General features: G+C 40.7%; 2 protein-coding genes and 1 long non-coding RNA gene across 11 annotated transcripts; 1 reads left to right on the top strand and 2 right to left on the bottom strand.

Annotated features, from left to right (window-relative positions):
* Nucleotides 1–37,464: 37,464 nt before the first annotated feature.
* Nucleotides 37,465–183,588, bottom strand: AGTPBP1 (ATP/GTP binding carboxypeptidase 1). Of its 8 annotated transcripts, XM_077817511.1 has the most exons (28): nucleotides 183,356–183,583; nucleotides 159,059–159,204; nucleotides 157,538–157,609; nucleotides 146,716–146,846; nucleotides 134,191–134,258; nucleotides 133,440–133,503; nucleotides 133,020–133,166; nucleotides 132,273–132,404; nucleotides 127,118–127,211; nucleotides 126,732–126,769; nucleotides 121,418–121,626; nucleotides 120,968–121,039; nucleotides 120,306–120,483; nucleotides 119,167–119,261; nucleotides 116,945–117,061; nucleotides 112,763–113,475; nucleotides 108,596–108,679; nucleotides 108,229–108,315; nucleotides 107,993–108,141; nucleotides 97,374–97,461; nucleotides 96,446–96,590; nucleotides 95,184–95,337; nucleotides 94,222–94,402; nucleotides 90,949–91,078; nucleotides 89,187–89,318; nucleotides 84,307–84,483; nucleotides 81,125–81,285; nucleotides 37,465–40,903 (listed from the first exon to the last, which is right to left on the bottom strand). In XM_077817511.1, the coding sequence occupies exons 3-28, from the start codon at nucleotides 157,567–157,569 to the stop codon at nucleotides 40,726–40,728; spliced, it is 3,756 nt and encodes a 1,251-aa protein (XP_077673637.1). In that variant the 5' UTR covers nucleotides 157,570–157,609; nucleotides 159,059–159,204; nucleotides 183,356–183,583; the 3' UTR covers nucleotides 37,465–40,725. The 8 variants fall into 8 exon arrangements, 7 of the variants coding, with proteins under 7 accessions (XP_077673637.1, XP_077673638.1, XP_077673636.1 ...); XM_077817512.1 differs by lacking the exon at nucleotides 159,059–159,204 and having other exon boundaries at nucleotides 183,174–183,583; XM_077817510.1 differs by lacking the exon at nucleotides 159,059–159,204.
* Nucleotides 183,589–198,846: 15,258 nt separating this feature from the next.
* LOC144265175 (uncharacterized) lies at nucleotides 198,847–211,274 on the bottom strand. The gene is made up of 3 exons (XR_013346190.1): nucleotides 211,151–211,274; nucleotides 209,488–209,654; nucleotides 198,847–200,516 (listed from the first exon to the last, which is right to left on the bottom strand). It is a non-coding gene; the product is annotated as an uncharacterized LOC144265175 (long non-coding RNA).
* Nucleotides 211,275–219,886: 8,612 nt separating this feature from the next.
* Nucleotides 219,887–262,108, top strand: NAA35 (N-alpha-acetyltransferase 35, NatC auxiliary subunit). 2 transcript variants are annotated; one of them, XM_077817506.1, is made up of 23 exons: nucleotides 219,887–219,993; nucleotides 224,370–224,503; nucleotides 227,337–227,370; nucleotides 228,847–228,961; nucleotides 230,905–230,979; nucleotides 232,030–232,197; nucleotides 232,975–233,041; nucleotides 234,925–234,968; nucleotides 235,716–235,766; nucleotides 236,307–236,390; nucleotides 238,501–238,615; nucleotides 243,446–243,624; nucleotides 245,554–245,613; nucleotides 247,573–247,679; nucleotides 248,754–248,820; nucleotides 249,340–249,438; nucleotides 250,765–250,943; nucleotides 255,914–256,050; nucleotides 257,567–257,634; nucleotides 258,497–258,637; nucleotides 259,712–259,834; nucleotides 260,402–260,482; nucleotides 261,754–262,108. In XM_077817506.1, exons 2-23 carry the CDS (start codon nucleotides 224,380–224,382, stop codon nucleotides 261,811–261,813), a joined length of 2,178 nt encoding a protein of 725 aa, XP_077673632.1. In that variant the 5' UTR covers nucleotides 219,887–219,993; nucleotides 224,370–224,379; the 3' UTR covers nucleotides 261,814–262,108. The 2 variants fall into 2 exon arrangements, with proteins under 2 accessions (XP_077673632.1, XP_077673633.1); XM_077817507.1 differs by having other exon boundaries at nucleotides 219,938–220,043.
* The last annotated feature ends 2,187 nt before the right edge of the window (nucleotides 262,109–264,295 follow it).

Here is a 264,295-nt window from a genome sequence, read left to right as displayed (position 1 = left end):
TCTCTTACTGTATTGCCCACCCTGCTCCAGCAATGCCAGCCTCAACCTCGTGCTTGTCCACTTTTCCTGCAACTGCCCCCCAACTTTCTTCCCCCCTACCCAGCCCCATATGCATTGAATGCCCATCCTGAACTACACTGTAAGGCCACTAACCCTTTGCTCCTTCAGATCCTTCCTCTAGACCCAGTTCTTCCCGTGATGCTTTCAAGAAATTAGCCACCTAACAATACTGAGGTAAACAAACAGCTAAGAGTCAATTCTGTTTCAAACCTGTATTTATTTTTATCCCTGTCTTTTTAGCTGTTGCGTTCTCAGATTATAAGCAGTCCAGACAGAGGCTATGTCTATCGCTATCCACAGCCAATGACTACTAGAGCATGGGAATTACCTTAATATTAATAGCCCTAAAACAACAGAAAAAGTTAATTTCAAAAGGAGATGAAAATGTAGAAAAAACATGAGAATAGCAGCTCTGTGTCACTTCTGCAGGTATTGACAAGGGGGGGGTCAGGTATCCTCGGTGCAGATTCGTTACTCTGCCCCCAGGGAGTCCATTCTGCAAGGTTCTGTGACAAAACTCTGCCAAAAATACTCTTCAGTGTATAACAACAAATACATTGTGATTCTGAAACAGTACAGAGACCCTTACAGATGTTCCTGCTGTTGGCAGCTCTTTCACATGAGCTGCTTACCCTGTTGTTGCGTCCAGCAGATGGCCATTTTCACATGCCTGTTTCTTCCTCTTCACGTGCCTGGTGCTTTGCCTCTCCTTGTGTTATTTACTTACAGCTTCAGTACAGAATTCTCTTGTATGCTGAAGACCAGGTTGTCCTAGCAAGAGCTCACAGTGCTCTTCAGCTTCACTGAATAGAATCATAGAATATTAGGGTTGAAAGAGACCTAAGGAGGTCATCTAGTCCAATCCCCTGCTCAAAGCAGGACCAACACCAACTAAATCATCCCAGCCCTGGCTTTGTCAAGCCAGGCCTTAAAAATCTCTAAGGATGGAGATTCTACCACCTCCCTAGGTAACCCATTCCAGTGCTTCACCACCCTCCTAGAATAGGTATGATACATAGGTGCATAGCAAGCAAAGGAAAAGTTAATACAGAATACAAGTGGTTTTCCTGAATGACAACTGAATCATTTGCAATATGTGCAGAAGAACATGGCATGATTATCACTGCAAAAATAAACAGTGCAAAAATAACTTCCACTCCTGGATTTTCACATCTGAATCTGCCACATTATCTCCACTGGAACTGTATATTCTTATGACAGCGACAATGAGTATGTCTGACCTATTCACATCCACAGTGACATTTTTGGCACTCTGGATTTAAAACTTTTTAATTGACTGAATCACAGCTATTAGAGAAAGAGAAATATCTACTATCAATAAAGGGCCAAACTCTGTTCTCAGTTACACATGTGGCTGTCTGGAGTAACTCTCTTCTTCACAATGGAATTATTCACAATTCATACCCATACAACTGAGTGTGCAGTTTGAATCCCTAGTTTGTATTTCTCTAAAGCCTTCTGCTAAAGAATTTCAGCCTGACATACAAGCAATGTAGCTTTGCTACCCTGCTGTGAGATAGGGAATTATCTCCATTTTACAGGCAGTGAAACTGAAGCACACAGAGGCTAAATGACTTGCCCAAAGTCACAGAAGTCTATTGAAGAGCTGGGGAAAACATTCAGTTCTCCTGACTCCCAGTCTTCCCTCCAGTCTTTCCTACAAGCTCCTTCTTCCTCTCCCTCAAACCATCTGATCCATCCTTTTGTGTCAGTCCTTAAGAAAAAACAGATAAGACTGTTAATACGATTCCCTTTTACAAGGCCAACAAGTAGGAGCTTGAGAGCAGAGGGCAGAAAGTGGTGGGGGACAGGAAAATTAAATACAGAAGGAAGAGGGATAAGGGTTAGACACATTGGATCTTTGCATCAAGTAACATATTAAAGGGATTTAAAAAATACTTTATCCAATATTGGTGTTAGTCGACAACCAAGCCATGCCACAAGAGCAATATTGTAACGGCAGAACTCCTCAGCAATTTTAATTTTTCCCTTTGTCAGCTGAAGAAGCTCACATTATAACGGATAGAATGTCAGGAAACAAATATAAATGTTATTGTGAGAGGAAACCTGTTTCAATTCCCAGGCTTACAGTTTAGAACAGCTGTGCCCCAAGAGAACAATAGGGAGATTTATTTCTCTTATAAGTCCCAATTTTACAAAACGCTTTTACTTTCTTTGAATAAAAGGCATACTAACGAAAGCTGTGAACACAGGGGCTGTCTGAATCCTGTGAATAAGAGAGAGAAAAGTTATTATTCCATCTAGTGCAGTATTTGTTTCTTTTTGGGTAAATGAAGAAAATGAACCACAGTTGCTACAACGGTCATACAGTCAAAGTTATTAGTAAGAGTTTGGCTTATAACTTAAAGCAGCAGCAACCTAAATATATTACACAGGTCCATATTAGAGGTAGGCTCAAACTACAAAAGCCATGGGCACCCAGGTACAAGGTCTTTGTACTGTACTTTGGCCAGGCACAACATATGACCTCTGCAAAATGTGGATCCAGGCTGAGATTTTTAATGGCCTCAAGTTATGGGGATGGTTGGATTCAGAATTTTGATTTCAGCCCAATTCCAGTCCATATCCAAATCTTTTAGACTTGGGCAGGTGCAACCATCTGAAGCTATGCATGAAGTCAGCCCTAAATTGTTGCATGTGGTCAACATTGATGGTGCTTGACTGCTCTGTCCCAGCTTTCCAAACATAGCTTCAGCACTCGGTGTCAGATTCCTGCTACAGAACGAATGCTCAAAGCCACACTAAAAGTTACATCCAAAAGGAAGAATGAAATATAACATGGCATTCACAAAACCAAAATGGAATTCATAAGTTGACAGATATATCCCCCAGTGTGACACACATTCCTTCTGAAGGCTCCCTCCAGATAAAGGAGTGAAACCATAAAGAAACATGGCCCCACTTCAACAAAACATGTAAGCACATTCTTAAGTCCATCCCTATGGAGCAAAGTACTTAAGGTGAACTTTGATCACAGCACACAGGTTGCACAGAAGTCAATGAGGCTTAAGCACATGCACAAGAGCTTTGCTGAATAGGGAGGGACTGTCAAAATGGAACCACTTACAGCATAAATGGACCAAAAGAGCATAGAATAATTTATTCAATGAGTTTTACCTTTTTCTGCCCACAAACAGATTGTCCTTTCTTTTCACATATATTATTGTAAAGGGTTTGACAAATAATAGCATCAAATTCTTGGTCTACAGACTTTTCACAAGTAGCTGGAGGGTGTATTTAATATTCAGAAATTAGAAAGGTGGTGTTTAGATTTGGTTGGCCACATAGATCTTCTCTTCCCTTATTGGATATGCTTCAGTATTATAATTAGGTTTTCTGGATGACCATGCTCATTTATGACTTAGAGATTTATTTCATAGAAATATTGAATAATTGCTTTAATGTCATCATTTTCCTAACCATTTTTGCTACCAAACTTGTAAGCTGTAAAACGCATGGGAAGTGAATACACCCAGAGGAACAAGTATAATCAAATTACTTCAGTAATGTTGCTGAAGTAAATATTGGTGGGGAAAGTGTTTAACTATTTACTCAGGATTCTCTGTAGGAGTGTTTATGCCAGGGAGAATCTTAAAATGGTTTTGGTCACTACGATAAGCAGATGTGATGTGTTTATAATGTTTGTGTGTCTATTTTAGATGTGTTAGGCAGCATTCAACAATACAACGTACTGCTTCAATGGGACTATTTACCTGCTTAAAGCTAAGCACATGCTTAAGTACTTGGATGGATTGGGGCCAGAATGGTCAGCAACTTGCAGGATAGTCTATACATTAAAATATCATGATTTTGCAATTTAGTGCATTTGAAATTTTGCACAAAATGGATCCTGGCAGCCATCCCTGGTCATTTTGGTTTGTGGAGATAAGCCAGGGAGAGACAACACAGTGAGAAGAAGTCACTCAGACTTATAGCACATTGCATTTACACACCCATACACAACCACAGGCAGCAGGGCAGTTGGGGATAGGAATAGCTGGGGACATGTGCCATCTGGCTCCCCTTGCATCTCACGTATGCCAGTGAAGGTGTGCACGATTTTAAACTAGAATTGTGGGCAGCTGGGATGAGGACAAGTTGAAGACTGGGAATAACAGTTATTGCTACTATTTTTATGGTGTGGCAGCAGATAAGCTAGACTGATTCTCATCAGGATCCCACCAGTGTTCTCCCTCAATAGCATTTTCCTCACTAGTGTAACTCCCCAAAGCTTTACTGATTTTTGTGAATTGTGTACTGCTGTAAGAGGACTGCAAGGGGAGCAATACACAAATCCCACAATTAACATATTAAAACTCACTGTACACTGGCTCCTATACAGTTGAAGCAGGCTATACACCAACCTTGACATAGCCAAACTCCACATAAATTTAGGATAGAGCAGGGTAGGCAACCTATGGCACATGTGCCAAAGGCGGCACGTGAGCTGATTTTCAGTGGCACTCACGCTACCCAGCTCCTGGCCACCGGTCCAGGGGGCTCTGCATTTTCATTTAATTTTAAATGAAGCTTCTTAAACTTTTAAAAAACCTTATTTACTTTACATACAACAATAGTTTAGTTATATATTATAGACATATCGAAAGAGACCTTCTAAAAATGTTAGAATGTATTACTGGCACACGAAACCTTAAATTAGAGTGAATAAATGAAGATTCGGCACACCACTTCTGAAAGGTTGCCGACCCTTGGGATAGAGGAAACCCAGAACGTTCTAGAAATTGGATGCTTCAAGGCTCACATGATTCACATGAATTTTTCATCAAAAAATGAATGTTCAAGGATTTTATTCCATTTTGTACATATTTTTGACACCTCACAAACAAATATTTTCTTTGTGAATTTGTTGTCCAGCTATGTAGATGCATTTTAGAGCATATGGCTCTTAGCTTCAGAGGCAGTAATTTGCCCTCAACATTAGCAACTCTTCTAGGCCAAAGAGGAGAATAGATACTTTAGAGAGGCCTCATTACTTTCCACTGACATCACAAGTGCTCACTGAAGATAGATATGAAAGATGCTCCTCCTGGACCATTGGGACTGTATGCTACCAGGTAGACTATCTTTGGTGATATCAAGGAATTTGTCCTGAATTTGGAAGCATAGGACTCAACTTCCCGATGCCTCAGTTTTCAATCCTATTCCCAACCATGATTGGTCAGCCCAGAAGGATGCTGATATAGAGGAAGGTAGGCACTGGGAAAGCCAAATTGTGATTATGCCAAACTAGGAAGATGATAAATTATAGAGAAAAGAGAGATCATCCTCTTTCCCAATAAGAGTTAATAGAGAAGGAAAGAACTTGAAGGGTTGTGGTTTGCTAAAATAATATAACGAACATGTGCTGACTAATATTGAGAAGATGGATGGTTTTGTGGTTAAGACAAAAGACTCAGAATCAAGAGAGCAGGGTTCTATTTCTGTTCCTGCCATAGGGTTCCTGTGCGAGCACGGACAAGTGACTTAGGGCAAGATCCTGAAAACACAGTTTGACATTTAACTACCATGTGTTTAATTATGATGGGCACACTCTGTTTTGAAAGACCAGCCTTCCCCTTAAAGGTACTGAGAGGCAGTACAGTCCAATGGTTAAGATAGGATTAGGAGTCAAGAGACCTGGGTTCTAGTCCTCATTCTGCCAGTGATCTGCTATGCAACCTTGCTCTGTCAGTTCAGCTCTCTCTGCTTTCCACCCCTCCCACCTTTTGTCTGTATTGTGTATTTAGATACTGAGCCAGGGACTGCCTCTTGCTGCGTATATATAGTGCCTGGCATAATGGGGGTCTGTTTTCAGTTGGGACCCATAAGCACTCTCATAATACAAATGACACCACCCCTCAAATGAAAGTTTAATATTATTTTCATATACAGGCTATTTTAGAAGGGCTCCATTTCAGCTCATTGGCATCTATGGCTCGATCTTGCTCCATGGAAGTCAATGGGCATTTTGCCTTTCATTTCAGTGGGAGCAAGGTCCCAGTCTTGGTGCGTTCAGCAGACAGGAAATTGCATTCAGTTAAGCTACCATGTGAAAAATTTAATATTCTACCATGCAGAAGCCAAACTGCTGTTTCACAGCTGACACCAGCAAGTCTGCCTCTCAGCTGAGAAAAGGGAGAGAAAATGGCCGTCAGGGCATATTTTGCAGATGAATAGTTCGTTGAGGAAAAAGAAAAACCATCCATCATAAAATGAATACTAAACGAATACAGCCCACTGTTATCCAGAGCAAATTTCACATTCACAGCACCAAGATAAGCAAACAGATATCCTCCTTATATTTCTCAATTCTTTTTTTTTTTTTTTGAGAGGGTAAGTGTGTGTCAGAGAGAGAGAGGGAGAATGTGTAAAATGAAATGGCCCTAACTGTTCTGCAATTTCCACAGTTCAGTGGGGAGGAGAGGAAACGTTAATATTCTATTTTAAAAAACACAGAAGAAACAAAGATCAAAAATTTTACTAGTAGCCATGGTTCATTCTAATTCTGTACCATCACTAACCATTGTTTCAATTGGATATGGTATTTTTCAATTCCTGTTCCAATTGTCAAGTAGTGTGGTTATGCTCTGTTTAACAGTTTCTGCTTTTCAATCCAGAAGTGACAGCATTTCATTGGTGGGAATAATGATTATAAGCAGCACTAATAGCTAGAGCCAGAGAGACTAAGAGCTTGTCTATATGAACAAGTAGTGTGCAGAAAACTGCAGTGTAAAATCTACCTTGCACTAGGCTGCCGCACCCTAACTGTCCACACGGACTTGGCTGCCACACACTAAAAAGTTGTAGTGTGCTTTGACCTACTCCTGTTTCAAAGCAGAGTAGATCAAAGAGTACTATGGAACCTGGAAGCAGGGTCCACATGGACAGTTACTGCGTGGCAGGTGGTAGAGTTCTATGCAGCTTGCCGCTGACAAAGTGTTCATATAGACAAACCCTCAATCAGGAACCCAGATTTTACTCCCAAACTCTGCCACTGGATCATTTTATGATCTTGGGCAAATCACTCAACCTTTTTGTTTCTCAGTTTGCTGATCTGTAAAATAGAGATAATACAAATGTTTGTGAAGAGCTCCGAGACCTGAAGATTAAAATTCTTGTGTATTTGTAATACTTGTGTATTTGTATAATATTTGTGTATTTGTATAATATTTGTGTATTTGCTAATACTTGTAGCAAGTACAAGTTATAGGAAGTGTGATTCTCACCTATTATCAGTCAATATATAAAGTGGTTTGTACAATAAGAGAAGTCCAATGAAATTTGGGTTCTATATGGGTTAGTGGCAGTCCATAAAATGTAAGATCACAGTCATAAGTATCATAACTCAATTTCATTTTTGTATTAAGAGACACCTAAAAAGGAAGAAAATATATTTAGCTACACATAGGACCTATACTGTATTTTCTTATACTGTATAAGTAATCTGGGGATCGAGGTCCTTCCCTTCCCTTCCATGAGTCACACACACAAAAAGAGAAACTATAAGAACATCAAAGGAAAAACAAACATCTTGGGTGAAATCCATTGATGTCAATGGCAAAACTCTCATTGATTTAAATAGGGGCCAGGATTTCACCCCTCAAATTGAATCATAACCATTCTTGTCATGAGTTATAACAAGAAATTAGCTAATAATTTCAAAATACACTCTGACAAGCAAATGAGTAATCATGGATTCATTATCAAGGCCAGAGTCTTTGTCTATCACAGCTTTGAAATAATTTACATCTAAGCTTCAATTTACGTCCAAGCTACTCTTTACATCACTGTAATTAAGAAACATGTGGTGTTTCAAATTTGGAATATTTTCATTTTACATGGATGGGATATGGCCACCTCAGCATTAATCTTAAAAATGTGTATTCTAGTACCACAAACATTCAGCTATGTGTTTGAGTCAAACTTGCCAAATGGGGAAATGTGCATTTTCTGAAATTTTAACTTCACTTCTTCCTCATTTGTTTGCCTCCAATTTACTCTTTTCATAATAGATCATTTCAAAAGAAATGATCAAAGTATAGGTTTTGTTACTGACCAAATCTGTTCCTCAGATGTTTGGCCTTCTGATGCTATTATGGAAGTATGACAACATTTCTCCCAAAGAACCTGGAATCTTTTCTAAGTTTTTGGAGAAACATTTTAGCTCCAAACTTGCAGGTAACAAAAGTATAATCAAAAGGCAAACTTGTCCCTGGTTTAACTCCAGGGAGATCAATACAGTTAAAGAAGAAATTAACTTGGGCCAATGAGTTAAGCCCATCTATTTCCACCAGATCCTTTGATTAAACCCAATATCTCAAGTTTTAGTTTAAGCAGATGTTTTCCAGAGTTTCATTTTTCTTTTGCATATAAAAACCCGCATCAACGATGATATTTTTCCCGAAACCATCTGCATTAACAACATTCATTTGAACTAAAGATACATTATTCACTTTTGCTGCTAAAATTTCAGCTTTATTTTCAAGGGACCAGTGGATACCCCAGTTGTGCCCTCTCTGCACCGATACACTGTTGTGTATGATAATCAATGGCTCCAGCTTACTGAGTATATAGAGAGCTGCTGTAAAAGACATTTAAGAGAAAAAAAAGAGAGGAGGAAGGAGAGTCTGAGCAATCACAATGCAGGGGAGGGAGGAGGCGATCATCCCCTTCCACAGAAAAACCCACAGGAGGGGGCCCAAGGTGAAAATGCCCTATAAGTTCCCCCTTGAGAGTTTTCCCCAAGTTGTTCCTTCAAGGGACGTGGAGTTTGTCACCTTGGTGGCAAACCTTTGTCTGCTTCCGGAAACGGACCCAGATATCACAGTGATGGGTGCAGCATAAGACGACAGAGAAGCTATAAAGATCTACGTTTTCAGAATGGGTTTACAAAGGGAACATTGTGATCAAAAGACCAACTCTTCACAAACCTGCACATTCTCATGTCATTTGGGAAAAAAACACTTGTGGACTTTCACCAGCCAGCTCAAAACTTCGCCACTCCACACACCACAAATGACTCGGTCATGTGAACTTGCATGAACAGCAAACTAGAAGAGGAATCAAAGACTGTCGTACTAAAAACCATGTTGCTTATTATTGTCCGTATGAGCTGTCAGATAACTTATTCCTCTGACTAAATAAAAAAAAGAAAATTATTTGTATTATAGGTATGGCGGTGGGTTTTGTGCTTCTCAAATTATATTTCAGTTTTTCTTATGCTTGTGTTTCATGAGGTTTGCTATCAGCCGGGGAAATGTCACGTAGGGCTTGATTCTGCCAGATGGCAAATACTCTCATCTTCTACTGATGTCAACAGGGATTGATAGCACTTAGCAATATGTAGAATCAGACCCATATTGTCCATCCTTCTAGGAAACTGCTCTCTAGCGCTGGTATTTTTGTGCACCAGGCACTGCTTTCATGTTGACATTCCTTCCTTCCTTCCGTGGGCTGCTTTAAATTTGCAATGGCAGAGCATTCCAATAAACACATTGTGATAAAAAGCATTTGCGTATGTCCTTTCTGCATACTAATCTGGACATTTCCCTTTAATCTGGTAAGTGAGAACACACTCAGTTAAATGAAACACTTGTCCTAGAACAAGCCCAATCTTTTCAGGTTGACTGTAATAGGAGGGTACCCAGTAATCCTGTAGGAGGTGCTCAGTACAATTCAAGCATAGTAATAGCATCCCAAATTCCTTTCCACCAGCACTTCCACATCAATTTTTTACTGTTATGTCACTAATTGAAAAAAACATTGAATATACTTACTGTGATGGGGTCGCTCTTGGGCCTGCAGCTGACCCTGGTTGGGACTACAGTCAGGAGCACAAGTTTTTATTTAGTTGTTGTACCCTTCAGGTGTAGCACCACTTGCAGGAGTCTTGCCCAGCAACAGGCAAGGCACTGGTAGCAAATCACAAGAGTAGTTCCGCATAAGGCCTATCTTAGTTGCTCTGGTAGGCAGCAGTCTCTCTAGCAGCTCCTGGCCCTAGCCAAGCTTCTCTTACAGAAGAAGAGCTGGAGGCCTGCTCTCCTTGTCAGCCAGCACATAGGGTTGCCACTTGTCCAGGCGTTCCCAAAATCATCCCTTTTTTGAGGTAGCTGTCCTGGGAAACATCTGAGGGTACTCAGTAGTCATTGCCAGCTGTCCAGTTTTATCAGCTCAGGATCATCCTAGATGTCCCGTTTTCTGTACCTCAAAGGTGGAAACCCTAGCACCTAACTGAGCTGGGCTCTATTGCCTGTGTAGCGGGGCAGGGCTGGCTGAGCCCACAGCAGCTTATTAGCTCTTACCTGGCCAATCACACTTACCCATGAGGAAGGAGGCATGTTTTAGGTCTTGATCCTGGCAAGACCTGTGTGTGCTTAATTTTACACTGGAGAGTAGTTCCAGTCACTTCAATTGGATTTCTCATGGCGCGTAAAGTTAAGCACATGCATAAGTCTTTGTAGTATCAGGATCTTATTTTCTTCCTCTTTTGTAATTTAGTCTATATGACCACATTTTTCCTACCAACTCACATTCTGCATAATAACACCTTAGCATAGCTGCATCTCACACATTGCAAAGGTCCACAAGGAGAAAATAAAACAATTATTTACTTCTTTAGAACCTTCCTTCTGAAGATCCCAAAGCATTGCAAGCATTAATATTTGCTGTACAAATGTTAACTAATCACTAACTCTCCTTTGAGTTAGGTTAGTGTTAGAACTGAGCAAATCTGTTCTTGTTAATAAAATTCATTGTGAATTTTAGCAACTTTTCATCAGATCATAGCTTTGTCCATTATTTGATCTGCTTAGGAAGAATTATCACTATTTTACAGATAGCGAAACAGATACAGACAGCTTAATTAACCTGCCTAAAGTCACAATGCAAGTTAGCAGTAGAGCAGGGAATAGAAATCAAATGTGACTCAGTCCTATGCTAGCCATTGTTCCCTACCAGCTAGCTAGTGCTAGAAGTGGGAAATGCAAAATTCTAGCAATACTTGTTTTTCTATACCAAATAAAAACACAGAGGGTTTTTTTGAGTGATTGAACATTTAAATCACCTGTGGAGCCTGTAAACAATGGAACAACTTTTGAAAAAAATTCAAGGTTTTCCATAATTTGGGAAAAGGCAGCTGCCACTAGACACTGTTCACAACTTAGCTCTTAACTTGGACTAATAAAAGAGTGGGGACACATGTATGACTGCAGTCAGTTCAGCAGAGATGGTATCAATAAGCAGGCCAAGAAATATATTGCTATTTTGTTACGGCCAGTTCATTAAGTGTCCTGTTGAAAACTGCTGTAACTCCAAGTTCTAAATTAAACAGCCTTGCCTGGCAACAAGACCCTTAAAATATTTTTCTTGAATTGCTCTTTTAGACTCAAATCCCAGTTCTCCCCCTTGAGGCATCTGAGACAGGACTGCAACTTCTCTTGCATGTGTTACAGCCAATAAAGGAAAAGGTCAATCTCAGGTTTTATTGACAAATAAAATATTCCCATGATTCTTCCCGGAACTGTAGATAACACACACACCCCCACCCCCAGAGTGAATAATCAGCATGCCTGGGATCAAACCAGAAATTCTTATGAACACACAAAACTTCTAATAAAGATGGAAAAAAGAACTAATATTATTTCATTCTCGGTACTAAAGGGACTCCTTTGCAGTAATCTTAAAATTATATGTAGGCATTTACCTATCTTTCTTGTTATCTTGCTCTGCCTCCTATTGTCTCTCAGGATACTCCAATACAATATAATACAATGCCTTTACTAATACTTTACTTGGAGCACTAACTACAGCTAGAGTTAAAGTTGCTGAAGTGTTTCATTATAACCCACTGTTTTCAATTATTCCAAACTTTCTGAAACTTTTAATTTTCAAACTCAAATTCCCTAAGTTTTATTTGCGCCTGAAAATTAAGTGTTTTGAAAAATTTGGGGGGCAGGGAGGGGGTTAAATCTGTTTGACTGAGAATGAAGCTGGGGAGATTCTTTCCCCAATTCAAATAATGTCTGTGAATTTATTTTGTGCAGCTATATTGCTAAGAAGAATTGGGGGAGAGAGTTGAAATGTAGGAGAATAGACTTCACTGAAGAGGAAAATATCTTAGCACATTCTGGTGAATGCTGGTTTAGCATTGACAGAAGAATGAAGGCCCCTTGACTTTAGGGACCTGTTGTCATCTTGGTCATAACTTATGACCCATTGTCCTTTGACTTACAGAAGTACAGAAATACAAAAGTGGTTCCTTACCCAGTCATACATCTTATGCTTACCACTTCCTCAGGATGGACAAGGTCTCATAAATAAAATAGGAAAACGGTTACCACATCTGGGCAAAAGGTTACTTCACTCTGTCACAGCTCAAAGTCAAGCTGCTCCAAAGCTATGTATTAAATCCATTAACAAACTTATTAAAAATATAGTCAATTGAAGTTTATACTTGATGTCTACCAGACTATATGCCTATGTGTTTGACATATTATATATTGGCAAAGGACGCAGTGAAGCGTTACCCCTTTGATTTGAGCGGTTAGCCAAAATTTGGGGGGGTTCTTTCTGTTAGGAGAAGAAACTGGTGCATTGAGTCAGATATATTCTTGGTGTAAACTTGTATAATTACAAAGAACGTACACAAAGTCCCATTTCCCTGAACATCGTAGAAAAAATCACGAGCAGGCACTCCCATGCTCAGAAATCCCCACGCCTACCTCTCCAGCAAGCTCTGTGTCCAAGAAGTCCCATGCCCCTGCTTCTTCTCAGGGCCATGTTCACAATAGCTTATTGCTTTCTGCCTTAAGCTCCAACACACAGTTCTTGTAATAGATATCCTAGTCCCTGTGTTTGCAACCAGGGAAACCCCTCAGTCTACATGGCTTAGCTCTGACCTGCCATGTAACCTGCTGCTGTTCTTACTACATAAAGGCCTTGATTGCTTTTTCTGTTGAGACTGAAAGAGTGCGTCTGGCATACTCATTGGTTTTAATGAGGTTTGTGATTGTCCTTGTATCTAACACATTTACACACCCCTGCACGGGTGTGATGGCAGCCATTAACACCTTTCAGTATAACAACCCCCCCCAATCTCAGCTCTGCCCATTGTCCTCAATGGAGTTTAAGATGACAACACCCCGAATGACTTATGATAGAAAGAAATGAAATAATTAAAATTTATGCAAGCTTAACTGTTTACATATAGAGTTTTTCTGTCATGACACTTCATGTCACCATCCCAAGGCAATTCTACTCCCATGCAAATTTCCTTGGAGTTTTCCTCTCCCTGCTCAGTTTCCTTTCAGGCAACCCAGAAGAGCCACTTTCATTGGTCTCATATAATATGTCTATTTCTGTGGAATCTGCTAACTGGGAATGGACTTTGCCCATTCCGGGGAATGAGGAATTCATTACAGTCACAATTCTCCCAACCTCAGCCACATTCTGAGTCTTTGGGAGCTTGCAAATTGACATTCAGTGTTGTAAGCAAGGCACAAGTAGTAATTCTTCCGCTCTACTCTGCTCTGATTAGGCCTCAACTGGAGTATTGTGTCCAGTTCTAGGTGCCACATTTCAGGAAGGATGTGAACTGGAGAGAGTCCAGAGAAGAGCAACAAAAATGATTAAAGGTCTAGAAAACATGACCTATGAAGGAAGATTGAAAAAAATGGGTTTGTTTAGTCTGGAAAAGAGAAGACAGAGGGAACATGATAACAGTTTTCAAGTATGTAAAGGGTTGTTACATGGAGGAGGAAGAAAAATTGCTTTTCTTAACCTCTGAGGATAGGACAAGAAGCAATGGGCTTAAATTGCAGCAAGCCTGGTTTAGGTTGGACATTAGGAAAAGCTTCCTAACTGTAAGGGTGGTTAAGCACCGGAATAAATTGCCTAGGGAGGTTGTGGAATCTCCATCATTGGGGATTTTTAAAAGCAGGTTAGACAAACACCTGTCAGGAATGGTCTAGATAATTAGTCCTGCCACAAGTGCAGGGGACTGGACTAGATGACCTCTCGAGGTCCCTTCCAGTTCTATGATTCTATCTCCCTGGCACCTTCTCAGATGGACTTTCTGTTCTCATGTCAACATTTCCCACAAACATTAGCATCTGTGTCTACGATAAGATCATTTTGAAACACAAGTAACTAAGATAGCAGCAGTCATAAGGGTCTTTTTCCAACTCTGAAAATGCTAAATCACATTCTGGGGATTACTGAAATAGTTCCTTTTTTACTATTATTTTTACTATATTCTGTTAGAAACTTTCAGGAAAGAAACAAGGAACCATTTCTGCTTCAAAACCAGAAGAACGTTAACAGCTAAAGTTCCCCTGAGACCCTGGGGGTCTTAATCACTCCACATCTATTCCTTGCAGAAAAGTTAGCACAACATGTAGCTGATGGAATGATTTCTGCCCTGGAGGTAGGACATGCTCTTTGGAAACAAATAGCCTACAACCCACTTGTTTCACCTCAGCCACATCTTTAAAGGGGATTTCCCCAGAATGACTTTGCAAGACACCTTTCTCAGCATTTATTACAGTTGTTATCCAGGATGAAATCGAAGACAATTATTAGCTCATCCACTGTCTTGGATATCCAGACTTTGTCCTCCAATTCCACAGGTTCATTTTCCCCCATTTTTGTGACTAATTTTTGTATTAATTTTAATAAAGAAACAAACAATAAAAATACAAAAAGGTAAATGACTTACAGCTGTATATCTTCCCAAATACTGCACATTTCACAGAATATCCAATAAAATCATGTGATTATGCAACTTTACAAGTTGTCAAATATTGTACAAATATAACATGTTAGGGTGGAGGTAAAAAGAGAGAGAGAGAACACAAATAGGCGCACACACAAAAAAAAAGGGAAAGGGAAAAGAGAAGATGCAAGGTTGGGGGGTAAGAGGGAAGGAAAGAGCAGAGAAGGCGGGTGGAATTGAAGTCCGTCATTATCCAAATGAATCAAGAAATGCGGTACAAATCTTCAAATTCATATAATTGGTCTCTACATTGATACACTATTATTTCTTTTGCTACTAACTCAGACAACTTTCCTCATTTTTGGATGGGTTTATGTTTCCTAGACCAGTAGGCAGTTCAGTTTTAGCTCCTCCATTCCCTAGAATTATTAGCATGTTAGTCTAACAACTGTTGTGATTGAGCCAGTGTCGACCTATTTCTGTGCACTTCACAAATGTATCAGGATTGTGTGCGTGCGGCCAATTTAATCACAGTACCAACATTTAACTGAACTGCTTCCTTTAACTTTTGCATTGTTGCCAATTTTCCTTGGGTTACAAACTGAATTTAGCAATTTTCTCAACCTCTCAAAAATGCCATTATCCAGACTAGAATCCCCTTTTCCAGGCAAAGATGCCAGCTAGGAGGATAGTTTTTGTCATCTGGACCCTTCTCACTGGAATTTGAACTGAGGCTATCAACTTATCTCACAGACAGAGGCTACCAAAAAGCTATCTGATAGTATCAACTTTCCATAACTGCTGAGAATGGACTGCTGGCCTATGAGCTATATAAAAAGGGCTCTTTCACCCATTACCAATTCCCTGAACTATCATGGCAGCACTCGACTTACGGTATAATGAACAGGATGTATAGTGCACATACCTGGGGAACACGGTTAATTAGCAACAGAATATTTTTTTTCACATGTGACAAAGCAAAGCAGACTTACTCCATCCACAAACACAGCAGTTGGAAAAGGAATGTTGTCTTTTCATATTCAATTGAACTACTATGGGGTAGAGGGGAGGGGGAACAATGCTGGTTTGTGGATATAGATGAGCTAGTTCAGATAAAAAAAATCAGAACTGTCCCAAATCTCCCCTCAACTAAACTTGAACCAAACCTTGCAAGTTCAAAAATGTTTAGCTAACCTCCCACCAACCATCATTTCTTACTTGCGGTAGCAATTTTTCTTGGGGGAAAGGTGCAACAAGGTAGCCCACTTCTATCTCTGGCAGCAAGTCTCCTCCAGAGGTTTCTTCAATATACAAGTCCTTTAAAAAAGTCTGCTAAATCCTAGCTGCTGTCTAGAGCTGTCAGCAATTTTCCAGCAGAAGGTTCTTTTTATAGGAAAATGCCAATTCATTGAAAAAAAACGTTTTGCAGATGTGTCAATTTTGACAAAATTTTGTTTCAGGAAAAAAACATTTTCATAAGGTCTAAATGTTCTGGTTTTGATATTTTGAAATGGAGTTGATTTTTTTTAAAAATTTTTATTCTAAAAAAATTAATGTCACTCCTACAACTCAAATTTTATCAAAACAAAGTGTTTCAATTGATCTGAATTATTTTTCAGAATTTTGTTTTGCAGAAAAAATTGTATATTTATTCAGTTCCAGAATGGAAACATGTTTAAGTTTGCAGAGTTTCCAGCAAAATGGAAAATCTAGTTCCTGACCACCTCCACTATTGTAACTAACTGTGCTCTCTGGGGGCACCTGCTGTGCAAAATAGAGAATCAGGTCTAATAGGACTAAGCTAAATCTCACTACACCAAAGGGAAACAAAAATTGGTCAATACAACAAAGGTTCCATTTCTGATCCCAGAGTAAATGACACACACGTATTATTTTATGGTAAAATCATTTTTATATCTATTCATAACCATCCTGTAAAGATCCTATTGATATGTGTGCCCCAATGTCTCAAGTGAATTTAATCTTGCTCAGTGAGTTTGAAACTATGTTGTTGTTTCTACAAATGTGCAGAAAGAATGGAAGTTTGGGAGCATGGCAATCGTATTGACGGATGTCAATACAGCGAAATGATCAAAGATGGTTAACATAAGTTGAAAGATCCCTTATCAATATTAAAAATCACAATCTTGTGTAAAAGTACATTTTTCCCAGTTAATTTTGATAAAATAGATTAAACAATTTTTACGGTATGATAAAGCAAGCCATGCAGATGCAGTGTGCATACTTAGCTGCTGTTTGCAATTTCTATTTGCTTTCCCTTCTGCTTGCTGTTGGAAATACAGTGGTCAGCCTTAAAAATTTTCTAAGGTTGCCTTAGATAAATAAATACACCTTCCCTATATGTACTTTGGCAAAGTATCCACAAGTATATTAAAGTTATGTATACTGGATTGTGTCCCTCTCCTCACCACCCTATAAATATTTTCATGTCTTCTCACATTGTAAGCTCTTTGGAACAGAGCCTGTGTCTTCATACATGTTTGTGCAGCACACTGAGGCCTTGATCCCGAGCCTCTGGAAACTACTGCAATAAAAATACTTAAAAAAAATGAATTCCTAGAGTCCTGAAATACTGAGATAGCACGTAGTTGTCATGGCATTATCTAAGGCCCTGGCAAGCTTTCAAAGCTGTGTGTAACCATTTCTAGAAACATTTGATTCATTTATCATAAAAAATGGAACACATTCATATATTATAATCAGTGTAATCTAGCAACATATCTGGATTTTTAAAATGTGTTTTAGTACTTGATTTCTTCTGTCTGGACACAGAAGCAAGTCACATATGGCTTGAAAGCTACAGTGGGGGACTCTTACTCCATCCCTGTGCAGGGCAGGACTAAACCAACGTTGGGTCTTGTCAAACAAAGATCTGAGGAGACTATTATTCAGTCAACTACTGCTCTCCATCACGGAGACTTTTTCAGGGGCAAGTAGGTGGTGCTCTCTTCCCCCAATCTAAACTGGGGTCTCACTCATCTTCAGGGGGACTCCATACCACACACACAGACCCTTTAAGTATCTATCTCCCTTTCAGCCTCAGGGTGCAACCTGCTGTGCCCCTACTCACTGAGTCTTCTCGTGGAATGAAATCCAAATCAAAGCCACAAAATACGGGAAAATTGAGATCCAGAGCTGCTTTATGTCTGTCCTGTTGAAAAGTACAGTGATGTTAGCTGAACAGTTATGCAGTCAACATTCCATATTTACTGTACATTTTTGATGTAGTTCACATGCAGCTCATAAGTATTTGACATCTTCCTTTTCTAGTTTCAAAAAAAAAAAAAAAGCACTCAGAAGCCATGCATGTCCATATGCCCTCTATAATCTACCTGCTTCCTTTTCATTTAGCCTATAAACTTCCAGAAAAGTTTTAGAACTGAAGTTATCTTGGCATCTATCATGTGCTCATCAGCAGGATTTCAGAAATCCTCTCATCCTAGCTCAGAGGTGGCAAACTACAGTCTGCCGGTCACATCCGGCCCGCAGGACCATCCTGCCCTGCCCCTGAGCTCCTGGCCCGGGAGGCTCACCCCCGGCCCCTCCGCTGCTGCCTCCCTCCTCGGCAGCCTCACCTTGCCGCACCACCGGTGCAATGCTCTGGACGGTGGGGCTGCAGAGCCCAGCCTGACCCGGTGCTCTGTGCTGCGAGGCATGGCTGCCGCTCCTGGTGCGGCCACACTGCCAGCCACCGGTGCTTCAGGCAGCACGGTAAGGGGGTGGGGCTGGATAGAGGGCAGGGAAGTTCGGGGATGGTGAGGGGCGTGGATGGGGTCGGGGCGGTCAGAGGGCGGGGCACGGGGGGTGAATGGGGCAGGGGGACCGGGGCGCAGTCAGGAAGGAGAGGGGGGGTTGGATGGGGTGGTGGGGGGCAGTTAGAGGCGAGAGGTCTGGGGGCGGTCAGGGGGCCGAGAGCAGGGGGGATTGGATGGGGCAGCCATCAGGGAACAGGGGGGATTGGATGGGGCAGCCATCAGGGAACAGGGGGGATTGGATGGGGCAGGAGTCCCGAGGGGGCCATCGGGGGTGGGGGCCGGGCCATGCCTGGCTGTTTGTGGTGGCACAGCCTCCCCTAACCGGGCTGCCATACAATTTCAGAAACCTCAGGCCAAAAAGTTTGCCCGCCCTGTCCTAGCTTATCTTAACAGATTCTTTATTTTCCCATGATATGACAATCAGCTGTCCAATATCCAATGAGTTATAAACAAATAGAGAAAAACAAACCCCCACAAGGGGGGGAAAAGAATTTTAAACAATGCAAACGCACTTATGCTTCGTGCTAAGGAAGCCAGAATGCCTTATTACAAAGAACCAGTTGCATCAAGCACAACAAACAAAAGAAACATTGAGAAGTTCTGTGATTACTAGCCAAGAGATATTTTTTATTCATTCTTCTTTCACTGGACGTCTTACAACAAAATATATGAAGGCTGATTCCTGAACCTCAAGCCAATGTGTGGAATGTATCCAGATTTTACTCATCTGCATATCAGACCGCAATTTCCTGATTAGAGGCGAGGGCCCCCTGGAGGGAGGCAAAACATTTTTGGAGATATTTGTTCACTTTCCACTTCTCCCTCCCTTCCTCAAAGATAGAAACAGGATGTCAGACCTTCAAGATTCACAATTGCGGAGTATCTGAATTTAGTTATAATGGGTAGCAGTAAAATATGGCCACCTTCTGGAAAAACAATAAAAGGATTTGACTTTTTATTAAAAGGACATTTATTCCTGTATTGGCCCTGTAATTTAAGATTCGCCGACAGTCCTGAAAGGACTCTCAACCAAATGATGATTTTGTATCTTTATTTCCTATCTTTAGTCTCAATTTATTAACCTGACTTTATCTTCCATAACCCCACCTCTCTGATTTCATAACATTTATTTTACAAGCTAGAAAAAATAAAAAGCTATAGACACAGCAGCTTAGTCACCTTTTCAAAATAAGGCAATTTAACTAACGGCACATTTTAAATTTCTTTTACACAAACACACAGGCTGGTTTAAATAGTCTGCCATTTACATGCCGAGATGATGACATTTTTATTTCCAGACTGCTGCATGACAAGAGGTCATCCTAACCTGAACGAATCAATTTCTCTTAGCATACAATTGTCCAAATTTTGACCTGTGCAGGTTTAAAGGCAGGGCCGCATTTGCCTGATATGGATTATGTTTCTTCAAACCCTGTGACAGGGAACAGGTTGCCATGCTGTTACTGAGTTCCTCACTTACTCCACACTGTCAGCGTAACCGCTCTGGCAGTCATTTAAGCCCAGCAGTTTTGCAGCAGACTTTCAACTTGCTCTGGAAAACAATGCATCTGAGGTAACCATAGCAACAAGGGCTCAGCTGAAGGTTGAGAGCTTGGTTTTTTTTATTTTAATGTTTCTCATTCAAGGCCTCTTGTTCAGTTGCCATGTGAGGACAATGATTTTTATAAGTGAAACACTACATTAAAAAGCCTTTTCGTTACTTAGTGCTACATTTGGTTTTTGTGTTGTCCAATCAGTAAATAAGTCAGAAAGGATGATAATCATTTGCATCTGGGATCATACATGCCCAAATTTGCTCCAGTGAATGAGGCACTGGTGTTTATCTGCCTCTCCCACATCTGTCTATGTAGCATGGATTCCTCTTTACCCCTCAAAAGGGAGATTACTGTGAATATTAGAGAATATTGTGAAGTCCTTACGTTACAGGTAACATTTCAGCTCACAAGAAACGTGGCAAATAGTATATAAAGCATATTTGAGCTCCCAAACCCATCGCTCACCTGTCACTAGCTGAAATCACGTTCTTAGCCTTCCACATGAAGCATGGAGGAGAAGTGGGGAGGAAAAAAGGTAAGGCCCCAATTTCTCAGAGGTGCTGAGCACCCACAAATCCCATTGGCTTCAACAAAAGTTGTAAGTGCTGATCACTTCTGAAAATCAGGCTTTAAGTGTATGCCCACATGGGAGCTGGAAGGTGTCATTTCCAGCCTGAGCAGACCTAGCTGTACCTACAATAGCTCTGATCAAGCTAGTGCACTAAAGGAGTGCAGTGAGAGGAGCTAGCCTGAGTACTTATCATGGCTCTTGGACACTCCCTTTTCCCTGTCCTTCAGTCTAATCCTGTAGATCATCTGCTCTGGCCAAATTTCTACACTGCCCAGTATTAATATAGGACATTCTGCATTAAGATTCTGCAAAGAGGTTTAGTGCTCTCAACTACAACACCTTCCAGGAAAAAGCCAAAAGGTATTTTCTACAACCTTAATCCATTTATTGAGCCTCTTAAATCCTATTCCACAGTACAGTACATGCCAAGAAGAACACTGAAAATGAAGAAACTGGTAGTGCATCATCAGATACATGTAAGCAATAGTCAGCCATGAACTGTTTCCCAAATTTGTTATTCTCTAAGGTGCCACAAGTACTCCTTTTCTTTCCTGAATGTGAGCTGAAATATTTGGTTAGTTCTTGCTAGAGGACAGAGAGCATACTTTTCAGAGGCTATTCCGGAATCACAAAGAAAATAAGTCAACCACCACAAAGACTTGTTTAAAAAACAAGACAACGTTGCAGCTTGTTTCAGTTTGGTTTAAGACAGCCGGGAATAGTAAATTATCTGGTTCAGTTCATAGGCCGACAGGAAACATCAAGAAGTGATACTAGTCTACTCTGTACAATCCCAGTGGACATTCACATCTGTAAAGGCATTTGTGACTGAGCTCTAGCATGAACAGTGCAACTGGACTCCACACTCACGCTGAAAAATCTTGAAAATTACTGGGTTAAGGAGTCAGTTGTAACTTTAAAAACAAGCACATCTGATGATGCCTTAAGTACTGGCTTCAAATAATGTTTACTGTTTGGATCATTAACCCCAGAAGTAATTCTAAAGCAACTGCTAAATGAGGGACAGGGATAGACTCTTTCCTAGATAATCACTTTATCCATAACTGCTAACTACCAAGCTGTTTGTGAAACAGGAGTATTCACATTTCCAATTATATTCCTCCACAGTTTCTGCAGTGATGTCAAAAGCCAATGTCTGTGACTTCAAAATTTACTGCTAGAGAAATTGGAGCAGTACCGCTGAATGAATTAGTCAGGAAAGATATGTTATAAAAGAGAGAGAATATTTAACACACATATAGCATAATCCATCGGAATTATAAGAAAGGAAATACAGAAAAGTTCATGATGATACATTTGCTAAGCATATATAGCATAAATATATATATGTTTTAATGCACTTAAGTGCGGTGGGGCTATTTAGGTTTCTACAGCTATTAATATACGGATGCTAACCCAGAGAATATATTAAAATAAAAACCAGTTATCTATTGTTTTATTCTTGAACCATATTTACCCAATCAGCCAACAGGAGACAAAAATACTTTTCATTTCCAAGCACTTTACAAATATTCTCTAGTTTATCTTCATTTACCTACCTCATGTATGTTGTAAATACGGGATGAAATCCTGGCCCCGTTAAAGTCAGTTGATTCCAGTCTCCTTGGTGAAATGGCTGCTATAAAGTATTGCAAACTGGATTAGGGTTTGGATTCTCCAGTATATATACACACTAAAAGACGGTAAAGTAATTTCTGCTCAAATGAGCAGGACTAATATGATCACCTGGGATTATTTAGTTTTCCTCAAGGGTATTTGGGCATATATTCCTCCCATTAAAACAGTAAATTACCAATACTAATAAGAGAGTGTTTCCCTTATGATGCACTAAGGAATAATACAATTTAATACATGACTTGGTTGAATTTTACAGATCTCACTCTCCCATAAAAAAAACAAAAACAAAAAAACCTTCTGCACCTATTTTACCATCAGGCCCATGCGATTGCTGTGACTCCCAATATAGGGCCACTGGCTTGTTAAGTAGATTAACCCCCAAGTCCTTTTGTAACGTCCAATCTACTAAAACAGTAAATCACAAACGCTACCATTATAATTTCATACAATTGTCTCAGATTATAGAGCCACCCGCCTTGTAGCTATGCCCTTCTCTGACTGTGCTGTCCTTCCCATTAAAACAGTAAATCACTAACACTAGTAAGAGAGTTTCCCATTGCAAGCGATGCACTAACAAGTAATAATTGAAAAAGAGTGTGAGCAGAAAAGTCATGTGAAGCAAGAATGGAGTACCAGTAACTCGTGATACTGAGCAAATAATTGAAAGTCCATGGTAAGGTTTATAATAAATGAGAGAAAATGGCACTCTAGCCAGAAGACCTTGGACTGTATTATAGCGGGGAACTCAAAAGAGCTGTGAATAGAATGGCATTGTCTGTGCATAAAGCTGTGGTCTTCTGAAGACCATAAAACCTTAGGACAGCTGACCATAAGGTACACTTGCAAGGGGGCACGCCTTATGGTTGCTATGTAAGCCACCTTTAAGTTTGTGAAAACTATTCAATTACACTGTCCCAGTACAGATTGTGTTGAGATTTATGAGCCTTTGCCCCATTCCAACACCCAAGGTCTGTGACTCTCAGCAGGGAGGCAGGGCAACCTGTCTCAACATCAGAAAATCCACTTCTATATGCACCATGACTTTGTATGTTATCTGAACTTGCTGTAGCTCTTCATTGTCACCCGCACAGGCTGAATCTTATCGAAAGCAACAGACAGCATGAGGCTGCCCCCTAGGGCATCAGATTTATCAGTGCAGAGTTATTAACTAGTATAAAAATCCTTGCTAGCACACTCACAGACAGCCCAAGGGCCACTCCTAAAAATGATCCTTCCAGATCAGGAGAGAGGCACAAAGGAGGGGCAGTGCAAGGAAGCATAAAGTGCCGCTGTCTGTGCTGTACCTGTTCTATGCGTAGGGGTAAACAGAGGACTTTAGTCTTCAGGGTTACAATGGGACCTTTTGTTCCTGATGGGCTCGGATGTGATTAGTAGTGTCTCGAGGTCACCCCTTTGGTTTACTTTGTATACCATTCCTCAGGCTACAGGCAGTCCTGTGGTCCAGTCCAGAGCTATGAGGTATGGCCCTCCAGCTGTACCTCTTAGCAAGTACACCTCTTTCCACAAGGAGTTATAAAACAGTCCAAACGTAAAGCTAAATAGGGCCACAGTTCAAGCCCCCTTCCTCATACAAAGGAGTGGAAGCAGCCTTTCACACCCGGTAGAAAGCCTCCACTCCCACCCTCCAGTGTGGTTAAAAGCAGAGTTAGTCTGGGGGATTTTAACAAAAGAAACAGGTCTGTCATTTCCCCCCGCAGAGAGCTTGGGCTGGCAGTGCTCCCAAGTAACTAGGTGCCATGGTGTGGGAATCCTGGATGCTAGTTCTACCTGTGTCAGGGTGCCACCATAACTGATCTTAGCTCCCCTCTTTTATGGGTCTATTCCCAGGCTTGACAAGCCACACAGTTGCAGTGAGTTGGGACCCCAGGAGTTCTTTAGCCTTTCTGCACTGCTGCAGGGGTTATCTGCCCCAACACAAGGAGGACAAGACAGGTCTCCATCTGTCATTAGACATTCTTTTTTGTTACTGTCTCTGCAAGATTATTAATTTGCTGCATTTAGATATTCTTAAAATAATCCTGGTTGTTGAGGTTTAATTTTCTTTTTAAACTGAACCAAGAGACACTGTTACTGCTGCTGCATCCACTACAATGACAATGACTTGCATGGAGACGGATTATTATTATTGTTCGAGGCTTTCCTCTGATGCTTCTCACTGTAGTATCTGTATCTTATGTACATTAGTAAATATATAAATATATAGAATAGTGATATATATACTTGGATGGGTAAAATGAAGAACAGAAGAAATAAGTGACTTGTCCAAAGTCACCAATCAAGTCATTAGCAGAATCAGCCAGAGAACTCAGAATGTCTTGCTCTAAGGCAGGGAATCCTAAAGCTTTTCCATAGCGTGGGGCCACACTTTAATAGACAGATTCTCTTGGGACCACCAACTCTCCCGCCCATTGTTGTATGAATCACTTTCCTTCCCTAAGATGTGATCACAATGGCTAATTTTCCTAACCTGCAAAAACAAATAACTACAATCTCCTCTTTTCTCCATTTTTTAAAAACTTTGCAGCATTTGTTCAGAATTCAAATGTTTAAAACACCATAAAATTCAGAAAATAGAAGTAGACTGGTAAAGCTGCTCCCATTTTTATATTGCCTTACAGGAAAAAAATATTTTAACTGAAATGTAATCATTTTAAAATAGGGTGGATTGAGTTAAATCACAGTGATGTAGATAGCCAATTTGAACCACGATTTAAAACAGCAAGCAGGAAACCTTGATTTAAATAATTGATTTTAATCTTATTCTGCATTTACACTTTTACCTATTTTCATAAAGAAAGGTTCATTCTCATTGATTGATAACTATTAAAACATGTTGATTTGCAATCAACTATAGCCCTTGGTACTACTTTTTGCTATTCTGGAGGATACAAAGTTGTTGAATAGCTTAACATACATTTATTCAGATTCCTAATTTTCACATTTTTAATTATGTTAGAAAATGGTGAATGATGCATTTCTTATGTACTAAATAAAAGTTTTACTCTGAATTTGTATCAGGCTGCATATTGATGGAAATTGGAATTCAGTTAAAATGTCCAAACCAGCGTTTTAAATTTTTTTTATTAGTAAATAAAACTGCCTAAATATTCTGGATACGTAAGGTGGAAAAGTAAGTTTATCAAAACAAGTTTTGCACTAAAACTAGAATCATAGAAACGTAGGCCTAGAAGGCACCTCAGGAAGTCATAAATTCCAGTTTTCTGTGCTGAGGCAGGACCAAGTACACCTAGACCATCCCTGGCAGGTGTTTGTCCAACCTGTCCCTTATAAACCTCCAATGATGGGGATTCCACAACCTCCCTTGGAAGCCTGTTACAGAGCTTAACTACCCTTATGGCTAGAAAGTTTTTCCTAATATTTAACCTAAATCCCCCTTGTTGTAGATTAAGCCCATTAGTTCATGTCCTACCTTCAGTGGACCGGGAGAACAATTGATCACCATCATCTGTATAACAGTCCTTAACATATTTGAAGACTTATCGGGTCTTATTTTCTCAAGACTAAAGAGAGCCAGTTTTTTTAAACCTTTCCTGATGGGTCAGGAATTCTAAACTTTTTATAATTTTAGTTGGTCTCCTCCAGAGTGTCTCCAATTTGTCTATAACTTTCCTAAAGCGTGGTGCCCAGGACAGGCGCCAGCTTCTAATTTTCCCTGGGGCTGCTCAACCCCCGCTCAGAGGTTTTTCTTAACCTCTGAGGATAAGACAAGAAGTAATGGGCTTAAATTGCAGCAAGGGAGATTTAGGTTGGACATTAGGAAAAACTTCTGTCGGGGTAGTTAAGCACTGGAATAAATTGCCTAGGGAAGTTGTGGAATCTCCATTATTGGAGATTTTTTTAAGAACAGATTAGACAAACACTAGCCAGGAATAATTATTATTACTTAGTCCTGCCTCGAGTGCAGGGGACTGTATTAGATGGCCTACTAAGGTCCCTTCCAGTCCTACACTTCTATTATTCTATGACTGTGATGTATTTATAAAGCTTGAGTAGACCTCAAAAGTTAAAGATATTTTCCTCCTGATCCTGTATACAATTTAAAAAGCAGCACCCGTTAATTCATTAAAATTTGAGGATGGCTCATTGAGGCAGCATTTTAAAATGTATTTAAATAATTTAAAAGGTTACAGTGAATTCAGGCCTTAACATAAAGTTGAAATTATGACAACCTAACTTTAAACAAGTTTATTTTTAAAAGATATAATGTATTCACTTTAGGTGAAAAAGAAATCAGATTTAAAAAGTTGAAATCAGTTTTTAATCCACCCTATTTTAATAACCTTTTAAATCAAATAAAAACTTAAACATAAACATAAAGGAGTAACTGTTTCTAAGAAATATTCGTGTTTATGCTTTCAAGACAGCCTCATCTTGTCTCCACATCTGTTTTGCCCTTGTGCAAACTAAGAACCATTTTGAAGTGAGAGCCAAAGAGATACACAAATAGAACACTAATAAAAATGGAGAGGAAAAAAAATCAGTGTTTCGTATATTCATATGCAATTGGTGCATTACATCAAAGAGAAACAATGTGTCTTTAGGTTACATGTAGAACCATTATGCATTTTTACCAGATATCATCAGCTGTATGTGTTTACAAAAGGAACAGCAAGACTTATATGGGCTGTTCTGACACACTTTTGATCAAAAATATGCAGTATTATTTTCTATAATATTTCTATGGAAAGCTGACTGGAGGTAACTTTGAAATGAAATGAAGCTAGCCCAGCATTCTCAGTTCCAAGACTCATTTGAAACTTGTTTTCTAGGATGATGAATCTTTGGTGTGTTGCATAAAATTCTTTTTAAAGGCACTAAAGCATTCTACAATAATGATGGCCCAAAACACAACAATTTACAATAGTGATACTGGAGTGTTTTGGTCTATTACTGTAGAATATTTGTATTTTTTTTTTTGTTTTAAATAATGGATGGCATTCTCAAGAGGAGGATAAACAGAAGATAGAGAGACTTCAGAAATGGGTGGCAAAAAAGATCCAGGGCATGGAAAAACTCTCATACAACAGAGAGACTGAAAAGATTGGGATTGTTTACCTGACAGAGGAGAGAAATAAGTGGACATCATATATTCCAATGCTAGGGAAAACATACAGGACTAGAAGGATCACTAGTCTGATCCAGTAGGGAAATTCTAATGTTCCTATGTGAGTATGAATGGAAGGAAAACGGCTAAACCAAAAACTATTCCAGTTACTGAAAATAGGTATTTTTGTTAATTTCTGTAACATGATTAGCCTCCCATGGTGTTTTCGCTTACCAGATATATAGCTACTCTAGCCACTACCAATTGCCTTTGAATGAAACAGCAACACTAACAAAAAATAAAACTTCAGCACAAAGAAAGTACAGAAGATATTATTTGAATGACCATTGGGTTGGCCACCTTCTGGTTCAATGTTATTTATGAAAGGTGTATTCTGCACCTCTCCACTAGGCTAATTGAAGTACTTCACCACAGTTTACAGGTGCCGACTAAGGAAAAAACAATAGTACATGATAAATACGATCTAACAACAGCAGCTGGTCTGTGCCTTCAAAGGATTCTAGCTTCCAATCAAGACCCATAGAATAGACCATTTGTTTTTCCATTCCAAAACATCTGAAGCTACAACATATGCTCTATTCGATTTGGTTGGTCTATGTGTGCTCTATTTGGTTTATGTCGTCTTAACACTCCTGGCATGCACACTAGAAAAATGAAGCAGCAAATGAATACAAGCAGTCAATTTTGTATGATGAAAAGCTGAAATTTAGGATGGATATATGAGATATTAGCTTTTGTTAAGCATACCACTAGAGCCTTATTGCATAAGATATATTACATATAGAATGGTTTTCAATGTCTTTACATCACTTCTCAAGGGATTACTCCAAGATCTGGCATCATGGGGAACTGGGTATCCTGTACACAAGTAATATTAACAGTCATTGTAAGCTTTTATTGTGGCAATCAATATTTTATACCCTTGCATGAGTGTGTAATACAGCTAACTTCATCAGTTTACAAACTGTGGGCTGGAAAACGGCACTGTTTTCTCAGTACTGTGTACTATACTTTTCTCCCAAGTTATTTACTTATATTAAGTATCAGGAATTAAAAGGACATCACCTTTAAGGGAAGAAGGTTGGACTTCTGATTAGGACAGAGAGCCAGGAAATCTAGGCTGTATTCTTGGGATGGCCAGTCTTCCTCTGTAATCTTTGGCTTCCTCTACCTCAGTTTCCCTATCTATAAAATGTAGGTAATACTTATTTACCTCCAAGGGATTTTGTTATTTCTTCACTTCGATAAAACACTCTGAAGATGTTACCATTTCACAACTTCATCAACTAGCCATTTAGTTGGATTAATAAAGAAATGATTTTTTGAAGAGTCAGAACAAGTACATTTATAATATTTGGGGTCATCTTTTTCTCCACCGCAATGCATAACATGTGAGCTATATGGATTTTTCTTCATACTGCTTACTTGCTGCTTAATTATTTAACAGTTATAGGCAGATAGCACTTTTCAGTTTGGTAAAGAAAATTTTTTACCTGATTTCCTTTCTGACACTGACCTCTCCTCCAGTCAGAAACATTTAGGCCAAGTCTCTTCCTATAAACACTGGACCGAGCTCCTTTTACTCATTAAGCCCCAGAGCTTTGCCACATTCTTTCCACCTTCACATCTGATGACTATTTCCAAAGCTTTGTCAAAATATGGAATTCACATCAGTAGATAAATGTAAACTCTTAATAGTATCATCTTATTCAACTGTGATAACTATGTATGTGAATCAAAGAGGCCACTGGTGAACCTCTCTCTCCCCATTTCAGCCAACCCAAGATAAGGCATCAAGTAATACGTTGCATTATTCCATTATGGAGTCTGCTCTTTTCCTCAATCTGAGACATTGGCAATCAGAAAAAATTAGTAAGGAAGCAAAGAGAAGGCACTCCATTATCTAGCATTATATAATTTCTAAAAATTAATATTTCTAATCTATTTAGTATCCCTGCATAGAGCATGTTCAGGACAAAGGATTCTACTGTAGTGGATGGGAGACTAAAAGTTAGATTCTTGATTATGAACCAGTCGATTTGCACCACTCAGGCACTGGAAAGGATTGGATTCCAAAAGAGAATTGCCCTGGTGGTGGTGGACTCTCCCCACTGGTCCAAAGCTAGAGAAGCTAGTTCCTATACCAGTCACCTCCCATAGCCCTGTGAATGGAGAGACCAGAGAGCGTGTGGCGGATGTCCACTTTGCTATGATGATCTTCCGCTGGAATATGATCTCATAAGGAACATATGCCAATAGAATAAGTTAACCAGAGTAGGGGCTACTCTTAAAGCCAGGGTCAGGACCAGCATAGATTGACCCACAAAATCAAGGAGCCATAACTTACTCTCTGACTCCTCCATCTCACTCTCTGTGCGGAGCAGAGTAGGGATGCAGGAGAGAAATTAGCCTCAAGCATGGAATGCTAATACAGAGATGTTTGATGGATGACTCCAGCTTCACAGGTTTCCTCTGTGGGGACTGAGACCCTTTCCACTAAGGAGGCTGCTTTGGAATGTGTTGGCAGCTGTGATCCCTTCTGGAATTAGTTTATCTGCAGCTACACGTGCTTCAGTAGTTCCACACTTGATCCACTTAACTTCACCAAGATTCAGGTGCTTTCAGGTCTAGGTATTTAGGGTGACAGGAAATGAATACAGATAATATTTACCTGAATTAGTTAGTTCTACTAAAGTAAATTTTAGCAATTCTTCTCGCACCATATGCCATCCTTCTTCAGAGGTTGAGGCTTTGGGTAAAGTGAAGAAATATATTTCTTCCAATGTATGGAATGGTTACGTGCACAGCATACACACAGAGAAATGAAAAACCAACACTCTTGCTGGAACAATGCAACGTAACACTACTTTATGTCTTAGGAAAATCAGAATAATAATTCACAAGAGCCCAAAGCAGAGAGAAAACAGGCTTCCTAAGGCAGAGAGGTATGATGCACCCCACCTTGCTTTAAGATGGCTCTTTCTGGACTGACTCCAATTGCAAGCTTTGCTACAGAACCCTGTAGCCTGCAAGCAAGACCAGGACCACCCCTGACCTGCACATGTCTTAAAGTGATAGTTTGCAATTTGAACACAGTCCTCAACACATTTCAGGAATTAAACATTAGCCTTGGTAAAGATGGAACCACAAATCTTTTACCATGGAAGATGCAGTAAGGCTTCTGTTTAATAAAAGGAGGGGTTTAAGAGACTCTTCTTGCTGATGCAATTGAAGCAGGAAGCATGTGTTTATTGAGAGGACATACAGTGGGGGGAAGATGCCACTGGTTAGGCGCTTAAGCCTATTAGTTTGGTTAGAAGTACTGGCTTAAAAAAAAAATCTTGATATCACTGAGTGATCCACTGGAAATTTGGATGAGCCTGTGTTTATGACACCATTTCATGACAATACAGGAGATGTAACAGTGGAAGGACAGAGGTCCATGTTAAAGCTATATCATGAGAAATGCAGAAGATCTGGAACATTAGTTTTTGGAGGTAGATTTCCCAGTCCTGACACGAATTTGAGACTCTTCTTCATAATTGTTCAGAAATTAGGTAGGATAATATATATTATTTTGGAATAGTATCTCACCTTGGTTAGGACTTTTCATTCAATAGCCAAGCTGTAATATTCAAATAATCTGCATTGGGATGCAGAGGCAACCGTGGGACAGAAGGTCATCTATCTGCTGATGACATAGATAGTCTGCCTCTGTGTTCAGTGACACTTTTCTGTGAACTGCCTAACAGAAGCTAGGTGACCCTCCACCCACAAGAGATTCTGCATTGTTTTGGCATTTAGACTTAAGATTCTTGCACCCTCTTGCCAATTCACATATGTTGTGCTCCCTGATTAGGTCAGGAGGTGGACAATCAGTTGCTTCTGGAAATCTTGAATGTCAGCTGAACTACTCATTTTGAGGAGACATGCTCTGAAGCCTCTATGACTTTTGACCATGCTCTATGAATTTTGTGATGTCCCAGGCATGCTGTCCATCCTGAAAGGCTAGCATCCAATCAAAGATTTGGGATCTGGACTGTGGAAGTATAATCGTTATGTGGGTCTCCTGTTTCTATCAACTAAGGGAAAAATTCCCCTTCATGGTACTTTCACCTTCCTTTGTAGGTTTAGTTGGGTATGGGCCAAGAGGAATCCCAGTCTGATCAATGTAGTAATCAATGCAAGAGACTAGTGCCAAAATTTTCAGAAGTGACCAGTGAATCTGAGTGCCTTAATTTTTGGGTGCTCAACTTGAGACACCTTAAAGGGGCCTGTTTTTCAGTAAGTGCTGTGTATCCAACCTCTGAAAAATCTGGAAACTTTGAAGTGACAAAAAGTTGGGCATTCAAAAATTAAGGCATCTAAAAATCAATGCTCAGTTTTGAAATTTTCACCCAGAAGATTGGCAGACAGATGGATAGCACCTTCTTGTGCAATGATGTGAACAGTCATAGTCGAAATTTTGTTGAACCTTTCCTCCATCTGTTTGTCCTTCTGACTGCATCATACCTTGGTTCTTCTCCTGTCCTCCTACCCCAGTCAAAGGTTTTTCTAATGCTAGGCACACATTGTGGCTCGGTCAGTAGCACTGGCAAGTTCTTCCTTGGTACCTGGTTCCTCCAGGAGCCACAGACCAACAGATGTTCCATGATTTGTGTTCCACCACAGTCAGACATCTGTGTTGTTGGAGTAGCCCCACTTTCGCATATTGACTTTTGACCTGCCAACTCTTCTTTGGAAGTGATTTAAACACCTCTAGTTTGACCAATCCTTCTCTGCATCTGCGGGAAGGCAGTCAACAAAGTCAATGTGCATTTGACATCCTCATTGAGTGTTTCGAAGCCTGTGCACCAGATTTCCAGTTGGGTAGCCATCAGTGATCAAGATGGATTGGTTGATTATTCATGTAGATGTTCAAGAGTATTGGTGAGAGTATGCTCGTGGTAGGCCATTTTTCTGGTGCCACCAATCGGCTCCACTTCCCACATAGCTCAGTGTAAAAACATCAGTTCTCTAAGAGAGATTATTTCAGTCAAATGAGGTGATCTTTCTCCATGTTGCATTTTTTTGTGAAGAGCCTTCTGTGATTCCCTGTGTTGTATGCTGCTGATAGGTCAATAAACATGGCATGGTACCATATCCTTTTTAAAGCTATCTTTTATGTACTGAGGGATGTTCAGCACTTGATTGGTGCATTACTTGCCTGGGTGGAATCCAGATTGCTCTGGGATTAGGTGCTTTTAAATGAGTGGTCATAGGCAGTTTAAGATGAGATGCCCATACAGCTTGTAGAGATGACATAGTAGTGATATAGGCCTGAAGCTTTTCACTCTTTTGCATCCTTCCCTGGCTTCAGGAGTGCCACAACCCATGCTTGTTACCAGACCGTAGGTAGTTTGTATGTGTCTGAACATGTATTAAACAATTTGAGTAACCAGTTCTTTGTTGCTGGCTCTAAGTGTTTGTTTTGATCAGTGTGAATACAATTTAGACCAGTGGTTTTGCTATTCTTGAGGACATTAATTGAGGAGATTAATTTGGTCACTGTATACTGTGCCCCAAAACTGTAACTTTTGCGGTGTTCTTACTGCTTAAGCAGTGCTTTGGGTTATCTGTTCAGTGCTCCACAATTTTGTAGAAAGTGGTGTGCAAACTGATCTACAGTAATATTGTAATGTTGCTCTGCCTTCCTTGGGTCATTGTTAAGATTCTGGATGGTTATCCATGTTTTCTTTCTGATGTTGGTCATGTCCACGCTTTCAATGAGATTCTGCCATGACTTGTTTTTTCTCCTTTAGTGCAGAGACCAGTTCTTCAAGAGCTGTGACGGTATCCTCAGAGAATAGGTCTGCTTCAAACTTCTGCTTGTATTTTGTATTCTGATCTGGTAACTTGGATGTTAGTCCTGGCACATAATTTGTTTTGCAGCCTCACAGAGTACGCTTCTTCAAGACAACGTGCTGGAATTGGTTCAGTCTTGCTTACAACAGCACCAAGGCCATTGATGAAGCTCTTCCATTCTGCTTTCTTAAAACTAAAGCACTAGCAGACCGGTACTGAATTCAGTGTTAAGGGTGCATTGATCTGGAATCAGACCCGTACTAAGTTTGTTACATGAACCAGTTACATTGTTGCAAACAAATGCCATATCAGGGTTATAGCCAGGTTTCCCTTGGCTGCTGTTGAAAGAACTGGGGAGCTTGTGGTCATGAATTAAGCATGTGCATCTGCCCATGATTCAACTAGTTCACCATTTTCATCAGTTATGCTATAGCTTTATTTGACACTGTGACTTAGTCACCAATCACCCACATTTTGTCACGTTTGAGGTTATGTGGACTAGTAAACTTGGAATTATTTGTATGGCAGTTTGTAGACAGATGTGATAGAAATGCCACCAGTGTCTACAATCAGGTCTTCAATGTCATTATTAGGTAGATCTAAGTAGCCAATTTTAAGGCATCTACATAGAAAAGTGCTTAATGCCCAGAAGCTCCCATTGCTCTTAGGCCACTTCTGCTTAGGTGCCTAAGTTTAGACAACCATTTTTTTAAAAAAATCAAAGCCTAAGGACAGTGCATCAGAACATTATGGTCCTGGTAGAACTGGTGGTCTTCCAATTAGATTCTGAAGGCAAACAAAACAAAGATGCTCTCTATCTTCCTATCTGCAGGGTTTTTTGGGAAAGAAAACAGCCTCAATAGAAATTGAAATGCCACTTCTATTAAGGATGCCACTTCAGCATCAGCTGCCACATGACTTCTCCAAAATGGGAATACATTCTAATACATTTGCCCTTAGATTTAGTTTGCTCATCCTCTCCCTCTGGCTGGATTCCAACATCAACAGAAGCCACCATCTTTCTCCCCAGAGTTTAAAACACTTCTGCTTCCTTGGCATGGTGTGGTGCGGGGGGGCGCAGTTACTGTGACCAAAGCAGAGACCTTCCTTTGCTCTGGGGGAAAGAGCTTGTGCTGTTGAGCTGTAGGGCGTTGTGTGACTTTTTCTTGTGTTTTCTGGTGTTTGACTTTACTTTTGTCTATTACACAAGGGTTTTATTTCCTCAGCCCTTTCAGAACACCAGTTCCTTTTTTTGTTAGTTGGGGCTCCCATCTGGAACTTAACTTCAGGGTGGTCCTAAGCCTCTGATACGCAACTGAAGGAGTAATGCGCAGGTAGATCCTTGTAACACCCCAGATCCTTCCCTTGGGAATAAGCAGGCAAATAGCAGAACAGACATCCTGCCAAATGGCTCACTTACTCATTCATTAAGCACTTGAGAAAGATTCCTGGTGTTTTTTTTTTTTTTCTTTTCTTTAAGTGGATTGGACTAGGAGATTTGGGGGAATTTTTGGATTTAGTCCAAAGAATCCTCGTTAAGAGTTTGTTGAGCCCTTGTTACTGAAGAGGACTGATTTAGCTTCATTGTCTGGTGTGGGGAAGAGGACACAGCATGCTGTCCAGATTGAGTCTGTTGCTAGTGTTGCATAGGCTTTGAGCAGCTGTGGAGTTTCCCTTCTGCAGTTCTTGATATGATCTCTTTGCAGATGGAATGGCCCTTGGCCTTCAGCTTGCTTTGTTTTGCCTGCTCCACCATGATGTGGGATGGAGCTACAGAAGAGAAGCTGCTCAGCAGGTGGCCCCTGTTAGGGGAACACAGGTCTGGTAAGTTTGGTCTATGGGGAGATTCTACTTGCTTCTGCCCCAAAATACGATTTTAAAACCTAGGATGCTAGAAGAAACAGTAGCACTGAACTGCTACACTTTTTGTGCTTCTGGAGGTGGAGAACGTAGCGGGAGGGCAAAGGGACATGGCCAGACTCAGAGCATCATGGACAAATTTGAACTGCATCCAATATTTGAAAGGAGAGGGGCACAGACTAATTGAATCAGGGTGATATCAAGTCAGAAACATTCTATCAAGGATGCCACTTCAGCATCAGCTGCCAAATGACTTCTCCAAACTGGGAATACATTCAAATATATTTGTCCATAGATTCAGTTTGCTCATCCTCTCCCTCTGGTTTGGAGTCCAACACCAACAAAAGCCATCATATACTTTTATGATGTATAAAAGTATACTCATAATACACTTGAAAAATAGGCTTATTATTCGTCTCCTCTTTTTGTAGGTGGAGTAATACAAGCAGACACATTAAGTGACTTTTCTCAAGGAAAAAGAAGGAACCAGTTTGAGCTAGGATTAGCTGCCTTCAGTTCTTGAGTCCCAGTCCTGTGTCCAGACCACTGCTCATTCTCTCTTTATTTTAAATCACTCTAAACTAAAAAGTTACCTTAAATATATGTAAATTAAGTAGTTTGGAGCTAATTTTATGAAACTAATGCATGAGTGTGGGAGGATAAGGTCAGAGTAACATAGCCTGGTATGCCATATGATGTATTAGGATCTGATTTGCTTCCATTTCCTCACACCCGTATCTTCATTTTCTCTTTACCAAAATTTAAATACCTAAAATTTGGGGGAGATTAATAATTCTGTATTTACAGTACTCAATAATATACAGCTGCAAGTGCTACAAAGCATTGATATTAGTAATTTGAAATTCTCTTTTGACTACATTGCTGAATTTGCCTTGGAGATAACTTTCCCCCAGCAGCAATAAAAAGGAAAAACCTGTGCTATTCTACTGTTGAAGTAATTTTACAGTTCCTGATTAATATTGCTGTACCATGAATTAAACAGCAACCATTTCTCTGACTGGCTAATGGTTATCACATAAAGCACAGAACCCTCTTGAGTTGATTCAACTTAGACTTACAGAATGGGAAATTATCTCATTTATTTAATTCAGTGGAACTCCAGTCATCACAAACAATGGAGCAGATTTCATTTTTTGTGAAAGAATAACTGATCTTTGGTTAATTTGTCTAATTGTAGGAGGTGGTTAAGGGTATTTACTTTAAATTTCTTATAAGCTTCTCAAAGAGATGAAATCAGTCTCTTGATATTATTCAAAAATAATTGAATAATACAATTTCAGACTGATTACATAGTATTTACCACTTGTCAAAGCTGTTTAGTATTTTAGATGTCAACGTGTTGCTTTGCGGGTGTTTAGGGTTTTTTAAACAAACAAAATCGAAGTTTTTTTCCCCAAATGCCCCATATTTTAGCAAGTCAGGCAGGCATTCAGATCATACAACATCCTTTTTCCTTATAGCTTTCCTGGCTCTCTTTCTCCTCATCGTAGGGACTTCTCTGCTACCAAAGACAATGATGAAGCATGGAGCTGGTACGGGGGATCTTGCAAGTGATATAATTTAAGGAATATATATGATGTGGTTCTGTATATTATTTATGTATTTATTTTGTGAAACAATAGCATAGCCAATTCTTGAACACCCTTACCTGCCCTCATATACTAGCTCAAATGCATAGCCATGAAAGTTGTGGACTTATGCTGTATTAGGACTCCATCCTATAAACCATTTTGTGGGTTTTGTTCTTAATACTGAATGAAAATTATAAAAGTACAATTGATATTAAAAAAAACATGTTCAGTGGGCACTAACTGGGTCTCTCCCTTCCAGCCTCAGTTGAGGTGCCAAGGAATGAAGAGGCAGAGAGTAAACCATACACCTCAAGGGCTCCCCTAAATGAGGAGAGAAACATTTTAGTTATGTAGTGTGGGAAAAAGTTCAGTGTTACTTCTCTTGCTGTATCTGTACAATGGTGATCTCCGATTTGGTGAGTCTGGCACTTTTTACAAGCACCAAAAGCAATCAGTTTTCTAAAACTGATTCTACTCATTAGCCTGTGAATGAAAAGCTTAACACAATGCAGCATGCTGGCTTCTTAAATTTTTAAAAACTGACAGAATTAGAATATTAATTGCCTCATTTTTAGAAACACTGAGCAACCCCAGCTCACACTGAAAACTGGACCATACATGCTCTCATTAAATATACCTGGCAAAAGGAAAATACCACAAAATTAACCATTTCTATTTTCAATCCAATAAAATGTGTAGGGAAACAAGGCGATTATAATGATTCCTTTATTATATATTTTCTTAATATATTTATATCTATGCATGCACAATAATACTGCCACAATTGTGTCTAGTACAGCATTACAATGAAAAGGTATCTGATACCTGAATTTTGATTTTGTAAGAAGTTTTTTACTGCTACTATTGCCTTATTTGAAACGAACACTGGTTCTCTTTGTTCAGTTAGACTTGCACAATATTTCACATCCAAAAACCATCACATACAAATTGACATAAATGGCAATCTTTGAAAATTACATTACATGAAGAAGGTTGCTTCCATTACATTCAAGGAAAGATGTCACTGCTGAAGGAAGAGTTTCAAGTTTGTGTTACAGTCTCTGTATCACACCTGGATGGGGAATACTGGAATTCATTATCTAGCAATGCAAAGCATTCAGTCTTCAGAAGCATAGAGTAAATATCATGACCAAAATCAAATGCTTATGTTACTAAAACTCATCATTATTTTGGAGGGAGGCAAAGGCATAGCCTCTTTCCTTATGAAGAATCTGTCATGGTTGTATTAAAGCTATCATGTAATACCAAAAACATGTTGCAAGGACCTTGAGTCATAAAAATCAAGAAAATTTAGAATTAAGACTAGAATTTCATCTGTCATAACTAGCACCAAGATACTGAGCCATGTACAGTACGGTATATAAAACATGCTCTTGAAATTCTCATGCACAATGGATTCAGCCTCTCAAAACCTAGATAGAAATGAACATTGTTGTATTTACATTTCAGACTTGTATTTAAGTATCTGTTTGTAAGAAACGCCCTGAATAAATATTTATTCAGTAGTCATTCATAACTCCTTTTTGGATCATCTTCCAGAACCACTAGTCCAAACAGAGCTTCTACACAAACACACACACACACACTTACTTGGGACGGGCATTAAGGATACTGCACTATTGAGACTATGGAGTTCTTTAAATTGAATTAATACATTCCTCATGTTATCAGGCCACAGTATTAAAATGTTGAAATCTATACTACTACTAAAACAACTACGAGTCTGGTGGCACCTTAAAGATTAACAGTTTTATTTGGGCATAAGCATCTATGCATCTGAAGAAGTGGGTTTTTTACCCACGAAAGCTTATGCCCAAATAAATCTGTTAGTCTTTAAGGTGCCACCGGACGACTCCGTTGTTTTTGTGGATACAGATTAACACGGCTACCTCTCTGATACTATATTACTATTAAGTCAATCTACACAGAGATGCTAATTTACTTGCTGTGTTAATACAGAAAGTTAATTTAAGTGAATTTATTACTTATGAAGGGTGCTAGAGTAAGAGTTCTAGAGACTGGAGGACTATTTATACCCAGAACGGGTACAACACAGTGGGAGCAATATGAGCTTCCCTACACTGCCCTGCTAATGCGTCTTAATCCTGATCTAGAGGAATGACCTCTAGGTGATAAGAGGGGATAAGAGAGTAGCAGGTTCAGTCCCTGGTGTCTCTGGTTATTGCCCAAAGTGCCAATTGTGATGGTCACTTTGCTGTCTGAACACCTGCTCACCAGGGAGTGGACTGAGCCTGCCTACTCATTCAATATAGGTCACAGAACAATTAACATGATCAGTCCTTAAAAAGAAAAAGTTGGAGGAGAGAGTATATAGGTGGTTCTACCATTCCCTTACTTCTCCCCGCTGATCATTTAATTTTTTTAAAAATTTAAGCATAAGAGCAAGCCATTACTATTTCATCGGCAAATATGCCAGCATTTCTCTCTCTACCCCAATTTCAAAACCAAGATGGCACAGACTGTTGCTACCTACCTAAACTGGATTTGAACCAATGAGTTATTGGTAAAAGATTTCACATTTCCACTGACGATCCCCTGAGCCATCTTGCTCTCTATGGTTTTTACTTCATGCACCAAATAAAAAGAAAGAAAAACAAAACACACACACCCCAATTTCATTTGCATGGCTGACACTTAATCTCTTTAGTTAGGGACCTGTTGCAGTATCGAAAGATACTGCTTGATGCTTTTAGATGTCCCCTTATGTTATACAAGCATTTTTCAAAAAAATAAAGAAGAGTCAGAACTGGGTCACATCAAACAAGGATAATTAAACTTTTTGCTGTAGCAAAAAATCAGTTTTATAAATATTTGGCAGTAACTTCAGCTCCACATTAAATCTTATTCTAAGCAAAAATGGGGCAGTAGAGGTGTAGGGGAGGTACAAAAGGACTTTGTTCATTCCCAAAACATGACTATCTTTGACTCACAGGAAGACTCTAAACCAACATGGATACCACCTTTCCCCTTAAAAACATGCCCAGAATGAAATTAACTCATTTTGACAATACAAGAATTTGACAAGAATATTAAATAAGTTGCTAAAAAATACATAGCAAAATATACATACAGTATACACATTTAGCCACTTCTTGTCACTGAGTAAACTTGTTTCCAAAGCTAAAAATTAACTGATTGTGGAGATGAACATCTCTCTCTTCACTGAGATGATGTGTTTCAGGGAAGAGTTTTATGCAAACATACAATTCATAGTAGGTGCAGGTGCCGGAGCCACCATAAAACACTTCTGACTAGTGGACTAACAGTAATCTTGCAAGAATAACTTTCTTTTTTAAAAAGGCAAGTTAGATGTCATTGTATATTTTAAATTATGGCTGCTGCAAAATTATAATCTCAGTGTATTAAAGGATCAAGAAACAAGCACAACAATTGATCAAATTTTCATTTTTGTTTAATTTAGTAACTAGAGAATGAAACTGTTTCAAAGCAAGCTCCGCATTACTTCAAAAAAATCGAGCATTTAACATAATTCTAAAGAAAAACCTCAACCTCAATAAACACACAAATTAATAAAAAACCTGTACATATGTATTTTTCAGGAAGAAACTCAAAGGACTGTACCACAAGGCATTTTAATATTAATTTCTGTATCTGACATACTACAATTTATAATCCATTTGTTGGTGATTAAGGACACAAAAAGCCATGCAACAATATTTGGTAGAAAATGAAATGGTAAAGCAATTATTTGATATATTCAGTGCCAAATGAAGGCACTGAATTCCTTAAATAAAACAAATGCCAATATTATCATAAATCAGAAACACATTTATTGTCTTTCAGCTAAACTGACTTCAATTACTTTTGTCTCTTTGAGCCAACCCTCTTGAGAGCCAGATACTTCCCTGTTTCCTGTCCACTAAAAACCAGGATATTCATTTTCTTCTTTGAGTCTACAAAGATGGCTCAAGGCAGGTGTGTCCTTGTCATTTCTGAGTCAGAAAGCCCCTCTTCTGGAACAGAGGGTTCATAATCGCCTGCATTATCAGCCAATTCAATGTCTTGCTCATCATTACTCTCTGCACTGTAATCAACTTCTTCAAGGAAGCGAGGCTCATCTTCATCTAGAACATATGTAGTGGGGCTGTAGAAAGACAACACACAATAGGTTGCATTAATCGCTTTTAAAGATTTAAATTCAGCTACAGTCAGAAAGACAATGTACTTCCTTATCTTGAGCTAAATGAATAATTCAAAATGATACTCGTTTTAATGTAAGAAAATCAGGCTAATAGGAATAATTAACCTGAATAATGCATATAAACGGTGAGCCAAAATGACATTTATAAAGCTAACAAATTAATATCATAGACACACACTACATAGGATATATATGTAAAATATAAAGAAATTATACACAATTTAAAAGTCATTGAACGGGAGTAAGTTAGCTTTTTAGGTATGTTAGAGGGCTTATTCCTTCACCCGCTTACTTCCCTGGTCCTTCTTGCATGAACAGAGAGCAACAATACCTGAAGTCCAAAGGTACAGACAATTTGATGTTTATGGGGGTGAACTTCCAGCAAGCATGATTCCAGTTTCCTTCCTTAGTGTCCCCCTTCCCAGCTCTGACACCACAGAGCCTACCTGTGTCCCTGCTCCCATTTCCGCCCCTTAGCAAAACATGATTCCAATTTCCCCACCCCCATTCCGTTCCCATTCCCCCCCCTTACTTCCTGATTGACTGAAGACTATATAGTAAAACTTGAGTTCTGCTTAGCTATACCTTAACCTATCATTTTCCTGAAATTTAACTAACCAATCCTAACATATTGTAACATGATTATTTAACCAACTATATCCCACCACCTTAATTAGTTTACACCCAGCAAAATTAATTATACAGCAAACAGAAACAATCACGGAACCAGACAGAGACCAGGCAAATAAACAATAGCAAAGTGGGAACTATAATGACAAAATAATACAGAAGTGAGGATTTCACAACTACATCTATAAAGACATAAGGGTTTCCCAACTGTGTCTATTGATAAGTGAGTTCTTACTGAACAGAAAACTATCAAACTAAACTTCCTTTTACATCCTCTAGGCTCTTCCCTTTCTCTGGAGGTGATAGATCAGATCACCTTTCTAACAGCCCCAGATTGCCTGATTTCAACGTGACTAGTTTGGAATGTGAGGATATGACCATACGCGTCCCAGCTTATGGCTGCCTCTGCTGCTTAGCCAGAGATCTTAGCCTAAGAACAGAGCCTCAGACTGTCACAGTAAGAGCAGGCCCTTACACCAGCAGACAGCGATTTTGATTTTCTTTTATACCTCTATAACTAGCTAAGTGATAAGAATACACCTAAATTCTTAGAGTAAAGGGCTTTACAGACAGGTCTGAATATCTATACCCTAACAAGGTGCTACTATATAACATACAGAATATGTATTAACTGTGATAGGGACTGAACAGATACAAGAAAACGTAGACCCTGCTGTCAAGAGCTTCCAACTTTAGTGTTTTAAATTATAAGCTCATTTTCAGATTGTAAACTTATGTTTTAATTAAAAAAAAGTTATTAATTAGTTTGAAAAATGTTACAAAGAGCACTTTTGACTAGTTTGTAAATGAAAGCTTAAGTACTCACAAAGCAGGGGGTTAAGCCTTCTTTTGTATGCAAAATTATCAAGGTTATTTGAAAATTGTTAAACTTATTCATACTTTGCATAGATTAGTTTTTGAACATCTTATCTTAAATCCTGCAGTTCACAGGCAGCAGTTAACTTTAAGAAGCTGGGTAAGTGACTATGGGATATTCTAAATGGTTTCTAGAGTAATGTGCTAAACTAATTTCTTCCAAGATTCTAAAATGATTATCTACCATTAGAGTAAACCAAGACTGAATAGGCCTTTTTCACTACCCCAGAGTTTCCTATTATGAGAAAAAATAAAAATTGAATTTTTCGTACCCAGGTTTATTATTGTCCCTTGGGACACAGAATAAAACTATTTGCTTAAAAGCACTAAATGCTTCTAAATATTTCATAAAGTAAGTAGCTCTGAGTTCGGATGAGGTCCTAGAAAGGATCTGCAACTTACCCATTTTAAATTCATAATCAAATCATATAGATTCCCCATTAGGTTTGCCAAATGTTTCTACATTGGAAGAGCTGGAACTAAGGAATCAATAATAACCAGATACAACTCATAAAAACACAACAGGTGTGTTAGGAACATGTAAGGTGGTCTGGTTTGGGTTATTGTGTTAGGATCATTAAACAAAGTATTTCAAAGTTATACATTTGAATTTTTACAACTTTTTTTTTTTTTGAGGTACACTATAGGATCTCGACAGTAGCTCTGCATTTAATTTCATTACTGTTTCCACTCTAAAGCTCTTTTAAAGAGTAAGCAAAGGACCATTATAATTTGCAATGGGCTGAAATTTGGTGCAAATATTTTTCACTGAGTGTATTCTCTGTACCTTCAAACCTCAAGTGAAGTGTGCAACTGACAGCTAAGATTCACATACTGGGAACATGACCAAAAAACCTGGACTTTTTAGTTTAAAAATAGGTTTTAAAAGTACTAAAAATCAAAGGCCTAACAAATTAAATTAGCGCACACAAAAGAGAGAGAATAGGCTACTGTATATTACATTTACCCTTTAAATTTTTCAGAATAAGGGTTAAGAGCTTAGTTGTGCTTACTAAATACCACAAAAAGAAAAGCAATACAAAACTAAATGTGTTTAACAATTGTTATTTAATATTTTGGTGGCACCCACAGACCCCAACTAGGGCCAAGGCTAATTATGCTAGATGTTGAACATACATATATTGGGTGTCTACCCTAATTAGTTTACATTCCAAAAAGACAAGCAACATATGAAGGGTTAAGGAGAGGGATACAATCAGGTACTCTGACTGGCACAAATAAACTTATAACAAGACTGTTATTCTAGTGCCTTTACATGAGGCTCACAAGGCACTTCACAAGCATTAATGAATTAAGTCTTCAAGGTATCCTTGTTTTACAGATAGGGATACAACATGGCACTGAACATCTATGGCAGGGCCAGTAACAAAAGCCAGATCTCCTGACTCCCCATCCCGTGATTTAATGATGTGACTGTATTCCTTCCTCTAGAAAATCATAATCCACCAACACCTACTTCATTTGAAGGAAAATAGGTTGAAATTTTCATTCATCTCTTTGGAAAATTACTCCCTGCAAGAAACCACACTCAAAACACATCTCATCTCAACAAGTGTGTAGACTATTCTGGGATTTCTGCTTCGGATCACTCAACACAGATATTGATTTGCTAGATTACACATACAAGGAGTTCCCACTGCAATTGCAGGATATTCTGTAAAAAGAAAAGGAGTACTTGTGGCACCTTAGAGACTAACAAATTTATTTGAGCATAAGCTTTCATGAGCTACAGCTCACTTACACGGCTGCTACTCTGAAACAGGATATTCTGTGTAATTCAATTCACAGGAAATGCAGCCATTAATTCTGAACACTGCCCTCATTAACTCATAGTTGTGAGAACTGAAAAGTTTCACAAAACTAATTTTTGCAGTGCCAATGACATGTTTTTCTAGCCAGTGCTACCATGAAGTTAACGTATAAAAATGTATTACAATAGACACTTATAAAATTGATTTGTTTAGTTGCATGTAACTTAGGATAACAGAGAATGCAATGGAGTCTTCTGCAAGAGATACTCTCTCTCCATCAGGTAAGTTTACTGTAGTTTTTAAAAAAATTATTTTACACATACACAGTCCAGAACATGTTGCAACTGTCTTAATGATTACGCAGAGAACTGGACATTTCAGCAAGCCACCTTCACTTCTAGGAGCTTACATTCTGTTTACCAAGTGACAGACTATGTCCCAGTCTACATTCTGAATTCTAAAAAAAACAGAGTATTGTGGCACCGTAGAGACTAATAACAAATTTATTTGGGCATAATCTATGTATAAGGTGCGTGCGTGCGTGTAATCTTCCTCCTATATTTTTCACTGCATAAATCCGATGAAGTGGGTTTTAGCCCACGAAAGCTTATGCCCAAATAAATTTGTTCGTTTCTAAGGTGCCACAAGCACTCACTCTTTTTGCTGATACAGACTAACACGGCTACCACTCTGAATTCTGTGTTGCAATATGCGTACAAGACAGTTGCAATACGCATACAAGACGGAAAATTATTGCTATTTTAACTCCGTTTTAGGTCAACAACTAGCAAGTAGTATTAAAAACAAGCCAATACTGCAGCTTTGTCTCAAAAGAGGCATCAGGGAACACTTAGGCATGTCAAGTTTTTATCTTAACATGATCATCTTTTTAAAATCCAGAGAACAAAGCAGAGTAATACAATGCACCACAGACATTTGCAACTGCCAATCTGCATTCAAATCTCAGGTTAGAAATGTAAGGGTAGTTTAATCTTTGGTGAAATTTTTACTAATCATAAAACTATCAATACAATAATTATCTTTTTCCACTCAGGAGAAGTCCAGTACTAGAAGAGTTAATTTACAGGTCAGGATTAGCAAAGCTACATGGAGAAGCTTGCCTACATATCTGCCCCTATTAAGTCTGGCTCTGAAATTATTTTCATTTTAACAAGTTTACCTGGCTCTCCATGGCACCCACTATGCTATTATTGCCCATTCACATTCTACTGAAATAAAATATGTTAGGTTGTGCTTATTTTGTCTACATGTTTCATTTCCTTCTGTACCCATCGAAAAGGTATCCGAGTGTCTGGTACAGTTAACAGCCAACAGGCCCTCCCACGGCTCTATTTCTGATGTAGTGAATTTATCATATCATCCTTTGATATTTGTTCTTCGAAATTCTTCTTAGCCCTCTTTAATCTGTATTTTAGAATGCATCTAACAAAATTTAGACTCTACTCCACTGTTCTCACTTGTGCTGGATTTCTACATTTTTGGTGACGAACACTTGAACCTTGCTGTTTAATCAATTTTGTTTTTTTAATATCATGACATGTCTTGGGACTCAATGTATTTTTAGCTGCCTTCCATGCTGATTCTATGGATTTTAATTTCCTAACTTTTCCCTTGAGTTGTTTCTAATTAACATACTCAATAATCCCTCCTCCCCCATCACCTCTTGCTTTTCTTTTTAAAACAAAAATTAATAATAAATTGGTTTATTATTATTAAGACTGGTGGATTGTCATGGATTACATAATGTGTGCTTTCTTTAAAGTCACAGCTGTTCAAGTGACCCCTTTAAAACTTCTTTAGTGTTCATATATTTTATTTAAATTTAATTTTTACCCTTACAAGTGTGAAGATACACTTAGTTTTCATTGAGAAGTTTAACTTATGAGTGTTGCAGGACTCAGACTCTCAAACAAATAGTGCTTTTCAAAAGTATACCCTTCCTTTATACAAAAATATGTTTAGAAATGACAGGGTATCCAGAAAATCATGTAATTTAAAAATGCATAAAATGCTGTATCAAAACAAGACCTACTATAATTTTTCAAATAATTTTGGCAATATTTTATGTTCTATATTTTTTCCTATTTGAATGAATGTTTTGGTACACTTACCAATAAAAATACACTAATCTTTGGAAAAAAGTTGTGATTTTTTTCCCCCAGCTAAAATGGCTATTTTTGCCACAACGAACTCATGATTTTTCCAGTTTTGTTTTTTTCTGATACAAAACATGTGTCTCATTTTTCATTATTCAAATGCTTCAGTTGCAGGAGAAGTCAACCTTGAAGGAAGCAAAAATTTTCTATAACTTATTAAAACACACTTACATTAGGATATTTACAGTGCTTTACAAGAAGAGATTGAGAGTTTCTGCCCAAAGACTGAAAGTTACACCACCACATGGTATCAGCGAGAGACAGAAAAACAATTGGCAAGGAACCAGTGATTGCTGCCAAAGGAGTTTTGACAGGGAAGTAAAAGTGGGAGGAGAGGAGACAGGGAGTAGTGTAAAGGAACCAGCTTTCCATGTCCTCAGTTCCTTAGAATTTACCCAGAGATCTCCAGATATCCAAGCTATTGGAAGGCCATGCTCCTACAGTAGCTAAAAAATCTCCTCCCTTGAAGGCAATATCACTCATGGAACTCAACTTACATCTGCTTATGGAGTTCCCTTGGGTAATTCTCCCCTTCTATGGTTTTTCCTGTGTGAGAAGGAAAGATCTAAAGGACAAATTTGAAAAGCAGTTCAGTGTCCAACTTCTATTCACAATCAAAAGGAGCTGGGTGCCATCAACCTTCCCACAAAGTGAGATGGGGAGGTAGCATTTGTAGCTGGTTTCCGTCTCCTCTCATTTCTAGAGCTGGTCTCCCCCTTGCCATTTCCCAAAATTTCCTCTTTGTTAACTCTAATGAGAAAGTAATATGAGAAATCCTAAAGCTCAATCTGTGTCTGCTATAATTAAACAAAATCTATAAAATGAAAACACTGGATAACCTAGAACAGTGGTTCTCAACTTTTCAGGACTACTGTACCTCTTTCAGGAGTCTGATTTGTCTTGCGTACCCCCAAGTTTCACCTTACTTAAAAAATACTTGCTTACAAAATCAGACATAATACAAAAGTATCACAGCACACTATATCTGATCACTTACTTTTTCATTGGAATATAAATATTGTTCTTACATTTCAGTGTATAGTATATAGAGCAGAATAAACAAGTCATTGTCTGGATGAAATTTTTGTTTGTAGTGATTTCGCTAGTGCTTTTTATGTAACCTGTTGTAAAACTACGCAAATATCTAGATAAGTCAATATATCCCCTGGAAGACCTCTGCATACCCTTGGTTGAGAACCACTAACCTAGAACATACTGTGTGAGCCTTATAAAATTGAACAAGGCACCAGAATTTCTGAACAAGGTCAAGTCATCAGACAAAGATAGATAATGCTCATAAATCCCACTAGTTATGACCAGAGTCATATGTTTTTATTTCATTGCATTCATAGAGCCCATCAAACCCGTCAGCATCACAACCATAATTCTTACTACAGGACCATTATTACATGTAGCCTAATGGTTTCTCTTTGGGGAAACTGGGGGAAAAATACTGGAAAAAGAGTTCAGAATAATTAAAGGAAAATAAATAATTTAAATGTTTAATTCATCGCCTAAAATGTTAAAGTGCATTACCAGAGGGAAATAAGTCTAGTTATTGCTTTCTTTTTTGTAAATCAAACATGCTGCTGACTCAGTTGAAAATGCTTTGGTTAACTTAAGGTAAGTACATCCAGATGTAACGAAATATTGAAAAGTACTTTAAAATGTTGGCCTGTCCTCTTTATCCCAAGTTAAGGAAGAGGAGGTCTTGTGTAATTACCTATACTATTTGTTTAATTAATTACAGTGATTCTGAATGCACACACCTTTTGTCTTTTAAAAAGGAGACTCTCTCAGACATATTACAATCAGCAACTTCAGAAAAGTATGTACAGTAACTGTTACCTTATTTACCACAAATATTGCAACTGGGACACTATGGCCTTGGACTATTTCCCAGGCACTGTGGAAGGAGGAATTTATCTTGAACATAGAATCATAGAATCATAGAATATCAGGGTTGGAAGGGACCCCTGAAGGTCATCTAGTCCAACCCCCTGCTCGAAGCAGGACCAATTCCCAGTTAAATCATCCCAGCCAGGGCTTTGTCAAGCCTGACCTTAAAAACTTCCAAGGAAGGAGATTCCACCACCTCCCTAGGCAACGCATTCCAGTGTTTCACCACCCTCTTAGTGAAAAAGTTTTTCCTAATATCCAATCTAAACCTCCCCCACTGCAACTTGAGGCCATTACTCCTCGTTCTGTCATCTGCTACCATTGAGAACAGTCTAGAGCCATCCTCTTTGGAACCCCCTTTCAGGTAGTTGAAAGCAGCTATCAAATCCCCCCTCATTCTTCTCTTCTGCAGGCTAAACAATCCCAGCTCCCTCAGCCTCTCCTCATAAGTCATGTGTTCTAGACCCCTAATCATTTTTGTTGCCCTTCGCTGGACTCTCTCCAATTTATCCACATCCTTCTTGTAGTGTGGGGCCCAAAACTGGACACAGTACTCCAGATGAGGCCTCACCAATGTCGAATAGAGGGGGACGATCACGTCCCCCGATCTGCTCGCTATGCCCCTACTTATACATCCCAAAATGCCATTGGCCTTCTTGGCAACAAGGGCACACTGCTGACTCATATCCAGCTTCTCGTCCACTGTCACCCCTAGGTCCTTTTCCGCAGAACTGCTGCCTAGCCATTCGGTCCCTAGTCTGTAGCGGTGCATTGGATTCTTCCGTCCTAAGTGCAGGACCCTGCACTTATCCTTATTGAACCTCATCAGATTTCTTTTGGCCCAATCCTCCAATTTGTCTAGGTCCTTCTGTATCCTATCCCTCCCCTCCAGCGTATCTACCACTCCTCCCAGTTTAGTATCGTCCGCAAATTTGCTGAGAGTGCAATCCACACCATCCTCCAGATCATTTATGAAGATATTGAACAAAACCGGCCCCAGGACCGACCCCTGGGGCACTCCACTTGACACCGGCTGCCAACTAGACATGGAGCCATTGATCACTACCCGTTGAGCCCGACAATCTAGCCAGCTTTCTACCCACCCTATAGTGCATTCATCCAGCCCATACTTCCTTAACTTGCTGACAAGAATACTGTGGGAGACCGTGTCAAAAGCTTTGCTAAAGTCAAGAAACAATACATCCACTGCTTTCCCTTCATCCACAGAACCAGTAATCTCATGATAAAAGGCGATTAGATTAGTCAGGCATGACCTTCCCTTGGTGAATCCATGCTGGCTGTTCCTGATCACTTTCCTCTCATGCAAGTACTTCAAGATTGATTCTTTGAGGACCTGCTCCATGAACAGAAAGGTTTCTGGAGCTATAAAATTAACCTCATTTCTTAGGACAACAGCAGCATGGTTCTTGTATAGGCAAGGGAAGTAATTTCACAACCTGCCTTTTGGAGGTAAATGGTTTTGTCTTGTATAACCGGTCATTTGATTAATCTTGTCCTTTGATGATAGTCAAACAGAGTCCAACATGCCTACCTACAGAATGCCACTAGGACTTGTACCCATGTTTCCATAATGCTTGATTGTAGGACTCCAATCAACTATTCTGAGAAACTCCAATGTAGCTGAAATCACCATAATGTTGTGATTATTATTATTCTTACAGTTCAGTAGCATTTAGACGTCAGGACCCTTTTTCCTGGGAACAGTAAAAATAAAGAGGCAGTCCCTGCCCCAAAGAGAATTATGTTTCCCAATTCACCAGAAATGTAAAAATGTTCCAGATCAATGTAGGACATTCTTGGTTGAGTTCTATCTGGATACCAAAAGCTAAGAGAGAATTCATGCTGAACTACACTTCTCTTCAAATGACCAGCTGTTGACTATAGGTGTTCGTGGTCTGGATGAAGGAGTCCCGCTTCAAGGGGTCTGGTCTTTTTCTGTAGGTCCAGTATGGGTTCCTTGGCTGCATAGGAAGTCCTGCCTTGTGGGCAGTAGAGAATTAAGAGGACTTCAACTCTCTGTGGTTTCCCCTTTTCTGTATCCTTTATGTGAATTGCCTTGAAAACAAATTATTTGCCCAATGCATTACTTCCATTGCCACAGAGAAGCTTCAACCTCTACTTACTTTCTGGTTTTGGAAGGGATACAACATACATGCCTCAATCATAAACCAACCTCTAATGGGAGGCAAGAGAATACTTCCTTGTGAACACTGTAATAGCCTACTGTTTGGCTTCTTATACCTTCTTCTGACATAAATGGTGCTGGCCAGCATCATAGGCAGGATACTAATTGGATCACTGGCTTGATCCCATATGGCCATGTGAGAGAGAGTGAGTGTGTGTGTTTTGTTCAGACACACCACTAACAGCTGTCAAAATGAACTGAAAGATTGCATATGCTGAGATTTTGGAAATTTGTCTTCCACCTATACGCCCTACTGTGTGCGGCTTGTTTCTATAGTGAGAACATGGAGCTCTGGAGTGAAAATTTGGTTGGCTTTCATCATGTTGTTTGTGGGTAGGTGAGTACAAACAGGACATTAAGATGTGATCTGAGATTGACACCTAATTTTGCATTTTATCAGGTGTGTGGTTCTATGTCCTCAGGAGAAGCTTTCGTAGATGTATTTTGAGAAACCCACTCACAGGATGAAACCAGCAATCCTGCCCACTGGAGATAATTGGCTATGGATGAGCACTGTCAGGAAATGACTGATGCAAGGAAGCTTTGGATCTATGCAAATCTTCATCATGATGGTAAAATTACAGTTTGAGCCATCCTTGTTTTGACCACTGGATGAGCAATTCATTGGGTTCAAAGCTCTTCAGGATTTTAAACAACCGGTGGCTATTAATCCTTTTTAGCAGCTTTCCAGTTACAAGTGCCCCCCCACCCTTGGGGCAAGGCACTGATTCGTATGTTGTCTATGCATGTGTAATTTGTAACCTGTACCTTGCTGTTACTAGCCACTTCTGAAGATTTTGGGTGCGGAAAGTAGATCAGAAAGAAGGGATTGTGAGCTCTTAGACACAAATGCTCGTTTCATCGTTGTCACGCTGAGAATTTTGTTGGTTTGGTAGAAAATGTAATTAGGTTTCTTGGAAGCTTCTGCTCCAGATTTTTACCTCTGCTAAAGTAACAGTTCCTTCTTGGATACCCGGGTGCTTGGTGGTGACCAATGGATTTTTATGCTGGCTTTCATAGAGGCCTCAACCCTCACTGTTATCTCAGCTACTAATTTCTCTACTGTTCTTGCAAACAGCTTCTCGCTGTATGCTTATATGCACAAGGTATCTGTGTAGGAAGAATAATGGTATCTGTGTAACCCAGCTTCCTTGTAGCCAATGAGTTAAAAGCCATTGCTATTGTCACAAATCACATCAAGGGTTTGACCATGACAGACCCTGAGAGGTCTCACTCTAAGCAAGGCTCATATCCCTAGATGATGAGCCACATGCTTGCCACCAAACAGTCTTTCCTTACTAAGTATATGAGGAATCTTTGCTCAGAATAGTTATTGCTGAGGTTATGAAATTGCTGTACAGTGTATTCTCATTCCTATGGTGTATGTGATCTTTTGGAAGAAAAACCCTTTCCAAAGGGGTCACTTTTTCACAAGTGGAGCTACTGCTGCACCAACCCTAGGCTCCCAAAATGTTAGATAAAAACAAAGAAATTTCATAATGCTTTAGTTTAACATTTGGTTTTAATCAGAAGCCCTTATTTGGACCTTATATCCTCAGAGGTGGTATCTATACAAAATCATACCTTTAAATAATGTTTGAAAGGGAAGATATATTATTAATATTAATGAATTCCTGGCAAGCCACTGGCATCCTGTCCTGGAAAAGTCCTGCACAGAAAGTTTGTTGGGGTGAGTGGCGGGTGCTGGGGTGTTTAGTGCATGCATGGTACTTCCCCTGGCTGTTTATACTCAGCTAAGGAAGAGTACTGGTACAAATACGTTGTTTGTAGAAGTAAGCTGCTAGATGTCTCCATGAACCTGAAAGGTTGCCAGCCTGATCCCACAGGCTAACTAGCACCCAAATAAGTACTATAGGAGTAACCTAGTTCAACTTAGGGCTTTACTCAGGAGCCACTTTGAACATGGGAATGGATTTCTCACTTCCTCGTCTCTAATCCCATAATGGTGTTACTTCACGGGGAGTGGAATCCTCATGGATCTCTGAAGTGCTCCCTATGCTCTAATGTGCACTCAAAGCCTGTGGAGTAGGGAAAGGGTAGAGAGACAGTGAGACCCGTTCCCACCTTTCCTGCACTGGAGGTAGCTCCTCAGGTGAGGGGAGGGGACCTGAGCTGCCAGTACAATTCAGAGCCCTGGGTGCTGGCAGTGCGAGGGCTGGCTGGCTATGTAATTCACCCTACGTAGAGCCTGTGAATGCCACCTCACATAGGGAATGCTGCTTCGATTCAGTGCAGTGCTTGCATAGCCCAAGGGTGGCAGAGGACTCCTAGTGAGGTGCTGAAGTGGCACATCTGGTTGACAAACTTCTGCGCTGCCAAATACCCAAACCAGGAGAGGAATGACTCATTATAGGTTGCTAGCGCACAAAAATTCAAATTAAAGTTAGAACACAAAATTGTTGGGAGAAACTGAATTGCCAACTTTTTCTACCAACAGCAGCAGAAAATCTGGGGGCCTGCGATGAAGGGTGGGACTTACTCCTGAAGCCTTCAGAACAACACTGGACCTTCTCCAAATTCCATAGGTGGGGGTCATTAATGCATGAGTGATGAATTAGAAAAGCTGTACAGTAGAAATGAAACTTTTCCACTAATGCCCGATTTGAGATATCACCAACTGCTTCTTGCAAAAGAATGGAAATATTATAGGACTGTGCAGTTTATGTACAAGGATTAGGTCAAAATACCCCCTTATAAAAAGGGGGCCCACTTGGTTTTATGCTTTCATTCAGTGATGCAACATATATTATGTCACTTAAACAGTAATCAGTGGTTTGAAAGTTTTTTTAGTCAGAGAGATATTCCCTGTACCTATGGGGATCTGAATCTGCTCCCACTGATTTCAATGGAAACTTTGCCATTGAAATCAATGGAACAGGATTGGACTTAAAGATATACACTGATAGAACTGGTTATGACAAATAGACAGCAGTTTTTAAAAGTCACACACAAACATTAATTTGTCTTAATGCTGCATTAAGACAGAAACAAGTTGTTAAAAGCCAGTCTATTCCACAAGTTAAGGGATGCTCCCCACACATTTTATATTACACACACACAGGTTTATATGTGAAAGTACTATATTTTGCAGTTTTTAATACAATAGGACTAAGTGAACATAATGGAAGCAACTTAACATTTAGAATTTCCTGACTTGAGTGCTAATGTTATATTAAGATATTTAATTTCCCATGACTTTTAAAGAAAAAGAATGAAAGAAGTGAGAAAAATCTGAAGTATTTGGCTTCAAATTCCTTGATCCGAGGCATAATCTAAATGCTCCCAACTATGGAAATATAAGTTACTGAAGCACCATGCCCCAGTGGCACTAACAGAACCATTCTTAACTGGCCCAATTCCTTTCGTGAAGAACCATTTGGCTGCAATGCTCACTCTCTCTACCAAGTACCTTACATGGGGAATCCTAAATATGTTTTTGAAAGGTTCTTTACAGATGCATCCAACTTCAAAATATTCATTAATTTAGAAGTGATTGAGCCATTCTTCAAAGCTGGCTTGATTTTTGTTTTGTAGGTGTCACTGAAAGACGAGCTACAGCTGAAGTTTCTAGCCTCAGTCCTTTGCAAGTTATCAGAGAGCAAAATTTTCTGACTGAAATTTATGAGCAAAACGTATACTTTATTACCAAGTAGCTCAAAAACAAGATCACCTGATTTCACTCCAAATTCCTCAAATTTAAGGCAAAAATGTATGAGTAACTGAAAAGCAAGGTTAGAAGGGAAATCAGAATTCAACCTTAACTATAGCAGGTGTTTAGATTATGCTGGATGCATACACACACGCACCCGCACGCACACACACGACAGAACTCTGCTGAGATGAGTTTTACTAGAGAATTCTTTCAAAAGCAGTTAAGCATGAGAAAAGTAGTAATAATTCTTGCACAAATTTAATATACCATCAAAATCTATATGTTGAGTGATATAAAAAGGATGAAATAGAACGGGAAAAGGTTCACAAAAGGGCAACAAAAGATAATCAAGGTTGTGGAATGGCTTACATATGAGGAGAGACTAAAAAGATTAGGGTCTGCTCAGCTTAGAAACAACTAAGGAGGAATATGACAGAGGTCTACAAAATCATGAATGGGGTGGACAAAGTGAATAGATATCCATTATTGACCTCTTCACACAATACAAAAACCAGGAGTCACCCGAAGAAAATTAACAGGCAATAGGGCTTAATACAAACAAGAGGAAGCACTTTTTCACATAATGCACAAACAACTTGTGGAACATATTTCCTTGGCATGCTGTGAGCACCAAAAGTATAACTGGGCTCAAAAAAAGAAATGGATAAGTTCATAGACGATAGATCCATCAATGGCTATTAACCAAGATGGTCAGGGGCACAATCTCATACTTGGGGCTATCCCAAACCTCTGGTTTACAGAAGTCAGGACTGGACAACACAGTGAATCACTCCATAATTGCCCTGTTCTGTACACTTCCTCTGAAGCTCTAGTACACGCCACTGTAGGAGATAGGACACTGGGCAGGATGTATCATGATCTGACCCAGTAGCTCTTATGTGCTTGTATCATCTTTTATAACTATTCTATGAGTACAGTTATTTCACAACAAACTATATATCCATCTGTGCACATCATTTTACGGAACAGCTTACAATTTTGACTTTATTAGGCTGGTTAAAAAAGGTTTTAAGCACCTCCCATATGTTATTTCCCATCACACCACCTACATTTTCACTTTTATTCCCAACCTTTCAGTGATGTTAGCTGTCCCTTCCTCCAAGGCTAAATGCAACTTCTCTCACAGCTCATTAACGTTACTCCCCAAACTGTAGGTAGAGCTGTTGCATCAGAGAATGACAAGAGGTGTTCATTGCCCCCTACCTTCCTGCATTTAGGTCACTACAGACCTTTGTGAGGTGCTCCATCCCCATGGGGAAGACCAGCCTGTTACCTCCAGAACACTGCAGATCCAATACTAGCTTTGTCTTCACTGCTAAAAAGTGTGTTTTTACTATGAGATAACTAATGCATGATAGCTTTCCTGCTGTAAACTCCTACTGGAGACATGGTACTGAGGTTTAACCAAGAGGTAAAATAAATATCAAACCTGAATGAAGGGTATAGTGTTGACCTCCCCGGCTTGCCTCACAGTAAAAACTACAGGGAGGGAGTTTGTCTCCGCTGGGATTTTACAATGAGAGAACTATCACACATCAGTTATTGCACTGGAAGTAACCATCTTTTTTTTAGCAGCAAAGACAAGAGCAAAGATTAGGCTCTATCCGACATGGCACAGTGGTAGACTAGGAGCAGTCAACTATGTGCTATATGCTTCTTGCACTATCGCTACTAGTCTCATTTTCCTAGTTGCATTTTGATTCAGTAATATAGATATTATTTGATTTACAGAATACTGTAATAAATTGTTTTCCTCTGTACAATTTATTGTGACCAACAGAAGCAGGATGACTAACTGCTGACCTGGAAAAGTTGAGATAACACCTGTGATGTAGAAAGCGTTTAGCAAACAGATTACTATATTGTATGGTCTTCATCAAAACTTTGAATCATACACTCTTCATGTGACAGCAGCAACATAACAGGTGTTTATGAGTGGCTATTACTTAAAAATACGGGAATTTTGAGTTTACAGATTTTGTATCATAGGACCTGTGTAGTTCCTCAGGTACACCATGTGGCTGCCATAGTGGATACACAGATTATTTTTTATTAAGAAAAAGAAGGATTGGTACAGGCATTAAAAATCACGATAATGTTTTTGTACATTTGAAAATGGATAAGAGATCAAATTTGAGACCTAGAGGTATTTGTTCTTAAATGTGGGGTCTGCAGCGTTCTCATGGACTGTGTGTGTATAATGGTTCTCAAGGGCATGTAAAACACAGTAAAGAGGTATTCTATTGTTTTCAATTGCATAAATCAAAATAAAGGGAACAAAAAGAGAAAAACAGAAACAGATATTGTAAGTTGAGCCAACAGTTTCTTGTAATCTTTTTTTAAAAGGTCAGTTTACTAACAAAGTGTAAACACCATGCAAATAACCACTTGAAGTTGTGTTACTCTTTACTGTAGAGAAACATGCACCTGTTTTTTGGTAGAATGAAGGGCTCACAAAGGGCAGCTACACTATCCAGAAGCGGAATGGATTAAAAACAAACCACTGCATGCAGTGTCTGACAAACTAGCCCTACAATCCTGTCACATGCCTGTGAGGTCCCACAAGTTTTCATTTAATTAGCTGGGGTAAAAGGAACAGCTGGAATGCATTTAACATGGCAGATCTCCAACACTTCAATTCTATTGTCATTCTGGGGGGTGGCAATCCAGAGGCTATTTATGAATTATTAAAAGCAGCCTGACAAACTTTATGCCAATGTAACTGGGGGTGTGACCTGTAGTGTTTGTAATTAATTCCTCCATGGTTACTAAGATTTCAAATATACAGTACTTCACTGCTTCTGTATGCAGTCACAGAAAATGATTGACTTGAGTTGAACAATGATAGGTAAAGAAATTATAAAGAATGGGAAGGAAACATTTTTGGTACCTATGGAAGGAGCTGTGAAATACATCAGGAAGAGAAGAATTTCTTCACAAAAATCTTAGCAACAGTTATTTAGTTATACTCTATGGTACAGTAGAGAACTTTTTAAGCTGTTTCTTTTATCTGCCTCTTCTTTTAAGCATAGTCTTTCACTATTTAAAAAAATTGAAGGAAAAAAATTTTCCTGGGGGGAAAAAAAAAAAAGGGTAATTTTTGAAAGGAGACATACTACAGACATACTGTGATTCAGTGATAAAGCACAGGGCAGGGAATTGGGGCCTCCCCTGTGGTATTATAAAATTGGCTGCGTGTGTTATGGATTGCTTTCTTCTCTCAAAAGGATCATGTATTGGCTAATAGAAAAGGCAGCATGCCAGATAAAATGGACCAACAGTATTCTTGTTCGGCTTTCTCTGCGTTCTTAAGGATTAACCTACAATGCGTTGTTCCCACAAAGTGAGAAAAGGTTATGCTATTTCTTATAAAATACAGCATAAACTAATTCACAAGGCTGCATAAACTTAACCCTGTACTAGCAGCATTTGGAAACCCCCTTCTAAGCAACAAAAATTCTTTTTTCCACACACTAAATTTGTCTAATATAGCTCAAAGCACATGCAGCATTTGTTTATCACTGGCCCTCCTTTACAACCAGTTCACAGAATTCTGGCCCATCTTTGCCAACATACTTTTGCTACCTCAGTGCACAAGTATGGCACCAGGTAAAGCTGCAGCTAAAGAAAGCTCAGGCAAACCTCATGCTGCAGCCTGATCTCAGAAAGACATCCTGGCTTTCCTTGGCTTTTGTGGGGGAAGTACAGTGCAAGCCCAGCTATGTAAACATTAAAAACTCAGCGCTTTGGTTTTCTAATGAGTGTCCAAATTCAAAACAAATTTCTTGCATGCTGTGCTTGGATTATGGGGTAGAAAGAAGCAGACAGTATGCTGCTGGCTATGGTGGCTTGGCTTTGTACTAGCTTGCAGAAGTAGGCAGCGGAAGCCACCCTTTTCCACTGTGGAGTTCAAGGGCATCCCTTTTGTCCTGGCACAATCCTGATGACATTTTCAAGCATGCATTCTTTACTCTTTGACTGCACATTTCTAGGATGGGCCGCCTTGGTCTCTCCCGCCATGGTAGGGTACTTTCCCACACCACTCTGCCATGAGCACCAGTGGTACCAAAGCCCAGCAACACATGGACCCGGGGAACCTCGAGCAGTCGCCCTCTCTGGGCACTCTCTTGAGTGATACATGAGCCAGAATCATCACCGCCTATAAGCATAGCAATGCTGACTTCACTATCCCTACAGTTATTACCTGGGACTCCCTACAATCTACCCCCAGGCTTCATGGCTACGTTCTCACATACTTACCATGCTGATGACTGCTGCACAGCCCCATACCAAGCCTGACTTCATATCTGCATGATCTTTATAGTAAAGTTTTAGGGAGTTTTGTCATTTATCTCTTCCTGTTTGCTAACCTTTTAAATCTAACAATGTCTTTCTGGAAGTTGATCAGTGGCCTTGGCTGAGGTACCCCTGAGGGGCACCTCCTACAGGCCTGGCCTTGATTACGAGAATGAAGAAACAGACAAGGAAGGACATGTTCATTCATCTGTTCAGCAGGGCTGAGGCCAGTGCACAATGGAGCGAAGACTAAAACAGATATAGGATAAGGCTTGATAAAAGGAGGATAGCAGTACTGGGTATAATATTGAGAGGGGTGTATTTGCTTATTATAAGTATATAGGTAAGAGGTAGGGGTGGATTAAGGCTGTAACACAAGACCTACAGGCCCCAGGTCTGTAAGATATTTAGCTTAGCCAAACAGGGCCTTTGACCTGAATTAGGCTAGCATGAGCAGCTGACCCATAAATAATCTTACAGCCATAAAAAAAAAAAAGTGTTCTGTTACAGTAAATACATGTGCTAATGCTGAAATTTAAGAAATGTATATTGCAATGTACCAGCTAAAGCCAGCTAGAATATTCTGGGGATTTTTGCAGACATTGGGGTGTCAGCATCATGCTAACCACAAGTTGTTTGGTGTCTGAGTAACGTCATTATTATAAAAAGAACTAAACAAGTTAGCCTATGAAAACTAGGGCACCCAAATTTAGTGGGGTGTGAAAGTATAGATAAGTACATGAATATGTATGAACCAAAATGAGTATCAGCATAACTCATTATAAAAAGGTATTACCTGGCCTATTTGCCAGGGGAGTCATCAGGATGACTACCACTAGTGATGACAAAGACGATGAAGATAATGTCTGACACTCCGGGGTGCCCCAGCAGATGTGAGTGATACCAATCTAATATTGGTGGTAATCTTCCTGATGCTGTAGCCTCTCAGGAGACCAAACCCTTAACCACAGGTACCACTTAATGATCTAAAAGATTAATCAATAATCAATATACCAATCCATCAAGTAGGCGACAAGAAGAAACTAGGGAATGCTCTTTTGAGGAAAGGCAGAAGGACCTAGAGGTGCACAAGAAACTGCACCAAGATATTATACAGCTCCTCAGACAGCAGACCCAAGTGCTACAAAGTTTTATGGAGCAAAACTCTGAAAGACTTGCACCCCAGCAGCCATTACACTGCATGTACTTTTCTATCTTCCTGGGACCTGGGCCATATTCATTCCCTGCCAGCATAGCATGCCATAGTATCACTTCCACTGAACCCAGTGGAAAACAAGAAGAACTGCTATTTGTATTTATACACTGCCCTGTGATTCATGCAGAAGCTATCAGCACCTTGCACTTTGTTCTTAAATGATTTACAAGTATTTTTGTTGTTTGTTACTGCCCAGTAGTTTTACTTTGTGAAAATCCTGGTTTACAAACAAACAGTCTTACACAACAGACGTGACCACCCTCCACCAAATCTGAGTCCCCTCAAAGTCATGAAAGGTGTTAACAATTCATTTAAAATTCATATACAAGCCAAGTGCAGTTTATTCATGAAGAGACACAAACTAACAAAGCAGCATGCTGCCCGACTGTGACACACTGTCACTCTCACGGCCTCCTTTAGCCATATAAAGAAAAGGAGTACTTGTGGCACCTTAGAGGCTAACAAATTTATTTGAGCATAAGCTTTTGTGAGATGAAGTGAGCTGTAGCTCACGAAAGCTTATGCTCAAATAAAATGTTAGTCTCTAAGGTGCCACAAGTCCTCCTTTTCTTTTTGCGGATTCAGACTAACAAGGCAGCTACTCTGAAACCTGTCATTTAGGCATATAAGCGGCTAGTCATTAAAAAAAAAAAACCGTCATTCCACTTCCCCCCTCACTCTGCCAAGAATATGCCCCCCTTTGCTGAGCAATTATGTAAAACACAATATTAAATAATAGAAATATTTGGCTCACTGAGATCCAGGCTACTCATGAGGCATCTCTAGAGTACTTTCAGTCTACCAAATGCACATTCAACCGTCATCCTGCAAGTGTTCAGATGATAGTTAAATCTTTCCTTCCTGTTGTCCAGGTGCCCAGTGTATGGCATCATGAGCCAGGAAAACAAAGGGTAGCATGGGTCCCCAACAATCATAGTTGGCATTACAACCCCACCGATATAAATATGCCATTCCAAGAAAAGTGTTTCTGCTTGCAGCTTTTCAAATATCCTGTATCCCTAAAGATGCAAACATCAAGCACTTTCCCTGACCATCCAGAGATAATGTCAGTGACACATCCCTGGTGATCCATCACATCATACTCTGGAAAAGTAACCATTTCTGATTATGTATACAGAAGCAAAGTTGGGGGGGAGGGGGAAGAGGGCGAATCAGAATACGCTTCCTGTCGCTCCACCACAATTTTGGAAGTCCATTGAATTGAATCCCTTTCTTCTTTCTCGAACTTTGCCCAGAGTCACAATCCTGGGCAACAGGATATACTCAACAGCCATGCACACCTGGATGACTACTGCCCCCTCCATAAACTTGCCAACGTCAAACTGACAGACAGCAATCAGGGCCACAAACGTCCATATCACAATCACTTTTTTTCCTCCCCTGTCAAAGCAGCTCTCATTTTTGGCATTTCCATACAGGAAGATTTAGGTGAGTTCAGTATACTACTCCAGGCCTTCCATATCCAAAAGCTCTGCAGCCACTGACAATGCTCCCAGATATGCATCACAATCCAGTCCCACCTCTCCGTGCTTGTTTCATGAGCCCAGAAGCACTGTGCTAATGTGTACAGCTGACAATTTTCATTCACTATCCACATAATCCACTCCTTCTCGGTATTCTCATTTTCACTGCTCTGTGACCAGTCGCTGTGATCGCTGAAGTTCCACAAACACAGAACAATCAGGTGCCCGGTCTCTAAAACAGACATGAGAACTCCACTGACCTGTTCAGCATCCATGATTCTGCTGAAGTGGCAGAGAGATTAAAAACTGACACAAGGAAGAGCAGATTATGGGATGGAAGGGTGGAACTGTGGGAATTAAAGACAAACAAACAAACAAACAAGTACCAAAAAAAAAAAAGTTTAGGGGATGGAACAGAGGGAATTGTGGGAACCTGACACCCCAAAGTTTCTGCAATTCTTCGAGAGGAATGCTGGTGTCCCACAATGCATTTCAAAAGTGGCACACAAGGCTGTGCACTCGACAGCAGCATGAGAAACATTGGGATGTCTATCCACAGGACATCATGTCTTGTGTCAATACAACCTCTTGCTGTGAGGATGCATGCAACAGCAAAGGCAGCTAAGTGTGCACATGCCCTAGTGAGGTTACCATGTCAGCAGCTATACAATCGGCACAAATGCTACTGGGAAGACTTTCTGGTGTAGACATGGCGTAAGGACTGTTTTCTGATTTTTCTTTCCCTTAAGATCTGGAGTGATAAGTGTTTTATATTATTTGGAACTAATAAATATTTTCCCCTTTCAAAAGTTAATTGTGTATAGGAAGTGTAGTTGTGCTACCCTGAAATATCCGACAACAACATGTGGAGTAACCAATTCTTGTCCAGGCTCATGATTCCAGGAACGTTAAATAGTGTATCACTCGTATTGCATACCACTTCCCTCCCTCTTCCTTACAGGTTCCGTATATAATATGAAGGATACGAATTTTGAACAATCAGAACACAACATATTCACTATATTATGTTGTATACATTTGTAGTAGAAATCAGCTCCATAAGTCTTCTACGTTGAAATGACTTTCAGCACGTAAAAGCTAGATTCCATATGAATTAAACAGAAAGAATTAAATGATGCACATCTGCAAAATAGCTTGTTCTTACATGGGATGAAACTCAGGTGTAAAATATGGTGAATAGGACTTGTGCCAGGGATGAATGCTACCCAATAAGGATCTGGACAAGAATGGATTACTTTATCATCCTCCTCCAATTTGGATTACATATATTTTTATTCAATTTTATAACATTTCCTGTGACAAACTACAAAATACATCAAGAGTGAAAATAGTTTGCAAGCCTGGAAGCACTGGATACCAAAAAAAATTCTCATTTAACTGCACAATGGGGGGGGAGGGGCGGGGAATAAGTGATTTTCATAGAAATAGAAGAATTTCTATATTATACATGGATTGAGGTCAAAGGAATTCCAAATGTAATTAAAAACAGTGAAACAAAGAGACACAAAACTTGTTCAAACATTGGCCTTATGGTTTTATAAGTAATTAGAACATTTCACTGTAGGCTGGTATGCAAACTCTCCAACTGGGGAAGGAAAAATAAAGTTCCAACTACAGGTCTCTTCACATCCTTTCTTCAGGTCTTGCTTTATTTCCAAAAAACCCACCAACCAACTCAAAACCGGAACAAATCAACTCAAACTACTGGGTAATAGACACCAAACACCTTTCCAGCTCAGCCAACTTGGAGGAGACAGGCCACACCCATCCCCTATGACAGCCCCCTCTGTACCAGCTTCCCTTTTTCTTTTATAATCCCATCAGACCACCTAAACTGATGGGAACCTGGTAATCCTTTACATGCTGAAGGCACCTTTATAATTTGGCACTCTCATAACATGCTCTAAGAATCTGGAAACAAAAATCTTGACAATTGCAACAGAAGAGAAATTCTGTAATAATACTGAGGCCCAGGACAACATGGGGAGCATCTTATGCCTGCACAGACTTCAGTGGGACAGCGTACAGGCTTAAGAGTCTTCCTGCATACAACATACACAGAATTGGAATCATAACTATTGGCTTTCCTCTAGCGTTCAGTTCTCCTTAAGGGTAATGAAGCATTCCATGTTCAGTATTTATTGGTTGCAGACCTATAAAAAAGTTTCTTTTCTTGAAGCACAAATAATTCCTCTAGCTGTTTAAGGTAATAATGTTTGGCACTATCACTCAATCAAGATAACAAGTGCCTTTTAATACTTCACCAAAATTAGTTTTAAGTCCTGTTAACTGAGGATCAATTAGGACCTCTAGTGTCATTTTGATTATTCAAATAGTAAAACATACAAAAAATTTAGACAAGAAATAGTGTCAATAACTATGATTACATTTCTATTCTTCTTCATGAACACATTACAGGACTGTAATTTTTTGAGAATTCAAGTGGTAAAGTGTTATGGAAGCAGCTACACTCTACCATGCCCCTTCTTACCAATTCCACTCTTCAAATGCCCATGACATGCCCCACCCTCTCCACTTACACCAGTAAGTGTGTTGGTCAGGTGTGTTGGTCAGGTGAAGCTAGTGTAGGAGGCAGCAAAGCATTCCCCTATTCAAGGGAAATTTTCTAATGTCTATTTCTGGCTGTTTTTAAAACTACTTAGCCCCGCGTACCTTACAAGACTGGGAAACCTGGTCCACAATCTCAGACAGCTGCAGCAGCACAGGAGCTAGCAAACAGAGCTGTAAACAGGGGAGTATGAGTGGGAGTTTGAAAGGGGAGTTTGTCTTTTGGTGCTTGTGTTTTGCTGTGGGTGGTGGTGTTTTGGTGTGGTTTGTGTTTCCCAGATTAACAGGATTTAGGTGGCAAGGCTATGACAGATACAGAGGTAGCAGTGGGAGTGACCCATGTAGCGGAAGACACAATGAAGATGACTGGATGTGGAAGCTGTGGTATGTACATGATCCTGGAGGGGGTACCTGGTAAGAGTTTTGTCTGCATGAAATGCCGTCTGATAGAGCTGATGGAGGAAAAGATCCGAGGTTTGGAGATGCAGGTGGAAAGTCTGATAGAGTTTAGGAAGGGGTTTGAGCAGATTATGGAGCAAAGACATGAGGTATCTGAAGGGAAAAGCTCAGACTTGCAGATGGAAGCAGGACTGGGGAATTCTCAGGGGAGACTGGGTGAGGAAAATGGTCAGTGGAAGCATGTGACTAAAAGAACCAGGCAGAGGAAAAAAGACGGGCTAGTGAAGGAGAAAGAGCTTAAGAATAGGTATGTAGAGTTGGAAAATGAAGAAGGGGCTCAGCAGGTAGTCACTGAAGGCGGAAGGGCAAGGAAGAAGAGAAGAGCGGCTAGTCCTATACGAAAAGTGGAAGAGTTAATGGAGATTACACCAAATATGAGCCCCAGGAGGATACAGGATGGGTTAAAGAGGATTACAAGGGAGAATAGGAATGGAAAGAACTTGCAGCCAGAGGGAACAGGTGATAGACTGGAGAATAGCACCGTCACTAGGAAAAGACAGGTCTATGTGATTGGGGACTCTTTACTGAGAAGAATAGATAGGCCTGTAACCAGAGCTGATCCAGAGAATAGGAGGGTGTGCTGTCTTCCAGGTGCTAAGATACGGGATGTAGACCTGAGGTTGAAAAGGATTCTAAAGGGAGCGGGAAAAAATCCCCTAATTATCCTTCATGTGGGAACAAATGATACGGCTAGATTCTCGCTGGAAAGTATTAAAGGAGACTATGCTAGGCTGGGGAAGACGCTTAAGGAAATTGAGGCTCAGGTGATCTTTAGTGGGATTCTGCCTGTTCCTAGAGAAGGGCAACAAAGGTGTGACAAGATTATGACTATCAACAGATGGCTTAGGCAGTGGTGCTATAAGGAGGGCTTTGGGATGTACGGCCACTGGGAGGCATTCATGGGTAGAGGACAGTTCTCTCAGGATGGACTTCATCCGAGTAGGGAAGGAAATAGACTTCTAGGATGGAGGCTGGCACAACTGATTAAGAGAGCTTTAAACTAGGAATTAGGGGGAGATGGCGTGGAGACTACCTGGACATCTCCCAACCAGAATTTAGCATTGAGAGGGAAGAAAATGAAGTAAGAGTGGATACAGCCGTGGGTAGGAGGAAGGGCAGTGCAGATACAAGTCTAATAGGTTATACTGGTAGTAAAATGACTGTGCCTAATAGGGTACAAAATGTGAGTGAAGCCAAAGATCAAAAATTAAGATATTTTTACACTAATGTGAGGAGCCTAGGTAACAAAATGGAGGAACTAGAGCTACTGGTGCAGGAAGTGAAACCAGATATTATAGGGATAACAGAAACATGGTGGAATAGTAGTCATGACTGGACTACAGGTATTGAAGGGTATGTGCTGTTTAGGAAAGACCGAAATAAAGGTAAAAGTGGTGGCGTAGCATTGTATATCAATGATGAGATAGAATGTAAAGAAATAAGAAGCGATGAAATGGATATGACTGAGTCCGTCTGGGCAAAAATTAAATTGGGGAAGAAAACTATTAGAGCCTCCCCTGGGATAGTGCTTGGGGTGTGCTATAGACCGCCGGGATCTAATTTGGATATGGATAGAGCCCTCTTTAATGTTTTTAATGAAGTAAATACTAATGGAAACTGTGTGATCATGGGAGACTTTAACTTTCCAGATATAGACTGGAGGACGAGTGCTAGTAATAATAATAGGGCTCAGATTTCCTAGATGCGATAGCTGATGGATTCCTTCAGCAAGTAGTTGCTGAACCGACTAGAGGGGATGCCATTTTAGATTTGGTTTTGGTGAGTAGTGAGGACCTCATAGAAGAAATGGTTGTAGGTGATAATCTTGACTCAAGTGATCATGAGCTAATTCAGTTCAAACTGAACGGAAGGATTAATAAAAATAAATCTGCAGCTAGGGTTTTTGATTTCAAAAGGGCTGACTTTCAAAAATGAAGGAAATTAGTTCGGGAAGTGGATTGGACTGAAGAATTTATGGATCTAAAAGGTAGAGGAGGCCTGGGATAATTTTAAATCAAAGCTGCAGAAGCTATCGGAAGCCTGCATCCCAAGTAAGGGGAAAAAATTCATAGGCAGGAGTGGTAGACTAAGCTGGATGAGCAAGCATCTCAGAGAGGTGATTAAGAAAAAGCAGAAAGCATATAGGGAGTGGAAGAAGTGAGGGATCAGCAAGGAAAGCTACCTTATTGAGGTCAGAACATGTAGGGATAAAGTGAGACAGGCTAAAAGTCAAGTAGAGTTGGACCTTGCAAAGGGAATTAAAACCAATAGTAAAAGGTTCTATAGTCATATAAATAAAGAAGAAAACAAAGAAAGAAGAAGTGGGACCGCTAAACACTGAGGATGGAGTGGAGGTCAAGGATAATCTAGGCATGGCCCAATATCTAAACAAATACTTTGCCTCAGTCTTTAATAAGACTAAAGAGGATCTTAGGGATAATGATAGCATGACAAATGGGAATCAGGATATGGAGGTAGACATTACCATATTTGAGGTAGAAGCGAAACTCAAACAGCTTAATGGGACTAAATTGGGGGGCCCAGATAATCTTCATCCAAGAATATTAAAGGAATTGGCACATGAAATTGCAAGCCCATTAGCAAGAATTTTTAATGAATCTGTAAACTCAGGGGTTGTACCGTATGATTGGAGAATTGCTAACATAGTTCCTATTTTTAAGAAAGGGAAAAAAAGTGATCCGGGTAATTATAGGCCTGTTAGTTTGACATCTGTAGTATGCAAGGTCTTGGAAAAAATTTTGAAGGAGAAGGTAGTTAAGGACATTGAGGTCAATGGTAAATGGGACAAAATACAACATGGTTTTACAAAAGGTAGATCGTGCCAAACCAACCTGATCTCCTTCTTTGAGAAAGTAACAGATTTTTTAGACAAAGGAAATGCAGTGGATCTAATTTACCTAGATTTTAGTAAGGCGTTTGATACTGTGCCACATGGGGAATTATTAGTTAAATTGGATAAGATGGGGATCAATAGGAAAACTGAAAGGTGGATAAGGAATTGGTTAAAGGGGAGACTACAACGGGTCCTACTGAAAGGTGAACTGTCAGGCTGGAGGGAGGTTACCAGTGGAGTTCCTCAAGGATCGGTTTTGGGACCAATCTTAATCAATCTTTTTATTACTGACCTTGGCACAAAAAGTGGAAGTGTGCTAATAAAGTTTGTGGATGATACAAAGCTGGGAGGTATTGCCAATTTAGAGAAGGATAGGGATACCCTACAGGAGGATCTGGATGACCTTGTAAACTGGAGTAATAGTAATAGGATGAAATTTAATAGTGAGAAGTGTAAGGTCATGCATTTAGGGATTAATAACAAGAATTTTAGTTATAAGCTAGGGACACATCAATTAGAAGTAACAGAGGAGGAAAAGGACCTTGGAGTATTGGTTGATCATAGGATGACTATGAGCCGCCAATGCGATATGGCTGTGAAAAAAGCTAATGTGGTCTTGGGATGCATCAGGAGAGGTATTTCTAGTAGGGATAAGGAGGTTTTAGTACCGTTATACAAGGCACTGGTGAGACCTCACCTGGAATACTGTGTGCAGTTCTGGTCTCTCATGTTTAAGAAGAATGAATTCAGACTGGAACAGGTACAGAGAAGGGCTACTAGGATGATCCGAGGAATGGAAATCTTGTCTTATGAAAGGAGACTCAGGGAGCTTGGCATGTTTAGCCTAACTAAAAGAAGGTTGAAGGGAGATATGATTGCTCTCTATAAATATATCAGAGGGATAAATACCAGAGAGGGAGAGGAATTATTTAAGCTCAGTACCAATGTGGACACAAGAACAAATGGATATAAACTGGCCACCAGGAAATTTAGACTAGAAATTAGACGAAGGTTTTTAACTATCAGAGGAGTGAAGTTTTGGAATAGCCTTCCAAGGGAAGCAGTGGGGGCAAAAGATCTATCTGGCTTTAAGATTAAACTCGATAAGTTTATGGAGGAGATGGTATGATGGGATAACATGGTTTTGGTAATTAAATATTCATGGTAAATAGGCCCAATGGCCTGTGATGGGATATTAGATGGGGTGGGATCCGAGTTACCCAGGAAAGAATTTTCTGTAGTATCTGGCTGATGATGAATCTTGCCCATATGCTCAGGGTTTAGCTGATGGCCATATTTGGGGTCGGGAAGTAATTTTCCTCCAGGGCAGATTGGAAGAGGCCCTGGAGGTTTTTCGCTTTTCTCTGTAGCATGGGGCACGGGTCACTTGCTGGAGGATTCTCTGCTCCTTGAAGTCTTTAAACTATGATTTGAGGACTTCAGTAGCACAGATATAGGTGTGAGGTTGTTTTTTTTTTTTGTAGGAGTGGTGGGTGAAATTCTGTGGCCTGCGTTGTGCAGGAGGTCAGACTAGATGATCATAATGGTCCCTTCTGACCTAAATATCTATGAATCTATGAATTAATGAAGCCTAACAACTAACTTTATTTGTGACCTGGGAAGTCAACCCCCTCTAGGGCCAAGATAAAATGCAAACTCAGTGATGTCTCAGATGCAATCTTAAACAAAAAATGCAATCAATACAAATGATGTTGAATTACATGTGGTTGTTTTCTAGTGTGCACCATGGGGACTAATCTGGAACCACAAAAGCTATATCATTCATAGCCACAAATTCAATTCAAAATGCAATCCCACAAAGAGCTTTATCCTCTTGGCTATCAAACTCAACTAGAAATATTTTAATCAACATTTGTTGCTAATGAATTTAAGATAGAAGTGATGCAACTGTGAAGGGAAAATTATTATGCAGTTTGTAATTTCCACATTATCAAAAATTCCTTTTTATTTCATTTCCAGACAAAAATTCTTTGTAATATTACTTAGGCCTACTGTGCATGCTTAAGATAATTAAATGATTTCTCTAAGGCTCCCTTTCCCAAAATACATGTGGTATAGAGCAGGATACTTCAATCTCAAAATATAAACTCCATTTTGTATGATGAATTTGAGAGCAAAAACATGCCATGCCCAGGAAAGGTGCTTCAACAAGGTGTAAAGGACTATCACGGAGAATTGTTTGCAGTGCTGTTGTTGCCACCATGTTGGGCCCAGGATACTAGAGAGACAAGGTGGGTGAGGTAATATCTTTTACTGGACCAACTTCTGTTTAAGCTTTCAAGCTTACCCATAGCTCTTCTTCTTACCCGTTTCTCTTATTACTGAGAAGTAATCTACACCACAATCTGAGGCCATCAGTTCCATGGGAGAGGGCCAACAGTTGAGAGGCAACAGACTTCCTACTGAAGGTTCCTAGGGGTGAGGTATGTATGATTGAAGGCTGGAGTGGAGTTTTCTAGTGGAGCACATGGCAGAGAGAGGTCTATTTGAGAGAAGGATGCTGCTCTAGCTAAGGTGGGGGCTGACAACTTCCATATGTAAGGAGGATATGCAAGAGGATGAGAGCAGGAGGAACTATCCTAACAAAAAGAAAAGGAGTACTTGTGGCACCTTAGAGACTAACCAATTTATTTGAGCATAAGCTTTCGTGAGCTACAGCTCACTTCATTGGATGCATACTGTGGAAAGTGTAGAAGATCTTTTTATATACACACAAAGCATGAAAAAATACCTCCTCCCACCCCACTCTCCTGCTGCTAATAGCTTATCTAAAGTGATCACACTCCTTACAATGTGTATGATAATCAAGTTGGGCCATTTCCAGCACAAATCCAGGTTCTCTCTCACACACACCCCCCCCCCAACACACACAAACCCACTCTCCTGCTGGTAATAGTCAGTGGTGTCTGACTTCCTGAGGAAACTGCAATCCATCGGTGATCTTTCTGATAACACCATCCTGGCCACTATGGATGTAGAAGCCCTCTACACCAACATTCCACACAAAGATGGACTACAAGCCGTCAAGAACACTATCCCCGATAATGTCACGGCTAACCTGGTGGCTGAACTTTGTGACTTTGTCCTCACCCATAACTATTTTACATTTGGGGACAATGTATACCTTCAGATCAGCGGCACTGCTATGGGTACCCGCATGGCCCCACAGTATGCCAACATTTTTATGGCTGATTTAGAACAACACTTCTTCAGCTCTCGTCCCCTAACGCCCCTACTCTACTTGCGCTATATTGATGACATCTTCATCATCTGGACCCATGGAAAAGAAGCCCTTGAGGAATTCCACCATGATTTCAACAATTTCCATCCCACCATCAACCTCAGCCTGGTCCAGTCCACACAAGAGATCCACTTCCTGGACACTACAGTGCTAATAAATGATGGTCACATAAACACCACCCTATACCGGAAACATACTGACCGCTATTCCTACCTACATGCCTCCAGCTTTCACCCTGACCACACCACATGATCCATCGTCTACAGCCAAGCTCTGCGATACAACTGCATTTGCTCCAACCCCTCAGACAGAGACAAACACCTACAAGAGCTCTATCAAGCATTCTTACAACTACAATACCCACCTGCGGAAGTGAAGAAACAGATTGATAGAGCCAGAAGAGTTCCCAGAAGTCTCCTACTACAGGACAGGCCTAAGAAAGAAAATAACAGAACGCCACTAGCCGTCACCTTCAGCCCCCAACTAAAACCCCTCCAATGCATTATTACGGATCTACAACCTATCCTGAAGGATGACCCAACACTCTCACAAATCTTGGGAGACAGGCCAGTCCTTGCCTACAGACAGCCCCCCAACCTGAAGCAAATACTCACCAGCAACCACATACCACACAACAGAACCACTAACCCAGGAACCTATCCTTGCAACAAAGCCCGTTGCCAACTGTGCCCACATATCTATTCAGGGGACACCATCACAGGGCCTAATCACATCAGCCACACTATCAGAGGCTCATTCACCTGCACATCCACCAATATGATATATGCCATCATGTGCCAGCAATGCCCCCCTGCCATGTACATTGGTCAAACTGGACAGTCTCTATGTAAAAGAATAAATAGACACAAATCAGATGTCAAGAATTATAACATTCATAAACCAGTCGGAGAACACTTCAATCTCTCTGGTCACGCGATTACAGACATGAAAGTTGTGATATTACAACAAAAAAACTTCAAATCCAGACTCCAGCGAGAGACTGTTGAATTGGAATTCATTTGCAAATTTGATACAATTAACTTAGGCTTGAATAGAGACTGGGAGTGGCTAAGTCATTATGCAAGGTAACCTATTTCCCCTTGTTTTTTCCTACCCCGCCCCCAGACGTTCTTGTTAAACCCTGGATTTGTGCTGGAAATGGCCCAACTTGATTATCATACACATTGTAAGGAGAGTGATCACTTTAGATAAGCTATTAGCAGCAGGAGAGTGGGGTGGGAGGAGGTATTTTTTCATGCTTTGTGTGTATATAAAAAGATCTTCTACACTTTCCACAGTATGCATCCAACGAAGTAAGCTGTAGCTCACGAAAGCTTATGCTCAAATAAATTGGTTAGTCTCTAAGGTGCCACAAGTACTCCTTTTCTTTTTGCGAATACAGACTAACACGGCTGTTACTCTGAAACCTACCCTAACAAAAAACACTGACAAACCACAGACTCACCATAAGGGGTGAGATCTGACAAGACTTGTTTGTTTTTTTCAAAGATTTGTAACCACTGAGTGTTTTAAAAGTAAAGTTTCTGTGGTTAAGACATTTCTTTGCTAAGTCTGTGTTCCTTTCTCACCTGCAATGTGTCTCAGAAGGAATTAAACTAGAAGGCTGGAGTGCCCACAGCCTAAGTGAAGCTCTGAGGGAACATGTGTAAGCAGCAACTTGAGAGGGACTCAGTAGGTCTTAGACATGGATTTCTGGGGTCTAGGGCAGCAGGGTGGGGGTGCCCCACATCCCAGAGAAAGGTAACAGACAATGTCTGATCCTGGGAGTCTGGCCTATAGACCTTGAGCTAGAAACAGTGAATACACTCTACTCAGATGCAATTGGCTTGGAAGCATGTGGGACTCCGAAATTGGGACCATATGCCACAGACTGGTACCCAGACAATGGGGAAGCTGTAACAGGTAGTAACATTTTGAAAACAGTTATGGTATCAAATATCAACAGTATGCTTAAAACAATCAATATTTCCACTGAAGAGAGTTTCGAAGAATAATCTGGCTGTGAAAACTTCTTGTAGGATAAAACAATAGAGAAGAGAGTTTTTGGCACTTCTGGTAATATTTTTTTTTTCATTTAAATTTTCAAGAGTAACTAGTGATTTTTGGGGCACAACCTGAGACACCTTAAAGGAGTTTAATTTTCAGAAGGCTGGTAAACAGCACTGTCTGAAGTCAGGACTTTTTCTGAAAATCAGGCACCCCCAAACTGATGCACTTAAAGTCAGTAGTGATATTTGAACATTTAGAGACAAAAATTTAAGAATATTATTGACTAAAATCTTATGGGGGAAAAGAATACAGACAACTGCATCATTTAATTTAGAAAAGCTGGTTTCAGCAAATATATAATTTTAAGAACAGAAGACGACCATTAAAATAATCTAGTTTGTCCTTCTGCATAACACCGGCCACAGAATTTCACCCAGTGATTTCATTTAGAACTGTCTTGTGGTTCAGAACTCCTGCTCACTTTTAAAAATCAGATTCTAAAGCTCTGTCATGGGGTGGATCTACCTGTTTTGGACAACTATGACATTTATTTCAAGCTTTTATGTGCCATAGCCTCAACTGGTATAGATTAGTGTAGCTTCATTGAAGTTAATGGAGACACATCTATTTACATCAGCTGAGGTTCTAGTCCATATACATATGCACCCTTCCACCAACAATCAGCTCTGACCATTTGTTCCACACATTCTATACAAAAATCCGTAAGTGAAACTTTGCATATCCCTGAAGTTATCTTTTTATTGTAATATACATCCACCTGGAACTCTAGGAACAAGTATAAAATATTAAACATATTATAACCAAAGTACAAAATATAAAATCCTCTCAAATCAGGACTCTCTCCACACTATAAAAACCCACTCATTCAGTTTTTCCCAAAAAAACCTGGGAAAGGAGAGGAGCTTTGCAGAGTGACTTGAAGATCAATAAATTGAGCCTCTGAAACAGCAGTGGGAGAAGCAAGTTCCAGAGTTGAGCTCCCTTCACTGAAAATGCCTAAACCACTTTTCATTTAAATCTGGACGTTAGCTTGAGTGCCTCAAATTACCTCAGTGTCATTGTATCACGTAGGCTTTGTTCTTCACCACGAGGTAACTGCATTCAGTCATCCATACACTTTTATCATTGCCATACAGTGAGACAACACCTCTCCCTGAGTTACAAAGCAAACCCCAAGCTGAGAACCATTTAACACCTTCGCAAAAAGAAAAGGAGTACTTGTGGCACCTTAGAGACTAACCAATTTATTTGAACATGAGCTTTCGTGAGCTACAGCTCACTTCATCGGATGCTGTAGCTCACGAAAGCTCATGCTCAAATAAATTGGTTAGTCTCTAAGGTGCCACAAGTACTCCTTTTCTTTTTGCGAAGACAGACTAACACGGCTGTTACTCTGAAATTTAACACCTTGTTAGCCTATTTTGAAGGTTGTTAGCCAATGTATGTATGTTACACACACAACACATTATGTATTATGCCCATTGAATTATTATAATGCATCTGTGAGTGGGGCTGGGGGTAATCACGCTAAACTGTACTATGACTATTCTTGCACACTTAAGCTAAGGCGTACATCCTACAATGCCTAGGGATAAGAACAGCTCAGCTCTTGGCTTAAGCAAATACAACTGTCAAAAACTAGATGGACGAGTGTTAAGGTACAATGTTGTGTACGTATGAATAATGTAAATGTATGAATGTTCTCTGTTAGGGAGTACCTTCATGCCTTTTAGCATTTGGAATTTAATATTCAAACAAAAGATCGGAAAGTACAGGGAGACACCAAAGACAAAACTGGCACAATCTCGCCAATTAAACTTTAAGCATGGTGAACAGCGTTCTGTAACTTGTAAACAGCCATCTATAAAAGATGGGGAGTTTAAGGGGGCTTTTGGGAAGCACATCTTCTGTGTAAGGTGAACCAAACACATTGCAAGACTGCCTCCTGGGAAGGACTGGTAATGGATTAACTCTGTCTTTCCTGTAGTCTATTGCTTTATCATCTTTAGCCAATAAATTTGGCTGAGGTTGGTTATTTAGTCTCTTGAACATTCTTAATATTGAACCACAAGTTTATTCAATTAGTTGGCTATGCCTTTTTGTCATTTAAAGCTAAATGAAGATAGAAAAGTGCAAGGTTTTAATAGAAATTTCTTTTCTCCACTTTTGTTAACATGCATATCTTGAGAATAGCTATTTTGTAATTAATGGCTGTTTTCATTTGACTCATGCTTTTCTATGTCGTTTTAGTTCATTTCAGTTCATCTTCTGATTAGTATTTACTATATCTAAAACAAAGCATGTGTGTTCTCTTAGTTAAACTGCCTTCCCAATTCCTGGAGTGGGCAGACAAATTGTCCCATAACACCCTGTGAGTGCAAGTGTAGAGCAACAGAGTTGTGTTGCTATACATTTTGGGATATGCACCAGATAACTGTGTTGCTTGTCACAGTTGGATGCAGAGCCAGTGCAGGTGGTACTCCCTGGGGAGTTCTGCACAGGATTGATGTCCCCCACAGATTTCTTTGCTTTCTCGCAGAAAAATGACTCTCTGATGGGGGAAGCAAAAGGAAGCTACAAGAGCGGTCATGTGACCCCGCCCCAGCAGTATGTTTTGGGTGCCCAGGGCAGCTGGTAGAGAGGTAAATCACTTTGGGGCAGAGGGCAGGACTGAGGAAGACCCAGCTGGCGGCTCCTACCCTGCGCTGGGCTCAGCTGCTAGTCCCGGCTGGGCTGGAAAGAATGGGACTTCCTCTTCCCGTGCACAGCATCCGGAGCTGTGTGACCCACCCCCAGATTTCTCCCCCAGCTTAGGAAGCTCTGCAAACACTCCACCCCCATCGCTCCTCAACTGCGGGGAGAAGGATCACTGTACAGGGAGGTGCTTCCCCCATCCGCCCAACCCCTGTGCATCCAAACCCCCTCATACCCAGACCCTCCCGCCGAGCCTCATCCCCCCTGCACGCCGAACTTCCCTGATGAGCCCCACTTCCCCTGCACCATCCTGACAAGCCACCTGCACCCCCATCATTCCAAACCTCAACCAGCTGCATCTGGATCCCCATCCCACTGAGCCCCACTCCCCCAGCATCTGGAGCCCACCACTGAGCTCTCCACACCCAGACCCCCCTGCCGAGCTCTATCCCCCCCACACCCGGACACCTCTTCTGCTGAGCCCCAACTACCTTCACCTGGACCCCCTCCCCCAGAGTCCCATTACCGTTGCACCCAGAACCCCCTAACAAGCCCCTGTGCATCCAGATCCACTCCACACACGGATCCTCCACTGAGCCACTCACACCCAGATTGCCCCACACAGAACCCTTTAAACCCACACCTGGATCCCCCTACATTAAGCCCCTCCACGCTTGGATCATGCCTTGCTGAGCCTGCCTACCCAGACCTGGTGCACCTGGTCCAGAGGGGCAGGGCTCTGAAGTGTTTTTGAGGCAGGCCGGGTCCTTGCACTGTGTCAGGGTTAAGGGCAGCCTCATCGCTGAGTCTGTGTCCCAGGGGGAAGCTGCACAGTGATCTCCCACCTCTGTGCATCCAGTGGCCTGTGCTCCCCAATGCCATGCTGGAGCCTCTGCATTTATTTGACAAATAAAATGTGCAGAATTTTACAGAATTTTAAAATATTGTGCTAAGAATTTATTTTTTGGTGCAGAATGCCCTCATGAGTAAGGTGGAGGAAGTGACAGCATAGTACATGTGTCATAAATAGCATAGCACATACTCATAAATTAGACTATCACAGGTTAACTAACCCTGCAATTTTTTACTTCATGGTTAACATGCAGAGAAAACATATGCATAGAATCATTTCAGTTGTTTTAGAGGTTACAGCTAACACACTCGATTGCACTTTTAATCTCCTGAAAAATCTTACAAGATGTTTTCTGTAGAAATTATGTCAGTTATAAATAGAGCAAACACTTAAAATTAAGTAGAATAAATAAAGGCATCCCAAACATAAAAACATTACTGTTTCATTTTATTGAAGAGGTTTATCTTTCTTTAATTACCTCCTGATTTAAATGTACTCTGTTCAAAGGAAAGTAAACCTCAATAAACTTCTAACACATTATATTTATGGTAGTTTTAATGATGTAACTGCAAAATAACTAGAAACTGACAGATTGTAAATATCATTTGCCACTCTGTGGGTTTACATGGACAAAGACTAAATGACCTTTCCAGTGACCTACTGTTCTAATGTGTTTTGTAGCTGCAATTAACTCTACACTCCAGGTCATGCAATTATGTCCTAACCCTTTCTCTGTCTTGCACAATTAAGCAAACATGATGAAAGACATGATTTATATTGTTTCTGTAAATTTTAAATCTTAAGTTTAAGTACTGCATTTTGTAGATAATAAGATGCAGTCCTCCACTGACTTGATCCCCAAAGGGAGGTTGGGGAAGGCAGGCTGTTTCCATCAGAAGGGTGAATTCCCTCCCTCCCATCAGCCTGCAAGAGATCTTGATGGCACAGAAAAAGCATTGAGCACTAGTCAGGAAGACACTGAACTTTTGTGGCCTCTCACCTTGCTGACTACTTCTTTATTCAATCCTCATTCTCTTCCTTTTCTGTTTCTGTCTTTTTGGACACTGCTATTACTGTTAATATTATGGTCATGCCTAGTGACCCCAACTGAAATCAAGGCCACATCGTGGTTGGCACTATACAAACATATAAAGAAACAGTCTCTAAATGTAATATTTAAATAGATATGGCAGAATTATCCAATGGAGCACATTGCCTTTGTTCCCTCTACACTCACTCTTGATCAGCTCATGCACAGGATTCACTGTGGTTGGTATCTGAATCAATGGGAATATATTAGGCAACCTCCTGTTTTAATAGACTATTCAGTACTGTTGGGGACACTGAAGCACAGTTCTGCTTCATCTCTATTTGATGTCCATTCCCAGCAAGTCACCAATTTTTGTCAGGCCAAGTAGTTGCTTAAGAGAGGTATCACTGCAGATGTATCCCAGTACTACATCAAATTCACTCTCCCTGAAACTGAACATACCGTTTCTCCTTATCACTCTTTTCTACCTCCCTTCACCACCACTCTAGACAGCTTTGCTATCCCTCCTGCCTCTCATGCTTGGAACCCATATGTAATAGCCTTTGATTTCTCCCTTTGTCCATTCTTCTGCTAAGTCTTTTTACTTAAGTGTACCAAGTCCACCCTTCCTCTTCACTGTTCCCACTGCTAAAACCCTCGCCCACAACTTGGTGTACTCTCACCTTGCCAATATAGCATTCTTCCTGACCTGCTCTTTTACATCTCTCCCTTCTCCAGTCTATTCACAATCACACTGCTAAAGCCATCTTCTGCTCCTGACACTCCTTATTGTTTACACTCTCTACTTTATGCCTTCTATCAAGCTGCCCCCTAGAACAGTTTCCCATTCCCTGGGGACCTATCACTCCTCTTCTCCTTCCAAATAGTCTCCCCTCCCCCAATAATCCTTCTTTCCTTTTCCTAATCTCTCCTTGTTGTCAATGACCTGACCTGGCATTCTTGGTCTCATCCACCTCAAACTGTAACCACTTTGAGACAGCTACGAGGAAGGTTTTATATTGCTTCTGCAGACCCATACTGTAGACCAGTGGTTCCCAAACTTGTTCCGCTGCTTATGCGGGGAAAGCCCCTGGCGGGCCGAACCGGTTTGTTTACCTGCTGCGTCCGCAGGTTCGGCCGATCGTGGCTCCCAGTGGCCATGGTTCGCTGCTCCAGGCCAATGGGAGCTGCTGGAAGTGGCGGCCAGTAAGTCACTCTGCCCATGCACCTTCCAGTGGCTCCCATTGGCCTCGAGCAGCGAACCACGGCCACTGGGAGCCACAATTGGCCAAACCTGCGGACACGGCAGGTAAACAAACCGGCCCGGCCTGCCAGGGGCTTCCCCTGCACAAGCGGCGGAACAAGTTTGGGAACCACTGCTGTAGAATATCGCGTATTGATGAGCCATGGAACTGTTTAAAGGCATGAACAGGTCGGTGGCATGCACAAACTGACCATTGGTCTGACCACTTCAAATTGCAGTTAAGAAAAGCCTGTCCTTCCACTACCTGTCTTCAGTTCCTCTCTACCTCAGCAAAATACATGCATTCTCCAAGTAAGAGAAGGGAGGGACAGTTTGAATCGGAGAGGCAATAATAATCAGAGAATACCAGTCGCTTTTAAGTTTGCCTCCTTTGTTCCTTCATAAAACTAGCTTCAGATTCCACTGTAAATTTAGCAAACAACTGAAATCTTCAGTTAGCGGTTTGGTAATAGAAAACTGGTAAAAAATTAAAAGACCAGCCCTCTTGAAATCATTGCCTTCACCTCAGGTATCTAACATGTCTAGTCAGAGGATAACCATGTTACTATTCGTAAAAAGAACAGGAGTACTTGTGGCACCTTAGAGACTAACCAATTTATTTGAGCATAAGCTTTCGTGAGCTACAGCTCACTTCATCGGATGCATTCAGAAAGCTTATGATCAAATAAATTGGTTAGTCTCCAGGGTGCCACTAGTAGTCCTTTTCTTTTTGCGAATACAGACTAACACAGCTGCTACTCTGAAACCTGTTACTATTGCAAAAAGCTTTTTTTTTTTTTAAAAGCCCAAACACTTTGAGATGCACCATTTTGATAGTTTGAATAGAATTGAAACCTTAGATGAACTACTAAAAACACTGAAAATTACTACAAAACTATTAATAGCCATTATATACTTTTTTTAAAAAAATTAAAGGCACCAATCAAAGCAAGAGATTAAAAGCAATATTTTGTAACTGCTTTTGCTTAGCAGGTGGACAAAGACCATTAATGGGGAAAAAGATTCTTTGACCCATGATCCATACACATACCTCCTAATAATTTATTGCTTTAAATAATTCCATTGATTTGTGAGGCATAGCATACAAATTCCTACAAGAGGAATCTGCAGAGATATTTCATGAAGGAAAATGCACCTCAAAGCTATAGAGTACCAGACCACCAATAAATGCTCTTTCTTCACACATTTATTAACTGTTACTCAAAGTGACATCATTTACACGTCAAATTATACTTCATTGATTGAAACTAGTTATAAGGTTATTGTTACTTTAGGACTGTGTAAGTACTGATTATATTCAAACAAAGTTACTTCTATTGTTTTTATTCTGTTTAAAAATGTTTTATAATACATGAACTAATCGCCACACATACTTCCAAATGAAAACCTCTTCCACTGATTTCCTGTGTAACTGTGGGTAAGACATCACTTAACCCCTGTGTTTCAGTTTACCCATCTGTAAAATGGTTGTAATTATAAAATACGTCCCTCCCTCACAGGGATACTGCAGGATTTAACAAATTCTAAAGCACTTTGAGACCCTTGAATAAAAACCACTAGGTAAGTAGCAGGTACAGCTTTCACAAAAGCTCTAATTAATGTTAATATATTTTTATTATAATTTCTTTTCATGAAAAAAAAGTATTGTTTTGGGATAAAGCTTTCCAAAATATTTTCCTTGGAGCTGAAGCTCAAAATGGAAAGTTTGAGGAAACTCCATTTAGAGGTTTCTGAGTTATGGGAAGATGAGGGGAGGGAAGAAAGACATTTTCAAATAAAAAGAAATGAAACTAATCAATAAATTCCAGACTTTTCTTAAATTCATTACACAACCTCCAAAACTAGTTTGTGACTAGTAATCCATGCTACAACTGGGAGGGGGGGGTGGCGAAGAATTTAAAAGCTAGCCTTTATTTATAATGAGCATACTCAATAGGCATTTGCTAAGACCATTAGCAAAGTCAGAATAGCATCTCACCCTGTGTGCCCTCATTAAGGGATAGAAGAACTGCACCTTCCCGCTACAGAGATGGTCAGGCACAGAAGCTGTTACTATGATAGTTTGTTTACAGAAAACTGAAAGCCTTTTATTAAAATACATCCAACAAGATTCTTCAAGTGACTGTCCCAATACCAGGTATAGGGGGAAAAAAATCATTGGGGAGGGCGAGGCGCAGATCAAGTTTCTACATGTTATTGCCACCTTTTTGCTGTACTCTGCAGTATTTTTGTTTAAAACGGAAAGCAAGTGTGTGTCTTTTTCTCTTGCAAAGAGAAACCAGCTCATTGTAAGCCATTGTAATACCATTCTGGCAGCCCAACCTTAGACGGAATTGTCTAGTGTCAAAACGCAAAACAGCAGAATTGTGAAGTTGACTTCCCCCATACTAATTCACTTCAATAAAATATCAATTATAGCACCTCCACTGAACTGTAGAAACATCCATGGGTTTTATCCATTAACACTTCCACACAGATCTCTTACCGAGAGTAAACAGTGATTGAAGCATATACTCCCAAAGTGAATTAGCATTACGGAACCAAACCCTCCACTGGGGTAAACTGCCACAGAAGTCAATGGAGCCAGACAAGTTTACACCAACAAATCTGGTTGATAATTACCAATTTGTATTTTTGTTCTCTCAAGCTATCTGATATTCCAGTTTGCTTCAAATGTAGTCATCAGTTAAACCTTTTTTTTTTTTACAATGTGAAATAATAAAAACCTTTCAACATTTAATAACGTACATGACACTTGTGACAGTAGGACACATTCTAAACACCTTCATATGTGTAAGCTTTTGCCTGATTTTTTAATGTTTTAGACACTATGGAAATTTATTTCTTTGGAAAGTCAAATGCAATTCATTTGTTTTACCTTGTTACTTTACAGCTTGATTCAATCAACTCATTTTCAATGTCAAGGAGGCTAGAAGGCAGACTGAATTCCAGTGGAGAGGTCAGTCTTTTCAAACGCAGTAAGCCAACACAGAATTTGGCTCCCATCTCTTCCAGTTCTCGTGTCCCTATCTGCAACCCCTATGCATGAAATAAAATATAGATACACTCTATTAGCTTATAACCACATTCCAGTATTTTGTTACATTTTACTTTATTTTGCTCCAAATTAGCTGTGAAATGCAGACAAGAATTTATACATAAATGCTTACAAAGAAGGAATTTAAAAAATTAAAAGGTTAATTTTAATCTTGGATAGAACAGCCATTTCTAGAAGACTTCAGGATCTCAGAGGTATATTCTGCCCTCTGTGCTGGAGCTTAATTCCCATCAATGCAAATGTGGATTACACTTGGAGCACTGAAGAGAAATCAGATTCTTAAATCACAGTTTATAAGAACAGTTGAATATTAAGTCATTTTTCACAGAAACTGAATTTACAGTATTTAATTTTTAATCTAAAATAATTTTCTTCAGGAAGTTCTGTCAGAATGAAAAGAAATTAGTATATTCCGGGTGTATAAAATTCAGTAAAATACACCAATTTGTTTAAAAACTAATTTACAAAATTTCTTACCAAGAATGAAGGAATAAATAATTCATTCTTAATAATTCATGAATAAGAATGAATAGAAACTATCATACCTAACTCTTTCATAGAGCAGTATTGCACAGTTGCCAAACTCTAAAATTTTTCAGTTCAAAGTTATTGCCACAGTGGATACCCTCTTGATTTCTAGGAAGTGATGGACTCAAAAGTCTGCTTCAGCCAAAGATTGTTTCACATGGATGTTGGAGCGAGCTACAGTTTCGTTGAGGATGCCAGAAAAATAAATGTCTATTCTGCAATCTGATCTTCTGAATTTTTGCAATTGCTATTACATATCATTCTTATAATAAACATTATCGAGTTTCTTTTCAAACCCAGGCTCAGCTGTCTGGAGGTAATTTTGGATGAGTAGAATTTGGGCTAGATGAAGTCTTATACTATATTCCGTTCTTTACAAATGTATATTATTTTTTCTTTCAGACGTAGCATTTAATGTGCTGGATGGATTTTTCTTTGCTATAACTAAGGTGGAGACTGCTTTGGGTGAATAACCCTTTTTACTTCGTTGTTGGCACTCAGATTTCAGGCAGCTGGTTTCAAGATACCAGAGGCCAGGAAGTTTGTCGTCTTTGGCAGAGAAGAATCTTCCTATAATGGCATGTTCACCAGGGGTTCCATTGCCATGTCAAATACTGGAAAACAAAGGTCTCCTAGCCTATTGAAGTAGTATATCTAGGTCATGTGCTCTCCCTCCCACCCCCACTGTTCTCAGACCTTAGTCAGAATAGGCTGATGTAAGATATGAGCATCTTCAAGAGCTTAACTTGGGTGCCATTTCTCAGTAGAACACAAGTTAGATGAGGAACATACTTCCTCTGTACTTTTTCTTGGAAGACTTTTGCCTCTTTCTTGTTCTATCAATTGATCTTAATCTGCCAGATGAATCTCATTATTTCCTTCTCATAACGAGAGTGTGGGCATTTCTAGAGGCCAGGCATCCCAGATGTCCTCTTTGCCTTCATAGGAAGATGGAAATCTCTCTCATTGCACTGACTCCAAAGAAAAGATTATTGTGCAGGGATTTGATCTTTTTGGTTGGTTTGTAATAAGCATGAAGGGGTTTTCCTTTCTGGATAACGGATTTCTCAGTCTGACTCAACTGTATAGATTTTCCATTTGATTTCTACTCTTTTTTACCTGAGGACTGATTGAGGCCTTTGGAAGTTAATTTTCCTAAATTTCAGTTTGGCATCCCATACTTTACCTTATGTATCTAAAAAGTATTCCGAAGATTTTTGGTCAGTGGGACTCCTGGATGCATTATTATCAACAGGAACCCTAAAAGCATCCCCACCTCAGGACCACAGAAAGTGGTCAGGGAATATTTCGGAACTAATCCATCACAGGGATACTTGTGTACCTAGTACAAAATAGGAATTAATGTACTCTATATGGGCCTACTGAGAAACCTGCTGAGGTGTGTGCTTTGTCAATAGGCGAAGAGAGCCTGGTTTGGCGTGCTGGAATAGGATAATGATACCTCACTCTCTACCTGGTTTGCAGCCTTCTGGTCCGCCTGTTCAACATGGCTGAGGTCTGCTTGCAAACAGGAGAAGCTACTGTGTGGGATGTTTTGGCATTCAGGGTCATTTACTTTCTAAGCCTGCTTCAGCTTGCCTCTCTGCTTCAGCCTGCAGCAATGTTTGAGGCACTGTGGGAAGGGAAAGAAGATGGAGGAGGCTTCAGGTCATCCACTATTTTCGACTGGTTGTACTTTTTAGCAATATTCAACTGTTGGTTGTTGGGTAACACAAAAAAAGGCATAAGGCAACAGGCTTGTACTGCACTGGAAACACAGGCTGGCCCTGATTTTCTCATCCAGCACTGCTGGGACACTTTTGAAGAAAATAAAATTTTAAAAGACAAGTTCCCAAGTTGTGGGAGGGAGGCAGGAAAGCAGGCAAAATTTAACTACTTTTATTCACTGCTGAACAGCGAACTGTTAAAGTAACATGAACATATTTGGCTTTATCTGCCTCCTCCTGCTGCCATGGAAGAGAATTCTGGAGGCGACATTACCCAATATCTGGTGTATCACTCTAGACTGTACCAAGAGGAGAGCTCCTCACATCGCAAAAGCTTGCTAATGGTCATGTATCCAAGAAGTCTGTTTTAAAATACTTGAATGTACTGGTAACTGATAAAATAATTGTTTCCAAATTACAGTAAGAACCATGAATTTCTTCATTTGTAGGTTTAAAATTTCAACCATAAATATTTTTATTTACTTGATTATTATAGTCTTGTTAATATGGACAATCAACAGAACATACACATTACATTTTTAGAATGACAGATCCAAAAGAATAATGAAGGAATCTACATTATATTGTGCAAAACAGTCTATTTCAATATAATGTAAAAAGCCCTATAGCAGGATGTTCATGCACCTTTTTTTAAAAAAACAGACAAGCTGGGTTTTAGAAAGTGATATCAGTGGAAATGGTAAACTCAATCCACACATAGGGTTTCACTTCATCTAGTTTCTTTACCTTATATTTGCCCTGATCGCAGCCACATAACGTGCTCTCCATTGTGTAGCTCCTTTGTACTCCTATCTCTCTCCAGACAACTACACGTGCTGTTGATTCCTTGGACTTTTCCACTACAAAGCTGCAGCTGCTCATGCTGAATGTTGGGGCAATCTGACTGAGAATCTTAGGAAGAGTCTATAGGATAGTAATTTGAAAAAGACTCAATTTGTTTTTATGAAAATGTGAAACCACAGTATATTAATCAAACAGTTCAGATCTCAAATTCCAGTTTAAAAAAAAATTAGGAAGATTTTGCAAAATCCATCCGAAGTAATGTTTTCTTTATTTAAAAAGAGCCAAGAACCCCAACTGATTAATTCTTCTCCCACCTTTAAAAATTCCCCGGTAGCGTTTGCAACCCTATTATTAAAATAGTGTGAGAGTCAAATGCATAAAAAATAGAAAGTGAAGTGCCTAGTAGAAAAGATTTGACTCTATGCATGACTAATTTGGTTTTATTGTTGAAGCTGAGCCAAGTGCAAAAGGGAAATGTAATTTAGATTAATATTCAGTTTCAATGTATAGGAAGTTCTAGATTTTAAAATACTATATAGTATTTCTGACATTGATTCAGCAAAAGCACTTAACTTTAAGCATGTAAATACATTCAAATTCAATAGAACTATTCACAGGCTTCAGTGTGTATGTACATGTTTCAATTGTTTGCTAGATTGAGGCCCAACACACTTAACTATGTGCGTTTAATTTTAATCTTTAAAGTCAGTGCAAGTTTACCATTAGTGCTTTGCCGAACAGGGATAGGCTGAAAGTTAGCCATATGTGTAAGCATTTGGGCTTGATCCAAAGCCCACTGAAGTCAATGGGAGTCTTTCCATAGACTTCAATAAGCTCTGGATCAGGCTTATGTTGAACTGGGGCTTTATTTGAAAAATGTGCCTTTAAATTAATTCCTCTATTTTTCACGTGTACAGCACATCAATTTGATATTGACTTGGTGACCTATTCAGATGATATCATTTGTAATGTTCTAACCAAATAAACTACAAGCAATAGTCAAAATTGCCAGAGTAAAAAGTTATATGTGCAAAGGCTCTATTATGAAGAGACTATTCAGCAACATTTCAGCCCAGCACACTAAAGCACTGAGTACATTATATAAACAAACTGCCTTGGGATTATACCACTTGGGAAATAATATTGGTGTAGAATTTATTTAAACAAGAATACTGGAGAGTGATTCTCATACATGATTTGAAAATTGTACCTAATAGTAGAATAGCTTTTCAAATATCAGGAGATCTCCTAAGGCATCTGTTCATAAAAATAAGAAAACTGGGAGCAGCTGTATTAAATTATGCCAGAGATAACCACTCACCCCACAAACCTCAACTGTTAAATTTAAAATATGAGGTTTTGGTGTACATATAAGTGCTAAACAGCATTTGGTATCTTCAATTCTTCAGTAGCTGGAAAATATTACACTTATTTCAGCTGTTCACTTGCAGGTCTCTCTCTCTTTGACCCTGATCCTTCACTCTTGGAAAGTTCATAGAAATGATTTCACTTCAGTCAAAAATATGTTGCTACATGTGACAGATGCAAAAAAGTTATACGTTTTCAACTTATTTTAATTTGTTTGGTCATATGATAGGACTACTCTCTCCATTTCTAGCAATATGGACACACTGCACTTCTATAAAAATTCTGTACCTGTTTTAATTAGCAAATGGTTCAAGTGCTGATATAGACTCAGGGCAGACATTTCAGCCCTCGTCAAAAAACTCAAAAGGCTGGTCTATAATACTTACATTGTTACTAAAACTGGTGCAAATATCTGAAATTTCATAGTGTAGACAAGATTTAAGTGATTGAAGTGGATAATGAAATTGTAAATAATCAGAGACACTTAAGAAATTGTAAGGGAAACAATCCAGTAGCGTTTGGGGGTCTTTTTATGTCTGAGCAACAAAAAGCATGCATAACTGTTTGCACTTGTTAGATTCATAACTAGCTATTTGCATGTACAGTCACCTGATCAGTGAGCACAACTGTAAAGAAAAAAGTAGGTATGCAAACAGGTGCAGATATTGGGCCTCCTTAAAAAAAAGTCATCCTCAAAGTAAAAAGAAAAAAACAACTGTATATATTTGTGATTGCCACAAGGTGGCAGTGAAACTACACAATAAGACACTTATTTTGTAGGAAAGATTGTTTTACAGTCACTGTGACTATGCAAAAAAAAGTTATTTTGAACTCTTAATTTAAAAATCCTTATCAAATGGATTTATGCAGTAATAATGCACTGGAAAAATATTACACTGCAAAAATTACATTAAAACATTATGGCTGCAAATTCAAGCACTCAAAAATTAGGAAATGCCAGAATTAAGGCTACCCATGCAAACGTAATACAGCCCCCTTGCGTGCATGCAGTATGAAACAGTCTAATTACATGATCATAAACGACTTTTTCCACAGGACCTCTGCCTCTTTCAGTGCACAAGATGAATGGTGCTCATGTAATGAGCAACTATTCAGTGTTCCCAGTCTCCTTGCCCAGACAGTGCCAGTATTCCACTTGGCTCCTAGTTGGGTCTCAGTCTCCTCCAATCCACTGGGTCCTAGTCCCAGTCTCCTCTCACCCAGCTCCCAGTCAGATTCTCATTACCCAGCCAACTGTAGACTCCCTCCACCCCAACTCCTAGTTTTCCCCTCATATCCTAACCCTGACAGTCTCCAATCCCAACCCCCACCTCTCCCCAGACTCCGTATTCCAATCTATGTCCTCCCCTTCCCCGCAATCTCCCACCAGGTTTAGCTCTTGCTCCCTCTGCATTCAGATCAGGTGCCTCTTCCACACTGCCTAGGTGTCAGCAGAATGGGCACAGAGCCAGAGAGTTTCCCGGCTCTCTGTTCCAGGGTCTGGACCTCGCACAGGCTGCAGCAACCGAGAGTCGCAATTACAGAGACAGTTCTGCTAATCTCCTCACAGCCCCAGCCTGGAGCAGGCTCAGTGCTCATGGAATCTTCTGGGAATTTAGCTGTGAACCTCTAGCAAGTCTTTGTTAAGCATGTGCAAATTGCACTCTTTCAGAGATTTATAACTTGGGCAGATTTTCAGGGGGATCAGCAAAGTCACATCCTTGACACAAAGGGCTTCTCCCGACTAATTTCAAGACTCCACTCCTGTTTAGGAGTTTCTTTAAAAAAAAAACGGGGGGGGGGGGGCGGCTAGCAAATTTAGTATGAGCAGAATATATTTTCCCTAGCTTCATCATCAAAAATGGCTCAACTCTTTAGTCTGAAATTTTCCAAAATAATTAAGACCGAGGCAGAGATCCTCTTGGAAAATTTCAGATCGAATGGGCAAAGTTTTGTAAGTAAGTGAAAACAGGATCTAACAATGGGAAGTGTTTGGCAGCCTTAATAATAGGCAATGCTACTAGCCTTGCCTGTAATAATTGATCTAAATCCATCAATTAAGTGAATAATAAAGAGTATGACAAAAGTGTTTGCTATATGAAAGTGATATTGAAGCGTTCATAGTTCTGTTCATAGTTTAACATTTTTAAAAAAAATCTACAAAAGTATTGCTTAGTTTGTTAGTTCAGTTAATAATAATATTTTGAAAAGCTGAATTACTTCTACCTTTCACTTTTGTTTAATGAAATAGACAATTTTTTGTCTTGTTTAATTAGAAGAATAAAGATAAAACACTCAGCTATGTCAAATGAAGGATTATTTAATTGTTATTTTGTGACAGTTGACTCTCTTGTCTATATCCCTCCTTCTCAGAGCGTGTTTTTCTTTGTTTCCCCTTCCTGGCTACATGACAGTAATCTAATCCAACTGTCTGGCACTCCCTGACATATAAAGGGTATTCCTCTGACTAGCACAGGTTAAGTATCACAACATAACTGATTACTTTGTCCAAATACCTCCCTAGATTCCAGAATACTTTTCTGTTTTCAGAAGTTTACTTGGTTTTTTTCTTCCCCCATGACAGCAGTCCCCCTTACACTTCCAAATTGTCTTAGATGATGAAACCAATTAAACAATGTCTCTTAGTATGTATAGTATTTCTGAGGTATTCTGTGGATGAGAAAAGTAGGGAAGCATATGGAATGCTACAAATACTGAGGTAATTATACCTATAATAAAACTGACTTTTTTAAAAGCTCAACAAATGTGATACCTGTTCTTTTATAGTTGAATACTATTATTCTATAAAATATTCGAGAACATTCATGAACATAAAAATAGTGATAGTTTCAAGTGGGCATGGAGTGTTGTAAAGCAGCATGCTGCGTATACAAGATTGTGGAAGTTATTTGAAAAAAATGTCTGAAAAAATAATCTGCTACATATTATGGAAGTCAGGGAATTGTTTTTGTACTGTGCATGCAAATTGTACAGGGAGACTGTAATCAAACTCTATACAATGACACGGTCGCTCAGACTTGAGAGCAGCATAAACAAGGAAACAAAGTTGCCCATGCCGCTTTCCAGAGAGAAAAGTAAAAGCAATCAAAAACTTTACTTTCCAGTTTAGATCCAAAAATTATATTCATCAGGAACACCTATCTGTGCGCCTGCATGTGTCTTACTGCACGAATCCCAAAGCATAAATTGTTGTATGTTGCAGATGCCCCACACCATCTCCTGTACCTAGAGAATGGCATAGCCTAGGGACAAGCAAACGCCACCTATTATTGTGGATGAATACTCTGACAAAGTGTAAGTACATAAACACCTTTTCCATTTTAGACCAGATTAACATTGTTCTTATTTGGGGGGGGGGGGGTGGAAAGTAACATGAGGAAATCAAGATATAATTATACTTTCACAACTTACTTGAAGGTTTAACTTTTACTCACCCTATAACCAAGGTCCTCAATCAGGTCACAAGAGGCAGCGCTAACATTAGTGTGCCACACTGTCTCTTTGATGCTGCAGCCATACATGAATACATTCTTTTTACGAGAATGACCATGATAATCACAGTAAACCTACAAAAATTGGAGAAATTAAAGCAATGTTTTAAAATAGGCCTCAGCATCATATATTTCCCTCACTTCTCATCCTAATTGCATTCGTTTACATATACTAAAAAAACCAGCATTAGCAAATGAAAGGCACATTATACAATCAACCTGTTTATTAAGAAAGCATAGGTTTTTTTTCCAGCAAATTCAGAGTGCATGACTTAACATTTTTATCACAGCAGAAGCAATAGCAGCAATCACTAGAGTTAAGTTGTTCAAACTCCTGTTCTCATTTGCTCATAATTTCCTGAAAAACTCATCTGTCAGACAGAAACTGGTCTTTGCCAAAGCTTTTCTTATTTTTTAATATTTTACTCAATCTGTGCAGTCATTTTTTACTAGGAGGAGAGCGAAAGAAACTACTCTTCAACCCTATTTAACATTTTTTAAACTTTATCTACAGCTGTAATGGCTGGGGTTAAAAAAATTGGCATAAAAAGAATCCTGCTATTGAAGTACCTTTGAGTGTTCTATTAAAAATAAGATGGTGAAATGGAGCTATGAGCCTTTCAAAGCTGCATGCACACTAGATTTTTGATGGACTGAACATTTTTCCTGAACTCAAACCACACAACTAAGGAAGATTTTGTTACACATATATGCATAGCTAACTTAACTGCATACTGAAAAGTAAATTGAAAATGTGCATGGAGTGAGGGAAGAGCTCTACACTCATGTGACTCCTATAAGGGTTAGAGCTCCTCTCTTCTGAACTTCCTAAGGAGAAGATGAAGTGAGCTGTAGCTCACGAAAGCTTATGCTCAAATAAATTTGTTAGTTTCTAAGGTGCCACAAGTCCTCCTTTTCTTTTCGCGGATACAGACTAACACGACTGCTGCTCTGAAACCTAAGGGGAAGAGTGGAAAGAGGAAGACCGAAAATGGCTGGGAGAATCCAGTCTCTCCCTTCCACATTAAACCCTATAGGGACACCATGATTTGACCCTTGGGTCCTGATTCTGCAATGACATCTCATTGGTTTCAAAGTGATGACTCACCAGTACAATATTATGTATATGCACACATTTCGGCAGGATTGGGAACTTATGTAGTTATGCACATATACTGTACAATATAAGTACCAATGTGAAGTTTAGGCATATTGCATATGTTCCAAATTGCTGTTTTATAAACTCCAACTAAACCATTTCCAAAGAAAATTTCAAACCTAGCAATGCAGCACACGTAAAACTTTGTGAATTCAACTGTTTTCGTTACTACAGCCGCCTTAAAAACAAAACAAACCCACCCCACCCTCTGATGTTCAGAACATGAGGCTTTTTTCTACCCTCTAACTCAACAACGCCTGGAAACAAATGCTAGATACACAGTATTGAAAGGCTCAAGAATTAATCAAAACTGGGGAGTTATAATTAAATATTTTTGTAGCATTAACCACAGTCATTGCTCTTGTTTAATACAACTGGAAATAGTTCCAGAAATTTCTGATGAACCCTCCAAGTCTCATTTGTAAACATGTGAAGCAGTTGCAAGGGCCTATACATGTATTTTCTCTTAGAGAGAGCGAGATAGTATCTATACAAAAAGCTAAAATGATTCTGAAATGCCTATTTTGGGCAAACACACATACTCACCAGAGGCAAATGTTTTATAGCAGCCAAATATTGTAGTAAGCCCTTGGCATGGTAAATTGTGGGATGAAGGTCTGGGTTTGGGTTTTGCCACTGTCTGTTCAAATCCTCCCCACTTAAAGAACAGCGATGGCTATGAAAGACAAATTTATAAAGAAATGTATGTCTCACAATATAACCTTACTTTTATTTTAAAAGTTACCCTCACTAATTTAAGTTTTGCCTGTGTCACAACTACTCAATTTGTGTGGTCAAGTGAGATTTAAATTCAAGTTTGTATTAAGAACATTTTTTATTCTTGCAGAAGAGTTAATTTAATGGTTACAAATATATTTTACTTGGATCAGCTAAAATTAAAAGGGAAGTAAATTTTTATTTAAAGATATTTGCCTACTTACTTGCTCTGAGATTAGAGGAAGTAAATTTATCTGTTGTGAAAACTGGATGCTTCAATGTGTGTGATAAGCTAACAGATTCAGTTCCAAATTTATAAATTCTAATTTTAAAAAAAATTAATAGCCTTTTAAATTTAAATTTTTGTAAGATGGTCAATGATTTTATTGTTCAACCTTTTTGCCTAGTTCATGATCTTGTGACCATAATTTGTCTACTCAATTTAATATTTTGGAACTGCTAAATGGACAGTCAACTGTCAGCAACGTTCAGTGATAGATTTGTTGAGTCTGTTGAATTTTTCTAGAATTCTTCATACTATTTGCTAATTTGTGGAAAGATCCCGATAACCATGAAGATGATCAAATCAAACCTAACTGGATGGGAAGGCTGGTAACTTCAATGGAATCGTATTCAGCTCAGCAAGAAGAAAGCATGACTGTGAACCTTTAAAATAGTAGCTTAAAAGATAACTCATGTACCCTGTATACACCATCACAACTCCAGAATCCACAGGACTTAAAACAAGGCTTTTGTCTCCACTCCTGCTTTGACTGACAATTGACAGGGATATGGAACCCATCAGCCAACATACAAGGCCCGTCACAGGCAAGCCTGGTAGCATTCAGGAGACCAACTAGCTAGTAGAAGACTAGCAGAAACCAGGAAGATCAGTGTCTACAGCAAGCAATGTTTCAGAAAGACTTAAGTAGTATTGTAAGTTTAACAAGTTCATACAGCCATTTTAAGTGTTTTATTTTAGATTTTTGGTTTTCAATCTACAGAGAGAGACATCCTTGACATTCATGCATTAGCAAGAGTTTTTAACCAGTGAGCGATTGCTGGAGTGTCTGTGAGTAGGTATGGCCGAAGGGACAACCGAGCAGCTGTGAAGCCCACAGGGGCTATTTATGTTCCACATGTCAGCACCTTTAAGAAACTTTCTGAGCAAGTAGTCACACCTGCTGTCATGTTTACTAACTAAAGAGTAATTATAGATTTAACCTCAGAAAACTATTTCCACCTAAATTCTTAGCAGCCGAATGTAGTAAGTTGACCTTCTCCTAGAATTCCTTAATAAAATGATATTGAAACATCTGTGACCATCCTTTTGGGAATTGGGTGGCAATACTAATATTAAAAGAATGACAGTGTGGAACCTTGTGGTTAAGCCTTAGTGAATTAAATTGGGAATTGTTTTTCCCCTGCTTTAGTTCTTTTTTTTGACAAGGTGTTTGAATATGAATTGACTTCCATAACTCCCTTCTAGCTGAGACAGATTATAAATCATCACCTTTTCTTGCATTAGATGTAAGGATTATTAATTTTTCCAATGAGAATGTGTAAAATGTGTTGGATTTTGACCTTTTTATTTTTAATTTGTAATATCTTTGTATAACATATTTTAGTTAGTAGGCTTAGTTAATAACAATATATAAAATTGTGTCAATTTGGTGTTTTTTAAGCCAGAAATCTGGGGACTTTAAGAAATTGAGAATTTAGTGCAGATAAACAGCACATCCTATCTATTGTTCTACCAAGAGATATTTGTGAGGTGTATATGTGCATATGTAAAAACTATGATAAAATATGTTCTGAAAAACCATATTGCAAAAGCAAGTTCTATGGAAGGTACTTATTTTTATAAAGTGCCACAAGTACTCCTGTTCTTTTTGCTGATACAGACTAAACACAGCTGCTACTCTGAAACCTATTTTTATAAATGCAATTTACAAAAACAAAACCACAATATTTTAATAGTAAAATTCAGAGAAATCAACACAGAGATAGCATTACGTTCTTGTATAGGAATACATTTGCACTACTGATTCTTCACCACCACCAACAACAAAAAAAAAAAAACCTAGGAGACAGCTTTGTGAGAAATCTGGATTCATTACAGTATATAAACCTTAACCTAGGCTACATATTTGGGTCATAGTTGAATTACTTCACTGCTAGCCCTCCATTCCGACATCTGTGCTGCAGTAGTGTTCTAACATTCCAACGAATTTGTGGCATACCTGGTACACATGACCTTGATGGATGAGGCTATGGCCCCATCACTATGTACGCTGCGCTTCCTTTTCCACTCTCACTGGCATAAGCCTCCCTATTAAATTCCATGTTACTACTTGTACCCAGGGCTGTGACTTAAAGCCACAGTTAATTCTTAGACAAAAGTGCCATCTCAAATCATAGTCACAGACAGCATATAGAAAGACTCTACATTTAAAAGTAAGTTCTTCACAGTCTGGATCATGCAGGCTCTTAAAATTACTAGTACATATGTTAAGAACCTAAGAATGGCCATACTGGGTCAGACCAAAGGTCCATCCAGCCCAGTATCCTGTCTACCAACAGATGCCCCAGAGGGAGTGAACCTAACAGGTAATGATCTAGTGATCTCTCTCCTCCCATCCATTGCCACCCTCTGACAAACAGAGGCTAGGGACACCATTCCTTACCCATCCTGGCTAATAGCCATTAATGGACTTAACCTCCATGAATTTATCCAGTTCTCTTTTAAACCCTGTTATAGTACTAGCCTTCACAACCTCCTCAGGCAAGGAGTTCCACAATTTGACTGTGCGCGGAGTGAAGAACTTCCTTTTATTTGTTTTAACCCTGCTACCCATTGTTTGACTGAAGAAAATCAGGAAAATATTTTGTCAGTAAGATTTGTATATAGTAGTTTTGTTAACTAGCAAACCACTCAAAAAAGGACTAAAAATCCAAATATGAAAAATTAAGTATGAATACTGATTGTATGTTAATTCTGGAAAACTACTGCATTTTTATTTTCAAGACTTAGATGTTTTTATTACAAGATATAGAAAGATCTTTTATTAACTGTACTTCAGTGAGCACAGTTTAACTTACTTTCCATTGATGACACCATCTGGGTTGAGCATAGGGACAATTTTAAAAATATAGGATTCTCGTAAACTCTGGGCAGTGGGGTTGTTACTCATAAGATATTCCAATGTTCCCTTCATAACCCAGCTTGCATTAGTCTCTCCAGGATGTACACGAGCAGATAAGAAAATGTAAGGACGATTCCCTAAAAGAAGCATTCACAAAAATTGCAAGATGTAATACAAGTAAATTAAAATAACAGTTTGAAAACAATAATTAGCTCGAGGTGGTGGATGGTGATGTACAGTGTTTTTCAAAATGCATTTGCATCAATTTGGGATGAAGTATGACAGGATTTTAGCATAAATATTGATTGTTACACAAGTGCCTCAATGGATTTTAAGTTTAATGCAACATGAAAAAACAACTACATAAACACCATCTGTTAAAAGAATTGATGATTGGTAACTTACGTGATCTAATTTAAATTCCTCTCTTCATAAGATTAGGAGAAATTCAGAAAAAAATGGGGTGTTTTGGAGGCCACATGGTGGTACCGTCACGCGTCCTTATGTGATATTTATGAAATGGGCTTCATGGAAAATACATTTTTTGCACTAAAAGGAATTGCTATGAGATCATGAAGAACGCTAAAGAATGAGGAATTAGGGACTGTTTTGAAATAACATTTTAAAAAGTTTAGCGTAAGAATAAATCTTGTTTGGCAGTAAACAGTACTTTTTTTTTTTTGGAAAGAAAAATCGTGTTTAGAAAACATGCAGGTCCAAAATTTATCTTTAACTATTCAAGAATCAGGTGGAGTTGTTTTGTTTGTTTTAAATGTGAGCAGACCAACCCCTGGCAATTTCATGAATATAACTGAGTTTTGCTATTTTTACAGAATTCCAGACAAATGAAGCATCAACATTTTTAGAAGGAGCTAATATTACATAATTTTAAGTGGATCAGAGAGAATTTATACTTACTGAACTGACAGATATGTTCGTAGTAATTCGACTCTGGCATGGCTGTGATAGTGACTAAAGGGCAGCTGTTCCCAGACAGGGTCTCACACAGCATATCTTGTCGAAAATAGATCTGCTGAGGATTGTGCATGGATTCCAATTTCTGAAGATGCATCTTCATCCCCAAAATGATGAAAAGGTACTTAAGTCCTTTGCAATTTTGTATATGACAAATAAAGATTTATTTAAGTATTTTATTTTTATTGTTCCAGGTATAGAAGATAATTCTCCCATCACTACTTTGGCCATGAAATACCTTTTAGGTTTCCAATACATCTACACCTGAATAATGTTCTCTTTTGTATGGAGTGTTTTGAGTCTTTCTGCTTCTTTGCGCCACCCATTTATTCTGTTTTCTACCAGATGATACTCCCTCAAGGAGCAGCCACTTGGTTTGTGAATGGGCCCAAATGATCAGCCTCATTCAATATTGATCTATTCTATATGTTGAGTCCCAGATCTGCTTTTGTTAATATAACCAATGCTGCAAATTCTAGTTAAGCATCTCACTTTGCTTTACAAACATTAACAAAGCCTCACAACACCCCAGTTTCACTCAGTTCATTATCCTGAAAAGTCTCCTTTTTAATACTTCATAATCTTAACCTTAGTAGTTCAGATACATCAATAATGAGCAAGGTGTAAGTAGACAGATAAGATATGAGAGACAGTGTCAAACTAGTCTAGTTCTATCATCTTAGCCATGTATGCCTCATCAAACTCCCCCTGAAGTCCATGAAAAAACTCCCAATAGACTTCAATAGGAGATCTACATCATGGTAAACAATGTCATTCTAGGCAACTTTACAGGAGTTATATCCAGCTGTCAACTTTTATCCATACTCTCCTGCTGTCAGTGTTTTCAATGCCTTTTGGGGGAAGGAAGGGGAGAGAAGGGAACATCTAAGTCAATTACTGATATAGCTGTAATTCCTATAATCATCGGATATACTGTATAGGGAAAATGAAGATCATGTCGAATTTCTCGAAGTTTTTGTTCTAAAGAACAAGCAAACCAATTATATATATTGTAACATACGGATTCCTTTCTTATTTGAACTTTTGAGGAGAGTGTTTTATTACTTTTCAACATACATGCTTTCATTTATGTACCCTTTTCATATCTATGAACTAATATTTAGAAGCAAGCAGTGTTTTCTCATGGAAAGAGATACAGTAATATAAATGGACATCCAAGTAATCCAGTTCAAGGATTCACTCACCCTTAAAGTTGAATACGTGTATGGATAGTGGTAAGCAAAGTAGCAGACATCATCCTTGTGTGGGAAGTTCACGGTGAATGTAATTGTGTAATAGGATTTTCCTTTCTGACCACCAGCAGCAATTGAACTTCTAGCAAAGTGATTCCTAAAAGTGAAGTGAAACCATCATAAAAAAAAAAGTGTTAGAGATTTGTAGATATTTTTGCTATATCAGATGTTATTTCTGAACATATAACGAAAACCCTCTGGCTCTGAGAAGTGAGAGATCACATGATGGTTACACTTGTATGCTGTTGTGTACACTGCTGCTACTACTGGTAGCAGCACACTGGAGTAGAAATGGTGGGAAATTTTAATGGGGTGGGGGTAGAAGGGGGAACCAAAACAGACAGCCATTGAACAGAATGGATGACAAGTGGGGACCCTACAGTTCCTCCCACGACAGGGCCATTTGTGAAAATATGCAGTTTTCCTGTTTTACATTCTAAAGATCTCGCCAATAAAATAAAAAGGAGTGATACCTAGAAAGAGGTTCCATCACAGGATCCCAAAGAGAAAGTCAACAATACCACATTCAAAGTATTAAAGGTATTAAGGTTAAATTCTTAATAAAAATATGCTTAAATATTTACATACACAAGTTATTGAATTCATACAATGTTCCCAGAAAATTTTATCAACATAGCATTAACAAAATACTTAATTTATTTTCTAAATTCATTTGTCAACATCTAAAACTTAAAAAAAAATAAAAATAAAAAAAACCCAAACAAACCCACCACCACACAACTGCTTTGCGATAGAAATATTACAAGTAAATTACCACAATTTCATGGATGTGCTTGTTCTATTCATGTAAATTAGATTTTGTTCTAATCTTCAACGTAGAACAGATTTGCTTACCTCCATTTTTTGTTGGCATACTTACTTGTAGTAACAAATATCTGTCCCAACACGAGTCCACCATGGCCTGGAATTTAACGCCTCCTGAACAGAATACATGAGGGGCTGCATACCTTTAAGAAAAATGCATTAGATTTTTATCTTAAGGTCATAGAATTCTGTTTGTACAGTTAATGAGCAGTGGATCACATCTGAATACAGTCTCATGTGAGCACACTATATTCGTTTTACTTTTTATAGAAGTCTAACCTACAGAGTCCATTATAAAGATTGAATGTCATACCGTCTTCTAACTAACAGCCAAGAGACATATTAAATGAAAAATGACTCAAGATGAGCAAATGAAGCGGTCAAGGTTCCTTCCCCACTCTGAACTCTAGGGTACAGATGTGGGGACCTGCATGAAAACCTCCTAAGCTTACTTTTACCAGCTTAGGTTAAAACTTCCCCAAGGTGCAAACTATTTTACCCTTTGCCCTTGGACTTCCACTGCCACCTCCAAATGTTTATCTGGGAAAGCATTGTTTGGAAACGTCTTTCCCCCCCAAATCCTCCCAAACCTTGCACCCCACTTCCTGGGGAAGGTTTGGTAATAATCCTCACCAATTTGCATACGTGACCATAGACCCAAACCCTTGGATCTTAAGAACAATGAAAAAGCATTCAGTTTCTGAAAAGAAGGATTTTAATAGAAGTAAAAAGTAAAAAAGAATCACCTCTGTAAAATCAGGATGGTAAATACCTTACAGGGTAATTAGATTCAAAACAGAGAATCCCTCTAGGCAAAACCTTAGAGACACAGACAGGAATATCCATTCTATTCAGCACAGCTTAGTTTCTCAGCCATTTAAAGAAATCATAATCTAACGCATATCTAGCTAGATTACTTACTCAATTTTAAGACTCCTTTCCTGTTCTGTCCCCGGCAAAAGCATCACACAGACAGACACAGACCCTTTGTTTTTCTCCCTTCTCCCAGCTTTTGAAAGTATCTTGTCTCCTTATTGGTCATTTTGGTCAGGTGCCAGTGAGGTTATCCTAGCTTCTTAACCCTTTACAGGTGAGAGGATTTTTCCTCTGGCCAGGAGGGATTTTAAAGGGGTTTACCCTTCCCTTTATATTTATGACAGAAGCATAGGTCAAAAAGACTAAATGTAATTTAAAAATAATGTAGTGGCGCGAATGGACACTAAAACAGTAAGAACCTGGATTTAAATCACATCTAACCCACTGTCACTATAAAGTTTCATAGAAAGTCTCAGCCTTCTCGTATCTCAGGCCACACACCTGAACTGGCATGTGAGCAAACCTTCAGTGCATAGCAGCAGGTCTAAACCAAGGGAGGGCAAACTACGGCCCGCGGGCCAGATCCGGCCCGTGAGGGCTTTCAGGTCAGCCCGCAGGATTGCCAGCCTTGTGGCTCAGCAGGGCTAAGGCAGGCTCCCTACCTGCCCTGGCGCCGCTCCCGGAAGCGGCCGGCACCACGTCCCTGTGGCTCCTAGGGGTGAGAGGCAGAGGGCTTTGTACACTGCCCTCGCCTGCAGGCACCATCCCCTGCAGCTCCCACTGGCTGGGAACTGGGAACCACGGCCAAAGGGAGCTATGGGGATGGTACCCACAGGTGAGGGCAATGTGAGGTGGAGCTGCCTGCCCAGCCCCGCCCCACCCCACCCCCAGGAGCCACTGCCGGACATGCTGGCCACTTCCAGGAGTGGCATGGGCCCAGGACAGGCAGGGAGCCTGCCTTAGCCCTGCTGCGTGCTGCTGCCACCCTGGAGCTGCTCAAGGTAAGTGGCACGGGACCGGAGCCTGCACCCCAAACCCTTCCTGCACCCCACCCCTCTGCCCTGAGCCGCCTAACCCCCTGCCTTGAGCCTCCTGCCACACTCTGCACCCACTCCAGTACCCCAACCCCCTGTCCCAAGCCCCCTGCCACGCCCCGCCCTCCTGTCCTGAGTCCCCTCCTGTATCCCAACCCCTTGCCCTGAGCCCCCTCCTGCACACTGCACTCCCTCCTGCACCCCAACCTCCTGCCCCAGCCCTACATTCATGGCCCTGCATACAATTTCCCCACCCAGATGTGGCCCTTGGGCCAAAAAGTTTGCCACCCGTGGTCTAAACAGAGCAATTAATATGCAACATGTTAGTGTGCTTTAGATCACAGTCCCATAGTATGCATTACCCCACTGAGCAGACAAGCCTGCAGTCAGTTTGGACTATCCAGCAACTTCATAAAAATCAAAATTTGCTAATGAATAATTAGGAAGCAGATAATAGGACTTACTTTGTTTGAGTCCATTATTTGTTAAGAATAGTCCACTTAGCTCTAAGAGGAATTTTACACATTTCATAGCAAGGTTTCAGGGAAAGGATTATGACTTTTGAGTTGCCAGAAGTAGTTTAGAAAAAATCTGACCAAGAAGTTTATGTGGACAACACATTGCAAAGACCCATTATGTGTTACGTATCTGGTCTTACTCCAACTGATTCTCCACACAGATTCCACTCTGGATGACTACTAATTGCCTAGTTTTTTTAGGAGTGAACTATGATTGTCGGATAGCCCTACCCAAACTAGTATCTGACCTGGAAGCTTGTATCAAGGAATAGCGAATGATAAATGTGTGGCTCAAGCTCCATGTTGCTGTTCTACCTATCGCTGATACTGGGAAGTGAACTAAGCAGGCCACCAAGGCCATTTGAGCCCTAATAAGTCTAGAGGGATCTTCCATATCCAGATTGTAACAAGTCTTGATATAGACCAAGGCCCACTTAGCCCTGGTCTACACTACGAGTTTAGGTCGAATTTAGCCGCGTTAGATCGATTTAACCCTGCACCTATCCACACAACGAAGCCATTTTTGTTGATTTAAAAGGCTCTTAAAATCGATTTCTGTACTCCTCCCTGAAGGGATTAGCCCTGCAATCAACAACATTGCTGGGTCGAATTTCGGGTAGTGTGGATGCAGTTTGACGGTATTGGCCTCCGGGAGCTACCCCAGAGTGCTCCATTGTGACCGCTCTGGACAGCACTCTCAACTCAGATGCACTAGCCAGGTACACAGGAAAAGCACTGGGAATTCTGAAATTTAATTTCCTGTTTGGCCAGTGTGGCGAGCTCATCAGTAGAGGTGACCATGCAGTCCCAGAATCGCAAAAGAGCTCCAGCATGGACCGAATGGAAGGTACTGGATCTGATCACTGTATGGGGAGATGAATCTGTGCTATCAGAACTCCGTTCCAAAAGACAAAATGCCAATATATTTGAAGAAAAACAAAAAATCTCCAAGGGCATGATGGACAGAGGCTATAACAGGGACCCGCAGCAGTGCCGCATGAAAATTAAGGAGCTCAGGCAAGCCTACCAAAAACCAAAAAGAGACAAACGGCCGCTCCGGGTCAGAGCCCCAGACATGCCGGTTCTATGATGAGCTGCATGCGATTCTAGGGGGTGCCCCTACCACTACCCCACCACCTGTCCATGGACACCTGCAAGGGGGGGAAGTTTCACGCAACAGGGATGAGGATTTTGGGGACGAGGAAGATGATGACACAACAGGCAAGCGGAGAAACTGTTCTCCCGACAGCCAGGAACTGTTCATCACACTGGAGCCAATACCCTCCCAAGGCAGGCTCCCGGACCATGAAGCCAGAGAAGGCACCTCTGGTGAGTGTACCTCTGTAAATATAATACATGGTTTAAAAGCAAGTGTGTTTAATGAGTAATTTGCCCTGAAGACTTGGGCTGCATTCACGGCCAGTACAGCCACTGGAAAAGAAGGCCAATGGCATTTTGGGATGTATATGTAGGGGCACTGCCAGCAGACCGAGGGATGTGATCGTTCCCCTCTATTCGACATTGGTGAGCCCTCATCTGGAGTACTGTGTCCAGTTTTGGACTCCACACTACAAGAAGGATGTGAAAAAATTGGAAAGAGTCCAGTGGAGGGCAACAAAAATGATTAGGGGACTGGAACACATGACTTATGAGGAGAGGCTGAGGGAACTGGGATTGTTTAGTCTGCGGAATGAGGGGGGGATTTGATAGCTGCTTTCAACTACCCAAAAGGGTAGTTGGAAAGGGTTCCAAAGAGGATGGATCTAGACTGTTCTCAGTGGTAGCTGATGACAGAACAAGGAGTAATGGTCTCAAGTTGCAGTGGGGGAGGTTTAGGTTGGATATTAGGAAAAACTTTTTCACTAGGAGGGTGGTGAAACACTGGAATGCGTTACCTAGGGAAGTGGTGGAATCTCCTTCCTTAGATATTTTTAAGGTCAGGCTTGACAAAGCCCTGGCTGGGATGATTTAGTTGGGGATTGGTCCTGCTTTGAGCAGGGGGTTGGACTGGATGACCTCCTGAGGTCCCTTCCAACCCTGATATTCTATAATTCTATGAAAAGCCTGTTAATGTGTCTGGGGATGGAGCAGAAATCCTCCAGGGACATTATTAAGGGTGGCCATTCCTGCTGGGCTGTTTGCCTGTGGCTGAAAAGAAATCATCCCCACTTTTAGCCATGTGGTGGGAGGAGAGGAGGGCACGTTCATGCTGAGCTGTTCGCATTTGGCTGGCAGGGATCGTCCCTGATACTAGTCATGCGGTGGGAGGAGGGGTGAAGCGATCATCCCAGAGACTTGGATTGGGGGTGGGGGCAGGGTTTAGTTGGGTCTGTGCTGCACATTAACCCAAAAACAGCAGCCCCTCCTTTTAAATGGCCAACCCAACGGGTGCTTGGTATGGGAAAGGAGGGTGCTGCTGTTTGAAACCATTCCCACGTGTTATGAAGGCTGAAGAAGCCAAAAGACTGCGGCTTACCATGGCTGCCTGCAAGCCGATTTCTGTTGCCTGGCCCTGCGTTTGATCTCTCACATCAAACTGGCAGGCCATCAATGTAAGAGGCAAAATGGACCTTGTACCGAAAGCACATGTGCTATGTAATGTTAACAGCTTGGCTCACCATGAAAGAGTATATCCATTGTTTTCTAAAATGTGTCTTTTTAAATATTACTCTCCCTTTTTTCCTCCCGCAGCTGCAAATGTTTCAACGCTTCCCCTATTATCTCCATCCCAGAGGCTAGCGCAGATAAGGTGAAAAAAAACGCACTCGCAATGAAATGTTCTCTGAGCTCCTGCAGTCCTCCCACACTGAAAGAACTCAGCAGAATGTGTGGAGGCAAACAATGGCAGAGTCCAGGAAAACAGAAAATGAACGTGAGGACAGGAGGGACAGGTAAGATGAGAGGTTGCAGGAGCAAGAGGAAAGGTGGCAGCAGTGTGATGAGAGGAGGCAGGATGCAATGCTGAGGCTACTGGGGGGGGATGAAACTGATATGCTGTGGGGCCTGGTGGAGCTGCAGAAAAGACAGCAGGAGCACAGACCACCGCTGCAGCCTGTGTAACCGCCCACCCTCCTCCCCAAGTTCCAAAGCCTCCTCACCCAGATGACCAAGAACACGGGGGCGGCACACTCCGGGCACCCAACCACACCACCCCAGAGGACTGCCCAAGCAACAGAAGACTGGCATTCAATAAGTTTTGAAGTACAGTGTGGCCTTGTCTTTCCCTCCTCCCCTCATCAACCACCCCACCTGGTGCTTCCTTCCTCCCCAACACCCTCCCGGGCTACCTTGGCAGTTATCCCCCTATTTGTTTGATGAATAAAGAATGCATGATTTTGAAACAACAGTGACTTTATTGCCTCTGCAAGCGGTGATTGAAGGGTGCTTGGCTTACAGGGAAGTAGAGTGAACCAAGGGGGCAGGTTTTCATCAAGGAGAAACAAACACAACTGTCATACCGTAGCCTGGTCAACCATGAAACTGGTTTTCAAAGCTTCTCTGATGCATAGCACGCCCTGCTGTGCTCTTCTAATCGCCCTGGTGTCTGACTGCATGTAAGCAGTGGCCAGGCGATTTGCCTCAACCTCCCACCCCACCAAAAACGTCTCCCCCTTACTCTCACAGATATTGCAAAGCACACATCAAGCAGCAACAACAATGGGAATATTGGTTTTGCTGAGGTCTAACCGAGTCAGTAAACTGCACCAGCGTGCTTTTCAACATCCAAATGCACATTCTACCACCATTCTCCACTTGCTCAGCCTGTAGTTGAACAGCTCCTTACGACTGTCTAGGGTGCCTGTGTATGGCTTCATAAGCCATGGCATTAAGGGGTAGGCTGGGTCCCCAAGGATAACTATAGGCATTTCAACATCCCCAACAGTTATTTTCTGGTCTGGGAAGTAAGTCCCTTCCTGAAGCTGTTCAAACAGACCAGAGTTCCTTAAGATGCGAGCGTCATGTACCTTTCCCGGCAATCCCACACTGATGTCGATGAAACGTCCCTTGTGATCCACCAGTGCTTGCAGCACCATTGAAAAGTACCCCGTAATGGCTGCCAAGGTGGTCCGGTCCCAAAGACAGGAATATGCGTTCCGTCTATCACCCCACCACAGTTAGGGAATCCCATTGCAGCAAAGCCATCCACTATGACCTGCACATTTCCCAGAGTCACTACCTTGATAGCAGCAGCTCAGTGACTGCATTGGCTACTTGGATCACAGCAGCTTCCACAGTAGATTTGCCCATTCCCAATTGATTCCCGACTGATCAGTAGCTCTCTGGCGCTGCAAGCTTCCAGAAGGCTATCACCACTCGCTTGTGAGGGCTGCTCTCATCTTGGTATTCTTGCGCTTCAGGGCAGGGGAAAGCAAGTCACAAAGTTCCATGAAAGTGTCCTCATGCATGCGAAAGTTTCGCAGCCACTGGGAATTATCCCAGACCTGCAACATTATGCGGTCCCACCAGTCTGTGCTTGTTTCCCGGGCCCAGAATCAGTGTTCCACAGCATAAATCTGCCCCATTGCCACCAGTATGTCCAAATTGTCGTACTTTGAGAGAAGTCTGCGTCCTTGTCCTCATCACTCTAGTCACCACGCTGCCATCGCTTCCCTCGCCTGCTTTTGCAGGTTCTGGTTCTGCACATACTGCAGGATAATGCGCGAGGTGTTCACAATACTCATAAATGCCGTGGTGATCTGAGCGGGCTCCAGGTGTCTATGGCGTCTGCAGGAGAGCAGAGTTGCAGCGGAAGTGGTGGCTGACGACTGATGCCACGAGAATAGATATTTATAGAGAATGACGAGAGGACCTGCGAGGTGGATTCATGAGAGCAGGAGAGCAGAGCTGAGGCGGAAGTTAGCACCACACACATTTCCTGAGGAAGAACACCTGTATCCGGGAGCCCATGACAGACAACATGGACAAATTCGCTATTGAGACAATAGCAACAGAGCAGAGTTGCAGCGGAAGCGGTGGATGACGACGGTTAGCAGTCCTACTGCACCGTCTGCTGAAAGCTACGTGGCTTCCGCACGGAAAAAAGGCAGGAAACAATTGTCTGCCGTTGCTTTCACGGAGGGAGGGGCGACTGACGACATGTACCCAGAACCATCTGCGACAATGTTTTTGCCCCATCAGGCATTGGGAGCTTAACACAGAATTCCAATGGGTGGTGGAGACTGCGGGAACTGTGGAATAGCTAGCCACAGTGCACCACTCCTTAAGTCAATGCTAGCCATGGTAGTGAGGACGCACTCCGCCGACTTAATGCGCTTAGTGTGGACATACGCAATCGACTGTATAAAATCGATTCTAAAAAACAACTTCTATAATATTAACTTAATTTCACAGCATACACGTGCCCTTAGTCTCTGGGATGATATGGGTTGTTTCAAAATTTTCAGCCAACACCATAAAGAAAGTGTGTACCGGCATGGCCTGGTTCTATCTAATGTGAAGTTTCATTTCACCTGGCGTAGAACATGGGTTAGGAAAGAAAACCAGGAGGTGAATCGACAGATTGACAAGGAAGTTGGAAGCTGCCTTGCATAGAAAACTTAGGGTGAGACCCGAGGGAGTCCTTGCCCTTGTGAAAGACCATATATGGGGGGCCTGGCCTTGAGGACCTGAATCCCTCCTATCCGAAAAACAAAACGCTACCAGAAAGACAGTTTTCACCGATAATTAGAGCAGGTAGCTGTAGGTGAAGAGGGAGACTCCATCAATATAATCAATAGTGAAACAGGGTCTCAAGAAGCAGAGGTTTTTCCTGACTGGTGAGTGTAAAGTCTAGAACCCAGGCCTGCAAAGCTCCCAGGCTGCTGACATCTTCATGTTGCCACCCAGCAGCAGCTGTCACAAGCTTGAACTCCACTTGCCCATGCCCTACTGTGGACACAGACCATGGGAAGCAATCTGACAGGCTGCAGCCTCGTGTCTCCTGACTGGCTCCCTTGCCTATATAAACTCAAGAGGTATTTCAGGACATGTGCAGGCACCAGCCCAGATCTCCTGGAACTGACACAACCATTCCAGCTCCTTGCTCCTGAACTCCTGGCTTTGACCCCAGCTTGACTTGGACTTCATCTCCTGACCCAGCCCCTGAAACCTGACTCGAACTCTGAACCTTGGTATTGACCCTGGCCTGGAACCTATGGACTCCTCTGCTACTCCCAGCCTCAGGGTTTACCCAGCTCTGACCCTTGGTCCTGACTGCCCCACTGTGGGATGTGAAAAGACAACGTGGTCTTCTAAATAGGGAGGATTTGCAGAGATCACTGCCAGCTAAACCCTTATCAGGCTTAGAGACAGACCCAAATATTTCAGGGAAAGTAAACTGTCTAGTATCACTGCAATTGGAGCTGCCACTGGAGAAAGGTGTTGCTGAATTGCCTAAATAGAAACATTTCTTTCATTTGGCTTTTTATATCGGCCTGGTTAAAGGTTTTCCACCCTGAAGCAAGATGTCTTAAACAGTAGTAGATCAGCTTCTTTCTGAAGACATTATCCAGGCAGCATTCAAGCTATCCAGTGCAAGGATGTCTAGTTTGGGTACAGGCTCTGGCCTTGTTCTGAGAGTCCAGGTTGGGCAGAACCAGCAAGTTAAGGAGTTTCTCTAGGTCTGAGTACCAAAATTGCCTAGCTCATGCTATCCTGACTCCCCCACCGTGGACAGTACCAGATGCTTCAGAAAGTGTAACAGAGGTGTGGTATCCATCCTAACCTCCATTAGAGATTGGGCTCAAGCCTTCAAGCAGGAGGTTTAATATTCCTTCCAAAAATGTTGATAGGAAAATACAAGAGGGTTTAGACATTTCTATGGATAACAAGAATATCGAGCATTCTTGCTAAATTCTTGGCCTAAACAACTTCTTGTGACAATGAGTCCCTCATTTTAATTATGGGCTCTGTGAAAAAGTACTATCCTGCAATGATTGCAACTACTGAGTGGGCACCTGAACTTTTCTTGGTGGGTTATAAATCAAAATGGAGCCTTCTGTTTCTGCCTAGCTGCACAGCTGATTCAGAAAAACACTATTTAACTTTCAATTTGATTATCCAGAGAAACGAAGAATAGCTTCACACTTAGTTGGACTCTCGGACCTAAACAGGGCTTCAAGCTCTTCCCATTGATCTTTACATTCCGCTTTGATCCATGTCACAAGCAGGCTCTTTTGGTGTTCTGGTCTTTTGAGTAACAGACTATGCCTGACATTCAGTACAAGACTGCCAACTAAGTCTCAAGCATCCTCCACTAGAAAGAGTTTGATGGGTTCTTTGTGCTCCTCCAGGTTCAGGAAGTGAAGGCAAGACAGATGGAACATCTATCTAGGTCTGATCTTTCACTCAAGTACCAAAGGCATTGAACACAGCTGTCTGTGACCAACACAGTGGCATCACAAGAACCACAGCACCTGAAGTCTGCCTTAATAATGCCACAGAGGTTTGCAGACCCAACTACTGGTACAGAGGCACAGGAAGGCTGAAAAACACAAAGAGCTGAAAAACTAGCTCTGGATGGCCACATTGACACTGGTGAAAAAAACAACTTTTAAAAAAACTAAACTAACCAGGAAAATGCCCAAAAGGGCAAAAAAAAGAAAGACTGATGAAGGAAGTGTTCTAAGGCCACTGATCCTTTGGTGGATGGAAGAAAAGAACAGTAGTGGGGACCATGCTCTTTTTTATGTCAACATGTAGTTTGGAAGAGTGTACGCCCAGCCCCAACAGACACTACTGGCTAGAAATTTCAGATATCACATGGGAAGTATGAACATTTCCAAAGTGGGGATGTAAATAAACAATTTTGAAAAGAGAACTTGAGTTTTTTTCCACTTAAACCTACAGCTCATTCTGGTCTCCTACATGGATTTACTGATTACATTCAGTAACATGACATTTTCCCCTCACACATAAATCCCCAAAATCCAGGAGACAAAGTTGTTTGACAATGTTTGCACTTATTTTCATTTACTAAAACATGCAAAAACTTTCAAGGAGGATCTTAATGGCTCCCAGTTTTCATCCTCTTGGCACAATGTAGAACAACTCAGCTTTTCTTTTCCAGCACCTTATGATAATAGCCTTACCACAATTTTAGTAGGAGCCTGGAATAGCATTCTTATACTTCAGTTTTACTCAAAAAATAATTGTAATGACATCACCACATGAAATATTATGAGTTTCATTTGTAAGAAAGAGATGAATAATCTAGTGATCCCAGGGGGGAAAGGTATCCTGTTCTGGATAGTCCAGTAGGTCTCCCTACATGCTAGTTTTCCATCCCTTTTGAAAAGAAGTCTTACCATAATTAAACTGACTGTTCGACTTTTCACAGTTGATGATGTTAAACCGGTAACCAATGCCTGGCCGCATTCCACTGACTTCAAAATAAAACCATTGATGATAGTGATTGCTGTTTATATCTGAGTTCAGAATGAGATCATACTCGTTTCTGAAGATTAACAAAGAGAAATAAGTCTTCTTAAAATAAGAAATTTGCAGTATATATGCAAAAATAAGAAAATGAAAGAGCTCTTACTTTCTAATTTGAATAACTTTGCGCAGATTTCCAGACTCAAATTTGGAGTTGAACTTCAAAAACTCCCCCTCTTCTGGCACTGAATAACTTTAAAAAGAAAGAAAGAAAGAAAAAAAAAAAAAGACCATTGTAAGTAAAATGGATCTTTGGAACTCATTTGTTAATTCAGATTTTTGATTGGAAATCTATATAGAATAAATACATTCAGGATTACAGCAAGAAAGGGACAGTATTGTCCTTATTAAGACGACAGGCTTTACCACAGACTTCACATCTACTGTACTTTATCTTAAGCCAGAATAGTTTCCTTAAAGAAAGCAAAATTGACAATCAAATTGAAGATTGTTTTACAACAAATATAGCCTACCTGGGATTATCAAGGTCATACATGATTCTGTCTATAATATCATTCTGATGGATCAGTCTTTCAATATCTTGGGATATTTTTGTCCTGTAGTAAGAAGAGAATCCTCACTTAAAATACATTTTACAACAGTAACTAGAAATGGTACGTAATTTGTGTGTCAACAAAGCTATAACACAAACATGCAGGGCCTGATTTTCAGTGAAGCCTCCATGTCATCCCCATGTGTGCACTTGTGGTGTGCAAGCACCTGCATTACACAGATGACCAATTCTAACACTTGCTTGTGCAGGGGTTGAATCTTCATGTACAAAACCCATTGGGGTTTAACTTTTATGAAATAATTTGTTATTATAATTATAGCAGAAGCTCAGTATGTGATCTATATTTGGTATTAGTGCTTAAAACTAGGTAACCTTTGAAAATGATTCCGTTATAAGAGTAATTTATACAAGTCCTTCTGTAACTAAAATAAGGGATTTTAGGAGCTAGGCCAGTGTTTCTCAAATGTGGCCATTGTGGCCACGTGAGGCTTTTTGTGCAGCCACGACAGCCTCCTTGCTAGTGATTGGGGGATGGAGGAGGAGGAGAGAGAAGCATCGGCCCCACCCACTCCCTCCTTGTTGCTTCTTGATGCGCCACCCTGCACCGCCGCTGGAGAGAGGTGGGGCACAACGCTGCACGCTGACCCACCTTCTGGGGAGGGGGTTTGGGTGGCAGGCTCCAGCAGCGGGACTTCGGGAGCCTGGCCATGACCCCAGGCTCTGACTGCAGGACAGCGAATACTGACACACACTCACAACCGGCTACGGCCACGCAGCCCTGGCCTCCAGCTGTGGGGCTTCAGCCTCCAAGACCTGCTTCCAGCTATGTGGCAGGTGCTGGCCCCCAGCTCCAGTCCTGAGCTCAGGCCGTGAAGTGGTCAGCGCTGGCCCCAGGCACCAATGACCTCTAGCCCTAGCTGCATGGCAGCAGGCTCCAACCACGGGACTTTGGTGCTTAACCTCTGGCCACGGGTGCTGATCCCCAGCTCTGGCCATGGAGCTTCAGTTGGCCTCTGGCCTGCAGTTCCAGCTGTGCGGTGGCCCCAGGCTCCAGCTAAACGGACCTGGTCCTAGGTGCATGGCAGCAGGCGCCAACCCACAGCTCTGTTCCCGGGCTCCAGCCATATGGTGGTGGGAGCTAGCCCCAGGTGCTGATTCATGGCACCGACCCCTAGCTTCAGCCACGCAGCAGCAAGAACTGGCTCCTGGCTCAAGCCACGCAGCCCTGGGCTCTGGCACCCAGCTCCGGCCATGTGGCGGCAGGTACTGATCCTGGGCACAGACCCACAACTCCAGTTGTGTGGCAGCGGGCTCCGATCCCTGGCTTCGGCCACGCAGTTCCTGTCCCCAGCTCCGGGCTCTGGCAGTGGGCACTGAGCCCTGGCTGCATGGCAGCCAACACCAGGCTCTGGCTCTGACCACGTGACAGTGGGACTCACCACCCATCCTCATCACCCCTGGCCCCGCTGCCTCCCACTGCTCCACATCCATCCCCCATATTGCCCCGGGCCCTCGCTGCCTTCCCCAACCCCGAATCCATCCCACTATCGCCTCTGGCCCTTGCTGCCTCCCCTTTTGCCACCATCCCCTCCTTCAGGGAGAAAAAAGTGATATTAACAAACATGCAAGTATCACCTTTCACAGCAGACTTACTAGCTATCTGTGAAAAGTGGTACTTGTATGTTTATTAATATCACTTCTCTCTTTTCATAGCCACCCAGGTAGCTACTAAGTGTGCTGTGATATTTACAAATATCACTCCCAAACTGGAAGGCAGCATTATTGAGTCTGCCAAAAAACCCAGCAAATATACATTACAATGATGTGGATGTGTATCTGGACACATTTAGTTGTTTTTCCTGAAGTTAATTAAGTATTTCAGGAAAAAGTGTCAGTACAACCATCAGTGAGAGTTGGTGGCTGCAGTCTGAGTCCATCAAAAAATTTGTTGAGAACCCCTGGGCTAGGCTGTGGAGTGAGTGGGTTAGGACATTACTCTTTCACCTCTGGTGATCTAGGTTCATCTACTGACTGGGTCACAAATGGAGAATGAGTTTGGTGGTCTCAGACAAATGCTTGGTGGACATTTTATCTATATTACAAATCACTGCATAATTGGCAGTATCTGTTCAAAGGAGGCGCTGGACTGGAAAAGCTAGAGTGTATATTAGCTGAGCTGTGTGGGAAAACTTGCACACCAGCTGCGATAAAATAGAAGGAAGCCAATTAACACTGGTGGGTGTTGTAGTGCAGTCTGAAAGTGGGCTCAGGCTGGCAATTATCTGCACTTAAAGTAAATGTTGCTGGGGAGAAGATACGCCATTTCTTGTTAACCTAAGACAGTCTAACCACAAGAGTAACCAATCTTAAAAGAAATCACAAGCCCAACAAGTTACCCATGTAGCAGGAAAGACCGTCTAGGAGATAGGCCACCGGGACCTAGCTTCAATTCCTGGCTCAGCCACAGGACTTCCTACATGACCTGAGCAAGTCACTTTATCTACCCTATGCCTCACTTCCCTATCTGTAAAATAGGGAAATATTATCCCTATCTCAGCAGGGTGTTGTCAGAATAAAATCCATTAATGATGTGAGGTATTCAGATACCTCAGTGACAAGAGACATATAAATTAAAATGATAATGGAAATGGAAATGAACTGGGAAAAACTGCAGAAAAAAATAAAGGTAAAAGATACTGGACATTTTTAACCAGCTAATAGCTGTGGGGCTGGAAAAAAAGATAGCTGAAGATATTTATGTTTAAAAACAAAGAGAAAACTGGAAAAGCAAAAGAGATTACTTACCTGCAATTCTTCTTCTCTAACAGCAGCAATTATAATAGATTCACACTCTTGGATTTTGGTCTCAGGCACAAGAAGCTATCTAGCCATATTTAGAAGCTATCTAGCAAAAGAATTTAGAACTTTGGGATAGTCATGAGACTGGTGACTCATGGATCTTGAGTGATCATCCCAGCTTCCAAAATACCTGATCCTTAAAAAGCCCTAAAATGTACGGTAAGAACATAACCCTCAAATCTCAGGGTGTAAAAGAGCGGGTGTATATCTAGTAAACATTAACTTTAGCAAACTTGAATTACATTCTTCTCTGAAGGGGAGTTATAAGAGGATCCATGATTCAGTTAAAAAGCTCAAAATAGTTTCCTCAACAAAAGTCATTTGGTCAATCCCTAGACAGATCTGCTTCACAATTCTTTCCCAAGTCAAAAAACAAAACAAAGCAAAAAAACAGTGCATGAAAACCATGATAATGGATTACTTACCCCTTCTTCCTAGAGAAACTAACAGTGTCTTTGCATCCCCACCTCCCACCAAAATCAGAGACTCTCCTTGTTCTGAGGAAAGGGAGCTATTTATATACCCAGCCCCAGTGAAAGCAGAACTTGTTAAAACCCTTGGAGAACAGCCCCAGCTGCCCTTCTCTCTTAGGGCTTGTCTACACTATGCAACTTTGAGGGACAAGGCTGTGCTTTTCAAGTACCTGTGAAAGACAAAGTTTTGTTGACAACATCACAGTGCAGACAAGCCCTTAGTCGGGGGGGGGGGGGGGGTGAGCGAGTGAGTGAGTGACTCCTCAAACCACACAATCCCAGTGTAATCCCTTTGTACTGAGTAGAGAGAACAGAGTTTTAGCCTACTCTACTCTTAGAATTCCAGCCTTGGGTCCTGAACACAGACAGCGGCATGAGTTTCTTCCTCAAACTTCCAACTGCCTCACAAAGCCAATTCCCCCAGCAGTCCCATCTCCTATCCTCCAGTAATGCTTAACTTTAGAAACTTAACGTTTACTGCTTACACCCTCCATTTATTTTCACATTAAGCTTTAAAGGCAGTATTTCTCATTTCAGAAAAACTTTTTTGGTAGCTTAACATTCAGATAGCTTTAATTACAGAAAATTATACCAAAAACTTCTTTCACAATAGAACTTCATTACCTTGTTTACTAGTTTGTACCAGCTTGTCATTTGCTTTCAGAACAATTTTCTTTTAAAATGTTTTAGAGACAAGACTATAAACAAAGTTCATAATTTTATACATTAAATATGAATTTCTCATTTGTATATTCTTGCAACAATTGGTCTTTCAAAGAAATGTATCAACTCACCTCTGTACACCATAAGGTCTTTCTAAGATAGGCTCCTTAAATGGAGGTGGAATGTGACCAAAGTAATCTGGGTAAGCCACTTCTGAATATTCAGGAACAGACTTTGTGTTTTTCACAATCTCAATATAAAGATCAGGGTCATGTAGTGGCAATATATCAGGCACCTCAAGCATCACTTGCTCCCCTGATGAATGCGAGCTGGAATCATCCTCTTCCTCAGGATCAACACCCGTGAAGCACAGCTTTCCCAGCTGGACAGATCGTCCCTCAAACAGAACACTTCCACAAGATGAAACATGCTGGCAAGGTTTATTACAAGTGAGTGAGGTAAGGCTAGTTTTGCTTTCTTTCTTCGTTACACACCCTGTTTTGTAATACTGTTCATTTTTTGAAGTATTCTGCAGAGTGATCCTGTCCAAGCCTTTCACTATTTCATAGCTTAGGCACTGGCATGACGAAAGCAGTTTCTTTTGATCACTTTGCTGCTGTAAACTCTTGTCTTTGTTGCTGTCTTTCTTTGGCAAATCCAAAAAGGCTGGCCTTTTATTACACTCCCCTGCTTGCAAGTGATTGCTCTCTTTCATAGTAATTCCCTTGACTGAGTGATTTGCTTCTACAGACTGCTCCTCTCCTGCCGTAGGAACAACAATAGGTCCACCTAGATTTGCATCAGATGCAAAAGGCTTTGGTTCCTTGGAGACTAAGTCATAGTCCTTTACAAAAAAAAAAAAGAACATGATTAGGAAACAGTTTTTCACATTTTAAAAGTTCGTTTGTATTCGCTTATAAAAGGACGCTTTTCCTTTCCATGATTTTTAGTGGCAATAAAACAAGTATATTTTGGAATAAGGTATTCAGGATAAACAAAATCCTAAAAAGTTTGCCTGTTAAGCTACAGAAACTTTGTAAAAGTTAACCTATTCCAAATGAAAAATGCCATGCCACCACCAAAATGAGGCAGTTCTTCAATGACATCACAAAACTTCCAAGTAATTTTTTTTAAATTGTACCATGAAATTAAAAAGGTGTGCAGCATTTAATCACATTGCAGATATATAATATTGCTGACATAAGAACTAGAAAGGTTCATCAACGTCTTTGTCCTCTCATTAAAAACAAACATTGCCACTTGATCAGTTTTTACTCGTTTGCTTTCCAGTTTTTCCAATATTCAGATATTAAACAAGAAATAAAATGTATTTCCCTCAAGTTTTGACCATTTCCTAGTCCCTTCTCTCATGCAGATTTAGCAGTGTCCTGCTGTATGAAGTCTAAAGGAGAATAGTTAGCTCTTATATGATCATTTTCATCTTTAGATCACCAAATGCTTTACAAAGGTGGGTAATCATCATTATCCCTATTTTAAAGCTGGGGACAATGAGGCAAAGAGATCAAGTAATTTGCCCAAGGTCACAGAGCAAGCCAACAGCAGAGCCAGGAAGAACACAGGTCTCCTGTCTGCCATACCAGTCAGTCAGTCAAAGTCCTAGGGAAACTATACACCTTCCTCAAAACCCCAAGAAACACTTTTGCCATAAGAAGTCAGACAAAAAGTAGCTATGAGAAGTCATCTTATGGCAGAAAGATATTTACTATTTCAAACATAAGTCTCTCATGTCATCAGATATGTACTCACAAACAGAGGGAAAGTGCTGAGCTATTCATAGCTTCCAAGGCCTGAAGGGAGCACTGTGATCATCAAGTCTAACCTCCTATATAACACAGGCCATAGAATTTCCCCAAAACAAGTCCTGTTTGAACTGGAGCATATTCTTGTAGAAAAAAATCCAATCTTGATTTAGAAAAAGTTGTCAATGACAGAGAATCCACCACAACTCTTGGTTAATTGTTCCAAAAAAAAATGTACACCCCGTTTCCAGTCTGAAATTGTTTAGCTTCAACTTCCAACCATGGGATCTTGTTATACCTTTGTCTGCTAGACTGAAGACCCCATTATCAAGTATTTGTCCCCCATGTAGGTATTGATAGAAGTTAAGGGATGACTTGATCAGCCTCTTTGAGCTTCTTGAATCTATCACTAGATAGAGCTATCACATTTTCCAATTCCATCATCATTCTCATAGCACTTCTCTGAACCCTCTCCAATTTATTAACATCCTTCTTGAATTGTGAGCACCTGAACTGAACATAGTATTCTACCAGTGCTTGCACCAGTGCCATATTGAAAGGTAATATAATCGCTCTACTCCTACTGTTCATGCACCTAAGGATCACACTAGCCCTTTGGGCCACGGCACTGCACTGGGAGCTCATGTTCAGCTGATGATCCACTATGACTTCCCTAGTCTTTTTCAGAGTGAGCGATGCTCAGCTTACAGTTTCCAATCCTGTAAGGAAGGCCTATAGTCTTTGTTTCTTACATTTGGCCATATTAAAATGCATATTGTTTGCTTCCATGCAGCTTACCAAACAATCCAGATTGCTTTGTACCTGTGACCTGTCCTCTTCAATATTTACCACACCCCCAATTTGTGTGTCATCTGCAAACTTTCAGTGTTGGTTTTATATTTTCAACAGAACAACTTTACACCAGTTTAGACATATCAAAGTTATTTTTTTAAACACAGTACTTTTTTCTGATTAGTTACAGCAAGATAGACACTGATTTATAATCTTAAAATAAAACTCTTATATTGCTAGTGTCACTAGGTAAGCTGAAAAATGATTGGGCACTAGTGACTAGCTCAGTAACATAATTAAGACGTAGGATAAGGTTAAAAATTACTCAAAATGGTATTTTGGAGTTCACAAATCATTGCTTCAATTACTCCATATCAACTTTGATTAGTTTACAAATAAAAATTTGTTGCTGATTATACAAATAGCTGATTGTGTGTAATTATGTGATGCACTAATGAGATGCTTGAAGTACTGTTCTATTCTGAAAAAAGTGTTCATACAAAAAAAAGGGACAGCCTCTTACATAACAGATCTGCTGTTATTTCAGAGCCCTCTTTACACTTGTGCCAAAAACAATTTTTACTCTTTTCTCTTATTAGCATAGCAAGGAGAGAGTGACTTGTATCCTATTATTTCATGTGTATCAAAAAGATTTACTAATATTTTAAATTAGTTACATCTGTGTAAAACCACTGGAGATGATGGGTTTACAGAGGCAATGTGAAATTTGACACGAAAGACAACTTCAAAACTACAGAGTTAAATATGGCATCCAGTTTGGCCTACAGAGTTTATTTATTATTAATTATTATTATTGTTATTATTATATGTGGTGTTGAACAAGAGAGGAGGAAAAACTCAACCTGTGCTCCGAGTCAAGTTGATTTCAAAGGGCAAGAAACAAATAAAAAATGTCATTTTCTTTCAAGCCAAGTAAGTTTGTTCTGGAAGTTATTGAGACAAACATGGAATCCCATGGTACCATTTTTACAGTTATGATTCAGAAGAGATCTACAGTTTTCAAACATGCTGAAGTCATTTTCATTTAGTGTCATGAACACCCCCTCATAGTACCTGCTAAATCAATTGATTACTTGGAGCCTAAAGTCAATAGGGGCTCTTGTGACCATTTCCCTTTTAGCACAGCAAACATCATCCTAGCACTAAAAGCCAGCATTCCTTGTTATTTAAAAGAATATATAGTAATCTATGGTAAAATACAGTGTTCGTTACCAAGCATATCCTCTTTTCACATGCTCAGAGCATTCCATATGAGGATTCCATCTACAATCATAGAATATCAGGATTGGAAGGGACTTCAGGAGGTCATCTAGTCCAACCCCCTGCTTGAAGCAGGACCAATCCCCAATTTTTGCCCCAAATGGCCCCCTCAAGGATTGAACTCACAACCCTAGATTTAGCAGACCAATGCTCAAACCACTGAGCTATCCCTCCCCCCGAGGGATGTCCTTCCCCACACACACACTTTTCTCCCCTACCTCCAAGTGTGACCAAGACACCATGGGCCTTTTTTAAAATTATAAATACAGACATGGGGTAGTTATGCTTGCTATAAAAAATATTCCCACAATAACTTTAAACAGCTGAATTTAGCTGTTTGGCATGTAAGCAAGATGTACCCCATTGAGGACTATGATCAAGTTTGAAAAGGATGGGTTAGAAGTTAAGAGTTATGAACAGTTAAAAACAGAGCATTCAAGATATGCAGTAAAACAATTAATGAAATCTAACATCCTTTACCTTAAAGTTATCTGCAAGTTCTGGGAAAAATTGTTCATACATTTTTAGTTCTTCTATGGGTCGTCCCAATTCTTGCCTTGGTTTCAGTTTGTTAATATCAGTCTCTATATCATCGTTCTGCAAGAGCAACAGAAAAAGTTAACTTCTCAGTTAAATTACAAAAAAGAGCTTCAAATCTAAAAAACAGTTATATATTAAGCACTGCTAATAGTTTACATAAAACAGATACTAGCATACCAATCTGATTTGTCTGCAGAAAACCTTGGATATATCACCACATGTATGTCATAAATTTTCCTGCCTGTATGCAAATATAGTATGTGTAATATATTTCTCAGGTGAAATCATTCAAGATGAGTACAAAGTTATGTGGGCTGCAGATTGGGATAGAGATTGTGATGGGGGAACTAATGAGTTGAGTACAGATAGGATATAAAATCATTTAACTGCTTACTCCATTGCTTTGGCTTACGGCCTACTCTAAAAAAAAAAACAGAACACCAAAGTTAAGTAATGTTTTGATGTACAAATTTCCCAGCTTTAATAAGTATGTTTTAATTCTGGTAGGTTTCAGAGTAACAGCCGTGTTAGTCTGTATTCAAAAAGAAAAGGAGTACTTGTGGCACCTTAGAGACTAACCAATTTATTTGAGCATGAGCTTTCGTGAGCTACAGCTCACTTCATCGGATGCATACCGTGGAAACTGCAGCAGACTTTATATATACACAGAGAATATGAAACAATACCTCCTCCCACCCCACTGTCCTGCTGGTAATAGCTTATCTAAAGGGATCATCAGGTTGGGCCATTTCCAGCACAAATCCAGGTTTTCTCACCCTCCACCCCCCCACACAAATTCACTCTCCTGCTGGTGATAGCCCATCCAAAGTGACAACTCTTTACAGAATGTGTAATTTGGGGGGGGGGGGAGGTGGAGGGTGAGAAAACCTGGATTTGTGCTGGAAATGGCCCAACCTGATGATCCCTTTAGATAAGCTATTACCAGCAGGACAGTGGGGTGGGAGGAGGTATTGTTTCATATTCTCTGTGTATATATAAAGTCTGCTGCAGTTTCCACGGTATGCATCCGATGAAGTGAGCTGTAGCTCACGAAAGCTCATGCTCAAATAAATTGGTTAGTCTCTAAGGTGCCACAAGTACTCCTTTTCTTTTTAATTCTGGTAGTTATTCACACAGATACCATCAGTATTGATGCATATTGTACCCTGTGTAATGACTCAGGCAGAGCTGATATACCTCAACAAGCACTTCCCTCTCCACCATCCCACTTCTTGTAGTGGTCCTGAAGAACTGCATTTCTCCTCCATGTCCGGCTGTGTTGCCCCATTACAACTTAATATAGTCCAGACTTCTCTCATGCTTCACTCCTACTGTTCCCTCTTTCCATTCCGTAACACCCCTGCACCTTACCACAACTTCATTTTCCTACAACATTTGGCTTTTAAACACTGATAACCTGTTTATCAGTATCCATTTTAAGGACGTTAGGCAGAGGGGCTGCAAAAGAAAGGGCTCTGGATGGGATGACAGAGCATCAGGATTGCATAAGAGGTACGGGGGAAATCCTAAAGGAGGGTCACGTGGAGGTGGGAAAAGTGGGGCTTGATATTGGAAGGCGAGAAACTTCATTCCGACAAAAAGCATGCATGTTTAATTTGAAAAAGTTCAGATGTGGCCCATGGCTACAGTTACTATCTGAAAGTAAATGCATGCATATGTACAGTTCATGGGGATTCTGGTTGTTTAGGGAGGAATGCAAAAAGTGCAGACGACAGAGCAATACTTCAGAGGGAACATTTAAAATGTTTCTGCTACGAACTACATGTAAATTCAACTGCCCTCTGAAGAGTCAGTGTGCCAACATCTGGAGATATTAAATCACTGATGTGTGAAACAGAGATATTTTAGACCTACCCTAGGTAGGAATCTTGATTCAACTTTAACTACAGAAGACTTTTTTTTCCGAAGGGGACATAAGGGAATAAGACACCCAACTTCCATTCATTTTCAATGGACTTTGGCAACTATCTCAATGTGCATCTCCATTACACCCCTTTGGAAATACCAATTGGACTCACTACTGATATCTCCTTAATACGTGAACACATAGTTATGGGGATGGCGAAAGTGAACTTCTAAAGTAACGAAAAAAATATATTGATGGTATAAATCTGCTCCCTTTGATTGGGTCTAGTACTAACCTTAAAGAGTTGGTCCTTATCTTCATTTTCATTTTCAATCTCACTTTCTGTTTCGATGTCATCATTGTCATCACTTTCATCTACTACGTCATCCACTGTGATATAAAATGCTCTATAAGTAAGGCAGATGTAGGTTTTCTACAACATGTACATTCCAGAAGAAAATGTAATGTGTAAAACTTTTTCACTCACCAACTGAAATCTGTCAATACCACACAAATTAAACTTCTGTGAAACATGTGAACGCTAAACATTACCGGATTTATCGGAGACAGAAGGCTCAGCTGGCAATACTGCAGAACCATGTATTACATTTCTGTCCAGTAAGAACATTTAAACGATTCTTCCACTTTTTAAAAAAATATATTCACATAGGAAACGTTCAACATATGCACTGAAGACACTTTGGACCAACTCCTCAGGACCAGGCCTTCTCTGCTCAGCATGCGACTACCTCTTCCAAACAGGGCTGGGGAATTTAAGTTGCCTTTCTGGACACTTTGCACTGCTAGATTTTGGACTGGATCTGGCTCCAGTAGTATGAAGGAAAGGATTTAACATTTTTAATTTATTTCAAAGGAAAATAAACTAAGGTAAGCACATTGAACTGTTCGCATGATACAATTTAGGAACACTGGGCTAAATTCACTGCTGGTACGAGTGGACATACTACAGTGGCTTCAGTGCATATGTACTTAGTTACACTATTGGTGAATTTGGCCTATTATGGATCATAGAAAATACTCTAAAAATTCAAATGGATTTTGTGCAGAAATTTTGCAGATTTTTAGTAAAAGATCATTTAGGCACTCATTCTGTTGATTGGTTCCTTAATTAATGCAATATTAGTGCCTCTTTAGACATTTGGAAGAAAGTAAATTCAGCCCATAGCCACACACATGCAGACGAAATTGTTGTCAGCTAACCTGCACATAGTACAGAAGATAGAATTTCACACTCTGCTCCAAAACCACAGACCTACCACTAAGCTGAAGGAGAATCTATATTAATTCACTCTCCACAGTGAGCCCTAGAGGACTAGATAATCACAAACATATGTGCAAGTCTGATCCATCTAGCAGAGAACAATGTTAAACATATATAAAAACAAAAGCCAACATATTACCAACTGACTATACCTTCAGGAGGCAAACTGTACATCTGGGCCACAGGACCACTAATAGGGATAACTGGTAGTTGGAAATGAAAAGTACTTTTAATAGTTGGTAGTGGAAGACGGTTTTTAGGAAAACATTTTCTCATTATTAAACTTGATGTGTTAACTAGAGGATCAAGAGTTCTCACAGCAAGGCAATCCTGTTACAGAAAAGAAAGAATGAAAACAATGGAATGCAAACTACACAACTGTTTTTAGAAACATACAACGCTGCATGTAGAACATATAAAAAGACTAGAATATTTTAGATTATATTGCCACTGGAAAACTCCAGAACAACATGAATTTAATATAAAAATAGTTATACTAAGGTACAACTAAGTTTTTATGACTACTTGAATAAATGGAATATAAAAGAATCTCTGCCTACTCCCTTTGACTGAAACCTGTAGATCCTCCTGCTACACCTTTATCATTTGGAAGAGAATTCTCTTTGGAGCTCAGAGTCTCTCCATTGGTAGCCTAAATTACTGCCAAGAAGTATAAAACACTTCCATCACATGGCTAAAGCTGGAGAGAGGCAAAGCCAAAGAATGAGACCAATCACAGAAGTTAAACTTAATTCTTGTAGCAGGGCAGAATACTACCACCACATGGAACAGGACCGTGACAATGATGCATTACCTTAGTATATGATTTCTGCTTTAACATCTTAGGATGCAAAGCAGAAGACACCGGGAGACCTTCAGCATTCAACTAGAAATGGAAATAACCCCTTTAGAGAGAGTCCCCACAAGGAAAGCAATAAAAAAAATCACATATGAATTCACATAGCTGGTGGTGTACCAGCCTTGACAGCTCTAATTCAGCACAGAAAATTTGGTTATGCACGGACGTAAAAAAGAGCCAAATATACTTTTACCATGGAATAGCAGTTTACAATATACGCTGTAACAATTCAATGGTGAAAAGCAATTTAACTGTTTTGTTTAACTTTTGTTCTTAGAAGTGGTCTTGTAGAAAATAAATGCTAACGACTGTGAGTCATGAGATCATTTAAAACAGCATACCCATAATAGCATACAGAAAAAAATCTTCATGTGCAATCATAGCAAAAAAAGCAATTAAACTCACTTGGGAAGTGTTGTAAAGAATTTTCATCCCATTGGCATCAATAAATGCTTTCCTTCCCAACTTGATATTTGTAACACTTTTAATACACTGTAAGATTCCTTTACGGATCAGCATGTGTCTGTGTCGACTATCATGACGGTGCCAGTCTACATAAATTGTTAAAAGCACATGGACATATCCTCTGTCTACCGCTCTCCTGGCATTCGTTTCTTAAGAAAAGAAAAGAAATTAAAAGATTGCTAAAGCATATAATAACCTAACTCTTGTTTTCACTAATCATCAGTCGTAAATATTAGTTTTAGTTCAAGTTTAAAGCTAGCAACTTCACTTGTGTTCCATTTTATAGAATCATTATGGTGACAAGCACTCCAGTCATCTGTAGTGCAGTTTCCCTTTCTTCCACTGAATTCCATAAGGCATGTTCCACAAAGTAAGTTTCTACATTCTCTAGACATACCCGTGCATGCTTTGCTACTGCTTTCTATATCAAGACACAAAGCCTGTAACTAAGTCATTCTAAAACACATACTTAAGTTGGCTGAAGAAACTGTATTCAGTGAATACTCATATTGACTCACTGCTCTATTGTGATTGAGCAGAATATGTAAAGAAGGATCAAATTTCCTAGATGTTCTAAGCCTTGCAATTTATTTAAACTGATGTAATGGTGACAGGCAGCACTACGATAGGTATTTGGCATCAGTGTTTCCTTTTTAACTTAACGTTTCCATGAGTTTATACATTTCTATTAATATTTGCTCCATGATAACATTTGGTGGAAAAAATTATAACTTTAGGCTATTGAAAATTTTTATTAAAACCCCACTTCAAAAATAAATTGGTTTGAACAGTAAGCTAAACGTGCAGACAAAACAAGAAGTTTTCTGGTTTATATAGCTCACAAGTTATTTGTTTTACAAAAAAGACATTAGCAAGCAGTAAATGTAGATGTGCTACTTTTAAATTATAATTAATTTTGAAAAACAATTACACTATTTCATAAGTACTTTTTGCTATGAATACAATATATTCATGTAACTGACACTCCAGGTCAACCCCATATAGATATTCTATTTATGGTTTACATTTAACAATAGAACAGGCTTAGAAAATACTACTTGTCTGAAGACTGATTGCAGTGATAAATATCAACTGTTTGTTTCATTCCTCAAACCTGACTCTTCATTTAACTTCCCTAGTTTCTTCTTAAGATTCTGCTTCACTAGTTAACAGGCACAAAGTCAGTAAAACCAGTAAATCAAATCACATAAAATGTGTGTATACATGCCTACTATATACGTTTACCTCACCTATAAAATGTAAGGCAGAGGCTACAGACTTCAGATGTTTTTCTGTTGCTCACACACTCAAATTTATGAGTTCAAGCCTCAAAATTTTCAAACATAACAAAATAATTGAACTTCAGTGAAAACTAGTTTCCTGATTAGATAGAAATTTTGAAGTTCAAGTTTTTCAACTGAATATGTAAGAAATTGGTGGCCAGGATACAGTAATACAGAAATCGCAGAACATAAGTGATTAAAATTATTTCAACCAAAAGGAAAATTCTTCAGCAAGATACCAGGACTTGAATTTCCCTAGCTACATCTCCATTTCAGAGCTGTCACCAAATACCACTTACTTCATGACCCAAGACCTATTTAATTAGACTATGGGAAGACCGTATATACTTCAGTGCCATCTTCTAGAAACCCGATTGACACAGATGGCAGTTAGGGCTGGGGAAAGAGTCCTGGACTCCCACTATTGAGGTTGAGGGGAAAACAGAGTGTTATAACACACAGTTCTGCAATCATAACTAGAGAGATCTTTACAGACAATCACTAGTTTAAGATTTAGCAGGGCACTTCTATTTTCTTTTACATTTAAAATCTTCATTTTATAAATCAAATTCTTCACAAATTATGCATTTCTGGTGTGAAATTACATGCCTCAGGAATGCAGAGAAACAAAATGCAAAGGCCAGAACATTCAGGACGCGAGAAACTTATCTCAAAAATGAACACAAGCAGAATCTCAGTTTACATAATAAAAAAAATAGAATCATAGAAATTTAGGACTCGATAGGTCACGAGTCAGTCCTGTCTCGGGGAAGGGGAGTAAAGCATTATCTAGACCATTCATAACAAGTGTTTGTCTAACCTATTCTTAAAAACCTCCAAAGACAGATTTCACAAACTCCTAGGTAATTGGATCTACTGCTTAACTACCCTTACTATTAGGAAGCTTTTCCTAATATTTAACCTAAATCTCTCTTGCTGGTCAGTCCTCTATGAATAAGGAGAAAAATCTATCACCCTCCTCTTCATAACAACCTTTTAAAAACTTGAAAAAGGTATGTCCCCCCTCAGTCTTCTCTTCTCCAGACTTAAACTCAATTTTTTCCAATCTTTCCTCATAGGACATGTTTTCTCAATCTTTATTCATTTTTGTTGCTCTCGTCTGAGCTTTCTCCAGTTTGTCCACATCTTTCCCGAAATATGGTGCCCATTACTAAATACAGTTGCCCCGTTATGACCTTATCAGTGCTGAGTATAGCGGAAGAATTACTTCTAGTGTCTTGCTTACAGCATTCCTCCTAATACAACCCAGAATGATGTTCACTTTTTTGCAGCAGTATTACATTGCTGACTCATATTTAGTTTGTGATCCACCATAACGTTCAGTTCCTTTTTCTGCAATACTCCTCCTCAGACAGTCATTTCTCATTTTGTATTTGTGCAATTGATTATTCCTTCTTAAGTGCAGTACTTTGCATCTGTCCTGACTGAATTTCATCCTATTTATTTCAGATCATTTCTCTGGTTTGTCCAGATCATTCTGAATTCTACTCCTGTCCTCCAAGGCGCTTGTAACCCCCACCTTCCCCAACCCACAAAGTTTAAATGTGCTCTATGCCACTATCCAAAATTATTTATGAAGATATTAAATTGAACAAGACAGATCCCTGCAGGCCCCCTCTTGATATGCCCTTCCAGCTTGACTGTGAAGCATTGATAACTGGCTGGAAAACCTTTCCTAGAGAGAAGTACATCTAGCCCATATTTCCCTAGTTTCCTTATAAGAAGGTAATGTGTTACAATATTAAAAGGCTTACTAAAGTTGAGATATATCACATCTGCTCCCCCCCCCCCCCCATCCACAAGAAGGATATTAGGTTGGTTTGACATGATTTGTTCTGGACAAATCCATGTTGACTGTTATCTATGACCTTAATCTTCTAGATGCTTACAATGGATTTGCTCCATTATCTTTCTGGGTACCAAAGGTAAGTTGACTGGTCTATAATTTTCTGGGTTCCCCTTATTCTCCCTTTTTTATAGATCGGTACTATATTTGCTCTTTTCCAATATTCTGGGACTTCTCCTATCCTCCAACTGTTCTCAAAGATAATCACTAATGGCTCAGACAGCTCTTCAGCCAGCTCCTTGAGTATTCTAGGATGTATTTTGTCAGGCCCTGCCAGCTTAAAGACATCTAACTTGTCAAAGTAATTCTTAACTTGCTCCTTCCCTATTTTAGCCTTCTAATGTATTTGTTAAAATGTTTTCTTGTTACCTTTTATGTCCCTAGCTAGTTAAATCTTTTTGTGCCTTAGCTTGTCTAATTTTGTCCTTACATGCTTGTGTTTCTTTATATTCATCTTTCGTAATTTAACCTAGTTTCCCACTTTTTATTTAAGCCATACTTCCTGTCCATCAAGTCTCTTACCATACTTCCTATCTTTCCTACACACATCATCATTTAAGGTCCCCTGTTCTGAAAATACACATCTCAGCTTTGACTTTGCATTTACACAGGAGCAAACCAATGTTATTCTGAGCTAACATTTCCTTCCATTGGCATTCTCTTAGGGATGAAGCCTAAAAACTACTTACTACTACAGTCCTGAGAGCCAGAGGCAGGTGGCTGATCAAATGTGAGGCGAGCTAGCTGAGCGCAAAATGGAGCAGAGACCTTATCCAAATGAGCTTCCAGTCAAACCCCTGAAGGTGTTCTACATACGCCTTGATCACCTCTCAATGTCTACCCAATCTACTGAAGTTCTACGACGACCATCGCTTGCACAAGGTTCTTGTGAGGGAAGAGGATCATGACCCTTAACCAGCAGTGCAAGTAGGGCAGTATGGTCAGGTACACTGTACAAGGAAGATAATTACAGGTGATATGGCATACTGATATGGAAAGAGGAGCAGCAGAAGGTGGGACCGCTGAGCAGCCCCATGCCCGCAGCTCCTCCGATACAGCTGTACTGTGCCTTCCATGCAAGGTCTCCTTCATCTGTAGAGCAGCCCCACCAGAGGACAGGGCTGGGGGTAGTACAGCTGTGCTGGAGGAGCTGCGGGCGTGGGGCCACCCAGCGGCCCTACATTCTGCTCCTTTCCACACTGCAGTTTCTGGGAGAGTCCTGTGGTCAGCCTTGTCCTCCGGCAGGGCTGCTGCTGTACAGACAGAGGAGACCCTGTGTGGAAGGGCTGGGGGTGATACCGGTACAGCCGTGTCGGAGGAGATGCGGGTATGGGGCCGCCCAGTGGTCCCACATTCTATTCCTTTTTGCCACTGTGGTTCCGAAGGCGCAGCAGGACAGAGCCTCCCCTCTCCAGGTAAGGGGGGGTGGATCATGGGGAAGAGGATGGGGAGAGCGTGGGGGCCCCGGGCTGGGGAGGAGTCAAGTGAGAACATCAGATACCCTCGCCCCCGTGGGTCCCCCTGGTACCGGTAAGAAATGGATTCCACTTGCACCACTGCCCTTAACATACTTGAAGAGTCAGTGGGGGCAGAATTTGTCGTTATCACTCTCCTCTCATGCTTAGTTGCCACTGGAGAAGGATGGGTCCTGTCACTTCCCCATAGCTGCACGTTAGAGCTATCACCTAAAGGACACATACTCCAGACCCCAAGACCTATTTAGTGACAGCCTGACTATGACGGAGACTACATTTGGTGCCATCCCCCAGCATCCTCACTGACACACACGGCAGTCAGGGCTGGGAGGAGATGGTCACAACTCTACTGTTGAGGGGCATGGTTGAGTATTTGGAAAAAAGCTTCTTCCACTTCTCAGGATCCAAGTCAGTCTCTACCTAAGTCAGGTAGTCTCTGTGCTGCGTAACTGGATAAGGAGTTACTATGTATTATACATGTGGCAATAATGAACAGAACATACTAAAGATGAATCTCAACTTAAATTCTACATTTCCTGGCTTCTCTTTTTTTCAGCCAGACTCTTAATATTATTTTAATCTAGTTTTTTTATTTTAGTAAAAATAGTTTCTAGTAGTCAAACACTTACTTGATTTTAGCAATGCAGCAAGTGTGTCTAAAGCAACCCTGTCAACATAAAGAGAGAAACAACAAACTAGTAAATTTAATCTACAATGTGGTAAAGCCATACAAAACTTTTTTTTTTTTTTTACAGGTGACTGATGTATGAGGGAGGTGTGCAAAAGTAAAAGGCAACTACCACCATAGCCACAAATTTTAAGATTTTGCTACATTGCTCTGGACAGGCCTTAATAGAATCTTGGGTTTGTTGTGGGTGGAAAGGGGTGTTCTTCCCTTATCATTTAACTGTCAAATACTAGGAAAGATTTTATTTTAAAAAATATTTTCATCAAAAAGGAAGTTTTAAAAGCACCTTAAATTTTTGAATATAGTATGTTAAAAACTTTTACTCACTTCATAAGGCCAGTATTCTTTTTACTAAAAGGGCCAATGATCTTGAACATCAGTTCCACAACTCCATTTTTCCCCAAGGATACTGCATTTACAGCTGAAAGGAGTACAAATTAAAATAAATTTTGTGAAATAACGTACTATGAAGATTAGAATAATCCTGAAAATTTTGATTTGCTGAAATCAAAATCAAGCAGAGGGCATTTACAAGTTGAATTTAGATAACATACACTATTATCTAGATAAATAATATGCACTGGTTCAGTGTCTGAATGGGCTCAGTAGGAAGTCTGGTATCAAGCACTGCACAGCCTATTATTTCAGAAAAGCAGACACTTGCTAATATGCCATTCACTTCAAAGAGGCAGCAGAATCATTGCAGGAAGGTGCAGGACTGTGGATCTCACAGAAGGGAATACACATTAGTGTTGGCAGAAACCCCTGCTGTTGCACATGCACACTGAAGTGTCTGCTGGTTTCTATTTCAGGTCAATAAGAACTAATGGAAATCATTATTTACAATGTACACTTTGTTTCTCCCTCCTTTATTAAAATGTACAGCAAGGAAGTTTTTCTCCCTTAGAGTGTATATTTTGTTAAGAGGATAGTTTCTAAAATTAACATAAGAAAATGTATCAAGCTCCGATACTAGAGGGTGTCCTTCAGCATCAGGATCAAAAGGTATGCCATTTGCTGTCTGAAGTCAGTGCCAGCAGTATTATTTCTATTGCAGTACCATCTAGAGACTCCAATCACAATTGGGATCTCACTGTGCTAGGCATTGTACAAATATGTCTATGTCTTCCTATGAGAGCTTGTAATGGGAGACCATAATCTAAGATGTAAGGGGGTATAATAAAAAAAAAAAAAAAAAAAAAAAGTGGGGGAAGGGCCTGGCTCTGGATGTACACAGGATGGCTACTTAGGAAATCTGAAATGTGGTGGTCATTGAAAAAAAAGAAAAATGCACAAATCTTGGCTTGCTTAAAAAAAGTTGTCCCTAATTGGGTATCAAGAGGCGTTTGAGTGGAGAGAGCCAGCTTTAGTGGCAACACATACATATTAATTCAAGATTGTGTATTGACTTATAGGTACTGTATAATAATTATGCTTAGCAGTAGTATTAAAGTAGCATCTAGAGGCCCCAACCAAGGATAGGGGCCCATTGTGCCAGACATTGTACTAAACACATAGTAAGAAAAGATACCTGCCCCAAAGAGCTTCCAATCTAAAAAATAAGACAGACCAGTGGTTGAGAGATTAAATGACTTGCCCAAGGTCATGCAGCAGGGCAGAGTCAACAAGAATCTGGGTCAGAGCCCCAGTCCAGTTCCCTACCCACCCGATCATTCTGCCTCTCAACTAAGGTGAACAGTTATCCTCTACTAACTTATCTTATTTAAAGTACTCTACAGCAAAAAAGGAAGATCACTATAAAGCTCTGTCATATGAGAAGAGTCATGGCTTCATGGAACCATATTGGCTCCAAAAGATGCCCTGCAAAACAAGACCTCAGTTGCCATTGAGGAAGATGATGTCTGTCTGTATCTATACAAGTTTTTTCATGAAGTTGATGGATTTCCATTCCATACGGCTAAATTCAATGCCTTGCATGATCACACTAGCCATGCCATCACGGGCTCGTTCACCTGTACATCTGTCAATGTGATATATGCCAGCATGTGTCAGCAATGCCCCTCTGCCATGGACATTGTCCAAACTGGACAGTCTCCATGCAAAAGAATAAATGGACACAAGTCTGACATCAGGAACCATAACATTCAAAAACCGTAGGAGAACACTTCAACCTCTGTGGCCACTCAGTAAAAGATTTAAGGGTGGCAATTTTGCAACAGAAAAGCTTCAGAAACAGACTCCAATGAGAAACTGCTGAGCTTGAATTACTATGCAAACTAGATACCATTAACTTGGGTTTGAATAGAGACTGGGAGTGGCTGGGTCATTACACATATCGACTCTATTTCCTTAAGTATCCTCACACCTTCTTGTCAACTGTCTAAATGGGCCATCTTGATTATCTCTACAAAAGTTTTTTTTCTCCTGATGATGGTAGCTCTTCTTAACTAATTTGCCTCTCACAGTTTGTATGGTAACTTCCAACTTGTGTGTGTGTGTGTGAGATGTATCTGTCTTACTATATGTTCCATTCTATGCATCCGATGAAGTGAGCTGTAGCTCACGAAAGCTTATGCTCTAATAAATTTGTTAGTCTCTAAGGTGCCACAAGTACTCCTTTTCTTTTCGCGAATACAGACTAACACGGCTGTTACTCTGAAATATATCTGTATAGTATATCTGAACTCCCGTGACACCTATCACAAGGTCTTTTAACAAAATGTGTTCTTATGCATTACTCTTAACATGTTCAGGAGATTTTCCAAAAGATTAGGCACTTTGTATATTTTTACAATTCTTGCTATTAGCAACACGTGAGTTACAAAAATTACCATTAGCAATAAACAAATTAATTGCAAGTGTCCATCTACAATCACGTTTGTCATTTCACACCTTTGACTCAATACCATTGGTGTTTTGGCATTTTACGGTTACCCTGTGGCTTCCCTTTCCAAAAGGAAGTTTTCTTTTTCCTCCTTGTCCTGTAGGATTAAACCCTGATTTCTCTTGGTTAACAGAATTCACTGGCTGATCGGGTATGACCTCTGTGCTAACAGCTATTCGCAAGTCGTCCCCCCCTCCCTCCCCTCTCGGTCAGCCAGGTAACGTGCATCAACACAGACACTAGCTTGTTTACTAGTTTTTAAATCATTAACTGTTACCAATTTCAAGGCTGGACTTTGTCTTAAAGAGATACCATCCATTTTCACTAGCAAGTTAGACTCAAAGTTCTGTTGTCCTTCCTTTACCAATCTCTGGTTTCCTTCCATTACCAACCTCTGCTTCCACATGGAATCAGACATTAAGTCCACTGAGAGACTACAAGTCATATCTAAAGTGTTTAGAGATGAGTATACCTGCCCTCCCCTGTATTTTTAAGATATTAACTGCACCGCTGTCCTGGTCTGCTGACTCCGCTACCGAGTCTTCACTCTGCACCTGAGTCACAGACCATTCACTCACAGAATCTACATGGAGACATTTCTGTCCCAACAACATTGTTTTCCCAACAAACAGGTCAAGCACAACCACTTGGTTACAGGGTTGTTTAACTTTCTTAACAATTTTCATTCCATCCGAGACCTTCTCAAAGTGATACATACTGGATCTTCAAAAGGAAAGTCAGTGGATCAATTCACAACAGAAAATTTCTGGCTGTTAGGAACTCAAACTTCCTTAATCAAATCACTTCCACACCCTTCAGTTGCAGCAAACTGGTTGCAAAGACTAGCCTGAAATTTTTCTCTTTCAGGAATCTTTTTAAGCACCAGTTCATCTTTACCTTGCTCCACAGAAGCATTCCTCTGCTGAGCCACTACCAACTCCTGAATTTTACTTACATCCAGAATCACCTTTGGCTCGTCAGGCAGATTCCTACACAATCCCCTTTCAGGCAAACTGCTTTGATTGGGCACTTACTTTGTTCTATTACTTAAAATCACTTAAATCCTACTTTTTATACTTAATAAAATCACTTTTGCTTATTAATTTACCGAGAGTAAGTAATTAATACTTGGGGGAGCAAACAGCTATGCATATCTCTCTATCAGCGTTATAGAGAGTGGACAATTTATGAGTTTACCCTATATAAGCTTTATACAGAGTAAAATGGATTCATTTGGGGTTTAGGCTCCCAGAAAGACAGAATACTGGGTCCTGGGAAACGCTGTGTTAACTGAGAAGCCCCTGGGCTAAGTGAATCTTAGTTTCTATGAACTGCAGGGGTGTGTGGCCCAATCTCTTGGTCTGTGCTGTAGCCGACTGGTGCGTCTAGCTCAGCAAGACGCGAATGGAAGGAAGCCTTCTCTGGCAGGGGGGTTTGTTCTCAGTGGTATCCCAGCATATCTAGTAACAGTCTTGAGGGACCCAACCCTTCACAGTACCAACTAAGGGACTGGCACTGATGCAGTGGCCTATGCAACAGTCGGCAAAGCCAACAGTACCACAAATGGTGGACATACTGAAGTAGACACTGATAGCATCTGGTGCTGTTGCTTGCTCAGTGCAGAGGGTGCTGCATGCTTGGGTACCAACAGCTGGACTGAACTGTACCAGTCCCCAGGGTCTATGCTTGCCTGCCGCGCTGGCAGAAGGTATTGAGGCCCAATCAGAGCTGTGTCTCTCCTTTGTGCTCCAGGACTTTGCAGCCCCACCAGTGCCAGAAGAGGAGTCCTTCACCTCAACAGTAGCGAGCTGAGAGGTCAACGCTTCAGCGACGCTAGATCTCGCCGAGAACCTGGGATTTCTTCAGAGTTGGCTCCTTAAGGTGAGCCTTCCCTGAAGCTATATCAGAGTCTTCCCCTTCACAGAGGAAGCCTGTGCTGGATCTGTCTGAGGGGGGAAGAGAGGTGGCCTCCAAACGGGACTCAGTAACTGGCTGAAGAGTGTTTTTGATCATTAGCAGTCTGAATTTAATGCCCCTGTTTGTCCTTGCCCTGGATGCAAGAGCCAGGCAGAAGTGGGACTCTCCCAAGCAATGGACACACAGAAGGGTGGTCACTCAAAGCTATAGCCTCTCATTAGGAGAGGCAACATTTGAAACCTGACAAGACAGGCATGCCCTGCCAGGAAAATACTAAGTCTCTCCCGGAGAAAGAGGAGTCAAACAATCCTTTCACTACTTATCTAACTATAAAAACTATCTTAACCACTAATGAAATATTAGAAAAGCCAAGGCAAGCTTAAGGCTACCACACTAAGGCTCCATCTCAGGCTGAGGCGGGTCTAACAGAAACTAATGGCTGTTCACCTGCACCCCCCTATATAGTCTCAGTATCCGGCATGAGGTGGCACAGGCATGTGCAGGGGCCGAACGGACACTGCTAGCTGCATATCTCCGATCAAGGGCTCGAGAGACATACTTAAGGGACACCACTTAAAAGTAGTAAAAAGTCTTCAGAAAAGAACAGTCACTATAATCATGTAAGATTAAACAAAAAATTAAATTCTCCATTTTAAACATTGTCAAGTACTTTACCCACCATTGTATAGAAAAGAGAAAAGAATGTTTTGCAATACTTACAGTTGGCTGAGTATACTCTTAGTACTTGAAGACATGGCAGTATTAACCTGTGGTTCTGCAAATTCTGTTTCACCAAATTCAGAGATATGTTTAGAGTGCCGCTGATTCTAGCTTTTACTCCAAATTTTTTATCTGTAACAAACAGAACAAAACCAAAAACAAAGAAAATCACTGAACTTGATTTTGAAGCTAAATTATTCTACTTTTGTAACTAAATAAGTTTAATTCAAAAGCGACAAAAGATATGCTATTTCTACATCTCTACCTCTCTCCTCTGCATAATGAACTCCATTTCACCTTTCCCTTCGTTTCCTTCTTCCATTCTTGGATGAAGGCATGCCTTCATCCACTAATGCTGAGTACACTGGTGCCTGTCTTGAAAGGTTCAACACCTCCAAAATCAGGCTCCTAAAACCAGGCCCTAAATATCAAGTTGGGCACTCCAAATTTGAGGTACCCTAAATTACTCAACACTTCCAAAAATTTATTCTTGAATTCCCTGTCTTTGTTTATCCAACTGTAAATGGACAAGATGTGACAGGTGTGTAGTCATTTGAAGAGTCTTCCAGTAGTACATTAAGCAACCACTACAGTGATAAGCACACCATAAAAACTGTTTTAATGTAGAATAGAGCAGATAGAGTTACCTAGTATCTGTGATGAAACAATCTTTTAAAAGTTCAATGAGATCATCACTTGAAGAATATTACACATGGACAAAGTATTAACCGTTATAATTAGGATTACCTTTTGGACCAATTTTTGCAAGAAGAAAATGAAGCTGCACCATTAACTCCTCATTTGGTGGGGAATCTTTGCTGGCACTCAAAAGTAACTGCAACAAGATCTGCGTCCCTCCTTTAGAAACTAAGACACTTGCTTTCCGACCACCACCTTGAAATTAAAAATAGAAATATCAGAAGTATTAAAAAAAAATTAAGATACCTAGCTATTTAGTCTTTTATTCATATCCATTTGCAATACACCAAGCAGCGTTGGCAATGTTCAACTTTTATAGACATGCATAAACTAGACTTTTGATCATTCTTTTAATCTCAGAAAATAAAAATTATGTAAATCAGCTATTTTAATTTTTCAAACATTTTTGAAAAAATATAACAATTTGCACAAAGTACACAAAAATTGCCACTTGATTAAAAAACTTACCAACTGACACCAATTCAATGAGGATATTTAATATATTTAGAGTAGTCTGAAGATCTCTTGTATTCTGAAATTAAATAATATTCTTTTAGTTTTGGTAACAAATACGGCATACTGGACACAGATGTATCCTTGCTTAATTTGTAACAGTAATAGGTTTTGTTTCAAGACTTATAAATGGGAGTACCTTATTACATTTATTTTCCACAGCCACACGTGCCTTTCCTTCCAAGCTTCACAGTTTATTTATACCCAAATAAACCAGCTGTAGTTATATATTTGCCCAAATTCTCCAACTTTTGAGATCCATAGACATTTCCAAAACAAGCAGTTGTATTTTGCCTTGAATTTTACTTGTAAAAGGTATTTTCTTTGGTAAATACTTCAGGTTATTTTTTCATATTTTAAGAAACTTGTATATTTCTGGTTAAAATTCTGTCATCAGAATTGATTAACGATTGACACTTCTCAGAGTTCCTACTGCAACTCAAACCACTTGACTTACGTATTTTTAGACCTTGATTTAGCAAGGCACCTAAACATAGCCTAACTTTAAAGTACAAGTGTAGCTCCTTTGAATGTTCTTAAGAAACTTGCTGAATCAAGGCCTTAGATATCATGTAATGATCAAGACCATGGACAAGTACCTTGTAGCAGGAAAGGCCAAGAAAATTAAATATTGAAAAATCGGAAGTCTGATATTTACGAAGTATACAACTTAGACATACACACGTACATGAATAAGATGCTTTACCTCTAATGTTGAGAGGATAACTTCTATTGCTGGGGAACCTTTGGCAGTCATTTCCTTCCTGGTTTTTTCTGAAAGTCCAAGAGATTATTTTTTCCCCTCAAAGGATATTATAAAATTAGTTGAGCAATTTCTGAACATAAGAAATGGATACCACATTCAGAAAAATCTAACCTATGGGAAAAAAAACCTACACACACACAAAAGTCACTTAGGGTACAAAAGCATATGAAAATTAGGGTGAACCAACTGATTTAGATACAGTAGGAATGAATTCATACCTTTGCCTAATTTTTAAAGAAAATTTAAACTACTTTTGAATTTATTTTTGATTTTGGTTAACATTTTTCTTTTAGTGTACGTATATCTCCACACACCACAGTTTTGGGCAAAATAAAGGTATTGCAAAGAAAGGTATCTTGTGCAATATTTCTGACTCATGTAAGAGTAACAGGAATTTCTGGAAATTTCATGAGAAAGTCAGCTTTTGAGATTTCCAGAACAATTTCCTGCTGTTTTTATACAGCAGCCTTATTCCAGGCAAGGAAAGAGGAAGGAAGATGGATTTTTAGGTGCAGGAGTCGGGGGTTATCATATTATCAGATACTATCTTGTTTACTGTGCTACAACACAGTAATGCCAACATTTGAAAAAGAAAAGGGGGTGAAATAAGTAGCTGTAGTTCTGTACATGAACAATATCAATTTATGGAGCTAGACACTGAAAGTCCACAGCCTATGATTCCCTCTCCACCTTATTAAAAGGGTAAAGTATTTTATTTATTTTACCTCACCCATCACACATTTTCTGCAATTATTGCTGTCCTAAGACTTGCAAATAGTACTTCAATATGGGCATTTTCAGGATCTGATTCCCTTATCGCCTGATTCAGGTTACCTGATTCATGTAACTGCCAAAACAAATCAATATATAATCCCAATAAAGTTTCTTTCTGGTTTGCTTGTGGATGGGCACCAGACTGCATAAAACAGCTCATGAGAGTTTATTATACTATTTTTGCACATCTACTTTCTCGTGAGCATAGAGCCATGGAAGGCAAATCGAGCTTTTCTTTGGTTATGTACCAGTTCATTTTGGTTTGACTTTTTCACGTTAGGTGAGGCAAATCAAGTAATCAAGAAACCAAACCTTGAAACCTCACTTTCAACTGCAACATCAGAGCAAGATGAAGAAAAACAGGCAACATTCTTAAGCTTGTATTTACTGACACTATAGAGAAATAATCAGAATCACTATCCATGTCATTTTAAGTGCAATCATTCACACCCAAAACAGTTTCTGCCTGCTTCTAAAATTGGCTGCTTTTTTCATACTTCCCCACCAATACCCTGAGTGTGCTAGAATAAATGCAGATGTATGAGAAGAGATGCTTCATGCCCTATGATCAGTTGAACAAAAGACATTTTAGCCTCAAAAGTGCTGAAAACCAATTAATGAAAACAAATGCTCTGCCAAGAAAGTAGCTGATATAATAAAACTAATAAAAGATCAGGATCATACTACACTGGCTGGCCACATCTAAACCAGAAATTACATGTCATTATGCTTTCTGTAACAGAATAGATTTCTATGAATAAACACTTATTTAATAGACAAATCCACAAGTGAGCTATGTAATCCTTACATTCAATAAAAGTTTCAGACAATCCCATTTTATTATGAAGGGCAACACAAAATATAAGTAGTTTCATTCCAACCTTCAGTCTAAACAATTGATTCCATTCTTCTTTGACCAGAAAAAAATATATAAAAATCTCAAAGAGGCAGAGGTTCACAGATTTGCAAACCTAAAAACCTGTGTTATGCTTTAGACCACCTCAGCACACACCAGGTTTACGAACATTAAAAAGTTAACTGAAAAGGAACACTGAAGCCCATTAACCTGAATGTGTGCCAGCCAGTATACCCTCACTGACTAAAGGTGCAGTCACACCTGAACAGCTAAAAATTAACCTTGCCCTTTTAAGCTAAATGGAGTCACAGCACTGGCTCCATCTCTTGTTAAATAACAGATGATAAAACTCCAGTGGGGGATGGTGCTGGCACATAGGGTCTCAGGTAAATGGTGTGATTTTTCAGAATCTCTTCTGGGAATAGTCATGTAGGTGAAATAGCTGGTACTTATGACTATACTATTTTATGCATGTATATTCATCTTGGTATCTAAAGTTATGAATATTAGCTATGTTTACTACATGTTTACTCCTGTGTTAATGCCCTCAAGGTATTTAGCTAGCACATGAAGGGACAAGTCAAGTTGAATGACCCATTAAGGAACACTTAGCTCACATTCTTGAAAACTCCTGTCTATTCTTAATGGACTTTTTGTGAATGTTCTAACTATAATGTGGGTGGGGGTGATGGACATCTAACTTTCCCATGTGACTCCAAAACATCTTTCACAGTAAGAACAGATTCCCTTTACTTGGCACTTGGCAGAAGCTAAAAGCCCCTGGCCTGGAAACATATCCATTTTGCCTCTTTCCTGCTCCAGCCTCTCGACTGTGAACATAAACTAATGGGAGCATTCTAACCAAGGGACTGACGACTAAGGTAATCTGGAGCCTTCATATTCCCTTGATCCTTTGCAGATGTACTTATGAGTTGGATATGGTACAGACACTGTTCTAGCCTCATTGATTGCTGATTTCTCCCTTGCAATGGACAAAGATCAGATGTCTGCTGACTTTCTCACATCAGTTAGCAGCCTTTGATACCTGTTGTGTAAGCAACGTAGCCCTTGCTTGAGCGGTTTTATTCTTTCCTCTCCAAATGTCAAAGCCTGTTCCCATTGACCTCAATAGCAAAACTCCTTTTGATCTCAATGGGAACAGAATTTGGCCCCAAGAGATCAGAAACAATTGATTAAAATCACATTCTATCTGTCCAGCCACAGTTATCACACATGTTCTGCCAGGATGATTTTGATTGCCCCTCCTGTATATCATGCTGAGGAAAACAATAAAACAATTTGGGCTGTAGTTCTATCAAGATGCACATGGCACACACAGTTCTATGCCTTTTTTCCATCAAACCCAGAAGGCGCAGCATCTTTGCTTTCCTAGTGCCTGGCGGAGAGCAATACTCAGGCCACGACTACACTACCTGCCAGATCGGCGGGTGGGGATCGATTTATCGCGTCTAGCGTAGACACAATACATCGATCCCTGATCGCTCTGCCGTCAACTCCGGAATTCCACCAGGGGGATCGATCCCGTGCCGCGAGGACGAAGTAAGTGATTCTAAGTCGATCTAAGATACACCAACTTCAGCTACGCTATTCTCTATTTAACAGATGAAGTTGTAAAATTTTAGACAGGTAAGGGGGGACGGGGAGAGCCCCGGGATGGGAGGGAGGAGCCACAAGGAGGGTCACGTGGGGAGGTCATGTGCCCTCCCTGTGTCCCTCCCATGAGTGCAGTACTGGATTTTGTCCCTGGCCTGTTTCCTACCATCCGTCATGTGCAGATCTTTCCTCAGAGTCACACACGGTGGGTCACCTCCTCCAGAAGATCTGGTTCCCTGTTGTTTTAGGCTACTACTCCTGGTGGCTCCTCGGCCTCTATGGCAGCCATTGGGCCGTATTTCAAACGGTCCTACTGGTTTCCCTCCCTAGGACAGGAGCTCCCCCCAGCCCTCCTCTCAGAGCTGAGATAATGACAGGAGGCAGGTACCTCCTTCAGACAGGAATCCCCCCAGCTCTTCTCCCTGGAGATCAGGCTGTGATTTAGACCAGCTATAGGACCCTAGCCAGCTTTACTTTCAGCTAGACCTTTTCCCCACTTAGCCCTCCAAGGTGGAAGGCTCAGCAGGCCAGCCTTCTCCTGCTGATGTCTGGCCTGCCAGGAGGGAGGTGGCAGCATATGTGCTGATCCCCTTCCCAAAACTCATTCCAATGCTCCAGGAGTCACAGGAGCTTTGTCTTGCCCTGGCTGCCAAGCTCCTGGTCCCAAGACTTTAAGGAATCAGTAATGGGGTTTCCTCTGAAATACTACTTACTCCTGAGACCATTTCCTCGAGCCCAGTTTCTCCTAGGTCCTTGTATATCAGACCTGCCAAAATCTTAAATGACCACACCACATGATGGCAGTGGGCTGACTCCTAGAAACCACTGATTTTAAAGGGTCAGGTCACCCCCATCACAAGCTGAACCGCTTTTATTCAGTTATTTCCAAAACCAAACATTCACTCACTTCAGAGAGAAGCCAACCTATAAAAAACAGCCCCAATTTAAAATTTTAAAAGCCATGAGCCACTGAAAAAAGAGTTAGTATGGAAATAGCTATATAACTCTAAACTGTATCTATACTGTGATTATATGACTGACTAAACTGCTGCAGAATCATCCTCTTGCAAAAATGTTGCACAGATTCTCCAGAATATAAACTTTCATTAAAAAGTAGTACCTAGTATTTATGGGAGTGAAAATTACATACAATGAACATATGTATTCACTGCAGAATTAACTGTGGCCCTTACTCAGGAGCTGCTCCTAATCTCCCTCATATCATGCACAAAACCCTCTGTCTCCTCTCAAGTCTGGTGTGCATTAACCAGGACTAGCTGTGGATGTAAAAAAGAGTGTCCAGTGTCACTTTCACTGAGATTGGGAACCACCCCCATCTCCCTTACAATGAGGACACAGGTTATATCACTCAGCTGCCAATAGTCCTCCAATGCCTTCCCACAATTCCCCTGCATATCCTGAAGGACAAACATGCTTTCTCAAGTCACTGGGAAAGAATCATAACAGCTTAGCTTAGGGCAGTACAGACAACCATGGGATGTGCTCCCATAAGTCTTAAAGACACACACCGGTGAGTCCAGCACCACTGAGGACACGGTAACTCGTGTACGGCTGCTCACACCCGAGCCAGGTTAATCTAGGTGCTCAGACCCAGATGTCAATCATTAAGGCTAACTCTGCAATGAAAACATACCCCTAAAAGATTAATGATGCAGTGTTGTCTGGGTGAATAAGCAGACAGATTGAAACAATACCTCCAAGAGCAGCATGAATTCCTCCCATAAATCTAAACATTGTGTTAGCTAGAGCTGATCAAAACTCACTTTGTTCCATGGTAAGTTTTGACATTTTAAACAAGTTTGCTCCCGTTTGGAATGAAAACTAGAAATTTCTGACAGAAGGGAAACACCAAAATATTTTTGTTTTAGGGGAAAAAAATTGAGCTATTTCAATTGGATTTTTTCCCCACAATGAAACAGAGCAGTCAAGGGAGTAGAAACCTAAGGATCCTAGTCATAGAAAAGGACTCCATTGTACTAGGCTCTGTACAATTAAGACACTGTGGAAGGACTACAAAAAAAAAAGAGCAAAAGCAGCTGCAATGTGCATCTGGCTGATGCACAGCTGGTACAGCCATCCATTGTAAAAGTCACCTTCACCAACCAGTCAAAATAGAACTTGCAGTTGCAGCACAAGAGATAGCTATTTTCCATTCCAAGAATGGCATAAGACTCTCCCCTGATGAAACCAATATTTCAACTTTGAGTTTCAGGCTTAGTTACCTGCAGGGGCACAGACCAAAGAGTATCACAAGTGTATCTTCAGAAAACAAGTGATAGCCACCTGAAATTTCAATTTCTATTACATTGTTTTGTGGAGTGGATTTTCTTATGAAATTTTTAAAATGCTAACTCGACAGTGACTTGATCTAGGTAAAAAGAAAGGGAGTACTTGTGGCACCTTAGAGACTAACCAATTTATTTGAGCATAAGCTTTCGTGAGCTACAGCTCACTTCATCGGATGCATATCATCCGATGAAGTGAGCTGTAGCTCACGAAAGCTTATGCTCAAATAAATTGGTTAGTCTCTAAGGTGCCACAAGTACTCCCTTTCTTTTTGCGAATACAGACTAACACGGCTGTTACTCTGAAACTTGATCTAGGTAAGTACGTGTTATGGTCACCAAAAAAGTGCAAGAAAATAAGTTATTTTGCTAGACTTAGTAATGAGAACACTTCATCTACAATTAATAGAAACACTCAAGAATTCATGGCCTTATGTTCGTGGTACACTTGCTGCACATCTTCATAAAACTCTCCAAGTTTTCCTTAATCGCCAACTAGTTTCAAGCCAAAATAATCAGTCAACCATTTGATTTCTATTAAGAAATTTCTGGTTAACAGCACTCACAGCTAAAGGCAAGTTTTCTTGTAAAATTTAAATGATCAGTTTAATCTTCAGACACAATTAGTACACATTTCTTCCCTTCAGCAAAAGCTTTTCAAAATATTGGCAATAAGGTAATTCCAGAAAAAATAAACTTAAAACTAATCTTTTTATCACACAATGTAACAGTACTTAGTAAACTTATACTGTACTGTGTCTTACAAAGCCCCAAACTTGTGACAGGCTTGTATTCGCCATTCTTTTACCATACTTTAATACTTAAATTATAGCTCTGACAATGCAACAAGTATTTAGTTAGAGAGTCATGAAATATTACTTTGATATGTATTTAACATGGCCTTTGACAGGAGCTCTCTCCAGTTTCTGAATCTAGGACAACTGACTCTTAAAACAGTGCAAAACATAGATGTACTATCACTAGTTTTCAAAGCAGACAAAAAAAGAAAGACAGATTGGCAAATGAGTTATAAGGTTATTTGTGACTTCATGTAGACACATCATCAACTTGCTAGCGTTCAGCTGCCAAAATGAAAATGTAAAATGAGAAGAGACTACCATGAGAATTTATCAAGAGGTAAAGTTACACTGATGTGTGGAACGTTACAATGTTTCCAACATATGTCTCACATACTGCTGATAATGCTGTACGTTAGCCCACATTTCTTTAGATGAGGTTCTTAAGTCTAACCCCATCCCGAATTAACCCCGTTATTCCATATAGCCAATGCAACAGTGATTAAATGAACTACCTAATGAGGGGGCATCTTGTGCTTGCTTTAAATAATGCACCAAGTTAAAAAAAAAAAATCAATCCAATAGAAAAGCGTATTAAGACTGTTTAGAAAACAAAAGATATGACAATAAAATAAATAAATAAATGTATATATCAACCGTATCTCATAACAAAAAAATCCTTTTCTTTAACTCTAATGAGGCCCTTTATTAAAGTTTGGGTTAAATGATCATTTATCCCAAATTTTAATAAATACATTGCTATACCTGTCCTCCATTTTTACTCTTTTATACAATTCACCTATACTGTCTTCATAGTTCCTTTCTTTCCAGTTACATTACAAAGTTCTTTCACTGTCAATGAAGGTCCCCTAGATGAACTATTTTTAATGTATGTATTTTAGTCTATTCAAAGTGCATGGAATAATGTTATTTTATTAAAGTATTAGTTTACAGCAATACTAGTAAAATAACCCAAAGAGAAGGGGAGAAAAAAAAACCAAGACAGAAAAACACCTTCAATAATGCATCTTTTTATATACATACATACACTCACAGTATAATTAGCCTTTATCATGTAAGCCTACCATATATGTAAAAGCCTAGTATGTATGTATGTACATACGTACGTAAACAGTATATATACATATACATAACACACACACACACACACACACACACACACACACACAGAGTAAACCCAAACCTCTGCTCTTTGCTATCCCCCAGTTAGTGCATGAGAGAACTAATGAAAAAGCTTGAAAAATTTCATCCACAACAACAACAGGCATGCCAACCATTAGTCAAATTACAAACACACCACACCTAAGTGGTAATTAAGGTTTTGGTATTCAGGGTAAAATCCCAAAACCACACCTCCTTCCCAGTTTGGGAGAAATTTTGTTAAGTTTGCAAAAAGAAAAGGAGTACTCGTGGCACCTTAGAGACTAACCAATTTATTTGAGTCTAAGGTGCCACAAGTACTCCTTTTCTTTTTGTGAATACAGACTAACACGGCTGTTACTCTGAAACCTTTGTTAAGTTTGTCATAAGTAACAGATGATCTCTGTTATGTATGAAGTTCTTAGGCCCTGAGCCTGTAAACACTTATGCAAAAACTGCATATGCTTAATTTTATCACCAGGATTGGGACCCTATGTGACGATGCCCACCATAAGGCTTTATGGAAATATGCTTATGAATATATATGACATAACTGGAATATGTTCTATGCTACAAATGTCATGTAACACAGCTACGTAAAGGTTATGATCTACTGAATCTATTAATCCTATTTGTTTGCATGTATCATTTTTGTATTCTAAGTTATGAATATGGGCCGTGTACCGGCTTGATTTCTAAATAACCTTAGTAGAACATTTGGTCAGGTCCTGGAGAAAGGAATTCACAAAGTTAAGTGCCCAATCAAGAAGCACTTAAGGAACAATGCATCTTGGAATGCTCCAATCCACATAAGAAGTCTTCCTGGAGACATTCGAGATACCATGTGGGCAATGGCTTCTGTCTGTAAAAACTAAGTCACGTATGGACATGTGACTTGCCCAGGTGACTCCAGAACTCCATCTTGGAGCTGGACTTTGCATAGGAGAGAGGAGGGGGACTCCACCCACAAGAGAAAGTATATTTAAGCCCATGGGAGACCCCTCCATTTTGTCTTCAGCTGGCTAAGGAGATAGCCTCTCCACCCCCAAGGATACCTGAAAGAAACTGGAACAAAAGACAGTAACTACACGGGGTGTGAGTGATTGCTGGACCCAGACTAGAAGGAGATTAGTCTGTAAAAGGAAGCTTACTGGAACTAGTGAGGTTTTGTCTGTATTCAGTTTTGTTAGACATACACTTGCGGGTTTTATTTTATTTTGCTTGGTAATTCACTTTATTTTGTCTGTTACTACTTGGAACCACTTAAATCCTACTTTCTGTATTTAATAAAATCACTTTTTATTTATTTATTAATTAAGCCAGAGTATGTATTAATACTTGGGGGGAGGGGGGGCAAACAGCTGTGCATCTCTCTCTATCAGCGTTATAGAGGGAGAAAAATTTATGAGTTTACTCTGTATAAGCTTTATACAGGGTAAAATGGATTTATTCAGGGTTTGGACCCCATTGGGAATTGGGCATCTGAGCATCAAGGACAGGAACACTTCTGTAAGCGGCTTTCAGTTAAGCCTACAATTGTTAGGGGACATGGTTCAGACCTGGGTCTGGGTTTGTAGCAAGCTAGCAGGTCTGGCTCAAACCAGGCAGGGCACTGAAGTCTTAAGCTGATAGGGCAGGAAAGCAGGAGCAGAAGTAGTCTTGGCACATCAGGTGGCAGCCCCCAGGGGGTTTCTGTGATCCAACCCATCACACCCTACACTCTAGGCTTTTTGAGGCAAGCACTATGTCCTCCTGTATGTTTAGAAAATCTGTATCATGTAACAAGCAATGCCACAATTAAATAATTAACACATCTCCAACATTAACAGTTTGTAAAATAAATCTTCCAAATGTAAGATTTCTGGACTGGGGGCTCTAAATACCGTAACCTGAACTGCTATATAATTTGTTTTTATTTCTGGGATTTAAATGTCACCTGTCCAGACAAGAGTTCTGTAAAGCAGTAGAAAATAAAGACAAGGAAAAGACTTAACAGTTTAAACAGAAGGCTCATTAAAATTTAGTTTGTTGCTATTATTTTTGAGAACTTTATGGATGCCTAAAACATCCGCCGAAGTTAAAGTGGGACTAATGGTGGCCAAGGCTAAGGAGGGATGACTTTGAAAAAAAAAAAAAAAAACAGAAGAAAATATCCATAATCTGAAGTTCTTCATTTGAAATATTTATATTTGTACCTGATCTTTTGAATTGAAATATTTAAAATGTAGCAATGAAAACATGACAACATTAAGAAATGCATTTAATAGTTTCCTTCCACTTTTGGCATCTCTTAGAAATTTAGGTTTCAGAATAGCAGCCGTATTAGTCTGTATTCGCAAAAAGAAAAGGTGTACTTGTGGCACCTTAGAGACTAACCAATTTATTTGAGCATAAGCTTTCGTGAGCTACAGCTCACTTCATCAGATGCAGTGAGCTGTAGCTCATGAAAGCTTATGTTCAAATAAATTGGTTAGTCTCTAAGGTGCCACAAGTACTCCTTTTCTTTTTAGGAAATTTAGAAGACTCTCTGTAAGGAAATAGCTTGGGTTCAAGCATCTTGACACAGATATTCCCTGTAGAAGGCTTCCAATTCTTGATACAAAAAGGCATAAGAAATATAGGAGACACTAAGAATGAAAAAGGCTGTCAGGGAAAAGTGATAATTAATCCTCCAGATCCCCATCTGACTTCACCATTCTCATAAGGTATTATTAACTTGAAACAGGAGGCCTTGTTTGGGGAGGAGGCAAAAGTTAAGTCTGACACTTTTATAACTATTTGCTGATGACAGTTCCTGATCACCTTGAATGGGCCAAGGAAAAATACCGCTGAAGACAAGGTTGAAACTGTAGGTTACCAAAAGAGATTGGCAAGAGACTGTTATTTGGGCACCTTTCCTTGTCTGAAAATGCACTGTATAGATGTGCCCCCCAAATGGTATAGTGGTCAAGCTATTTCTGCAGGGCCTGTCTTCCCCAATACTTACCTTTTAGCAGGATTGCAGCCACTTGGCTTGTACATTGGCACTAAGAGGCTGATGATGAGAGTCAGGAATTTTCAACTAATTGGTCACAAATTGGTCAAAGTAGGGTCAAGAAAGACCCTCCCTTTCTTTATGACTATGTGGGAGGAAGTTCTTAAAACATTTTTCTATTATAACATTTAGTCACAGGTGAGGGTGAGATCCACTGCCATAATCCACTAGATTATTCTTTACTTCACTGATCTGTGAAGACCTGCTAGCAGGTCATATAAAGACAGCAACCTACTCTAGGCCAGCCTGGTATGCACGCGTGCGCGCGCGTACACACACACAGAGGACATGGGAGGAGAGGAATTCAGGCTGGACTCTCTGCAGATTCTAGCTATTTGGATTTTTTCTGAAGCAGACAAGCCAGCAGTATGACCCAGACCATTCAGATGAGTTACTGAGAAAGCCACTGGAAGGTGGAGACAGAATGATGGACTGTGCTAGTAAGGGAGCTGGGAGGAGTGCAGAAGGTTCTGCACAGAAGGTACTGGCACAGGTTCCCCATAGCCTCTGACTGCCAGAAGCTGGGACTCCATGGCAAGGGATGGATTATTCGATAATTGCCCTGTTCTGTTAATTCCTCTGGAAGTAGCTGGCACTGGTCAAGGTCAGAAGACAGAATACTGGGCTAGATGGACTATTGGTCTGACCTAGTATGGGCACTCTTATGTTCTTCGGTAAGCCATCAAACACTAGCTAGACTGCTCACCTGCAGTATTGAGGAACTGGGGAAGGAACGATAAAAATGGCAGGTTGGAATAATGATGCATTGATGTACGCAATCTAAAGGACAACAGGAATGCAGATTTAGTACACATTTTCCTCAGTCTTCCTAAAAAAGGACGGACAACAAGTTCCAGTTACTAAAAATTCAATTCTTCTGAAAAGGTCACAGGTTTGAAAGGAAATCTGCACACACTGGAAGATCTTTGCTGTGGACACCAATGACCCTGGTCTCAGACAGAAGCAAAATAAACGGAGATCATACAGCACTTGAGCAAGAGCAATCTGAACTCAAAAGGAAGGAAGGAAAGAAAAGAACTAAGATGCCTCTTTTGTAGTGCATGTGAGAAATAAAGCCACCTCAACATCATTCTCCGAGATATTTGCCATTCCCTTTCTGTCTGTCAGGCTGTTCCGATAGATTTGGCTGTACTGGGAAGTTCTGTTGATCAGTTAGCTGTTTTATATATTAATGAGGTTTCTTCTTTGTTATTCCAGAGTGTTACTGGATGTGCTTCAGGGTTCCAGAAATAATCTTTTACCCGAAGACCTTCAAGGTTACATTCTTCTTCAGCCAAGAGATGCAGAAAAAATACTTGTCTTTTTGTTATTTTTTTCCCCTTTTAAGTAAATTACAAAAACCAAATTCATTTCTATATAGCATGTTCTTAAGCAACAATACAAGTGGCTTGGTTCTCTTTATTTTATTTTATTTTTTTTAAATGTGAATGCCTAAATACAGTAGTAAGGAGAAGCTACGACGGAAATTATAGACAGCAAAGAAAGAGCCTTGATTCTGCCATCTCTGTTCATGTAGAATAGTACCTTAATCCAAAAGTACTGTCATTTGTTTTGATAGAATTACTCGTGGAACAAGGTAGTACTCTTAGGAGACCAAAAATACTGTATAATATGGCTAACTGTCAGATTATGAAGAACTGAGATAGGAGAAACTTATCCTAATGGAAGAATCTTGTGTTCAATATGCAAATACATAAAGACAAGTCATAAATACAACTTTTCACTGTTTGTTCACATAAACAAGGAATACAGAAATTCTTTTGGAGGACAAGATGGGAAAACACCAACAGAACTTCAGTGCTGAAATGTGGCAGTCATATGTATAGGAGTGTGTTTTGGGATGAGGCGTAGAAAGATGAGCAGGGACAATGTTTAAAACATTAAGTAAAATAAAATATTTACCTTGACTCTGAGCCAGATGGAGGATCTTTGATGTAACATATCTGGCAGTGTCTGCTTCTACCAACAAAGATTCTGAATTGATCTTCTCCAGCTGTGCCAGTAGACCCACAATCCGAGAATTGTTAGTAAGACTGAAAGAAACATTTATATTTCAATCCGTATTCAACAAAAATAGGACAAAAATATTTTGTTTCACATCACAGGGCAAAATCCAATTAGTTACATTTTTTAAATGTAAAGTTAGTTCTTTAGTGAAATAGGTTTAGATCAGCAGTGTTTGAACAATTTTACAGTGAAAACACAATGTTTTTCTCTATTTAGTTACTTCTCAAAATTAGCTTTTCCTTCCCTGCTACCAATGACATACTCATTAAGACAGCTATGAACAGAGGATGGCAGCATTGTCTTGGATACATTCTTAAAAGGGACTAAATCTGCTTCCCTTGAAATCAATGGCAAAACTCCCATTATTTTCCAAGGGCGCGTCTCTACTGAGATTACCCAAGGAAATCATATGGGAAATTCAGGACAAAAATTAACTAATTTGTACTATTACAAATCCACTGTTATTAGCAACTTATTTCTTCAAATTCATACCTATAATAAAATAGTTACAACTATATAAAACTGGGGCTGTATCACATCTTCCATGGAACCCCTTCTGCAGTTAAGATCCCTCTTGTCAAGAGGTACCTCCAGGGCAACCATGACCAGTGAAGTCCCGGGAAGCACATCTCTGGTGGAGTCATGCTCTCAAGGAACACGAGGAAGGGGCCGGAGGGGAAAACCACTTCGGCTCTAAAGCCATGATGTCCCCCTGCACCCAGGATTCATTTCACAAGTGACGGGGACAACTTTCACCCTCCACCCCAATAAAAAAAGAAATCCAGAGACCACTAGAAGGGAAGGATGAGGACTTTATAGAAGTTACTTCCTCCTTGGCCATCTCTCATTATTTTTTACCACAGGATGGGGAATCCAGCTATTAGAATCCATTTTCAACTACTTTGACATTTTATTGTCTATACAGTAGCCCTGGCTTTGAAGTCTGCCAGACTGGTCTACAAAAATGCCTACAAAGGCTCCAAAGTCTGGCTAAACCATAGGGTGTGGAATCATCCAGATGTAGAGAAATAAAGTACTCAAGAATATAACAGAACCAGGGCCCACCCACCCCAAAAAGACTATTGTTTATGGAGAAGAACAGGAGCAGATCACTTTTCTTTTCAGTCCTTGAGCGTTTTTCCCCTTCCAAACTTTTATTCCTCCTCAGACAGCTTGAACAATAAGCCTGTTCTGCAAATGACCACACCAGGGAGAGGAAAGAAGAGTTAAGACAAAAAGCTTAGAAGAAACATGAGCCAATCCTATCCTGAGAAAATAATGCTGTTTTCTTTGGCAGATACAGGTCACCTTTCTAGCGGTCTCCTATCTTTTCTTTCCAACACCCTCATAGCAATGTTTCAGGTCGACAGCCTCTGCTTGAGAGAGCCCATGAGGAAGTCATACCTACAGTCTCCCATCCCTTCCTCGCTCCTGCTATCCTACCTCAACAAGACTGAGTAGTCACTCATATCCTTGTGTTAGGCTTTACTCTGCACACATGCAGCAGGAAAACAACAACAACTGGCTGAAAGTTTTAATTTCACTGATATCTACTGTGTTCCCACAGCAAACATTCACTTTCAACATTTTCTGATAAATCTATAACAGTGAAAAAATACAGCCTTATTAAGTTTTACCTCATACACACCGAAAATCACTTTGAGACAATCCCATTCTTTATTACTTATTTGCTTTATCTTTAGAAAATAGATGCAACCAGTTTGGTTTCTTAAGTTTTGCAAATATGTTTGGAAGAAATGCAGCACAAAATTTTATAGACTAACACTATTAGGAGGGAGGGTCTTTATTTTATAATGTTCATAAAAGTGAAGAAACTATAGAGAATCAGTGTCATTCTATCAGAGTTTTGTCTCATTTTGAGCAACACAGGTATAGCTTGGCTTGATGTCTTAGTCATTTACATAAAAGAGATGGTGTTTTAAGAGGAGATACATTTCATAAGGAGCACTTTAATCCAGATATTTATATTATCTCCCCCATACCATATTTAATTATATTTTTTAATTAAATGCCTTAAGGTTAGTTCAGATCACCTACAACTTAAATCAACTTACATTCTAAGAAGATGAAGATAAGATACTTGAGATGACACTGACAAAGTTATAACTATTACTAATCAGATTTTATTCATTCTTCATTTTTAGATTCACCCCACCATTTGAAAATATGTTTAAAAAATTTCCATGAACATAATTAAAATCATTGCTCTGTACAACTCTGGTTTCTAAGGAACAACTGGCACAGCAAAGAATTCCATTACAGTTCAGCAATAGTCAATGTCAACTTATTTTAAATCCATGTACAGTGGGTTCTGGCTATTTGCAATAAAACTAAAGAATGACACTAGTTTTTTAAATAGTGTCAATGATGTTTATAAAGAAATTGATGGATTATTATTGCTTGAGCCATAGTTTAGAACAATAAAATGGTTTTGCCCTTATTATTAAGTTTGTTAATTTACCCTTGGATGTTAATGTTAAAACAAGAAAAAAAAAAATGGTTGACAGCAAGTGTTTTATTACTGTGGAAATAACTTGATGCTACAGCAGCAGAGGAAACTTATTCCAGCCACACTTCATTTCTCTTCACTTACATCTAAACTATAACTTCACAACCAAAACCAAAGTAACTTTTAAAAGGAAGTTTTGTTTATGTCCAATAGTATGCCCTATTCTTAAAAATGATATAAACTGCTTGAAGATGTTCTCCCTAATCTAAAGTTTATATCATAAAATCTCATTACTAAATATATGCATCTTCTCAACTGTTTGCGTTAAAAGTGTATAAAAAAAGTTTTAATCTGATAATCTCCCTTTCCCTTCTCAATTGTTCTAGTTTTGCTTTCTTATATGGTCAGAAATCGATTTTTTTTTAAAATTGATGGATAATATCGATGTTTATTTTTAACCATTTTAGAATTTTATCAATTTAAGTTTTCACAGTTGTGCAAAATTATGGGGTTTATCCATTATTTTAAAATATTTAAATTTTCAAAGCTGCAAAGGGGAGGTTAGGCAATTATTTAATGACAGTACACAGATTCAAAAAAATTAAAGCTTTGTAACTGTTAACCACCACGTGTCAAAAGAAATACACAAAAGGAATATCCTTAAATCAAACTAATAAATTCTGAAGAAGCATTCTTCTTACTATTCATCCGATGAAGTGAGCTGTAGCTCACGAAAGCTTGTGCTCAGATAAATTTGTTAGTCTCTAAATTGCCACAAGTACTCCTTTTCTTTTTGAGAATACAGAACAACACGGCTGTTACTCTGAAACCTCTTCTTACTTTGTCTATCTGCAAACTTTTATCACTAGTGGATTTGTCAATTTTTGTGGTACAGTTAAACTGACATTTACCAATAAAAATGTAATCCTTCCAAGCCTGGACATAATCCAATTAGTTCTCTAGTCATCCAGGGCAGAAGTAAGCACTGCTACTAAAACAAGAGGTGAGAATACTCTATGATAACAGAATCTTCACATCCCTCATTCCACACCTCTACTTCTAATTGCCATCCAAAACTAAGATCCAGTGCCATCTGTATGCACTGAGCTTGAAATGACCCAGGATGATCCCATGATTACAACAGAAGCCATGATATCTGACTGCTGACTCAATGTCCAATGGTAATCTCCAAGGACGCTCATCCTCAACAATTTTAGATCCAAAATGGAAAGGAATCCAACCAACCTGACTAGAAACTACTGTGTATTATAGCAGCTTGTACAATAAGAAAGAATTTCCATTTTGGTCTCTCATGACTTGCTCTCATACTTGAATGTAGTTTTGGGGTGGAAAATATTCTACATTTAAACACAAATGTGACCAGTACAGCCACAACCCTCTCCCCTCCCAGCCCCCCCCAGGCCTCAATCCTGTCTAACCCAGAAAGAAACATTTGGAGTAACAGTCCTTCAGTCATCCTGACAGGTCTTATACCACATGCACCTTACTCCTGCAGGTAGCACATGCAGTAATCCTGAAGAGCATTAACTTTATTTTAATAACAGAGTTATCTTAATTATTGAGAGTTAAGTTGCTCAAAATCAATATCCAGTACACCAAAGAAGAGACCACAAATTAGAGTAGTGTCATTAATATTAAATACATTACCCTTGCTCTATTGTGGTCTTATTTTGTCCAATCCCCTGCCTAATTCAACAAGTAACAAAAAAACCCCAAGCCCCTTCAGCCAATCCGCAGGCACTATATGCTAAATATATTGTAACGCTGTTGAACCCTCTCGGCCATCCTGCAGTGGCACTGAATGACTATATTTGCCAGTTCAGTAGGTGAGCAAGGATTCCAAAAGCAGGTTGCAAGGGTCTATAACAGGAGTGGGCAAACTTTCAGGGTTGCAAAACTGTATGGAGGGCCGGGTAAGTAAGGCTGTGCCTCCCCAAACAGCCTGGCCCTGCCCCTTATCCACCCCCTCTCCCTGACTGCCCCCCTCAGAATCCCTGAACCATCCAACCTCCCTGCTCCTTGTCCCCAACCGCCCCCTCCTGGGACCCCCCACCCCTAACCGCCCCCCAGGACCCCACCCCCATCCACCCCCACTGCTCCCTGTCCCTTGACTGCCCCGAGCCCTGTCCACACCCCTGCCCCCTGACAGGCCCCCCAAGACTCCCACGCCTATCCAACCCCAGCCCGTTCCCTGTCCCCGACAGCCCCCCCAGAACCTCTGCCCCATCCAACTGCCTGCCCCTCCGGAACCCCCTACCCCTTATGCAACCCCACCCCCACACCATGCTGTTCAGAGCGGCAGGATTGGCAGTTGTGCCGCCCAGCTGGAGCCAGCCGTGGGGCCAGCAGGGGAGGGGCCAGGAGCTAGCCTCCCTGGCTGCGAGCTCAAGGGCTGGGCAGGATGGTCCCACGGGCTGGATGTGGCCCATAGTTTGCCCAACTCTTGTGTTTTGTGTTAGAGACCAGACACCCCTAAGGTTCCAGTAGATGAAAGCACTCAAAACACAAGACCTTTCCCCAACCTATCCCCCAGTAAACTGAACCATCCAACAAATATCAATCCATCCGCCACAGTATTCATACCCATGAGAGGGAGTAATACAGCTAAGGTCCCTACTCAAAACTTTTCATAATTACTCTTTGCAAATCTCATTCAATTCACTGTACTCCCAGTCCTGCTCAGCTCCCAGTAAAGGCATTAGGTGTTTTACAAACATACATGATTTTTGCCCCATGTGGTCAGGAAGCAATATGGTCTCTAAAAACTTCTCCATGCAACCTTGCCTTATTCATAACAAGAGCCCTTCAACATGTAGCATAGTCATTCAACACTTACTGGAAGCTTTTAGAGATTTAGAAAGGATAAGCCATTCTCACTACAAGATAGTATCTTTCAGAAATACTTGAAGATTTTTATTCATAAGATTTAGAAGAGGCTTATTTGTCTAGAGTTTAAAGGGTGCTGGAAATTGTCATTATAGCAGCCAAACAGGGACATTCTAAAGAGCTTAACTATCTTCAGAACATTTACTGAATAAAACTGTCCTGAAAATGATTTGTTTTCTGATTCTAGATTTAACAATAAGAGGATTATTGTAGAGGTGGACCTGACTCCACAGTTAAGGCTGAGTTGAGTTTTACAATTAAAGCAGGAACTAAAAACTTTTCTTCATTCATATAGCAAATTCTATCTAAAATTTACTTATTCTTTGAATCCAGAATGAACTGTATAGTTGATGTGCTATGACAGCTAAACTCACTGATATCCATTCATGCAAACCGAGCTAGGCGGAAGATAATTAATACAGCAGCTAGTCATAACCAGTCTACACATTCATGCTGCTGCATCTCCACACCGCCATAATCCACTCACCCCAACTGTAGACTTCGTAAGATCTGTCAAGAGTGCATACCCATCTAGCAGGGTGGCACTTCAGTTCCAGGGCTAGTCTCTAGTGGAAGCATTCCATAGATTTGAATCCTGCTTGGGTCATTTTAAAAATATATATATTTTAAGCATAAATGCCAGACAGTGATAGAATACAGGTATTTTAAATCAGACACCTGGGTGACAAGAGTGTTAGCACCATGTGTTAGGACTCATGCTATCAGCTGTGCTGGAAGTGCAGCTCTCAAGGTAGGTATTTGACAATAAAATGCAAAGGTAAAAAGCTCCATGAATCCTACTGTTGTTATGGGTTTGGGTCCCATAGTAAATCTCAAGTTGTACCTGATCACAAGTTACATAAACTCAGACTCAAATATACCTCTTTGGAAATGAGACAACATTTGTAGAATGAAAGTTTTCAACGCAGCTTGTGAATTTAGATACAAATGTTCATTATCACCAATGGAAGATATCTCAGTCACCTAGACTGCTTTAAAAATCTCAGCCATAATATAGCCTCTATTAAATAGATAACAGAAAAGCTGAATTCTGAAAATGAAGTTCTAGATAACTAAAAATATTAAAGTAATTAAACATTTGAAGCTTTCATTCTATTTTTGTTGTATACTTCATTTTGAGTCTGATATTTCAACTCTAGAAAGTTGACAGTTGTGGTAGAGAGAAAAACAAGACAAAGGAGAAAAAAAAAAAAATCAAAACTAAGATTTGCCAGGGCCTAGCCACTACCGACATCTCCTTTGGGTAGAAAATCTATCAGTAATAAGGATTAGAGTTCCCCCCCCCCCATCCCCCCCTACTCTCCTTTAGTTTATAACTTTTAAGGTATAGTTTAACTCCATGAACCCACGTCTTAACCAGTTATATTCACCCAGCCCGAATTAAGGGAAGACCAATTTAGACTACTTATCTGCTCTCTGATGTAATACTTCACAAGAATAATGTACGACTATACACTAAACAGGAAAAAAGGTCAGCAGTTTATGTAGGATTCACACACAGCTACTTAAAATAGCCATACGAGAAACTATCTTCCCCCTACTTTTACACCTAGCACTAACTTTGTCTCAGGCAATCTGGTCCTCCTAGGTTTACCCAGGACCAGAAAAATTAAGGGAAGCTGGTATGAAAGACAGAAGACACTGCCATCAGAGAACTCCACAGGGAAAACACTGTTCAAAAACCAAGTACCTCAAAATTCCTGGGAAAGCAGAAAACGCTGCTCCTGGCCATGTCTGGGGTCTCCAAACATGTGTGTCAATCTCTGATAAAATGTGAGGCCTATTTTTCTCTCACCCAAGAATCCTTCCGATTACTAACCGGGAGCAGAGGCACATTTTCCCCTCTCCCACCCTAAAGCCTCCTAGGTACAGTAAGACAGTGTGTCCTAGCTACTGACTGTTGCTGGGCAGGCCCGCTATTTTTGGGTCACCTTTTTTCCCCCCTGTGGACAGTGCCAATGCCTGACTGTGCTTCAGCTTGTAGCTTCCCACCACCACCCCACCATTACATTAAATGGATAAACTGGTCACCCTCACTGCTGCCATTCAGAATCCTGTGGGAAGCTGTAACTGCCCACTCTTGTCCATTTCACTCCGCCAAAGCTTGGGAAAGCTAGCAGCTACAGAGGCACTGGAGCTGTCTGCAGAGTCAAGAACAGAGAACTGAGCATTGGTTCACATTTGGAAGGGTATCATCACAGCCATAAACAAATTTTCTTTTCAAAAAAAGATTGAATTCTCCAGAAGTTTACGTCGTAGTTCTCCCCACTCACCAGGGAAAGGTCTCTGCTTGCCATTGGTAAGTGGATTTGTCAAGTCCTACCCACTTTCCAAGAGGTCTAAGCATCCTCACTGTATTTCTGCAGGAATGATGGGTTCACATATATCCATTACTCCTTCTGCAGAGGACTTCCCCTATGCTGCAAGCTAAATACAGCCTACACCTTGCTCAGTTTCTACTCAATGATCTAATTCTAGAGCTTGACCAGAAAGATAATTGAATCTTGAGGAGTTACTATAGCAACCATTAGATGTCATCTTAGAATGGCTTAGGACACTTCCTACAGGAATTTTATCACTAAGAATGCAGTGCAGCCAGAGGGAGGCAGTCATTGGTACTTTTTATAGTTTGTCAACTATTTTGCTCTACTTCCTCTATCTGTATACACCGAGGATGCAACTCAGTGAATTTAAAGATCAAGACGTTCTTATTGGGAAAAATCACAGAGGCTAAGTCATATGACCCATTCCCAGTATGACTGTTTGTCACACGTCCAGTGAGCCAGCAAACTCAAATTTTACTAGAAGAGATTTCTCATAAGAGGTTTCTCTAAGCCCAGTTTTGGGGTTTGTGCATTTTGTTCTCTTTTATTATTTTATTATTATTTCAGAGCCCAATGCAAACCAGTTCCAATATTAAATGCTTGTGAATCTATTTTACCCTGATCTTTGAAGGTTCACAGTCCTCTAACGACCACAGCTGGCACACAAATCAGTAATACCAACTGTCTACGATATGCAAAGAATTTCGCATAGCTTATTCATCCCAAGAGGTACATCTGTTTTGAGTTATATGGCTGAACAAAATTAACTGTGTTTAAAAAAAACAACAAATGACTATCTTCATCTACATCTGTTTAGTTCGGATTATCCTTCCACGCAAAAGGCCAATATAGCCTGAGCTGAATCCAGTTAAGGATACCTTTTTCCTGGTACCATCATAGCGGGAGCTCAAGTTCAGGAATACCCATTGCTGAGAAAGGACTTGACTTTCCAAAAACTAATACTCCGTGGCTGGGATTCATATTGATCTCTCGACCATTTCTAAAGATCGATCTTTCATTAGCTACCCAGGCAGGGAACACCACAAGAACTAGTCTCAAATGTCGAACTGTTCCACGGCTGAAGTGGACAACTAAGGAGCCAAGACCACTCCAAAGGAAGTAACATATCCTCATGGTGAACTTGAAATCCCTCCTGTGATTGAGATAAATCCACATGATGGCATATGGGTCCAACATGCAAATCCATACTCTAATTTAGAAAGGAATACTATAAAGAAATACATTGAAAGGTAAAATACCCTGCAAATTTTTTTGCACTGGAGGGGTAGAAAGTTTTCCAAGAGAGCAAACAAACTAGATGGTTTTGCTATTGCGGGGAATACCAAACTGAACTGTTACAAATGTCTTAAGCTTCTTCCATTCATAAGACATTTTGTAAATTCTCTAAATAGTTTCATAATGATGAAATAATCTGTTCCTTATATACAAACTTCAAGAGTTAAGCCATCAGCCATATATATGCATCAGTAACCAGCATTTTGACTTTGACACCCTTGCCTCTCTATTAGATTGTAAGATCTTTGGAGCAAGAAATGTCTCTTGCTCATGTTTCGGTAATGCAACACGTACATTTGTGTCATGTATGTGATTTATAAAATTACACTTATTCCTTCAGCAGCAACCATTCATGAGCATGAAACCTGCCTGACTAAAGTTGCTATCTGAGAAAGGTTCTGCCAAAAAGGATGGGATGAGGTTATGCCAAAAAGGATGGGGTGAATGGGCAGGGGTTTTGCTTTTGAAGTGCTTGGAGAAAAGTTTAGTACTGTTGAAATTTTGTAGTACACACAATTGCCTGTATGCTTGCTTCCATTGCTGCCACCCCCGTTCCCAGAAGCCTCTTCATAGGTACTTGGTATAAACAAAAGAAACAAGTCAAGGCTATGATCTTGCAACCACTTAGGCTACCTCTACATTACTAGCTAAGGGTGTGATTCCCCTGCTCGTGTACACACACTCATGCTAGCTCTCACTGAGCTAGCACAAGTATAAATAGCAGTGTAGCCCTGGATCCAAAAGTAGTGGCAGGAGAGACATGGCTTAGCTGTGCCAAGTACAAACCTGCCAGAAAGCTGTGCAAAGTACATACCTACTGATAAGCTGTGCCTCTACTGCCGCTACCCGGGCTACTGCAGCTACACTGATATTTATACTTGTGCTAGCTTGATGAGAGCGACGCAAATGTATGTACATGAGCAGGGGAATCACCCCCTTAGTTCAGAATATAGACAGTCTTGAGCACGTCTCTCTGTACATGCGTATGGCCCCACTGAAGTTGGTGCTTCTGTTCATATATGTAGCTATGCAATGCTTTGAAGAATTGCTACTCAAGACAAATTCTGAGATGGAATCCAAGAGACGTGCTCAAATACACGCAGTCAATAGTTTTCCAATACAGTATTTGCAAGATCAATTACTATGGTTGCTTTTCAGCTACCAGGTGTCCAAATGACAAATTTTTGCATGCACAGTTGGGATAACTGCATGCACAAAGGTAAGCATGCAGTTTCATGTGCATTTTTGCATATGACCTTCTTCCAAAATATTTAGTGTTGTGGTAATTTATTACTACTTCTTTCAAAGAAATTAAATGCAATTTTGAAAATGTTTACTCATATAGTAAGTCTCATTCAAATATGACAAAAATGCACAAAGGAAGGTGTTAGCGTCTATTATCCTTTACACTATGTTGATAAATACGTGAGAAAATAATTCCAAATCAGTTACTATTTAAAGGAAAATAATTCATTTAATTAAATTAAAGCTATTTTTATATGAAGAGGTTACAGTAATTGTTTGATTACTAATGTTGCCCTATGGACCCACATAACTGGTTTTGTATTTTTTGTTCCCCCCCCCCCCCATTTTTTTTTTAAATGTATTATGCTTCCTTAAGATGTAAAGTTCTCAAGATCCATTACATGGAAAAGTAAATGGGTTGAACTTCAAGAAGTCTATATACTGCTGCATTTACCTTTTCTCAGATGTTGTTTTTACTTTGTTCATCTTGGAAAACTTAGTTCTTCAATACACCATCTCAGATAACCTGTAAAACACATTTAAAAAATTAAGACTTATTAGCAATGTATTGTGTTGCTGTACAATGAAGTGCTGCCACCATATCACAGTGCTCAGAATCTCTACACTGGAAGTTTTGAATACAAGAGATTTCATAAAGAGTACTCGCTACACTGAAGAAAAAAGGTAATTCTGCTCCTAATTTAACATATAGGGCCTAAAGAATAGAGCAAAATTAACAGAATACTGAAAACACAGTAAGCATGCACTAAGGTCCTAAATTATAGTTTAATCATGCTAAATCTCAGGGAATACAGACTTTGATAAAGTATTGAAAATCAGTAATTTTATCATACTGCATGTACCATGAACAACTTGTGCAATATGGCCAGAAAAGAAAGCTACCTGCTTAGGCATCTCCTGGAGCCAAACATGTATGTTTTTCCATATTTCTTGAAAAAAAATCTGAGATGCCACACTGTTGGGGACACTGGGGCATGGCCACTAGGTAACTTGAGGAGATGGAAGGTTACGAGTGTTGATGAAGCCCTTTTGTACTAGGTCCAGGTGTTTTTGGCTTTTTTTTTTTTTTTGTTTGGAGGCATTTGCAGCAGCTTTGCGTACTAGGCTTGCTTCTCCACCCCGTTGTGATTATTGGGTGTAGCACACCGGGTAACGAACCACTCAAGCTGTTGTTCAGCCTCTCAGCACTGGGTGCCGGCAACAACACTATACCTCCTTTTCTTTATGGCCACTTCATGCTCTTAATTTTGAGACTAGAAACCTAAATGTACAATCAGAAAAAGTGTTTGGTATTCTTATTTAAGTAGGACCTGAAAACATTTCTTGGACAGAAACCACAGCATGCTAACAGCTTAATTTTCCTATCCTTTTAAGTACATAGTGTCCTCAGAGTCTCATATGGTGCCTCTCAGCATTTAAGGTTGCAGTTTATAGGACCATAAACTGAATCTCAGTGATTCTATCTGAGATAAAATGTAATACAAAGAAGAGTTCTCTGAGAGGCCATGTGTTTGTTATAAAGCACTGAAGTTCAAGACACAAACTAACTATGAGGAAAACAAAAGCACTTATCTTCTTGTGATTTGTGCATGAGAAACTTTCTCTGCTGCATACTAGCCCTCAAGTTTACAAGATCTTGTTATTATCAATGCCACTTGAACATAACAGGCAGTAACAAAACTTCCAGTTTTGTCATGCAGCCAGCTGATGAAGAACAGCAGAAGAGATATAAAGTGATCTGTAGGAGGCTTAGGGTGGGGAAGAGAAAGGAGGAACTATCAAAAATTCAAACAGAGAAAGAATAGGATGCTTCACGAGCAAGTAGGATACTGTTGCTAAGAGAAGAAAGGGAGAACCCCAAACAAACAGCAGAAGCAACTCCAAACTTTTCAGACATTAACAAGCCAAGACCAATATAAACAGTGAGGCATAACAGCAGCTCCCCTCCGCTTACCTGAAGCGATTTTCTTTCCCAGCAACCAACTGGGGGTGGGGGGGAATTCTTGGCTTCTCACAAGAAGCACCACCAGTGTACGTCTGGCTAACAGGTAGCTGGCCAGTTTGTCCAACCAATGTTCAGATGCAGAATTTCTCTGCTTCCTTCCATAAAAAGGGGAAGGTGGGGGGAAGAATTGGTTACAAGAACTACGGCTGGGTTCACTACACAAAATACCTTATCTCGGGTTATAAAGTTCAGATTATTCAAACTAGGCCAGAGATCTAACTGGAGGGAGAAGACATGAGATTCTAGGAGAGTTACCTCAAGTGGCCAATCTGGCACTGTTTTGCTTATGACATTGGCCAGCTGGCAGACAACTGACAGACAGCCTACTGGTGCATGCAGTATCCACATATTAACATGTACTGAAGTGCTTTACAAGTGGAGCCAGCTACAGAGCTAAACTAACTAGGATCACAAGATATCAATTTGTTTCATTCTGAAGCCCACAAAAGCACTTTGGTGCAGTTCAAGTGTCTGAATGTTCTAGGTCAATTGAAAAACAGACACGGGGAGAGAGGGAAAAAAAAGGAGGAGACAGTAAAGGAGATAGGAAAAGAAAAGAATGGGGCTATTAATGTTAGCAACCCACATAACTAGAGAATTGTGTGCAAAGTGTACTAGGGTGAACAGATGACAAGAACAAAATATCGGGACACGGGGGAGGGCAGCCACAGCTCACCCCCACCAGGGCTGGATCTAGGTTTTTTGCCGATCCAAGCCAAAAAAAAAAAAAAAAAGCGCCGGAATGCCACTGAAGCAAAGTATCAAGTCAAATGGCATCCCGACCGTACATCAGTCGGGAAACAGGACAAAACGAAATATCGGGAAATCTGGTCCTAAAGTGTACTGATGATTTATCAAAATCTCTCTTTAGTAATCTGCTAGACTATGCAGTGAACCTGTATTTAAATCCTTAAAAAAAAAAAACCCTAAAGAAATAATCCTCTGATCCTACCCACTTACCCCACACTAAGATATTCCCCTACTGCTGGCAGTCGGACAGCATTACCTACAGCTTTCTTAAAGAGATGTTGTCAATTAAAATAAAAACTTAGAGGTATTTTCAGATACTATATCTACCCCACTCAGAACAGGTATAGTATCTAAAGGAATTTAAAAATAAGATGTGTGGGGTTTGTTGGGTCATGTTTTTAATTATTACATTTCCAGTTGTGACGTTACTGACATAACCCGTGACCCTATAGATCATTGTTGCAACCACTGTTATATATTTGCTACAAATATTGTATAAAGGTTGTTGTGTAAGGTGTCTATGAAAGCATAATTATAATCAGCAAATCATAACCTATCTGTATGCATGTATCATTTTTGTATGCGAAGTTAGGAATATTGGCTATGTACTTGTATATCGATGTGTTTTGATTCTAAGTAGCCTCAGTGAAGCATTTGGTCAACTTCTTGAGAAGGGACTATTCTCAGTAAGTGCCCAATCAAGAAATACTTAGCTGACATTGAACTTTGGGAGATGCCAATCCACATCTGAGCTTTCCTGGGAACATTCAAACTAACATGTAAACAATGGCATTGGCCTGTAAAGAACTGAGTCATGCATGGACATGTGGCTTGCCCATGTGACTCCAGGGTCCATCTTGCTGCTGTCATCTTCCACAGGGCAGAGAATATAAAAGGCTGCTGCATCTCCTCCATTTTGTCTTCAATCCTGCTTCTTACTTCTGGAGGGACTTTGCTACAAACTAAAGCTCTGAACAAAGGACTGAAGCCCCCGACCCTGCATCCCAGCTGGAGCGCCGGAGCAATGTAAGCCCCAGATCCCCTCCCTAGTGGGAGCTCGTGGGCTGGCTTAACATGACTTGTGGGCCAGATCCAGCCCATAGTTTGCCCACCCCACTATAATGCCATGTTCCTGGAAAACATTTCTCCTTACCAAAATAAAAGTCAATGTCTTCTCTTCCACCTCGCTAATCCCCACTCCCATCTCACCTCTCCTAGCATGGTTCTTTTCACTTTCACCAACACACAAAGTTTCAAGACTCCTTAGCAAGCCTATCACTCATCCAGTTTTATTCTCAATCTTCTTTATTGCCAAAAGAAGCAGGAGAAGGGAAAGAAAATGTAAGTGCCATGACCAGACAATGAGTTTATTGGCCAGGAATTGGGTTTCTCCCTGGTACCTGGCTGAAAAATTCCTCTATGTTGTACTTCTCTTAAAACTAGAGAGTCAACTTCTAAGACACATATTTGTTGCAAATGAAAAAGGGTATGGTGTACTGGAAATCTCATTTGCTCTAAATAGCAGTTATGTATTCTAATTTTCTGTAGTATCTGGCAGATGAATCTTACCCATACGCTCAGGGTTTAGCTGATCGCCATATTTGGGGTCGGGAAGGAATTTTCCTCCAGGGCAGATTGGAAGAGGCCCTGGAGGTTTTTCGCCTTCCTCTGTAGCATGGGTCACTTGCTGGGGGATTCTCTGCTCCTTGAAGTCTTTAAACCACAATTTGAGGACTTCGATAGCTCAGACATAGGTGAGATGTTTTTCGCAGGAGTGGGTGGGTGAAATTCTGTGGCCTCCATTGTGCAGGAGGTCAGACTAGGTGATCATAAATGGTCCCTTCTGACCTTAGTATCTAGGAATCTATGTTCAAACAATAAACAACCAGCTGAAGAAATAAGATGCGGGTATGTCCTGCCTGTGTGAAAGCTTGCTCCTTGCATTCTTCCCTGCTTGCTTATGTGATGTATACCCTTGTAACAGTGACGGAAGACGGGGCGGGGATGAAAAAAATCTAATGTGTCTTTAAAAATCACTTTAATCTAACCTGAGATCACAAACACTAAAAAGCTGTAATCATAATTGTATGGTTATTCCATAATATCACTACAGGGCAAAGGTAAGGTTGTTTGGGTGCCTTAACTGTTTATTTCTTACTTTAAGATGTTGGGATTTCTTATGTGTAACCTTAACTCTAAATTCCCTAGGTTTGTACAGCTTGGTTTAAAGAAAGAAAAATTGGAGATGTTATTTAATACAAGTTAATGAAACATTTTCTGTCTAATAATATGAACCAACAGGTTATTGGCAACATGCTTCTTGAAAATGTATAAGGATTTCTTTATTGCCTTCTTCTAACGCCTGTTTAATGTGCGTTCTTCTATTGTAAGACGAGAGTGTCCTCTCAGACAACTACCATAAAAGAACCATCAGGCTTAAGATGCCAAAATCTACAGTGAAAGAAAGGAAGTAGTCAGGTAACTGGGGACAAAGTTACTCTACCACAGGAAGAATTTTACCATGAAGTAGTGGAGCATGCCAAATGAACAGTGCAGCTGAAACCTACTGAAGTAGAACTGAAAGTAGGGCTTTCTGACAAACAGCTATTGGAACACTTTCTTGAAGGGAAGTGTAATAGTCTGAATCCTTATGCTCGCCCTTTTTACAAAACTACAATGGATATTGTACAAAATATGCCTTGTGAAGTATAATTTGAAAACTCAATTTGCTTACTATTGTCCTAGTAAAATGTGTGCGGTAACACTGTATGTAAAGTTATAAGATTTTACTGTATATCATTACTGAGACCTATTTCAAGTTTAGAAAAGCAGACAAACTGGTTCCTCAAAGACAAAAGGCAAACTAACACCTCAGCCAGGTATCAACAAAATCAAATGGACCATCACCTGGTTAAGCAGCCATTCTTTGGCAGGAAAAAGGGTGTAAGCGAGAAATTTGCTTGTTGGCAAAGAAACAGCTGGAAGTTCCCATCCCACAGACTTTCTGTCTCCTAAACCCCAGCTGGAGAGGTTCTCAAAGAAAAGGGAAAGGATAAAAATGAGGAACGGAGCCCCAAATGATCTCTCTCTCCATTTCTACTCATAGCATCACCACCACCTAAAGGTCAAGGAAATCAACACTGAAGAAAGAGCAATCCTGTCTGAAAGGAGTTCAGCCAGTAAGATTGCTACAGCAGGTGGTGAGAGAACCCTTAGCTTGTTAAATTAGATATCAGTTTGCATTTTACTTTTTATTTCTTTGTAACCAATTCTGACTTCTAGGCCTCATTACTTGTAGTTACAAAATCTCTTTCTGTAGTTAATACATTTGTTTTATCTAGATCAGTGTGTGTTTGGGAAACTACATCTGAGCTAGAAAATGATATGCACAGCCTTTGTTATTAATGAAATAACAGACTTTATATGAGCTTGTATTGTCTAGGAGGGTGCTGGCAATACAAGACATTTCTGGGGGGAAATCTGAGACTGGGAGTTTGCTGGTGTTGCCCGCAGTCTAGTTCATGGGTGGCTGTCTATAGCACTCTTATAGTATAGTTGGGAATGATTTATATGCTGGAGGTTGTGTGTGGGCAGATCAGGAATGGTTGCTCTCACACTGAAGCAGTGTAAAAGGCACTACAGGTTGGAGAATTGAGGGGACACAGCAGTCCATCAGTCCAGCTTGTACCCTGGAGAATGTCACAGCAAGACTATGCAGATTATTCTGTTAAAGTTGGAAGACATGAGTTATACAAGTTCTGATTACATGCCTCTGCTGACCAAAATCCAAAGAAATTTAGAATGCAGCAACCCATGCTTTTTCCTTTCCAGACAGAAATAATTTTTAACAAATGAAATCATCATCATCATCGTTTCCTATTTCTATTCAAAGTCATCCAATCTAGTTGTTACAGCTCCTTTCTGTTAAGAAAATTAAAAAAAAAGCCCTTCTGTATCTGCATTCTGTGAAATCATAATGAATCAAAAATGACCAGAACAAGGCATATCTTTGTACCAAAAACATTCTCTTATGCCAAACTCTGGTACCTGTTTCTGGGCTAGCAAGTTTGATATAGCTTTTTTTAAAAAGACATACTATATAAATAAGCTTAAAAGGAGTAGATTTTTAATCTATAAACGTCAAACATCAATTTCATTGTACACACAAACCAACAAAAAAATTTCCATCATTGATTACCTATCTGCAAATTTTGACTAAAAGAAAAATTCTGCTTTAGAATTTAATCAAACTAAGGCTATTTACTTTGTATATTTTGACACACGATGTTGACAAATTTTGTGTTATTGGTTATAAAGATTTAACTTTTTGAATCTCAATGTCTACTGTAATTAAATAGGTATAGTTAAGGCTACGATTGTCACAGAATCCGTGACTTCCAAAGACCTCCATGATTTCAGCCCTGGCGGCTGGGAGCTGCAGGGTCATGTCACCTCCTGCAGTGGCAGGGAGCTGTGAGGTACCTCCGCTGCCTGAGGTAACAGGCCCCTAAGCTCCAAGCCACAATGGGCCACGGTGGTACCCCCGCAACTCCCCAGCCGCCGGACGGGGGACCCCTGCGGCAGCGGGATTCCCACTTCACCCCACTGCTGGGGAGGCAGCAGGGGGACCGTGTTGCTCCCCTCCACTGTGGGGGACAGGGGGACCTGGAGCTCTGAACCCCCACAGGTAGTGGGGGCCCCAGAGCTCCCAACCACCCTACAACTGCCTAGTCCCTTCCCATTTTATCATGGATATTTTTAGTAGAAGTCTGGGACAGGTCAGGCTTCCGTGAATTTTTATTTATTGCCAGTGACCTGCCCGTGACTCTTATTAAAAATATACATGACACAATCTTAGCCTTCGTTATACCGTCTCACTGTCTGACCCCACTATTTCCCACAACTGTTCAAATTTAAAGTCTACACAAATAATGCTTTAAAATAAACCATTGATATTATCCACCAAAACTATAAAAAATTAAAATTTTATTCTGCCAAGCCTACACATAAGACAGTTTTTCCAGAACTTATCAGACTGACAAAAAATAAAAATGAATTAAGAGCTACCCTAACACCAGGCACATGGGATACTTTCTACATGTGATAAATCCCTATCACCATCCAAATAATTCAGATTTCAAAAATCTGAAAGATGTTAGAGATTTTAATTAAAGTTTCGATCTGTTCAAAAACTTGATCACCAAGCTTTGTCTTCCTAAGATAAATCAATATGGATCAAGCTAACATCAGATCATTTTCTCTGAACCGAGTACACTAACAGAATATGTGAGATCCTCATGATGCAATGACCCCTCACAACCCCAAGCCTGCAAAGCCTTAAGCAGGTGCTTCATATAACTCACATAAGTAGTACCACACTGCACAGGTGAGTAAAGTTACTCAGGTGCTTAAATTATTTTCAGGATTGGTGCCTATTTTTTTTTCTTCCTTTTTTTTTTTTTTAAAAAAAAAGCTCATGTTTATACAGTAGAACCTCAGAGTTACGAACACCTGGGCAATGGAGGTTGTTCAAAACTCAACAAAACGTTATGGTGGTTCTCTCAAAAGTTTACAGCTGAACATTGACTTAATATAGCTTTGAAACTTTAGTCTGCAGAAGAAAAATGCTGCTTTCCCTTTATTTTCTTTAGTAGTTCAGGTTTTCCATAGTACGGTACTGTATTTGCTTTGCTTTCATGTTAATCTCTGCCGCTGCCAGACTGCACACTTCCAATTCTGCACATTTGACTGGTCAGTTTGTAACTGAGATTCTACTGCAGTGGTTCTCAACCCATGGACCACATACAGCCCAATTAGCGCACAGCTGCGACCCAGCAGAGACTATGTGCTAAAGGCCATGGGCTCCAGGCTCCTCTGCTGTGCAGCAGGCTCCGGATGGGAGCTGAGAAGCTGGCTGCCTCCCGGCCCCCCACAGCAGGGCTCGTTGTCTGTCACCCAGTCCGCCGCGGCAGGACTCGGGGTCCCCATCCCTGTCCCACACCCAGCTCTCTGCTCCTGGCCCCACTCTGTGGAGGGGTCTTTGGGTGGAGGGCACTGAGCCTAAGGGTTTGTTGGCGGGGGGGGAGGCGGAGGGTTAGGTGGAAGGCACTGTGGTTCTCAACCTGTGACCCAGCTAACACTCTGTGGGCCACATATGCGGCCCACAATGATAAATAGGTTGAGAACCACTGTTCTACTGTAATGCAATTATGTAATCGACCAAAAAAATTTTTTGTTTGAGGCTATGATTTAACAGGTTATTGAGCAAGAGACTTCTTGAATATTTACAGGCATTTAAAAAATTATTGTACCTTAAAGCAAGATATAGCAATAGATACAACGTTTAGAATACATTATTTCATAATTTGTTCTACTCAAATGATTATACAGGTGAATAGAGACTAAATATGGAAGATATCAACTTTTTATACATACACACTATGGAATCAACTACAAAAATACAGAAAAACAATTTGTGAACAGTTAAAACAGAGTTAAAACCCTCCACTAGAGCCAATGGTGGCGCTCGTGCATATCCTTCCTATACATGCTGCTGCTCTTTACAGACAAGAATTTCTGCATGCTCTTTTTGCTTGTGCAGTGTTCTGTATCACACTAATGGAAAACAGAAAGGATCCTGATGGTACATCATTGGTGATACTGGGGAACTTCAACAGTCCATGAAAGAATGGCTTACAGACTGATAAGCAGCAAGATCTTTCAAGACATTTGGAATCTTTATTTTATACTATTGTGTCTAAGCAGACTATTACATTCATTGTACTCCCTATGGACGTCATTCTGCTAAAGAATCTAGTAGGACTTTGATTTTACAAACATAGGACCTGTTCCTTAAGAGACTTGATTTACAAGTTACACATGCATGTAAGCGTTTTCAGGAACAGGCCAGAAGACCACAAGTCAGGAAAGCACTTAAGCATGTGCTTAAGTGTTTTCCTGAATCAGGGTTTAAGTTTATTTAGATGTAGCAAGAATCTCTAGGATACTTGCTGTACACTTATCTCAATACCCTCCTGTCACATTTAGGAATGCAATCCAGACCAGTGAGAGGTGCATCACTGCCTGCCCTGAAGCCCTGCATGCAGTAAAATGCTCTGTTGCTGTAGCTCCTTTGTTAGATGTTCCCAGATAGCATACAAGCATGCACCAACTGTCTGTGTGATAAGCAGCCATGTTTCAGTAACTGTCTCTACAGCCTGCTTGTTATACCACAGACACCCACTGATCTCCACCAGCCATGATTACAACAGCCAAGTGACCCCAACACACTACTAGTCCTGCATTTCCCCAAAACTGTCTGCCCTGAAGCATCCAGCCCTCTCCTAGGCCACTCAGAGAAATAATAAGGTTTGTTTGCTCCTTTAAGAGACAATACCCAGCAGCTTGCCACATTAACTGTAATCTCCAATTCAAACATAGCACTGGGCTGGTTTAAATTAAAACAAAACAAGTATTAACAGGACACAAGTTAAGTGATGCCAAGTAAAAAAGAAAAAGACGTAGATATAATGACAAGCAAATGAAAGTGCTAACATGCATCTACAAGTCTAAAACTTAATCTAGCAAGGTACAGTCTTTGTTTAAGATTATTTCACACACTAATTACTCTTGGTCCAGCATGGCTGACTCTCCCTCAATCAGGACCTTCCACAGATGTACAAGGTGCGGTTTACCCTGGTCATCTTAGGGGTTCATTGCCCCTCTCTTTATAGTCCAGCAAACCTTTGACAAGCATCTCTCAAAGTTCATTAACCCTGCTTCAAGGAACAGGATGCCTTCCTGGGAGTGAAGTCTCCATCCCCCACTGACAGTTATGCCCTTATCACCTCCCCTTGTTAGCTTGATGGTTTTGTTTAGCTTTTATGTAAATATAGCCTCCTGGTCTCGGTCTGATGACCGAGCTGGCTAAACAAGCAAATACACAATTCTTCATGATCCAAACATGCTGACCCCCCCACACCCCCACCCTGTGAGTTTTGATGATTCAATTTACTGCATATGTAAATTGTAATCTCTGGACATTCTGCTCCATTCGTATTCAAGACCAGGGCAGACTTATTTTTACTTTGTTCAAATACAGATTTTAAAACATAGTATCAGAGGACTTCCATAACTCCACATATATTCCTCAATGATATTAATTAGTGTGTTATTAGTTTTCAAATGGTATCGCACAAGGCACAGTTTGTATAAATACCCTTGCATTAGTGCACAGGGTGTGAATACAGGGTTGGTTAGGATCACGCATCTCCACCCCTAATTTGGAAGACAGAAGTTTGTTAGTATAGATGGTGTGAGTGATCATTTGATCAGAACAAACTGTCCTTCTTTTTAGTCGAAAACACTTATATTGTGGTAGTGCCCAGAAGTTCCAACTGGGATTGGGGCCCCACTGTGCTTGGCACGATAATGCAGAAGAGAATCTCCATTCTGAAGGGTTATAATCTAAAGCATACATGCAAATCTTTTAGTGGAGAAAGTTATCACTTCTTCATTCATATATTTGGTGGGCAGGTTCCAGATTAAGGTAGTACAAATGACAATCTCTACCAATCATTTGGGGAATGAGGGGGCTGGTTTGGTTTTCTGAGGGACTGGTCCATTTCTGAAAGAGGCCATTTCTACAACACAGCTATACAAGCCTAGAAGCACTAGCCAATGGAAACTTGCTATTTTCTATTCGAAATTAGATTGAAGTTCAAGGTATATTGCTTCATTTATTAACACTCATGAAACTCCAAAGTGCTCCAGGGAGATTTCAAATTTGATAATATCTAGAGGTCTCTATCTAAGGTAGAAATTCAAAAATCACTTTTTTTTAAATGCAGCCCAATTCACATTTTTAGTGATCTGAAACAACATGATCAATTCTTCTTAATCAGTTACTAAATCTGCAGGACTCTCAGCGATGTTTCAAGTGATCAACTTTATGTTGTCCCTAAGTCTACAGTAACACCTTGTTTTACAAATAGTTATAATTAATATTGCAAATAGCTACACTTATTCTAGAATGTTGCTCATGGCCAATCTAGTTTCTAAGATCTTTGATACAAACAAATCAACCAACCTGTATTTTCTGAAAATGTTTTAGGAATGAAAATCAGTCAACAGCAGAAATAGAGATACACAATTTGTGGGGATCAGTATCTTCCTCAAAAGCAGTTTTAAATACTCTAAAATGCTTTAGTGTGTCCTCCAATCCTATCCACAGAACCTACCATTCCCTAATAATTTTACAGATATTTGAACGCATGCCACAGATGAACGAAGTGTGAGGTTTTGTGCAGCTACAAATTTGCATGGCTGTGAATTTGATAGTTCATATCAATATATTTTCCCCACTTCATAGCATGGACACCTTCAAGTTGCACTGAAAAATATTCCTTCCTTGAGAAGCTGTTTACAGTCTTTTGGATAAGACCTTCTAATATTAGTCACCAGAGCTGGCAAAGTATAGGGAGACAGAAATGTAACTTTACCAAATGAATCAAAGCCAAAAAAAATCTCTTTATAACTATGAGTATTTATTCCTAGTTTCTAATTCTTATGAGAGTCTATTTTCAGACCCACAATAAAAAATTAAGTATAAGCTCTTGAAGCAGTAAAATCTTTAGAGAGGATACTTTTACGTGGACTATTGTCTTGTTTCCTTATATTTATCTTTTCTACAAATATTTACTATACAAGAAAACTTTTGAGCTGGTTAGTTTAAACACTACTACAATACAGTAAAACGCTGGTCTTTGTCAAGGCTAACACTAACCTGCAGTTTACACAGAGGAGCTTAAAAAGGCTTATACAAAGCTTCATGAAGGTCTCTGACACAGTCAAGATGTGTAGAATAGTTAGCCAACAATAGATCATAAGAATTCTTGTGGTGAGCAGTATTACGTTTTTGCTGCTTGTGTGGTATATTTTACAGAAAAAGAAATAGAAACCCTAATTATCACTCTGAAGTTTTAAACAAATTTTAGCAAGTGCAATCCATATCTGAGAACTGTCTCTGGCAGAGACTCTCCAGTGATTGAGTCTCAGTCCTTACAACTTCAGCTGGAAGTATTATGTAGGTAACAATGACATTCCTTTACTCACTCCCCAGCTTTTCTTAAAATTAACTAAGGCTGTAATTTGGCGACTAAATTGTTCAGGTTTAAGTCTGCCAAGCAAGTTATAGCAGAAGGAAAACATTATCCACAAAAACAGTTCACCTATTAAGAGATTTAACTTCCCATGAATGTGTTTAGGCTGGGAAGTCCCAAACGACTTTGGCAATAAGCACTATAAAAAGAATTAAAACATTTTTAGAAAGGGGTCCCTAAAAAAAGAGGATTCACATAACTAGCATTTTGAGTGGGGAGCCACATAGACTAGCTATTAGGAAATGCCAAGAAGAGGTATGTGTCTTAAGCCCCATCCCTCAAAGTGAGTTAGGCCTGGTCTACACTATACAGTTTGGTCGACGTAAGACAGCTTACGTTGACCTAATTACATCAGTGTACATACGACAGCCTTGTCCCACAGATGTAAGTGCCCTACTATACCGACATAATAATTCCATCTCCACAAGAAGCTTATGTTGGCATAGCTGGGGTAACAGTCTCTACCTAGGCACTGTGCTACTTCCATCTGCTATTGACTGTCAATTTCATGCAACCATGAAATTGACAAAGCTGAGCAGCTAGAGCCAAGTTGTCCCCAGCTCCCCACTCCCAGCCAGGTGGTTGCCCCTTGATCCCAGTCAGGAGCGGTGAGGTGAGAGCCGGGATGGGAGGCATCTGGGCTCCCGGCAGGGAGCTTTGCGGAGCTGAAAGCCCTGTCTTTTAGCCCGCACACTGACCCTCTACAGTAAGTGAAAGTGCTCGTGGTGAGGACACACACCACCGACAGGAGGATCGTGAGGACATCAACCACTGCAGTAATTACTGAAGTCGCTGTAAGTCAGTCAACTTAGGGCTGCAGTGTAGAAATGCCCTAAGATACCAAACTCCATGACTCCTTGCACTTGGAATTCACAACCATGAATGCTCTCCTGGAATTAGGCACCTAGGCCAGGTCAGCAAGAGCCGGTGGTGGCAGCAATGACGGCTGCCACCCTCTTTTACCTAACAGCCCAATGGTTAGGGCACTCACCCAGGAAACCAGACTTCAAATCCCCCCTCTGTCTAATGTGGAGCAGAGACCTGAATCCATCTTTCCCCTGCTCCAAAGTGAATGTCCTAACCATGGGGCTCTGGAGTATTTTAGGGTGGGTCTTTCAGTCTCTCCTGTTTTAGCTGTTCCATTTCACATAAAATATTTCAATATTCATCAAGCCAGACAGATTGACTCTATTGTCCAATGGTTAGGGCACTCACCTAGGAGGTGGGAGGCCTAGATCCCAAGTCCCTGATCCACATCAAGCAGAGGGGGGATTTGAACCCAGATCTTCCATATCCTGGGTGAGTGGGATACTGGGTAAAGGGGAGAACCAGCACCACCGGCTGTATTTTGTGCAGGATGCAATCTAGTCAACATGTTCTAAGGCAGCCTACAAGCACATCTACGGGATCAAGCCACACAGGCAAGATAGGTTGGGAATACCTAGGTGTGAATTAGGTGCAAAGCTGCTCAGTGGTGTCAAGATTGAGGAGGCTGCAAGCATGCCCACCGGCAGAAATTTAATCAGCTTGGGACTTTACTAGAAGAAATTTAGGCACCTACACTTCCTATATGCTTACAGGGCTAGACAGCAGATAAGTGTTATGAGAATCTCATGTTTGGACAAAGGCACCTAAAATGGCAGCTAAACACTAGTCTCTTTTTGAGAATTCCACCCCTTGAAATCCAGATAATTCCACTGAAGAATGGATGGGAAAAAAAACTTCTACAATCAGAAGACAATTTTTACTGAAATTTTCATGAACATCTGGGCCAGACCAGCGATCTTGTGTTGTCATGAGAGGTGGAGTCACTATTGAGGCTTAGCCTCCCCCCATAGAAAGAGTATTGCAGAAGCAGCAAGCTCAAGTCACAGAGGGAGTGGAACACCTTGCGTTGCTCTGCAGTGGCTTCTATAGCAAGAGAGAAAAATGAACCAGGAGGCGCTGGCAAGATGTACACACTTCTTTGTAATACTTTGGTTTATACTTTGAGGTGAACAGCCTAGCAGCAAAATGAAGTTAAGAATACAGAGCTGAAAAGCAATTAAAAAAAAAGCCAACTGCTGCAGAAGGAAAACCTTCAGTAAGTCAGTTTTCCTCTAGAGCAAGTTCCATATGTAGTTAGCTAAAGAAATGAAAGACCCTTATGGTCTTCCCATAGCATGTTCTTCACACCGAGTTTAGGGAAACAGTGGAAGAGCCACACAAGGGAAAGGGAGAGACAAAATGCAAAAAGGAAAAAAGGAAAAGGGAAAAAAGAAAGGGCGGGGTAAAATGCAGAAAGAGAAGAGATAAGGGAATTAAAAGCGTGTGTTGTATTGATAAGGGGAAGGTGGCGTCTTAGGGCATGGGTACGCTTGTGAGTTAGAACGCATTAAAGCAGCCCTGAGCGCTCTAACACACGACGTGTCCACACTGGCAAGGCACGTAGAGTGCCCGGACTCCGCGGCTAGAGCGCTCCTGGTACTCCACCTCAAAAAGTGGAATAGCGTTTAATGCGCTCCCGCTGGAGTGCCGCAGCGTCAGTGTGGATGCCCTGGTCTGTTAATGTGCTCAGATCGGCCTCCAGAAGCGTCCCACAATGCCTGTTCTAGCCACTCTGGTCATCACTTTGAACTCTACTGCCCTGCCCTCAGGTGACCAACTATCAGACCCGCCCTTTAAATTCTCTGGGAATTTTGAAAATCCCCTTCCTGTTTGCTCAGCCAGGCGCGAGTGCTCTCAGCGAATCTTTCCAGGTGACCATGCTTCCATGTGCCAGGCAATCTCCAGTATGGAGCAATGGCAAGGTGCTGGACCTCATCAGTGTTTGATGGGAGGAAGCTGTCCAGTCCCAGCTGTGCTCCAGCCATAGGAATTACAATGCCTTCGGGCAGATATCAAGGGACATGATGGAAAGGGGCCATGACCGGGATGCACTGCAGTCCAGGGTTAAAGTGAAGGAGCTGCGGAATGCCTACCACAAAGTCCACGAGGCAAAAAGCCGCTTCGGTGCTGCCCCCATAACCTGCCATTTCTACAAAGAGCTGGATGCGATACTTGGGGGCGACCCCACCTTGACTCTGAGGACCACCGTGGACACTTCAGAGCCCAGTTCAACAAGGCAGGAGGAGGAGGAGGAGGAGGAGAAAAGCTGGAGCAAGGGTGCTGAGGAGGAAGACACCCCAGAATCCCTAGATGCATGCAGCCAGGAGCTGTTCTCAAGCCAGGGGGAAGGTAGCCAGTTGTGGAAGCCGGTGCTTGGTGAAGGACAAACACCAGAGGAGGTTCCCAGTAAGCAGCTTTTATTTTGCGAAGGAAGTTATTCAGTGCGGGCTCTTGGGGCGAGGAGGGTTAGGGCTGCATGCATGCCTAGATGTGGAATAGGGCGTTGCTGTGCTCTCTCACATCGTGGTAATCGGTCTCAGTGATCTCTTCAAAGGTCTCGTCCAGAACTTGGGCAATGCACTTGCGTGGGTTTCTTGGGAGAGCCACTGTGGTCCTTGTCCCAGTCAGGCTAACATGTCCACGCCACTGTGCCGTGAGGAGCGGGGAGACCATTGCTGCACACAGGCAAGCTGCATATGGGCCAGGGCAAAAGCCACATTGCAGTAGAAGACCCTCCCTTGCTTCCCAGGTCACCCTCAGCAGCGAGATATCTTCCAGGGCGAACTCCTATGGAAAATGTGGGGAAACTGTTCAGTATAGGGGCCCCCTGTCGCTCTTGGCTCTCCCCAAGGCACAGAAACCCAGAAGGCAGTACGGCCGTGAAACAATCAGTCCCCCTTGACCATGTGCTTACTCACCATTTTGTGGCACCTTAGAGACTAACCAATTATTTGAGCATAAGCTTTCGTGAGCTACAGCTCACTTCATCGGATGCATACTGTGGAAAGTACAGAAGATCTTGATTATCATACACATTGTAAGGAGAGTGATCACTTTAGATAAGCTATTACCAGCAGGAGAGTGGGGTGGGGCGAGAGAAAACCTTTTGTAGTGGTAAACACCCATTTTTTCCATGGTTTGTGTGTATAAAAAGATCTTCTGTACTTTCCACAGTATACATCCGATGAAGGGAGTTGTAGCTCACAAAAGCTTATGCTCAAATAAATTGGTTAGTCTCTAAGGTGCCAAAAGTACTCCTTTTCTTTTTGCGAATACAGACTAACACGGCTGCTAGTCTGAAACCTGTCATTATGCAAGGCACTGCATTTAGCCGTGTGGAGTGGAAATCAACCAACTGCATGAAAAAACTTGTACAGATACAGACAGACATCATCTTCCTTTCCAAATGCAAACAGATGGACATCGTACCAAGAGGACTGAAGGTAAAAAATCCATTACAATCTACATACCACACAGACTATGCTGACAGCTTGTGCCACACGCTCTCAAAGAAACTACGGAACCACCTGATCAACATCCTCTACAGCAAACAGGGAAAGATAAAGAACGAGCTCTCACAAATGGGTACTTAATAAAAAAACCAACCTTCCACACAAACTTCCTCGTGGCTGGACTTTACTAAAACTAGACAAGCCATTTACAACACACACTTTGCTTCTCTACAAAAGAAAAAGGACAGTAAACTTTCTAAACAACTACATGCCACAAGGGGCCACAGCAATGGTTCCCTCAACCCACCCAGCAATATTGTTAACCTATCCAACTATACTCTTAGCCCAGCAGAAGCAGCTGTCCTATCTCGGGGCCTCTCCTTCTGCCCCTCCACCCCCACGAACATGATACAGTTCTGTGGTGACCCAGAATCCTATTTTCGACGTCTCCGACTCAAGGAATATTTCCAACACACCTCTGAACAACATACTAATCCACAGAGACCTCTCTACCAACACTACAAAAAGAAGGATTCTAGGTGGACTCCTCCTGAAGGTCGAGACAGCAGACTGGACTTCTACATAGAGTGCTTCCACCAACGTGCATGGGCTGAAATTGTGGAAAAGCAGCATCACTTGCCCCATAACCTCAGCCGTGCAGAACACAATGCCATCCACAGCCTCAAACAACTCTGACATCATAATCAAAAAGGCTGACAAAGGAGGTGCTGTTGTCATCATGAATAGGTTGGAATATGAACAAGAGGCTGCTCGGCAGCTCTCCAACACCACTCTCCCTGAAAAAGCACAAGATCAAATCTGCACAGACACACCCCTGGAACCCCAACCTGGGATATTCTATCTACTACCGAAGATCCATAAACCTGGAAATCCTGGGCGCCCCATCATCTCAGACGTTGGCACCCTGACAGCAGGATTGTCTGGCTATGTAGACTCCCTCCTCAGTCGCTACGCTACCAGCACTCCCAGCTATCTTCAAGACATCACTGACTTCCTGAGGAAACTACAAGCCATCAGTGATCTTCCCGATAACACCATCCTGGCCACTATGGATGTAGAAGCCCTCTACACCAACATTCCACACAAAGATGGACTACAAGCCGTCAAGAACACTATCCCCAATAATGTTACGGCTAACCTGGTGGCTGAACTTTGTGACTTTGTCCTTACCCATAACTATTTTACATTTGGGACAATATATACCTTCAAATCAGCGGCACTGCTATGGGTACCCACATAGTATGCCAACATTTTTATGGCTGACTTAGAACAACGCTTCTTCAGCTCTCGTCCCCTAACGCCCCTACTCTACTTGCGCTACATTGATGACATCTTCATCACCTGGACCCATGGAAAAGAAGCCCTTGAGGAATTCCACCATGATTTCAACAATTTCCATCCCACCATCAACCTCAGCCTGGTCCAGTCCACACAAGAGATCCACTTCCTGGACTCTACAGTGCTAATAAACAATGGTCACATAAACACCACCCTATACCAGAAACCTACTGACCGCTATTCCTACCTACATGCCTCCAGCTTTCACCCTGACCACACCACACGATCCATTGTCTACAGCCAAGCTCTGCGATACAACTGCATGTGCTCCAACCCCTCGGACAGAGACAAACATCTACAAGAGCTCTATCAAGCATTCTTACAACTACAATACCCACCTGCGGAAGTGAAGAAACAGATTGATAGAGCCAGAAGAGTTCCCAGAAGTCTCCTACTACAGGACAGGCCTAACAAAGAAAATAGCAGAACGCCACTAGCCGTCACCTTCAGCCCCCAACTAAAACCCCTCCAATGCATTATTAAGGATCTACAACCTATCCTGAAGGATGACCCAACACTCTCACAAATCTTGGGAGACAGGCCAGTCCTTGCCTACAGACAGCCCCCCAACCTGAAGCAAATACTCACCAGCAACCACATACCACACAACAGAACCACTAACCCAGGAACCTATCCTTGCAACAAAGCCCGTTGCCAACTGTGCCCACATATCTATTCAAGGGACACCATCACAGGGCCTAATCACATCAGCTACACTATCAGAGGCTCGTTCACCTGCACATCTACCAATGTGATATATGCCATCATGTGCCAGCAATGCCCCTCAGCCACGTACACTGGTCAAACTGGACAGTCTCTACGTAAAACAATAAATAGACACAAATCAGATGTCAAGAATTATAACATTCATAAACCAGTCGGAACACTTCAATCTCTCTGGTCACACGATTACAGACATGAAAGTTGCAATATTACAACAGAAAAACTTCAAATCCAGACTCCAGCGAGAGACTGTTGAATTGAAATTCATTTGCAAATTGGATACAATTAACTTAGGCTTGAATAGAGACTGGGAGTGGTTAAGTCATTATGCAAGGTAACCTATTTCCCTTTGTTTTTTCCTAAACCCCCCCCTCCCCCCAGACGTTCTTGTTAAACCCTTGATTTGTGCTGGAAATGGCCCAACTTGATTATCATACACATTGTAAGGAGAATGATCACTTTAGATAAGCTATTACCAGCAGGAGAGTGGGGTGGGGGGAGAGAAAACCTTTTGTAATGGTAAACACCCATTTATTCATGGTTTGTGTGTATAAAAAGATCTTCTGTACTTTCCACAGTATGCATCCGATGAAGTGAGCTGTAGCTCACGAAAGCTTATGCTCAAATAAATTGGTTAGTCTCTAAGGTGCCACAAGTACTCCTTTTCTTTTTGCAAATACAGACTAACACGGCTGTTACTCTGAAACCTCTCACCATTTTGGGGCTCCCGTGGATTATGTGCACTCACTTTGGGACAAGCAAATTATGCTATTGTTTAGACTGTGCTTGCCCTTAAGTACAGGAAATCGTTGCTCTATCTGGTGTGAACAATGCTGCCTCTGTTAAGTGTTGTATTTTGCCTTTACAGATGCAACCTTGAGATCTCAGCCGTCCGTGTTATCACAAGCCGAAAGACTGCAAAGAATTAGGAAGAGACCACGTAGAAGCAAAGACGTGCTGCATGAAGTAATGCAGCAGTCCCTTAACGAGAATCTAAAAGCGCAGGAGTAGAGGGACAGTGAAAGGAGGATCCACAAGCAGAATGTGGATTGCCAGCACAAAAACCCGGAGCCCCGGCAGCAAAGCACGGATTGGCTGATAAGCATCATGGAGCGCCAAGCGGACTCGATCCAGGTGCTCGTAGACATGCAGGCAGAGCACTACTGTGCCCGCCCCCACCTGCAGCTCATCCCAAAACTCTTTCCTTTGTGCCCCCATGTCACCTCCAACCCACTTTTCCCAACATCCGGGTTCTTATCGCCACCAGCTGCCTCCAACACCTATAGCTTCATCACTCAGCCCTGAAAACTATAACTCTTACCCACTGCACTCAACCCCCATCACCATGCATCATAGCCATTCTGAAGTGCAGCACTCATTGCACAGCACTCCAGGCAGGAAGGCCAAGTATGATAACAGGACATATGCAAATCTGTGATCGTACCATTCCCCACCCCACTCCCTTACACTTTGTTTTCCAAGCAGCTGTGTTTCTTTTCAATAAATGGATTTTTTGGCTTTGAAAACATTCTTTATTATTGCATAAAGTAAAAGTAAGGTATTTAGGCCAGGAAAGCAACAGTTACTGCAAGTCAGCATAGCAAACACAGATTTCTACTAACATTGGAACCACTGCACTTCACTCCAGTGCAGAGCACCAAACATTACTGGTGGCTTTCAGCCACAAATTGCTCCCTCAAGGCATCCCTAATTCTTGCAGCCCTGCGCTGGGCACCTCTAATAGCCATGCTCTCTGGCTGTTCAAATTCAGCCTCCAGGTGTTGAACCCCCAAGTTCCATGCCTGAGTGAATCGTTTACCCTGCCCTTCACAAATGTTATGGTGGGTACAGTACGCGGATATAACCGCGGGGATGCTGTCATCGGCCAGGTCCAGCTTCCATACAGAGAGTGCCAGCGGCCCTTTAAATGTCCAAAAGCACACTCCACTGTCATTCTGCACTGGCTCAGCCTGTTGTTGAACCGCTCCTTGCTGCTGTCAAGGCTCCCTGTGTAGGATTTCATGAGCAACGGCATTAAAGGGTAAGTGGGGTCTCCAAGGATCACAATGGGCATTTCGACTTCCCCTACGGTGATCTTCTGGTCTGGGAAAAACGTCCCAGCTTGCAGCTTCCTGAACAGGCCAGTGTTCCAAAAGATGCGCGCCTCATGCACCTTTCCGGGCCAGCCTGTGTTAATGTCAATGAAACACCCACTGTGATCCACAAGCGCCTGGAGAACCACAGAGAAATACCCCTTCCAGAGGCTTGGTGGGCTGGTGCCAGAATTGGAATATGCGTCCCATCTATCACCCCTCCGCAGTTAGGGAAACCTATTTGTGCAAAGCCAGCCACAACGTCATGCATGTTACCCAGAGTCACGGTTCTTCTGAGCAGGATGCGATTAATGGCCCTGCAAACTTGCATCATCACGATTCCAACAGTCGACTTTCCCACTCCAAACTGGTTAGCGACCGATTGGTAGCTGTCTGGAGTTACCAGCTTCCAGACTGCAACAGACACCCGCTTCTCCACCGGCAGGGCAGCTCTCAATCTCGCAGGATGGGAGGCGAGCTCCTCACACAGTCCCATGAAAGTAGCTTTTCTCATCCAAAAGTTCTGCAGCCACTGCATCCTAGACTTGCAGGACGATGCGATCTCCCCCACTCCGTGCTTGTTTCCCGAGCCCAAAAGCAATATTCCACACCGGTGAGAAGGTCCATGAATACCTCAAGCAATCATCGTCGGAGTCCTCATTGTCAGTTTGGATCTTAAGGAGTAACTCGACTGCCAAACGTGACATGCTGGTGAGACTCGTCAGCATATTCCTCAGCAGTTCGGGCTCCATTCCCGCAGACCAAAAGGGAAGACAGAGCACACAGTACAAAAAACACTGAAAGATGGTGCCAAAAGTGGACAGAGGCACAGGGATTGCTGGGATGCGAACCGATGCATCACGGGGCATTGGACAGGACCCAGAATGCCCCACACCCTCCGCTCCCTTCCCACAAGCCACAGCACCAGAATGGGAAAAGGTGCTCTGTGGGATAGCTGCCCAGAATGCACCGCTCCCAATGCCACTGCAAGTGCTGCAAATGTGGCTATGCCCGTATGCTTGCAGCTGTCAGTGTGGACAGACTGCAGCGCTTTCCCTACTGCGCTCTACGAAGGCTGGTTTAATGCAAAGCACTCTACATTTGCAAGTGTAGCCATGCCCTTAGGCTGAACAAGGGGCAAGGTGCTAATAAACCCCTTGCTCACCATTCTGTAGAAGAGTTGAGCATTCTTTGAGATTGTGTCAGATTATCACTAGTTTGATCCCACTGTAACAACCATTTTAAGATTTAATTAGGCACACAGAAAACAGTTAAAGCATTTGAAATTTAAAAGGTTAGACGACTCATTTTAACAATTTCCCCTTCTCTTTTGTTGTATTACAATCTTTTACAGTGAAAAATTTTTTGACTAACTTTTCAGATGTTATTCGAGATTATATTAATTGGTCCCTCTTGGAAAGGAAATGTTTGTTTAGGCCTGCTCTAAACCTACAATTTAGATGGACCTGGCCATGTTGCTCAGGAATGTGAAAAATTCAGACCTCCAAACACTGTAGTCAAGCTGACTTAAATGTGTCTACACCAGGAGTTAGGTTGATAGAAAAATTCTTCTGTCAACCCAGCTACTGTCAGCTGTAAGGTTGGATTACCTATATCAACTGAAAATCCCCTTACTTTGATGCAGTAAATATCTACATTACAGCAGCATAACTGCAGCATCCATAGTGTAGACACACACTTAGATGGTCACATTTGCGGCTCTTATATTGAGGTCTGATTCCATTTCCTTCCAGGCAACAAATACATACAAAAAGGAGAAGATAGGAAGTGTAGTTCCTTGGTGTATTTCTTATTTTTAAACCATCTGCTAGGAAATTACAGGCACAGCACATAGTCTCATCAGCCATTTCAAGACATGACAAATTTACCACTGTCGGGCTGCTTAAGGCAACTTTTATCTTGACTTTCTGGTTACAGGTGTTGCTTATGATGATAAAATTTGCATCAAGCTCCTCTGTCTGCAAATTTCACTCTTTGGTCCATTACCTCAGCTTCAGCAGGCTACAAAGTAACTCCCAGAAAAGCCACACTGAGAAAGAAGTGGGATGCTATTCCCATTAATATTACCCAATCGAAACAGGATTCCAACTATTCAATTTTTTGAATTCCTCAGCTCATCATTGTGCCAGTGTCACCTTAACAGGAACAGTGAAGATCTTAACTGACAGATTTTAGTTTCAGCATATGCCATTTGTACCAATCTAGCTTTTGATTATTTTGGAAATGTTTATGAAACATTACTGTCTACCCCAAACATTCAAAAATAAAATCCAAAGGTTAAAATAAAATGAGGTGGTTTTTACTTGCACCTTTGGTTTTTGAGCCTTTAGGGTCACATTTTCAGGCTTCTCTCTGCAACAAGGAGGCTAGAATCTTTTGTTTTTGTTTTAAATAGATGTTGAGATTCTCATAGAGCCACAATTCCATAAGCCAGTGCTTTAAGAAAAAATCAAATACTACCGACCTCACAACCACCATTGAAAGAGTTGGCAACACATGTAACACACTGAGCTCGGCTTTTTAATAAATAAATAAGCCTTTCTCCCACTTTGCACAACACTGAGTATTCCTCCCCACACTTCAGTCTAAGTTTTGAGCCATACTGATGGATTCTGAAGACAGCAGAGTAAGGGCAGCTTTTTACTCTATTTATAAAAAACTTCTCCAATGTATTTAAGTGCTGTAAAGGAAAGCACCTGTTATTGCAGTTCACTGGTAGCTAATCCTGGGGAAGATCATTTTTAAAAAGTCAAAATCGGACCTTTCCAGGTCTTTGGGTTACAAAGAAAGCTTCCAGTGTGAACAAATGCAGTGTTGTCTTAGCCAGATTTGTGCAAAATAAATAAATAGGAATTGCGGGTTTTGTGATAAAAGCATGAAATTTGCGACAGTAAATGTGTTATTGGGGGGAAAAATGTAATCTCCCCCCGTTGAAAGTAGATTATCCTATGTTTCAGACTACTGTGGAAAGTTCCCCAACTTTAATAATGAAAGTGAAAATACAGCTTTTTTTTTTTTTTTTTTTAATTGTAGCAGAAGATCCAATTGAAAGTCACATCTTTACAAAGACGAAGGGAGGGGCTATTACTAAGCAATTTAAATATGCCAAAAACAAGCTCTCTTGACAAGTTCTTCCAGTTACAAGAAATGTTTAAATAAGAACTTATACCATCATAGCCACAATGCTCTCATCCAGGCCTCTTAAAATAAAGTCATAATGCTTAGTGTGATATCAAAGATTTCCAGCAACAGCTACTTGGTCATAAGTATAAGACTATGACTGTATTACAGGATTTACCACCAAAAAATAAATATTCAAAAATAGATATGCAACAAAATGAACACTAACAGCTACTTGAAAAGTACATTACATTTTGCAAATATATTTTCTTAAGGTCATTCAAGTGTGAAAGTTCCTCTAAAATTATATCACTAGCTTCCCATCACAGTGAACATATTTCTATTTCCCTCAATATCAACGTTTGCATTACAATTGTCTCTGAAGACCCACACCGAATCAGGATCAGGTCCCCATTGCATTATGCACTGTACAAACATATAGTAATATATGATCCCTGTCCCAAAATTTACAACTGCAATCTTACACTTAGAAGAGAATGAAGAAAGTAAAAGCTCAACTTTGATTCTCTAAACAGAGAGCCTTGATGTTTGAGACTTCTGTGTGTAACAAAAAATGCATCTCTTATGCACTTTTGAAAGTATTTCACCAGATACTTAAGTAACTTAAAAGCCTCACTGAGCCACTTAAGTACTTTTGAAAGTGTCACTAGTAATCTATTCTGAGTTCCTACAAATCAATTTCACAGCACTTCAATTTGGGGGGCAGGGAGAAGAGAGGTAAGTGTTATTTAAGTGCAAAATATTATTACTGAGACACAAATCTATGGATTTTTAAGAATGTTGTGTTAAACAAATTCCTGGCAGGTTACACCACTAAGTGCACTTACTAAGTGTTATTTCAACAAATACCTACATTATATTTATTATCATTTATACAAATACCTACACTAGCTTGCCTACACAGTTAGCACAATGGAGTCATGAGAGGAAGTTTTGGAAGGCCAGCAATACAAATGTGGATAAGGCAATACAGTATTAGGTATAATTTTCTGCTTTATGAGTGGGACAACTTTTGTTCAAGGGCCATCTATCATCACCAGAAAACGTTTGGCACCAAAATACATATGTAAAAAAGCCACGTGCTATAAATCAGAAGGAGAGCGAAAATGCACTCATGGAAACAAGTTGTGTAACCTAGTACGCCCGGCCATAGTTGCACTCACTAGATAAAAATACCCCAACAAAAAACAAGCCAGCAATCCAAAGAACCCGCTCTCGTATCAGGAAGATGACCGGATAACAGTCCAGACCAAACAGCTGCTAAGGACACTCCACTGCAAAAACCACACTGCTGCTCGCTCGCGGAGTCGAAGAGCGCAACTAACACCTCCGTGACATTGGCCGCCTCGCCTAGCGAGGGTGCGGGACAGCAACAGCCAGGCGGGGCGACCCCACAGGACCCCGGCAGCCCTAAAAGCATTTCCTAGGACCACCAGCAGCGACCCGCCCCGCGAGCCAGGCCGACGGCGCGCCAAGTCCCACCGGCGGCCCCGCTAACCTGTCAGCCCGGTGGAAAGGACCGAGGGGTTCCCACCCTGGTAACCCGGGCTCGGACACGCCCGCCGGCCGCGCCGTGCAGCCGGGAGAGCCACCCGCGCTCCAGCCCCCCAGCCCGCGGGCAGAGAGCGGGGGGCTGCTGACTCTCAGTGTCTGTCCGCGCCCCGCCCGCCCGGGCTTCACCTTCACCCCAGGGCGGGGCAGCGGCTACGGTCCGCGAGGCTCGGCCTCCGCCGCCCGGCTCCGGGCACCTCCCGTGGCAGCCGGGCGCGAGGGGCCGGCGGGAAGCCGGAGTCACCCGCGGGCCGCGACAGGCCGGGCGCGGCTCCAGCGCTGCGCCCCCGATGTTTTCATACAAACCCCGGCGGCGGCGGCAGGAACCTGTCGGCGTCCGGAGACGTCACCGCGCACCCGACTCTCCCTCCCCGCGCGTGCGCGCGCGCGCGCAGGCCCGATGGAGGCGCGTGCACGCAGCAGAGTGGCGGCCTCCAACTGCAGAGCCGCGTGCCCCGAGGCCAGTCCCCACGGGTGGGCCTTGGGGGAGGGGATGCTGGGTGCCAGGCCGGGTTAGTGCCCTGCCTCCGCCAGCGGCCAATAGCAGAGCTTCCCAGGAAGGTGTAAGAAACCCCCTAGCGAGCAATGAGAGAACCAGATTTAAGGGGACCCTGGTCAGCCCCTTTGCCTGCATGCATTGCGTTGCAGCCTTTCATGGGATCGCGCACAGTTTTTTCCCCTAAGGACTGACCCTTGCCTCAGCCTGTACCCAGGATGGATAGCGCTCTGGCTAAATCAGGGTTGCTAGGGAGGAAGGTCCCAGGATTGCAGAAATTGGAAGGCGTGTGGAGAATGAAGCAAAGAACTGGAAAAAGAGAAAGGATGAGCCTAGGGTGTACAATTTGTGTGTCACCCCAGGTGACCTAGAGTCTATGTGTTCCATAGAGTGCCCACATGGCACTGGGCGAGTCACACCAAAAATTCTGCATGTAGCCACTAATTCTGTGTTACTCATTTGATGGGTGCATAGCTTAAAACATATCGGGCATGATTTTCACAAGTGCTGTAGCTCATGAAAGCTTATGCTCAAATAAATTTGTTAGTCTCTAAGGCGTCACAGGTACTCCTTTTCTTTTTACAAGTGCTCAGCAATCACAACTACAACGGAAGTCAAGGGGAGCTCCAATTGCTAACTACCTGTGGAGCTAAGGAAGGGTAGTGTAAAGAACTGAGCAAGAGTTTGAGGAACAGAGGTCCTAAATTTTCATTCTGGCTGTATTACTGATTCATTTTGTGGCTGGGGACTTATCACTTTGCCTTTCTTTCTCTGTTTTCCCATTTGTAAAAGGGGGATAATAATATATAACTTACAGGAGTGTTAAGAGCAGGGGTGGCCAACCTATGGCTCCAGAGCCACATGCAGCTCTTCAGAAGTTAATATGAGGCTCCTTGTATAGGCATCGACTCTACAGCTGGAACTATAGGCACTAACTTTCCAATGTGCCAAGGGTGCTCACTGTTCAATCCCTGGCTCTGCCACAGGCCCTGCCCTCAACTCCACCCCTTCCCGCCCAAGCATGCCATGCTCTCACTCCTCCCCCCTTCCTCCCAGAGCTTCCTGCATGCCACGAAACAACTGATTGGGAGGTGCGGGGAGGGAGGGGGAGACGCTGATCCGTGAGGCTGCTGGTGGGTGGAAGGCACTGGGAGCTGGAGGGGGGGGAACTGATGGGAGGTTGCTGATGTATTACTGTGGCTCTTTGGCAATGTACGTTGATAAATTCTAGCTCCTTCTCAGGCGCAGGTTAGCTACCCCTGGTTAAGAGGATTAATGAGTTAATGTCCCTAAAATGCTTTGAACATTAGTCATGACTTTTGAAAATGTTGACCTTAATGTCCTGGTGCTTCAGTTTCCCAGCTGTAAAAACCCTGCCTGCCTCAAAAAGAACCCTATTTCCTTCTTGAGCAAGCTCTTTAAAGATGGAGCTGGGTGCAAAAGGAAATTGATAAAAATTCTAGGGCCAGATGCTGTGACATGCTCAACCCAGGACTCTCAAACAATTTATGATGTATTCCAAGTAGAGCTAGTTGAAATTTGGAAATTCTGGTTCACAGAAAATTGTCATTCTGAAATTTCATTTCAGTCCAATTCAGGTCAAAACCAATTTCCACGCCCCTAAATTTCCCACAAACTTGCAACTTTGAAAAACTTCATTCCAGAAATATGGTGTTAGATAAAGGATGATCCCAGATGGCTGGTTCATGAAATTGACATAATTCATGGCAGTTTCACTGCTGCCCACCACTGAACAGTATCATGGAACTGACCTGTGAAACTGACATGGAGAGTCTCTGTAGCAGCTACTGCAGATCCTGGTTTCTACCAGCTCCAGGGCAGCCCAGCCACATGAACTGTCCTAGGGCCAGGGAATCCTAGGCCTAGTAACCTCAGGGCTGCCAGGACAGCTGGTTTTCCAGGCTGCCTGACTGACGCATACTGGCTCAGTATCAGGAAGCCTGGAAACCCTATCTGAGATTCAACAAAAATGTGTCAGACCTTAAGTGTTTTCACAAAACACTGGGCTGTTTCTCAGCCCCATTTCCTTCTCATGTATGCTTCTAACTCTTGCCCGGAGACATCAGCAGGCTGGCCCCACCATCATTTCCCAGCCTTTTTTTGTGGGATAGGTAGAAATTTGGCTCAGATAATCAAAGATAGAAGTAGCAGGTGATGACAGGAGGACAGCAAAGAATGAAAAGGAGTCCTTGTGGCACCTTAGAGACTAACCAATTTATTTGAGCATGAGCTTTCGTGAGCTACAGCTCACTTCATCAGATGCATACCGTGGAAACTGCAGCAGACTTTATATATACACAGAGAATATGAAACAATACCTCCTCCCACCCCACTGTCCTGCTGGTAATAGCTTATCTAAAGTGAGCAACAGGTTAGGCCATTTCCAGCACAAATCCAGGTTTTCTCACCCTCCACCCCCCCACACAAATTCACTCTCCTGCTGGTGATAGCCCATCCAAAGTGACAACTCTTTACACAATGTGCATGATAATGAAGTTAGGCCATTTCCTGCACAAATCCAGGTTCTCTCACTCCCTCACCCCCCTCCAAAAACCCACCCCCATACACACACAGACTCACTCTCCTGCTGGTAATAGCTCATCCAGACTGACCACTCTCCAAGTTTAAAACCAAGTTAAACCAGAACATCTGGGGGGGGGGGTAGGAAAAAACAAGAGGAAATAGGCTACCTTGCATAATGACTTAGCCACTCCCAGTCTCTATTTAAGCCTAAATTAATAGTATCCAATTTGCAAATGAATTCCAATTCAGCAGTTTCTCGCTGGAGTCTGGATTTGAAGTTTCTTTGTTTTAAGATAGCAACCTTCATGTCTGTGATTGCGTGACCAGAGAGATTGAAGTGTTCTCCGACTGGTTTATGAATGTTATAATTCTTGACATCTGATTTGTGTCCATTTATTCTTTTACGTAGAGACTGTCCAGTTTGACCAATGTACATGGCAGAGGGGCATTGCTGGCACATGATGGCATAAATCACATTGGTGGATGTGCAGGTGAACGAGCCTCTGATAGTGTGGCTGATGTTATTAGGCCCTGTGATGGTGTCCCCTGAATAGATATGTGGGCACAATTGGCAACGGGCTTTGTTGCAAGGATAAGTTCCTGGGTTAGTGGTTCTGTTGTGTGGTATGTGGTTGTTGGTGAGTATTTGCTTCAGGTTGCGGGGCTGTCTGTAGGCAAGGACTGGCCTGTCTCCCAAGATTTCTGAGAGTGTTGGGTCATCCTTTAGGATAGGTTGTAGATCCTTAATAATGCGTTGGAGGGGTTTTAGTTGGGGGCTGAAGGTGACGGCTACTGGAGTTCTGTTATTTTCAACAGAACCACTAACCCAGGAACTTATCCTTGCAACAAAGCCCGTTGCCAATCGTGCCCACATATCTATTCAGGGGACACCATCACAGGGCCTAATAACATCAGCCACACTATCAGAGGCTCGTTCACCTGCACATCCACCAATGTGATTTATGCCATCATGTGCCAGCAATGCCCCTCTGCCATGTACATTGGTCAAACTGGACAGTCTCTACGTAAAAGAATAAATGGACACAAATCAGATGTCAAGAATTATAACATTCATAAACCAGTCGGAGAACACTTCAATCTCTCTGGTCACGCAATCACAGACATGAAGGTCGCTATCTTAAAACAAAGAAACTTCAAATCCAGACTCCAGCGAGAAACTGCTGAATTGGAATTCATTTGCAAATTGGATACTATTAATTTAGGCTTAAATAGAGACTGGGAGTGGCTAAGTCATTATGCAAGGTAGCCTATTTCCTCTTGTTTTTTCCTACCCCCCCCCCCCAGATGTTCTGGTTTAACTTGGTTTTAAACTTGGAGAGTGGTCAGTCTGGATGAGCTATTACCAGCAGGAGAGTGAGTCTGTGTGTGTATGGGGGTGGGTTTTTGGAGGGGGGTGAGGGAGTGAGAGAACCTGGATTTGTGCAGGAAATGGCCTAACTTCATTATCATGCACATTGTGTAAAGAGTTGTCACTTTGGATGGGCTATCACCAGCAGGAGAGTGAATTTGTGTGGGGGGTGGAGGGTGAGAAAACCTGGATTTGTGCTGGAAATGGCCTAACCTGTTGCTCACTTTAGATAAGCTATTACCAGCAGGACAGTGGGGTGGGAGGAGGTATTGTTTCATATTCTCTGTGTATATATAAAGTCTGCTGCAGTTTCCACGGTATGCATCTGATGAAGTGAGCTGTAGCTCACGAAAGCTCATGCTCAAATAAATTGGTTAGTCTCTAAGGTGCCACAAGGACTCCTTTTCTTTTTGCGAATACAGACTAACACGGCTGTTACTCTGAAACCAAGCAAAGAATGAGTAAAGCACGCAGCTTAAGTATAGATAAAAATATACTGAAACATTCTGAAAGCTAAAAATAAGTTGACAAAAACAGTTCATTTTAGTTAAGTGACAGACAGTCTTTCAGAAGATAAGACTTCAGGCAGCTATGTGTGAATGATAAATAATACAGAAGTAGAGTCATTTTTTGATTGCATAGAAAATAAAAACCGTCATCTATTGAAGCAAAAATGGTATAGGACATTTTGATCTGGTTCATTTTTACAAACATTTGTTTTGATCTTCAACACTTATAAAATTATGAAGTGTCATTTAGCATAGGGAATTACAGGAAAACAAACAAATGGATGATTGAATAATAAGAATAATGTGGATAAGAATAGCTGAAAGGCTTGGATAAACGATAAAATTCTAAGGACCAAATTATGGGTCAGATTGTGTCCTCTTTTACATCCTTGCAGCCACATTCCTTTCACTAGGGTTATTTGGATGTAAATAAAAGCTGAGTCTGAAACTAAGCCCTCGGACCCACATGCAGAACTCCAGTTCAAGCCTAAAGGAATTGCATACATACGTGTGTGTGGAATTTAGCCCTAAAAAATGGGTGGTTTCAAAGTAATAGCCGCGTTAGTCTGTATTCGCAAAAAGAAAAGGAGTACTTGTGGCACCTTAGAGACTAACCAATTTATTTGAGCATGAGCTTTCGTGAGCTACAGCTCACTTCATCGGATGCATATGAAGTGAGCGGTAGCTCACGAAAGCTCATGCTCAAATAAATTGGTTAGTCTCTAAGGTACCACAAGTACTCCTTTTCTTTTAGCCCTAAAAAATGTAACCATATAGTGCAAGCCACCTAAACGTGCATCTATTACCTCCCATGTGAGCTTCACTCATTCATCCCAATACTAATTAGAATATAATGAGTACACATAAATAATGAATCAGATGGATTCCTATTCCTAAAATGCTTCCTATTCTACCTGGCTAGATAGAGAGGGGGCATTTGTAACCATATCACACTGTAAATAGGTTGTTAGACGTTTTGTTGTTCATGTTTTTTACTTACAAGTTTGTGGCATCTTGAAATGTGAAGTATCTTTAAAAAAAGATCCAAAACTACTGGAGAATTATTTGAGAGTATCGTGAAACAGTAGGTAAATGTGTCCAAAATTAGTTTGTTCATCACAGTATACTTTGTAAAGGTAAAGTATTTATAAAGAGAAATGAGTTAAACAATAACTCTGTATGCCTCGCTTGTTATTTTTTGTTTTAAAAATTAGAGTCCCCTTAGACAGCAGTGGAAGTAGTATGGAAGTGCATGGAAGAAGTGAGACTTTCAAGTGAGAAAGAGAGAGAGGAAAAAATGAAAAATACACAGTGATACAATTTCCTTATTCTAGAGTTGGTTCTATGCCACCTCCAGCCTAGCATACTTTAGAACAGGGGTTCTCAAACTTCACTGCATCGCGACCCCCTTCCGACAATAAAAATTACTATATGACCCCAAAAGTGGGGATAGAAGCCTGAGCCAGCTGGAGCCCCGGAGGTGAGTGGGGGGCACAAAGTTGAAGCCCAAGGGCTTCAGCCCCAGGCAGTGGCCTGTAATCTGAGTCCTGACACCCAAGGCTAAAGCCCTTGGGCTTTGGCCCCAGGCGGTGGTGCTTGGGCTTCAGCTTTGGCCCTGTCTAAGCCAGGGCTTTGGCAAGTCTAAGCCAGCCCTGGAAACCCCATGATAATGGGGTTGCGACCCACTTTGGGGTCCCAACCCACAATTTGAGAACCGCTGCTTTGGAACACCCTGAGCAGTGAAAAGCACTGAAGAATATGGTCCCTTTTGATAGCACTAGTAGCATTATTAATATTGATCCTGATGGAACCACACAAGGAAATAAAAATCATATTATGTTGGGTTAATGACATGAATCCAGGATGTAATACAAAGGTTTACACTAACATTCCAATGGGACTGCTTTATCTGGTTCACACTAGAACAATTCCATCAGAATTATGTTGGTTTAGTATGTCACTTAAAAACATTTTGAAATGACTGATAAACCCCACCGCCACACACAAATTCCCTTACCTCCTGATAAGTTATTTTACTACAACCGATAAAACATTAAATCTGATTTACTTTTCATCATTATGCTGTTGACTGCTAACATGTCACTCAGTGGGACAATAAAAACAGATTTAGGGTAACATTTTCAAGAGTGCCCAAGGAGCAACATTTTAAAGGCATTTTGGCACTTGAAGATGTAGCTAAGCACCCAGTGGTATTTTCAAAAATGCCTAGGTATCTAAATCTCAATAACTTTCAGTGAGATTGAGGATAAAATTTTCAAAGCACCTAAATAATTTAGGAATTTAAATGTTAAAAAAACAATTTAGGTGTCTAAGGATGCAGGTAGGCACCTAGTGGGATTTTCAAAAAGCAGCTGAGCATTTATCTAGCTACATTGTTAGGGTTACAAAAGCTTCCTGGGAGTTTTTTCCCAGCAAATCTTTTATGTTATAATTTAAAGAATTCAAAAGGACCCTTTCTATTCATTTTAGGATTTAAAGGAATTTTTAGAATTGCAAATTGGCTCTTTGGAGCAATGATATTGTCTTTATGTTTTGGCAACAGCCAACAAGTAATATTATTAGATTTTTTTTAAAAAATTCTTGTGTAACCTAAATTTTGGTTTGAACTATCTAACAGTATCTCTTTTAAGATGATTGGAGCCATTTTATGACAGGCAACTTCTTCTAATTGCTTCATGAATCTTGTTCGTGTAACATGTGGTGATAATGCTTCTTTAAAATTAGTCATGCACAACCACCAGAGGGTCTCCCAGGGGTTACTCATGATCCAGACACACTCTGAGTAGTGGGGTCTGCATGCTGAGGGGCTGTAGGAAATAACTTGTCCTGTAATTAATAAAGATAGTCATCATTTAAACCGTATATCCCTGGCCTCATTCTGTCTGGTTCCTCAAATACAGAGACCTGTGGCTTATGGCATATTCATAAGGAAGACACTCTCGGCTGCTTGACTGTGCTTGAATGTACAACAGTCAGCCAAGTATGAGTCTTATGAGGTATGACTCTTCTGTTTTGTTAGTGTAATTTAGGAGTAACTCCATAGTAAGCAGTAGAGTTACATTGGTTTTATGCGGAGACAAATGACAGCAGAATCAAGATATAAGTATTCTACTTCATAGTATCTGAAATTAAATTTTGCTAGTTTTCATCTCCAGAGCATCCCCTCATTTCCTAGGATGGCCCAGCAGACACTCTGCCCTCAGTTCCTACTGGATTCCCTGCATAATCGACTCCCATTCCCTAGCACTGAGAACAAGATCCCCTTTTGTGAGGGTCTGATTTATTACCTCTTTTAGAAGTATAAAACTTTTCTTTATCCTTTCAAGTCCAATCCTCCCTCTCCCTGATTCAGGAGTCCCACAGCACAGCACAGCACAGCCCTCCTTCTTGGAGCCTCTGCTATACTTCAAGCAAATTCCTCCTCCTGGGTTCAGAAGTCCCACAGCCCTCCTTGTCAGGGCTGACTGATTCAGGTTAGCTGCAGCCTTCAAGCAACTACTTCTAGCTATCCCTTCTTTACTTCATCCTTTTCCTCCTTGAACAAGATCAGCTGTTAGCACTCTTTACCCTACTAGTGTCTCTCTTCTACAAGAGAGGAGGCAGTATATGGTGCTGTCCTTCCCAGCGCTTTTCCTGATTGGCTGGAACCTTTCCCCGCCCTGCACAATGAAGTTTCTGGTCCCAGGCCCTAACAAGTACATCTACATGTCAGGTGGAAGCAAGTCTCCCAGCTTGGGTAGATAGACTCACACTGGCTTTGTAAAAATAGAAGTCTGGATGTTGCAGCTCAGGCTGGGTTTTCCCTAAGCACTGACTACCTTGGAGACCATCTTCCTCTCTCCCAGTACCTGTTTCTACCCTTTGGCTACAGAAAAATTCCCAGGAACCTTAAAGGGACACACCCTGGAAGAAGGATTGAGAGACCTCTAGTCCCTACTACTTTTAAAGGGGACAGTCACCCTGTTACATTACACATTTCCTTTTTTAATTTATTTTTATCTAAATAATTGGTTTTGTGATAAATGTGGGGAGAGGAAGTGGTAAGAAGGCCATCTGAAATCATTCAGTATTACAGAGTATTTTGTATGTCAGGCAAATTGCCAGTTAATATCTGACAGTTATTTTATACATTCTATTTTCTTACAAATAATGTGTCATTACCAAGAAATAACACTTTTAATTGATCACTCTCGCTTCCTTTCTTCTTAGTCTACCCTGTTCTCTCATTCAATATCATCTCCTCTTTCTCCACATTACCTGAACTGACTTTTTAAAAAAATAAATAAATCATTTAAAATTCCAAATCATTATAAGAACATATAAGTAGGGTTAAAGAGTCAGATCCTGCTACTATTGAAATCAAACTGGGGTTTTCACACACTGATTACAATGGAAATGTGACTGGGGGTCCTGTGTTTTTTCTGCAAGTGTTGATGACATAATTAGCCAGTACCCTATAGCAGCACATGGAATGAAACTCCCTGCTATGTTTTTCCTGTTATTGTAATCAATCAACCAATTATTGACATTGGGATGTCATCAACTAATGCAGGAGATAAATATAACTGTGAACAAAGGTTTCCGCAGGTATGAACCTTTCTGTTCACCTTTATATTAATTATATATGGTCCTGCAAGCCTTTTACATGGAAACTCCCATTTACTTCAATTAAACTTCTGTATGTGGGTTGATTGCAAGATTGGCACTTTTACTTGTAAAACCCAGGTATTTTAGTAGGCAAAGTGTTCCTACTTTTGAAAGCTATTTCTAGGAAAATATTAAAGAGTGTTTCTTAAATATATGCTCCGTATTTATAATGATGTGCAATATTAGGGCCCAATCATGCAACTCTTATTCACCTGAGTAGTCCCTTTGACTCCAATGTAACCCACTCATGTAAGTCCTACTCGCATGAATAAGGAGTTAGGGGGTCTGGCCCCAGTTTTGTTCCTGCTTTGGAACAGTACAATACATACAAATGACTAATGTGTCTGGGGAGTTCAGTAAGGGAAGACTGAAAGCCACATTCAGAGTAGAGTACAACTCTAAGTGCAAGTTTATTTGCTGCGTTCAAACTGGATGCTTCATTATTCTTTTGGTTCTGAATCATCCTACAAGCATTTTAAAGAAAATCACATGTGCCTGTTCATTTAAAACACGCATGAAGTTACTATAAAATATAATTAACTTTTCTTTCATTTAGAACAGACTAAATTTGTGTTGTTCAAAATCAACTGCAAATTATATTATTGCCTGCAAGTGCAAATTTTATGCAGAGCTAGTTGCTATTTTCTGAAATTAACAGCCGTTATAATACAGTGCAAGGTCGTAGAGTATATTCTGCAAAAAGAAATTCATATCTATGTGCAACACTGCAGTCTAATTCCCTTATTTTAGTATGCGTATAGAAATTTTTGTTACAAATGTATATGATAAGAAGGGAGACCCAGGAATTTACAGGAAAATTACCACAGTAAATAAAGGCAATCTACAAGTACCTTTGGGGAGTGGTGATGAGAGGAGCAGAAGTGAGCTCACACAACTAGATATGTCACACTAATCTGATATATTTTTGATACAAAAACAGGTGTGATAACTAAAATGACAAGAGTAAACACAGGGACTCAATTTCTAAAAAGTGTTTAGGTCCTAATTCTTTGACCCTTACTTGCATAAATAGTAGTATTCTTGGTTGAGTAAGGATTACTCAAGTCATTCAGATTTGCAGGATCAGGACCTATATATGCTAAGACAATCATAAATAACTTCAAGGGCGTAGTGGTGGGGTTTTTGCTTCCAGAGGAGAATAAAGGAACATCTCCAAAATATTTTAATGTAAAGAATTTGTATGTAAAAGGATAGAGCTAGATTCTCAGCTTGTGAAAATCCATGGGATTCCATTAACTTCAGTCCTCGTCCGCCTCATCAAGGCAAATCCCAAAGAGATGTAGCCTCCTTGCAGATCAGGTGCCATTCAGATTGAACTCTAGCTAGGTCCAAAAGACAGTCTAGCTAAAAGTGAGCTGGTATGGCGTACCAGTAAGAACCTGCACCGGTCCATACCCAGCCCACATTAAAGCGCTCCCTGCCCCTTTTGCCTCCCTTGTCGGTGGCCCTGCCGGTACGGACCCTACCAGCAGGGCCGCCGATTTGGGGGGGGGAAGGACAGCAACCTTAAAGTGCTGCCGTGGCAAAAGATTATCCTTAAAGTGCTGCCGTGGCAGCGCTTTAACGTCACTGCCCCCTCCCCCCATCGGCTGCCCTGCCGGTAGGGTCCGTACTGGCAGGGCCACCAACAGGGGAGGCAAAAGGGGCAGGGACATTAAAGTGCTGCCGCGGCAAAGGACCCTGTAGTGCTTTAACGTCCCTGCTCCTTTTGCGCCCCCGGCCGCCGACGGGCCGGGGAAGGGGGGGGGCAAAGGGAGCAGCTCTCCTGGGGCCGGTAATTTAAAAGGGCCCGGGGCTCTGGATGCTGCTGCCACTACCGCGGCAGCGGCATCCGGGGCCCCAGGCCCTTTAAATCAACGGGAGCCCCGGGCGGCAAGGGCCACGCAGCATGGAAGGGCTGGCTGGAGGATGTTGACGCCCCCAGCCCCGCCCCTTCTGCTCGAGGCCCCGCCATAATACAACAATACTTGTCACCTGTCTTCAGCAACTCAGGGGCCATATTAAAAATTTTTGGTGCCTTCATAGACTTCAGCCTACGGACTGCAATCCAGATCTCTTTTTGATTGAAGGAAGGTGGATCTCCCAGAACTTCCTTCCCCTCCTCAAATGGAACAGAGACTGTAGGCAATGGACAACTGAGGAGCATCTTGAAATGATCTTTGCATCCATACAATAAATCTTGCAGACTCTGGCTGATGCTGCCATCCCGATTTTTTACTGGGCAAACTGGTGCCAACTTCCACCACAGACCCCACAGTTCAATAGAGGCTGTGGAGATCATGCCTGGGCATGACCAGAACTCCTGGTCGAAAAGGGGACCATGATCGCTCCGGTCAGCACCGCTAAAAGTCCGGTCGGCAGTGCAGTGGGGCTAAGGCAGGCTCCCTGCTTGCCCTGTCTCTGTGCGGCTCCCAGAAGCGGCTGACATGTCTGGCTCCTACTCACAGGAGCAGCCACAGGGGCTCCGCCCATGGTAACCACAGCCAATGGGAGCTGCAGGGGGCAGCACCTGCAGGCGCGGGCAGCTCGCAGAGCTGCCTGGTCCTGCCTCCACCTAAGAGCCAGACATACCAGCCGCTTCTGGGAGCCGCCTGAGGTAAGCACCGTCTGGCTGGAGCCCACACCCCAAACCCCCACCTGCCCCGGTCCTGATCCCCTCCTGCACCCCAAGCCCCTCATCCCCAGCCCCACCCCAGAGCCCACACCCCCAGGTGGAGCCCGCACTCGCTCCTGCACCCCAACCACCTGCCCCAGCCCTGAGCCTCTTCCTGCATGCTGAACCCCTTGGCCCCAAGCAGGAGCCCCCTCCCGCACCCTGAACCCCTCGTTTCTGGCCCCACCCTGGAGCCCACACCCCCTCCTGCACTGCAACCCCCTGCCCCAGCCTGGTGAAAGTGAATGAGGGTGGGGGAGAGCAAGTGATGGAGGGAGGAGGGATGGAGTGAATGAGGCGTGACTTTGGAGAAGGGGCAGGGGCAGGGCCAGGGGTGGGGTAAGAGTGTTGGGATTTGTGCGAGTAGAAAGTTGGCAACCCTATGCCTGGCACCAGCCTGTTTTAAATTGGCTGCCTGAAACAACCACCAGGATTCCTTATCTTTCTTACACAATGATTTTAGGTCATTTTGAAGTCAAAACTATCTAGGCTTTGCTTTTGCACTCGACAAATGTGTGTGTCTTTGAACTAAGACTCTAATTGTAGCCTCACTTTTTTTTCTTAGCTCAAACTGCTGTGAGCATCTTCTCCCTGACCCATATCTGATGTTTGAAGGGCCCAGCACCAAACCAGTAGGGTCAGCACCATTCCTCATCAGATGACAAAGGAAGTGGGACTTCAGTCTAATGACCTTTAGCAGTTCAGAATGACTAGCTATCTGAGAACTTAGTTGTAATAAGAGCTTTTGGATGAATCAGGCTAATTTTTGGCTCATTAACTGGCTGACGTCAAAGTTGGAGATACACTTATGTCAGCAGAAGCTGATAGTCAGTTTCATGTTTGGCCTTTCTGCAAACTCCTACATCAATGACTGTTGACAGCCAAAAACTGTTAATGAGGACATCATCTATAACAGTCCTAGTGAAACCATCTGAGCTGTATGAGGTGTTCTTGCAGATCTTCACGTGGATGCAAAAGCAAGTCAGCCATCTCCGTATCATTGGCACCCACAAATTCCAGCAGTTGCTGTCCGTTTCTGTTCTCCCATTGATTTAAGGAGAGCTATGCCTGTTTATGTCAGTTCAGAATCTGGTGAATAAATTTTCCAATATTTTTGAAGATAAAAAAAATGAATTAGTAGCCTACTGTTTTGTGATGGACAGGTGTTTCTTATTTTGTAACATGGATATTCACACACACTTCCATTAAAATTAATTAAGTATAAATATTTAATGTTCAGGAATGTGAAATCTAGGGCAATATTAGGTGTAACTAAACATGGTGTAATTCCTCTAGAATAATTGTTCTCTTCCACCTATTAAATAACTACTGGCCATGGGCAGGTCCATTTTATACTTTAAAACTGCTTCCTTCACAATTGGAGCAGCATTCTGATTCAGGATGGATCCTCCATTTTAAATCCTGTGTGAATTCACTTACAGCTCCTCTACCTGACAAGAAAACAATCACGAAATTCTAAGTAGGAGAATATGGACTTTGCTTAATTTAAAACAATAGTAGTGGATTCTATCAGTTTTTCATTTAAATTACCTATAGTACTGAAGGTACGTCTACACTCATGGCAGCATGTAGAGTACAGACACTGCACAGCTAGCACAGGTATAAACAGCAGTGTAGATGGTGAGACATCAGAACCCCTGGTGTATATACCCTACGCACCCAAGCAGTACCCCACCCATGTCTACACTGCTATTTTTAGCAGTGTGGCGTCCTGCTGCCTCCTGCTGCGGGAGCCTTTCTCTGCTGCAGCCAGCAGTGGAGAAATGGCCTGACAGCAGGAGGCAACAGAGAAAACTGGCAGGAAGGAACAGCCACAACCTTTCTCCATCACATCCCCACTGCTAGAACCTTTCGCTGCTCTGTGTAGTTGCACACTGCAGTGTGGATGCAGCCTGTCTTTCTATGTAGCATGTAGCTACCCATATCCTACACACCACCACAATTGTAGACAAGGCCTGAGAGAAAAGCCATGAATAAGACAGAGTCTTTACTGGCAGAGACAGTTGCCCCCTCCAGCCAAATCCCCGGCTTTCCTTGAAACCATCTTGCGTCTCTCTCTGTGTTTCTCAGAAGCAACCTTAAAAACAGTCACTTCACAGTTCCTGTCTTTGTTCTGAGTTGCAGCCCCACTGTTTGCACATCTCCTCCTTCCTTGGCTGCCAGCTGTTCAGAGTTAATATTCCAGTTATTCGTCTTCCACTCATATGTGTTGATCCCATTCAGTTCTTGATAGCCATTCCTACCAATGCAGGTTGCTACCTAACTCAAACACCTAGCTCTTATTCCCCTTGTCACAGTGCGTATCAATCAAAAAAGTGAATGGATAAACTGAGTCATGCATATACCTCATACAAATATAAAAGATTTCCTTGTTCACTACAATTGCACATGCACCCGGTGAAAGCCTACCTGATTTAGGGCTTAATATTGCAAAATGCTGGGCATGGGCACACCTGACTCCCACTGTGTAACTGACTTCAGTAGGAGCTGAGGGTGCACAGCACCTTGCAGGAGGCACTCAGCACCTCATGGGACTGAGCCCTGACACCTACGGATTGAAGATTCTGCCTGCTCTTCAGATTCCCTTGTAAGCACCTAGTCGCTCTCAGTTTCTATTTGAAACCTAACATTTTAATAATTATAATTGCCTCATCTACTCCATAGCTCTATATAGTGACTGAAGCTAGTCACTTCCAGACAATAATTACTGCTGTCAGTTCTTATTCTCTCATCTGAAAGCAAAAACTCATCTCTGTCTCTGTGAACACATTTGATTGTTCTTTATCTCTTTTGATTTGTCATTTCTTTTAGCCCTTATATCACTTGGTAGATTTATAATATAGCCTCTGTTATTTTTTCACCTCTAAGAAGATCTTTTGTTTGCTCTAATAAGGGTTGTATTTCCAACGCATACAAAAGCATTTCAGTTCAGCTTGACATCTGTGGTCCATTCAGCTATTATTTATTTCTGACATAGTATTATAAATGAATGACCCACTAAGTGACCAATCCAAGCCTCCAAGCCTCTTAAGTAAAATGTGATTTATCGTATTTTTTCTTGCATATACTGGCTCACTGCTTACAGAGCAATAGAATTATTTTGCGTACAGTTGTACATGGGAAGATTCTCATATTCAAGAATTTTATTTCCACTTTTTTGTGAATTATTTTTGTAGTATGCTTTCAAAATGAACCATTGTGCATGAAAGGCATGTGCACATTTCAAATACACATAATAAACCATTAAGGCCAACATTTTCAAACCTGAATACCCCAAATTAGGCACCTAAATAAGAAGCCTCATTTTTATAAGCGGTAAGAACTTTCACTGAAGACCCCAGGCATGCAGCTTGTGCACCAAGGGTCATATTTTGCCACCTTTACTCATGTTGAGCAGCAATGTAAGCATTTTCATTCATTACAATGGGCCAGATTCTGACTCCCTCAATCACACTGAGTAGTACCTTGGGGACTGATCTGAAAACCACTGAAGTCAATGCCAATGTTTCCATTCAGTCCCATGGGCTTTGGATCAGATCCTTTATCTGGGAACAGTCACAACAGAATTAATGTAAAATCTACCTTATGTGGGTATGTTTCAAGACCAGCAGGAATTAAAATAGACTTTGGCTCAGCTGAAGGTCATCTTCCTTCCATTTGATGTACACCTTCCATAGAAACTGGATTTTCACGCACTTTCATATCGCTGCATTTTTCAATTACTTAAATTGACAGGGGTCTCCAAAGCAATGCTAGGCCTTGAAGCAACTCAGCATTATTTTGAGTTTTTCCTGAAGAGGAAAGGAGTGACCTTCAAAACAACAATGAAGAATCCAGTTTTGAGGAAAGCTTACTAATAATAGTTTGCAGCAGGTGACCCCTTTTCCCATGATGGATTTGATAAATTTTATCAGCCTTTTTGCTTGTGCTTCATGTTACCCTTTTCAAAGTAACAGATTTATTATTATTTTTCTGCACTTTTTAATATATTAAACAATTGGCGTCTAAGTGCCTATACAGAGAATCTTGGTTCTTGCTACCGCAGCAAATGTGAGGATGAAACTCACCAATGGAATCTACTTGTTTCTGTTTATTGTGCAGACGTTAAGAATCATTGCCAGAGCAAGAGGAAAACGTAACACGAGATAAATAGACAAGTCCTACTAGTAACTTCTTTTTTTGTATTGAATTAACTGATCTTATTGGGTGCAGTACTCCAAAATCTGCAGTTGTCTCTGCATTTATGGAGATCAAAACTAACTATTTTGCAGGATTTTTTTTTTTTTTTTACTGCACACTGTACGACTTAAATAATCAGATCTATTTATAAATCGCAGAAAAATCCATTCTATTTCAGTATGAGATTCTGCAGCGTAAAATGGAAATCATCAAAACATTACAAGCTTTTACAAAATATATCTGTATCTTCAGAAACAGATTTATTTTAAGGGGAAAAAATAGCTGGTGGCCTAATGATAGCGCCCTGAACTGTCATGTGGATGACTGAAGCAGAGTGCAGGTTTCCCTTTCTGTAAATAAGAAAACAGACATTCTGTTTAAGAAAGTCTTTCCCACTTCCTTGGGTACCATATTATGGGGAAGCAGGAGCCACACCATAGTTAAGGCTGGAGCAAGCTTCACATTACAAGCTTCATTTTTAACCTTCTCCCATCTTCACCAACAAGAGGAACATGCAACACATCCTGAATAGCATATGCCTTAGAATTTGTCTGTGTGTTATTTTGATTAACAGCCGGAATGAGAGGCTTGTCTCCTGGATTCTCTGGGTGCTCTGCAGGACATGGCCAGTGCTGCAGATGGTGGAAGTAAATGATCACTTCAATGTTAAACATTTCAACTTCAGCAGAAATTAAAAATTCATCAATAACATTCAAAAATGCCAGAAGATCCCTGTCAATACCTCAGAAAGGTACCACACAGGCAGCAACAGTGCAAGCTTCTCCATTCTGTCCAATCAATGTACTTCATCCCTAACTTAGAGAGACAACCTGAAGGTGAAAGAGAAGAGATCATTCAGTATCCGCAACTCAGTTAAATTTTGGCATCTATTGCATTTGCCAACAATACTGACAATTAATTCCAATTAGATGTGATGTGTACATTTGTCTACTGAGACCACAACGTACTTCAAAAAGGCCACTGAACAGCCATCATAGGACCATTACTCTGCAGCCTGAACTGGATTATAAACAGTGATTTATGGGTGAAAGAATCTGCATTCATAGATATTAAGGTCAGAAGGGACCATTATGATCATCTAGTCTGACCTCCTGCACAATGCAGGCTACCAAATCTCACCCACCCACTGCTGCAATAAACCTCTCACCTATGTCTGAGTTATTGAAGTCCGCAAATCATGGTTTAAAGATTTCAAGGTGCAGAGAATCCTCCAGCAAGCGACCGTGCCCCATGCTGCAGAGGAAGGCAAAAAACCCCCAGAGCCTCTTCCAATCTGCCCTGGAGGAAAATTCCTTCCCAACCCCAAATATGGTGATTAGCTGAACCCTGAGCATATGGGCAAGAATCCCCAGCCGGATATCCAGGAAAGAATTCGCTGTAGTAGCTCAGATCCCACCCCATCTAACATTCCATCACAGGTCATTGGGACTATTTACCATGAATATTTAAAGATCAATTAATTGCCAAAATCATGTTATCCCATCATACTGTCTCCTCCATAAACTTATCGAGTTTAATCTTAAAGCCAGATAGGTCTTTTGCCCCCACTGCTTCCCTTGGAAGGCTGTTCCAGAACTTCACTCCTCTCATGGTTAGAAATTTTCATCTAATTTCAAGTCTAAATTTCCCAATGGTCAGTTTATCTCCATTTGTTCTTGTGTCCACATTGGTGCTGAGCTTAAATAATTCTTCTCCCCCTCTGGTATTTATCCCGCTGACATTTATAGAGAGCAATCATATCTCCCCTCCGCCTTCTTTTGGTTAGGCTAAACAAGCCAAGCTCTTTGAGTCTCCTTTCATAAGACAGGTTTTCCATTCCTCGAATCATCCTAGTAGCCCTTCTCTGTACCTGTTCCAGTTTGAATTCATCCTTCTTAAACATGGGAGACCAGACCTGCACGCAGTATTCCAGATGAGGTCTCACCAGTGCCTTGTATAACGGTACTAACACCTCCTTATCTCTAATGGAAATACCTCACCTGATGCATCCCAAGATCGCATTAGCTTTTTTCACAGCCATATTGCATTGGCGGCTCATAGTCATCCTGTGGTCAACCAATACTCCAAGGTCATCCTTCTCCTCCGTTACTTCTAATTGAGGAGTCCCCAGTTTATAACCAAAATATTTGTTATTAATCCCTAAATGCATGACCTTACACTTCTCACTATTAAATTTCATCCTATTACTATTACTCCAGTTTACAAGATCATCCAGATCCTCCTGTATGATATCCCGGTCCTTCTCTAAATTGGCAATACCTCCCAGCTTTGTATCATCTGCAAACTTTATTAGCACACTTCCACTTTTTGTGCCAAGGTCAGTAATAAAAAGATTAAATAAGATTGGTCCCAAAACCGATCCCTAAGGAACTTCACTGGTAACCTCCCTCCAGCCTGACAGTTCACCTTTCAGTATAACCCGCTGTAGTCTGCCCTTTAACCAATTCCTTATCCACCTTTCAATTTTCATATTGATCCCCATCTTTTCCAATTTAACTAATAATTCCCCATGTGGTATTGTATCAAATGCCTTACTGAAATCTAGGTAAATTAGAGCCACTGCGTTTCCTTTGCGTAAAAAATCTTTTACTTTCTCAAAGAAGGAGATCTGGTTGGTTTGGCACGATCTACCTTTTGTAAAACCATGTTGTATTTTGTCCCATTTACTATTGACCTCAATGTCCTTAACTACTTTCTCCTTCAAAAATTTTTCCAAGACCTTGTATACTACAGATGTCAAACTAACAGGCCTGTAGTTACCTGGATCACTTTTTTTTGCCTTTCTTAAAAACAGGAACTATGTTAGCAATTCTCCAGTCATATGGTACAACACCTGAGTTCACAGATTCATTAAAAATCCTTGCTAATGGGCTTGCAATTTCCTGTGCCAATTCCTTTAATATTCTTGGATGAAGATTATCTGGGCCCCCCAATTTAGTCCCATTAAGCTGTTTGAGTTTCGCTTCTACCTCAGATATGGTAATATCTGCCTCCATATCCTCATTCCCATTTGTCATGCTACCATTGTCTCCAAGATCCTCATTAAAGACTGAGGCAAAGTATTTGTTTAGATATTGGGCCATGCCTCGATTATCCTTAACCTCCACTCCATCCTCAGTGTTTAGCAGTCCCACTTCTTTGTTTTCTTCTTATTTATATGGCTATAGAACCTTTTACTATTGGTTTTAATTCCCTTTGCAAGGTCCAACTCTACTTGAGTTTTAGCCTCTCCCTTTATCCCTACATGTTCTGACCTCAATAAGGTAGCTTTCCTTGCTGATCCCTCCCATCTTCTACTTCCTGTATGCTTTCTGCTTTTTCTTAATCACCTCTCTGAGATGCTTGCTCATCCAGCTTGGTCTACAACTCCTGCCTATGAATTTTTTTCCCCTTTCTTGGGATGCAGGCTTCTGATAGCGGCTGCAGCTTTGACTTGAAGTAATCCCAGGCCTCCTCCACCTTTAGATTCATACATTTTTCAGTCCAAACCACTTCCCGAACTAATTTCCTTAATTTTTGAAAGTCCGCCCTTTTGAAATCAAAAACCCTATTTTTGTTTATCCTTCCATTCAGTTTGAACTGAATTAGCTCATGATCACTTGAACCAAGGCTGTCCCCTACAACCATTTCTTCTATGAGGTCCTCACTACTCACCAAAACCAAATCTAAAATGGCATCCCCTCTTGTCGGTTCAGCAACTACTTGATGAAGGAATCCATCAGCTATCACATCCAGGAAAATCTGAGCCCTATTATTATTACTAGCACTCATCCTCCAGTCTATATCTGGGAAGTTAAAGTCTCCCATGATCACGCAGTTTCCACTAGTATTTACTGCATTAAAAACATAATATCCATATCCAAATTAGATCCCGGCGGTCTATAGCACACCCCAAGCACTAGCACAGGGGGGGCTCTAGTAGTTTTCTTCCCCAATGTGATTTTTGTCCAGATGGACTCTGTCTTATCCATTCCATCAGTTCTTACATTCTACCTCATCACTGATATACAATGCTACTCCACCACCTTTACCTTTATTTCTGTCTTTCCTAAACAGAACATACCCTTCAATACTTGTAGTCCAGTCATGACTACTATTCCACCATGTTTCCGTTATCCCTATAATATCTGGTTTCACTTCCTGCACCAGTAGCTCTAGTTCCTCCATTTTGTTACCTAGGCTCCTCGCATTGGTGTACAAACATCTTAATTTTTGCTCTTTGGCCTCGCTCACATTCTTTACCCGATTAGGCACGGACATTCTACACCCAGTATGACCTATTAGACCGGTACCCACACTGCCCTTCCTCCTTATGTCCATTCTCCTACCCACGGCTGTATCCTTTCTTACTTGGTTTTCTTCCCTCTCAATGTTAAAATCCGGCTTGGAGATTACCTGGATGTCTCCCAACCACCACCCCCAAATTCCTAGTTTAAAGCTCTCTTAATCAGTTGCGCCAGCCTCCATCCTAGAAGTCTATTTCCTTCCCTACTCAGATGAAGTCCATTCCGAGAGAACTGTCCTCTGTCCATGAATGCTTCCCAGTGGCCATACATCCCAAAGCCCTCCTTATAGCACCACTGCCTGAGCCATAGTCATAATCTTGTCACACCTTTGTTGCCCTTCTCTAGGAACTGGCAGAATCCCACTGAAGATGACCTGAGCCTCGATTTCCTTAAGCATCTTCCCCAGCCTGGCATAGTCTCCCTTGATACGTTCCTTTATTAATCCCATGAGCCACGCAGATTTCTGAAAAATTGGTTGTGATTAAACATTGAGTTAGTCTATTTATATGATAAGCATATTTGTGGAATGACCATAAGATATGATCCGGACTAGTCTTATAATGAAATAGGGAACTGAGTTCCCCATAAACTCAGTGCTCCTTTTGGGGCACCACTGTCTCTCCTGTTATTGTAGTTCCTGATAACTGATCTTTAAGTACCCCCATGTCTCCTTGCTCCATTAGTTAGTCCCAATACAATCGACCTGCTCTTTATGAAGACAACCTTGATGTTGAGATCTTTTGATAAAAGTGCACATGGACCTGTAAATCTTGCCATAGGGTTTGGATTAGATTAGTGGTTTTCAAGCTGTGGGTTGGGACCCCAAAGTGGGTTGCAACCCCCTTTGAATGGGGTCACCAGGGCTGGCTTAGACTTGCTGGGGCTTGAGGCTGAAGCTCAAGCCCCTCTGCCCAGACCCAAAGCCAAAGCCCGAGGGCTTCAGTCCTGGGTGGTAGGGCTCGGGTTGCAGGCCCCCTGACTAGGTGCTGAAGCCCTTGAGCTTCAGCTTTGGCCCCCCTGCCCAGAGTGGTGGGGCTTGGGCTTTGCCCTGACTCCTACCCCAAGCAGTGGGGCTCAGGCAAGCTCAGGCTTCGATCCCCCCTCCTGGGGTCGTGAAGTAATTTTTATTGTCAGAAGGGGGATGCAGTGCAATGAACTACGTGAAACCATGAATTAGATGCATAAAGTTCATTAAACTTTCCAGCATCCTTCAGTGCTACAGTAATAATGCTGAAATAGGCTAATGCCATCCCTTTCATATAAATAATGTGCTGCTATTGTCTTAAACACTCTCACAGAAAAGTTCTTTTTTACCTGTGATTAACATTGAGTTCCTACAGTATGAGTCTTCCTCAACTCACCCTTACTGTTGGTGGGCATAGTAATTTGTTTCCCTTTTAAATATAGCTACTGCCTTATGATCCAGGACACAACACCACTTGGTAAGAAAATTGTATTAAGGGCACTGGCTGGACATGTTTATATTTTGTTTTTGACAAATATCCAGAGTATATTGAAAACATTCAATTTGTGTAATTTGAAAAAGGTGAGGGGAGGGATTAAAGCCCTTGTGGAAATGTATCGAGATATATGACCCTGGGACTCCTGTGGAAAATACACAGCACTTGATACAACACGGTACATCGCAAAGGCAAAAGAAGTTACTCATCAAAAATATTTGCAAAAACCCCATGGAAATATGCAGCCTCTGGCAGGGATGATTCATTGCAATAGGGGGTGTCAAGGTTCCTCCCACACTCTGAACGCTAGGGTACAGATGTGGGGACCTGCATGAAAACCTCCTAAGCTTATCTTTACCAGCTTAGGTCAAAAACTTCCCCAAGGTACAAAATATTCCACCCTTTGTCCTTGGATTGGCCGCTACCACCACCAAACAAATACTGGTTACTGGGGAAGAGCTGTTTGGAAACATCTTTCCCCCCAAAATACTTCCCAAAACCTTGCACCCCACTTCCTGGACAAGGTTTGGTAAAAAGCCTCACCAATTTGCCTAGGTGACTACAGACCCAGACCCTTGGATCTTAAGAACAATGAACAATCCTCCCAACACTTGCACCCCCCCCCCCGCTTTCCTGGGAAATGTTGGATAAAAAGCCTCACCAATTTGCACAGGTGACCACAGACCCAAACCCTTGGATCTGAGAACAATGAAAAAACATTCAGTTTTCTTACAAGAAGACTTTTAATAGAAATAGGAGTAAATAGAAGTAAAGAAATCCCCTCTGTAAAATCAGGATGGTAGATACCTTACAGGGTAATTAGATTCAAAACATAGAGAATCCCTCTAGGCAAAACCTTAAGTTACAAAAAAGATACACAGACAAAAATAGTTATTCTATTCAGCACAATTCTTTTCTCAGCCATTTAAAGAAATCATAATCTAACACATACCTAGCTAGATTACTTACTAAAAGTTCTAAGACTCCATTCCTGGTCTATCCCTGGCAAAAGCAGCATATAAACAGACAGAGACCCTTTGTTTCTCTCCCTTCTCCCAGCTTTTGAAAGTATCTTGTCTCCTCATTGGTCATTTTGGTCAGGTGCCAGCGAGGTTACCTTTAGCTTCTTTACCCTTTACAGGTGAGAGGAGTTTTCCTCTGGCCAGGAGGGATTTTAAAGGGGTTTACCCTTACCTTTATATTTGTGACAGGGGGTGAACTCCAGAGACAAGGAAATCACCCAACGCTCCTTTCAGTTTGGTGGCAAAATTTTAATATCACATCACTGTTGTTCCTTAAGAGATCCCTGCAGTACATCACTGCATCATATTCTTATTAACCCTACAGCAGCCTAGAATCTCAGGGGCAGGCACAAGGGGGGGCAAGTAGGGGTACAGGCCTCCAAATAATTAGCAGGGGCACAGAACTCCTCCAGCCCCAGGGCCGCGGAAGAGGGAGAGTGTGAGCTCCTCCCAGCCCCAGGGGGAGCTCGCAGCTCCTCCTTTCCCAGGGCTGTGATGAGGGTGGGGGGCAGAGAGCAAGCGCCTCCTGGCCCCATGACAATGGACAGAGCTCATAGCTTCTCCGGCCTCTTGGGGCCATTGGGGCGGGGGCGGGAGGGGGGAGGAGAAACAGAGGAGAGTGAGCTCCTCCTAGCCATGGGGCCATGGTGGGGGAGAGAGAGAGTGGACCAGCAGGGGCACAGAACATAACCCTCCAAAAGGGATCAAATTTAAATTTCTACGCATGCCTCTGGCTTAGATCGATCAAAACCAAAGGGCCGACCACCACCTTTGCATGATTCCTGCTGAATGTATGTAGGAGTTTATACATCAATGTAAAATAAAAAGATAAAATAAACAAATATAATGAATAATGTGCTTTATATGTTCAATATGATGTACAAACATTAAAGAACTATGGCAAAAATTCTAAATTTGGGTGTCTAAAATTAGGCATCTTTGCATATTTAGTCACTGTCATGGAGTCACCAGGGCAATGCTCTGGAACTACTCCATATGGAGCCACCCAGGACTCTGGGGGAGCCTCCTCTCTCTGAGCATACTGGCTCCAGGACAAGAAGCTTACACAGCTTTGACCTTCCTGGGTCTGACCTTGGCGCATTCAACATCCCCTTCCACACCATGCACTTCCTGCAGTGAGTCCACCCGGGCGGGCCTCCTGGGGAAGCCAGAGGGCCTTGCACCCTGTGATAAATGAAAGGGGGGAAGAAGAGCTCCCTTTTATGGACACCCACCCAGCCAGTTAGCTATAAAGTCCCTTTTAGTAGTTGTTCTCTACTTGCTTTATCGTGTAAAGGGTTAAAAAGTCTCCCTGCATAGGTAAAGGGAAGGGAGTGGGCACCTGACTAGAAGAGCCAATGGGAAGGCTAGAACTTTTTAAAATGGGAGAAAAACACAGACAAAGTGGAAGTTTTTCTCCCAGAGAGGAGAGACAGGGCTGGAACTCTGCTGCAAAAAACTTTGGGCCAGGTATGAAAAAATCAACATACTTAGAAACTACTAATTTAAACCCCCAGATATGTAAGTAGATCAGGAAATATCTAGAAAGATGTGATTGGGTTTATTTTTTTATGGCTTGTGGATTCCTCTGTGCTAACCCCAGGTGCTTTTGTTTTGCTTGTAACCTTTAAGCTGAACCTCAAGAAACCTATTCTTAATTTTTGTATTTGTTTTTTTAAAATCTAGCAACAGCCTGAGTTTCCAGATGTATTTTCTTTTTGTTTTTAATAAAATTTACCTTTAAGAACAGGATTGAAATTGTGTCCAAAGAGGTTTGTGCATGTTGTTTAATTAGCTGGTGGCAACAACTGATTTCCTTTTTCTTTTTCAGCTCTTCCCTGGAGGGTGGGTGAAAGGGCTTGAGGGTGTCCCATAGGAAGGCATTCCCAAGTGTGCCTTCCTGGGTTCTTAAAGGGATTTTTGCACTTGGGTGGTGGCAGCATCTACCCATCCAAGGTCAGAGAAAAGCTGTAACCTTGGGACTTTAATAAAAGCCTGGAGTGGCCAGTATTAATTTTTAGAATCCTTGTGGGACCCCACCTTCTGCACTCGAAGTGCCAGAGTGGGGAATCAGCCTTGACACACCCCAACTCCGCAGTCAGATGTGACTCTCAGCCAGTGTAAAATGGAACCTGTTACCACAGAAATCATTGACTTTCAGCCAAGTCCATCTTGGGGGGAGGGGAGCCCAGAGCCAGGGCTCTGGCCCTCCCTCTGTGCCCCAAGCCAGCCAAGACTGATTCTTTTCCAGCTGCCTGGCCCCTGCCCTGCCCTGCCCATTGCTCCTCCTCTGGCCTTGTCTCGCTTCCTGGGCCAAGAGACACCTGGTCAGATCTCCCTCCTGGGTCTCAGGTTACAAAGGGGAAGCCATTGCATCTGTGCAGGCAGCTAGAGCAGCGGCCGCAAAAGTTACACACCCTTATTCCCACCACCTAGACATTGGTGCAATGCACAGGGAAAGTGAGGCATACACAGCATTCATGCAAAACAGTAAGACTCACATAGGCTCATATACAACATAACAAGGGAAAATCCCTACTACGTCACAGGCACCTAAATCAATGGCCTGATTTTAAAAGATGTTAAGCACCTTGGAACACTCACTGCAGTCAGTGGGAACTTCATGTGCTTAGCACCTGCAAAAAGTAGGTCGCTTAATTAACTGGCCATATCTGGATAGTGGTGCCTAACTTCAGGCACCCAGTTTTGAAAAATATTAGTCTTAATTCTTATACAACCTCTGTAAAGTGGATATTACCACAGTTTGTCAGATGATCAAACTGAAGCAAAAGTAACATGCACTAAACAAAGGAGTCCGTGACAGAAATGGAATTATAATTCTATGTGGATAAAATACAAAGAAAGATTAATGAAGATATGTTGAAGACCCAGCAACTGAAGCTGCAGCTATGATAGGAAACCACAGCGCCATTTCCCAAGTGATTAAAATCAGTGCGGAAATTTCAAAATAGGACACAGGCCAATAAAAAGCAAAGATGGAAAAATACTTACAACTGAGGTAGAACAGAAAAACAGAGGGGCAGAGCATATCAGAAATGTCCTCAATAGACCCAGGCCCATCTCAGCACCAGACTTTGATGAAACATGTGAGCCAGACCAGCTTGACATTAACATTGGTCCAATAGAGATGTCAGAAGTACATGCTGCAATCAAAAAAGCTGAAAAGTAACAAAGTGGAGGGAGATGATCAAATTACAGCAGAAATGCTAAAAGTACTTGATATCCCCAGCCTCACAAAATTGACAGAGCTTTTCAATGCATTCATTTCATTAATTCTCTTGCATGTGAAGTGTAGAGTGCACACTTTGGGTCACCCATTTCCAGAGACCCCAGTCTCCTGCCAACGCTGCGGCCTGTTCTATAAAAAGGCCAGTGTAGACAAGGTTGGAAGCCACAACATCCCTCCAGTATGTGTGAGGCCATCTGCAAGGTCTTCATCCAGCTTTTGTTGGATCTAATGCATAAAACTTGTGGGCTGGTATGGACTCCAACATACAAAGCAGATGTATGCCATCCAAGCCTGTGTTGAATCACTTGAGAAGAGGGTAGAGGCTGGCTTGTTTGGTACCTGACATCCTTGTTTGTAACATGATGGAACTACCATATGCCTGCAATATGCTGTTGAAACTCTACAACAGGGGCTCCACAAGAAGGATATCTGCTGTCACCCCCCAACTGTTCAATTAAGTTTGGGGAAAAGAGACCCCTCCTGACCAGTGGAAACATGGAATTATTGTCAGAATATGCAAAAAGTGTGATTTTACAACTGGAGAGAAGTTACGTTACTCTCTGTTGTAGGGAAAGCCATCTGCAGTGTGATACAACATAGGACAAAAGAGGCAGAGGATACAAAGCTTAGAGAACAGGCTGGATTCAGGGCCAAGAGATCCTATGTAGATCAGATATTCACATTAAGGACTGTCACAGAAGCATGTATAGAATGGCAAGTTCCCCTCTTCATTAATTTTTCAAAAGGTATTTGAGAGCCTGCACAGACATACATTGTGGAATATTCTTGAGTCCTACAGAATCCCATTCAAGTTGTCAGTATCGTCAAGGCCATGTACAGAGATGCAAATTACTCGCTAAAGTTTATCAACCAGACAAAGAGTGGTTCAGTGTGGAGTCTGGCATAAAACACGTCTGCATTTTATCTTCACTGTTGTTTGATAATGCCACAGACTGGATAAAGAAGAAGCGTATTAGCAACACACACACTGATACAGCATGAGTAGAAGGCAAATGCCTAGAAGACCTAGACTTTGCTATTGATATTGAGCTAGTGAGAAATATCCCTGAAACGTTACAAAGACAGAACGTGGCAAAAATAGTATGCCGAGCAGGGGTCATAATTAGTTTTACTAAAACAAACATCCTTGAAACTCAGACATGGAGAGTAAAACAATTCATCTATCTGGGCAGCATCCTATTAGTCAACGGAGATCTCAAGAAGGAAGCGACATCTAGGACAGGAAAGATATCCTAGCATTTTCTAAACTCAAAAAATATGGAAATCAAAAGATATACAGGACCAGAACAAAACTGAGAATTTTCAATCAAATGTAATCTCAGTGCTAATATACAGCTGCGAGAGCTGGAGAGCTACTAAAATGTTAGACAGAAACGTTAGATGCCTTCAAAAATAAGTGCTTACAAAAGATTGTGCTCATTGGTTGGAAAGACTTCATCACCAATGAAGAAATCCAAGGAATCACCAACAAGTAGACTGTTTCCACCAGAATGAGATGAAAGCTCTCGGCATATTTGCAGCATGTACTCCAGATGCCAACACAGACTCCCACATGAAGTCATCAAGTGGAGATCACCTGGTAAGAAGAAACAAAGGTGCCAAGAGAAACCTTAAAAAGAATCCTTAGCAGGAAGGGCAGAATAGTTGATCTCAAGTCCACAGAGCAAATGGAAGCAGCGGCAAATAACGGAGAGGAATGGAAGAGACTGGTGTCCATTCTGTGCACTGACATTGCTGTGGGAAGGATATTAAAAAAAACAAAACTAAAACTTACTCTGTTTGGTTCAAACACATAAAATCAATATTGTTTGGGTGTAGCTTAGTCAAATTTTACCATTACACTCCATTTCATTTTTATAAAATTTACTTATGATTTCTCCTTTTCATCTTGCTTCCTTTACATTTTATTTCCTTACAAGTTATGGCTTGGTGTATATTTTCCTTCCTCTTTTTCTGTTTTCTCTCATTCTAGATCTTACATAATGTTCAGTACTTAAATTTCTTTATTTTTTCCTCTAAATAATTCTTTTAACTCTCAATGTTCAAGAAATTTCTATTTTTGGATGTTGCCTCTCTCTAGCTTCTTATTTTCCCAGCTTCATCCATATTTCTTCAACCCTTTGCCAAAAAAACAAAAAAACCCACAACCCCCTTCCCTGCCTCTGTTCATGGGCACAGACATATTCCTATATTGATGGGAAACAGACATTCTGCTTCTGAGGACCACAGCATGCTGCACAATTCTGGCTGGTGGGGTTGATTAAATAGAACTAACAGCACTGGAAAGAAAACATGAATCCTGCAAAGCATAGCAAAATGCATCAGAAGCAAAACGAAACTGATCTGAGTATGGGATCTGATATTGAGAGAGATTTCCACACTTGTGGAATTGTACCAGTAAACAAGAAATTGGGTCAACAAGCAAACATTTCCTTCTATAAGAAAGCTAAACTAATTTTCCTTGAGTAACAGAAAATAAAATAATGAAACAGGACATCAGTAAACTGACTCAAGAACAACGATCTCACCTTACAACAGAGTATTGAGCTGAATACAGTCATCATCTCCATGTCAAAGGAAATATGACTATTTTCTAGTAGCATCTCCCTGCCTTGTTCACATTACAAAATTTGCTTGTTGTCAACAGCTGTCAGAGTGTGTGCAGCTGAACCAATTTTTAACATGGGAGCCTGCAGAAGACTATCCTGGGTCTAATATTATTCTGTATTTCCATTAATCACTTGGATGTTGGTGTAGAGAGAACACTTAAAAGGATTGCAAATGACACCAAGCTCAGAGTGGTTGCAGGCACTTTGGAGGGCAGGGTTAGAATTCAAAATGATCTTGATAAATTGGAGAACTGGTCTGAAATCAATAAGATGAAATTAAATAAAGACAAGTGCAAAGTACTATATTTAGGAAGAAAAAAAATGAACAAATATAAAATGGGAATAACTAGCTAGGCAGTGCTACTGCAGAAAGGATCTGTGGGTTATAGTGGATCACAAATTGAATTTGGGGGCTCGTCTGTACTACAAAACTAGGTCAACTTAATTTAGGTAGACCTACAGCCACCACAGTAGTTCAATCAACTCTTGGTGTCCACACCAGGAGTGCTAGCACTGACTGAAGTCAGCCATTGTGGGCATTGACAGCCGAATGTGAAGCACTGACAGTCGTGTAGTGCTCATAAATTGAGCCCCCACCCACCATGGGGTAACAGCCCAAGCTGCAAGCCTGATGCCCCCTCAATTTCACAGCACAGAGCCTACCAGGAGTGAAATTGACATTCTTGTCAGTTTCATGGCTCCTTCTGGCTCAGAGCAGCAATATGGGGCTCCTAGTTGGAGCTGTGAAACTGACAAGAATGTCAATTTCACAATTTGGAGTCTCCTTGCTGTGAAATTGAGCCCAGTGCTGGGCTCACAGCTTGGGCTGTCACCCTGGGGAGGTGGCTCCAGCTGTAAACGGGGCACCCGGGTGACAGCTGGGGTGGGGGTGGCCAGCTGTGAGCCCAGCTCTGGGCTTTGGAGTCTACCAGAAGTGAAACTAACATTCTTGTGGGTTTCATGGCTCCAGCTGTGAGCCCCAGCTGCTGCTCTGAGCAGGAGGCAGCCCTGAAACTGACAAGAATGAGGGCCAATGTAAGTGTCTACAGGGACACTGCATCGCCCTAACTACACTGACATAAGCACTACAGCTCTTGTGGAGGTGGAGTTATTATATCAGTGTAGCAGGCCACTTACTCCCACAAAAGCAGCATTCTAGTGTGGACACTGGCATAATTAGGTTCACATAAGCTGCCTTACATCAACCTAATTCTGTAGTGTAGACCAAGCCTGAGTCAACACTGACACTGTTGTGAAAAAGGCAAATATTCTGGGGTGTATTAACTGCAATGTCACATTAGAGAGACAAGGTGGGAAAGGTAATCTTCTATTGGACCAACTTCTGTTGGTGAGAGAGATGCTTTAGAACCACACACAGCTCTTCTTCAGGTCTGGGAAGAGTACTCCCAGCATCACAGCAAAATGCCAGGTGGAACAGATGGTTTAGCATAAGTAGCTAGCATATATTGTAGAGGACAATTCAAGGTAACCCCCTAACTCTCTCTTTTTGTTCTATGACTGCAGAGTGTTAACGGGCCACTCTATCTTAAATGGTCCCTTTATAATATGTGCTAACTACTTATGCTAAACAATCTGTTCCACCTTGTCCCTTGACCTTCCCAGACCTGAAGAGAAGAGCTCTGTATGGCTCAAAAGCTTGTCTCTCTCACCAACAGAAGTTAGTCCAATAAAAGATATTACCTCACCCATATTGTCTCTCTAATACAGGGGTCAGCAACCTTTGGCACACGGCCCACCCACAATAATCCGCTGATGGGCCACGAGACGTTATGTTTACATTGACCATCCACAGGCATAGCCTCTGCAGCTCCCAGTGGCCGCGCTTTGCTGTTCCCAGCCAATGGAAGCTGCAGGAAGTGGCGGCCAGCATGTCCTTATGGCCTGTGCCGCTTCCCGCAGCTCCCATTGGCTGAGAACAGTAAACCGTGGCCACTGGGATCTGCACGGGGCTGTGCCTGAGGACGGTCAACATAAACAAAACATCTTGCAGCCCACCAGTGGATTACCATGATGGGCTGCGTGCCAAAGGTTGCCAACCCCCGCTCTAATATGACATTCCTGTTAATGTATCCTATTTCAATCTGTGATCTATGGACCCCTGGGGGTCCGCAGACTATGTCTAAGATTTCCAAAGGATCTGCACCACCATTTGAAAACTTTTAGGGGCCCTGTCATAAATATAAAGGGAAGGGTAAACCCCTTTGAAATCCCTGCTGGCCAAGGGAAAGCTCCTCTCACCTGTAAAGGGTTAAGAAGCTAAAGGTAACCTCGCTGGCACCTGACCAAAATGACCAATGAGGAGACAAGATACTTTCAAAAGCTGGGAGGAGGGAGAGAAACAAAGGGTCTGTGTCTGTCTTATGCTGGTCTTTGCCAGGGATAGACCAGGAATGGAGTCTTAGAACTTTTAGTAAGTAATCTAGCTAGGTATGTGTTAGATTATGATTTCTTTAAATGGCTGAGAAAAGAATTGTGCTGAATAGAATAACTATTTCTGTCTGTGTATCTTTTTTGTAACTTAAGGTTTTGCCTAGAGGGGTTCTCTATGTTTTTGCATCTAATTACCCTGTAAGATATCTACCATCCTGATTTTACAGGGGGGATTTCTTTATTTCTATTTACTTCTATTTTTATTAAAAGTCTTCTTGTAAGAAAACTGAATGCTTTTTCATTGTTCTCAGATCCAAGGGTTTGGGTCTGTGGTCACCTATGCAAATTGCTGAGGCTTTTTATCCAACATTCCCCAGGAAAGGGGGGGTGCAAGTGTTGGGAGGATTGTTCATTGTTCTTAAGATCCAAGGGTCTGGGTCTGTAGTCACCTAGGCAAATTGGTGAGGCTTTTTACCAAACCTTGTCCAGGAAGTGGGGTGCAAGGTTTTGGGAAGTATTTTGGGGGGAAGGACGCGTCCAAACAGCTCTTCCCCAGTAACCAGTATTAGTTTGGTGGTGGTAGCGGCCAGTCCAAGGACAACGGGGGGAATATTTTGTACCTTGGGGAAGTTTTGACCTAAGCTGGTAAAGATAAGCTTAGGAGGTTTTTCATGCAGGTCCCCACATCTGTACCCTAGAGTTCAGAGTGGGGGAGGAACCTTGACAGGCCCGCAAATGAAAAAAGGTTGAAAAATCACTGGTCTAGAGAGGAGACACAGTAACAGTCATCAAATATGTAAAAGGGTGTGATAAAGACAATAGGGATCCACTGTTTTCCATATCCACTGAAGGTAGGAGAAGAAGCAATTGGTTTATTTTGCAGCAAGAAAGATTTAGGTTAAATATTAGGAAAAACTTTCTAACTATAAGAATAATTAAGCACTGAAACATTTTACCTTGGGAGATTGTGGAATCCCTGTCTTTGATGGTTTTTAAGAGCAGCTTACATAAATATCTGCCAGATACGGGTTAGATGTTTTACTGTTGCCTCAGTGCAGGGGAATGGACTAGATGACTTCTTGAGGTCCCTTTCTAAACCTTCATTTCTATGCTTCCATGATTCAGCTGAGAGTCTAGACAAGGACACAGTTTATTTCATCTTTACTATTATAATATGATGATCACACTTTGATAGGTGCTTTACATAAATCCATTAATGTTAACTTTGTAAAGTGGTTTGAGGTTGTCAGATGGACAGGTCCATAGAAGTACCTAGTGTTATTGGCGGACCAAGTGATCAAAATGTTGATGACTGGGTGAATCCCGGGATGGCTACAGATCACACACAGATTGGGGTTCAAGTGCTCATGGTTGTGCTATGGATTTACAGGCATCACTCCCTCCTCTGTTAGGAATACATGAGAAATAATAACAGTAATACACAGGCTGAAGGAGCTGTAGCCTTTGGCTCTCATAGACTTTAAGGCCAGAAAGCATCATCATGATCTAGTCTGACCTCCCACATATTGCAAGCCACAGAACCTCACCCATCCACTCCTGTAATAGACTCAAACTCTAGCTGAGTTACTGAAGTCCTCAAATCTTGATTTAAAAACTTCCAAGTTACAGAGAATCTACCATCTACTCTAATTCAAAGCAGCAAATGACTAGTGCTCTCGTCATCCTGGGGCTTGTAATAAAGCAGGAAGATGGGGACATGCTGATGGATGGAGGTTTCCCACTTAAATTTGGCAGTAAGAACTCCATTGCAGGTGTAGGAGCAGGATTTTATAATTGTACTATGAGAATTTGATGAAATCAAATCATACATTCTGCCAGCCACTCTTTTTGAATAGCAGAAAGGAATGACCCTCTGGAACATTGGTAGAAATGCACCTGACAGACTGCTAGCGGCTGTACTGATGTTAAGGCAGGGACAGACCAGAACAATCCTTATGACTGATTATGGTCACTCTTGTTTTAGGATAAGTTATAATGTCTACTATGGTTTCTGTAGCGATGCGAGACTCACCCCTGCGGCACCTCCTGCTAGTCGTACAGGGAATTAGCTCGCCAGCCTCCGGAGCACCCTCTGTCGGCTGGTGTCTCACCTCTCACTGGCCTCATGTCCCTCCTGGACCCCTGTGCCCTTTCCCTTGAAGGCTGCCCCCTGGCAGTACTCCCACAGTCTCTGGGTCTCCCCTCCCCAGGGAACCCCCAACTCCACCTCACCTCAGTATATGGCTACTGCCAGTCACCACCTAGCCCCTGTTCACTGGGGCAGACTGTAGTGTACAAGCCAGTCATCACAGGCAGGGGGGGTTTGGAACTGCTGCCTCTGCCTCCCCTTGGCTGTCCCCTGCAACCTCAGTACCTATTTGGCCTTAGATTAGGCCTGCACCCTGGGGGGTTTCCAGGCCGGAGCTCCCCAGCTCCTCTGGCCTTCCCCTAGCCCTGCTCCTGTCTAGGTACCCTACTCAGCTCATAGCAGCCAGGTCCCTCTCTCTCAAAAGGCCCAAGAGAGAGCACCTCTGTGCTCCTGGCCCACTGCCCTCTTATAAGGGCCAGCTAGGCCCTGATTGGGGCATGGGCCCAGCTGAGCCTTTCCCCCCCCCACTCAGCCTGGGCTGCTTGCCCCAGCCACAGCCTTCCCCTGGGCTGTTTTAAGCCCTTCAGGGCAGGAGCAGGTGACCACCCTTCTACAGTTTCCTATATGTATTACAAATTAGGCACTCTAGTTAAATATACATTTCTTTGTTTTAAGGTTTAGTAAGTAAGAGACAGGATCTTGTATTGTCTCTGTTAAGGAGATTCAAAATAAACTGACACTGTTTGTATTCTCAAAGGTCTCTGTAAAAAGACTGTTTGTGTGAATGAGGAATATATGCATCAGGAAAAGATAAGGTGTGAAGGCCATTGTTATAGCCAGATGGTCAAGGAAGGAGTAAAGAGATTTAAGGACACCAGAGAATCATAAAAGCACTTCCATATTGAAGGAAGGGCAGATTGACGACCCTGAGGTGAAGGCTGGCACCCCTAAAGACAGGACAATTGATTAAATTGGAACCAGGACAGGATGACCCTCTCAGAGGTGTATTGGAATGTTTACATCAAAAAGGTTTCAGAGTAGCAGCTGTGTTAGTCTGTACCCACAAAAAGAACAGGAGTACTTGTGGCACCTTAGACTAACAAATTTATTAGAGCATAAGCTTTTGTGAGCTACAGCATTCGGTGAAGTGAGCTGTAGCTCACAAAAGCTTGTGCTCTAATAAATCTGTTAGTCTAAGGTGCCACAAGTACTCCTGTTCTTTTTACATCAAAAGATACACCAATTAAGTAGGTTTCAGAGTAACGGCCATGTTAGTCTGTATTCACAAAAAGAAAAGGAGTACTTGTGGCACCTTAGAGACTAACCAATTTATTTGAGCATAAGTTTTCGTGAGCTACAGCTCACTTCTTCGGATGCATACTGTGGAAACTGCAGACGACATTATATACACAGAGACCATGAAACAATACCGCCTCCCACCCCACTCTCCTGCTGGTAATAGCTTATCTAAAGTGATCACTCTCGTTACAATGTGTATGATAATCAAGTTGGGCCCTTTCCAGCATAAATCCAGGTTTTCTCACCCTCCGCCGCCCCCCCCCCCCACACAAACTCACTCTCCTGCTGGTAATAGCCCATCCAAAGTGACCACTCTCTTTACAATGTGTATGATAATCAAGGTGGGCCATTTCCAGCATAAAGCCAGGTTTTCTCAGCCCCCCCCCCCTTTCCAAAAACCACACACACAAACTCACTCTCCTGCTGGTAATAGCTTACCCAAAGTGACCACTCTCTTTACAATGTGTGTGAAAATCAAGGTGGGCCATTTCCAGCACAAATCCAGGTTTTCTCACCCCCCCCCCCCCCCAAAACACACAAACTCACTCTCCTCCTGGTAATAGTTTATCCAAAGTGACCACTTTCCCTACAGTGTGCATGATAATCTGGAAATGGCTCACCTTGATTATCATACACACTGTAAAGAGAGTGGTCACTTTGGATGGGCTATTACCAGCAGGAGAGTGAGTTTGGGGGGGGGGGGCGGGGGGTGAGAAAACCTGGATTTGTGCTGGAAATGGCCCAACTTGATTATCATACACATTGTAAGGAGAGTGATCACTTTAGATAAGCTATTACGAGCAGAAGCGTGGGGTGGGAGGAGGTATTGTTTCATGGTCTCTGTGTATATAATGTCTTCTGCAGTTTCCACAGTATGCATCCGATGAAGTGAGCTGTAGCTCACGAAAACTTATGCTCAAATAAATTGGTTAGTCTCTAAGGTGCCACAAGTACTCCTTTTCTTTTTACCAATTAAGTAGTAACTGGTCACAAACTGACACAGCAACATCCATAGACTTTAAAAGAGAAAAAAAGACTATAAGAACAGGGTGCTTGGCCATGGGACTTTGGTTTCATCTTGCCACACTCGAGGAGCACTGGATCACAACTGACAGAGCCCTGCTCCCCTCTACAACCAATCTGGCTGGCCACTAGATTGATCCATACTCTGGACTGGTAACTATAAACATCAACTGGCAGGAGAGACACAGAGAGAGCCTGTGTGTGATTGAAAAGCATAGGCTAACTGTTGTATTCTCAATAAATATACTGTGCTGCCTTCTTCCCTATAAAGATCCTGTGTGCTTCTTATAAGCATAACACAGGAGCATCATTTCGGGAAAATTGAAGGCTTGTGGGACGATGCGTCAAGAACAGAGTTTTACATGTGGTTACGTTACAGCCTTCAAAGTCTGGGAAGGAGGGAGGGAGGAGAGGAGAGGAGAGGAGAGCACAGTACATATAGACCCGCGGGGGGAGCAGCAAACTCACTCGCCCAGGTGCAAAGAAGAAGGAGGCCGGCCAGGGTCCGAGCCGGACCGCACCGTGCAGGAGTCCCACTCCTCACCCCTCCTCCCCCAGTCACACCCCCCCTCTCCGTCCGTCCCCTGTTCATAGTAAACTAAGCTCCCCAAAGGCAGTTTATTGGGTTTGCGCATGAGCAACCGCAGGCTGCACCCCGCCCACGCCGGTCCTCCTGGGAGGTGGAGGCTTGTGCACGCATGCGTTAGAACCTGCTCGTGAAATGCCGCCCTGCCAGGAGCGCGGGGTGATTTTGCGCATGCGCAGCAGCAGGGCTGAGCTCCGAACGAAGGGGGTGCCTTGGCTGGTTGCTGCGCGAGACGGAGGCAACGGGCACGGTGAGGTGACAGGGCCGTGACCCGCACAGGGCCCCGCGCGGCCCCTAGAGGTGAAGCCCCCTGTCCGGCGTGGGAGGGGCCACTCGTGGGCTGGGCTGGGCCGGGCTTGGGCGCGCGTGTGGTACGGAGTCCCTCGCAGGCCTGCCTGCTGGGGCCCCCGCCAGGCCAGCCGCTGTCCCCTGCCGCGGCCGCTGCGGCGCCTGGCCTGCGAGCTGCCCGCGCGGGGCCGACAGGGCCAGGGCCGGGTCACTGGGGTGCCGGCGGAGGCGCCTGCGTTCATCCCCACCGCTGGCAGTGCTACCCCCCGTGGTGTTCTCCCATTGGGAACTGCAGCAACTTGGCGCTGGTGTCACGGGTGACCAGCCAAGGGAAAAACAATCGGCCTCTGTATCTCCTGTTCGCTTCTGTAAGGAAGATCTGGTTTCATTTATTTATTTTAACAGTTCCCCCGCTCTCCCCCCCACTATTCTCTGCCCCCCACGATTGTTGGAGAACTAGTGAAATGGTGGCAGCACCAAAGCTGGAGAGGGAAGGCTGAGCATAAGAACTGCTGTACTGGGTCAGACCAAAGGTCCATCAAGTGATCCATCCCCTGTCACCCAATCCCAGCTTCTGACAAACAGAGGCTAGGGACACCATTCCTGTCCATCCTGGCTAGTAGCCATGGATGGACCTATCTTCCATGAATCTAACTAGGTCCCTTTTGAACCTTCACAGCAACCTCTGGCAAGGAGTTCCAGAGGTTGACAGTGCTTTGGCTGAAAAAATACTTTCTTGTGTTTGTTTTAAACCTGCTACCCATTAATTTCATTTGGTGCCCCCTTGTTCTTGTATTATGAGAAGGAGTAAATAACACTTCCTTATTTACTTTGTCTATGCCACTCATGATTTTATAGACCTCTATCATGTCCCCCCCCTTAGTCACCTCTTTTCCAAGCTGAAAAGTCCTAGTCTTATTAATCGCTTCTCATACGGAAGCCGTTCTATACCCCTAATCATTTGTTGTTGCCCTTTTCTGAACCTTTTCCAATTCCAATATACCTTTTTTGAGATGGGGTGACCTCATCTGCATGCAGTATTCCAGGTGGGAGCGTACCATGGATTTATATAGAGGCAACATGATATTTTCTGTCTTACCTATCCTGTTCTTGATGATTCCCAACATTCTGTTTGCTTTTTTGACTGCCGCTACACATTGAGTGGATGATTTCAGAGAACTATCCACAATGACTCCAAGATCTTTCTTGAGTGGTAACAGCTAATTTAGACCCCATCATTGTATATGTATAGTTAGGATTATGTTTTTCAATGTGCATTACTTTGCATTTATCAACATTAAATTTCATCTGCCATTTTGTTGCCCAGTCACCTAGTTTTGTGAGATCCTTTTGTCATTCTTCACAGTCTGCCTGGGACTTAACTATCTTGAGTAGTTTTGTATCATCTGCAAATTTTGCCATCTCACTGTTAACCCCTTTTTTCAGATCGTTTATGAATATGTTAAATAGGACTGGGCTCAGTACAGATCCCACTATTTACCTCTCTCCATTCTGAAAACTGACCATTTATTCCTACCCTTTGTTTCCTATCTTTCAACCAGTTACCAATCCATGAGAGAAGCTTCTCTCTTATCCCACGACTGCTTATTTTGCTTAAGAGCCTTTGGTGAGGGACCTTGTCAAAGGCTTTCTGAAAATCTAAATACACTATAACCACTGGATCTCCTTTGTCCGCATGCTTGTTGACCCCCTCAAAGAATTCTAGTAGATTGGTAAGGCCTGATTTCCCTTTACGAAAACCACATTGACTATTTCCCAACAAATTATGTTCATCTATGTGTCTGACAATTTTGTTCTTCATGATAGTTTCAACCAGTTTGCCCTGTACTGAAGTGAGGCTTACAGGCCTGTAGTTGCCAGGGTCACCTCTGGAGCCCTTTTTAAAAATTGGCGTCACATTAGCTGTCCTCCAGTCATTTGATACAGAAGCTGATTTAAATGATAGGTTACAGATGACAGTAGTCCTGCAATTTCACATTTGAGTTCCTTCAGAACTCTTGGGTGAATACCATCAAGTCTTGGAGACTTATTACTGTTTAGTTTATCAGTTTGTTCCAAAACCTCCTCTAATGACACCTCAATTTGGGACAGTTCCTCAGATCTGTCACCCAAAAAGAATGGCTCAGGTTTGGGAATCTCCCTCACGTCCTCAACAATGAAGACCGATTCAAAGAATTAATTTAGTTTCTCCGCAATGGCCTTATCGACTTTGAGTGCTCCTTTAGCATCTTGATCATTCAGTGGTCCCACTAGTTGTTTAGCAGGCTTTCTGCTTCTGATGTATTTAAAAAAATATTTGCTATTACTTTTGGAGTCTTTGGCTAGCTGTTCTTCAAATTCTTTTTTGGTCTTTCTAATTATATTTTTACACTTCATTTCCAGAGTTTATGCTCTTTTCTATTTTCCTCATTAGGATTTATCTTCCACTTTTTAAAGGATGCCTTTTTGCCTCTCACTGCTTCTTTTACTTTGTTGTTTAACCACAGTGGCTCTTTTTTGGTTCTCTTATTATGTTTTTTAAATTGGGATATACATTTAAGTTGAGCCTCTATTACGGTGTCTTTAAAAGTTTCCATGCAGCTTGCAGGAATTTTGCTTTTGGTACTGTACCTTATAATTTCTGTTTCACTAACCTCCTCATTTTTGTGTAGTTCCCCTTTCTGAAATTAAATGCTACGGTGTTGGGCTGCTGTGGAGTTTTCCCTGCCACAGGGATGTTAAATTTAATTATATTATGGTCATTATTACTAAGTGGTCCAGCTGTATTCACTTCTTGGACCTGATCCTGTGGTCCACTTAGGGCTAAATCAAGAATTGCCTCTCCTCTTGTGGGTTCCAGGACTAGCTGCTCCAAGAAGCAGTCATTTAAGGTGTCAAGAAACTTTATCTCAACATCCCTTCCTGAGGTGATGTATACCCAGTCAATATGGGGATAGTTGAAATCCCCCATTATTATTATTGAGTTTTTTTATTTTAATAGCCTCTCTAATCTCCCTGAGCATTTCAGAGTCACTAACACCATCCTGGTCAGGTGGTCTGTAATATAGCCCTACTGCTATATTCTTATTTTTCAAGCTTGGAATTACTATCCATAGAGATTCTATAGTACAATTTAGTTCATTTAAGATTTCTAGTTCATTTGATTGCGCTTTCTTTCACATACAACCTGTTCTGTCCTTCTGATATATTTTGTACCCAGCTATTACTGTGTCCAATGATTATCCTCATTCCACCAAGTTTCTGTGATGCCTGTTAGATCAATATCCTAATTTAATACTAGGCACTCTAGTTCACCCATCTTATTATTTAGACTTCTAGCATTGGTATATAAGCATTTTAAAAACTTGTCATTTTTTGGCTGTCCCCTATTGCATGACATAATGGAATGGGACTTTTTTTCATTTGTCTGTTTCTCATCAGATCCTCCTGTATTTTATCATTTTCCATCCTCTCCTCCTTATTAGGACATAGCAATCGAAAGGGGAAGGGGCTTTTAAACTACCTGTTTTAAAACTCTTGAATTTTGGTTCTTAGGTGACTAACATTATTTACGGGACATCTTCACTAAATGTCCAGCGTAGCTTTTAACTGAGGGATGTTAGTGCTGAGAATCATCCATACCTCTCAGAGGAACTCCAGCAAAACCAGGGAAGACTAGGCTTGACATTTCTGATATATCTAAAGTAAAACAAGCAAAGAAGTAGGGAGGAAGCCTACAGGCCTTTTCAGACACAAGACTAATATTTTAATTCATTCTTAATAGGTTACCTTTTATGATGCACAGTTTAAAAATATTTGAGTCTGAATGTGCTTGCAAGTTACACTAAGATTACTATTACTGCAAAAGTGACTTACTTTGTACACCTGACTGTGTTCCGTTTGTAGTCAGTTTCACAGATTCTTCTTGTTTTTGGTCTTTCGCATAGCAATGAGAGAGAGAGAGATATTTTTGCTTATTACAAAACTTCAAAAATTAAATGTTTAATACCCAAAATTCCTTTAAGCTTTTTTAAAAAATTGATTGTCTTTCAGGTTGAGTATGTAACTTTATTAATGGTTGTCCAGTCAAGGAGTAGTGATATTAACATTTTGCAGTCCTGGTTTTTGAGTTTATATAGTAAAATCTATTCAGGGGAAATTTTGAAAGAGATAACATCCTTTTTAAAGGAGTTGTCAAATTATGGGCTGTTGAATCTTCAATGTTGCCCTTTGAATTTACATCTGACTAGTTCATTTTTTTTCCTTATGCAAGATAAGCATTGGTTCCCATTAAATACTTTCTATAGTTTATTCTTGATCTATGATTTGTATTTATAGGTACAATATTATGGTTATGAAAGCTTCAGTAGAAGATGATGATTCAGGATGGGAGCTCAATATACCTGACAAGATGGAAAAGGGTAATACAAACTGGATCGATATTACCCAGGAATTTGAAGAGGCCTGTAGAGGTAAGTTGTACTTCTTAGACTCTTAAGGATTCCAATTTTTAAGAAGCCCAACCATAATTCTTGAAGTTGCCTTCTAGTCTAAGGCTCCACTCCTGCAATGAGCTCAGTACGGGTAGACTCCATTGACTTTATTGGAAGTATGCAGATTCAAGAGTCTGCCTGTGTCAAGTTTATAGTGGGATTGGGGTCCATGAGATGAGCAACCCTCTTCAGAAGATATAAACCTCCTTCCTTTTTTCAGGCTGCTTTCCTCCTTATGGTTTTTCTCATTCTGTTAAAAGAACAGGAGTACTTGTGGCATCTTAGAGACAAATTTATTTGAGCATAAGCTTTCGTGGGCTACAGCCCACTTCATTGGGTGGCATGCATCCGATGAAGTGGACTATAGCCCATGAAAGCTTGTGCTCAAATAAATTTGTTTGTCTCTAAGGTGCCACAAGTACTCCTGTTCTTTTTGCGGATACAGACTAACACGGCTGCTACTGGGAAATCTTGTTTATCCATACTGGACCTGTCTCCTGTTTTCCTGGAACTGTCAAATTTATCTAGATTGAACACAGCCCTGTATCCTAGAAATTGACTGTCCAGTGCTGATTTTTATTCATTTCTGCAATTGAATCAAAACTGATAAGTTTCTCATGAGAGGTAATAAGTTCAGGTTATTGGGAGAAAAATACTTTCAGTTACTGTTAAGATTGCTACTCAGAGTTAATTTGCCTTGTGCGTAATTTTTAAACTGACCCTTGGTGCAACATTAAATCAAAAATAACTTTCTACCAGTATGTTACACACATTATTTTGCATGCACCGTATGAGGATTTCCTTACTAATCTAGAAGGGGGATCCTCAAATGCTGTCTTAGACCAATTTTAAGTTCCCTTTGAATTGTTGGAATGGCACAAAGGGAGTGCCTTGGGTGATGGCATTGAGCAGGTGGTGTCACATTTCATGGTAACTATGCCTGTATTTCCTCTCTTAGTCCACCAAGGGTACTCCCAGCCATCACTCCTCTTGGGAGGAGACATGTGTCTCTTTCCCTCCTGATTGGGATGTTAGGGCTGCACAGCTCCCTGATTTACACTGATATATTTCCAGCAAGCCAGACTGCCTAAACAGGCCAGCATCTGTGCTTTGCTTTCTCTCCAATGGCTATGAACAGTGTAATTGCCGGCAGTTACAAGTTACCACACAATTCTTTCTAAGCAAGCACATTTATTTTTAAGGTAAAACCATTACAAGTAAAACATATTAAAAATAATAAAAGAACCTACATGCATGCTAAAAAGCTTACCAAAAGTCACCCCAACTCCACCCTTGAGCTCTAGTAGGTCAGTCTTTGAAAATCCACAACTGGGTTTTCTCCATTGTTACAAGTTCATGACTATCTCAGATTCCTAACCAACAGGTCAGCCTGTTTCTTTATACAGCTCAGGCCTTTGATCTCCAACCTCTGGGAACAGATAATCAGCAATCACCCTCTTTTCAGGGTGTAAAGGTTTTTGCATAACCGGAGGTAGGAATGTACATTAATCTCTCCTTAGGCTTTTCCCTGGAAATGCACTTACTGTCCTCAGAGTCCATTTTTGTCTGGTATATTTTCAGTATAGTCCTTTGGACCCCCACGTCTCACATCACATCCGTTCCCTAGAGAGGTTACGTACAATCCAGACCACAATTATATATGAACTTTGCATTTAATGCAATGGATCCCAAAGTTACTTAAACTTAATTCAATAAGGTTTTGTGAGGATATTTGCAGGAAATTGCCATTATCTGTCTCTGACACTTCCAAGGGGCACCCTGGTTGTGAGGCACCTCGCTACCGCCTGTACTTAGTGTGTGGAAGTCTTGTCTGTGCCTTCTGTTGTTCAGCTCCCTGACTCCATCAGCCTCTGGCAACACAAAGCACTATCCTTCAAGTCTCCAGAGGCCTCGCTGTCTCTGTACAGGTTAGAGATAGCCACACACCAACCCCCAAGTTCTGCAAGCGTTCCTCTGGAGTGCCCAGCTCCAGTTCCACTGAACATTCACAGAACTGTCAGAATCTATGCTTCCAAAGGAATAGCATGCACCAGCTTACAAGATTCCCAGCATTTTGAGTTAAGAATGGCTGAGATCCCCTTTTCATAAAATCAGTCTTACTGGCAACCTGTCTTCACAGATTGAAAGATGCCAGAACACCTCTCTGCTCCCATAGATAGACCAGACCTTTGACCGTCACTTGAAAACATGATTTTCCCATCGCTCCTGCACTGTTTACCTCTTCTTGTTAGTTTCCTTCTATAGTCTCTGTCAGATCTTCATTAGCATTTGCCTCTTTGTGGTAATAGATTTCTACTGTGAGGTTCACCAAGGAGTTGTTGTCTCCCACCACCTATCTTGAGAAGTTTGTCTCTAGGCACACTACCATAGAGTATCCTGCCTTTAGCTGCAAGGTTTAGAAACATGATTTGCAACATATATTCCTAACTCCTCATGTTTTTTCTATACATATAGCTCACAATGATTATGATGACCTGTGTGACATAGGCTTTCGTTGGCAACCTTACATGACATTCTTTTGGTGAATCCAGGGGACCCATCTATCCCTGTGTCCTCTGCCAGTTGCATTAAGAGATCTTTACGTCACGCTGTCACATTTGGTATTATATTTTGCCTTCAGCATCATAATATACATCAAAGAGCAACAATGCATGCCTTTCTTCTGTATCTCCTTCTTTTGTAAGGTAAAGCCTGTTTAGCAAGTCGAGCAAGCTGTTTGGTTAAATATCTGTGATGAGCTGCTTTAGAGTAATATCCAAATTAATGATTTGTCCTGTTGTGTTCCTTCTAGAATTGAAGTTGGGAGAACTGCTTCATGACAAGCTGTGAGTATCCCATTGGGATATAATTTTTGAGATGGGAGTAATATATATTAGTATTTAGTGACCAACAAGATACTTAGTCTTTCTGATTTTGTCCTTATATGCAATCTTTTTATACTTTTTGTAGGAGTGCTTTCTGATTTTCTGGTCATAAAAGAGCTCCTGGTGGAGCAATATTGGCCTCTTACTAGTCTTCCTATATTTCCTTTGCATCAGAATAATTTGCAGTTGTGCCTTTAATATTGTCTCCTTGAGAAACTGACAGCTCTTCTGAAGTCCTCCTTCCCTTAGATTTTCTTCTCATGGACCTTACTTAGGAAATCTGAGTTTGTTAAAGTCTGATATTTTTTCTTTAAGTTTTCTTTATTCTGCTGCTCTCACTCCTTTGTTTCCTTAAAATCATGAAATTTATCATTTAAAATGTCACTGTCATTTTAACATAAATAATGGGTAATATATAGTTTAAGGATGACAGGATTGAGGTTTGGATTCAGCAAAGCACTTGAATGAACATGTGCTTAGATTCCACTGATGTCAAAATCACTTCCATGAAACTTTCAACCATTTGAGTATTTTTATCTTGTCAGAAAAATATTTTTCAGGTGTTAATACCATGTTAACAAAGATAACATTATTAGTCAAATGTATATCAGATGCTTCAAAAATTATACATCAAATCATTAAAGTCAGTAGGAAGTAAGCATCAGCCTACATTTTGCAGCAGTATTTTGTGTGGCTTCTACTTTCTGAAGGCTGTGCACCAGGCTTGCTGAGTAGATTATATGCCAAAGTTGAGGCCTTGCCTGTTGTTTTCCATATACCAGCTTTAACCTGAATGTTATCTTACACATTTATTAGCAGGATTAACCATTATGACAGCAACAGAATATAGTGTCAGAAACTGGATTGTTTCTGCATGATTTTTATTAAACTGTTTAAAAATAAAACTGAGGCTTAAAACATGAATTCTGTATTTCTTGTTTGTCGGGGTAGAAACGTAAATGTTTTCTCTGGTTGTGGCATAATCAAGACCAGTTTGTTTTAGTTAAAATCAGTTAAAGCTATCAGATATACCTAATGGTCGGTCTCTAAGGGGACGATATGTATTATGAGTTCTGTCTCTGTGTGTGTGTGTGAAGGTACATACACGTAGGCACAGATACTTAGTAATTGGGTATTTGGCTAAAGAAGTGCTCTTCAGTTTAAAATAAATCCCAGGATTTTCAAGAGGACTTGAGACTCCATAAAAATTAGGTCCTTATAAGGTTCCTCAGATTGGGCACCTAACATCACTAGTCACTCTTGACAGTCTTAGCTAGTGTGTTGACAAATGGCAAGCTCAAAACACATCACTTGTCAGTGTCTCAGTATTTAATAGTTTGATACTGGTGCCTGATGATAGTGTGTGGAAATCCATTGCTTTGTGCAAATTAAATGATTGTATACTAAGTGTTTGTTGCTTTTCATTGTTGTCCTTAGTTTTGGTCTTTTTGAAGCCATGTCTGCTATTGAAATGATGGATCCCAAGATGGATGCTGGCATGATTGGAAACCAAGTTAATCGAAAGGTTCTTAACTTTGAGCAAGCTATCAAGGTTGGTGTCCCTTCCTTCCTTCCTTCCTTCCTTCCTTCCTTTTCTCCTTTTTATTGTCTGTTAATGCTGCCTTAAAAAAGAAAAGAAAAGTAGAGTTTTAGTAAATCATAGCTATGCACAACTTCAACAATCACATCAATGACCTATGTAGAGTGAATGTTTCAACATTTAATAGAGAACGTGTATTATGATATTTTCCCTTCAGATATTTTCAGAAAAAATAACATGCCTTAGAATTTGAAGCCCTATTCATCTACAGAATAAGTACAATACAGATAACTGCAATATAAGTTTCCCCATGCTTCCCAATTGTATGCTTCTGAGATGAAGATTTATTAGATTATCTAGTCCTTTCTGCTGAAAGGATATTTCAGTCTCCTTGCCCATTCAGTACTTGGTCTCTCTACTGATATTGTAAATTGACACTGGATTTGATAATGTGGATTCCTGTTCACTAGGAACTGGATGGAGGCCAAGTAATTTAACAAAGGCCGTGGAGCAGCACTCTGATGATGATCTTTCACTACTGATGTCCTCAAATTGAACTGATGAAGTAAAATTGAAAGATTCTGCATCCATCTTGTGGTATTCAGTCACCATAGTTAGATAAGAAAAAGCAAACATTTTGAAAGAGTCAAAAGAGAAGCAGCTCTAAGAATACCTTCCTGATTTTTCAAAATGTGGATTTGGGTGCATTGAACAAATGGCTTCCTAACTGGTAAGGTATCATCTTTTAGGCTTTGATCCTGCAGTCAGTGGAGCTCTCTGCAGGCATTTGCACGCATGAAGTTTCTTATAAGACTGGCCCTTGTTTATTAATCCAGTTTTTGCATCTATGGTGCATATTTTTAAATGTTAGTTTAACCAGTTTTATAACTTCTACAGGCTGCTTAATGATGCTAGAATGAAACTGCTGAGATATATTTGTCTATTTCTACCTATCAGTGTGACTTTTTTTGTAATGTGCTCATCACCATGATATCTACTGCAAAAATCTTCATAATTCCAAAGGCGTGGTTTCCACAGTCATGAATAGGGCCCTACCAAATTCACAGTCCATTTTTGTAAATTTCGTGATCATAGTATTTTAAAAATTTTGAATTTCATTATTTCAGATGTTTAAATCTCAAATTTCACAGCGTTGTAACAAAGCATGAATATTTATTGAAAAATAGCAAAATACAAACGTAAAGCCCTTAAGTCAGCACTTCTGAAGCTGGGGGGTCCCGACCCAGAAGGGGGTTGCAGAACTATTGTGTGTGCGGGCGTTGGGGGATGTAATGGTATTGCCACCATTACTTCTGCACTGGCTTCCGAACTGGATAGCTGGAGGACGGCAGCTGCTGGCTGGGTGCTGAGCTCTGAAGGCAGCATCGCTACCAGGAGCAGTGCAGCCTTCAGAGCTGGATTCCCAGCCAGCAGCTGCTGTTCTCCAGCCACCCAGCTCTGAATGCAATGCCAACAGCAGCACTAGCACAGAAGTAAGGGTGGCAATACCGTACTATGCAACACTTCTGCGCTGCTGCTGGCAGCAGCACTGCATTCAGACCTGGAAGCTGCCGCTCTCTGGCCACCCAACTCTGAAGGCAGCACAGAAGTAAGAGCAGCAATACTTCAACTCCTTTACAGTAGGCTTGAGACCCCCCTTTTCAGTCGGGTTCCCTAGTTTGAGAAACACAGTGTACATGTATAAATACTTTTACCCTACATAATAAAAGAGTATAGGGTAAAAGTACACAAAAGACTAGTGACACGTTTTTCATTGCTATTAATTTTATAGGGTCCTAGATCAACAAAACCAACCAAATACAAATATCATGGTTGATGAACTTTTAAAATTAAATTAATGTTGTATTCTTTAAAATTCCCTTTCTGCTGTGCAAAGAATGATGTATCTATTGTTTGTATAATCTATCGCTTTCACGTGTTTTTTTCTTTTTAAGGATGGCATCATTAAAATTAAAGATCTATCTTTACCTCAGATGATTGGGATAATGGATACTTGTTTTTGCTGCTTGGTAAGAATTTGCTCCTTTTAATGTTGTTTTAATACTTTCAAAACTGGAGTTTAAGTGATTAAGAAAAAGATGTAGGCTTCCTTGGTAAAGAAGGATTTTAGGGTAAATTGATCCATTGAGCAGACACATATTTACATACTGTATGTTTAAATTTGCTGTAACCATTAGTAGTTGGAGTGATAGTTCAGTAATTAGGGTCTCAAGAAACTTTGTGTTCTAAAAGAACCATTAGTTCAAAAAAAAATCTGGGATTTTGACTATGAAGTACTAGAGAGAGATTATAGAATCTTATTTACATTAGGAAATCTGATCAAATCCTATATATTTTCATTGTGGTTTCTTTACAATACAGATCTTTATATGCATAAGAGGTGATAAAGATATGTTAAAGGAGATGTGCAAATTTATTTTTAATTGAATGTGTAAACATGTATGTGCTAAATGCCACAAAATAATTTTTAAAGGTATATTGGACATGTTTTAAACCGAAACTCTACTGTATTTCATAGTCTATGAAGATATTGAAGGACGTGCCTAGATTATCGAAGCTTTCTCTCTGTTCTCATTTACATCAGTTTCATGTTGTTATACCAGGAGGTCATGGAAAGGAAGCTATGTTTAGACTTGAAATTGTAGAATACTAATATATTTTAGCAGCAAACTACAGTTGTGACTTCTTTCTTATGTAATGGAACATTAGAGGAATACATGTATAGTATGTAATTCACGTCCAGTGACAAGCTTACTTCCATAATTCTTTTACTGGGAACTTTGTAGAGGTAGCTTGTTCAACAAGTAAGGTGGTGCATAATACTCTAGTGTGTGTCCCCTTTCCTTCCTTTGATCTCCACCTCCACTTCCATAGCCAACAAATGAAGAGATGTTGATAGGTGTCAGATATCCTCATTTGGTCCTTTTTGCTGGATGGAAGGTTGGCACGATATGGAGTCTCTTTGAGGACTGATTTAGACAGGGTAAAATAGAAAAGGAATGGGAATATAAAAAAATGCAGACTCAAAAATAAAGTATGTACTTTTATTTTCTTTCTAGATAACATGGTTGGAAGGTCATTCCTTGGCACAAACAGTGTTTACTTGCCTATATATACATAATCCAGACTTCATAGAAGATCCTGCCATGAAGGCTTTTGCTCTGGGGATCCTAAAAATCTGTGATATTGCCAGAGAAAAAGTAAATAAAGCTGCAGTTTTTGAAGAGGTATGTTTCAATATGACCTGTGATTACAATATGTATAGCACCATAATTATTCATGGTGCTTTACAGAAATTAAAAAATGGCTTGAAGAGTGAAGTTTAGGACTACATTATTGTAGAATGGTCTGGGAGAGTGGCTAATTTTCTTGAACAGAATATCACTGGTCACCTAATTTCTCTTACACTTTTTCCTGAATTCATTATTTGCTTTCTATGTGGTAGAATACGTGAGTGAGCAAATAAGAATGCTTTTATTCATAAACAGCTTATATATGAACAGAAAAGATGGCATAGGTCAGTAGAAAATTATTAATGCGGAGATTGCCTGCTATTGAAACCAGATGTTTTTGATCATTAGGATTTTTTTGTTTAGCTTTGAATTTTCTGCCCAGGATAAAGAGACAATGTGCTACACGCCTTCCCTTCCCCCCAGTATTGTACTGGGAGTCAGGAGATCTTGTCCTCTGCTCTGTGATTATTTTCCAGTCTGTTAATGGTTTTAATATTCACTTCTTTTTAAAGTGCTTTGAGATTTATGGATGGAAAGTACTATAGAAGAATAGTACTGTTAATATAATATATATTAAAAACTGAACAAGCTTGTAGGAATCTATACCACAAATATTAAACCGCCTCCTGAAATTCCCATTGGTTGCTGTGAAAGACTATAACTGCAATTTTGCATTGGGTGCAGAAATTTAGAAAAAAGTGTAGTTATTGCTGCTGTACTTCAAACATATGTTTTGGCTGAAAGCACCTAATTGTTCCATTTTACATTTAGGAAGATTTTCAGTCCATGACCTATGGGTTTAAAATGGCTAATAGTGTGACAGATCTTCGAGTTACAGGTAAAATTCAGAACTTTGCGGAAAAGAAAAGTCCTGAAATTTTCATGCTTTCAGTTCAGAGATCCATTTAAAAATGTGAATAAAATATGAGCCATTTCCATTATTATGTACATTTTTTTTCTTCCCATATATTCTGGTCAGAAATTTTCAATATGCATAACTAAAATTTAAAAAATGCTTAAACTGGAATTTTCTAATTTGGCTTGTTTGTAAAATCTGATTGACATTAATGTAAATAAATTTTGAAAAAAAAAATGGTGAGGTAGTTTTAAAGCTGTGGGTATTTAAAGTCAGAATTTTGCATTTATGTGCATTATTTTTGCTGTTCTTTCAGTTGACCTGCATGTAGAGCTGGGGTTCTCAAACTTCATTGCACCAGGACCACTTTCTGACAACAAAGTTACTATATGACGTGGGGGTGGGAGGGAGAGGGATGGAGCCAAGCCCCACCACCCTGGGTGGGGATGGAGCTCAGGCTTCAGCTTCAGCCATGGGTCCTAGCAAAACTAATGCCGGCCCTGGCGACCCCATTAAAAGGAGGTCGCGTCCCACTTTGGGGTCCCGACCAACAGTTTGAGAACCGTTGATGTAGAGCAGGGGTCTCCAACACGGTGCCTGCGGGCACCATGGCGCCTGCCGGGGCATTTTTGTGCACCCACAGATCACCCCACCGCCGAAATGCCGCCGAGAAGCGTTGCCGTTTCTCGGCACCATTTCGGCGGCAACGCTTCTTCCCGCTGCTACTTTTTGTGGCTGCATTTCGGCGGCAATGTGCTATTCCCACAAGAAAGGTTGGGGACCACTGTTGTAGAGAGATTGAGAAAACTTAAGGCATTAAGACAACTTCTTAGTTTTGGATCAATCTGAAAACTCTGAGATGCCTAGAATTTAAGATTGGCTGAGTTCCAGATTTAACCTTTGTCAAGCCAAATAGCTTCATGTTATATTGCAAAGCTCCATTTGTAAAGAAACATTCTTAATGACAACAAATAAATAATTTTCATGCAAGGAACTAGCTTTAATGCAATGATGAGGTTGAGAAGTCAAACTCTTGTTTTGACAATAACTTAAGTGGAAATTAAAACTCTTGAGAGAACATTAGTCTTCTCCAAACGTGCAGTTATTTAGTTAGCTTCTAACAAACAGACATTGGGTGATCTTAACCGTGAATTTCCACAATCTCAATTGAGCACCTGCTCCCTCCTAACTTCCGTGCACATCTGTTGCACCGTAGTTAAGGTGGAGACTTTTGGAGTTTGAAACCTGCAGCTTTGGACATCTTAAATCCTTCATTTACGTAGGGTTTTTTTGTACACTTGTAGATCTGTGGAGTTCACGAATTTGTTTTTCTGTAAATATTCCCAGCATCTGCATGCCTCTGATGTATGTGTTACCTAACTATTGGTCCAGTTCCTAAAAAATACATATTCTTAGATTTAAATTTTGGCAACACAGATTACTGAAATTGCATTTGCTTTTGGTGAGTTGTCCTCTGTGTGGTCCAAAAAATCAGACACTGAGAGGAAAGGTAGAGAGAGTTCCTTCTTTGGAACAGCTGGAGATAGAGAATGGGTAGGTTCAGATTTGTCAAACATTTATTAGTCACAGACTGATACAAAAGCTGGAGCTACGGTTCAGAGACAGCACCTTAATAAGCATTCTAGCATCATCCCTTTCTTAAAAGCTGAGGGTAGGAGTTAGACTTCTCGCAGGTAGCTAATGTCACCAGTAGGGCTTCTTTGGTGGTGAACTTTGGCCAATAGGTGCTTTTAAATATTTCAGATTTTGAATTAAGCTCACAACTCTCCTCACTCTTTGTTGTATGTGTGCATCTGAGTTTAATCAGAATAATTCATTGTTTTTTAAAAATGTCACTTTTCCAGGCATGCTAAAAGATGTAGAAGATGACATGCAGCGAAGAGTAAAGGTAATTTTTCTTTAGCTTCCTACTTTTTTATCTGTTATATGTTGAATAGACTTCAAAGAATACGGTTTCCTTTTAGACAAGTTATATAACATATTACAAATTTTTAAGGAACATTACTGTCATCGTATGTCATTTCCCCCCAGTAATAGTGTCCTCTGGAGGAGAATTGAAATTTTTTTTTGTATGCCTATTTTTGCTTAAGACACTAGCAGACTGTCTATAGCTGTCTATAGCTATAGGATTCAGAATGTTGTTCCCTAGTACAGACAAGGTTTGTAGGTTTTCAAGTAGGAATAGAAAGGATAGTCTGGTGTAGGAAGTCTGGTCTACTAGGCTGGACTGAGACTTGGTAACCTGGATTTAATTCCTGTTTCAGCTGCAAAATTACTGTGTGACTGTAGAAAGTCACTCAGTCTACCCTGTGCCTCAGTTTGTCAGCTGTGAATGGGGGGATACTGTTTCTCTACTCATGGAGGGGAGGGGTGTAAGGATAGGCTTTATTAATGATTGTGGATCGCTCAGATCATATGGCAATATGGGTCATATAAATACCTGTAAAGATATTTAAAGTCAATTTCAAATGCCTTCTAACCTCAGATGAGAACTGATGTTAATCTTATCTGATTTCAGAAATATCCAAACAAATTTAATGTTTTTACCTCCTATATCTAAGTTATTTTCTAAACAATGGCATCACCTTTTTGCAATTTTATTAATACATCGTGTTTCTAACTCCTTCAATTTTAGAGCACTCGAAGTCGACAAGGAGAAGAGAGAGATCCAGAAGTTGAACTTGAAGTAATGAACCTTTTACAATTTTTTGCTGGACTGTATAAAATAGTTCATATTACTTAGATAAATGTTTTCAATAACTAATTTATAGAATTTGTCCTAAAATAGGAAAACCTGATCTAACATAAATCTTTAAGAAAATAGGGAAGAATTCACTTCGCTGTAATAGCTGCATGGTAGCACTTAAAACGTTAAGTTTGAATGAATGGTACCAGCTTAAGAAGTAGCTGTCCACCAAACTTCCTGGTCTCACACAAGGTGTGTTTGTGTTTTCCTCTTCTGTGTTGGAAGGATGTTGGAGACTATTGGTGCCATAATGTCATCAGTTCACTTCTTCAGAAACAGAAATTACTTTGAAGATAACTAGGCCAAAAAAGTTGCAAATAGAGTTGGAAGGCAGATACTTTCTACTCTCAAAATAGATAGATAGTATGTCTATAAGAGCTGTTTATAAAATCTTGCATTTAGTTAAATAAATGCCAAATCTTATTTTTTTGAAGAGTTGGCACTTTTTCCTAATTTTTGGTACTTTTTATTTTGTTGTAGCATCAGCAGTGCTTAGCAGTATTCAGCAGAGTGAAGTTTACCCGTGTACTACTGACAGTTCTTATCGCCTTCACCAAAAAAGAGGTACAAATACTCGATATTTCTGCACTTAGTCTGTGATCCTGTGAAATGTTCGGGTTTTTTTTGTTTGTTTTTCATTTTGGAGAGCAAAAAATTGTCATAGAGAATTTCTTACTCCAGGAGCTCACCTCCCTGCAGCAGCACCATCAACTTGGGGGCATGGGTGAACTCTTAAGAGTAGCAGCCCACTTTCCACCAGCACCAATATATTCCTTCTTAGTTCTTAGGAAGTTATAGGGCCTTGCACAGAAATATGCTGTTGATCAGGTAATAACAAAACAAACAAACCTGTTGATGAGCCTGGAAAATTCTCTTTAAGCAAATAGAACCTGAAAGATAAGGTTTCCAGGAAGACTATCATTAACAGGTGACTAGTAATTTTTTGTGGGAAATCATGATGGATTTTCCCTTTTTGAGGTTCTGAATTTCTATCCAGGCTTCATTGGTGGTTGGGAGAGGAAGGGGTCAGCGTCAGGGCTGTGCACCAGTCTACCAGCTTTAATGAGCTTGAGAATTCCATGGGATGGATTGGGGGTGGGGTGGAAAAATCACCCTTTTTAGGGCTGAGAGATAGAATTGGGGTAGGCTGGATGAGACTAAGAGTTGTGTTTTTATTTCCCTCAGATTTGTCTGGTTTTGTTACTTTTTGCAGTGGAGGGAGGTAACATGCTCTTGCGTGCTCTCCTGGAGTTCCCTACTTAAGTATTTAGCTGCACCAGCTACGCCCTGAACAGCATAAAAGAGCCTTAAACTTAGTGAAAATCAGGTGCAAGTATTTTAAAGATGCAGAGGAGGCTAGAGCACTTATGGAGGAAATTGCACTCTGAATTTAATTAGTGGCAGTATAAATAATAGCGTTCGCTCTTACGTCAGGGCTGTGATAGATAGATAGATCCACAGCCAAATCCTGATTTTCAGAACTGTTATGGGTGACTGCTCACAAACTGGGCCATTCGTTCACATGTGGTCAAATATTTCTCACTTTAAATTCTTCATTTAGTTCGTGGTCAAGATTGATTGATTGCATTTGGGGTCTGCTTTGCAGCCTGTTTTGTAGCAGATCTGTGTTAATGCATTGTGTCAAGTATCAGAGGGGTAGCCGTTTTACTCTGTATCCACAAAAACATCGAGTAGTCTGGTGGAACCTTAAAGACTAACAGATTTATTTGGGCATCAACTTCAGTGGGTAAAAAACCCACTTCTTCAGATGCATGGAGTGAAAATTACAGATCGTTACAGTGTAATTTTCACTCCATGCATCTGAAGAAGTGGGTTTTCTACCCACGAAAGCTTATGCCCAAATAAATCTGTTTAATTTTTAAGGTGACACTGGACTCTTCATTGGTCTTTAAGGCATTGTGTTTGTTAAGACAAAGCTACAGAAAGTGAATATTTATCTTGCACTGTTTTTTATTAATATCAGTTTCTGGCCTGGTTAAGTTTCTATCAGACTATTTTTCTGTCTGAGTTTTTATAAGTCTCTTCTAAAACAGCATATTTAAATTTTACTTGTAAATATTTATCTTGTATCAAGGACAATTAACCCAGATTTTTTAAAACTGAGCATTTATGTTCCCAGCAAGCAGTTTAAACACATGCTCAATAGTCCTAATAAAATAGGTGTAGATCTAAAATGTCAGAACATTGTGTATTTCAGTAGATTATAAATCATTACCTTCTAATCAGCAATTTGGCATCAGGATTTTCTAACATTTTGAAGCAGTTTTATGGTACTTAAGGATCCATTAACATAGAACATTTAAGGACTCCTTATTTTCTAATGAGAGGGATATATTTCCGCCAAGAGAAACTATCACTGTTGCAAGAGTGCTTCCCTTATAAACTGACAAAACTCAGAACATAGAGAATGTGCTTCTGACACATACTGGCTTATCAGTGAAGTCTCACTGATTAAGGGTTATCTAGAGGTTGTACAAGCGATACATTGGATGGATACATTAAAACCTATTGGATCAAAAATGTAGTGTGTTCTTTTTAAAAAAAAAAAAAAATCCCATATATCTGGGTTCCGATTCTTGGGAAGGTTACAGAATTTGCTTTCGTACAGATTTAGGTCACGAAGCATGTGAAAATGTTCTGTTATATTTTCCAGACAAGTGCAGTTGCAGAAGCTCAGAAACTAATGACTCAAGCAGCTGACCTGCTTTCTGCCATCCACAACTCATTACATCATGGTATCCAGGCTCAGAATGATACTACAAAAGGAGGTAAGCATCAGGATTAGTAGTTCTCTCCTGCCTGGAACGTAGTGTCCTTGTGACAGGCTGGGCCTTCTCTAGGCCACTCTCAGGCAGTTTTAGAGTCTCTTCGCCTTCCAAAGTCCTTTCCCACTTGGGAACCATACTGCAGCCTTTCCAGGTGCTCTGGTGTTCCTTTAAAAATTTGGTTTGTTTATGGTGGTCTGGCATGGCTGGACACTGGGCTGAGATTTATTTTCAACCCCTACCCTGCGGTGATGAGCTTGTCCTGGATCTAAGTCGTTGGGAGCAGCGGACTCTTGTCAGCTGTTTTTTCTCTCAGCGGCTCTGTAGCAAGAATCAGCTACTTCTGAGGCACTGCTAACTATCATAGAATCCTAAAACGGTAGGACTGGAAGAGACTACAATAGGTCATCTACTCCAGTCCCCTGCACTATGACAGGAGGACTAAGTATTATCTAGACCATTCCTGGCAGCTGTTTGTCTAACCTATTCTGAAAAACCTCCAATGATGGAGATTCCACGACCTCCATAGATAATTTGTTCCAATGCTTAAATATCCTTACAGTTAGGAAGTTTTCCTAACGTCTAACCTACGTCTCCCTTGCTGCAATTTATACCCATTACTTCTTGTCCTGTCCTCAGTGGTTAAGGAGAACCATTTATCACCCTCCTCTTTATAATAACCTTTTATGTACTTGAAGACAGTTTTCATGTCCCCCGTCAGTCTTCTCTTCTCCAGACTAAACTAACTCAATTTTTTCAATCTTCCCTCATAGGTCATGTTTTCTAGACCTTTAATCATTTTTGTTGCTCTTCTCTGGACTTTCTCCAATTTGTCCACATCATTCCTGAAATGTGGCATCCAGAACTGGACACAGTACTCCAGTTGAAGCCTTATCAGGTTACATAAGAAGTCTGGCAGAGCTAGGAACTGAACCCAGATTCTCAGGTGTCCAAGCACATGCCTTGACCACAAGACTAGACCTTTCTACTTCTCTTGTAGCACAACTAAATAATTACCTGAGGGATCACCTCCCTTCCTGGTCAGATAAGCTGGATCCTCTTTGTTATGAAAGAGATGGCAGTGGCTGGTGGCATGGCATTCTCTATGAGGGCTCAGAGACTCTGGAACTAGCTCTTCCTGCTGCTCCAAGATAGCCAAATTTCCTTTCAGAGTGATAAGATGGATGAGGTAATATCTTTTACACGGCTATAGCTACACAACAAATTTCCTTTCAGGTGTGGTGCAATGACATCTCTTTGGGTTTTTGGAGAGGATTGAGTGTTTGCTTCCCAAAAGGATAATAAAGTAGAAAGGAGTTTTTATAGTGGCTGGCTGAGATCCTGTTTGAATTTCTATTTTAATACTGCTGGAATTTTGTTGTACTACAAAGTATGAGTTAGGGTACCTAGAGCCCATAAGTGTTTATTATTTAAATAAATTTATTACTATATTAAATAAATGTCTGATGGAAATTTATCCAGGCCAAAATGCTGCTGTTTAAGGCAAAAGAAGGGGGCAGCATAGTATAAATTTTGGCTTTTTTTTTTTGGCGGGGGGGGAGCTTTGGCTTAAAACAAGGCCTCAACACAGATCTGCTGCCAAGAAAGACCAGATCCAATTTTTATTTTTCAAGAGAAAGAGGAAGATAAGGGTTTAAACTGTCACTAAACAAAATGTCATTTTGTTGATCCCTTCTGGTTTGTTATAATTCAGGGTGCTTAAGTAGACAAATTGTATTGCTATTTATTCCTTGGCAGAGACAAATATTCTAATAACTACAATAGCACCAGTATTAAGTAAGAAGACATCTCTTCATTTAATGTGGGGTTGGGAAGAAATGATGGAATCCATATAGGATGTTCATAAAATTGCAGGAAAAAACATTTTACATTTTTAATGTGTAGAAAATAAGGATTGCCATTAGTAAGATTTTAAATATAAGCTGTTTGATAAATATTTTTTCTGACCCAGTTCTTAATGGATATATTTTTAAATGATGTTTCTGCTTGTGAGACAATAAGAGAAATTCACTATGGAGAGTCTTAAGGCTTGTCTATACTACCCGCTGGATCGGCAGGCAGCAATCGATCCAGTGGGATCGACCACTGAGCGCTCTCCTGTCAACTCTGTACTCCACCAGAACGAGGAGCGCAAACCGAGTAGATGGGAGAGCATCAGCTGTCGACTGACCGCAGTGAAGACACTGTGTCAGAATTCAGCAGAGTAGGTCTAAGTACGTCGACTTCAGCTACGCTATTCACATAACTGAAGTTGCGTATTTTAGATTGACCCCGCACGGTAGTGTAGACAAGCCCTTTGGCTATGTCTACGCTACTGTGGTAAGTCGACCTATGCTGTACAACTCCAGCTACGTGACTAGCGTAGCTGGAGTCAACGTACCTTAGGTTGAGTTACCACGGGGTCTACACTGCTGGAGGTCAACGGGAGAAACTCTCCCATTGACTTACTTCGCTCTACAGTCGACCCCTGTACTCTACCCCCGACGAGAAGAGTAAACTGCTGTCGATTTGGCAGGTCTTCACTAGACCCACTAAATCGACCGCCGGTGGATCGATCTCAGAGCATCGATCCCAGCTGTAGTGTAGACCTGCAGTTAGACAGACTTTACCTTAGGAGATATTAGGAAAACTGTAGAAGGAACTTATTTGTAATCCCTGTAAAACTGAAGAACCTCTGGGAATAGAGTAGAAACAGTAGGACAATATAAAGTCTTTAAATATCTACACTCCCTGCTCCATTCTTCTAAAGACTTAATCCCTTGATTTTTTTTTTTTTAACTTTCATTTGTATAAGTCAATTTAGTTCATGAACTGACTAGCAATTAGTACACTATGACATGGAAGTATAGGGTTCCTCGTACTGCCAGACAACTTTGTCACGGGCAGGGGGGACCATTTGTAAAAGTGAGATGGTAGCATGGATTCCATTTAATACTAAGCCTCTCTGCTGAGCCTAATGGAAAAGGGCGCTTGTTGGGTGGTGGTTGATTGTTTTTTTGTGATGTATATTATGTCCAAAAGAAGTGGACTGAGACCAATATCTCATATTATGTAGGCCACCAAACAGTGAACAGAGGGTAATGAATGTCAGGCACTACTAATCCTGGTTAAATCTGAACCAACTATTGAACACAGTTTACGCATACTTCATTATGATATCCAGTAACTGAGACCAGAATCTCTGATTCATGTATTTCCCAAACTCAGTTTATTAAAAAATAATGCATTTTTGTTCCTTCCTGCATGTTATAAGATTGTTCTCTTAAATTATTCTAAGCAATTGATTTTTATTTTATTTTTTTTACATTCATGTTGGCAAGCTGAAACGCCTAAATTGTTATCTTGACCACTTACACCAGACCCGCTTCCCAAAATATGCAATAATAATTATATATTTTATGTACTTTGTTTTGCTCCTTTACTTAGTTGTCTATGCAGATGTATATTGTAACTTGAATTCAACTTAAAAAAAAAACACCCCAAAATCCCTTAACCATAAAGTCATATTACTTTTACAGTTCTCTGTTGAATTCTGATAGATGTCTTAGTCAGCTGTCTGAAAAGAGGAAGGGTTTGAAAACTTGTTTTTTGCTTCATGAGAGAAATGTTAATTAAATATTTAGATAATGGGAGCTTGCTAACTTTTATCTTTTTTTTTTTTTTACAAACCATGAGATTTGAAGGAGTCTATCATATGACTCCAGCATTATAGAGACTTGCAAACATTTGCTATTTAGTAATACAAGGAGCAGATTTGCATTTCTGCCAAATGCCACTACTTAACCTGACATAGTACAAAGTAGATGATTAAATGAAGAATGTGAATCATTTGGGTTACATAAAGGCCCTGTTGTGTTCCCCTACCCATGTGAGGACACCCCTCCCTTGTGTATAGGGAAATAATTGAATTTTTTCTCTTTCCCATGGACTATGACAGGGGTTAGCAGATCCAGGAGTGGGCAGACAAATCAGGACCCTGAGGATGAGTTCCTTTTATTAAGTGCACTAAAGGCAGGTCTACACTACCGCTTAAGTTGATCTAACTTACATCACTCAGGGTATGTCTTCACTACCCGCTGGATCGGCGGGCAGCGATCGATCCAGTGGGGATCGATTTATTGCATGTAGTCTAGACGCGATAAATCGGCCCCCGAGCGCTTTCCCATCGACTCCTGTACTCCAGCACCGCGAGAGGCGCAGGCAGAGTCGATGGGGGAGTGGCAGCAGTCTACTCACCACGGTGAAGACACCATGGTAAATCCATCTAAGTACGTCGACTTCAGCTACATTATTCACATAACTGAAGTTGCGTAACTAAGATTGATCCCCACCCCTAGTGTAGACCAAGGCTCGGTGATGTGAAAAAGACACCCTCCTGAGTGATGCAAGTTACAGCGACCCAAGCACTGTCCACACTGGCGTTATGTGCAGCTGCGCCAATGTAGCGCTTCTGGTGTAGACCTGCTCTAAGATATGGGACGATGTTCAAACTATGCAGCTAGTTTGTAGAAAGGTAAGTACTTTTAACTTGTAAAACTGCTTTTACTAGGGTGCATTTTTAATAATGAATCTTATGATAGTTGTAATAATTGAGTAATTAGTATAGTAATCTAAATATAATTCAGTTTAATTTACAAGAGAAAATTGTTTATTTTAATTTTTGGAATAGCTTCCTTTCATAACCAGCATGCCTTATGAAACACTTAATTTGGATAAATGAATGGTTTGTTTTATACTTGGAAGTTTAAAAAAAGTTCAGAAAACGCAAATCACATAAAATCCTCCTTCTGTCTTTTTTTTTTTTTTTTAAAGATCATCCTATTATGATGGGTTTTGAGCCCCTTGTTAACCAGAGGTTGCTCCCTCCAACTTTTCCTCGATATGCAAAAATAATTAAAAGGGAAGAAATGGTCAACTATTTTTCGAAACTTATAGACAGAATAAAAACTGTATGTGAAGTGGTCAACTTAACTAATTTGCACTGTATACTGGTGAGTGTGAATACTGCTTATTATCTTTATGTAAATAGAGATAAGATCTTATCATCTAGCTCTTTCAAAAAAGGAATGATTTCATATATATGTTTGTTATTGTTCATAGAACAGAGGTTGGTTGTTTAAAACTTCAATTTTTCCCTCCTTTGTAAAACCCTCTTAGAAGTTTGAAATTACATTTCTTCCTGCTACTTACTACTTTTCCTTTTAGCAAATATATTTTTTTTTCCCCTCTCCTATTCCTTTGCTCTCCATCTCTTGTTAAATCATAATTACAGATAATGATGGAGCACAGTAGGACTAATTAACTTGTCTTCCTGTTCTAATTGGAAAGAAAGCTGCATCTATAGCAGCAGAACACAATATAGTCCTTATAGCAAGGGTGGGCAAACTTTTTGGCCTGGGAGCCACATCTAGGTATGGAAATTGTATGGCGGGCCATGAATGCTCACGAAATTGGGGGTAAGGGTGTGGGAGGGGGTGAGGGCTCTGGGAGGGGGCCAGAAATGAGGAGTTCAGGGTGTGGGAGGGGGCTCTGGGCTAGTGCGGGGGGCTGGTGAGAGCTCTGGGGTGGGGATGCAGGAGGGTGATCCAGGCTGGGACCGAGGGGTTCGGAGGGCGGGAGGGGGAATAAGGGCTGGGGTGGGGGGTGAGGGCTCTGGCTGGGGGTGTGGGCTCTGGTGTGGGGCCATGGATGAGGGGTTTGGGGTACAGGAGGGGGCTCCAGGCTGGGATCAAGGGGTTCAGCGGGTGGGAGGGGGATCAGGGCTGGGGCAGGGGGTTCCCGGGGCCGGGGGCAGATGGGTGCAGGTTCCGGGTGGTGCTTACCTCAATCATCTCCCGGAAGGAGCGGCATGTCCCCTCTCCGGCTCCTACGCGGAGGTGCGGCCAGGCACCTCTGCACGCTGCCCTGTTCACAGGTGCTGCCCCCGCAGCTCCCATTGGCCAGGAACTGCAGCCAATGGGAGCTGCAGGGGGCGGGGCTTGGGGTATGGGTAGGAGCAGGAGGGGGCACATGGTGGCTGCTTTCCGGGAGCCACGTGGAGCTACAGCACGCACAGAGCAGGGCAAGCCCCCGACCCTGCTCCCTGGCAGGAGCTTGAGAGCCGGATTAAAAGTTCTGGGGGGCCAGATGTGGCCTGCGGGCCAGTTTGCCGATCTCTTCCTTACAGTATTGAAGAGGATACTGACTTTTCTTCTATTTCTTCCCAGCAGTGAGTGAGTTAATACAATTTTTAGAATTCTGATAAGCAATATTCCATCCCAAGTTATTGCATAGATTTAAAATAAGCACTTAACTCCATGGTTAACTCCATCCCTGTTCAGAGACTCGCAAAAACATGTTTAACTTTAAGCATAAATTCTATCCAGCCTAACAGAGGCTTTCCAAAATTAGGGCCTGTAAAAGTTAAGATGGGTTTAAATGTTTGGTCTACATTTTTATTTTCTAACATTTCACTGAATTACAAAAGAGGCATGGTTGCACTGGGCAGAGTTCCAAGAAAGAGGACAAAGATCTTTTAAACATTATAATAACTCTTTGTATTAGACATGCTGTCTGTAATGCTAATAAACTCCTCATTTTCATAAAACAGTTGATATTAGTTGAATAGTCAGTCCTATCCTGTCATTTACACAACTCAAGTTGGAGATGACCTTAACAGTTTGATAGTGTGTGTTTTATAAGTTTATCATACTGTTGGTAGTTGGAAGGAATTTTAATAATCTTCTAGTTTTATTCAATAAGATTTAGGATTTTAAAAACTCTTGTACTTTAAGACAAAATCATATATCAACTGCAAAATGTATTGTTTGTTTTTTAAGCTTATTCACACTTATTTCATATTAAAGATTTAACTCTTTTTTTCGTACATTTCAAACTGGTATATTAACCTTACTTCTCTTTCCATCCTAAATGTAAATTAGGATTTTTTCTGTGAATTTAGCGAGCAATCACCTTGTGTTCTTTCAAGATCTCTCTTACAGGCAAGTCCTAATTTATAATGAAATGTCTCTTACATTTTTATAACAGCACTAGAATAAAATAATCACTTCATTTAAGAACCTACATTATTCTTGTTTTAAATGTTCAAATTATATAGTTGATATCAACACAGTCATTAGTATGAAAGATTTAAAACAAAAATTGAACTCTTCAGATTTTTGTATATCAAATGTTTGTTTTTTATTTTGAATAGCTGACAGTCTAAATACAGTATTGTTTTTATTTATTGTTGATTAACTTGAGCAAATGTGTTGTGAAGATGGTATGAACACGAGTTAAATTCACTTCCCTTGCAGTAAGCCAGGAGTGCGCAGACACTTTTGTAAAGCCTCTCCATCTGCATCTTCCCTGTGCAGTCTCAGTGTGGGATTTAATTAGTGTAGTGAGCCTCGTGCTCATCCTCCACCCGTGGCTGAATTTCACCCACAGCGTATTCCTACTGCTACGTGAAGGTTGGGAAAGAACTGAATGTGTGTAGCCTTTTCACTCCTCAGTGTTCCCTGAAATAATACTGTAAGCTTTATTGACCCAGAGTAAAATACCTTCTTACAGCAGGCTTTGCTTTGAACAGGGGTATCCAGATGTCAGAACTTGATTATCTTTGATCCTGGAGCTCATGGAAAAAGAATTTTTTGTTTGTTTTTTTTGTGGGAAATTGTGAAATGCTGTTTTTTAAATTTTCCACAGAATATTTTGGTTTTTAAATGAAAAACCAAAAACCTATAAAACTCTAATTGAAAAAACAAGACTTTTCAGACTTAAAATAATTTGTGCTCAAGAAAACAAAAAATGATAATTTTTTTAAAAACCAAAGATACAAAAATTACCAAAAATGTTTTTCAGTTTTCAGTTGTTCTGCAGAAAACTGGAAGATTTTGACCAAAATTAAAATTTTTCATTTTGGTCAAAAAGCCATTTTTTGTTGGAAAAACTGTTTGAGAATTTTAGATAGCTCTAAATGTCAAGCTGAGTGAGGGGAAAGAGAAGGAGGGTTCACCTCACAGTGCCACTAATTTACACTCAAATGAAATATTACTCCTCGCCTAATCTCTGGGCAGGTAAGGAGCATTGTTAGCAGGGTCCCATTTACTGTGTGAAACATCAGAGAACATATGCAACAATGACCCATGGTTAGGGGAGTGGCTGAAAGGAGGCAAGACAGCTATTACAGACCAAAGCAAATGTGAACAGCTGGGGAGGCTTGCAAGAGGCGCCTGTAACTTGCAAAACTCCTAAACTGCGTTGAAGCAGACACCCTCTTCTTAGAGTGTCATAGCTCCATTCAAGTCATAACTGCACTTGTAGTTTACGTCAGCTGAGATTCTTCGTTTCTAACAGGCAAGTTCCTCAGCTGTGGAGCTCCTAAGGTGCCTACCAGCAGATCCTGCTTCACATGCACTTTAAGAGTGCTGCAGCAGGGGGATTCTGTGGTCATGGTGGGGAAAGTAAAATGGGAACCGGGCAATGGCTTCGAAGGCAAAAGAAAACGTAGCTAAATAGAAGTCATTGCAAGGCAAGTTCCTTTTCCACACCTCTCCTATTGTCTGCATTTTCTCCTGCCTTCTGGGGCACTGCTTAGCCTCTTCTCTGCCACTCCCCAACGGATCCTGGCCAGCAATCTGTGTAGCACACGTAGGAATTCATGTGTCAAACCTTCAGAATAGAGGACAACTCTATTATTAGGGCAGCTGTAGAATCAGTTTGCATGCTGGGCCTCCATGATTGTAAGCTGAGAGTGAGGTGAGCAATGCTCACTGCCCCTGTTGCCTTGGGGATGAGGACTCCCTACATGCCCGCCTATTTTGGGTCTCTTACCTACCAAACCATTTAACTTTCTGAAATAATGTAACTACTGTAGTTACTTTACAAATAGACTATTTTTAAAAAAAAGTAATTTCTAAAAATAGATGATTAACTTCAAAAAAATCTTTTCCTTCCAGACTACATTCCTTGTGGATAACAAGAAGGTGTTTGGTACGCATCTCATACAAGATATGGTGAAAGATGCATTAAGATCTTTTGTCAGTCCTCCAGTACTTTCTCCTAAGTAAGTAGAGCAGCCTGGGTTCTGTCTATTTAAGCATCAGTACAAAATATTTCACATGCCTTTCTGTTTAAAAAGAAGAACCAAAACCCCAGTTCAGTTAGATACAACTGATTATATGTTTTTCTATAAGTAGAGAATCTTAATGTTTGTGTTTGAAGTCGTCACATAAAAATTTCAGTGGTGGTTACAGTGGTGGATTAGCCACTTGGCCAACGGGACCAGTGCTCGGGGGGCCCCTGGAAAGTGATAGCGCTCTGCCCACCCAGCACTCCTGCCAGGTAGTGGGGACGGGGCACGGGGGCTTGCCCTGCTCCACCTGCCTGGCACTCCTGCTGGGAAGTGGGGGAAGCCCTCGGGCCCCAACTCCGCTCCCCGGCAGGAGTGCTGGATGGGGCCGGGGCAAGCCCCCTTGCTCTGAACCCATTTTCTCAGCAGGAGCACCGGGGGAGGGAATGGCAGGAAGAAGAGGTGGGGAGGGGCCCCCACTTGCTCTGGCACCTAATCCGCCTCTGGGTAGTTATTATAGTACTCCAGGTTCTCCATGAATTTTGTCCTGTATAAATCAGTGTCCTCCAACTCTTTCATTCTGTGTACTATTTTGTAAGAGAGACCCCCCCGCCCCCCCCGCTAATGGATCTGTTGTCTCCCAACTCCCTAAGTTTGCACTGATTTGTTTCTCAAAATGTTGCATTCTGGGGCTCTCTTACTGAATCTGCACACCATAGTTGGAAAACCACTGACAGGCTAGAAACCTCTGACTGCTAGACACTGGGACTGGATGTCAGGAGATGTGGATCACTCAATAAATTGACCTATTTTGCTCATTCCTTCTAGCATCTGGCTCCAGCCACTGTCAGAAGACAAGATACTGGACTAGATGGACCATTGGTCTGACCCAGTATGATGGTCATTCTTAGGTTCTTATGACGTAGATAGTACAGGTTGTCCTTTTTTTTTTTTTTTTTTTTTCCCCTAACATAGCTAAAGTCAGTATCTCCTCTCTTAATTGAGTAACGGTCAGTATTTAGTGCAGTCGTTGTTTCATTTGATATGGCTCTGGCTATTTCCTTATAGATGTTGTCTGTATAACAACCATCAGGCTAAGGACTACATTGATTCTTTTGTGACCCATTGTGTTCGGGTAAGTGTCAGTTGTCTTACAAAGGCCTTTAATACATATTTAGGCACTGTCAAAGGAATTCAGCTCCTGTGAAAATGAGATTGAGATACCTAACTTTAGGCCAGAATTTTTAAACCTGGATTCCTAAATTCTTAACCTTTTGGAAACATAACTGTTGCAATTTGCAATCCCAGGACCATCGTATGTGGGACAGGTTTTGTAGTAATTTATAAAATGGGTATACATCTCCAGTAATGGAAAGTAATTTCATGTAACCTGCAAACACATACTGTTTTTCAAAAAGTGTAAATATTTATCCTTCTATCCAGTTTGGAGATGTCTGTTTAGTATCTGTGTTTGAAGATCTTAATGTATTGAAAAACACAGCACAATGTAAAAATCTGAGAAAATGTATTTAGGCATGAATCCTTTCACACATCCTGCTTGGTTGCATATTTACTGTGGCTCAATCTTTAAATAAAAATACATCATGTGGGATACCTTTAGGTTTAAAATTCATCAGTGGTTCTTCTATTTCAGCCGTTCTGTAGTCTGATTCAAATCCATGGACACAATAGGGCTCGCCAGAGAGATAAACTGGGTCATATTCTTGAAGAATTTGCCACTCTGCAGGATGAGGTAATGTAGCAGCCAGGAGGCCAGCAGGCTTCATCCTCCTGTGTGTTTTTTCCACAATGGAATATCTTGTGTTGGGCTTCCTGTAAATGAATGAAGGTTTGTTCCCCCACCATAACCTTTAACGTCTGTTTCTTAACCTTAAAATACTCTGCTTCTGCTCCCTGCACTTGTTAAAGCTGCCAGTGCGCACAAGGTTAACAGAGTAAAGAAGCTTGGTTCTAAGCCACTTTAAATTCAGAGCACATCTTGTTTCAAAGATGAAATTGCATCTATACAAAATGAACGTATAATATATTATTTGCAAATCTGTGTAACAAACCTGATTTCTTAAAGTGTAAAATGTTACATAATACATAAAATACATAAAACTTACATTTACCTCCCTGTCATTCAACATTAAAGAACACATACTTAAATCATCTATGAAACTGTTTCTGAATTGGAGGATGATTGACCTTGGTGGAAGGTTGTGTTTCACTTGTAGGAGTTGGATTTATTTTTTAAGAGATAATGAAAAACACTACTTTCCAGGCTTTGCATGTTAAGGGACAGAGCAGAGGAGTGTGGAATGGGAAGATTTTTGTTGCCTTTGTGGTGGGTCAGTGTTCCATGGGGGTGCTTGGTAGAGGGGTTTGTCAGTATTGCTCTTGAGGTGTTTCTTCCTGAGTAAACAGTTTGTTGTGTTATTTTGTTTAGGACTATGGAGGCTCTCTGAATTGTAGTATTTCATGATAAAAAAAAAATTGAAACTCTTCAGACATTTAGCCTAAAATAAAAACAATAGAAGATTCTTTATTTTTATATTATTTTGCATGCTGAAGCCATATTCTAGTGATTTTTTTTTTTTTACAACTTGGTGCTGTGGAAGTTCCCAGAAATATTGTCAATTATCTCTATGATATTGTAACCTAACAAGCTGTTGCTCCTGGTCTCAGTTGCACATAGTATGTGGGTACAATACCCATGCTGGTTTGCCAAACGTTAGTAAATTTGACTATTCAATAATTAAAACTTTCAATAACATTAAATCATTTGTCAGTAAATATGACAGTGCAGTATAGAAGAATGTTTATCATCTTCTACCCCAGACAGTGAGTAAATTACATAACCCAGATTTATGTGCTTTTTGGACTGCTGAAGTCACGGTCTGTGAAAACTGATTTCCCTTGTTAATATGTAATATGGATTTATTGACCTTATTTTCATTTAGAATTTTGTGAGGGTTTTAATTGTGTTAAAACCATGAATATTGTTTCTCAGTATGTTCTCACTTTCCTGTAGCTGTGCTATTTTTACTGAACAGTTTTCTGTGTCTTTTTCTGGTAGGCAGAGAAAGTAGATGCAGCACTTCACAGTATGCTGCTGAAACAGGAACCCCAAAGGCAACATCTGGCTTGTTTGGGGACCTGGGTCCTCTACCATAATCTCCGCATCATGATACAGTATCTTCTGAGTGGCTTTGAATTGGAACTTTACAGTATGCATGAGTATTATTACATATACTGGTAAGAATACACATTATTAAAAGCTTTGCGGGGAATGTTCCCACAGAGCCCAGCCTGTAAATGTATAGAACAGTGTTAGGCCAAAGTTTAAACTGGGACTTAGAACAATTCTCTCATCCCAGACTGACTGCACAAAATATTTAGTCTCACTGCATCATAAAAATTAGAGATGGGGGAAAAAACCTATTGGGCCATCTCGTCCCTTCTCCCATGTTTGTTCTCTACAATGTATTCATTAACACACTGTCCAGATCACTACTTGGCTCCTTATTTAGCTTGTTCTAATAGAACATCTCTCATGAAAGTGGTTTAGTCACATGAGAAGCAATGCTGACTGTGGCAGTAAGCATAGATTTAAAAGGAAAAAACACTACCTGCTTCTGGTTTATATTCTCTTCCCTTCCAACAATGCTAATCTCATTAGATATTTTTTTTAACATTTAGACACATTGAATTGGGAGATCATTTTAAAGTGTGCTGTCTGAAAAGTGACTATTTAAAAACAACATCTTACTCCGAATGCATCCCCTGTCTATATCCAGAGCAGTACCTTCTGTTTTTAGTGAAAAAGAGAGTGTGTGTGGGTGAGGTAATATCTTTTATTGGACCAACTTATTTTAGTGAAAAAGTAAGATTGCAGTATGCAGAAACAACATACATGCTTTTCTATTATACTCCTTCCACCTTGAACTACTTTCCATAGGAGGAGATGGCCAAAAGGAAAGAAAAATATGTTTTAAATGGCTTGTGTGTAATGGACCAATAATGCACTCATATCTTAAACTGACATTTTAATGCTATTTTTTTTAACTCAGTTGAAAATAAATTCTAATGTATAGTACATACTGTACTGTTACTCTTCAAAGGACTACATACTACTTGCATCTGGTAAGGAAAAGTCAAATCTCTTACATCAGAGGGTTTATAAAAAGTTGCATTAGGAAAAGAGACTATAAAATACATTTTCATTAACATCAAGACTAGTATCCTGTCTTCTGATAGTGGCCAGAGCCAGATGCTTCAGGGAGACTGAACAGAATAGGACAGTTTTGAGTGATCCATCCTGTCGTCCAGTTCCAGGTTCTGGTAGTTGGAGGTTTAGGGACACTGGGAACATGGGGTTGCATCACTGACACTCTTGGCTAATAGTCATTGATGGACTTATCCTCCATGAACTTACCTAATCCTTTTTTGAACCCAGTTATACCTTTTGGCCTTCACTGCATCCCCTGACAATTAGTTTCACGGGTTGACACTGCATTGTGCTACTTCGTGTGTTATATGAAGGGGTAAATAATGCTTCCCTATTCACTTTCTCCATACCATTCATGATTTTATAGACCTATCATGCCCCTGCACTTAGTATTCTCTTTTCTAAGATGACCAGTCCCAGTCTCTTTAATCTCTCCTTCTATGGAAGCTGTTCCACGCTCTTATTCATTTTCATTGCCCATCTGTGTACCTTTTCCAATTCAAATATCTTTTTTGAGATGGGGTGACCAGAACTGCATGAAGTATTCAAGCTGTGGGAGTACTATAGATTTATGTAGTGCATTATGATATTTTCTGTTTTTATTGTCAATCCCTTTCCTAATGGTTCCTGACATTGTTAGCTTTTTTGACTGCCACTGCACGTTGAGCAGAAGTTTTCAGAGAACTATCCACGATGACTCCAAGGTATTTCTTGGGTGGTAAGAGCTCATTTTGATCCCATCACGTTGTATGTACAGTTGGAATAATTTTCTCCAATGTGCATTACTTTGCACTTATCAACATTGAATTTCATCTGCCATTTTGTTGCCCAGTTATCCAGTTTAGTGAGATCCCTCTGTAACTCTTTGCAGTCAGCTTTGGACTTCACTATCTTGAGTAATTTTGTGTCATCTGCAAATTTTGCCTCTTCACTGTTCTTCTGCCCCTTTTCCAGATATTAAAAATTCCAGATCTTACTGAGGGTGTGAGACACTCCTTAATTTTATAATACTACCATTAATGCCAGTCTATGAATTTGGCTACCAGGGGTAGTAAGGGCAATAAAACTGGTTCCATGTTGGAATTTCGTAATTTACTTTCAAACTAAGGCATTTGAAGAAAACATTATAGTAACTAATGAATTTGTTGCTATTTGATTTTAGTAGATTTTCCTTTAAGGACAGAAGGGACCATTAGGTTAGTCTGACCTACTGTATACCAGGCCAGTAAATTTCACCCACTTATCCCTCTATTGAGCCCCACAGCTTGTGTTTGGCTAACACATATCTTCCAGAAAGACCTTCACTCTTGATTTGAAGATAGATTTCAATAGATGGAGATTCCATCACTTCCCTTAGTAGTTTGTTCCAGTAGTTAATAACCCTTACTGTTAAAAATGTGTGCCTTATTTCTTATTTGAACTTGTTTGGCTTTAACTTGCATCCATTGGTTCTTGTTATGCCTTTCTCTGCTAGATTAAAGAACCCTTGTAGTGCCTGGGATTTTCTCCCCATTAAGGTACTTATACATTGTGGCAATTATGATTAGTATCCATTTGTTGATGGTCTTTTTTCTCCACTTTTAATGACTCTGTACATCTTAGTACTATAGTTTAACTATGATAAGTACCCATTCAATTTGATCTTTAAGTGAAGACCAAAAAAATATTGTGGTTTAAGAAAATAATACTCAGTTGAAGCATTCATCAGAATACTGTCAGTAACAACATTTCTGGACTGAACTATGAATTTTTTTGAAGCCTTATGTTTATTTTTACTTTTCATGCTCTGCACTCCTAGAGTAGTTTTCACACCACCTTTGCTATTAGTTTGAAAGAAGGCCAGAACTTTGTTCATAAGATGTAGTACCACTTTAGGAATCTCTTGCAGAATTCTGTGTGTAATGGTTGAATATTAATTAATTCCTGGGCTTCCTTAAAATGATAATCCATGATTTTACTTATTAAAAATTGTAATGTTTGAAATTAGGGCTGTCAAGCAATTAAAAAAACTAATCACGATTAATCGTGCAATTAATCGTGCTGTTAATAATAGAATACCATTTATTTAAATATTTTTGGATGTTTTCTACATTTTCAAATATATTGATTTCAATTACAACACAGAAGACAACGTTACAGTGCTCACTTTATTTTTTGATTACAAATATTTGCACTGTAAAAAACAAAAGTAGTATTTTTCAGTTCACCTAATACAAGTACTGTAGTGCAGTCTCTTTATCATGAAAGTTGAACTTACAAGTGTAGAATTATGTACAAAAAATAGCTACATTCAAAAATAAAACAATGGAAAACTTTAGAGCCTATGAGTCCACTCAGTCCTATTTCTTGTTCAGCCAATCACTCAGACAAACAAGTTTGTTTACATTTGCAGGAGATAATGCTGCCTGCTTCTTGTTTACAGTGTCACTTGAAAGTGAGAACATGCATTCACGTGACACTGTTGTAGCAGACGTCACAAGATATTTACGTGCCAGATGTGCTAAAGATTCATGTGTCCCTTCATGCTTCAACCACCATTCCAGAGGACATGCATCCATGGTGATGACGGGTTTTGCTCTATAACAATCCAAAGTAGTGCGGACTGACACATGTTCATTTTCATCATTTGAGTCAGATACCACCAGCAGAAGGTTGATTTTCTTTTTTGGTGGTTCGGGTTCTGTAGTTTTCACATCGAAGTGTTGTTCTTTTAAGACTTTTGAAAGCGTTCTCCTCACCTCATCCCTCTCAGATTTTGGAAGGCACTTCAGATTCTTAAACCTTGGGTCGAGTGCTGTAGCTATCTTTAGAAATCTCACATTGGTACCTTCTTTGCATTTTGTCACATTTGTTCTTAAAATGAACAACATATGCTGGGTTATCATCTGAGACTGCTATAACATGAAATATATGAGCAGGAGACATGCATTTCTTTCCCAAGGAGTTCAGTCGCAAATTTAATTAACACATTATTTTTTTAACGAGCGTCATCAGCATGGAAGCATGTCCTCTGGAATGGTGGCCGAAGCATGAAGGCGCATACAAATATTTAGCATGTCTGGCCCATAAATACCTTGCAATGATGGCTACAAAATTGCCATGCGAATGCCTGTTCTCACTTTCAGGTAACATAAATAAGAAGCGGGCAGCATTATCTCCCATAAATGTAAACAAACTTGTTTGTTTGAGTAATTGGCTGAACAAGAAGTAGGACTGAGTGGACGTATAGGCTCTAAAGTTTTACATTGTTTTGTTTTGGAGTGCAGTTATGTAACAAAATATATATATATTTATAAATTGCACTTTCATGATAAAGAGATTGCACTACAGTGCTTGTATGAGGTGAATTGAAAAATACTATTTCTTTTATCATTTTTACAATGCAAATATTTGTAATCAAAAATAATAATATACAGTGAGCACTGTACACTTTGTATTCTGTTTTGTAATTGAAATCAATATATTTGAAAATGTAGAAAAACATCCAAAAATATTTAATAAATTTCTATTGATATTCTATTGTTTAACAGTGCAATTAAAATGTGATATTAATGGCAATTTTTAAAATCATGATTAATTTTTTTTGTTAATCGCGTGAGTTAACTGCATTTGAACTATTGTCAATATTTTTAAAAAAATACTAGTTTAAAAATAATTTAAAAGGGACTCCTTTAAAATACGTAGTCTTTGTAATTTAATATGTACTGTTCCTAAACTCTTGGATTATTTAAGTATTAGTCTGAAGTCTTTTAAAGATTTTGAAATGGTTAGAAATCATCTAACTGAATACTTACACAATACCATGGTTTTGATTTAAACTAGCAAAAGAACAAAAGTCATTTTATACCATCACTGAGCTTTATGGTCAAGGAAATATCAATTGAGTATAGCCATCTGTTTTCTTCATGAAAGAAAATACACAATGTGTAATAACAGCACATGCATTATATATAGTTTGCTGTGTAGTATGTAATAGCTGGATACTATTTTATTGTAGGTATCTGTCTGAGTTTCTCTATGCCTGGCTGATGTCAACACTGAGCCGTGCTGATAGCTCTCAAATGGCAGAAGAGAGAATAATGGAAGAGCAGCAGAAAGGCCGTAGTAGTAAGAAAACAAAGAAAAAGAAAAAAGGTAGAATAGGTTTAGTGTTTCTTTTATTTCTCTCATACTGGCATTATACCTGGCATTATACCTCAAGTGGTATGTCTGCACTGCAATGAAAGCCCAGGTTTAGTGGGACTCAAGTCAGCTGACCCATGTTAGGGAATCCTGGGCATGAGTATCTACATTGTATGTTAACCCAGTGTTGGTACTTTTCTAACCCATGCTCAAACCTAGGGCTTTTGCATTCACACTGCGGTGCGCAGACCCAAGTCAAAGTAAACATATCCCAGAGTCCCTAGCGCCATTCCCCTCCCCAGATGTGGCCACTCTAGCCCTAGGACCGTGGTGCACTGTGGGAAGACTTTACTGCCTGCCCTGCATGTTACCAGGAAGCAGCTCGCTTTGCAAAAGGCCTCATTGTTTCACTCTCCATTGCAAACCCAGGAGGCTCTCTGACAGATTGGTGATCAGAAGAGAATGGGTTAATGCTGATCTGAGCAGCTGCTGTTCACAAAGGGGTGGCGGCTTCTGTTTTCAATAGAGTGGATTGCAGATTGCTTGGATAGAGAGGGTTAAGGAAATTGTCCTATGGAATTGTGAGATACTTCTGGCTGACCCCCGGGGTCTGAATGAAGCAAGGCTACATCTACACTGCAACGCAATAGGGCTCAAACCCTAGTCCCAACTTAACTTGAGCTCAGACCCTCCAGCCCTGCAGGGACCTGGGACCATGGGTCCAAACCCTGGGTTAGCGCAATTGCTGGGTAGATGCAATGGAAGTTCGTGCTTGAGCCCAGTGTTACAGTGCAGACATACCCAAAGAGTTACTCCTGATTCTTATAATTGTGAGGTTAGCGTTTTGTCCTTACTGTCTTCTATTAGGAAAAAAAATCGGGTTGTTGCCTGGGGCTGCATGTGAAACTTGTTTTTGATTAATTGAATATGATTTAATCCATACACCAGCACTTTCCAACTCTTTGCAAACTGAGCCTCTCTTCAGGAAGACAAAATTACCTACATCTTTCCTTTAACTGTGCCATGTTACCAGCACACTGTGGGAGAAATGTTTACTACTACTGTTCCACACTTCCAGGGGAGCATGCCTATGCTTTGGAAAACACTGTCCTACAAAAAGTATAGCTTTATGAAGGCAACATTTGTCTGAGTGTGAGGTGGAGTACGTATTGTCAGATCACATTTTTATTCTATTCCTAAGAAGTTCTATCGGGCTCCAGTTCCGCAAGGTACGTAAGCTTGTGCTTAGCTTGGAGAATGTAAATTGTACTATTAAGTCCAGGACTACTCATGCGAATAAAAGTTAGGTATGTACTTAAGTACCTTGCTTAACTGGGGACCAAATAAGTATGTCTGTATGTCTTAATTTAAAAGGAGAGTTTCTGATTTTTAGAGAAGGTGACAGGAAAACCATGTGATATTTGCAATTAACTATTTTAATGAACTAGTAGTTGCAAAAAAAAAGTTTGCCTGCATTTGTTCTGTATCATTATTTTGAGTGGAAAATCTTTGTATATGGAATTTACAGTTCGCCCTCTGAGCAGAGAGATCACCATGAGCCAAGCATATCAGAATATGTGTGCTGGAATGTACAAGGTAACTTATTACTGAACAGATGGTGTACATAGGCTTCAAATTTGTTGTATGGTGGTGTTAAGCATTAAAATCTCTCCCTCCCCTTTTTTTTTTGTAATCTGTGTCCAGTCTCTTCTTGGTTCTGAGAATCAGGCCCTCATTTTTGGCATGCCAAGCTCCCCTAAAGAAATTTCCTACTCTAAATAGTATTTTATCAGACACAGAATAATGCCATTTAAAATCTTCTAATGGATATGAGTAAGGATAAATCGTCTGTGCTGAAACCATTATCTTTAGGCACTGGAACTTGTTTGTAGCGCCCTCCCCTGTCTCCAAACAAGGGTGGATACCAAAAACTATAAATGATACTAGCTGAAATATAATAAAACAAGCACTAAAGGTACGTTAAAATGGAAGTACCATGTAGTGCTAAAAGAAATGTAATGCTGATTCCCTAGCCTCCCTGTTCTCTGCCCTCTGACATGTGAGTAGAGGTGAAATATTAGCTTACTCAACAGAAGTGCTTCTGATGTGGTTTGATATCTGAGTAGGCTCTTTTGTGAATCACTCCATCCTCTCTCTCAAGATTAAAAAGAGGAGGAGTTACCTTGCTAACCATTTGCTGACTTGTTTGGTGCATTATAAAGCACATGAAAAGTCCATTCTCTAGGCAGACAAATAGACAAGAGTAGAATCCAGAGACAGAAGACATACAATTAAAACCTTTTTGCATCAAATGCCTGGAAAAGTATTTCGGAATGACATTTTTTCCCATCCTGCCTGTGTGTACCATTGCTGATTCCAAGATGCGGTAGTGCTTGTGTGTTATGACAAAATGCTAAAGGTTTCACCTTGGTCTTTCTTATTCATTCCTTCCCCTTAGACGATGATAGCTTTTGACATGGATGGTAAAGTGAGAAAACCCAAATTTGAGCTTGATAGTGAGCAAGTTCGATATGAGCACAGGTTTGCTCCATTCAACAGTGTCATCACGCCACCACCAGTGCACTATCTGCAGTTCAAGGTGAACTCTTTTCAAACAATCTTAAAACATTTAGATTCAACTCTGACTTTCAATATGTTTATACATTTCTTGTAAGATCAGGCCCTGCATGTACACATACATACCTAGTGGCTGATTTTATAGTACATATTGATGCATCTCAATGTATTGAAGGACAGTATCATGCCTTTGAATACTGTGCTATAAGTTAAAGGTATCTTTCATTTTTCTAAGTTATTATTTAAGCAAAGTAGAGAATGACAAGAGGCTGTTCACTGCATTTGCAGTAAGGAAAATGAATTGAACTTTCCTAAAATTGGACTTTTAAGCATTTTTGCCAAGTTTTGTTGCTGTTACTCTTTGTAATGTGTGCATTTGTGTGAAAAGGATATCTAATTTGACATACTCTCAGCTAGAATAATATACATTTAGAAAAGGTAGTTTAACAGTTGAAGTATTATTACTTTGCAAACAAGCAAGGTATATGAACCAAATATGAAGGCAGTTTTGCATGTAAAATGAACATTGATAACGCAAATCAGACCATCCTTGCTTTCTGTGTGTCAACAAGGCTATATCATCTTACCTATCTTTAGAATTATGCAATTTTTTTTTTTTAAGGAAAAGTAACTTTTAAAAAAATCTTGTCCAACCTGTGCACACGAGCCTGTGCTTAATAACCACCTAATATTATTGCTCTTCCCCTGTCCATCTTTCCTCCTTAGTTACTCCCCACTGTTTTGCTGCCTACTTGATCGCATCACTGCTGCAAATAGATTGCAAGTTCTCCAGAGCAGGGATCATGTCGTTTATTTGTGCTCTGAGGTGTCTTAGCACACTTTTGGTGTTCTAAAATAATAAGCTATTTAATAAAGATTACAATACATGCGATTTAACTGGTTAAAGCAAATACTAACTTGACCTCTGCTATTTAGTGGTGTTAATATTTTAACCAGTACTCAGTTTGACTTAAGGAAAAACTGGTTTTAATTAAATACTGTGACTGCTTTTGATAGGGATCAGAAAACAATGTAGAAAGGTTTATGTGCTGTTGACTATTAGTTTTAATATATATACATATTTTGTGATATTTAGGAAATGTCTGACCTAAATAAATACAGCCCCCCTCCACAGTCCTCTGATCTCTATATGGCAGCTAGCAAACACTTCCAGCAGGCTAAAATGATACTGGAGAATATTCCTAACCCAGATCATGAGGTAAGGCTGAACTGAAATGTAGAGAAGGAGAAGTTTCTTGTTTGGAATACATTATTGGCTTTGTCATTAGTTCTAACTGAAATACTTTTGTTATGAATTAAAATGTGCTAGCAAATTATAATTTAGTTATTAAAGTGCTTAAGTATTTAATTTTAAATTGTCAACTTCCCACATTGAACTGCCTGCTGTACACCATGATGTATAAGAACAGCAGCTTGTTAGAGAAGGAATGTGTCCTGTGCAACATGAAGCACAAAGTCAACCCCTGACAAATAATACCTTGGAATCTGCAGAGGTTCGACCGTCATGGGAATGAATATGAAATACCATGTTTTATATGGTCTATTATATTAAAAATACTATTGTATTAAACATAGTTAGTTGCCTTATCAAGATGGTTAAATATAATTTATATATTTGAAAATTTAGTATAAATTGCTTTGACCTCTTTTAAAATGGGATTGATATTCCAGTCCAAGTATTACATTGTGGAAGCAGCTTGATTTTTTTCAGTTATTTTTTCTTGGCCATAAATTGTCACTTGAAAGTTTTACTACTTTCTGTTAGGTCAACCGAATTCTAAAAGTTGCTAAACCCAACATTGTGGTCATGAAGCTGCTGGCAGGAGGACACAAGAAGGATTCTAAGGTAAGAAAATCACAATCAAATTGAATTTATTGTCTTTAACTACTGAATAACACAGTAAACAGTTCCATTTTGGCCACAGATCTAATAGTTGAATGCACAGGTTCTGTTTTTAACTATTCTTAGCCTTAGAGGGAATAGAGATCTGATCCAAATATGGAAAAAATTATAATTAAAAAATATGTGTCGACCCTTGAAACATGTTAAGAAGCTGTCACTTCAAGTTTTGAAATTTGTTATGCCCTCAAATGTTTGAACGTTGGGAGGGAAATTAGCTGGGAAGCTGCATCTAGAATGTAAATAGCAATGAAGACAGGAGCTATGATGTGGAAGGTGAGGCTAATGATGGAAGCAACAGCAGATGTGTATGGATAGGGTTAGACATTAAGAGGAAGAATAGAAGGGAGAGCAGTTGATAGCAATGGGTCGAAGGAAGTACAAGTAAACAGTAGAAGGGTTGAGGACTGAGGAGAAACAGCAGCAGGTAGGGGAGGGGAACGGAAGAAATTAGCTGAGCCTGTGGCAGATAGTGGGTGAGGTGGAGAGTAGAGGAAAGCATTGGTGGGGCAGTATCCAGAAGGTGGAAACAGAAGTATGGGGAACAGAAGGGGCAATGGGTGGGTGGACGAGAGGTAAGGTGCTAGTGGGATAGCAGTTAGAAGGGTAGATCAGCAGCAATTAGTTTTTAATCTTGTGTACCTGGAAAGAGAAGCAATTTCAGAAAAACAATTTTTTATTTTTTTTTTAAAAAGTGCCTCACCTCTTCAGTACTCGTGCGTGGTTCCAATATAGTATATAAGACGACTGACTTCCCCAAGGCAGAGATGTGAGGTCTTATGTCTTAGTGAGATTTTAGTTTTTCCGTCTACCTCCTTATTTTGTACCAGTTCAATTGTACTTTTCTTTTTTTCCCTCTTTGTGTTGGTACCAACTCCATCATAGTACAAGCTGTAACTGAGAAGGCTGATGGCTTTCCCAAGATGGCAGTGTCCCTCTTCGCCCCTCACTAGTGGTGACTAGTCTTTGAGACTATTTTCCACAACTCAGAATAGCTTTTGATGATGGGGTTTTTTTAAGTTGATTTTTAGCTGAAGAGATTTTCTTGGTTTGTGTTCTTTTTTGATATTTTAAAGCTTAAAAAAAAAAAGTAGGTAAAACATTTTCTTCCAAGCATTTTCTTCCAAGATAAGTATGCCATGAATTCCCCTTTCGAGCCCATAAAGTCAGTAGTGGTGTATGTCAGAGTAATCTTTTAAAACTCTCTCTTCCTCTAGGTTCCTCCAGAATTCGACTTCTCTCCTCACAAATATTTCCCAGTTGTGAAACTTGTTTGAAAGACCAGAGATTATTATTAGGATACCTGAACTGTAATCTGTATTTCAGATACCTGCTTTGAAATGGAGTATTTTATACTGTAGCCAGAAGTGAAATGGATCTCTTGGATAAAAGTACTGTTTTGTGGAATATCTTTAGTCTGACGTCCTTACATGAACTGAATGACAACTGCTGTTTTAAAGTGGTTTGTATAATATTCTATGGGTGAAATGGTTTTTAATCAACTGCATTATTGAACAACATTGTACCTTATTTGGTTTTATTACAGATTTAATCATAAATCCTTTTAATGAATTCTGACTGACAATAGTGTTTGTAAGGATTTAATAACACTCATAGCTGAGTATGATACAGTACAATAGTACCTGTCTGATAAACGCAGCTGAGTTAAAGTGAAATTCTGGTTTGAACAAGGACTCTCTGAAAATGACATTATAGAATCATAGAAGTGTAGGACTAGAAGGGACCTCAAGAGGTTGTCTAGTCCAGTCCGCTGCACTCAAGGTAGGACTACATAATAACTTGACCACTCCTGACAAATGTTTGTCTAGCCTGTTCTTAAAAACCTCCAAAGATGGAGATTCCACAGCCTCCCTAAGCAATTTATTACAGTGCTTAACTACCCTGATAGGAAGTTTTTTCTAATATCCAACCTAAACTTCCCTTGCAATTTTAAACCCATTGCTTCTTGTCCTGTCATCAGAGATTAGTAAGAACAATTTTTCATCCTCCTCCTTATAACAACCTTTTTATGTACTTGAAAATTATGTCCCCCACCCTGCCTAGTCTTCTCTTCTCCAGACTCTCTTTTGTCTCTACACACTTCTGTTCTTTGTTTATATTTATCCTTTGTAATTTTACCTAATTTCCACTTTTTGTAGGACTCTCTTTTTGAGTTTTAGATCATTGAAGATCTCTTGGTTAAGCCAGCGGGGTCACTTGCCATATTTTCTATCTTTGCTGCACAGTGATAGTTGGCTCTTGTACCCTTAAATGTCTCCTTGAAAAACTGCCAACTCTCTCAAACTGTTTTTCCCCTTAGACTTGCTTCCCATGGGATCTTACCTACCAATTCACTGAGTTTGCTAAAGCCTCCCTTCTTGAAATCCATTACCTTTATTGGGCAGTTTTCCCTGCTACCCTTCCTTAGAATCATGAGCTGTCATTTCATGATCACTTTTTCCCAAGCTGCCTTCCACTTTCAAATTCTCAACCAGTTCCTCCCTGTTTGTCACAATCAAGTCTAGAACAGCCTCTCTCCTAGTTGCTGCTCCAATGTGTTCCAAGAACTTGTTGGATAATCTGTGCCCTGCTGTATTATTTTCCCAACAGATGTCTGAATAGTTGAAGTCCCCCATCACCACCAAGTCCTGTGCTTGGGCTGCTTTTGTTAGTTGTTTTAAAAAAAAAAAAGTCTCATCCATCTCTCCTTCCTAGTTAGGTGATCTATAGTAGAATCCTACCATGACATCTCTTGGTTTGTTTGTTTATTACCCCTTTTACACCTACGCAGGAACTTTCAACAATTCCATCTCCTATTTCCTTTTCAATCTCAGTGCAAGTGTATACAGTTTTGATATATAAGGTAACACCTCCTGAGCCAGCTGTACCCTTCTGGAATATTATCCCACCAAATCTCTGTGATGCGAACTATGCCATAGTTGTGTTTATTTCTAGTTCTTCCTGTTTGTTCCCCATATTTCTTGCATTAATATACAGACATCTATGATACTGATCTGATATCCCTCTCTTGTCTCTCCCTTGTCCCCAGGGTTCTAGGTTTTGATCTTAATTACCATCACATTTGCTCAGCTTACAATTAAAACATTTTTTTTTCCCCAGCCTCACAAACTCAAAAGGTATTCATAGACTAATAGAGTTTAAGGCCAGGAGAGTCTGACTGCCTGTATGACACAGGCTGTTCAATTTCACCGGTATATTGAGCCAAATAACTTACTTATTTGAATGAAGCGTAGTTATGGCGCAACTGCAAAGCTGTAGCGTAAGAGCACTATTTTTATAGGCACTTGATGGCTATAACTACAGGCTGTTCCAGAGGCAGCTACTTTACTCTCTGATCCCATTTTATACTATACTCTCTGATCCAATTTACAGAATTTCACTTTTTTCATTTCACCTTTAAAAGCAAAATGGGCCTCTGTTACCTTTAGGGAGAAGCAGTGTGTTCACATTTATATAAACACTTCTCAGTTAAGCCAACATGTAACAAAAGGAAGAGGGGGAAATCTCATTAAGGAATTTCTTCTAGACCTAGATCATGTAGCTGTCCAGACAGAACGACTTACAAGGAGCTAATTGCTCAAATCAACTGCACAGCAGTTCCTTTAATCAGTATTTGCACATGAGCTAGTATGATATCCAAGCACCTTACAGCAGGTACATCGGTCTACCATCCAGTCTAATCATCATTAATCTCTGACCTTCCCTCTAGGTAAAAATGAGTATAGTAAATTGTTTATC

The sequence above is a fragment of the Eretmochelys imbricata genome, chromosome 5, assembly GCF_965152235.1.
Source record: "Eretmochelys imbricata isolate rEreImb1 chromosome 5, rEreImb1.hap1, whole genome shotgun sequence".
In the NCBI taxonomy this organism is placed as follows: domain Eukaryota; kingdom Metazoa; phylum Chordata; order Testudines; family Cheloniidae; genus Eretmochelys; species Eretmochelys imbricata.
Note: the sequence above shows the minus strand (reverse complement) of the source record. Positions and strands in the feature narration are given on the sequence as shown.

Coding starts and splice junctions, on each gene's coding strand:
- AGTPBP1 (XM_077817512.1), bottom strand. CDS start 157,569: ATGAACAAAGTAAAAACAACATCTGAGAAAAG. Junction 96,591..97,373: donor ACAGATATTTGTTACTACAA/GTAAGTATGCCA, acceptor CTTCACTTTTAG/GAATCACTTTGCTAGAAGTT. Junction 94,403..95,183: donor CGAACATATCTGTCAGTTCA/GTAAGTATAAAT, acceptor TGCTTCTTTTAG/GGAATCGTCCTTACATTTTC.
- NAA35 (XM_077817506.1), top strand. CDS start 224,380: ATGGTTATGAAAGCTTCAGTAGAAGATGATGATTCAGGATGGGAGCTC. Junction 230,980..232,029: donor ATACTTGTTTTTGCTGCTTG/GTAAGAATTTGC, acceptor TTTTCTTTCTAG/ATAACATGGTTGGAAGGTCA. Junction 250,944..255,913: donor GAGTATTATTACATATACTG/GTAAGAATACAC, acceptor ATTTTATTGTAG/GTATCTGTCTGAGTTTCTCT.